At 42.5% G+C, this 288,358-nt stretch overlaps 5 protein-coding genes, 2 long non-coding RNA genes and 1 pseudogene across 12 annotated transcripts; 5 read left to right on the top strand and 3 right to left on the bottom strand.

The window, feature by feature from the left end:
• The first annotated feature begins 4,268 nt into the window (after positions 1 to 4,268).
• On the top strand, positions 4,269 to 4,973 carry LOC140609349 (mitochondrial pyruvate carrier 1 pseudogene; annotated as a pseudogene).
• A 46,185-nt stretch (positions 4,974 to 51,158) lies between these two features.
• Positions 51,159 to 78,228, bottom strand: LOC140609406 (transmembrane protein 229A-like). Its single transcript, XM_072784749.1, has 4 exons — positions 78,223 to 78,228; positions 75,150 to 75,230; positions 53,333 to 53,753; positions 51,159 to 52,812 (listed from the first exon to the last, which is right to left on the bottom strand). Exons 1-4 carry the CDS (start codon positions 78,226 to 78,228, stop codon positions 51,713 to 51,715), a joined length of 1,608 nt encoding a protein of 535 aa, XP_072640850.1. The 3' UTR covers positions 51,159 to 51,712.
• Positions 78,229 to 116,444: 38,216 nt separating this feature from the next.
• Positions 116,445 to 166,959, bottom strand: LOC140609346 (uncharacterized). Its single transcript, XR_012011228.1, has 3 exons — positions 166,668 to 166,959; positions 158,773 to 158,839; positions 116,445 to 116,645 (listed from the first exon to the last, which is right to left on the bottom strand). It is a non-coding gene; the product is annotated as an uncharacterized lncRNA (long non-coding RNA).
• Positions 144,018 to 171,261, top strand: LOC140609347 (uncharacterized). Its single transcript, XR_012011229.1, has 3 exons — positions 144,018 to 144,148; positions 167,855 to 167,983; positions 170,021 to 171,261. It is a non-coding gene; the product is annotated as an uncharacterized lncRNA (long non-coding RNA).
• Positions 156,977 to 186,607, top strand: LOC140609344 (A-type voltage-gated potassium channel KCND2-like). Its single transcript, XM_072784722.1, has 2 exons — positions 156,977 to 158,107; positions 186,468 to 186,607. The coding sequence occupies exon 1, from the start codon at positions 156,994 to 156,996 to the stop codon at positions 158,095 to 158,097; it is 1,104 nt and encodes a 367-aa protein (XP_072640823.1). The 5' UTR covers positions 156,977 to 156,993; the 3' UTR covers positions 158,098 to 158,107; positions 186,468 to 186,607.
• A 1,973-nt stretch (positions 186,608 to 188,580) lies between these two features.
• On the top strand, positions 188,581 to 204,633 carry LOC140609345 (synaptosomal-associated protein 47-like). Its single transcript, XM_072784723.1, has 4 exons — positions 188,581 to 188,690; positions 193,220 to 193,344; positions 203,691 to 203,854; positions 204,383 to 204,633. Exons 1-3 carry the CDS (start codon positions 188,648 to 188,650, stop codon positions 203,835 to 203,837), a joined length of 315 nt encoding a protein of 104 aa, XP_072640824.1. The 5' UTR covers positions 188,581 to 188,647; the 3' UTR covers positions 203,838 to 203,854; positions 204,383 to 204,633.
• Positions 204,634 to 218,749: 14,116 nt separating this feature from the next.
• On the bottom strand, positions 218,750 to 226,969 carry LOC140609343 (butyrophilin-like protein 10). Of its 4 annotated transcripts, none has more exons than XM_072784718.1 (7): positions 226,618 to 226,969; positions 226,273 to 226,387; positions 225,883 to 225,972; positions 225,327 to 225,680; positions 224,548 to 224,829; positions 220,719 to 222,526; positions 218,750 to 220,115 (listed from the first exon to the last, which is right to left on the bottom strand). In XM_072784718.1, the coding sequence occupies exons 2-6, from the start codon at positions 226,295 to 226,297 to the stop codon at positions 222,405 to 222,407; spliced, it is 873 nt and encodes a 290-aa protein (XP_072640819.1). In that variant the 5' UTR covers positions 226,298 to 226,387; positions 226,618 to 226,969; the 3' UTR covers positions 218,750 to 220,115; positions 220,719 to 222,404. The 4 variants fall into 4 exon arrangements, with proteins under 4 accessions (XP_072640819.1, XP_072640820.1, XP_072640821.1 ...); XM_072784719.1 differs by having other exon boundaries at positions 222,047 to 222,526; XM_072784720.1 differs by having other exon boundaries at positions 225,883 to 225,969.
• Positions 226,970 to 248,420: 21,451 nt separating this feature from the next.
• LOC140609342 (butyrophilin-like protein 10) lies at positions 248,421 to 263,071 on the top strand. 3 transcript variants are annotated; one of them, XM_072784715.1, is made up of 7 exons: positions 248,421 to 248,647; positions 254,578 to 254,673; positions 254,876 to 255,229; positions 255,727 to 256,008; positions 257,124 to 257,231; positions 258,012 to 258,038; positions 261,993 to 263,071. In XM_072784715.1, the coding sequence occupies exons 2-7, from the start codon at positions 254,580 to 254,582 to the stop codon at positions 262,586 to 262,588; spliced, it is 1,461 nt and encodes a 486-aa protein (XP_072640816.1). In that variant the 5' UTR covers positions 248,421 to 248,647; positions 254,578 to 254,579; the 3' UTR covers positions 262,589 to 263,071. The 3 variants fall into 3 exon arrangements, with proteins under 3 accessions (XP_072640816.1, XP_072640818.1, XP_072640817.1); XM_072784717.1 differs by lacking the exon at positions 254,578 to 254,673; XM_072784716.1 differs by lacking the exon at positions 257,124 to 257,231.
• The last annotated feature ends 25,287 nt before the right edge of the window (positions 263,072 to 288,358 follow it).

Here is a 288,358-nt window from a genome sequence, read left to right as displayed (position 1 = left end):
TGGATGCTGCGGGCATGGGGGGCACTGACCTGCACAGCTCGGGGGGGCCCCGCGGCAGGAGCGTCCTCGCGGTCCTGTGTCCTCCCGGCCCCCACATGTCCCAAGGGGATCACCGGATCCTTGCTGTGTCCCCCAGCACCCTGGGGTCCGGGGCCTGTGCCTCTGGAATTGCTCTCCCAGGGCCATGCATTCCCCTCCTAGCCGAGCCGCTGCCAGAGCCGCCACCTCCGCTGTTCCGGGGCCCACTGGGTACGCGCTCCAGCCATTGCTGGAGCTCCGTCCATGGTCTGTGGCGGCTCTCCCCATTTCCTATGTTAGTGACCCCGGGAACCTGGGGGCTCCACTGCCCCTCCTGGGATCCTGCCTGAGTTCCCTGTGAGTGCCTTTCCATCCAGGAATGTTGGTCAAGTTCCTGATTCTCCCGGTCTGGGCTTTCCCGTCCTGGAGTCTCTCCTGCCTGGCCTTAGCCTGGCTCCTTGTGGAGGCTCTCTCCCATTGGAGTGTACTCATTTATTTTTCCGTGTTTCTACCTTGATAGAAGCGCAAACGCTTCTCACTTTAGCCTTCCAGCTATTCTCTCTTTAAATCAGAGGACGAATTCATCGGGTTTCAGGATGATTTGAAAGTTATCTAGGTAAGTTGATGAGGACAGGTGATTTCGGGATCCTACACTTCCCCCATCTTGTCGACAGCCATGTCTCTCATTATTTTGACTTCCTATTTTCCCATTGAATTTACACACATATTTTATTTTATCTTACTTTCATTTTACTCTTTAAAAATTTGAACTCAATCACCCATTAGAAACGACAAATACCCATCGTTTGCTTTGATGTGGTTGTAACTGGAGGGTATTATGCCGAGTGAAATAAGTCAATCGGAGAAGGACAAATATTATATGGTCTCCTTCATTTGGGGACTATAAAACATAGTGAAAGGAAATAAAGCGGAAATGAGATAAAATCAGTCTGAAAAATCAGAAAGGGAAACAGAATGAGAGACTCCAAACTCTGGGAAATGAACTAGAGGTGGTAGAAAGGGAGGTGGGCATGGCTTGGGGGTCACTGGGTGACAGGCACTGAGAAGGGCACTTGATGGGATGAGCACTGGGTGTTATTCTATATGTTGGCAAATTGAACACCAATAAAAAATAAATTTAAGAAAAATTAAAAATAAAAGATTCAGCTGTAGTGCTATCTAGGTGGCAATTCCTTGCAGGGTAGGACAAGGTTCCCCAGAGGGCTATATATCTTCTAAATCAGCTTCTAATGTATGATGCTGTTTCTCACATAGCTCACATTTACAGGTGCAGGAATCAAGGACTGGAACTGGGAGTTGTACTACTCACTATAACCCGTCATGATCTACTTGCAAAATGTTTCTTTCTTTCCCACGATTTATTATTCTGCTGGCCTAGAGGTCTCAGGTTCAAAGAGAGACACAAAAACAATCCCACTGATCTGGAAATTGAAACTGGTGCCTGGCCACTTTGAGCTCTTCAGGCCCCTGAATCAATAGGCAAGGAAGGAAGTTACTATGCTGGCTGGGTGATTAATCCCAAATACCCGGTAGAAATTGGATGAACTCCATAATGGAGGTTAAGAAGAGCATGTGTGAAAATCAGAGGATCAGTAAAGACATCTTTTAATATTACCTTCATGTTTTCATTTTCATTTCCTTCCATGTATTTTTTAATTTACACTTTAATTTCTGATTAACCCATTCATTATAAGCAGTAGGATATTCTTTAACCCCCATGTATTAGTGGTATTTCCAGTTTTTTTCTTGTGGTTGACCTTAAGTTTCATGGCATTGTGGTTGGAAACTATGCATGGTATAGTCTTCATCTTTTTGTACTTGTTCAGGTCTGATTTGTGACCTGGTATGTGATCTATTCTGGAGAATGTTTCATATGCACTCAAAAAGACTGTCTTCTGCTGCTTTAGGATGAAATGTTCTGAATATATTTGTTAAGTACAAAAAAAAAAGAAAAAAGAAAAGAATAGAAACGACAAAGAGATACTACTTGCTTCGATGTGGATGGAACTGGAGGGTATAATGCTGAGGGAAAATAGTCAATCAGAGATAGGCAATCATTATATGGTCTCATTCTTTTGGCATAATAAAAAATAGTGAAAGGGAATAAAGGGAAACGGAGAGAAAATGAGTGAAAATATCAGTTGATGATGACAGAATATGAGAGACTCCTAACTCTGAGCAATGAAAAAGGGGTACTGGTAAGGGAGTTTCCTGGATGGTTGGGGTGACTGGATGACATGCGCTGAGGGGGGCACTTGACGTGATGACCATGGGAGATATGCTATATGTTGGCAATTCATTTAGGACCCTGAATATATCATGCCAGCCCTTTCTGGCCACCCAGGTCGCTGGGGAGAGGTCTGCTGTTAACCTACTACTTCTCCTCATAAAGTTTAGGGATCCTTTGTATCTTGTTGCTTTGAGGATCTTCTCTATCTTTGGAATTTGGAAGTTTCATGATGAAATATCAGGGTGTTGAATGGTTTTTATTGCTTTTAGGGGAGGATCACTCTAGCTCCAGGATCTTCATGCCTGATTCCTTCCTCAAGTTAGGGAAGTTCTCTGCTATGATTTGTTCTCATACACTTTCTGGTCCTCTGTTCCTTTCGACACCCTCTGGAACCCCCTTTAAATGTAGATTTTTCCTTCTTAAGCTGTCATTTACTTCCCTTAACCTTTCCTAATGGTCTTTTGTTTTTCTCTCTTTTCCTCTGCTTCCTTCCTTGCCATCAACCTGTCTTCTATGTTACTCACTCGTTCTTCCACCTCATCAACCCTGGTCTGTAGGACCTCTAGTTTGGATTTTTAAGTGATTTAAATGATTTTTAATTTCGGCCTGATTAGATCTAAATTTTGCAGTCATGAAGTCTCTTGAGTCCTTTATGCTTTTTTCTAGAGCCACCAGTAGCTTTATAATAGTGCTTCTGAATGGGCTTTCTGACATTGAATTGTAATCCAAATTTTGTAACTCTGTGGGAGCGAGGACTGTTTCTGGTTCTTTCTTTTGAGGTAAGGTTTTCCTTCTAGTCATTTTGCTCAGTGCAGAGTTGCCAAAAACAATTTCTATTGGGGAAAGGAGAAAAAGAGAGAAGAGAAGGAAGGAAAGAAAAAAAATTTAAAAAAGAAGAGAAAAAAAGAGAAAAAAGTAAAAAAAGAGAAGAAAAGAGAAAAACAAAAATATGGGGGGGGAGGAACAAACAGAAATCAAAAAACAAAAAACAAAAAAAAAAATAAGGGGAGTACACTCTGATTCTGTATACTGTAAATTCCTCGACTTCCACTGGAACTTTCCAGCACTGGTTGATCAATAATTTTTTTTTCCTGTCTGTCTAGCTGGTCTTCTGGGGTAGGGGCTTGCTGTTCTGATTTTCAGGTGTTAGCACTTTGGGGAGCTGCTCAGCCCCCTGCCTAGTTCAGGGCTCAGTGAAAGATGTTTAACCTGTTTATACAGTGAGGGCACTATGAGGCTTATTGGGGTTTTTTTATCCTGTGAGGCCCCAGTAGGAACAACAACAGTGGCGGCGGCCAGCTCTAGAGCCCTGGAATCAGCTCCTGCAGTAACTACGGAGCTCTCAGTCTGCAGGGGCCTGGATGCTCTGGGGGAGGGGCCGCTGATCTGCTCAACTTGGGGCAGGAGTGTCCTTGCTGTCCTGTCCCTCCTGGCCTCTGCCTGTCCCCGGGGGAGCGCCGGATCCTGGACTGTGTCCGCAGGCACCCTGTGCTCCCGGCCTGCGCTGTTGGATTCGCGCTCCCAGCTGCGCAGCCCCTTCTGCGTGGAGCCTCTGCTGTAGCCGCATCTGAGCTGCTCCTGGGGGCTGTGGAGACCCCCCGCTGCTCAAGCTGCCTCCGAGCTGCTCCCTTGGACGAGCAGCCCCCTGCCCCAGGTGCCTCCACCTGAGCTGCCTCTGAGTTGTTCACGGGTCCAGCCAGGCACGCTGCAGCCCTTTAGGGAGCTCAGCCGTGGGGTGTGGTGTGCTCTCCCTGGGGCGCAGGTGGTCTGTTAGTGTCCCTGGGAGTCTGAGGTCATCCCTGCCCTCCTGGGATCCTGCTCTAACTCCCTGAGAGCGCCTTCCTGTCCGGGAAGAATGGTGAAACTCCTGCTTCTCCAGGCTGGGCTCTCCTGTCCTGGGGACACTTTTCCAGAGTGGCTGCACCAGTTTGCACTCTCACCAACAATGCAAGAGGGTTCCCCTTTCTCCACATCCTCGCCAACATTTCTTCTTGGTGGCAGACTATGTCCGGAGCAAGGACTTTTGGGACTGCCTCATGAGTACGCATTTCTGGGGCCCTGTAGCCAACTGGGGTCTTCCCATTGCTGCCATCAATGACATGAAAAAGTCTCCAGAGATTATCAGTGGGCGGATGACATTTGCCCTCTGTTGTTACTCCTTGACATTCATGAGATTTGCCTACAAGGTCCAGCCTTGAACCTGGCTTCTGTTTGCATGCCATGCCACAAATGAAGTAGCCCAGCTCATTCAGGGAGGACGCCTAATCAAACATGAGATGAGTAAAAAGGCATCAGCATAACAGTGGAAAATGGGCAACCAGGTGTTTGAAGGGACAGCGTCTGCGCTGCTGCTGAGTCACAGATTCCATCCTCAGAATAGTCTTGCTAAGGAAAATAAGCTGAATGCTATTTTTACTAACCAATTTTTCTAGAAATAGCTGAGAGTCCCTAAGCCAACTCTCTGCTGCCTTACACATACCAAGTATTTTACTTCTCTTCATAAAGAGTAGCTCAAAATATGCAATCAATTTAATAATTCCCAATGATGGTTTTATCTGCAGTAATATGTATATTACTTGCTAGAATTTACTTAATAAAAAATTGGATAAAAATTGTAATTATTAGCACTTAAATACTCAGAATCTTTAACTCTTTAATGACCATGAGACCACCGACAGCTGGCCATACTTACACTGTCATCGCCAGTTTTTTTTATCCATTTAACTTTCTTTACTGAAAACCAATATTCAAGAAAGATGAACCCTCAATGCATCCTCTTATACTGACCAACGTAACTAAGTACAAATGAAGTCAATGGTGTACTCTGTTAGCATGCTGTGCTGTGTGTCAAGAAAACAAGCCCTCCCCCGCCCGAGCTCTGGCCCCCTGGCAAACACAGATAAATGATTGTGCACTGCGCTACCGTTAGGTGAGAGCTTTGGTTCATGCAGTCGGCTGCCAGAGGTCGCACTGAAACCCTGGAGCCCCAGCACCCACAGTCACCGGCGGCCAGCACGTGGCGTCAGCCGTGCTCCTTCCACAACACCAGATGAATACTGTGGTTGGGCATGCTGATGGCGAAGACCAGGCCCTTGTCATTGTGCCCATCCAGTCCATTGAGCCAGGACGCTTCGCCGCCAGGAAGCTCGAGCCTCTCTTTGATTCCCAGTACTCTGGCAGGGGCCAGCGGCCTTGTTCATTTTAGCCATTCTGACAGATGTGAGATGGTATCTCATTGTGGGTTTTGTTTAGTTTTGTATTTTCCTGATAATGAGTGATGTGGAGCATTTTTTATCATGTGTCTGTTCTCCACGTGTAGGATTTTTTGGAGAAATGTCTGTTCATGTCTTCCACCCATTCCTTCGCTGGATACTTGTTTTGAGTGTAGACTTCCATAGTTCTTTATAGATCTTAGATATTAGCCTTTTGTCTCATATGTCATTTGCAAATGCCTTCTCCCATTTTGTAGGTTGCTTCTTAGTTTTATGGACTTTTTCCTTTGCTTTTGAACTTGATGAAGTCCCAGTAGTTCAGTTTTTCTCTTGTTTCCCTTGCTTTTATAGACATGTCTTGCATAAGTCGCTATGGCCAAGATCAAAGAAGTTGTTGCCTGTGTTTTTCTCTAGGATTGTGATGGATTGCTATTTAACCTTTAGGTCTTTCATCCATTTTGAGTTTATCTTTGTGTGTGGTGTAAGAGAATGGTTCAGTTGAGTTCTTCTGCATGTGGCTGTCCAATTTGTTGAAGAGACTGTACTTTTTCCAGCGGATATTCTTTTCTGCTTTGTCGAAGATTAGTTGACCATAGAGTTGAGGGTCCATTTCTGAGTTCTCTAGTCCATTCCTTGATCAATGTGTCTGTTTTTGTGCCAGTATGATAACATTTTGATGATGACAGCTTTGTCTATGACATACAGAAAAAACCTTAGACAAAATACAGCCTGAAATCCAGACATTGTGATATAACCTGCTTTTGATTTCTTTTTCAACATTCCTATGGCTAATTGGGGTCTTTTCCAGTTCCATGCAAATCCTAGAGTTATTTATTTATGTTCTGTGAAAAATGTCAAGGGTATTTTGATAGGGACTACTTTGAAAGGGTACATTGCTTGGGTATCATGGACATTTTCACAATATTGATTCTTCAAATCTTTGAACATGCAGTGTTAATATATGTCTTTGCTCTTCCACAATTTCTTTCATAGGTATTCTGTAGTTTTTAGTTACAGATCCTTTACCTCTTTCATTATGTTTATTCCTAGGTATTTTATGTTTTATGGTGCAATTTTAAGTAGGATCAACCCTAAATTTCCCTTTTTTCAGTATTTGTAGACAATCAGTTATAACTGATTTCTCTGCATTGATTTTTCATCCTGCCACATTGCTGAATTACAGTATGAGTCCTAGCAAAGTTGCAAACTCTTGGGATTTCCACATAAAGTATCATGTCATCTGAGAAAAGTGCGATTGTGACTTCACTCAGGCTCACATTGTGGCCTGGTTCAGGTGGCCAATCACCATGCAGTTCAGGTGGCCAATGTCAGACGTCTTTCTTAGTGACCCTCTTGATATCGTTGCCTGGAATCCATGCTTAAACGGAAAACAGAGGAGGTGGAGGCAAGATGGTGGAAGAGTAGGGTCCCCAAATTACCTGTCCATTCCCAATTACCCAATAAATTTCAAATCACCCTGAATACCTAGGAATTCAGCCTGAGATTTAAGGAGAGAGCAGCTAGAATGCTACAGTGAGAGAAGAGTTCATGCTTCTATCAAGTATAACATTTTTGGCCACTCTGCACTGAGCAAAATGACTAGAAGAAAAACCTTACATCAAAGGAAAGAATCAGAAACAGTCCCTCTCCCACAGAGTTACAAAATTTGGGTTACAATTCAATGTCAGAAAACCAATTCAGAAGCACAAGTATAAAGCTACTGGTGGCTCTAGAAAAAAGCAAAAAGGATTCAAGAGACTTCGTGACTGCAGAATTTAGATCTAATCAGGCCGAAATTAAAAATCACTTAAATGAGTTGCAATCCATACTAGAGGTCCTAACGATGAGGGTTAATGAGGTAAAAGAACGAGTGAGTAACATAGAAGACAAGGCAAGGAGGGAAACTGAGGAAAAAAGACACAAACGACTAAAAGATCATGAGGATATCTTAAGGGAAATAAATGACAGCCTCAGAAGGAAAAAAATCTATGTTTACCTGGGGTTCCCGAGGGTGCCAAAAGGGACAGAGGTCCAGAATACTGATTTCAACAAATCAGAGCTGAAAGCATCCCTAATTTGGGGAGGGAAACAGGCATTCAGATCCAGAAATAGAGAAACCCCCCTTAAAATCAATAAAAACGACTCAACACCTCGACGTTTAATAGTGAAACTTGCAAATTCCAAAGATAAAGAGAAGATCTTTAAAGCAGCAAGAGACAAGAAACTTGTAACTTTTATGGGGAGAAGTATTAGCACAACAGCAGACCTCTCCACAGAGACCTGGCAGGCTACGAACGGCTGGCAGGATATATTCAGGGTACTAAATGAGAAGAACATGCAGCCAAGAATACTGTATCCAGCAAGGCTCTCATTCAGAACAGAAGGAGAGATAAAGAGCTTCCAAGATAGGCAGAAACCGAAAGAATATGTGATCATGAAGCCAGCTCTGCAAGAAACACTAAGGAGGAGTATGTAATAGAGGAAGTCCAGGGGAACAATCCACAACAGGGACTGAACAGGTATCATTGATGACACTAAATACATATCTTTAAGTTGTAGCTCTGCACGTGAATGGGCCTAACGACCTCAGCAAAAGGTGCAGCTGCAGTTACAGACTGGATAAAAGAGGAAAACCCACCTATGTGCTGTATACAAGAGACTCATTTTACACATAAGGACACCTACAGCCTGAAAATAAAAGGTTGGAGAACTGCGTACCATTCCAATGGTCCTCAAAAGAAACAGGCGTAGCCATTCTTAGATCAGATAAACTAAAGTTTATCCCAAACCCTGTAATAAGAGATGAAGAGAGACACTATATCATACTTAAAGGATCTATCCAACAAGATGACCTAACAATCATCAATATGCATGCCCCGAATGCGGGAGCTGCCAAGTATAGCAATTAATAACCAAAGTTAAGACATGCTTAGATAATAATACACATATACGTGGTGACTTGAAAGTAGCACTTTCTACAATCGACAGGATTTCTAAGCACAACATCTCCAAAGAAACAAGAGCTTTAAATGATACACTGGACCAGATGGATTTCGCAGATATTGACAGAACTTTCTATGCAAACACAATTGTATACACATTCTTCTCAAGTGCACATGGAACTTTCTCCAGATTAGACAACATACTGGGACACTAATCAGGTCTTAACCGACACCCAAAGTTTGGGATCGTCCCCTGCATATTTTCAGACCATAATGCTTTGAAATTAGAACTAAATCACAAGAAGTAGTTTAGAAGGATTTTAATCACATGAAGGTTAAGAAACATCCTGCTAAAAGATGAAAAGGTCAAGCAAGAAATTAGAGAGGAATTATAAAGTTTCATGGAAAATAATGAGAATGAATATACAACCGTTCAAAATCTTTGGGATACACAACAAGCAGTCCTGAGGGAGAAATACATCACAATACAAGTATCCATCCAAAAACTGGAAAGAACTGAAATACAAAAGCGAACCTTGCACCTAAAGGAGCTGGAGAAAAAACAGCAAATAGATCCTATACCCAGCAGAAGAAGAGTATAATATAGATTCGAGCAGAACTCAATAAAGTAGAGTCCAGAATAACTGTGGAATGGATCAACAAAGTCAGGAGTTGGTTCTTTGAAAGAATTAATGATATAGATAAACCATTAGCTAACCTTATTAAAAAGAAGAGAGAGAGGACTCACTAAAATCATGAATGAGAAAGGAGAGATCATCACCAACACCACAAATGATGTTAAAAACTTATGAGCAAAAAAAAAAAAAAAAAAAAAGTCTGGAAAACCACACACTACCAAAACTGCAACAGGAAGATGTGGTTTATGTATGCAATGGATAGTACTCAGCCATTAGAAACAACAAATACCCACCATGTGCTTCAATGTGGATGGAACCAGAGGGTATTTTGCTGAGTGAAATAAGTCAATCAGAGAAGGACAAACATTATATGGTCTCATTCATTTGGGGAATATAAAAAATAGTGGAAGGGAATAAAGGGGAAATGAGAAAAAATAAGTGGGAAATATCAAAAAGGGAGAATAAGAAAGACTCCTAACTCCAGGAAACGAACTAGGGGTGGTGGAAGGGGACATGTGCAGGGGGTGGGGGTGACTGGGTGACGGGCACTGAGGTGGGCACTGATGGAATAGGCACTGGGTGCTATTCTATATGTTGGCAAATTGAAATAATGAATGAGAAAGGGGAGATCACTATCAACATCAAGGAAATACAAACAATTTAAAAACATATTATGAACAATTATACACCAATAAATTAGACAATCTATTAGAAATGGACACATTTCTGGAAAGCCACAAACTATCAAAACTGGAACAGGAAGAAATAAAAAACCTGAAGAGGCCAATAACCAGAAAAGAAATTGAAGGAGTCATAAAAAAACCCCAAGACACAAAAGTCCAGGGCCAGATGGCTTCCCAGGGGAATTCTATCAAACGTTTAAAGAAGAAAACATACCTATTCTACTAAAGCTGTTTGGAAAGATAGAAAGAGATGGAGTACTTCCAACTTCGTTCTATGAGTCCAGCATCACCTTAATTCCAAAACCAGACAAAGACCCCACCAAAAAGAATGACAGACCAATATCCCTAATGAACGAGGATGCAAAAATTCTCCACAAGATATTAGCCAATAGGATACTAAAATACATTAAGAAGACTATTCACCATGACAAAGTAGGATTTTTCCCCGGGACACAAGGCTGATTCAACACTTGTAAAACAATCAATGTGATTCATCATATCAGCAAGGGAAAAACCAAGAACCATATGATCCTCTCATTAGATGCAGAGAGAGCATTTGACAAAATACAGCATCCATTCCTGATCAAAACTCTTCAGAGTGTAGGGATAGAGGGAACATTCCTCAACATCTTAAAAGTCATCTTTGAAAAGCCCACAGCAAATATCATTCTCAATGGGGAAGCACTGGGAGCCTTTCCCCTAAGATCAGGAACAAGACAGGGATGTCCACTCTCACCACAGCTATTCAACAGAGTACTAGAAGTCCTAGCCTCAGCAATCAGACAACAAAAAGAAATAAAAGGCATTCAGATTGGCAAAGAAGAAGTCACACTCTCCCTCTTCACCAATGACATGATACTCTAGATGGAAAACCCAAAAGACTCCACCCCAAGATTGGTAGAACTCATACAGCAGTGTGGCAGGATACAAAATCAATGCCCAGAATTTGGTGGGGACAGGTAATTTTGGGATTCTACTCTTCTGCCATCTTGCAGACAGCCTTGTCTCTCAGTCTTTTGATTACCTTATTCCCTTTCTATTTACGCAAATATTTTATTTTATATTATTTTTGTTTTACTTTTTAAAAATTTGAATTCAATCTGCCAGCATATCATACACCAATAGTTTCAGATGTAGGATCATTTTGTCCCTACTGAGCTGGGGCAGGCAGCTCCTGGTCTGAGGGCCCCTGTTCCAATGCCCCCACCATGTCCAGTGATGTGGTGGCTCCTTCTCCCAGGACTTACTTGTTTCATGAAATCCCCTCTCTGCCGGGTGCCTGGAGGCACTGCAGACATTGTACACATGGGGGTGGACTGGAGGAAGACACTGCAGTCATTGTACACATGGGGGTGGACCAGAGGTGTAGGGCACTCATGTCTCCTGTGCTGAGCTGCGTTGGAGAACTCCAGAGAAGCAGGGAGTGCCCTGGGCTCCCGCAGGACATGGACTCGCAGCTTTCCTGTGTTGAGCCCTGGGTTGACCCCAGAGGTGTCGGAGAGATTTTTCCCCTCTGTCTGAGTATCCAGGGTACCGATTCACAGTGTCCCGCTCCCAGAGGCTACATGGGAATATGTCCGTGAGCAGCCAGGCCAACCTCACAGTGGGATATGGGACCAGGAGTCGCCTGCTGTGGGTTCGTGGACTCTCTGGACCGCAGAGGGGCATGAAGGGAGGTGCAAACATCCAGGTGGAGCCCAAAGAGTTGGAGAGAGGCCTGGGGCATGAGGGGTAAACAGGGGGCTTGCCATGGGCAGGGGCAGAAAACAGGGCAGAGAACCTTAGGGAGAGTAGCGAGATCTGTGCCTGAAGTGCCATCTCTGTTGTCATAGGGGAGTGCGTGGTTGCCATGCTTTTATAACAGCCAAGGTGCATCAGAGTGCCCTTCTGTGATGTCACCAACATGCCCGTCCAATCAGGCAGGCTCCTTGGGTGGCCTGGTTCAGGTGGCCAATCACCATGCAGCTCAGGTGGCCGATGTCAGATAGCTTTCTCAGTGACCCAGCTGATATCACTGCCTAGAAACCATGTTTAAATGGAAAACAGAGAAGGAGGGGACAAGATGGCCAAAGAGTAGTGTCCCCAGTCACCTGTCCACACCAAATTACCTAGATAACTTTCTTTTTTTATATAATTATTTTATATTGGTGTTCAATTTGCCAACATATAGAATAACCTCCAGTGCTCATCCCATCCAGTGCTCCCCTCAGTGCCTGCCACCCAGTCACCCCCACACCCACCCACCTCCCCTTCAACCACCCCTAGTTCGTTTCCCAATTAGGAAATCTCATGTTATGTCTCCCTTTCTGATAATTCCCACTCATTTTTCTCTATTCCCCTTTATTCCCTTTCACTACTTTCACTATTTTTTATATTCCCCAAATGAATGAGCCCATATAATGTTTGTCCTTCTCCAATTGTCTTATTTCATGCAGCATAATACCCTCCAGTTCCATCCAAGTTGAAGGAAATGGTGGGTATTTTTTATTTCATATGGCTAAGTAATATTCCATTGTATACATAAACCACATCTTCTTTATCCATTCATCTTTCATTGGATCAAGGCTCCTTCCACAGTTTGGCTATTGTGGACACTGCTGCTATAAACATCGGGTGCAGGTGTCCCGGCGTTTCACTGCATCTGTATCTTTGGGGTAAATACTCAGCAGTGCAATTGCTGGGTCGTAGGGCAGGTCTATTTTTTACTCTTTGGGAACCTCCACAGTTTTCCAGAGTGGCTGCACCAGTTCACATTCCCACCAACAGTGCATGAGGGTTCCCCTTTCTCCACATCCTCTCCAACATTTGTTGTTTCCTACTGTGTTAATTTTCCCCATTCTCACTGGTGTGAGGTGGTATCTCAATGTCAAATTGATTTGGATTTCCCTGACCCCAAGTGATGCAGAGCATTTTCTCATGCTTCTTGGCATGTCTATGTCTTCCTCTGTGAGATTTCTGTTCATGTCTTTTGCCCATTTAACGTTTAGATTGTTTGTTTCCTTGCTGTTGATTATGATAAGTTCCTTATAGATCTTGGAAACTAACCCTTTATCTGATATGTCATTTGCAAATATCTTCTCCCATTCTGAAGGTTGTCTTTTAGCTGTGTTGACTTGTATCTTATGCTGTGCAAAAGCCTTTATTTTGAGGCAGTCCCAATAGTTCATTTTTGCTTTTGTTTCTCTTGCCTTTGTGGATGTATCTTGCAAGAAGTTACTGTGGCTACAAAAAGGGTGTTGCCTGTGTTCTCCTCTAGGATTTGGATGGATTCTTGTCTCACATTTAGATCTTTCATCCATTTTGAGTTTCTCTTTGTGTATGGTGCAAGAGAGTGCTCTAGTTTCATCCTTCTGCATGTGGATGTCCAATTTTCTCAGCATCATTCATTGAAGGAACTGTCTTTTCCAGGGGACAGTCTTTCCTCCTTTGTCAAATATTAGTTGAACATAAAGTTGAGGGTCCAATTCTGGATTCTCTATTCTGTTCCATTGATCTATGTGTCTGTATTTGCCAGTACCACATGGTCTTGATGACCACAACTTGGGAGTACAACCTGAAATCTGGCATTGTGATGCCCCCAGATATGGTTTTCTTTTTTAAAATTCCCCTGGCTATTCGGGGTCTTTTCTGATTCCACACAAATCTTAAAATAATTTATTATAACTCTCTGAAGAAAGTCCATGGTATTTTGATAGAGATTGCATTAAACGTGTAAATTGCCCTGGGTAACATTGGCATTTTCACAATATTAATTCTGCCAATCCATGAGCATGGAATATTTTTCCATCTCTTTGTGTCTTCCTCAATTTCTTTCAGAAGTGTTCTATAGTTTTTAAGGTATAGATCCTTTACCTCTTTGGTTAGGTTTATTCCTAGGTATCTTATGCTTTTGGGTGCAATTGTAAATGGGATTGAATCCTTAATTTTTCTTTCTTCAGTCTCATTGTTAGTGTAGAGAAATGCCACTGATTTCTGGGCATTGATTTTGTATCCTGCCACGCTACCAAATTGTTGTATGACTTCTAGCAATCTTGGGGTGGAGGTTTTTGGGTTTTCTATGTAGAGTATCATGTCATTGGCGAAGAGGGAGAGTTTGACTTCTTCTTTGCCAATTTGAATGCCTTTAATGTCTTTTTGTTGTCTTATTGCTGAGGCTAGGACTTCCAGTACTATGTTGAATACCAGTGGTGAGAGTGGACATCCCTGTCTTGTTCCTTATCTTAGGGGAAAGGCTCCCAGTGCTTCCCCATTGAGAATGATATTTGCTGTGGGCTTTTCAAAGATGACTTTTAAGATGTTGAGGAATGTTCCCTCTATCCCTATGCTCTGAAGAGTTTTGATAAGGAATGGATGCTGTATTTTGTCAAATGCTCTCTCTGCATCTAATGAGAGGATCATATGGTTCTTGGTTTTTCTCTTGCTGATATGATGAATCACATTGATTGTTTTACGAGTGTTGAACCAGTCTTGCATCCCGGGGATAAATCCTACTTGGTCATGGTGAATAGTTTTCTTAATGCATTGTTGGATCCTATTGGTAGTATCTTCTTGAGAATTTTTGCATCCATGTTCATCAGAGATATTGGTCTATAATTCTCCTTTTTGGTGGGGTCTTTCTCTGGTTTTGGAATTAAGGTGATGCTGGCCTCATAGAACGAAGTTGGAAGTACTCCAACTCTTTATATCTTTCCAAACAGCTGTAGTAGAATAGGTATGGTTTCTTCTTTAAACGTTTGATAGAATTCCCCTGGGAAGCCATCTGGCCCTGGACTCTTATGTCTTGGGAGGTTTTTGATGACTGCTTCAATTTCCTCCCTGGTTATTGGCCTGTTCAGGTTTTCTATTTCTTCCTGTCCAGTTTTGGTAGTTTGTGGCTTTCCAGGAATGCTTCCATTTCTTCTAGATTGCCAAATTTATTGGTGTATAGCTGTTCATAATATGTTTTTAAATTCGTTTGTATTTCCTTGGTGTTGGTAGTGATCTCTCCTTTCTCATTCATGATTTTATTAATTTGAATATCCTCTCTCTTCTTTTTAATAAGGCTGGCTAATGGTTTATCTATCTTATTAATTCTTTCAAAGAACCAACTTCTGATTTGTTGATCTGTTCCACAGTTCTTCTGGTCTCGATTTCATTGAGTTCTGCTCGAATCTTTATTAACTCCCTTCTTCTCTTGGGTGTAGGATCTATTTGCTGTTTTTTCTCTAGCTCCTTTAGGTGTAAGGTTAGCTTTTGTATTTGAGTTCTTTCCAGTTTTTGAATGGATGCTTCTTTTGCGATATATTTCTCCCTAAGGAAGTCTTTTGCTGTATCCCAAAGATTTTGAATGGTTGTATCTTCATTCTCATTAGTTTCCATGAATTTTTTTTAATTCTTCCATAATTTCCTGGTTGACCTTTTCATCTTTTAGCAGGATGGTCCTTAACCCCCACGTGTTTGAAGTCCTTCCAAACTTCTTGTTGTGATTTCATTCTAATTTCAAGGCATTATGGTCTGAGAATATGCAGGGGACGATCCCAATCTTTTGCTATAGGTTCAAACCTGATTTGTGACCCAGTATGCAGTCTATTCAGGAGAAAGTTCCATGTGCACTTGAGAAGAATGTGTATTCAGTTGAGTTTGGATGTAAAGTTCTGTAGATATCTGTGAAATCCATCTGGTCCAGTGTATCATTTAAAGCTCTCGTTTCTTTGGAGACGTTGTGTTTAGAAGACCTATCGAGTGTAGAAAGCACTAGATTGAAGTCACCAAGTATAAGTGTATTATTATCTAAGTATGTCTTAACTTGGTTATTAATTGATTGATATATTTTACAGCTCCCATATTCAGAGCACATATATTGATGACTATTAAGTCCTCTTGTTGGATAGATCCTTTAAGTATAATATAGTGTCCCTCTTCATCTCTCACTACAGTCTTCGGGATAAATTTTATTTATCTGATATAAGCATGGCTGCACCTGGTTTCTTTTGAGGACCATTTGAATGGTAAATGGTTCTCCAACCTTTTATTTTCAGGCTCTAGGTGTCCTTCTGTCTAAAATGAGTCTTTTGTAGACAGCAAATAGATGGGTCCTGCTTTTTTATCCAGTCTGACACCCTGCTCCTTTTGAGGGGGTCATTAAGCCCATTCACTTTCAGAGTTACTATTGAAAGACATGAGTTTAGTGTCATCATGATATCTATTCAGTCCTTGTTTTTGTGGATTGTTCCACTGAACTTCTTCTTAAAGGGGAATTTTAAGAGTCCCCCTTAAAATTTCTTGCAGAGCTGGTTTGGAGGTCACATATTCTTTCAGTTGCTGCCTGTCTTGGAAGCTCTTTATCTCTCCTTCCATTTTGAATGAGAGCCTTGGTGGATAAAGTATTCTTGGTTGCATGTTCTCTCATTTAGGACCCTGAATATATTCTGCCAGCTCCTTCTGGTCTTCCAGGTCTCTGTGCAGAAGTCTGCTGTTACCATAATTCTCCTCCCCATAAAAGTCAGGGATTTCTTGTCTCTTGCTGCTTTAAGGATCTTCTCTTTATCTTTGGAATATGCAAGCTTAACTGTTAAATGTAGATATGTTGAACGGTTTTATTGATATTGGGGGGGGGGATCTCTCTATTTCCTGGATCTGAATGCCTGTGTCCCTTCCCAAATTAGGAAAGTTTTCACCTATGATTTGTTCAAATATATATTCTTGACCTCTGTCCCTTTTGGCGTCCTAGGGAATCCCAATTAAACATATGTTTTTCTTCCTCAGGCTGTCTTTTATTTTACTTAATCTATCCTCATGGTCTTTTAATTGTTTGTCTCTTTTTTCCTCAGTTTCCCTCTTTGCCATCAACTTGTCTTCTATGTCAATCACTTGTTCTTCCACCTCGTTAACCCTCATCTTTAGGACTTGTAGTTTGGATTACATCTCATTCAATTGATTTTTTATTTCTGCCTGATTAGACCTAAATTCTAGATCAGTCATGATGTCTCCTGAGTCCTTTATGTTTTTTTCTAGAGCAACCAGTAGCTTTATAAGAGTTCTTCTGAATTGGCTTTCTGACATTGAATTGTAATCCAAATTTTGTAACTGTATGGTAGAGAGGACTGTTTCTGGTTCTTTCTTTCTTTCTTTTTTTTTTATAAAGATTTTATTTATTTATTTATTTATTCATAGAGACACAGAGAGAGAATGAGAGGCAGAGACACAGGCAGAGGTAGAAGCAGGCTCCATGCAGAGAGCCCGACATGGGACTCGATCCAGGGGTCTGATGTGGGACTCTATCCAGGGTCTCCAGGATCATGCCCTGGGCTGCAGGCGGCACTAAACCACTGCACCACCGGGGCTGCCCCTGGTACTTTCTTATGGTGAGTTTTTCCTTCTAGTCATTTTTCTTAGTGCAGAGTGGCTAAAAACAAGTTGTATTGTGAAAAGGAGAAAAAGGAAGAAGAGAAAGAAGGAAAGAAAAGGAGAAAAAGAAAAATGAAAAAAAGAAGAAAAGAAAAAAACAGGGGGGTGAGCAAACAGAAATAAAAAAAACAAAAACAAAAAAAAGGGGAGGGAGTATCCTCTTATTCTGTATACTGTAATTCCTTCGACTTTCCCCTGGAACTTGCCGGTGCTGCTTGGTCAATAATTTGTTTTTCTCCTCTCCGTCTAGCTGGTCTTCTGGGGGAGGGGCCTGCTGTGCTGATTTTAAGGTGTTAGCACTTGGAGGAGCTGCTCAGCCCCCTGCCTGGTGCAGGGCTTAGTGAAAGATGTTTAAGCTGTTTATCCAGTGAGGCCACTGTGAGGCTCAGTGGGGTTGTTTATCCTGTGGGGACCCAGGAGGAACAACAGTGGCAGCAGCCAGCTCTGGAGCCCTGCATTCAGCTCCTGCAATAACTATGGAGCTCTCAGTCTACAGGGACCTGGATGCTCTGGGGATGGGGCCACTGATCTGCTCAGCTTGGGGCAGGAGTGTCCCTGCTGTTCTGTGCCCTCCTTGCTTCTGCCTGTCCCGAAGGGAGCGCCAGATCCTGGGCTGTGCCTTACTGTAGTCTTCCAGCTGTTCTCTCTTTAAATCTCAGGCCAAATTCGTAGGTTTTCAGGATGGTTTGAAAGTTATCTAGGTAGATTGGTAGGGACTGGAGATTTTGTGTTCCTATTCTTCTGGCATCTTGCTGACAGCCTTGTCTCTCATTATTTTGGTTTCCTATTTTCCCATTCTATTTACACAAATATGTTATTTTATCATATTTTTATTTTACTTTTTAAAAATTTGAATTCATTTTGCCAGCATATAATAAACCATTAGTTTCAAATGTAGTGATCAATAATTTACCATTTGTGGGTAAATCCCAGTGCTCATCACAAAACGTGCCCTTCTTAATGCCCCCCTCTCACCTCCCCTCTAGCGACCCTCAGTTTATTTCGCAGAGTTAAGTGTCTCTCATGGGTTTTCTGTCTCTCTCTCATAACTTCCCATTCAATTTTCCCTCCTTTCCCCTGTAATTGTGTGCAATGTTTCTTATATTTCACATATGAATCAAACCATAGGATAATTGTCTTTCACTGACTGAGTTATTTCACTCACGGACTAATAGCCTCTAGTTCCATCCGTGTCGATAGAAGTGATAAAAATTCATCCTTTCTAAAGGCCGAGTAATATCCCATTGGATCTATGGACCATATCTTCTTTATCCATTCATCTGGCGATGGATATCTGAGCTCCTTCCACATTTTGACCATTGTGGGCATTGCTGCTGTGAACACTGGTGTTTGGGTGCCCCTTCTTTTCACTACCTCTGTATCTTGGTGGTAAATACCCAGTAGTGCAACTGCTGGGTCATAGGGTATCTCTGCTTTTAAGTTCTTGAGGAACCTGCACACTTTTCAAGAGTGCCTGCATGACTTTGCATTCCCACCAACAGTGCAAGAGGGTTCCCCTTTCTCCAAATCCTGGTCAACGTTTGTTGTTTCCTGTCTTGTTCATTTTAGCCACTCTGACACATGTGAGGTGGTATCTCATTGTGGGTTTGTTTTGATTTGTATTTTCCTGATAATGAATGATTTGGAGCATTATTTCTTTTGTTTGTTGGCCACGTGTAGGTCTTCTTTGGAGAAATGTCTGGTCATGTCTCTGCCCATTTCTTCACTTGATTACTTGTTTTCGGTGTTGAGTTCTTGATATAGATCTTTGATACTAACCTTTTATCTATTCTGTCATTTTCAAATGCCTTCTCCCATTTTGTAGGTTGTTTCTTAGTTTTATGGACTGCTACCTTTGCTTTTTATCTTAATGATGTCCCAATACTTCAGTTTTGCTTTTGTTTCCCTTGCTTTTACAGACATGTCTTGCATAAGTTGCTATGGCCAAGGTCAAAGAGGTTGTTGCCTGTGGTTTCCTGTAGGATTGTGATGGATTGCTATTTCACCTTTAGGTCTTTCATCCATTTTGAGTTTATCTTTGTGTGTGGTGTAAGAGAATGGTCCAGGTGCGTTCTTCTGCATGTGGCTCTCCAATTTGTTGAAGAGACTGTCGTTTTTCCAGCGGATATTCTTTTCTGCTTTGTCAAAGATTACTTGACCATAGAGTTGAGGGTCCATTTCTGGGTTCTCTATTCTGTTCCTTGAACAACGTGTCTGTTTCAGTACCAGTACGATAACATTTTGATGATGACAGCTTTGTCTATAACATGCAGAAAAAGCCTTAGACAAAATACAGCCTGAAGTCCAGAGATTGTGATATAACCAACTTTTGATTTCTTTTTCAACATTCCATGGCTAATTGGGGTCTTTTCCCGTTCCATCCAAATCTTAGAAATATTCGTTTCTGCTCTGTGGAAAAAGTCTATGGTATTTTGATAGGAACTACTTCAAAAGTGAACATGGCCCTGGGTAGCATGGACATTTTCACAATATTGATTGTTCAAATACATGAACATGGAATGTTAATGCATCTGTTTGCTCTTCCACAATTTCTTTCATAGGTGTTTTGTAGTTTTTAGTTACAGATCCTTTACTTCTTTCATTATGTTTATTCCTAGGTATTTTATGATTTCTGGTGCAATTTTAAGTAGGATCAACCCTTAAATTCTCTTTCTTCTCTATCATATTTAGTGTCTATAAATACAACTGATTTCTGTTCATTGATTTTTTTATCCTGCCACATTGCTGATTTACTGTACATGTCCTAGCAAATTTGGAAACTATTGTGTTTTCCACATAATATGTCATGTCATCTGAGACAAGTGGGATTTTGACTTCTTCTTTGCCAGTTTGAATGGCTTTTATTTCTTTTTATTTTCTGATTGATGAGGCTAGTGATTCTATTACTCTGTTGAAGAATGGTGGTGAGAGTGGGCATTCTTGTTGTGTTCCTCACCTTAGCGGAAAGGCTGTCAGTTTTTCCCATTGTGAATGATATTACCATGGGTTTCGTAGATGGCTTTTATGCTGTTAGGTCTATTCCCCCAATCACTACCCTGTGGAGACTTTTAATCAAGAAAAGGATGCTGCATTTTGTCTAAGGTTTTTTTCTCCATCAATTGAGAAGATCATAAGAGTCAGGCCTTTTCCTTTATTAATGTGATCTATCACCCTGATTGACTTACAAATGTAGAACCACCCTTGCAGTCCAGGGTTCAATCCCACATGGTCATGGTGAATAATCCTTTTGATGTACTGTTGGATTCCCTTAGTTAGTATATTGGTGATAATTTTGGCATCCATGTTCATCAGGTATATTGGTCTGTAGTTCTCCTGTTTGGTGGGATCTTTGTCTTTGGGATCAAGGTAATGCTGACTTCATAGAATGAGTTTGGAAGTTTTCCTTGCATTTCCTGGCTCTATTTGAAAGAGCTTCAATAGCTTAAGTATTATTTCTTATTCAAACATTTGGTTGAATTCTCTGGGAGGCATTCAGCCCTGGACTATTGGTTTCTGGGAAGATATTGATGACTGCTTCAATTACTTTACTAGTTATGGATCTGTTCAGGTTTTCAATTTCTTCCTGTTTCCATTCTCATAGTTTATAAACTTCCAGAAAAGCATCCATTTTTTTCCAGATTGCCTAATTTGGGGGCAATTAATTGCTCACAAGATTCTTTATAATTGTTTGCATTTATTTGGAGTTGGTTGTGATCCACCTCTTTCATTTATAATTTTATTTGTTTGAATTCTTTATCTTTTCCTTGATAAGTCCTACAAGAGTTTTCTCAATCTCATGAATTATTCCTATGCAGAGGCCAGCTTGCCCTAGTGCTGAGATATGCTGTTAGTCCAGGGGTCCAATGGCACATAGTGATCCAGGGGCCTGATTCACCTAGCCATTTCTGGGATGTGTAACCCCAAGTCCAAATCACAAGGGGAGCCCACTTACCAGGGACCTAAGTGAGTACAGCTGAGCTGTGATGTTGGTCTCCAGGTCCAAGGCATATGCTGATCCCACTGTGCAGGTGCCTCCTTTCCCAGTGATGATCTGGGATGCAGGGATCATGATTTGGAGACACTCAGCAAACCCAGTGTTCCCATGGCCCCCTTGCCTTATACTTCACTCAGCTAGAGAGCTGGTGCTATGAGATTTTGTTGTCCATCCGTGTCTGGGTGACTCAGATATCCGGGAGCTTGTGGGTTCAGAGGGTTCCCAGTCTGAGTGCTCCTGGTAGGTGCCCTGTTCTGTGGACTGAATTTCTCAGTGTCCTGCTGTGTTCGTGGGTTTGTGGTCTGTGGCTCCTGGTCAGCCAGGGATCTGGAGGATCCATTTGACCACTACTGAGCTGGGGCATGGAGCTCGTGGTCTGAGGGCCTGTGTTCCAATGTCCCCCACCATTTCCCATGATGTGGTGACACCTTCTCCCAGGACTTACTTGTTTCTTAAAATCCCCTCTCTGCCAGGTGCTTGAGGCACTACAGACATTGTACACATGGGGGTGGAGTGGAGGTTTAGGGCATTAATGTGCCCTGTGCTGAGCTGGGTTGGAGAGATCCAGAGAAGCAGTGAGTGCCATGGGTTCCCTCAGGATGGGGGCTCACAGATTTCCTCTGTTGAGCCCAGTGTTGACCCCAGAGGTGTGGGAGAGGCTTGTCCCCTCTGCCTGAGTATTGATTCCCAGTGTCCCACTCCCACAGGCCACATGGGAATATGTCCATGAACAGCCAAGCCAACCTCACAGTTGCACATGGAACCAGGAGTCGCCTGCTGTGGGTTTGTGGACTCTCAAGAACACAGAGGGGGATGAAGAGATATTCAGGGGGAGCCCAAAGAGTTGACGAGAGGCCTGGGTCAGAAGGGGTGCAAAAAGGGCTTGCCATGAGCAGGAGCAGAAAACAGGGCAGAGAACCTGAGGGAGAGAAGGGAGATCTGTGGCTGAAGTGCCTTCTCTGTCATCACAGGGGCCTGTGGGGTTGCATGCTTTTATCAACCCAGGTGCATCAGAATGCCTTTCTGTGATGTCACCGCCATGCTGTGACCCATCATGCAGGCTCTCGGGTTGGCCTGTTTCAAGTGGCCAATCACCATGCAGCTCAGGTGGCCAATGTCAGATGACTTTCTCATTGACCCTCCTGATATCGTTGCCTAGAAACCATGCTTAAACAGAAAAGAGAGTAGGAGGGGGTAAGATGATGGAAGACCAGGGTACCCAAGTCAAATGTCCCCACCCAATTACCTGGATAACTTTCAAATCATCCTGAAAACCTAGGAATTTGGCCTGAGACTTATAGAGAGAACAGCAGGAATGCTACACTCAGAGAAGAGTTCACGCTTCTATCAAGTACAACTTGTTTTTGGCCACTCTGCACTGAGCAAAATGACTAGAAGGAAAACCTCTCCTCAAAAGAAAGAATCAGAAACAGTCCTCTCTCCCATAGTGTTACAAAATTTGGGTTACATTTCAATGTCAGAAAGCCAATTCAGAAGCACTATTCTAAAGCTACTGGTGGCTCTCGAAAAAAGCATGAAGGATTCAAGAGACTTCATGACTGGAGAATTTAGATCTAATCAAGCCAAAATTAAAAATCAATTAAATGAGATGCAATCCAAACCAGATGAGGGTTAACAGGGTAGAAGAACGAATGAGTGACATATAAGACCTGTTGATGGCAAGGAGGGAAACTGATAAATAAAGAGAAAAATGACTAAAAGATCATGAGGATACATTAGTGGAAATAAATGACAGCCTCAGAAGGGAAAATCTACATTTACCTGGGGCTCCCGAGTGTGCCAAAAGGGACAGTGGTCCAGAAGATGTATTTGAACAAATCATAGCTGAAAACTTCCCTAATTTGGAGAGGGAAACAGGCACTTAGATCCAGGAAATAGAGAGACCCCCCCCTAAAATAAATAAAAACCGCCCAACACCTTGACATTTAATAGTGAAACTTGCAAATTCCCCACATAATCAGAAGATCCTTAAAGCAGCAAGAGACAAGAAATCTCTAAATTTTGTGGGGAGAAGTATTAGCATGACAGCAGACTTCTCCACAGAGACCTGGCCGGCCAGAAAGGGCTGGCAGGATATAGTCATGGTCTTAAATAAGAAGAACATGCAGCCAAGAATAATGTATCTAGCAAGGCTCTCATTCAGAATAGAAGGAGAGATAAAGAGCTTCCAAGATAGGCAGAAACTGAAAGAATATGTGACCACGAAGCCAGCTCTGGTAGAAATACTGAGAGGAATTCTGTAATAGAGGAAGTTGAAGGGAACAATCCACAAAAACAGAGATTGAATAGGTTTTTCTAAGCAAAACATCTCCAAAGAAACAAGAGCTTTAAATGTTACACTGGACCACATGGATTTCACAGATATTTACAGAACTTTCCATCCAAACACCATTGAATCCACATTCTTCTCAAGTGCACATGGAACTTTCTCCAGATTAGACAACATACTGGATCACAAATCTGGTATAAACCAACACCCAAAGATTGGTATTGTCCCCTGCATATTTTCAGATCATAATGCTTTGAAATTAGAACTAAATCACAAGAAGTTTGGAAGGATTTCAAACACGTGGAGGTTAAGGACCATCCTGCTAAAAGATGAAAGGGTCAACCAGGAAATTAAGTAAGAATTGAAAGGATTCATGGAAACTAATGAGAATGAAGATACAAACATTCAAAATCCTTGGGATACAACAAAAGCAGTCTTCAGGGGGAAATACATCGCAATACGCCGGGACACCTGCACCCTGATGTTTATAGCAGCAATGTCCACAATAGCTAAACTGTGGAAGGAGCCTCGGTGTCCATCGAAAGATGAATGAATAAAGAAGACGTGGTTTATGTATGCAATGGAATATCACTCAGCCATTAGAAATGACAAATACCCACCATTTCCTTTGATGTGGATGGAACTGGAGGGTATTATGCTGAGTGAAGTAAGTCAATCAGAGAAGGACAAACATTATATATTCTCATTCATTTGGGGAATACAAATAATAATGAAAGGGAATAGAAGGGAAAGGAGAAGAAATGGGTAGGAAACATCAGAAAGGGAGACAGAACATAAAGACTCCTAAATCTGGGAAACGAACTAGGAGTGGTGGAAGGGGAGGAGGGCAGGGTGACGGGCACTGAGGGGGGGCACTTGACAGGATGAGCACTGGGTGTTATTCTGTATGTTGGCAAATTGAACACCAATAAAAAATAAATTTATTATTCAAAAAAAACCCCACAAAATCTTTGGGATACAGCAAAAGCAGTCCTGAGGGGGAAATACATTGCAATACAGGCATGCATCCATGCAAGTCTTGGAAAGAACTCAAATACAAAAGTGAAGCTTGCACCTGAAGGCCCTGGAGAAAAAAAAATAAACAGCAAATAGACCCTACATCTAGCAGAAGAAGAGAGTTAATAAAATTTCCGTCAGAACTCAATGAAATAGAGCCCGGAAGAAATGTGGAAGAGATGAACAATGCCAGGAATTGGTTCTTTGAAAGATTTTATAAGGACACCGAGGCTCCTTCCACAGTTTGGCTTTTGTGGACATTGCATCTATAAACATCAGTGTGCAGGTGTCTGAGCATTACATTGCATCTGTATCTTTGGGGTAAATCACCAGCAGTGCAGCTGCTGGGTCATAGCAGAGATCTATTTTTCACTCTTTGGGGAACCTCCACACAGTTTTCCAGAGTGGCTGCACCAGTTCACATTCCCACCAACAGTGCAGGAGAGTTCCCCTTTCTCCTAATCCTCTCTAACATTTGTGGTTTCCTGCTTTGTTAATTTTCCCCATTCTAACTGGTGTGAATGGTTTCTCATTGTGGTTTTGATGTGTATTTCCCTGATGGCAAGTGATGCGGAGCATTTCCTCATGTGCTTGTTGGCCATGTCTATGTCTTCCTCTGTGAGATTTCTCTTCATGTCTTTTGCCCATTTCAGGATTGGATTGTTTATTTCTTAAGTGTTGAGTTTAATAAGTTCTTTATAAAACTTGGAAACTAGCCCTTTATCTTCGACAAATACCCACCATTTACTTCGACATGGATGGAACTGGAGGGTAGTATGCAGAGTGAAATAAGTCAATCAGAGAAGGACAAACATTGTATGGTCTGATTCATTTGGGGAATGTAAAAAAATAGTGAAAGGGAATAAAGGGGAAAGGAGAACAAATGAGTGGGAAATATCAGAAAGGGAGACAGAACATAAGAGAATCCTAACTCTGGGAAATGAACTAGGGGTGGGTGGAAGGGGAAGTGGGTGGGATGTGAGGGTGACTGGGTGACAGGCACTGAGGGGGGCACTTGCTGGGATGAGCACTGGGTGTTATTCTATATGTTGGCAAATTGAACACCAATAAAAAATAAATTAATTATTTAATAAATAAATAAATAAAACTTCAAAGGTAAAAAAAAAGAAAGAATTAATAAGATTGATAAATCATTCACCAGCCTTATTAAAAGGTAGAGGGAAAGCAGTCAATTTATTAAAAACATGAAGGAGAAAGGAGAGATCACCAGCAACATCAAAAATTACAAACGGCTTAAAAACTTATTATGAGCATATATATGCCAATAAATTAGGCAATTTACAAGAAATGGACACATTTCTGGAAAACTGCAAACTACCAAAACTGGAACAGGAAGAAATAGAAAAGCTGAACAAGTTGCTTACCAGGAAGGAAATTGAAGCAGTCCTCAAAACCTTGGAAGGCACAAAAAACCAGGGCCAGAGGGCTTCCCAGGGACATTCTATCAAACGTTTCAAGAAGAAACCATACTGATTCTCCTAAAGATGTTCCGAAAGATAATAAGAGATGGAGCACTTCCAAACTCGTTCTATGAGGTCAACATCACTTTAATTTCAAAACCAGACGAGACCCCACCAAAATGGAGAATTACAGACCAATATTCCTGATGAACACGGATGCAAAAATTCTCAACAAGATACTAACCAGGAGGATCGAACGATACATTAAGAAGATTACTCACCATGACCAAGTGGGATTTATCCCCGGGATTCAAGGCTGGTTCAACACTCATAAAACAAACAATTTAATTGATCGTATCAGCAAGAGAAAAAAATGAGAACCATCGGACCGTCTCAATAGATGCAGAGAACGCATTTGACAAGATACTTCATCCATTGCTGACCAAAACTCTTGAGAGTGTAGGGATAGAGGGAACATTCCTCAGCATCTTAAAAGCCATCTACGAAAAGCCCACAGGCAATATTCTCAATGGGGAAACACTGAGAGCCTTTCCCCTAGGATCAGGAACAAGACATGGATGACCAGTCTCACCACTGTTATGCAACAGAGTACTAGAAGTCCTAGCCTGAGCAATCAGGCAACAAAAAGAAATGAAGGGCATTCAAATTGACAAAAAACAAGTCAAACTCTCCCTCTTGGTAGATGACATCATACTGTACCTAGAAAACCCAGGAGACTCCACCCCAAGATTGTAAGAACTCATACAGCCATTTGGCAGTGTGGCAGGATAAAAAAAATCAATTCCCAGAAGTCAGTGGCATTTCTATACACTAACAGTGAGACTGAAGAAAGATAAATTAAGGAGTCAATCCCATTTACAGTTGCACCCAGAAGCATGAGATAGATAGGAATAAACCTAACCAAAGAGGTAAAGGATCTATACCTTAAAAACTACAGGACACTTCTGAAAGAAATTGAGGAAGACCCCAAGAGATGGAAAAATATTCCATGCTCATGGATTGGAAGAATTAATATTGTGAAAATGTCAATGCTACCCAGGCAATTTACACATTTAATGCAATCCCGATCAAAATACCTTGGACTTTCTTCAGAGAGTTGGCACAAATCACTTACGATTTGTGTGGAATCACAAAACATCCCAAATATCAAGGGAATATTAAAAATGAAAAACAGAGCCGGGGGCATCACAATACCAGATATCACCTTTTACTACAAAGCGGTCGTCATCAAGACAGTGTGGTACCGGCACAAAAGTAGACACATAGATCAATGGAGCAGAATAAAGAATCCAGAAATGGACCTTCAACTCTATGGTCAACTGATATTTGACAAAGCAGTAAAGACTATCCACTGGAAAAAAGTGTGTTCAAAAGTGGTGATGGGAAAATTGCACATCCACATGCAGAAGAAGGAAACTAGACCATTGTCTTACACCATGCCCAAAGATAAACTCAAAATGGATGAAAGATCTAAATGTGAGACTAGAAGCCATCATGGATTCCAAAAATGGAAACACCATTTTTGACCTTGGCCACAGCAGCTTCTTGTAAGATACATCTGGAAAGGCAAGGGTAACAAAAGAAAAAAGGAACTAATTCCCAATAGTTCAAGATAAAAAGCTCCTGCACATCAAAAGAAACTGTCAACAAAACTAAAATACAAACTACAGAATGGGAGAATATATTTGCAAATAACGTATCAAATAAAGGGCTAGTATCCAAGATCTCTAAAGAACTTATTAAACTCTAGAGCAAAGAAACAAACAGTCCAATCATGAAATGGTCAAAAGACATGAACAGAAATTTCACAGAGGGAGACATAGACATGCCCAACAAGCACATGATAAAATGCTCTGCTTCACTTGCCATCAGGGATATACACATCAAAACCACCATGAAATACCACCTCACCCCAGGGAAAATGGTGAAAAATAATAAGACAGGAAAAAACAAATGTTGGAGAGGATGTGGAGAAAGGTGAACCCTCTTGCACTGTTGGAGGAAATGTGAACTGGTGCAGCCACTCTGGAAAACTTTGTGGAGGATTGTCAAAGAAAGTTAAAAATAGAACTGCCCTATGAACAAGCAATTGAACTTCTGGGGATTTACAACAAAGATACAGATGCAGAGAAACACCTGAACACCTGCCCTCCAATGTTTATAGCAGCAATGTCCACAATAGCCAAACTGTGGAAGGAGCCTCTGTGTCCATCGAAAGATGAATGGATAAAGAAGCTGTGGTCTAGGTATACAATGGAATATTACTCTGCCTTTAGAAACGACAAATACCCAACTTTGGTTTCCTTTTTTTTTAAGATTTTATTTTATTTACTCATGAGAGATACAGAGCAAGAGAAAGAGGCAGAGACACAGGCAGAAGGAGAAGCAGGTTCCATGCAGGGAGCCCGAAATTGGACTCGATCCCGGGTCTTCAAGATCACGCCATGGGCTGCAGGCGGCGCTAAACCCATGCGCCACCGGGCCTGCCCCCACCTTTGGTTTTGACATGGATGGAACTGGAGGGTGTTATGTTGAGTGAAATAAGTCAATCAGAGAAGGACAAACATTATATGGTCTCCTTCATTTTAGGAATATAAAACATAATGAAAGGGCATAAAGGGGAACATAGAAATTATGAGTGGGAAATACCAGAAAGGGAGTCAGAACATGAGAGACTCCTAACTCTGGGAAATGAACTAGGGGTGGTAAAAAGGGAGGTGGGCGGGGTGGGGGGAGGAACAGGGAGACAGGCACTTAGGGGACACATGATGGGATGACCACTGGATGTTATTCTATATGTTGGCAAATTGAACACCAATAAAAGTAAATTTAAAAAAAATTTTAAAAAAGAAGATTCAGCTGTAGTGCCAGCTATGTGGCAATTCCTTGCAGGCTATGAGAAGGTTCTCCATAGGGCTATATATGTTCCAAATCTGCTCCTAATATATGATGCTGTTTCTCCCATAGTGCGCATTCACAGCTGCAGAAGTCAAGGCCTGGAACTGGGAGTGGTACTACTCACTACAACGCTTCATGATCTATTTGCAAAATGTTGACTCTCTGTTCCCACGATTTTATATTCTGCTGGCCTAGAGGTCTCAGTTACAAAGAGAGACACAAAAACAATTCCACTGATCTGGAAATTGAAACTGCTGCCTGGCCACTTTGAGCTCTTCATGCCTCTGAATCAACAGGCAAGGAAGGAAGTTACTATGCTGGCTGGGGGATTAATCCCAAATACCTGGGAGAAATTGGATGAGCTCCACAATGGAGGTTAAGAAGAGCATGTGTGAAAATCAGAGGATCACTTAAGACATCTTTTTTTTTAATTTTTATTTATTTATGATAGTTACAGAGAGAGAGAGAGGCAGACACACAGGCAGAGGGAGAAGCAGGCTCCATGCACCGGGAGCCCGATGTGGGATTCGATCCTGGGTCTCCAGGATCACGCCCTGGGCCAAAGGCAGGCGCCAAACCGCTGTGCCACCCAGGGATCCCAAGACATCTTTTAATATTACCTTCATGTTTTCATTTTCATTTCCTTCCATGTATTTTTAAGTTAATACTTTAATTTCCTGGTTAACCCATGCATTATTAGCAGGAGGATATTCTTTAACCCTCATGTATTTGTAGTATTTCCATTTTTTTTTTTTTTGTGGATGACCTTAAATTTCATACCATTGTCGTTGGAAAATATGCATGGTATAATCTTAATCTTTTTGTACTTGTTAAGGGCTGATTTGTGACGGGGTATGTGGTCTATTCTGGAGAATGTTCAATATGCACTCAAAAAGACTGTGTCTTCTGCTGTTTTAAGAAGAAATGTTCTGAATATATTTGTTAAGTTAAAAAAGAAAAAAGAAAGAAGAGAAATGACAAATACCGTCCATTTCCTTCTATGTGGATTGAACTGGAGGGTATTATGCTGAGGGAAATAAGTCAATCGGAGAATGGCAATCATTACATGGTCTCATTCATTTAGAGAATATAAAAAATAGTGAACAGGAATAAAGGAAAAAGGAGAGAAAATGAGTGGAAATATCAGTTGACGATGACAGACTATGAAAGACGCCTAACTCTGGGAAAGTATCAAGGTGTAGTGGAATGGGAGGTACTTTGGGGGTTGCAGTGACTGGATGACCGGCGCTGAGGGGGGCACTTGACCGGATGAGCTCTGGGTGATACGCTATATGTTTGCTATGTGTAGGGATTTACACATCAAAACCACAATGACATACATCTTCACCCCAGTGAGAAAGGTGAAAATTAACAAGACAGGAAACAAATGTTGCAGAGGATGTGGAGAAAGGGGAACCCTCTTGCACTGTTGGATGGAATGTGAACTAGTGCAGCCACTCTGGAAAACTGTGTGGAGGTTTATCAAAGAATGTTAAAAATGGAACTGCCCCGTGACCCAGCAATTGCACTGCTGGGAATTTTAAAATTTATTTTCTACTGGTATTCAATTTGCCAACATATAGAATAACACCCAGTGCTCATCCCATCAAATGCCCCCCCAGTGCCCGTCACCCAGTTACCACCCCCCACTCACCTCCCATTGCCCACCCCTAGTTCGTTTCCCAGAGTTAGGAGTCTCTTATGTTCTGTCTCAGTTTCTGATATTTCCCACTCATTTTTTCTCCTTTCCCCTTTATTCACTTTCACTATTTTTTCTATACCTCAAATGGAGGAGACCATATAACATAGGTCGTTCTCTGACTGCCTTATTCACTCGGAATAACACCTTCCAGTTCCATCCACATCGAAGGAAATGGTGGGCATTTGTCATTTCTAATGACTGAGTAGTATTCCATTGTATACATAAACCGTATCTTCTTTATCCATTCATCTCTCGTTGGACACCAAGGCTCCTTCCACACCTTAGCTACTGTGGACATTGCTGCTATAAACATTGGGGTGCATGTGTCCTGGCATTTCATTGCATCTGTATTTTGGGGGTAAATCCCAGGCAGTGCAATTGCTGGGTCGTAGGGCAGATCTATTTTTAATTCTTTGAGGAACCTCCACACAGATTTCCAGAGTGGCTGCACCAGTTCACATTCCCACCAACAGTGCAAGAGGGTTACCCTTTCTCCGCATCCTCTGCAACATTTGTGGCTTCCTGCCTTGTTAATTTTCCCCATTCTCACACGTGTGAGGTGGTATCTCATTGTGATTTTGATTTGTATTTCCCTCATGGCCAGGGATGCGGAGCATTTTCTCATGTGCTTGTTGGCCATGTCTATGTCTTCCTCTGTGAGATTTCTGTTCATGCCTTTTGGCCATTTCCTGTTTGCATTGTTTGTTTCTTTGCTGCTGAGTTTAATAAGTTTTTTATAGATCTTGGATGCTAGCCCTAGAAACAATTTTAAACAAAAAACAGAGTAGGAGGGGGCAAAATGGTGGAAGACTAGGGTCCCCAAGTCCCCTGTCCCCACCAAATTACCTAAATAACTTTCAAATCATCCTGAAAACCTACAAATTCAGCCTGAGATTTAAAGAGAGAACAGCTGGAATGCTACAGTGAGAAGAGTTCACGCTTCTATCTCGGTAGGAAGAGGGGGCAGGGAAGAAAGAAAGAAACAAAAGGCATCCAAGTGGGAGGGGCCCCATGAAGACCTGGGCTAAGGCCAGGGCGAGTGTCCCCAGGACAGGAAAGCCCCGTCCTGGGGAAGCAGGGGTTTCACCAATCTTCCCAGGAGTTGGAGCAGGATCCCAGGAGGGGCGGGGATGCCCTCAGCATCCCTTTATCCCGTCCCACCTGGGACTACAACTCAGCTGAAGGTAAGGAGAGACTCCGGGTCTACCACCAGACTCTAATGGCAGGTCTCAAGGCTGCTGCAGGCAAGCCTACCAATCTGGCCAAGGTCTATGATGTAAGACAGGGTAAGGATGAGAGTCCAGCAGCCTTCTTAGAGAGAGTCATAGAGGCTTTTAGGCAGTACACCCCTATGAACCCAGAAGCCCTGGAAACAAAGGCCGCAATTATCATGGCTTTTGTTAACCAGGCCGCTCCGGACATTAAAAAGAAATTGCAAAGTGTAGAGAGACTGGGAGAGAAGAGCTTGCAGGACTTAGTGATAGTAGCAGAATGAGTCTATAATAATAGAGAAAGTCCAGAAGAACAACAAACTAAACTAAGTGACTGGCAGACCCAAAACCTGACCAAGATCCTGCTGGCCACAACCCATGGATGACCCAGAGGAAAGATGAAGGCACCTCAAGAAGCTGGCTTCAGGGACAGGTAAGGAGGATGGCCCTGGTCCCCATCGGGAGCGCCCTAAGCTGAACAAAAACCAATGTGCTTATTGCAAAGAAGAGGGCCACTGGGTGAAAAGCTGCCCTAACAAAAGATCTAAGGCCCCTGCCAAGGTCTTGAAAATGGAGGACCTGGCCGATTAGGGGAGTTGGGGTTTGACACCCCTCCCCGAGCCCAGGATAACTCTTAAAGTGGAGGGGCAACTAGTGGACATTTGAATTCCTAGTGGACACTGGGGCACAACATTCGGCTTTATTACAACCCCAAGGGAAATTGGCAAACAAAACTTCATGGGTGAAGTGGGATTTTGGACCAAAATCCCCGTTCAAAGAAAACAAACAAAAAAGTGGAACCTTTTCTGTCATAACTACCCAAGGACTACTAAAAGGAAAAATTGTGTTACCTTTTTAAAATTTCCTGTTAAGTTCCCCTTCCATAATTTTTATGTTCTTGTGAGGGAAAAAAGTAAAACCTGTTTAATCTTATTTGACTTTATGACATTGCTTTCAATAAGCAAATGTTAAATGTGTTAAGACTTAACTTGTGTACTAGTGTTGTAATTTTTCAAGTTAAAAGTGTCCCTAAAGGCCACTTCCTATATCTTATTTTTCCCAGTAAATGAGGCAAAGCAATTCTAAGACCTTCCACAAACATCTAGCCTTCTAAAATGGAGAGGTGAATCCTTCTGCCTATACAAACAAGCTAGCTATTAGAGGGTGGTCGGGGTATGCCACTCTTAGGATTTCAGAGTGTCTTCAAACTGAAATCTCAATGTTCTCAGTAATGAAAAACCTGAGATCAGATGCTTATGTAAGGAAAGTGCTATTCACCCAGTAAATCCAAAAAAGCAAATGGATAATGCTGGCCATATTTTGCCTTTCTGACATTTCCTTGGGAATCTACAAGAACCTCCCCTATCCCCTCACCCAATAAGACCATTTAAGTGTGTGTTAAGCAACTACAGAATACTGAATAAAAAGTTTGGCCAAAACCAACCATGAAGCTGCAAAAAAAAAAAAAAAAAACAAAAAACAAAAAACCAAAAAACCAAAAAAACACCAATGTTTTTGGGGACCTGCCCGGTCCCCAAAACAACACCGGGTGTTGTTGGCACCAAACAATACTCATGGACTACCCGAAGAACTGTGGATTTTGGCACAGGCCGGGTATCCCACTCCTTCATGGTCATCCCTGAGTGTCCCTACCCGTTGTTAGGTTGGGATTTGCTCACCAAGATGGGGGCACAAATTTGCTTCCACCCCGAAGGGGCAAAAGTCCTAAACAAGAAGGGGCACCCTATTCAGGTGCTTGTCCTGAGTTTAGAAGACGAATATCGTCTCTATCGTCCCCACTAAATGCCCTCAACCCCAATGACTGACATTGACCATTGGCTTCAGGAATTCCCCAAGCATGGGCAGAAACCGGGCCGGCACTGACCGGCCATATACATAGAACTAAAGCCGGGGGCAGACCCTGTCAGGGTCCACCAATACCCCATGCCTCTCGACTCCCTAACCCAGACTGGGACCCCCCTCTGCATGACTGTCAAGAAATTTTGGCACAGGTGTACGGAATCAGCGCTGATCTCCAGGACCAGCCACTGCCGAACGCCGATGCCACCTGGTACACGGACGGCAGCAGTTTTGTCCGAGAAGGAGTCCGATATGCGGGGGCAGCCATACCATAACCACGGAGACGGAGACCGTCTGGGCGGAGCCATTGACAGCCTGAATGTTGGCTCAATGGGCAGAACTGATCCCACTGGCCAAGGCGCTGACCATGGGGGAAGGTAAACGAATAAACATCTACACCGACAGCAGGTACGCCTTTGCCACCGCTCCCATTCACAGAGCCCTTTACAGAGAGAGAGAGAGCTTCTGACAGCAGAGGCAAAGACTGTTAAAAACAAAACGGAGATTCTTGAACTCCTGAGGACCCTCTGGCTGCCCAAGGCCCTAGCCATCATCCACTGTCCGGGGCACCAAAAGGCAGACACACCAGTAGCCAGGGGAAACCGGCTAGCCGATTTAAAAGCAAAGGAGGCGTCCCTTTTGGTGACCCAGGTCTTAGCAACCACGCTACCTGATCCGGGGGAACGGAACCTGCCGGACACCCCCAACTATAGTGATGCTGACTTACACTGGATCAAACACTTGCCTATGACCCAGTGATTGTGTGGCTGGTGGAGGGCCACAGACTCCAGCATCATCTTGCCAGAGGAACTGGGACGGCGAGTCCTATCCAAAACGCATCGGAGTACTCACACGGGAACAAGGAAGATGGAAGACCTCATACGACATGCAAAGATCACTATTAAAGACTCTCGAGCAAAGATCGAGCAGATTGTGGTGAGCTGCTGCGCATGCCAGTTAACTAATGGCACCGCCCATGGATCTAACCCAGGCACCTGGCTCTGGGGGGACCGCCCAGGAGCCTACTGGGAAGTGGACTTCACTGAGGTAAAACCTGGAAAATACGGATACAGGTATTTATTAGTGTTTGTAGATACTTTTTCAGGATGGAGAGTGGCATTTCACACCAAACATGAAACGGCACAGACCGTGACCAAGAAACTGCTGGAAGACATCTTACCGAGGTATGGTTTTCCTGTTAAGATTGGGTCAGACAACAGCCCAGGATTCATCTCTAAGGTAACACGGGGAGTGGCCCTAGTACTTGGGGCAGATTGGAAATGACATTGTGCATATAGGCCCCAGAGCTCAGGACAGGTAGAGAGGTTGAACAGAACATTAAAGGAGACCTTAACTAAATTAGCCCTGGAGACTGGTGGGGACTGGTTGACTCTCCTCCCCTTCACCCTATATAGGGTGAGGAACTAACTCCCCATATAAGATGGGACTGACTCCCTATGAGATCATGTTCGGTCTTCCTCCACCCGTTATCCCCAATTTAAAACCTGAGGGGCTTGCTGAATTTGATGATCACCAACTTCTTTTCTACTTCCAAATGTTACAATGAACCCATGAGCAGGTGTGGCCTAAGCTGAGGGCCCTCTATGAGACTGGGCCACCCCCAGACCCCCATTGATATCGGCCAGGTGACTGGGTGTACGTGCAGAGATACCAACACCGGACACTTCAACCTCGCTGGAAGGGACCTTACATCATGATCCTGACCACTCTCACCGCTCTCAAGGTCGACGGGATTACTCCCTGGGTCCACTAGGCCCACGTCCGGCCAGCTGACCCACACGCCGTTCTCAAGGACTTTGTTCCAGAATGGAAAAGCCAACCGGACAAGGACAATCCCCTAAAGCTAAGACTGTGCCATTCTCACTTATTTCCCACCTCCAAGACTCCCTAGTCTGAGGTTGTCTTTCAAAATAGAAGGGGATTAGACTTAGTCTTCTTACAACAAAGAGTGTGTGTGTGTGGGGGGGGTGGTTATGTGCTGCCTTAAACGTAAGATGTTGCTTCTTCCCTGGAATGTAAATGGGAGCGAGAATAGCAACAAGGTTGGTTAGAATCCTGGTTTAATCATTCCCCCTGGCTCACTCTGAGAGCAACCTGGACCCATGATTGGGTCCTTCCTTAGGCTCCTCTGAGAGGGGGAAATGTGGAGGCTGAGAAAATTAAGGCCATTCCACTTTGAGTTCAGCGTTATCACAAGTGCAGCCATCCCAGACCCCTGTGAATAAGAGCTGAACTTTACCTTACTTCAGTTACAGGAAGAAAACAGTTTACAGTTTAACGTCCTAGAAAGCCCCTATTAGAAAGAGAACAGAGCCCAAGACAAGGGCAGGAAGCCCCTATTAGAATAAGAACAGAGCTCAATGCCCTTGAAAGTCCCATATCAAAATGTAAACAGAACTTGAGAAATTCCTCTAGCCCTTCTGAAGATCCCCTAGACCAGCCTATAAAAACTAATCTGAAACCCACCTCGGGGTCCAAGTCCCTGCTCTGCTGTGTCGGGTATTCCTGGACCCAAGCTCGAGCTTGTAAATAAACCCTCCTGTGTTTGCATCAGTGTTGGCTCCTCCGTGGTTTCTCGGATTCGCGATCTTGGGCACAACAAATTTAGATCTAATCAGGCCAAAATTAAAAATCAATTAAATGAGACGCAATCCAAACTAGAGGTCCTAACGATGAGGGTTAACGAGGTGCAAGAACAGTGAGTGACATAGAGCACAAGTTGACGGCAAGGAGGGTAACTGGGAAAAAAGAGAAAACGACTAAAAGGTCATGAGGATAGGGTAAGGGAAAAAATAACAGCCTCAGAAAGAAAAATCTACGTTTATCTAGTGTTACCGAGGGTACCAAAAGGGACAGAGGTCCAGAATATGTATTTGAACAAATCATAGCTGAAAACTTCCCTAATTTGGGGAGGGAAACATGCATTCAGATCCAGGAAATAGATAGATCCAACCCCAATATCAATAAAAACCGCTCTACACCTGGACATTTAATAGTGAAACTTGTAAATTTAATAGATAAAGAGAATTTCCTTAAAGCAGCAAGAGAAAAGTAATCTCTAAATTTTATGGGGAGAAGTATTAGCATAACAGTAGACCCCTCCAAGGGTCCTGGCAGGCCAGAAAGGGCTTGCAGGATATATTCAGGGTCCTAAATGAGAAGAACATGCAGCCAAGAATACTGTATCCAGCAAGGCTCTCATTCAGAATAGAAGGAGAGATAAAGAGCTTCCAAGATAGGCAGAAACTGAAAGAATATGTGACCACGAAGCCAGCTGTGCAAGAAGTACTAAGGGGAATTCTGTAATAGAGGAAGTTCAAGGGAACAATCCACAAAAACAGGGACTGAATAGGTATGCTGACACTAAATACATATCTTTCAATAGTAACTCTGCGTATTAAAGTATCTTGCTCTTAGACTACATTAATATTTGAATGATAAAAATACATAAATCATTTTTATTCCAAATTAATATTCCTTAAGTTAAACCATATCCATACTCAACAAATTTATAACAACATGCTACTATAATGTGCTAATGTAACCATTTCTTATGGGCCACTGAATGATAAATACATTCAAAAAAGAAAGCAAGGGCACTTTAAAAGATGAAAGACTTGCAAATTTCTGTTTGAAAACGTTAAGCATATTACTTTAAGATATGCTCGTCTTCTAAAACATGTAAAAGAGTTCAACTGTATGAATCACTTAATATACTATGCAAGGTAATCAAAAGAAGCCCCAGACTAATACAAGAAAGTTATTAATATATATTTATAAGTATTATGTTTACATTTGTCATTTATTAGGTAATGTAATAAGTTATTTTTCTATGATGCTGTATTTGTTTTAAAGTGGATAGCTTTCAACTCTCAGATAACAAGAAAAACAGGTAGAAAAACATACTGTTTTATACAATCATAAATCAAGTCAGAGATATTCTACTTGTAAATCTTTCTTTCTTATTTGTATTTCTATAGCCTATGGCTAAATGGATTTTTCACTTTTGGTTTAGACAATGTGGAAATAGGTCAGGTAACAGGACTTTCCCTTGTTAGATCTCCCATGTACGTCTGTACATAGGCTCAGAATCAGATCATACACACACTTTCTGGAATAAAAAAATATGGATCCACTGAAGGATTCATAACTATTAGACCTGAGCTTCACCCAGAACATCTGTGCCCTCCTGGGAAAGTGTCCTTGACATAGTTCTGGTCCTAGTGCTTTCTTGCAAGCTGCAATTAAGAGGGCTGTCTTACTTCTACTAAAAATGTACACTCCAAAACTTGGCCTGTGGCAGCCTGAGGGGTGATAACAGAGGATGAGAAGCAGACAGTGTACCTTGCTTGGAAGTGTGGCTTCTGCTTATTTGCTTACCCCAAGTCCTGGAACTTGCCAGCACCAGTCTTTAAATTCTGTTATTTTGGGGCACCTGGGTGGCTCAGTGTTTGAGCATATATCTGCCTTTGGCTCAGGTTGTGATCCCAGGGTCCAGGGATGGAGTCCCACATCAAGCTCCCTGCAGGGAGCCTATTTCTCCCTTTGCCTATGTCTCTGTCTCTCTCTCTGTATGTTTCTTATGAATAAATAAATAAAAACCTTAAAAAATGCCACAATTTGAAGTACCAAGCTCTTCTACAAAACAGTATATGAAAACTGGAAATTGCAGAAAGTATGTTTCTGGCACTTACATGAAAGAAACTTACAGAAATGTCCTTGAGGGAGAAAAAATTATCAGGGATATTAAATAATGAATAAACAGAAATGGGGATGAAACCTTATATTCATGGCTCTACATGAAGATAAAACTGAAATGCATCTATATATTAATATAAAGCAATAACATAAAAAATAAACTGTTTAATATGATGGATGAAGTTGCTTTGCTAAAAGTCAACTACAGGTATTAGGTATACAGTAGAAGATGTAGCTCCTGATACTGTCCTCTAAGATTAGTTTAAACATTGAACTGTACAGAAATTTGGGTGAGGGAGGTAATGTATGAGATTGTAGTTGATTTCTGTTTGCTCTGGAGGCTGAGGGAATGGAAAGAAATTAACGTAAATGATATATCAGAGGAGATTCTGGGTTCCTGGCTGCATGTAAGGTATGTAAAAAGGAGGAATCTCAACTACTCTTAAATTTTGAGAAACTTTTTTAATACGTTTAAATCCTGGGCAAAAGGAGTGCTTTTGTTGTAGAGTTACCAACAGTAAGAAGATCAGAGTGAGTCATGGCATAGGCTGAATGTTAGTTGATCCATTTAGGGCAACCCTTTCCCAACTGTGTTTTATAAAAGGCCAAAGCACAAAACAAAACAAGTGTTCTATTGGTTCATCCTGGTGTAAAGTTGACTATCAAATTATTTATTAACATTTATCTGATTTAGTGAATGAGCCTATTCAAGAAAGTCTAGTATTGGAAAAGTATTTTTGTAGAAAGGCCATTCACTGACCTTTACCATTTTTGAGAAGTTTCCATTGACATACTTCAACTATTTAGGGACAGCAAGTTGACCCTCGACAGAATTTCTTACCATGAAATTAAACATATTATCCCCCAAAATGTGATTTGTGTGGTGAAGTTAAAATCTGGAATTTATTTATGCTCCAGGATTTCACCCAGTTGCTCCAACAACAAGTTTTCACTCAGACTACCTCTAGTGTTTTGGGAAGGCTGATGACTTCTAATACATGGGGTGACTCAAGGGATATGTCCCTTTACTGTACTCTGCTTTAATTGAGGAAGGAACCTACCAAACATTTAAACTGCCAAGAGTTTCCTAGGAGACCACCTTTCCTTCTGATATTGCGTCTAAATTGTCTGATTTGCATACAGCTTCCAAAGTAATATACAGTTTTATGGATTTAAAAAAGATATTCTTTCCTTTGGGTAAGAAAACAAAATACTTTGTTATTTATGTTTTCCATTTTATACCATCAAAGGCAAAGCAACACACTGGCAAGCATATCTACAGTTATTTATAGATCATCTAGAAATAATATTAGGAATTCATGCTTCTGAAATGGAAATAAATACCCTATAAACTTAATGGAAATGTGATTACCCAGTAAAAGTTATAATACATCGGAAATATAACACTGGGCAACTATATTAAACACTAATCTCAAGATATATTGTATGAAATTGAAGCGAATTGACTCTGAGTGTAGTTGCTCTTTAAACCTCTGTGTTAGCTTGCAGAAAGTCCTGGAGACATAGTGTCTGTGATCCGATGTTTCCAGAGAGCTAATTTTCTGGGTAACAAATAGACTCTGGAGAAAAAATAAAATAAAAATGGGGAGGGGCTCACTTAGAAATCTGTGAATAATTACTAAGAAAGGTTAAAATTAGGCATGGACAAAATAGAATTTATCTCTAGAGAGAATAAAAACCAATGATGATTGGTTTATATAACTATAGAGGGTTAAGACTAACAGGATGCTCCTTCTTTTTTATAGTCTTTTCCTCTTGACTAATAATACCACCCTGGACTTTCTAAGAGACTGATGTGTTGCCTAAAAAGAATGCTGAAATGGAGTCTCATTCCTGTCCCTTACTAGCTGTGTGGCAGATAGGTTTCAATCACTTCATCTGTGAACTGTAAATTAATAACGATAATAAAAAAATAACAACAACCACCACCATACAGGGTCATTGGGGGAATTAAGAAAGAATATATACTATGAACTGAATTTTATCTCCCCTCCTCCCCTCCCTAATGAATATGTTGAAGCCCTAACCCCCAATGTCACTATATCTGGAGACAGGGCCTTTATGGAGGTAATGTTTAAATGTGATCATAAGGGTAAAACTCTGATCTTGATAGGATTAGTCCTTATAGGAAGAGACACCAGAGACCTTGCTCTCTCTCTGTCATATGAGGACAAGTGAGAAGACAGCCATCAGCAAGCCGGGAAGATACCATCCTGCTGGACCTTGATCCTGGACTTCCAGCCTCCAGAACAGAGAAAATAAGTTTCTGCTGCTCACAGCACCGGTCTGCGGCCTGAGCTGAGTAATACAATAAGTTAGGGTATCAAGGGTAGGGTCCATGTTAGACTTGCTCATATTTTTTAAAAGATTTTTTCTATCCATTCATTTGAGAGAGAGCAAGGAAGAGCACAAGAAAGGGGGGAGGTTCAGAGGGAGAGGGAGACACAGACTCCATGGACTCAGGGCTCGATCCCAGGACCCAGAGATCGTGTCTGAACCAGAGGGAGATGTTTAACTGACCGAGTCACCCAGGCATTCCTAGATTTGCTCATTTTGTAATCCCAGGGCATTTTCAGTGCCTATTACAGAGTAGGTGCTCAAAAAGTCTTTACTGAATAAAAATCTATAATTGAATCCAAAATACAAAAGTTAGTCAACAGATAAGCATCTGAATTCTCTTTGAGTAGAACTGGCTTCAGATGCATTCTCTGGCTTGTTTATTAGATTGTATATGGGCAGCATGGACATTCAGTGTAGAGCCAATCCCAGGTTCTTCTTCCCTTTCTATCTGCCCCTTTACATTTTTCCTCCATTTGACTATGTAGGTGTTCAGAGAATGCAGCTTGGGATCCAGACTGCCTGGGCCCAAGTCCTGGCTCTACCTCTCGTGGCCTTAGGCAAGGTGGTTAACTACCCCATGTGCCAATAACAGCATGTGTAAAAATGGAGATAATTATAGTACCTATGAGGAGGTTGCTGTGGGAATTAAACTGATACATGTCATGCTTAGAAAACAAATAGTGAGCTCTCATCACTCATAGTTATCAATTATTCTTAAACCTACTTTAACCAGAGATCTAATATCTCCTTCCTTTTGTACCTTCAACCTCTATACTGGCTCCTTCCCAGCAACATTTATATATGAACAAATCTCCCGATTTAGAAGATAAAAAATTCTCCCTTGACCCTTTACCTCTCTTTGCCTACAGGCCAGTCCTTTCCCTCTACTTTTATATTTTTTTAAAGATTTATTTATTTGAGAGAGAGAGAAAGACATGTGGATGGGGGGGGGGAAGAAGGGGCAGAGGACAGGGGAGTGGGACAGACTTCCACTCAGCAGGGAGTCCTCTGTGATGTTCCACATGGGGCTCAATCTCCCCACCCTCCCCTCCCAGGAGATCATGACTTGAGCCGAAACCAGGAGCCAGAGGCTTAGTGGACAGAGCCACCCAGGTGCCCCCACAGCCACTTTTCAGACCAGTCACATATGCCACCATCATCATTTTCCCAAGTTGCAACCCTCAGTATATTTCAGTTTCACATCTCAGATCCTTGCCTACGCTTCCTCTTCCTGAATATCTTGGAATACAATGGTCATTGATTCTGTTCTTAATTTGCTTTCATTTCAAGTTGAATTTAATGATACTGAACACACCCTCCTTCTCTCTCTTCTGTTGTCTGCCAAACCACATTCTCTGGACCACCTGCTTATCTGACCATTTATCCCTGCATCTCTTGCAGACTTCCTCTTATCACTTGCTCTGGGAGGTCCTCAAGGCTCTGAGTCTACAGTCACTTCTCAGCCAACTGCATCTGCTTCTCTCCTTCTCCTTGCATCTAATCACCACACACTGTCTGCTGGGTCTCTTACGTGTCTCTCAGATGTAATATGCTAGTCCATTTCCACCATCAATCCTGGCCCAGCCCAGCATCCATCTCTCACTTTTTTTAAAGATTCATTCATTCATTCATTCATTCATTCATTCATTCATGAGAAACATACAGAGAGAGGCAGAGACACAGGCAGAGGGGGAAATAGGCTCCCTGCAGCGAACCCGATGTGGGACTTGATCCAGGGACCCCGGGATCACAACCTGAGCCAAAGGCAGATGCTCAACCACTGAGCCACCCAGGTGCCCCTCTCACTTTTTTTGTATAATAGCCCCGTAGCTGGCTTTTTCTATTTCTCATCTTGTCCTCTCTCGGTTTCCTTTCAAAAATGCAAAGAGGATCAGTCCTTTGTCTGTTTGAACTCTCTAAGTAACTTGTCAACACCATTAGGAAATGGTTCTCCTACTCTAATGTGCCAGGAAGGCTGCAGGACCTGCTCACTCACCCTTCTATACTACTCTCTCTTAATCTACACTCCATGGGCTTTGAGTTACTCAGTGTCTGATACTCACTCTTGCCAGGACCTTTAGCATCCTGGACCCTCTTTGTAGAATTTTGCCACCATGTTCTTCAGTCTAGGTGGCGGTCTGTTATTTCTCCTCCAATAGCACCTTTCTCTGACATAAAATTTTGTTTTAAAATCTGTATCTTTGCTCCATGAGAAGAAGAATTATCTATGTCTCCTTTGGCTTTTAACACATAATACACATTTAAATATTTGTTGAACAGGTGAGTGAATAAACCCTCCTCAATTTTCCTTATGCTCATTTTTAATCCTTTGGTTCAAATGTTTTGCTCTGTATGACGGTAAATTTTATGTCTTAACTGGATGGAGCCAAGGATGCCTGAATATTTCATCAAATGTTCTGAATATTTCAGTGAAGATATTTCTGGCTGACATATAGTATATAAACATATATATTTAAAGATTTTATTTTATTCCTGAGAGACTCACAGAGAGACAAAGACATAGGCAGAGGGAGAAGCTCCCCCCTGCAGGGAGCCTGATGCAGAACTCGATTCCAGGATCCCGGGATCATGATCTGAGCAGATGCTCAGTGACTGAGCCACCCAAGTGCCCCGAGTTTAATATTTAAATCAATAGATGAGGTAAAACAGATTGTCCTTCCTAATGTGGGTGGGCCTCATGCAATCGCTGAAGTCCTGAATAGAACAAAAAGACTGACCATCTCTGAATAAAAAGAAATTCTTCCTGCCTTATTGCCTTCTAGCTGGGACATTGGTATTTTCTTGCCTTCAGACTCCAATTGAAGCATCAGCTCTTCCTGTCTTGAGACTGCCAGTCTTGAATTGAAGGTGCACTATTGTTTCTCATGGTTCTTAGGTCTTTGGGCTCAGACTAGAACTTGCACCATTGGCCCTGCTGGGTCTCCAGCTTGTAGACTCACCCCACAGGTCTCAGGACTTGTCAGCTTCCATAATTGTATGAGCCAATTCCTTATAATAAGCCTCTCTCTTTGTATATCTCTATCTATCTCTGTATCTATCTATCACAATATCTGTCTACCTATACATATATATCTCCTATTGGTTCTGTTTCTCTGAAGAATCCTGACTAATACAATCTGTCAATAATATTTGGAGTTGGAAATATACCAAGAAGTGATCAGATACATAGATAATAAACATAAATGTTTACCACCTGTCACTAGCAGCAATTTTCTAAATATAACTAATTTTGAATTTTGTTTTTCTTTTTTATTCAAAAATTGCCAAAATCCAGAAAGTCATCAGCAAAAAAACCAACAAAAATCAAGACAGGTATCAGTAAGCTGCAAACTGAGCAAGACAGTCTTTAGGGAAGTGACATGTAGTAATACTTATACCACCAACTAGTTCATTTGCACGTCGGTTTTTTAAAATTCATATTTCCAAAATAACATTTCAAAGGGTATTTAGGTTCTATAAATAGCTTATAAATTTTAATCTATAATGTAGCTAAAATCTCTTATAGAGTTCTGCACCTGACAAAAGAAGTTGCTGAACAGATGAGGGAAGGAGAGGAGAGACTAAGCAAATTCCACCTAATTCTAGGCATGTGGTGAGTCTTGTGTATGTTCCATAAATTAATGTCCTGTGTGGCCATGTAGCCATGTGGCACATTCCTAATTCCTGCTTCCACTATTGAATTGTCTGACATGAAAGCTCAGATAAGTTCATCATCAGCAACAAAATTTGAGTACGGCTCTGTGCTAGGTTCTTTCCTAACTGTGGAGAAAACATAAAGAATGACAAATGCTCATTCTCAAAATGAGAGTAGGAAAATCACAGGAATGAAGGAAATGAAGAGTGAATTCAATGGTCGATTCTCTGTTCTTCACTCAACTTGCCTTCATTTCTCTATCATTCACTTCAAGCCAATTCATGGAGTATGGGAATAGAACAGATCCATGCCAATTATTTTTATACGAATGTGCATATACACAAAGTGATCACGGGCTTAACAGCAGTTTACAAGAGACTTGGAGTGTTTGGAGAAATAAAAGTTCAATTGAAACAATTGAAGTGGGGGGGGAACCTGGGTGCACAGTCAGTTGAACATCAGTCAGACTCTTGGTTTCAGTTCAGGTGGTGATCTCAGAATCTTGAGATCACAAGCCTGGCTCCATGCTCAGTGCAGAGTTTGCTTAGGACTCTCTCTTCCTCTCCCTCTGCCCCTCCCCTACCCCCAAGCTTGCTCCCACTCTCAAATAAATAAATCTCCTTAAAAAAAAAAGAAAAGAAACAATCAAGTGGTCAGAGCTGCTAAAGAAGGTAATAGTGCTTAATGTTGTTCCCATTTGCAGAAATAAAGTGCCCTGATTGAAGTAGATAATAATCTTCTAATTGTACACTTTATTATCTATTGCTGAAAGATCTTGGATATTTCACCAGGAGTAAAACAATTAAGACACACTTGGAAACTTTCTTCAAACCTTTGGTCCTCTTTCGATGGGTGAAAACTTGGAAAATGTGTGAAAATTATAGATATCCCTTACTGTTAAGAACTTTCTAGCAACTAAAACAATAGAACAAAGAAATGATACTGACTCAGCTCTCTTGGCCTGCGAGAGCTGAGTAAGTATCATAATCTCATTGGATGTGATCAAGAAGAGAGTGGATGACACCTGTAAAAGAGGATCTAGAAAGAATTATTCTACTGTCTGGAAGTTAAATTAGATGACCTTTAGTTCTCTCCTCAAATTCTGAAACTCCATGGTTTTATTTATTTTTATTTCCCTAAGATTTAATTTTTTAAAAAATTAATCTCTACCCAATGTGGGGCTCGAACTTACAACCCCAGATCAAGAGTCACATGCTCTACCAACTAAGCCAGCCGGGTGCCCCTGAAATACCATAATTTTAGGTTTTAGTAAGTTGTGGACTGTTTACTTGTACATTTGTAGAGACTTTAAAAGCACATTATTAAAACTTTTATAGTATGTCCAATCACATCATTACACATGCAAAAAAAAAAAAAAACCTCAGAAAATTTGCTGAATAAATGTTAACATAATAAAGTACACATTTTGATACCTCACCAAACTAAGGGTGTACAGCATTTCATGAACTCAACATTTTCTTTTAATTCAAATCTTACATGATATAAAGACTTAGAAAAGCATTCATAATCTGAATTATTTTACATAGAAAGATAATCCATGGGCTCTCTAAAGCTACTGAATACTATCCTTTTCATTATATCTCCTATTAATGCCTTTATTATTCTTTTGTTTCTGTTTTGTTTGTTGAAAATATCCTCATTACAAGTAAGAACAATGATAAATTTTGTTAAATATTTGCTTTTGAGTACTTAGGATCTGAGTACTTGCTCTGATGTACTCCAGGGAATTTTCTTATTTATTTTATCTTCCTGTCCATTCATTGTTTCTAATAAAAGGTTAAGACTAAAATAGTTCTCCCTCAGAAATGTACAACAGCATATTTAATTTTGCTTTAGTATCCAAAAGTTAGTGGGTAATCAAAATGAGATGATGTAAACTTTCTACATATTCTTCTCAATACCATTTTTCTCCAACAACAACTACCTTTCAAATATTTAAAGTTCTGAATCTGAGATCCTGTGAAACAAGTCTTATTTTCATCATGGATCTTAATAATATGTTAATAAAGTATCTCAGATATAACCTAAATGTCTGTTGGAATCCCATCAAAAGTGGAGCTAGCTTTCCCTTTAATATATAATTCTCTTTTTCCGATTGGCATCTTTCATCCTTCCTGGCTAGCTACTTGCTTCTGTGACACCTGTGGCCTCTCAATTCCTTTCTTAATGCAGCTGTTTAGGCCTGCCAGAAGAAACTATCAGGAAAGTCCCCCAGTTGACATTCTGTAGGTAGCCCTGAGAAGCAACCAAAAGCTTCTCCTGGGTCCAGCCACATTGAGACTCCAGCAACCCAAGCAGGGTCCCTACCATTTAACCTTCAACTCCTCTATCTACAGCCAATGTTTCTTTTTTCCTCTTTCTCTGAAGTAATGTCAATTACTCTCAAAGTTCTCAAAGCCTTGTTGCTTAGACTCAGTGAATGTAGGCATCATTTGGAAAGATGTAAGACCATACGTATCATGATAAAAGAATGAAACACTGATTTTTTAATGACAAGAAAAGAGTGTCTTATAAAACGTTTCATTGCAATACACAAGCAATGTATTAAGCAATACATTAGCAATGTGCAACACACAGGATATGTTAGCTCCTGAAAACCTTGAAAAGCCTTTTCCTTCACTGACAGAGAGTGGGTTTTATCAGCTCAGCTGTTGATAGCTTTCCCTTCATTCAGTCTTTGCATGAAAAACATAATTAATACTGCCTTGAATAGTCCAAGCTGAGTTGAGAAACCATCTGTCAGAGATGTCATGTAAGTAATTCCTGCCTGGGATGGAACTGGATGTTAACCAGTTTAACCAGCTTTCTTTCAAACCTTGACTCTCCTTAATAATGGTAAAAATTCATTTTTTCCAAATGGGAAAGTTGGTCCATGTGATGTTTGGATTCTAATGGAATCATTAAAAGATGAAAATCAAGTCTTTCTGTATGTCAAAGACCAGTCCCTCACTCCCACCCTTTCTTTCTTTCTCTTTCCCTCTAAGGGGAAAAGAGAAAGAAAGACCATTTCTGCAAAGAGAATTTAAGAATTAAGGGGAAAAGTCTCTAAATTTATGTTCTCTTTATATTAAGAGAAAAAGTCTCTAGGGAAAAATTCGCTACACTCATCCCAGTTTAATTTACAATTGGGTTGCTAGTGTCTAGAAGCCACTGCCTCTGTGATGGTTTCATACCTCAATGTTAAAAATCAGAATGAGGCAAATTCTAGTGAATAGAAGTCCACACAAACAATTGCTGCTTTTGTTGGTTCCTCTGGTACCAAGTCTAAGAATAGAAAGAAAAAAAAAAAACCTGGCAACACAACAACATCATCTTTTACAGCCATCTTTCTCTTCAGCATAAACTGAAGCATGTGTTTGATGGAGGGAGGGAAAGAGTGTTTCTTTTATTTCCCCTCAGTAAAGGAGCTTAGTTCCATTAAACAATGTTGGAAAACATATTGGAGATAGTATATTTAAAATTAATTTAAAATCTAAAGTGTTTTTAATGCCTTTTAATATAAACAAAAAATGATTTTATTAAAATGCTTTCAGATATTACAATACAATGATTTATTTATCACTCCAAGTCTGTAGCATGACAATAACTTCCTTTCCAAGTATATTGATTTTTAACTGTATTGTGGAAGTGGAAAAAGAACCAAAACAGTCTACCAAAATTCTTCTCCAGCCCTCTTAAATAGAACCAGGTCCATTATGTCAATGGAGTCTATTTCAAAAGAGTATGGGAAAATTAGTCTTTCAAAAGGATAGGATTAACCAATTAGAAACATTTTTTAAATAACAAAGGACAGGTCATACTTTTCTAAGTTGTGTTTTGCTGAGTCGAAACATGAAATGTCAAATATTGATAAAATATTCAAAGTTAGGTACACCGAAATATCTGAAATATTGATATAGATTATCAACCTTTTGGAGTCTTTGCAGAACCTAAAAATGTCCTTGTTAACATGAGAAATTTGAAAGATCATATTTCTCTGTAGATACAGTGCCCAGATAGAATTGATTTAAAATTTAAAGCACCTTTAGAAGAAAATTTCAGTGTTGTTGAAGTTAAACATGGAGCAAAAATCATACTTGTTACTTTTCTTCCATGTTTTCTGTTCAGGACTCCTTAGACTTTAAGGTATTTAATCCAACTCCACAATCCAATAAATGTTGGTGCAAAAAATTTAATTTTAACTTTTGGAGCATTTAGCTCTCACAATGATGATCCTTCCAAATGCTATGTTAAATATGTAGCAATAATTATGTATTTTTCCTAGCTTGTGATATAAGGTATCATGCTTCTTGGTGTATTATTCTTCGATCAAGATTGCCTGACTTCAAATGAAGAACTCCACTTCAGAGCTCTGCTTAAATATAAGACTATTACCTGAGGAATTAGTACTAGGCTGATTTTCAGTTATGTATCCTGGTATTAATAAATCGTTGTTATTTCCCATGGAATAGAGTGTTTTTGTTACTAGTGCCTGGTTATTAGACATCTACACTTGCATTTGTGATAGTGAAAGGGAAGAGCAATACAAACTGCAAGGCGAAATCCGTAGAAGATCCAAAATCATTGCGGTCAGTAGACAGAGGCATGACAGTGTTGCTGTTAAAAACAGACCCTGGAGTACAGAGTACTTGGATTCAAGTCTAAATATTCAATAGCTGTATGACTTGAGCAGTTACTTAACCTCTTCCGGCTTCAGTTTCATTGTCTTGGTTGTAAAAGGAGGGTTGCTAGAGGTTTAAGTAAAATCTGTGGGTTTGTGTCTGTATGTATCTGTATACATATGTATATATATCTACAATTAAGAGATATAGATCATATTTTATATGCATTACTTTGTATATGGATATATATTAAGATTATATACATCTACTTAAGATGTATAAATGTTACTCATTTAAAACATATACGTGGATATATACATATATTCACTTCAGATTTTATGTATGTAATAGAGGCTCATTTTTGTCAGGTGGTGTTCCTTAAATATTAACTATTATATTGGCTTGTCACTTCTATGTCTGAACTGCTAATGAGTTAACAAAATTGATTGATCTGATGATTCTTGCCATGTTTTTTCTTTCAAGTTTCAGTTATAGCAAAATGTCAATTAAGAAATTGAGTAAACACATAACAAGAAGTCTTAGAGCAAGGTGCTGAGTTCATAGACAGGATAATCACTTCCGGAATACATACGGATGAAGTCTTTGTAGAACTAGAAGAGGGGCTGTTAATGGACTTTTGTTTTAGAGATGATGGATTGATGTTTATTCTGATGAATATCCAGCCTGATGAGGACCCTCCTAGCAACTGCCTCTCGTTGCCTAGTGCTAAAACAGTAGCTTTCCGAGTTAAGTATAACTTCCAAAACACTAATACCTGAGCTTCATAAGGACAGATTTTGTTTGTGTTGGGTCATTGCTGTATCTGCAGAATTTAGGCAAATGCCTTGCAAATAATGGGTGCACAGTAATTATTTCTTGAATGAACTGAATGGATGGAAAACTTGTTTTTTTCTTTAAAATAGGATTAACATTAAAAGCAAAAACAAACAAACAAAAAGTAGCAGGCTTTCCTACTTCCTGACAGATTTCTGAACCTAGGAACGTTGGTAAGCAGGTAAGCAGGGATGAGGAGCCGTATATGAAGGATGTAAGTGCAAACATGTACATTTAGCAAGTATCCTAGAAGTCAAGGATTTGGTTAAGCATTCACAGGAATGTGTGGTGTGGTGCCACACCTAACTCAGATTCCTGTGCAATGGGTCACATTCATATTACAAATATTTGCTTAGCATCTGACTAACTTTAGTGTCTATACTTCTACTTTTCTCTGGCCAGTGTTTTCAGAAATCCTTTACCTATGACCAAGTTTCATAAAGTGACACTTTAACTTTCTGCAAACATTTGGTTTGCTACTCAGCTTTGACTAGCTAAAATAATCAGTTTGACACGATCCATTCCACAGGTGGGGTTGATTATATTGCATTATTTATAATTTAGCTCACAACCTCAGATAGTGAATTAAAATAACATTCTCAAAATTATTCCCAACAATCATCTAAATACATATTTGTTTTCACTGCCATAGCAAATATTTTTTGAAACCAGAAAGAAGTCCCCTTTCATAGCATAGACAAGCTAATAATTTGAAGCGGAAACAATTCATTTGTACAAACTGTAAGTTTTCCTCATAATTTTCATAACGAAAACTGAGAAAGTGTTAGTCATCCTTGGCTGAGCTATACTCAATTCTACATCTTTTCTAAATATAATAAAACAACAAACAACCTTAAAGTACATTATTATTGATTAGACATGATTTCTTAAAGCGGTTTTTATCATCTCATTTAACTTTGGAGCTTCCAGACAATAATGAGTCACCAAAAAGCTATCATTGATTTATACTGCACATTAGCACATCAGGTTTGGCCCAAGAACTCTGTGGGTCCAGAAGGAAAAAGAAAGACGATTACAAGTGAGCCGTGGCAGAAATACTCTGAAAACGCCTATCTGTATTCACGGTAAGCCATTAGGTCTAATGCGAGGATAATGAACATTCAGGTTCATTTTATTCCAAGGAACTGTTTCTGTTCTTGAAGCTCCGTGTAGAAAGAGTCCTTAGGGTTAGAATGCTATTGTGGGTGATAAAATTTTGCTTGGCCTTTGGGCATATAAGGTGAACATTTTACAACGAAAGTTTACAACTATAGATAACACAGCATCTGATCAATGTCAACACACTTGGCGTTTAAGGCTAATCCACATTGGAAAAACAATCATCTCCAGGATGAAGATCAAAAATCTTAACACACACACAAAAAAAAAAAAAAAAAAAAATCTTAACACAGTGTCACCTGTCTGAGTTGCTAGAAAAGATTTATTTAAAAATCGATCCATAGGATGTGTTTTCACATTTGTCAGTTTCTTTCCACTTGCGCGCTAGAGGGAGGCACTTTAAGAGTTATTAACTGTCATTCTAGGAATAAAAGACACTGAGTTTCAGCAGTGATTGGTAAATAGGGCAGGGAATTAAAATGAAATTGGATTAAAAAGAAAGTAAAAAAAATCACTGAATTAGAAAATTTCACCAAATCTTGTAGATCATTAATTTCTGATTTGAATAACTTCATTCTTAAACAACAACAACAACAACAACAACAACAACAAAAACCTAGTAGTTATCACCCACCCATGCCCAAATAAGTGAATATACTACAGCTTCTGATGTTAAGGTATCATGGTTTTGCTGTTTGGGCTTGTAAGGGATTTTAAATATTGACAAGTACTTTGAGTTATGTTTCGAGTAAAATTTCAAAATGTTGTATTATGCATAGGTTCCAAAGTGTCAGAAAAACCGAAAAGTCGAATAAAACATATTAGAAGAGCTTAGGAAACCGTATAAAAATTAAAAGGCTAAAATAACCACTCCGTTTTAAACGTGTAAAAATAAATCGAATTGGTTCGCGGGACTCGAGTGACTTTTTTTTTTTTTTTTTCTTTTAGATAGTTGGTATGTACTGAACCCGGCACAACACCAAGTAGGTCCTGGTACACACTAAGGAATATCCAACCAGGTAAATACATCAGGGTGATGAGGCCCATGAAATTGAGTGGGTAGTGAGAATAGTCCCAGGAGCAAGCGCCGCACGAGCGGAGGCCCAGGCCCCGGCACAGCTCCCACGCGTAGAGGAAGGTCACGTAGACCGGCACCGCTTCCAGGTGCTCCAGCCGCGGCTCCAGTGCAGGTGGAAGTAGAGTTTCTCCACCACGAAGCTGCAGCTGCCCTACAGAAAGGAGGACCAGAGCGACGTGTGGCCGCTGGTCGGCCCGTCTGCCTGCCCAAGAAAGTGAAGAGGATCTCATCCCAAAAGCCGTGCGTTCCGAAGAAGAGAAAGCGGAGCGGGTCCGGCAGCCCCCGAGCGGGGCTCCCCGACGCCCCCGGTGCCTCGGCGGTCGTCGCCGGCCACCTGCGCCCGGAGCGGCGGGGGCGCGCGCGGCCAAGGCTGGGGCCGCTGCTCGGGCGGCCCCGGTGCCGCAGGCGCAGGAAGCGCTTCGGGAGCACTGGGCCGCGGGAGAGCGCCAGCACGTCCTGCAGTCCCGCAGCCCCAGCGCAGCGGCCCCGCACCGCCGCGCCCGGTCCGCCGCGCAGGCCGAGCCGCAGCGCCTGGCCGCCGGGGTCTGCAGCGCCACGCGGGCCGACGGGGAGGCCGGAGAACTGAAGACGGAGGCGCTGGGGCAGCGCGGCCGGCAGGCAGACCTTCTCCGGGGCGAAGCGGGTGAGCGAGTGCAGCAGGCGGCGGCGGGCGAGGAGAACCCCAGCCTGCGGAGGTCCGGGCTGCGAGCGAGGCGTCCCGGGCATCCCGTGCGTCCCGTACTAGCAGAGTCGCTCCAGGCGGGCAGCGCGGCGCCGGCGGCCGGCGCTTCAGCAGTGGACAGCGGCTCCGGGCGGCTGGCGGCAGCCTCGCGCCCCCGCCCGCCCGCCCCTCCGCGCCCGCATCGCCGCGTGCGTGGAGCTGCGGGGCCGCGCCAGACGCCCCCGGGGGAGCGCAGGGAGCTCCGTCCCGGCCGCGGCCCGATGGCAGCCGGAGCCCTAGTGTCCGGGAGACGCGCGGCCGCCCAGCCCGCGGAGCCCCCCGCGCAGCGCCCCCTCCCCCCGCGCCCTGCCCTCCGGCCCGGGTGGGTGCAGCCGGAGCCCTAGTGTCCGGGAGACGCGCGGCCGCCCAGCCCGCGGAGCCCCCCGCGCAGCACCCCCCCCCCCTCCCGCGCCCTGCCCTCCGGCCCGGGTGGGTGCAGCCGGAGCCCTAGTGTCCGGGAGACGCGCGGCCGCCCAGCTCGCGGAGCCCCCCCGCGCAGCACCCCCCCCCCCTCCCGCGCCCTGCCCTCCGGCCCGGGTGGGTGCAGCCGGAGCCCTAGTGTCCGGGAGACGCGCGGCCGCCCAGCCCGCGGAGCCCCCCGCGCAGCGCCCCCCCCCCGCGCCCTGCCCTCCGGCCCGGGTGGGTGCAGCCGGCCGCGCCCGCGCTCCCTCCGCGCGGCCCACGGAGGAGTGGAGGCGAGGACCGCTGCGAACCCCGTCGCCGCCGCCGCCCCGCCCCGCCGCCTCTGCCGCCCGCTCCTGAAGCGGAGAGCGAGCAGTGACGCCCTTCCCCGGCCTCCCGGTGCTCCCCTCCGGCTCGCCCTCTCCCGCCTTCGCCGGGCCCCCCTCCCGCTCCGCCCTCCGCGCAGAGGCCCGCGGGGTCCCGGCGAGGAAGCCCGGCCGCGCCTCTCCGCCCTCCTCCTGGGACGGCGTCGGCGGGGGAGGCAGGAGCGGAGAAACCCCCACCAGGGGTGACCCGAGCTGCGCCGGCTGCGCGGGGGCCCGGCACTCCCGGGAGCGCGGAACCAGGGCCGGGCCCGCTGGCGAGGCGGAGGGCCTCGCGCCACACGCCAGAGGCCGGGCCGGGCCCAGGCTGCGGTGCTGTGTATTTAATGTTCTGATTCAAAGCCGGCCGTGTCCCAGGCACGAAGAATAAACACGAGACTCCGTGCCGCACCCCAGCATCCGAAATGTCCCCTGGTTCACTTTTTCACTCTCTCTCCCCGACAAGCCTGTTTTCCTAGGTTAGTCTGCTAGGGGCCAAGACAGAGATTCAAAGCTCCCCACCCCCCACCTCCCACCCCCGAATTATGAAATGATCTGAGGCCAGTTGGGTTGGACGTTGCTCTGGCTGCCGCGGAGGCTCTTGTCAGGAATAGCACCCTTGAGGGATCCCTGGGTGGCTCAGCGGTTTGGCGCCTGCCTTCAGCCCAGGGCATGATCCTGGGGTCCCGGGATCGAGCCCTGCGTCGGGCTCCCTGTATGGAGCCTGCTTCTCCTCTGTCTGTGTCTCTGCCTCTTACACCCCAGTGCTGCTTTTTCTCCTTGCAGAACTAGATCATCCCAGAGATGAAGACTGAGAGTGAGATTTTTTAATTAATTAATTAATTAATTAATTAATCTATTTAAGGTAGGATGAGAGAATCTAGAACTTTGGTGTGTTGGGGGCTGCGCTTTTTTTTTTTTTTTTAAGATTTTATTTATTCATGAGAGACAGACAGAGGGGCAGAGACACAGGCAGAGGGAGAAGCAGGCTCCATGCAGGGAGCCCGACGTGGGACTCGATCCCAGGTCTCCAGGATCAGGCCCTGGACTGAAGGCGGCACTAAACTGCTGAGCCACCGGAGCTGCCCTATTATAAACTTTCTTAAAGATGCAAGGAAAACCTTGAAAGGTCTAATTTGATAGTTCAGACTAGTTCATCTCAGGGAATGTAGGAAAATCTTTTGGATTAAACACAAAAATTGGTATCTTCTATTTCTGTATTTTTAGCCTCCACACTTAACAAAATTTCAATTTTGTGTACCATACATGTCTTATGAATTATATTGGTATAATAAGACATGTATAAAATTTATGCATGTATAGTACATGCATGTTCTAAACAGCTAATTTTTTAAAATTAGGGAATGTATAATAAAAAGCTTGTGTCTCACCACTGTTGTCAATGTATTGCTCTGCTAAGTGGGGAGTGGGTTAGATTACTAAAAATCTCAATGTTCTAGGTCCTTTTTTTGAATCTGTTTCTCATTTATTCCGGGAGAAGTAATGCAAAATAGAAATTAACAGTTATAAGTCCATAGCAGAAAAAGCAGCTATTACCTGTTATTCTATATTTCTTTTTATATTTTTGTTGTGGCCTCGCCTTAGTTATGCCACTTCAAAATGTATGAAACACTAACTTTTAAAAAAAGTAGACCAAAAAGATAAAAGGAAAGTTTTTAAAAAGGCATGAAACAAGGGGCAAGGAAACTATTCATTATATAACTTGCTATTATTAATTATTTACACTCATTGCCTCATTTTAAAAAAAGTGACTATCTTCTACCATTCTGAGAAGCTAGCCCACCAATGATACCAATCTTTGTTTCTGCTTTATCTTCACATTGTTCTTTTGTTTTAAACACTTCATTGCTGATTTCCAAATGGAAAACTGCAGCATGGCTTTGCTGATCCATGATGATTTTATAATTTACAATGGTTGCATCAGAATCTCCATGATCATAAAAATGCTTAAAAGCATTTCTGTGTTGGTCTTGACTACTACAAACATTAGGTTGCAAAGATCCACCTGTTAAAGCAGCAACTTGCTGGGAGTTGGTGGGCATAAGGGTGAGGGGAATTTAAAAATAGGAAACAGGTATCTGCAATAAAATAACATGAGTTGAGACTCCCTAGGTTAGAAAGTAGCCATTCAAAGGATGTTTTGAAGCATTGTTCTTCCATGGAAAAGACAGTCTTCTTTGTCCTCAGAAGCCGTGAAGCTGTCTCAGTAACCACTTGTAGAGATGTAACAATTCTGGACTGGCCAGGTTGAGCTGTGTAGCTAGTGTGACCAGGGAGAGATCTGCTAATTAGGAGAAGGGTCCTCTGGAGGATTATGATAATCTTCAGTGAGTTGTTGTCTAGTGAATATGGGTCATGGTTGTAGTCTTTTAGATGTGCGGAATGCCTGAGACCTTTCATTGCACACCAGAAGAACAAAGGAAAGAGAGGGGAGAGTACAGCATTTAGAAGAAAGCGTAAGGGAATTTCACTAGGGTAAAGCATGAATGTAATAAGAAGAAAACAGAAGAAAACAGTAAAAGGCAGCAGCCACATTAACACTAGATATAAAAACCTTTCTTATTATAGATCAAATTATACCCGTACACCCCCCTCCTATATACTATAATCATCAAACTAAGAACACCCGCTCCAAGGCTTGCAATTGCTGAATGCTAGCTCCCTAAAAATACTACCAAAACAGCCTGTTGCTAAGGCAAAACTGAGTTTGTTGCTTACCATGGTAAGTAAGCTTTCTTCCTTGACAAAGTTTTAATAGCATCTTGGAGCAGGAAGGACAATGTTGGACTATTTATTTATTTTTTTTTTAATTTTTATTTATGATATTCACAGAGAGAGAGAGAGAGAGAGGCAGAGACACAGGCAGAGGGAGAAGCAGGCTCCATGCACTGGGAGCCTGACGTGGGATTCGATCGCGGGTCTCCAGGATCGCGCCCTGGGCCAAAGGCAGGCGCCAAACCGCTGCGCCACCCAGGGATCCCATGTTGGACTATTTAAGTGGTTTTTGGGTTTGAGTTTAAAATGGGTCTTTCAATACAAGGGCTTGATTAGAATTAGCTAATGATTACGATAAACTAGTTTTGGATTGGTGGACATAAGATGTGTCTTGAGGTGAGTGTTTCAAAAAGCATTGAGAATCGATAAACATTTATCTCTCTGCTCCAGAGCTTCCTAGAATAAAAAAGTTGTGTTGATGAAGACAATAGAAGTCATGTTAATGAAGACAGCCAAACAATAATGTCATGGCCACGTAGACAATAAGCTTTAGAGATGTCTGATCTTGGATTCACACAATCGGATAGTGAGGACCAGTTTGGAATCTGAGGAGAATAATTTGAGTAAGGACAGGTAAAGGTAACAAAGAAGCAAGGCTGACATTGAGTTTAGCTAAAATGATGCTCATCCTTAGTGTGTGTGGAGGGCAGGGGAAGGGAGAGAGAGATTGATTGACAGTTCCATAAAAACAGCCGTGTAAAATATTTGTCTGCATATGTCTACAGTTTCATTTACTTAACCTATACTCTTTCTTTTTTCTTTTTTAAAAAAAATTTATTTATTTATTTATTTGACAGAGATAAAAATAAAAGAGAGAGAGAGAGAGACTGAGAGCACAAGCAGGGGTGGGGGTGGTGGGTAGCAAGAGAGAGAGAAGCAGGATCTGCATGGAGCAGGGAGCCTGATGTGGAGCTCCATCCCAGGGTCCCTGAGCCAGAGGCAGACACTTAACTGACTGAGCCGAGGCACTCTAAGGAACAGACTTTGAATAAATTCTTTAAATTCACAACACTTAAAGAAAAGCCAAAAGAGCACCAAGCTGTTTTGGAAAATCTTGCTTAAAATTTTCACTTTGAGCAATATTCAAATCATAAACACTCCCTTTGTGTAATTTTGGCCTGCCTGCCAGTGACTCACCTTCAGTGCGTAAGGAGAGGATTTCCCCTCCCTAGTTAATTCCATTATGTTTTCAGAGGAAGGAGTTTATTTTGAATAAAACTACTTGGGTACATTGGTTGAGGTTTATGGGTGAGAGGTCATCACTGTCAATGGATACTACTTAATGCGCACCTACGTGTCAGCTGTGCACTTCACATAGATTATCAGTAATTCCTACAACTGTTCTCTTATTTTTTTGAACAGATATTGAAACTGGGGCTCAGAAAAGTTACTTGCTCAAGGTCTTAGCTAATAAGTCCAATGCCAACAATGAAGTCATTTCCACTTGACATCACAGCTCATTTGCCACACACTGTGTTGTCTCTTATGTTCTTGTATTAAAGCCACCTTGAATGAGTTGAAGTTGCAGATTTAATAAAAAAGATCATTCTGTTTATAGTTCTAATGGGCTTTCCTTTAAGAATCCCTAACCCCTCCCCAGCTACTCCATCCCTTTGGCTATCATTTTAATCATTAACCTATGCAATCTTTCACATCCTTTTGTTGTTACTGTTCAGTACACTTATTTATTGTGCCACACTTTCCGCCTTCTGCATTTCATGACAAATTAGTAATGGCTCTTTATTTGTACAAATGGGGCTGTCTGGAAGGGCTTGCTGTTTGGTGTGGAATAGCAGATAGAGCTCAGATAATAGGAAAATAAGTATGGAATGCAAATGTATTCCTGTGCGTTGTCGGGACCTGTCTCTAGGTATCGAAGTTCAGCAAAATCACACCCTGCTATTCCAGTTAACACATCTATTTGTGGCTGTCATAACCTAAAAACCTAGGAATGCTTCTGTGCAGAGACTTAACCAATAGATTTGCATGTGTTCATCTAGTTACCCAAGTCCACTCATTTTTTTGAAGATTTTATTTATTCATGAGAGACACAGAGAGACAGAGACAGAGACACAGGGAGAGGGAGAAGCATGCTCCACGCAGGGAGCCTGGTGTGGGACCCGATCCCGGGTCCCCAGGATCACACCCTAGGTGGAAGGAGGCACTAAACCGCTGAGCCACCCGGGCTGCCACCCAAGTCCACTTGTATCTGGTCTCCAAAACCTAAGTACATATTATATTTCAGCATCTTTGTATGAATCATACATGGCATTCTCATTCTAGAATGTACATGGGGCATTTCTTTCTAGGGTAGTAAAGATAATATATTTTATAGTTTAACACCTAGTTATGGTACTTCTTAATTTTTTTCAGTCATTATCCATTTTGTCCTCAATCTTGTGACAAACAGCTATTTTTCTAATTCATACTAAACAAGTAAAACGAAAATGCAACTTGGCAAAACTCACACGCTGGTAATGGCAGAGTTGTTTCTCATTTAAAATCCAAAAATTCCTTCTTCCAGACGACACTCCCTATCTTACAAAATGTCTCCAGCCCACTGGAGGGTTCTAAGCACCCACCCTAGCTGTGTGAAACAAGCTTACTGATCAGGGCTCGGAAGACAGGAGTTATTTTCACTTGAATTCCAGAAGGAAGTGAAGGAGGCCTGAGTCAGTCCTGTTGGCCAAGAGCCTGGATTTCTTAGGCCCTCTGTGGAGGATGCAGTTTCTAGAACTCAGTATACTCATTGGCTTCCTTAGCTAAGTTGCTGGTTCTACTTACTTAGTGATTACTTAGTGGTTTTCTTCCTTTAACTGTAGTTATTTGGCCTGACCTGTGTGACTGTTTCTTCTGTGAATGGTCGTGTTGGTGACATATTGCTTTCCTCTGAGATTACGACTGCCACAACTCTTGCTTTAGAGAATATATATTTCTTATATTTATATCCTATATTAATTTTATTTATAATAACTAAATATAAATATATGTTTAAATATATTTTTCTTTGACACACAGTTATGGAACACTTATGTGCAATATTTTGTGCTATATCTTGGACATAAACAATGAATATAACAAAGTCTACTCCTCTTGAAGTTTCAAGTATAGCTTACTACAAAGGATATGCTTGTCTATCGAATGCATTGGAAATAAATATATGTAGAAAGTAAAAGAAGTACACATCCCCCGTGATACCACCACCCATAGATAATCACTGTTAATATTTTGGTATGTAGGCTTTCAACAATATTATAGTATCACCTAAAAGAAGATTATATTATGCATTCCTTTTATAATTTATAATTGCTCTTGTCACTTATTGGTGATTAGGGAGCATCTTTTGATTTGATAATCTGCTACATCATGGGTATGACAATAGATTCCTTTGTAGAGATATCCCACAATTTGTTTAGCCAATCCCCAATTTTTAGCTGGTTAGGTTGTTTCAAAAGTTTTGCTGCTATAAACTTTTATGCGACAAGCATTTCCTTAATTATCTTCTTCATGTAGCCATGTTTATTTACTTAGACCACATACCCTTAAAGTTTAAATAGAGAATCAAAGTATATACATTTTAAGGCTTTGGCGCTCTCTCTCTTTCTCTCTCATAAAAATAAAAATCTCAAAACAAAAAAAAGGAGACATACACAAAAAGGAGATCATTCAACTTCTGTGGATTCTAATGTTGATTTAAATGAGCTACTGTTTGGACTTTCTTGACCTTCATTGATTACATTGTATATAAATGAAATCTAGTAGTATTGATATGAACTAGTCGTGATAATAACCAGAGTGAAAAACTAACTGAGCTCTAAACAAGTTTTTCTTCCATCTCTTCATCCTTTCTTCTTGCTAAGGAAGTCTAGGGAGGAGAACACTTCTTTCTTTCTTACTACCAGTCTGCCTAAATCCTATCCTGAACCTCTTTCCTAGCAATCTTTTTGTAGGAAATTATGGTGCTAAAGGGCAGAAAGGGGAAACATATGCGAATGTAGAGAGCAGTTGTGACTGTGTCTGGCCTTCCAACTATTCCTTACTCTCACATACATGGCAGACATAATTATTGCTGCATATTTTCCCATTAAGTCCAGAGTTTGCCTTGGAATCTCATTCAACAGAATGATACAAGAAGATATCATCAATCAACAGAAGTTGGCAAGAAAATGAATCATACATGGCATTCTCATTCTAGAATGTACATGGGGCATTTATCTCTTTCTAGGGTAAATTCGATATATGATAATTTGCATTTATATACATACGTTCTCATGTTTTGGGTAATTGTTTATTCTTTAAAAGTTCTCTTCCTGGTAAGCAAATCCTCACAGTAGGATTTTTTGAGATCACAAGCCTTCCTAGAACATTTAAAAAACTATTTAATTTATTTATTTCAGAGAGAGAGATAGTATGAACAGGAAGGGGGTGCAGAGGGAGAAGGTAGAGGGAGAAGCAGGCTCCCTGCTCAGCAGAGATCCCAATGTAGGGCTCCATCTCAGGACCCTGGGATCATGACCTAAGCTGAAGGCAGACTCTTACTGGACTGAGCCACCTAGGTGTTCCCTTTCCTAGTACATTAAATGTGTTATTGTTTGAGTTACACATGACTATCTTTTAATATTACATGACATGAGGTGAGTTCTTTTTTGTGTTTAAGGCTAAAAAAAGTCATTGTTTGGAGCCAGAATAAACAATTTGCAAATAAATGGGTTAGAATTTGTATGATATTCTTAAACTGAGTTTCAACAAAACTATTAGAATATTAGGTATTTATTTTACAGTAAAGATAAATAGGTATTTATTTTACAGTACAGTAGGCTCAGTCAATACTGTTATATATACACAATTTTTTTTTTTTGCCTTTGCATAGTACTTTATAGTCTACAAAGTGCTCTCATGCTTGTTTTCTCATTGGTTCCCTGAAATAATGTGTGATAGGCAAGAAGTACCATTTATTGCTAGGGAAATTCCAAAATAGTAAATTGTATTTCAAAATAGGTTAAAATAACTCTTAGAGAGGCGGAGCCCAAGCCTAGATGATTTTTTAATCTAGCTTTTATTTAATTTAAAAACAATTCACATTGTATGTGAACTATTCTTAGATAAAAAAGAACTACTACTTTCCTATGGTCAATATTTATAAGATACAGAAAGTTATGCAGAGAAAATTTCCCTCTGACATTTGTCCTCCACCCACCCATTTTCCTTTTGGGGCAATATCATTAGGTTAGTATTAGTTAGTTGGCTATCTATGCAGAGATATTCTATGCATATACTAGTGAATAGAAGTCTCCTCTACCATTTTTTATGCTGATGCTAAAATACTATACATTTTATTCTGTACCTTACTTCTTTCACCTATTAACTCTGCACATAAATCATTCCAGATCTATGCATAAAGAATTCATCTTCAATTTTTATTTGAAACAACTAAGTAGGGCATTGATTGAGTGATTCACTATTGATCAAACCAGGCCCTTACCAGTGAGGATTTAAATAGTTTAAAATCTTTCATCATGGTAAAAATGTTACAATATATACAAACATACATGGCTAACAGACTACATGAAAAGTTGTTCAACATCATTCACCTGGGAAATGAAAATCAAAACCATAATGAGATATCACCATACATGTATCAGAATGGCTAAAATTAAAAGGACAAGAAAACAAGTGTTGATAAGGATGTGGATAAAAAGGAACACTTGTATACTGTTGGTGGGAATATAAACTGGGACGGCCACTGTGGAAAATAGTACAGAGCTTCCTCAAAAAATTAAGATGGAAATATCATATGATCCAATAATTCCACTATTAGATATTTACCCCAAAGGAAATGTAAACACTAATTTGAAAAGATATATATGCATCGCTATGTTTCCTGCAGCATTATTTACAATAGTCAAGATATGGAAGCAACCTAAGTGTCCAACAATAGGACACTTATCAAAAGATAAGAAAGAAGGAAGATATCACACACACACACACACACACAGAGGAATATTATGCAGCCATAAAAAGGATGAGATCATGCCTTCAGAGACAAGAGGGATGGACCTAGCAGGTATTATGCTGAGTGAAATAAGGTAGATTGATAAAGACAAATACCATGGTTTCACTCACATGTGGAATCCAAAAGAAAACTACAAAAAAGAATAAACAAACAAAAAAAATGCAGAATTGGGACTATAAATACAAAAAACAAACTGATGGTTGACAGAGAGGAGACGGGGTCGAGGTACAGGGAGTGGGAGATACAGGTTTGCAGTTAGGGAATGAATAAGTCAGAAAAATAAAAGGCACAGCATAATGAATATAGTCCATGATACTGCAATAGCCTTGTGTGGTGACAGATGGTAGCTGTACTTGTGGTGAACATAGCATAATGTATAAACATTTTTAATCACTATGTTGTACACTTGAAACTAATGTGACAATGTGTGTCAGCTATACTCGGGTTTTTAAAATGCTACAATATAAAGGCCTTGAACACAAGTCATTTCAAGATGTGGGAGTAGATGACTTAAGGATGTAGGTGCAAAGCTTTTGGGTGAGGGGATGTATACCTTTGTAATTCTGATAGATATTGCCAAATTGTTCTCCGAAGAAATTGGATCAATTTTCACTCCTGCCAGCAATTATGAAAGGGTCTATTTCACACAGTCTTGCAAATAATGTTTTATTACACTTTTTGATGCTTGCCAGTTTGAGAGATGAAAAGTATTTCATTGGTAGTTTTAATTTTTAATTGTCATATTTTGAGTACAGTGGAGCATTATGTCAAATATAGAAGAACTATTTGTCTTTCTTCTGTAAACTATCTTTTCATGTCCCTTTTCATTGGGGTGATAGGTCTTTTTTAAATTTATTAACAGCAGTTTTCATATATTAGAGAGATCCATTCTTTGTGTGATGCACATGACTTTTGGATCTAAATTTCATGTTCCTATCATTATACTAAAATAATAAAAATCACTTTTAATGATAGTATCTCCAGAACTTGCAAATCTTTCACATTATTTATCTATTTGCATGTAAATTTTGTTTCTTTTCTGTAAGATTATTTCATCTCTGTAATTAATTTACAGTGTTGATGAATTTCAACTTTCAATTTTCCATATTTCTGAGCATCTTTAGAGAACCTTCTGAGATTCTAATCTTACCTCTGAGTACTCCTTCTTAGCAAAAGGCATGTTTCTTTTCTGAAAATTTTTACCCAAATATCTGGAAACAAATTAACTTCTAGACTTCTAAATTTTAGAATTTCACAGTGGCATAGATCTTTCTTTTGAATCTAAGCTATTTGGGCACCTGGATTTTTCTGGGGGTGTGTGACAGCAAGCTGTATTTCTTGAGATTATTCCTCCTCATGACAATGTCCTAACCCATGGAAATTGTACCTCTCGAGCATGGTGTACCTCTCCCTATTTGCTGACCCCCTGGGTCTGTCCCAGAAAGAAACTATTGCACCACTTTTTCCCATGCCTTCCTGTCTACAGATGACTTTTAGTGGATTATGGCTAACCAAATTCAAATCCTGAAAATATAAAGAACAGATTGTAATTGACAAACTCTTTGTTTTCAAGTTATTTATGTGGCTTTTCAGCAATGACACAAAGCTCTCTTTGTCTCCGAAAAACAGAAAGAACTTCTTAACTCACCAAGTATTTAAATCTACTCAATATGATGGGTGGCCTAATGCATGAATCCTGGCCTGGCACAAAGGAAGTGCTGTGAAAAACCCATTCTCAAGCCATTTATGCTGCTCAGTTTGCCACCATGAAGGGTACTTAGGTAAAAGATTGAGAGGGATTAAAGAATGCTTAAAGATTTACAGTGGGAATAATTCAAGTAGTTGGAAAATTAAATCTATAAATAAAAGCATAAGGACCTGTGGTTTTCTAGCCTACAAAAGAGAAGTCTCCAGAGTACTTTAATAATGTGTTTCTGGGTCATAAAATAAACATGGAAAGAATGGTGCTTACATAGTCATCTGGGGACAAGGGAAAATGAGCACATGAATGAGGAAGAAGAGTATAGGTTAGAAACCAGATAACACTTTGAATATGCTCCTCATTTAAAAAATAGGGACGTGTTCTTTTCTCTACGTATATTATAGTTTAAGAAAAAGTTAAAAAATGAAACGACTGATTTTTATCTAGGTGGGATGCCTTTGGATAGATCAAAGAGTAGATAGTTTCCTAAAGCTTAGGGATAATGAGTATGGCCTCTGCCATTGGATTTCTTGGATTAAATTCTAGCTCTACTTTCTCCTGTTTGGATGACCTTGGGCAAATCTCTCTCTTCATTTCTCTTAGGCTCATCCCTCCCTTCTTTTTTTTTAAGATTTTATTCATCTATTTATGAGACATACACACACACACACACACACACACACACACAGAGAGAGACAGAGACATAGGCAAAGGGAGAACCAGGTTCCCTGCTGGAAGCCACATCTAGGACTCAATCCCAGGACCCCAGGATCATGACCTGAGCCAAAGGCAGATGCCCAACCACTGAGCCACCCAGTCACCCCTCATTCCTCACTTTTAAATTAGGTATGATAGTGTTGTTATGAGGATTATATGAGATGATGTACATGACCTAGTTAAGATTTGGTTTTGTTTTAAAAAGCAGAACATCCAAATATTAGTAGTCTAAACAAGAGACAAATTACTTTTGTCTTACGAATAAATCTCACTAGGTGCCTAGGGCTCTGATGTGGTGCTCCTGGTATGCAGGTACTGGTTTGTGTGGTTGCTGTACTATGGATGACTTCCATATCTAAGTATCTGTCTATCCTAGCCATGTCATTGTCTGCATTCTTGCATTAAGAAAGATAAGGAAAGGCTTTTTTGGAACACTTCCACTTCCAGGCCATTGGTCAGAATTTAGTTGCATAATGACACTTAGCCAAGCAAGATTAGGACACACAGTCTCTTTCCAAGTAGCTATGTACTTAGCCACAAATCATGGGTTCTTTTAATATCAATAAAGGTGAATATAGTTATTGAGGGAGCACATATATTTAGAAATAGCAGCTTCTGCTACAGAGTACGAAATGCTTAGCGTAGAGTCTAGCAATAAATAAAAATTCTTATGGTTGTAATCATTGCAAACTCAGATTCATATACCCAGTATCGCATCAGCTATTTACACCTGTGTATTAAGCACCATCTCAACATTTCTAAAACTGAAGTCGTTCTATCGCTTATTATTCCCTTTCTTCCACTGTTTCTCCTCTCAGGGGATAGGGGATGCCTTGCCTAGTCTTGGCTAATGGCTTCACCACTTATCTACCTTGGAGTCTTACTCTGCTCCCCCTTTTGCTTCGCTCATTAAATCTAATCAGTTTTGGGGACCTATCCACTCTCCTTGGGAGATGTCCCTCAGATACAGTTTCTTTTTTTCTACCCTCATTATTCACTACTTTACCTTCACAACTCTTTAGAATGGCTTTGAGGGCCCTTCCTAGTCTGACTCTAATTTATTATTCAACCCAACACGCTTTTCACAATTTGTGTTTAAAAAAAAAAGCAAATATTTGTATTTTTCTTGTTTTAGGCAAATTTTGAACAAAATGTTTCTTTAATATAGAATTTATTTTTTAACAAAGATTGTGATAAAAAATTTGCATAAGCATTTAGTTTTAAATACTGCAGTGAATGTAATATCAGAATGACTTTTCCTAATGGGGCATCTCTAATATGTGTCTCAACAAGTAAAACAGTTACCCAGAAAAAAAACCAAAAAGCAAAAAACCCAAAACCATGTATATTCTTTTCATTTATTTTCTCTTCATGTACATCTTCTCTCTAAAACCTATAGACTCTCAGGAAGGTGAGAACATTTCAGAGATATCTGCTTCTGCTCCAACTTCTCCCCATACTTTGTAAAAGATTTGCACATGATCCATAAATGAATTAACCTCTTGTAATAAAAATAAACTTGCTTTGTAAGCAATTAATCCCTAGCTATTTGGTCACTGTAAGTCTTTAATCACTCTCCTTTCTGGTCTGTTAAATGTTCAGGCTCTTATCCTTCACTGTGATCCAAATTTACACAAGACTTTGAATCCAGAGTTTGGAATCTGAATTATCACATCTGTCTTCTTTATTAACCCAAAATTCTTTAAAACAAAGTGAAAAGGCATTTCCATCAACCTAAGTAAGGAACCTTATGCAGACTCCAGCTATATATATCTAACTAGGCGAGGATAAGAGGAAATGTTACTTGTTATAAGTTTAGACTTTGGAGTTGGAAGGTTGTGATTCTAGCTCCATCACCCCCTGGTCATGTGACCTTTGGCAAGTGCCTTAGCACTTTGGTGCCTTTTTAAAAAAAGGGTTAGATTAGTGCTGTCCTGCTCTTGGATTTCTTGTCTTTGTTTTAAAGATAAATGAGTTAATATATGCCAAGCTCTTCGACCAATGCCTGGTTCATAGGAGGTACCAATAAATGGTAGGGTCTCAGGTGCTTAATCCTTGATTTCTATTGTAGGTTGCCAGATGAAATACAGAATATTCACAAAACACTATCAAGTAATAATATTATTGCTCCTTATATTACAGATAGGGAAATAGGCTCAGAATGTTTAGACATTTTCCTGCCTGTTTCTCAATGCTGAACTCTTTCTACATTATCAGACAGTTGGAAATAAGGCTTGAATTTAATTTGAAATTCCAATGGCTGAAACTGTGGAAGGAGCCTCGGTGTCCATCGAAAGATGAATGTATCAAGAAGATGTGGTTTATGTATACAATGGAATATTCCTCAGCCATTAGAAATGACAAATACCCACCATTTGCTTCGACGTGGATGGAACTGGAGGGTATTATGCTGAGTGAAATAAGTCAATCGGAGAAGGACAAACATTATATGGTCTCATTCATTTGGGGAATATAAATAATAGTGAAAGGGAATAGAAGGGAAAGGAGAAGAAATGGGTAGGAAATATCAGAAAGGGAGACAGAACATGAAGACTCCTAACTCTGGGAAACGAACTAGGGGTGTTGGAAGGGGAGGAGGGCGGGGGGTGGGGGTGAATGGGCGACGGGCACTGAGGGGGGCACTTGACGGGATGAGCACTGGGTGTTATTCTGTATGTTGGCAAATAGAACACCAATAAAAAATAAATTTATTATTAAAAAAAATCAGTAGTGCAGAGGTGAGGTAGGCAGTATAAAGCATTACAACCTCTGTATTTATGGTTGGAGAAAGCTCAGAGAGGTTAAATAACTTGCCCAAGGTTATGTAGACTATAAATGAGAGAGCCAGGTATGGAATAGAGGTATATTTAGCTCAAAGTCCATGTTTTCCCCACAAAGAGGCAAAGAGAATTTCAGTTTAGAGAAAGTGAAGATTAGTACATATATAATGACAACCATAAAATTACTTTAAGGTATAATTAAATGAAAATACATGATTGTTAAGTGGAGTGTTTAGCAAAAGCTTCTGACCTTGCTGTGACACCTGAAGTTACGTCTAGAAGACTCGATACAGAGAAATAAAACTAATTGTGTCAGAAAAAACAGAATCACTTTTTCTTTCACTTAATCACTTTCTTTTTTGTTTCTGAAAATGTGGTTTCTGGATGTTGAAGCTCTTGAAAAAAGACATGGGCAATCAGATGAAATTATTCAGGTTTCTAGGAAAGAAGATCATCAAAAAATGTTCCATCATGCCTTCACTGAAAATAGACACATTATAATGGATCCAAAATTGATACCAAGGAAGATTTGATACTATGGTGGTAAACTGCCTGAAATACTAAACAAAAAAGCCAGTACCTATAAAATAGGAAAAGCAAAGGGTCTGTTTTGCTGCCCTTTAAAATGGAAAACCTGATCATAATAGCTGAAAGGAAAATAATACTCTAAGATGGGAAAACATCAAAAGTAGTTAATTCCGGTCAGATGTAAGTCCATGTATTAGTCTTCTATTGTTGCTGTAACAAATGACCACAAACATGGTAAAATAAAACAAAAATCTTTCTTATGCTTTGGCAGGTTAGAAGCATGCCATGGATCTTCCTGAAATAAAATTGAGGGGTCAACGGGGCTGTATTCCTATCTGGAGTCTCCGGGGTTGAATCAATGTCTTTGCCTTTCTAGTTTCCAGAGACTGCCTACAAACGTAGGCATCTTCTTCCATCTCTAAAGCCAGCAAAGTTACACCTCTCCACCTACTCTTCCTAGTCACATCTCCTCTGACTCCCTTCTGCTTTCCTCGTCTACTTTTTTTTTTTTTAAGATTTTATTTATTTATTCATGATAGAGAGAGAGAGACAAGCAGAGGGAGAAGCAGGCTCTGTGCAGGGAGCCCGACTTGGGACTCGATCCCGGGTCTCCAGGATCACACCCCAGGCTGAAGGCAGTACTAAACAGCTGAGCCACCGGGGCTGCCCTCTTCTTCTACTTTTAAGGACCTTGTGATTATGTCAGGCCCACCTAGTTAAGTTATGCTAATCTCCCCATCTCAGGATCCTGAACCTTAATCATATCTGCAAAGTCCCTTCCTGCCACATAAGATAACATATTCACAAGATGTGGTCCTGTTGTGGGCATCATTCTGCTCACCACAGTCCATGTAGTTAATATTATAAAACATTAGACAAAGAATTTTAATTGGAGCTCTGGTAGTACATTTAAAAATTACTTCAGGGATCCCTGGGTGGTACAGCGGTTTAGCACCTGCCTTTGGCCCAGGGCGCGATCCTGGAGACCCGGAATCAGGTCCCACATTGGGCTCCCGGTGCATGGAGCCTGCTTCTCCCTCTGCCTATGTCTCTGCCTCTCTCTCTCTCTCTCTCTGTGTGTGTGTGTGACTCTCATAAATAAATAAAAATTTAAAAAAAATAAAAATAAAATAAAAATTAATTCAGGTTAATATATGTACATGGTTAAAGTTGTACTGAAGGGTTTACCCTACCACCTAAGTCCTTCTTTAGAAGTCGCTACTTTTACAACTTCAATTTTTTTGTTATTCTGGTGGTTAACTCCATGTCTCCAATAAATCATGTATAATGCGATTTCTTGACTTATCAACTTTGACACTTCCTAGTGTCATCCTGCTATGAGTCATGAGGGTTTACCTCACACAACTCTCACACCTGTCACCACTCCTCATGGAACTTCCCAAGGAAGTGGGTATGGAGATAAATCTATCAGTGCTTTCAGACCAAAAAGTTCTTTTTCATTCTCTCCCACTTGATTAATGGTTTGGCTGGGTAGAGAATGCTAAGTTGGAAAAAAGCTTCCCACAGAACCTTAAAAATATTGCTGTACTATGTGGTGTCGCTAATAAAACAAAAAGGAATCAATGCTTTTTTAAAAAAGATTTTATTTATTTATTCATGAGAGCCCACAGAGAGAGGCAGAGACACAGGCAGAGGGAGAAACAGCCTCCCTGCTGGGAACCTGATGCAGGACTCTATCCCAGGACCTCAGAATGAGCCAAAGGCAGACACTCCACCACCAAGCCACCCAGACATCCCAGGAATCAATGCTTCTGATTCTAATTTCTGTGTACACAATTGTCTTTCCCAGCCCTCTGTGGAAGCTTTTTAATATCTTTTAACTTTTGGAGTTTTGAAGTTTTATAATAATGTGCCCAAGTGTGGTTCTTTTTAAATTCATACCATTGGTTGCAAGTAGACCCTACCAGATTGGAGACAGGTCCTCCTTTCATCTCTGGAGAATTATCTTATTTTAATTCTTTGATAAATTGTTCTCATGTCTTTAGAATTCTTAATAATTAGGCTTTATATTGATTCTCAATTTTGTTGATCTTTTCTTTAGTATCTCCTGTGTAAGGACACTAAAGTTTTACTTAAGGCTCTCTTCTGCTGTTTCCTGGATATTCTTTTTGTTTAGGGGAAAATTTTGCTATTTATCTTGGTCTTTCTGTTACACTGCAACCTTCCCTCAGTTTTCTGGTAGTCATTTGTTGCCCATTTCTATTTAAAACTGAGGGAATTAAAAGGTTATGGTGTGTTCTGTATGTGAAGAGGTTTGGTGGCTAGAAGCTTTACATTATAGTTAGAGGGAAGTGAGCCAACTGCCTTTTCTTTTAGCTAATACTAGAAGGAGAGGGGCTTTGCTTTCTGGCACCAGTGAAATGCCTAACTACAAGTCATTCTGTGTGAAAAGACAGGTGTCTATGTCTTATACAGGTCTTCATTTAATCTCATTTTCATGTCCACTTTCTCCTGACCTTTCTTCTACCTATAGTCTCTATTCTGAAGCATCTTGATTTCTGCTGGACAAGGTGTTTCCCATATCTGCTGAAACCTCCTTCTCTCTTGTTTTGGGTTAGAGCTTTAGCACAAGAGGTATTCTTTCTCAATTTCCATATTCCAGAAATATGTTAAAGTACTTGTTTTTGGATGCCCCCACTATTTTCTTTTAGTTATTGTGTTTTTATAATTTTCGATAATCCTTATTGTAATCTTATGGGGTATACAGAAGAAGAAAAGTTGAAAATAGGCTGAATCTACCATTTTGTACTGAGATATAACATAAAATGTTTGGTTGAGGTTGGTGGGGAAAAGCATAGGACCAGTTAGTAAAAAATTGTTAATGATTCTTGATTTTATGTGGAATGGAAAAAGGGATGAGTATACATAGAAATAGCATCCTAAGTGATTTGAGACATAAAATTTATGAGTGTTTTTTAGTCCTGCTATTCTTCTCATTTCCAATCATACAGAACTTTTCAAACACATCTAAGAATATAAATTCTCCTTTGATGTGAATTCTTTTGCTTCTTAAAGGACTTTTATTTTTCTATAGATACTTCTCAGAGTTTTGTGCAATAACCTCCAGTCAGGTGTCTCAGTTACAGCTTGACTAGGTACTATCACTCATAGTACCCCTATGAGTGATATGAAATAGATTTATTGTAGGGATTAGATCATACAAAGTGTACAAGAACCTGGAGGCACAGAAATCTTAACAGTGATGTTAGAAGATCAGAGAAAAGTTGCTAATCATCATGAAAGGAAACTGGAGAAATAATATCTTTAAGTCCCCTCTGCATATCATGGTGGGCTTGCAGTTAGTGTAGGTCATCAGGACACATAGGAAAGGAAAATGCAAGCTGAGATCCATAGAGACAGAGTGGAACCTGAGGAAACAAACTAGAACTCATGTGGCCAGAGGGAACTTGTTTGATGCTCACAACATCTGGATGACCTGAGATGGAAGCTGGTGCCTTTTACATGTTATTGCATGTACACCTAGACTAGGACTCAGAAAATCCAAAGGAGGAGATCTGGCCAGAGCTAGAATTGCTGTTGATGGGCAGCTGCTCTTTGTCAGGTGGGCAAGCAGGTCAGAGACAAGGTGTGTGAACTGTAGCAGTGCCTGGGGCACAATCTTAATACAGTCTACCATGATTTATCAATTAGACATATATCAGGCTTGATGTTTCTGTTGGATGTCTGTGTGGACATGTTGGGAGAAAGTCAGAATTCGTGGTCAGAGAGATTAACACTAGAATCTTAAGGTTTTTAAAAAAGAAGATTTCCATGGTTGATAAGATTTAGAAAAAAGAAAATTAAGATGACTAGATTTTAGGGGACCAAGGAACTATGAACTTAAGACTTTAGACTATTGGGGAAGTCATCCAAATGGACATGGAAGTAGTACACTATGATGATAAATATTTCAAAAAACTTGTGCCAAACCGATTTAAGTTAAGTATTGACCAATGGCAGTAGATGGCTGAGAATAGGAGCTGGCTAACATGTCTCAAAGGAGGAGAGGTTTGTTAGCTTTTATTAGAGGAAGATAAAGAAGACATGATTTCAAACTAACATGAGGTGCTAAAGAATGCCACTTCTTCTCTAGTAGATAGCCTGTTATGTTTTTCTTTGAAGATATAAACTTCATGTGATTTTGGAGGAGCTATCTATTTTGGTGTTCAGCCTCACAAATTAGTCGACTTATGTCCCAGGCTGGACCAATAGAAAGTTATGGAAAGTGTTTGCATAGAAAGTAACTGGATCAAAGAATAGCTTTATTACCTAAGCTATTCAACTACAGTACTTCTGAATTGTAGATGTACTCTTCAAGATGAGGGTAAAGATGATGTGACCTTGTTATCAGCAGCCGTCTTGCCCACTGCCTAGAAGATGGCCATAGAACCCTGAGAAAATTATTTTGAGCAGAGACAAGTAGAAATAATGACTGAAAGTTGGAATAATATTTCTTTTTTTTTTTTAATTTTTATTTATTTATGATAGTCACAGAGAGAGAGAGAGAGAGAGAGAGAGAGGCAGAGACACAGGCAGAGGGAAAAGCAGGCTCCATGCACCGGGAGCCTGATGTGGGATTCGATCCCGGGTCTCCAGGATCGCGCCCTGGGCCAAAGGCAGGCGCTAAACCGCTGCGCCACCCAGGGATCCCTGGAATAATATTTCTGATATTTGTTTGCATCTTTGAGAATACCTCTCTTCAGTTATATAGGTCCATAATTTTTTAAGCTTATGCTAGACATTAGTCTGAGTCTCTATAACTACTAACCAAAAGACTATTAACTATTAACTTATATACTCCTTCCTATACCTCATCTCCATGGCCTTGGACTGTGTGAATTATAAGAGAACAAAGAGCCTTCATTATAGGTTTAGAGAGAGAAAAGATTCTCCAGGGAAGTGAGGTTTCTGTTAATACTAAGAGTACAGAATGCTTGTTTACAGTGGGATTGAGTTTTGAAGGCCATGATGAAAAGGGTTCGAAGAGTGGGAAGTCTGAGAAAGAGGGTGACTGGAGAGAAAGTACTGAATAAAGGGAGACTTAATATCAATGCAAGCTCTTTGAAACAATTAACGTGCTAATATACTAACATATAAAATCATATTGCCATGGCTTTTGTGACTGTATATGTAATAAAAATATATGTCAGATTTTGTTTAAAATGCCGCTTATACGAGCTATCTAAAGTAGTCAAATTCATAGGAATAGAAAGTAGGAAGGTGGCTTCCAGGACCTTAGGGAGAAAGAGATGGGGAGCTGCTATTTAATGATATTTAAAGATAGATCCCACCCCAATATCAATAAAAACCGCTCTACACCTGGATATTTAAAAATGAACCTTGCAAATTCAAAAGATAAAGAGAATTTCCTGAAAGCAGCAAGAGACAAGTAATCTCTAAATTTTATGGGGAGAAGTATTAGTATAACAGCAGACCCCTCCACAGATACCTGGCAGGCCAGAAAGGGCTGGCAGGATATATTCAGGGTCCTACATGAGAAGAACATGGAGCCAAGAATACTTTATCCAGCAAGGCTCTCATTCATAATAGAAGGAGAGATAAAGAGTTTCCAAGATAGGCAGAAACTGAGAGAATACGTGACCACGAAGCCAGCTCTGCAACAAATACTAAGGGGGATTCTGTAATAGAGGAAGTCCAAGGGAACAATCCACAAAAACAGGGACTGAATAGGTTTCATGATGACACTGAATACATAGCTTTCAATAGTAACTCTGGATGTGAATAGGTTTAATGACCCCACCAAAAGGCGCAACTGCCGATTCACACTGGATATAAAAGCAAAACCCATCTCTTTGCTGTGTACAAGAGACTCATTTTAGACATAAGGACACCTACAGCCTGAAAATAAAAGGTTGGAGAAAAACGAACCATTCCAATGGTCCTCCAAAGAAAGCAAGGGTAGCCATCCTTAGATCAGATAAACTACATTTCTTCACAAAGACTGTAGTAAGTGATGAAGGGGGACACTATATCATACTTAAAGGATCTATCCAACAAGAAGACCTAACAGTCATCAATATTTATGCCCAGAATTTATGCCCGCAATGTGGGAGCTGCCAAGTGTATCAATCAATTAATAACCAAAGTTAAGGCCTACTTAGATAATGATACACTCATACTTGGTGCCTGGAATGAAGCGCTTTCTACAATCAACAGGTTTTCTAAACACAACATCTCTAAAAACAAGAGTTTTAAATGGTACACTAGACCAGATGGATTTCACAGATATTTACAGATCTTCCCATCCAAACACAATTGAATACACATTCTTCTCAAGTGCACATGGATCTTTCTCCAGAGTGGACCACATACTGGGTCACAAAACAGGACTTAACTGATACCAAAAGATCGGGATCATCCCCTGCATCTTTTCACACCATAATGCTTTGAAATTAGAACTAAATCACAAGAAAAAGTTTGGAAGGATTTCAAACATATGGAGCTTAAGGACCATCCTGCTAAAAGATGAAATGGTAAAGCAGGAAATTAGAGAAGAATGAAAAAGATTCATGGAAACTAATGAGAATAAAGATACAACTGTTCAAAATCTTTGGGATACAACAAAAGCACTCCTGAGGGGGAAATTCATCGCAATATGAGCATCCATCCAAAAACTGGAAAGAACTCAAATACAAAAGCGAACGTGGTATCTAAAGGAGCTGGAGAAAAAAACAGCAAATAGATCCTACACACAGCAGAAGAAGAGAGTCAATAAAGATTCGGGCAGAACTCAATGAAAGAGAGACCAGAAGAAATGTGGAACGGATGAACGAATCCAGGAGTTGGTTTTTGAAAGAATTAATAACATAGATAAATCATTAGGCAGCCTTATTAAAAAGAAGAGGGAAAGGACTCAAATTAATAAAATAATGAATGATCAATGAGAGAACACCACAGACACCAAAAAATACAAACGAATTCTAAAGCTTATTATGAGCAACTACATGCCAATAAATTAGGCAATCTTGGAGAAATGGACACATTTCAGGAAAACCACAAACTACCAAAACTGGAACAGGAAGAAATAGAAAACTGAACAGGCCGATAACCAGGGAAGAAATTGAAGCAGTCCTCAAATCCTACCAAGACACAAAATCCAGGGCAAGATGCTTTCCCAGAGGAATTCTATCAAACGTTTAAAGAAGAAACCATACCTCTTCTACTAAAGCTCTTCTGAAAGATAACGAGATGTAGCATTTGCAAACTCCTTGAATGAGGCCAACATCACTTAAATTCTACAACCAGACAAAAACACCACCAAAAAGGAGAATTACAGACCAATATCCCTCATGAACATGGATGGAAAAATTCTCACAAGATTCTAGCCAGTATTATGCTGAGTGAAGTACGTCAATCGGAGAAGGACAAACATTATATGTTCTCATTCATTTGGGGAATATAAGTAATAGTGAAAGGGAATATAAGGGAAGGGAGAAGAAATGTGTGGGAAATATCAGAAAGGGAGACAGAACATAAAGACTCCTAACTCTGGGAAACGAACTAGGGCTGGTGGAAGGGGAGGAGGGCAGGGGGTGGGGGTGAGTGGGTGACAGGCACTGAGGGGGGTACTTGACGGGATGAGCACTGGGTGTTATTCTGTGTGTTGGTAAATTGAACACCAATAAAAATAAATTTATTATAAAAAAACAAAAAAAAAACAAAAAACAAAACAAACAAACAAAAAGATTCTAGCCAGTAGGAACCAACATAGCATTTCATTTCACTATTTTTTCTATTCCCCAAATGAAGGAGACCATATAATGTCTACCCACTCCGATTGCCTTATTCACTCGACATAACACCCTCCAGTTCCATCCACATCGAAGGAAATGGTGGGCATTTGTCGTTTCTAATGGCTGAGTAGTATTCCATTGTATACATAAACCACATCTTCCTTATCCATTCATCTTTTCATGGACACCGAGGCTCCTTCCACAGCTTAGCTATTGTGGACATTGCTGATAAACATCAGGGTGCAGGTGTCCTGGCATTTCATTGCATCTGTATCTTTGGGTTAAATCCCCAGTACTGCAATTGCTGGGTTGTAGTGCACATCTATTTTTTTATTTTTTTATTTTTACCTTTTTGGCAGATCTATTTTTAATTTTTTGATGAACTTCCACACAGTTTTCCAGAGTGGCTGTACCAGTTCACATTCCTACCAACAGTGCAGGAGGGTTCCCCTTTCTCCACATCCTCTCCACCATTTGTGGTTTCCTGCCTTGTTAATTTTCCACATTCTCACACATGTGAGGCGGTATCTCATTGTGATTTTGATTTGTATTCCCCTCATGGCCAGGGATGTGGAGCATTTTCTCATGTGCTTGTTGGTCATGTCTATGTCTTCCTCTGTGAGATTTCTGTTCATGTCTTTTGCCCATTTCCTGTTTGGATTGTTTGTTTCTTTGCTGTTGAGTTTAATAAGTTCTTTAGAGATCTGTGATACTAGCCCTTTATCTGTTACATCATTTGCAAATGTCTTCTCCCATTCTGTAGGTTGTCTTTTAGTTTTCTTGACTGTATCTTTTGCTGTGCAAAACCTTCCTATCTTGATGAAGTCCTAATAGACCATTTTTGTTTCTCTGTCTCTTGCCTTCATGGATGTATCTTGCGAGACGTTACTGTGGTCAAGATCCAAAAGGGTGTTGCCTGTGTTCTCCTCTAGGATATTGGTGGACTCTTGTCTCACATTGATATCTTTCATCCATTTTGAGTTGCTCTTTGTGTATGGTGCAAGAGAGTGTTCTATTTTCATTCTTCTGCATGTGGATGTCCAATTTTCCCAGCACCATTTATTGAAGAGACTGTATTTTCCAGTGGAGAGTTTTTTTTTTAAGTTTTTTATTTTTTTATTTTATTTTTTTTAAGATTTATTTATTTATGATAGAGAGAGAGAGAGAGAGAAAGAGAGGGGCAGAGACACAGGAGGAGGGAGAAGCAGGCTCCATGCCAGGAGCCTGATGTGGGACTCGATCCCGGGACTCCAGGATCATGCCCTGGGCCAAAAGCAGGCGCTAAACCACTGAGCCACCCAGGGATCCCCCCCAGTGGAGAGTTTTTCCTCCTTTATCGAATATTATTAGTTGACCGTAAAGTTGAGGGTCCACTTCTGGGTTCTCTATTCTGTTCCATGATCTATGTGTCTGTTTTTGGGCTGGTACCACACTGTCTCAATGACCACAGCTTTGTAGTACAACCTGAAATCTGGCATTGTGATGCCCCCAGCTATGGATTTCTTTTTAATATTCCCCTGGCTATTCAGGGTCTTTGCTGATTCCACACAAACCTGAAAATAATTAGTTCCAACTCTCTGAAGAAAGTCCATGCTATTTTGATAGGGATCCAGTGTCTGGGTGATTCACATGCTCGGAGGCATGAGGCTTAAGGGGGTTTCCAGTCTGAGGGATCCTGGTACATGCTCTGTTCTGGGGACTGAATTTCTCTGTGTCCTGCTGTGTTCGAGGGTTTGTGGTGTATGGGCGCCTTGTCAGCCAGGGATCTGGAGCATCCATTTGTCCACTACTGAGCTGGGGCAGGCAGCTCGTGGTCTGAGGGCCTGTGTTCCAATGACCCCCACCGTTTCCAGTGATGTGGTGACTCCTTGTCCCAGGACTTACTTGTTTCATACAATCCCTTCTCTGCCGGGTGCCTGGAGGCACTACAAACACCGTACACATGGGGGTGGAGTGGAGGTTTAGGGCATTCGTGTGCCCTGTACTGAGCTGGGTTGGAGAGCTCCAGAGAAGGAGTGAGTGCCCTGGGTTCCCTCAGAACGGGGACTCATAGCTTTCCTGTGTTGAACTCCAGGTTGACCCCAGGGGTGTCGGAGAGGCATTTCCCCTCTGCCTGAGTATCCATGGTACTGATTCCCGGTGTCCCGCTCCCACAGTCCACATGAGAATATGTCCGTGAGCAGCCAGGCCAACCTCTCAGTGGGAAATGGGAGCAGGAGTCGCCTGCTGTGGGTTTGTGGACTCTCAGGACCACAGAGGGGGATGAATGGATGTGCAAACATGCAGGTGGAGCCCAAAGTCTTGGGGAGAGGACTGGGATAGGAGGGTTTTCCAGGGGCTTGCCATGGCCATGGGCAGAAAACAGGGCAGACAACCTGAGGGAGAGCAGGGAGATCTGTGGCTGCAGTGCCATCCCTGTCATCACGGGCACCTGCGTGGTTGTCATGCTTTTATATCAACCCAGGTGCATCAGAGTGCCCCTCTGTGATGTCACCGCCATGCCGTGGCCAATCACGCACGCTCTCGGAGGGGCCTGGTTCAGGTGGCCAATCACCATGCAGCTCAGGTGGCCAAGGTCAGATGGCTTTCTCCTTGACCCTCCTGATATCCTTGCCTAGAGACAATTTTAAACGGAAAACAGAGTAGGAGAGGGCAAGATGGTGGAAGTGTAGGGTCCCCAAGTCACCTGTCCCCACTAAATTACCTGTTTTAAATCCTCCTGAAAACCTACGAATTCGGCCTGAGATTTAAAGAGAGAACAGCTGGAATGCTACAGTGAGAAGAGTTCACACTTCTATCACGGTAGGCAGACGGGGTGGGGGAAGAAATAAAGAAACAAAAGGCATCCAAGTGGGAGGGGCCCCGCGAGGACCCAGGTTAAGGCCACAGCGAGTGTCCCCGGGACAGGAAAGCCCCATCCTGGAGAAGCAGGGCTTTCACCCATCTTCCCGGGAGTTGGAGCAGGATCCCAGGAGGGGCGGGGATGCCCTCAGCCTCCCTGGGACACTAACAGAGCACCAGCGCCTCGGGAAGAGTGCATCCCACACCGGCCGAGCTCCCTAGAGGGCTGCAGCGTACATCTAGCGGGCCCCAGAGCAGCTTGGAGTCAGCTGAGGCAGCGGCTCTGCTAGGAGGGAGCTGTGTGGCCCTGGGCGCAGCTCGGAAGTGGCTCAGGTAGAGGCTCCGTGAAGGGGGATGTGCGGCCTGGGAACTGCTCAGAATGCACTTGGGCAGAGGCTCCACATGGAGGGGCCTGGGTGGCCTGGAGCACGATTCCAACAGCTCAGGCCTGGGAGCCAGTGCGCCGGGGACTCAGCCCAGGATCCGGCACCTCCCCGGGGACAGGCAGAAACCAGGAAGGCTCAGGATAGCAAGGACACTCTTGCCACCACGTGGCCCCGAGCTGGGCAGATCAGAGGCCCCTGCCCCCGAGCATCCAGGCTTCTGCAGACTGAGAGCTCCATAGCTACTGTGGGAGCTGACTCCAGGGCTCGAGCTGGCTGCCTCTACTGTTGGTGTTCCTCCTGGGGCCTCACAGGATAAACACCCCCTACTGAACCTCACAGTGGCCTCAATGGATAAAGAGGTTAAACATCTTTCACTGAGCCCTGCACCAGGGAGGGGGCTGAGCAGCTCCTCCAAGTGCTAAAACCCTAAAGTCAGCACAGCAGGCCTCTCCCACAGAAGACCAGCTAGCGGACAGGGGAAAAACAAACTATTGTCCAAGAAGCACTGGAAAGTTCCAGGGGAAGCCAAGGGATTTACACTATAGAAAATGAGAGGAGACTCTCCCTTGTTTTTTGTTTTTTGCTTCCCCCCTTTTTTCTTGTATTCTATTCTCTTTTTTTTTCTTTTCTTTTTTCCTTTTTATTCTTTTTTCTTCTTTTTGTTCTTCTTTCTCTTTTTCCCAATACAACTTGTTTTTGGCCATTTTACACTTTCTTTTTGTTGTCTGATTGCTGAAGCTAGGACTTCTAGTCCTATGTTGAGTAGCAGTGGTGAGAGTGGACATCCTTGTCTTGTTCCTGATCTTAGGGGAAAGGCTCCCAGTGCTTCCCCATTGAGAATGATATTTGCTGTGGATTTTTCGTAGATGGCTTTTAAGATGTTGTGGAATGTTCCCCTGTATCTCTACACTCTTAAGAGTTTTGATCAGGAATGAATGCTGCATTTTGTGCAATGCTTTCTCTATATCTATTGAGAGGATCACATGGTTCTTGTTTTTCTGTTGCTGATATAATGAATGACATTGATATTTTACGAGTGTTTAACCGGCCTTGCATCCCAAGGATAGATCCTTCTTCGTCATGGTGAATACTCTTCTTAATGTATTGTTGTATCCTATTGGCTAATATCTTGTGGAGAATTTTTGCATCCATGTTCATCAGGGGTATTGGTCTATAATTCTCCTTTTTGGTGGGGTCTTTGTCTGGTTTTGGAATTAAGGTGATGCTGGCTTCATAGAACGGGTTTGAAATTACTCCGTCTCTTTCTATCTTTTGGAACAGCTTTAGTAGAATAGGAATGGGTTCTTCTTTAAATCTTTGATAGAATTCCCCAGGGAAGCCATTTGGTTCTGGACTTTTGTGTCTTTAGAGGTCTTTGAGGACTGCTTCAATTTATTCCCTGGTTATTGGCCTGTTTGGTTTTGTATTTCTTCCAGTTCCGGTTTTGATAGTTTATGGCTTTCTAGAAATGCGTCAATTTCTTCTAGATTGCCTGATTTATTGGCGTTTAGCTGTTCATAATATGTTTTTAAAATCCTTTGTATTTCCTTGGTGTTGGTAGTGATCTCTCCTTTCTCATTCATGATTTTATTAATTTGAGTTCTGTCTCTTCTTTTTAATAAGCTGGCTAATGATTTATCTATCTTATTAATTCTTTCAAAGAACCAACTCCTGGCTTTTTTTTTTATCTGTTCCACAGTTCTTCTGGTCTCTAATTCATTGAGTTCTGCTCAAATCTTTATTAACTCTCTTCTTCTGCTGAGTGTAGGATCTATTTGCTGTTTTTTTCTCCAGCTCTTTTAGGTGCCAGGTTCGTGCTTGTATGCTTGTATTTGAGTCCTTTCCAGTATTTGGATGGATAATTGTAATGCCATATATTTCTCCCTCAGGACTGCTTGTGCTGTATCCCAAAGATTTTGAACCATTGTATATTCATTCTCATTAGTTTTCATGAAACTTTTTAATTGTTCCTTAATTTCCTTGTTGAAGCTTTCATCTTTTAGCAAGATGGTCCTTAACCTCCATGTGTTTGAAGTCCTTCCAAACTTCTTGTTGTGGTTTAGTTCTAATTTCAATGCATTATGGTCTGAGAATATGTGGGGATGATCCCAATTTTTTGGTATCAGTTGAGACCTGATTTGTGACCCAGTATGTGGTCTATTCTGGAGAAACTTCCATATGCACTTGAGAAGAATGTGTATTCAGTTGGGTTTGGATGTAAAGTTCTGTAGATATCTGTGAAATCCATCTGGTCCAGTGTATCATTTAAAGCTCTTGTTTCTTTGGAGATGTTGTGTTTAGAAGACCTATCTAGTGTAGAAAGTGCTAGATTGAAGTCGCCAAGTATAAGTGTATTATTATCTAAGTATGTCTTAACTTGGTTATTAATTGATTGATATATTTGGCAGCTCCCACATTCAGTGCATATATATTGAGGATTGTTAAGTCCTCTTGTTGGATAGATCCTTTAAGTATGATATAGTGTCCCTCTTCATCTCTCACTACAGTCTTTGGGGTATATTTTAGTTTATGTGATATAAGGTTGGCTACCCCTGCTTTCTTTTGAGGACCATATGAATGGTAAATGGTTCTCCAACCAATGGTTCTCTAAGGTTTTCAGGCTTTAGTTGTCCTTGGGTCTAAAATGAAACTCTTGTAGACAGCAAATAGATGGGTCCTGCTTTTTTATCCAGTCTGAAACTGCAGCTGTGCCTTTTGCTGAGGTTGTTAAGCGCATCCACGTTCAGAGTTACAATTTAAAGATATGTATTCAGTGTCATCATGATACCTATTCAGTCCCTGTTGTTGTGGATTGTTCCCCTGGAATTCATCAATTACATACTCCACCTTAGTATTTCTTGCAGAGCTGGCTTCGTGGTCACATACTCTCGCTTTCTGCCTATCTTGGAAGCTCTTTATCTCTCCTTCTGTTTTGAATGAGAGCCTTGCTGGATACAGTATTCTTGGCTGCATGTTCTTCTCATTTAGGACCCTTAATATATCCTGCCAGCTGTTCCTAGCCTGCCAGGTCTCTGTGGAGAGGTCTGCTGTTGTGCTAATACTTCTCCCCATAAAAGTTAGAGATTTCTTGTATCTTGCTGCTTTAAGGATCTTCTCTTTATCTTTGGAATTTGCAAGTTTCACTATTAAACGTCGAGGTGTTGAGTGGTTTTTATTGATTTTAAGTAGTGTTTCTCTATTTCCGGATCTGAATGCCTGTATCCCTCCCCAAATTAGGGATGTTTTCAGCTATGATTTTTTCAAATATGTATTCTGGATCTCCGTCCTTTTCAGCACCCCCGGGAAACCCAGGTAACCGTAGATTTTTCCTTCTGAGGCTGTCATTTATTTCCCTTAAGATATCCTCACGATCTTTTATTCGTTTGTCTCTTTTTTCCTGTTTCCCTCCTTGCCATCACCTTGTCTTCTATGTCACTCCCTCGTTCTTTTACCTCATTAACCCTAATCGTTAGTATCTCTAGTATGGATTGCATTTCATTTAAGTGATTTTTAATATCGGCCTGATTAGATCTAAATTCTGCAGTCACGAAGTCTCTTGAATTCTTTATGCTTTTCTCTAGAGCCACCAGTACCTTTACACTTGTGCTTCTGAATTGGCTTTCTGACAGTGAATTGTAACCCAAATTTTGTAACTCTGTGGGAGAAGGACTGTTTCTGATTCTTTCCTTTGATGTGAGGTTTTTCTTCTAGTCATTTTTCTCGTGCAGAGTGGCCAAAAATGTTGTACTTGAAGAAGCATGAACTCTTCTCTCACTGTAGAATTCCAGCTGTTTTCTCTTTAAATCTCAGGCCGAATTCCTAGGTTTTCAGGATGATTTGAAAGTTATCTGGTAATTGGGAAGGGACAGGTAACTTGGGGACCCTACTCTTCCACCATCTTGCCCCCACCTCCTCTGTTTTCCGTTTCAGCATGGTTTCTAGGCAACAATATCAGGAGGGTCACTGAGAAAGCCATCTGACATTGGCCACCTGAGCTGCATGGTGATTGGCCACATGAACCAGTCCACAATGCGATCCTGAGTGATTGGCCAGGGTATGGCAGTGACATCATAGAAAGGCACTATGATGCACCAGGGTTTTGTAAGGCAACCACCCAGGCCCCTGTGACGACAGTGATGGCACTTCAGGCACAGATCTCCCTGCTCTCCCTCAGGTTCTCTGCCCTGTTTTCTTCCCCTGCTATGGCAAGCCCCTTATCCACCCCTCCTTCCCCAGGGCTCTTGCCAAAACTTTCGCCTCCACTTGCATGATTGCACCTCCCTTCATCCCCGTCTGTAGTTCTGAGAGTCCACGAACCCACAGCAAGCAACTCTTGGTCCCATTTTCCACTGTGAGGTTGGCCTGGCTGCTCACGGACATATTCCCATGTGGCCTCTGGGAGCGGGACACTGGAAATCCATACCATGGATACTCAGACAGAGGGGAATAGCCTCTCCCACACCTCTGGGGTCACAACTGGGCTCAACACAGGAAAGCTGTGAGACCACATCCTGTGGGAACCCAGGGCAGTCACTGCTTCTCTGGAGCTCTCGAACACAGCTCAGTACAGGGCACATGAGTTCCCTAAACCTCCAGTCCACTCCTATGTGTACATGTCTGCATTGGCCTCCAGGCACCCAGCAGAGAGGGGATTTTATGAAACAAGTAAGTCCCTGGGAGAACGAGTCACCTGATCACTGGACATGTTGCTGGACATTGGAACACAGGCCCTCAGACCAAGAGCTGCCTACCCCAGCTCAGTAGTGGAAAATCAATTCCCCCAGATCCCTGGCTGACCAGGAGCCAACAGACCACAAACCCTCAAACACAGCAGGACACTGAGAAATTCAGTCCACGGAACAGAGCACTTACCAGTAGCCCTCAGACTGGGAACCATCTGAACCCACGTGGCCCTGGGCATGTGAGTAACCCAGACACTGGATGGACCAAGAAGCCTCACACCACCAGTGCTCCAGCGGAGCCCAGAATAAGGCAATGGGGTTCAGGGGACACTGGGTTTTCTGATGCCTCCAAGTCATGAGCCTTGCATCCCACTTCATCATTGTGAAAAGGAGGCACCTAAACAGGGGAATCAGCATGTGCCTTGGACCTGAAGACCAACCTCACATCTCAGCTGTACTCACTTAGGCCCCTGGTAAGTGGGCTGCCCTTGTGATTTGGACTTGGGGTTACACATCCCAGACAGGGCTAGGCCAAGCAGGCCCCTGGATCGCAGGTTCACCATGTGCCACTGGATCCTTGACTACCAGCATTTCTCAGCACTAGGGCAAGCTGGCCTCTGCTTAGGAAGAATTCATGAGATTGAGAAAACTCTCGTAGGACTTATTAAAGAAATGATAAAGAATCCAAACAAATAAAATCATAAATGAAAGAGGCAGATCACAACCAACTCCAAATAAATGCAAACAATTATAAAGAATATTATGAGCAATTATATGCCCCCAAATTAGGCAATCTGGAAAAAATGGATGCTTTTCTGGAGCTTATAAGCTAGGAGAACTGAAATAGGAAGGAATTGAAAACCTGAACAGATCCATTACTAGTAATGTAATTGAAGTAGTCATCGATAACTTCCCAGAAAACCACAGCCCAGGGCTGAATGCCTCCAGAGAATTCAACCAAACATTTGAATAAGAAATAATACTTATGGTAGTGAAGATCTTGAAAATATAGCAAGGAAATGCAAGGAAAACTTGCATACTCATTCTGTGAGGTCACCATTACCTTGATTCCAAAGCCAAAGATCCCACCAAACAGGAGAACTACAGACCAATATCCCTGATGAACATGGATGCCAAAATTATCACCAATATATTAGCTAAGGGAATCCAACAGTACATCAAAAGGATTATTCACTAAGACCATGTGGAAAAGATCCTGGACTGCAAGCGTGGTTCAACATTTAAAAGTCAACCAGCATGATAGATCGCCTTAATAAAAGAAAGGGCCTGAATCTTATGATCTTCGGAATTAATGCAGAAAAAACCTTAGGCAAAATACAGCATCCTTTCTTGATTAAAACTCTCCACAGTGTACAGATTGGGAAATAGACCTAACATCATAAAAGCCATTTACAAAACCCATGGTGAATATCATTCTCAATGGGAAAGAAGTGGCAGCCTTTCCCCTAAGGACAGGAACACAACAAGAATGCCCACTCTCACCACCATTCTTCAATAGAGTAATAGAATTAGTAGCCTCAGCCATCAGAAAACAAAAGGAAATAAATGGCATTCAAACTGGCAAAGAAGAAGTCAAAATCCCACTTTTCTTAGATAACATGATTCTTTATGTGGAAAACACAAGAGTTTCTAACTTTGCTAGGACTCGTACTGTAATACAGCAATGTGGCAGGATGAGAAATCAATGCAGAGGAATCAGTCGTATTTGTAGACACCTAACAAGATACAGAAGACAGGGAAATTTAGGGTTGATCCTACTTATAATTGCACCTGAAACCATAAAATACCTAGGAATAAACATAATGAAAGAGGTAAAGGATCTGTAACTAAAAACTACAGAACACCTATGAAAGAAATTGTGGAAGAGCAAAGAGATGCGTTAACATTGCATGTTCATGGATTTGAAAAATCAATATTGTGAAAATGTCCCTGCTACCCAGGGCAATGTACCCTTTCAAAGTAGTCCCTATCAAAATACCATTGACATTTTTCACGGAGCAAAAATAAATAACTCTAAGATTTGCACGGAACCGGAAAAAAACCCAATTAGCCATAGGAATGTTGCAAAAGAAATCAAAAGCAGTTTATATCACAATGTCTGGACTTCAGGCTACATTTTGTCTAAGGCTTCTTCTGCATGTCATAGACAAAGCTGTCATCATCAAAATATTATCATACTGGCAGAAAAACAGACACATTGATCAAGGAACAGAATAGAGAACTCAGAAATGGACCCTCAACTCTATGGTCAACTAATCTTCGACAAAGCAGAAAAGAATATCCGCTGGAAAAAGGACAGTCTCTTCAACAAATTGGACAGCCACATGCAGAATAACTCAACTGGACCATTCTCTTACACCACACACAAACATAAACTCAAAATGGATGAAAGACCTAAAGGTGAAAGAGCAATCCATGACAATCCTACAGAAAAACACAGGCAGCAACCTCTTTGACCTTGGCAATAGCAACTTATGCAAGACATGTCTATAAAAGCAAGGGAAGCAGGAGCAAACCAGAACTATTGGGACTTCATCAAGTTCAAAAGCAAAGGAAAAAGTCCATAAAACTAAGAAGCAACCTTCAAAATGGGAGAAAACATTTGCAAATGACATAAGAGACAAAAGGCTAGTAACCAAGATCCATAAAGAACTTATGGAAGTCTACACTCAAAACAAGTATCCAGTGAAGAAATGGGTAGAAGACATGAACAGACATTTCTCCAAAAAAGGCCTACATGTGGAGAACAGACACATGAAAAAAATGCTCCACATCACTCAATATCAGGAAAATACAAAACAAAATAAAACCCACAATGAGATACCACCTCACATCTGTCAGAATGGGTAACATGAACAAGGCAGGAAACAAATGTTGGCGAGGATGTGGAGAAGGGGAACCCTCTTGCATTGTTGGTGAGAGTGCAAACTGGTGCAGCCACTCTGGAAAAGTGTGCAGGTTTCTCAAGAACATAAAATCAGAGCTACCCTATGACTAGCAATTGCACTACTGTTTATTTACGCCAAAGATACAGGGGTAGTGAAAAGAAGGGACACCTGCACCCCAATGTTCACAGCAGCAATGTCCACAGTGTGGAAGGAGCTATATATCCATCGACAGATGAATGGATAAAGAAGATGTGGTCTATAGATACAATGGGATATTAGTCATCCTAATGAAACTTTACCATTTATATCGACATGGATGTTACTGGAAGGTATTACTCAGAGAGTGAAATAAGTCAGTCAGTGAAAGACAATTATCATATGGTTTCATTAATATGTGAAATATAAGAAACATGCATAGAATCATAGGGAAGGAGGGAAAACTGAATGGGAAGTCATAAGAGAGAGAAAAAAAACCTTGAAAGAGCCTTAACTTTGTGAAATAAATGGCAGGTCGCTAGAGGGGACGTGGGTGGGGGTTGAGTACCTGGGAGAGGGGCATTAAGGATGGCACGTGGTGTGATGAGCAATGGGTGTTACACACAAATGATAAATTACTGATCACAACATCTGAAACTAATGGTTTATTATACGCTGGCAAATTGAATTCAAATTTTTAAAAAGTAAAATAAAAACAAGGTAAAATAAAATAGTTGTGTAAATAGAACGGGAAAATAGGAAATCAAAATAACGACAAACAAGTGATGTCTGATGGCGGAAGCGTAGAATCTCGAATTCACCTGTTCCACTAATTTACCTAGATAACTTTCAAATCATCCTGAAAACCTACAAATTCGGCCTGTGATTTGAAGAGAGAACAGCTGGAATGCTACAGTGAAAAGAGTTTGGCTTCTCTCAAGGTAGGAAGATGGAAAAATAAATAAATAGACTCCAGTGGGGGAGAGCCCCCACGAGGAGCCTGGCTAAGGCCGGGCAGGATAGCCTCAAGGAAAGGAAAGCCCAGACCGGGAGAATCAGGAAGTTTACCAATCTTCCCGGATGGAAATGTGCTCACAGGGAACTGGGGCAGGATCCCAGGAGGGGCAGTGGAGCCCCCAGGTTCCCGGGGACACTGGCAGAAAAGTGGGGAGAGGACGCCACACACCGTGGACCGAGCTCCGTAAAGGGCTGGAGCGCGCACCCAGTGGGCCCCGGGAGAGTCTCAGGTGGTGGCTTGGGCAGCGGCTTGGCGAGGAGGGGTTTGCGCGACTCCGGGAGAGCGATTCCAGGGGTGCAGGTCCCGGAGTCCAAGAAGCCAGGGGACACAGCCCAAATCCTTTCCCTTTGGAAAGGCAGAGGCCAGGAGAACATAGGACAGCCAGGATGCTCTTGCCGCCAGGCACCTCTGAACTGTGAAGGTCGGTGGCCCCACACCTGGAGCCCGGAGCATCCAGGCTCCCGCGGATTGGGAGTTGAAGGACGTACTGAGGAAGCTGACTCTAGGGCTGGAGAGGTGGCTGCCAAAAGTGTTGTTTTTCCTCACTATGTAACCTTGTGTCAGGGACGGAGCCGAGCCCCCAGGGAGCATGGGCCTCACAGGATAAACAGCTCCCACTGAACCCTGCACCTGGGATGGTGTGTGGCAGCTCTTTCAGGGGCACACACCTGACAATCAAAACAGAAGACCCCTCCCACCAAAGACCAGCTGCAAGGAAAGGGGAAGAGCAATTTCTTGACCAAGTAGCGCTGGAAAGCTCCAGGGGAATTCATCTGATTCTTACCGTATATAGAATCAGACGATACCCCTCCTTATTTTTTTTTAATTTTGAAATGTTTCTTGCTTTTTGTTGCTATATTTGTTTTTGTTTTTTGTTTCCCCCCTTTTTTTCTTTTATTCCTTCCTTTTTCCAGTACAACTTGTTTTTAGCCACTCTGCACTGAGCAAAATGACCAAAAGTAAGAACAAACAATCAGAAACAGTCCTCACTCCCACAGAGTTACAGAATTGGGCTTACAATTCGATATCCGAATTCCAATTCAGAAGCACAATTTTAAGGCAACTGGTGGTTCTGGAAAAAAGCATGAAGGATTCAAGAGACTTCATGACTGCAGAATTTAGATCTAGTCAGGCCGAAATTAAAAATCAATTAAATGAGATGCAATCCAAACTGAAGGTCCTAATGGTGAGGTTAATGAGGTTTTAAAATGAGTGAGTGACATAGAAGGCAGGTGGATGGCAAGGAAGGAGGCTGAGGGAAAAAGAGAAAAACAAAAGACCATGAGGAAAGGTTAAAGGAAATAAACGAGAGCCTCAGAAGGAAAAATCTACATTTAATGGGGGTTCCAGAGGGTGCTGAAAGGAACAGAGGACCAGAAAGTGTATTAGAACAAATCATAGCCGAGAACTTCTCTAATTTGGAGAAGGAAACAGGCATGCAGATCCTGGAGATAGAGATATTCACCCCCCCTAAAATCAATAAAAACCGATCAACATCCTGACATTGCATGGTGAAACCTGCAAATTCCAAAGATAAAGGAAGATCCTCAAAGCAACAAGAGACAAGAGCTCTCTATCCTTGAGGGGAAAAGTAATAGGTTAACAGCTCCTGGAAGGCCAGAAAGGGCTGACAGGATGTAGTCAGGTTCTTAATGAGAAGAGTTCAATTTGCCAACATAGAGCATATCAACCAGGGCTCATTAGGTCAATTCCCCCCCCCCAGCGCCCGCCATCCAGTCACCCCAACCCCCTCCCTTTCCACAACCCTTTGTTCGTTTCCCAGAGTTAGGAGTCTCTAATATTCTGTCATCCTCAACTTATATTTTCACTCATTTTCTCTCCTTTTCCCTTTATTCCCTTTCACTATTTTTTATTCCCCAAATGAATGGGACCAAATAATGAGTGCCGTTCTCCGATTGACTTATTTCTCTCAGCATAATACCCTCCAGTTCCATCCACATTGAAGCAAATGGTGGGTATTTGTCGTTTCCTGTCTTTCCTTCTTCTTTTGGAACTTAACAAATACATTCAGAACATTTCTTCCTAAAACAGCAGAAGACACAGTCTTTTTGAGTGCATATGAAACATTCTCCAGAATAGATCACGTACCAGGACACAAATCAGACTTAATAAGTATAAAAAGATGAAGACTATACCATGCATATTTTCCAACCACAATGATATGAATCTTAAGGTCAACCACAAGAAAAAATTTGGAAACCCAGAAATACCTGGGGGTTAAAGAATATCCTCCTGCTCATAATAAGTGGTTCAACAGGGAATTTAAAGTATAAATTAAAAAACACATGGAAGGAAATGAAAACTAAAACATGTAATTATAATAAAAGATGTCTTAAGTGATTCTATGATTTTCACACATGCTATTTTAACCTCCATTGTGGAGTTCAACCAATTTCTCCAAGGTATTTGGGATTAATCATACAGCCAGCATATTAACTTCCTTCCTTGCCTACTGATTCAGAGGCATGAAGAGAGCTCAAAGTGGCCAGGCAGCAGTTTCAATTTCCAGTTCACAAGGATTGTTTTTGTGTCTGTCTCTGAGCCTGAGACCTCTAGGCCAGTGGAATTTAAAGTCATGGGAACAGAAATTAAACACTTTTCAAGTAGATCATGAAGGGATATAGTGAGCAGTACCACTCTCAGTTCCAGTCCTTGATTCCTGCGCCTGTGTATGTGAGCTATGGGAGAAACAGCATTATATATTAGAAACTGATTTGGAACGTGTATCGCTGTCTGGAGAACGTTGTTCTAGCCTGCAAGGAATTGCCACCTAGCTGGCACTACAGCTGCAGCTTCTTTTTTTTTTAAAAAAAAATTCTTTATTGGTTTTAATTTATTTTTTAAATATATTTTTTATTGAAATGCCTGGAAACCTGCACCCCAATGTTTCTAGCAGCAATGTCCACAATAGCCAAACTGTGGAAGGAGCCTCGGTGTCCATCGAAAGATGAATGGATAAAGAAGATGTGGTCTATGTATACAATGGAATATTACTCAGCCATTAGAAATTACAAATACCCACCATTTGCTTCAACGTAGATGGAACTGCAGGGTATTTTGCTGAGTGAAATGAGTCAATCAGAGAAGGACAAACATATGTTCTCATTCATTTTGGGAATATAAATAATAGTGAAAGGGAATAGAAGGGAAGGGAGAAGAAATGGGTAGGAAATATCAGAAAGGGAGACAGAACATAAAGACTCCTAACTCTGGGAAACGAACTAGGGGTGGTGGAAGGGGAGGAGGGCGGGGGGTGGGGGTGAGTGGGTGACAGGCACTGAGGGGAGCACTTGACGGGATGAGCACTGGGTGTTATTCTGTATGTTGGCAAATTGAACACCAATAAAAAATAAATTTATTTTTTTAAAAAAGGGTGTTGCCTGTGTTCTACTCTAGGATGGTGATGGATCTAGTCTCACATTTAGATCTTTCATCCATTTTGAGTTTATATTTGGGCATGGTGTAAGACAATGGTCTAATTTCCTTCTTCTGCATATGGATGTCCAACTTTCCCAGCACCGTTTTTGAAGACACTGTATTTTTTCCAGTGGAAAAATATACTGCTTTGTCAAATATTAGTTGACCATGGAGTTGAGGGTCCATTTCTGGATTCTCTATTCTGCTCCATTGATCTTTGTGTCTGCTTTTGTGCCGGTACCACACTCTCTTGGTGACGACAGCTTTGTAGTACACGGTGACATCTGGTATTGTGATGCCCTCATCTCTAGTTTTCTTTTTTAGTATTCCCCTGCTATTCGGGATCTTTTCTGATTCCACATAAATCGTAAGATGATTTGTGCCAACCCTCTGAAGAAAGTCCATGGTATTTTGATAGGGATTGCATTAAATGTGTAAATTGCCCTGGGTATCATTGACATTTTCACAATTTTAATTCTTCCAATGCATGAGCATGGAATATTTTTCCATCTCTTTGTGTCTTCCTCAATTTCTTTCAAAAGTGTCCTGTAGTTTTTAAGGTATAGATCCTTTACCTCTTTGGTTAGGTTTATTCCTATCTATCTCATGCTTTGGGTGCAATTGTAAATGGGATTGACTCCTTAATTTCTCTTTCTTCAGTCTCATTGTTAGTGAATAGAAATGCCACTGACATCTGGGCATTGATTTTGTATCCTGCCACACTGCCAAATGGCTGTATGAGTTCTTACAATCTTGCAGTGGAGTCTTTGGGTTTTCTAGGTACAGTATTATGTCATCTGCCAAGAGGGAGAGTTTGACTTCTTTTTTGCCAGTTTGAATGCCCTTCATTTCTTTTTGTTGCCTGATTGCTGAGGCTACGACTTCTAGTACTCTGTTGCATAGTAGTGGTGAGAGTGGTCATCCATATCTTGTTCCTAATCTTAGGGGAAAGGCTCCCAGTGTTTCCCCATTGAGAATGATATTTGCTGTGGGTTTTTTGTAGATGGCTTTTAAGATGCTAAGGAATGTTCCCTCTATCCCTACGCTCTGAAGAGTTTTGATCAGGAATGGATGCTGTATTTTGTCAAATGCTTTCTCTGCATCTAATGAGAGGATCCTATGGTTCTTGGTTTTTCTCTTGCTGATATGATGAATCACATTGATTGTTTTACGAGTGTTGAACCAGCCTTGTGTCCCAGGGATAAATCCTACTTGGTCATGGTGAATAATTTTCTTAATGTATTGTTGGATCCTATTGGCTAGTATCTTGTTGAGAATTTTTGCATCCATGTTCATCAGGGATATTGGTCTGTAATTCTCCTTTTTGGTGGGGTCTCTGTCTGGTCTTGGAATTAAAGTGATGTTGGCCTCATGGAATGAGATTGGAAGTGCTCCATCTCTTTTTATCTTTTGGAACAGCTTCAGTAGAATAGGTGTGGTTTCTTCTTTAAACTTTCAATAGAATTCCCCTTGGAAGCCATCTGGCCTTGTGTAGCTGGCACTACAGCTGCAGCTTCTTTTTTTAAAAAAAATTTTTATTGGTTTTAATTGGTTTTTATTGGTTTTAATTTATTTTTTAAATATATTTTTTAAATATATTTTTTGTGCCTTGCGGTTTTGATGACTGCTTCAGTTTCCTCCCTGGATATCAGCCTGTTCAGCTTTTCCATTTCTTCCTGTTCCAGTTTTGGTAGTTTGTGGCTTTCCAGAAATGTGTCCATTTCTTCTAGATTGCCTAATTGATTGGTATATAGCTGCTCATAATAAGTTTTTATAACCGTTTGTATTTTTTGGTGTTGCTGGTGTCCTTTCTCATTCATGATTTTATTGATCTGAGTCTTTCCCTCTCCTTTTTAATGAGCCTGGCAAATGATTTATCTATCTTCTTAATTCTTTCTTTTTTTTTACCTTTGAAGTTTTCTTTTTTAATAAAATTTTATGGGTGTTCAATTTGCCAACATATAGAATAAGACCCAGTGCTCATCCCGTCAAGTGCAGCCCTCAGTGCCCAATACTCAGTCCCCCCATGACCTGCCCACATCCCCTTCCACCACCAATAATTCCTTTCCCAGAGTTAGGAGTCTCTCATGTTCTGTCTCTGTTTCTGATATTTCCCAGTCATTTATTCTCCTTTCCTCTTTATTCCCTTTCACTATTTTTATATTCCCCAAATGAATTAGACCATATAATGTTTGTCCTTCTCCCATTGACATATTTCACTCCCCATACTAACCTCCAGTTCCATCCACGTCGAAGCAAATGGTGGGTATTTGTCGTCAGATAAAGGGCTAGTTTCCAAGATCTATAAAGAACTTATTAAACTCAACAGCAAAGAAATAAACAATCCAATAATGAAATGGGCATAAGGCATGAACAGAAATCTCACAGAAGAAGACATGGACATGGCCAACAAGCACATGAGAAAATACTCTGAATCAATTGCCATCAGGGAAATACAAATCAAAACCACAGTACCCACCATTTGCCTCAACGTGGATGGAACTGGAGGGTATTATGGTGAGTGAAGTAAGTCAATCGGAGAAGGACAGTGTATGTTCTCATTCATTTGGGGAATATAAATAATAGTGAAAAGGAATATAAGGGAAGGGAGAAGAAATGTGTGGGAAATATCAGAAAGGGAGACAGAACATAAAGACTCCTAACTCTGGGAAATGAACTAGGGGTGATGGAAGGGGAAGAGGGTGGGGGGTTGGGGTGAATGGGTGACGGGCACTGAGGGGGGCACTTGACGGGATGAGCACTGGGTGTTATTCTGCATGTTGGTAAACTGAACACCAATAAAAAATAAATTTATTATTAAAAAAAACCACAATGAGAAACCATCTCACACCAGTGAGAATGGGGAAAATTAACAAGGCAGGAAACCACAAATGTTGGAGAGGATGTGGAGAAAGGGGAACCCTCCTGCATTGTTGCTGGGAATGTGAACTGGTGTAGCCACTCTGGAAAACTGTGTGGAAGTTCCTCAAAGAGTCAAAAATAGATCTTCCCTATGACCAAGCAATTGCATTGCTGGGGATTTACCCCAAAGTTATTGATTCAATGAAACGCCGGGACACCTGCACCCAGATGTTGATAGCAGCAATGTCCACAATAGCCAGACTGTGGAAGGAGCCTCGGTGTCCATCAAAAGATGAATGGAAAGAAGATGTGGTTTATGTATACAATGGAATATTACTCAGCCATTAGAAATGACAAATACCCATCATTAGCTTCAACGTGGATGGAATTGGAGGGTATTATGCTGAGTGAAATAAGTCAATCAGAGGAGGACAAACATCATATGGTCTCATTCATTTGGGGAATATAAATAATAGTGGAAGGGAATAAAGGGGAAAGGGGGAAATAAGTGGGAAATATAAGAAAGGAAGAGAGAACATGGAAGGCTCCTAATGCAGGGAAACAAACAAGGGGTGGTGGAAGGGGAGGTAGGCAGGGGGTGGGGTTGACTAGGTAGCGGGCACTGATGTGGGCACTGATGTGGGCACTTGACGGGATGAGCGCTGCGTGTTATTCTGTATGTTGGCCAAAGGAACACCAATAAAAAATAAATTCATATTTAAAAAAAAGAAAGAAAACAGAATTTTAAAAAGTAAAATAAAAATAAGATAAAATAAAATATTTGTGTAATTAGAATGGGAAAATAGGAAACCAAAATAATGAAAGAAAAGGCTGTCGGCAAGATGGTGGAAGAGTAGGAACCCGAAATCACCTGTCCCCCCCAACCTATCGAGATAAATTTCAAACCATCCAAAAACCTACGAATTCGCCCTGAGATTTAAAGGGAGAACAGCTGCAAGGCTACAGTGAGAAGAGTTTGTGCTTCTATCAAGGTAGGAAGACGGAAAAATAAATAAATACACTCTGGCGGGGGAGAGCCCACACGCACCTGGGCTAAGGCCGGGCAGGAGAGACTCCAGGACAGGAGGCCCAGACTGGGAGAATCAGGAAATTCATCAACGTTCCCGAATGGAAGGGGCTCACAGGGAACTCGGGCAGGATCCCAGCAGGGGCAGTGGAAACCCCAGGTTTCCGGGGACACTAACAGATGAAGTGGGGACAGCACGCCACACACCACTGGCCGACTCCGAAAGGGCTGGATCGCACACTCCGCAGGCCCCGGGGCAGCTCAGGTGGCAGCTCCGGCAGCCGCATGGCGAGGCGGGGGATGCTCGGCCCTGGGAGAGCGATTCCAGTGGCGCAGGCCCCAGAGCCCAGGCAGCCGGGGGCATAGCCCAGGATCTGGCGATCCCCTTGGGACATGCGGGGGCCAGGAGGACACAGGACAGTGAGGACGCTCCTGCCCCCGGGCACCCCCGAGCTGTGCAGGTAAGTGCCCTCCACATCCGGACATTTAGTCTCCCGTGGACTGGGATCTGCGTGAGCTGTGTCCAGGGGTTAAGAGCTGCCCCGCTGCCAGTGTTGTTGTTCCCCCCTAAGTCACACTGTACGTGGGACGGAGCCGGGCTGCCAGGGAGAATGGGTCTCACAGGATAAACAGTTCCCGCTGAGCAGTGCCTCTGGCAGGGGGCAGGGTTGTTCCCCTGGGAGCCATACCTGAAAATCACCGGAGCAGGCCTCTACACCAGAGGACCAGCTGAAAGGAAAGGGGAAGAGCAAGTTCTTGACCAAGCAGCGCTGGAAAGCTCCAGGGGAAGTCGAGGGACTTACAGTATATAGCATCAGAGGAGATCCCTCCTTGTTATTTTTTTTTTAATTTTGAAATGGTCCTCTTTTATTTTTTTCCTTCCTTTTTCCAGTACAACTTGTTTTTAGCCACTCTGGAATGAGCAAATTGACTTGAAGGAAGAATTCACCACAAAAGAAACCAGTCTCTCTCCCACAGAATTACAGAAATTGGGTTACAATTCGATGTCAGAATGTCAATTCAGAAGCAAAATTATAAAGCTACTTGATGCTCTGAAAAAAGCATGAAGGATTCGAGAGACTTCATGACTGCATAATATAGATCTAATCAGGCCGAAATTAAAAACAATGGAATGAGATGCAATCCAAACTGGAGGACCTAACGATGAGGTTAATGAGGTAGAAGAACGAGTGAGTGACATAGAAGACAGGTTGATGGCAAGGAAGGAAGCAGAGGAAAAGAGAGAAATACAAAAGACCATGAGAAAAGGTTAAGGGAAATAAATGATAACCTCAGAAGGAAAAATCTACGTTTAAAAGGGGGTCCAGAGGGTACCAAAAGGAACAGAGGACCAGAAAGTGTATTTGAAGTAATCATAGCCGAGAACTTCCCTAACTTGGGGAAGGAATCAGGCATGCACATCCTGCAGATAGAGTGATCCCCCCCATAATCAATGGTAACCTTTCAACACCCTGATGTTTCATGGTGAAACTTCCAAATTCCAAAGATAAAGAGAAGATCCTCAAAGCAGCAAGATACAAGGGATCCCTAAACTTTATGGGGGAGAAGTAGTAGGTTAACAGCAGACCTCTCCATAGTGACCTGGATGGCCAGAAAGGGCTGGCACGATATATTCAGGGTCCTAACTGAGAAGAGTTCAAATTGCCAACATAGAGCATATCACCCATGGCTCATCAGGCTCATCACATCAAGTGCCCCACTCAGCGCACGTCATCCAGTCACCCCAGCCAGCCAGGCAACTCCTTTTCCAGTACCCCTTGTTCGTTTCCGAGAGTTAGGAGTCTCTCATATTCTGTCATCGACAACTGATATTTTCACTCATTTTCTCTCCATTTCTCTTTATTCCCTTTCACTATTTTTTATTATCCCAAATGAATGAGACCATATAATGATTACCCTTCTCCGATTGTGTATTTTCCCTCAGCATTATACCCTCCGGTTCCATCCACATCGAAGCAAGTAGTAGGTCTTTGTCGTTTCTATTATTTTCTTTTCTTTTTGGACTTAACAAATATATTCAGAACATTTCATCCTAAAACAGCAAAAGACACAGTCTTTTTGAGTGCATATGAAACATTCTCCAGAATAGATCACATACCAGGTCACAAATCAGACCTTAACAAGTACAAAAAGATGAAGACTATACCATGCATATTTTCCAACCACAATGATATGAAACTTAAGGTCAACCACAAGAAAAAATTGGAAATACCACTAACACATGGGAGTTAAAGAATATCCTACCGCTCATAATGAATGTGTTAATCAGGAAATTAAAGTGTAAGTTAAAAAATACATGGAAGGAAATTAAAATGAAAACATGAAGGTAATATTAAAAGATGTCTGAAGTGGAGGGGAGGAGGCAAGTTGATGGAAGGGTAGGGTCCCCAAGTCACCTGTCCCCACAAAATTACCTAGATAACATTCAAATCATCCTGAAAATCTACGAATTCGGCCTCAGATTTAAAGAGACAATAGCTGGAATGCTACAGTGAGAAGAGTTCACACTTCTGTTAAGGTAGGAAGACGGCGGGGGCGGGGGAGGGGGGCGGGAAGAAATAAAGAAACAAAAGGCATCCAGGGGGGAGGGGCCCCACGAGGAGCCGGGCTAAGGCCGGGGCGAGTGTCCCCAGGACAGGAGAGCCCCGTCCCGGAGAAGCAGAAGCTGCACCAACCTTCCCGGGTGGAAAGGCCCTCGCAGGGAGTTAGAGCAGGACCCAGGAGGGCGGGGATGCCCTCAGACTCCCAGGGACAATAACAGTGCACCTGAGCCCCAGGGAGAGCGCACCACACCCAGCCGCCAGGCTCCCTAAAGGGCTGCAGCGCGCCTGGCTGGACCCGGGAGCAGCTCAGAGGCGGCTCGGGCAGACGCTCCGGGGGGAGGGTACTTCTCGGCCACCGCAGCAGCTACGAGGCAGCTCAGGTGGCGGCGCCGCAGGGAGGGTCTGCTCCGCCCAGGGAGCAGCTCAGAAGCGGCTCTGGCAGGGGCTCCGCGCAGAAGGGGCTGCGCAGCCAGGAGCGCGAATACGACAGTGCAGGCCGGGAGCACAGGGCGCCAGGACACAGCCCAGGATCCGGCGCTCCCCTGGGGACAGGCAGAAGCCAGGAGGGCCCAGGACAGCAAGGACACTCCTGCCCCAAGCTGAGCAGATTAGCGGCCCCGCCCCCAGGGAATCTAGGGCTCTGCAGGCTGAGAGCTCTGTAGTTACTGCAGGAGCTGATTCCAAGGCTCCAGAGCTGGCCGCCCCCACTGTTGTTGTTCCTTCTGGGGCCTCACAGGATTAACAGCCCCCAATGTGCCTCACAGTGGCCTCACCGTATAAACAGCTTAAACATCTTTCACTGAGCCTTGCACCAGGCAGGGGGCTGAGCAGCTCCCCCATGTGCTAAACCTGAAAATCCGCACAGCAGGCCCCTCCCCCAGAAGACCAGCTAGAGGGAGAGGGGAAAAACAAATTATTGACCAACCAGCACTTGAAAGTTCCAGGGGAAATCGAGGGATTTACAGTATACAGAATCAGAGGATACTTCCTCTTGTTCTCTTTGTTTTTTGTTTTTGATTTCTGTTTGCTCCCCCCTTTTTTTCTCTCTCTCTTTTTTCTTTTCTCCTCTCTTTTTTTCTTTCTTTTTCTTCTTTTTTTTTGTTTTTTTCTTTTTCTTTCCTTCTTTCTCTTCTCTCTTTTACTCCTTTTCCCAATACAAATTGTTTTTAGCCACTCTGCACTGAGCAAATTGCCTAGAAGGAAAACCTCACCTCCAAAGAAAGAGCCAGAAAGAGTCCTCGCTCCCACAGTGTTACAAATTTTGGATTACAATTCAATGTCAGAAAGCCAATTCAGAAGCACTATAATAAAGCTACTGGTGGCTCTAGAAAGAAGCATAAAAGACTCAAGAGACTTCATGACTGCAGAATTTAGATCTAATCAGGCAGAAATTAAAAATCAATTAAATGAGATGCAATCCAAACTAGAGGTCAGAACGATGAGAGATAATGTAGAAGAACGAGTGAGTGACATAGAAGACAAGTTGATGTCAAGGAGGGAAACTGAGGAAACAGAGAAAAATGACTAAAAGATCATGAGGATAAGCTAATGGAAATAAATGACAGCCTCAGAAGGAAAATCTACGTTTACCTGGGGTCCCAAGGGTGCCGAAAAGGACAGATGCACAGAATACATATTTGTACAAATCATAGCTGAAAACCTCCCTAATTTGTGGTGGGAAACAGGCATTCAGACCAGGAAATGGATAGATCTCCCCCTAAAATCAATAAAGACCGCTTTACACCTGGACCTTTAATAGTGAAACTTGCAAATTCCAAAGATAAAGAGAAAATCCTTAAAGAAGCAAGAGAAAAGTAAATTTTATGGGGAGAAGGATTAGCATAACAGCAGACCCTTCCACAGAGACCTGGCAGGCCAGAGAGGGCTGGCAGGATATAGTCAGGGTCTTAAATGAGAAGAACATGCAGCCAAGAATACTTTATCCAGCAAGGCTCTCATTCATAATAGAAGGAGAGATAAAGAGTTTCCAAGATAGGCAGAAACTGAGAGAATACGTGACCACGAAGCCAGCTCTGCAACAAATACTAAGAGGGATTCTGTAATAGAGGAAGTCCAAGGGAACAATCCACAAAAACAGGGACTGAATAGGTTTCATGATGACACTGAATACATAGCTTTCAATAGTAACTCTGGATGTGAATGGGTTTAATGACCCCACCAAAAGGCGCAACTGCCGATTCACACTGGATATAAAAGCAAAACCCATCTCTTTGCTGTGTACAAGAGACTCATTTTAGACATAAGGACACCTACAGCCTGAAAATAAAAGGTTGGAGAAAAACGAACCATTCCAATGGTCCTCCAAAGAAAGCAAGGGTAGCCATCCTTAGATCAGATAAACTACATTTCTTCACAAAGACTGTAGTAAGTGATGAAGGGGGACACTATATCATACTTAAAGGATCTATCCAACAAGAAGACCTAACAGTCATCAATATTTATGCCCAGAATTTATGCCCGCAATGTGGGAGCTGCCAAGTGTATCAATCAATTAATAACCAAAGTTAAGGCCTACTTAGATAATGATACACTCATACTTGGTGCCTGGAATGAAGCGCTTTCTACAATCAACAGGTTTTCTAAACACAACATCTCTAAAAACAAGAGTTTTAAATGGTACACTAGACCAGATGGATTTCACAGATATTTACAGATCTTCCCATCCAAACACAATTGAATACACATTCTTCTCAAGTGCACATGGATCTTTCTCCAGAGTGGACCACATACTGGGTCACAAAACAGGACTTAACTGATACCAAAAGATCGGGATCATCCCCTGCATCTTTTCACACCATAATGCTTTGAAATTAGAACTAAATCACAAGAAAAAGTTTGGAAGGATTTCAAACATATGGAGCTTAAGGACCATCCTGCTAAAAGATGAAATGGTAAAGCAGGAAATTAGAGAAGAATGAAAAAGATTCATGGAAACTAATGAGAATAAAGATACAACTGTTCAAAATCTTTGGGATACAACAAAAGCACTCCTGAGGGGGAAATTCATCGCAATATGAGCATCCATCCAAAAACTGGAAAGAACTCAAATACAAAAGCGAACGTGGTATCTAAAGGAGCTGGAGAAAAAAACAGCAAATAGATCCTACACACAGCAGAAGAAGAGAGTCAATAAAGATTCGGGCAGAACTCAATGAAAGAGAGACCAGAAGAAATGTGGAACGGATGAACGAATCCAGGAGTTGGTTTTTTGAAAGAATTAATAACATAGATAAATCATTAGGCAGCCTTATTAAAAAGAAGAGGGAAAGGACTCAAATTAATAAAATAATGAATGATCAATGAGAGAACACCACAGACACCAAAAAATACAAACGAATTCTAAAGCTTATTATGAGCAACTACATGCCAATAAATTAGGCAATCTTGGAGAAATGGACACATTTCAGGAAAACCACAAACTACCAAAACTGGAACAGGAAGAAATAGAAAACTGAACAGGCCAATAACCAGGGAAGAAATTGAAGCAGTCCTCAAATCCTACCAAGACACAAAATCCAGGGCAAGATGCTTTCCCAGAGGAATTCTATCAAACATTTAAAGAAGAAACCATACCTCTTCTACTAAAGCTCTTCTGAAAGATAACGAGATGTAGCATTTGCAAACTCCTTGTATGAGGCCAACATCACTTAAATTCCACAACCAGACAAAGACCCCACCATAAAGGAGAATTACAGACCAATATCCCTGATGAACACGGATGTAAAAATTCTCAACAAGATACTAGCCAGTAGGATCCAACTGTGTGTTAAGAAGATTATTCACCATGACCAAGTGGGATTTATCCACGGGATGCAAAGCTGGTTCAACACTTATAAAGCAATCAATGTAATTGATCATATCATCAGGAGAAAAATCAAGAACCATAGGATCCTCTCAAGAGATGCAGAGAAAGCATTTGACAAAATACAACATCCATTCCTGATCAAAACTCTTGAGAGTGTAGGTATAGAGAGAACATTCCTCAGCATCTTAAGAGCCATCTACAGAAAGCCCACAGCAAATATCATTCTCAATGGGGAAACACTGGGAGCCTTGTGCCAAAGATCAGGAACAAGACAGGGATGACCACTCTCACCACTGAAATTCAACAGAGTACTATAGATCCTAGCATCATCAATCAGGCAACAAAGAGAAATAAAGGACATTCAAATTGGCAAACAAGAAGTCAAACTCTCCCTCTTGGCAGATGACATGATACTGTACCTAGACACCAAGAGACTCCACCGCAAGATTGCAAGAACTCATAAAGCCATTCTGGAGTGTGGCAGGATACAAAAGCAATTTAGTGTATTCTCTCTCTCTCTTTTTTAAGATTTTATTCATTCATGAGAGACACAGACAGAGAGTGAAAGAGAGAGAGAGGCAGACACACAGGCAGAGTGAGAAGCAGGCTCTCCTGCAAGGAGCCCGATGTGGGACTGGATCCCAGACCCCAGGATCATGCCCTGAGCCGAAGGCAGATGCTTAACCACTGAGCTACCCTGGTGTCCCTAGCGTGTTCTCAAACACCGATTAATGATCCTACTACTCTTAAACTGCTCTCTCTTCATTTGTATTTTGAGGACTCGATTTCTATTCTTTTGAGTCCTCCAGTCAAAACTTTGAAATCAAACCTTTGATTTTCTTTTTTTACCTTAAATTTCAGTATTTCTATTTATTACCACTGCCCTGTCCTAGTTCATGACTTAATTTCTTTTTTCCCCCAAGCATTTATTTAAATTCCAGTTAGTTAACATACAGTGAAATATTAGTTTTAGGTGTAGAATTTAGTGACTCATCACTTACATACAACACCCAGTGCTCATTACTAGAGTCCTCCTTAATCACCATCCCCCATTTAACCCATTTCCCCACTCACCTCCCCTCTGGCAATCATCTGTTTGTCCTCTATAGTTAAGAATCTGTTTCTTGGTTTTCTTCTTTGCCCCCTCCCCAAGTTAATTTGTTTTGTTTCCTAAATTTCACATATGATTGAAATCATAATGTCTTTGTCTTTCTGTATTTCCCTTAGCATGATACCCTCTAGCTTCATCCACATCATTGCAAATAGCAAGATTCCGTTCCTTCTGATGGCTGGATAGTGTTCCATTGTGTATATATGTATATACATACCACGTCTTCTTTATCCATTCATCGGTTGATGGACATCTTTTCACAATTTGGCTCTTGCTGATAATGCTGCTATAAACATGGCAGTTCATGTATCCATTCGAATTAGTATTTCTGTATCCTTTGGGTAAATAGTTGTGTAATTGCTAGATGGTAGGGTAATTCTGTTGTTAACTTTTTAACAGGATGGCTGCACTGGTTTGCATTCCCACCAACAATGTAAGAGGGTTCTCCTTTCTCGTCATGCCTTAATTTCTAGTTGTTTAGAGAATTACTGTGGTCTTCAAACAAGTTCAACCATTTCTCTATACCATTTATTCTTTCAATCATTGGAAAACATTTTTTGCCTCTCTTTTGGGTGTCAAACGCTATACAAAACTCTTTAAATAGGTGTATTTGAGGTGCCAAAGCGTGTGTATAGGAACTCAAATTTAAGAGTCCATTTTCTTGCATGGGAAGATTATTCTTTAATCTGCATAAAACCTTTTGAAAAATAAGTGAATTAGAAAAGTGGCTCAGACAATTCAACAACAATTAATTGTGTTCACTTTCTCCTTCATATCTTTATCCAAAAAGTTTTAATTTCCCCATTCCCTATCAAGTAAAATCCAGTACAATCAGCGATATGACCCAACTATACTTCTCAGCTTTCATATTCCAATACCTTTTTATATGCTTAAAGCATTTTCTGATGGACCTGGATTGCTCAGTTTCTTCATGCACTAGCCCCATTTATTTTGCACACTTTTTATGTCTTCATTTGGCATAACCATCTCAAACTTTCTCTCTGACATTTCTGCTTGTTAAGCTCTGTTCACTTCCTTCATGAAGCATTTTCTGATATTTTCACCCGTATTACCTCTTTTTCCTCTAACTTTGCCTACCGTATATTTTAATGTCTTTTGTAGTATTATTGGTATTCAGCCCTTTTATTATATCTGTACTAGATTATAAACTCCTTGGGAACATTCCCCTTTTTTATCATGTGTGTATTTCGTAATAAATACATAAGTGTTCTACTTTCTAGGCATTCAAATATGTATTGATTTACATTTGATTTTTAATACTAAGTTGATTTTTTTCCAAAGACAAAACTTTGCTTGAAGTTTTCATTTTCATAAATATTGTGTCTTCAGCAATTATGCTGAGTTTAATACCTATTTTTTTCCAAAATAAGGGCATTTAAAAATAACAATGCAGCCTCCCATGCAAATATCATTACTGAGTTTCTTCAAAAGTAGGAATGTTTTTTAGAGATTTTATTTATTTATTCATGAGAGACAGAGAGAGAGGTAGGCAGAGGGAGAGGCAGGAGCCCCACGGGGAGCCCGATGCGGGACTTGATCCCAGGACCCTGGGATCATGACCTGAGCTGAAGGCAGATGTTCAACCACTGAGCCACCCAGGGACCCTCAGAGGTAGGAATTATGATAAGATGTCTGCTACATAATTTTCAACCTAAACTGAATTGCCAGGAGGAAGAAAAAGAATACGATTATCTTCAAGCCTAAGAAGGACTGCAAATTTTCAATGCTTCTTAGAATTCATATCTCTAAAAAAATTTTGCTCTATGAATCTTCTAGTGTCGTCCTGTTAGGCATATTAATTAAGTAACATAATGCATGGTTTGATGTGTGTGCATGTGTGTACAATTCATGCACACACTATGACTTTAAAAATCTCACATAATACAATATAAAGTTGGTATTGTACTAACAGAGTTTAATAAGAAATATTGTATTTTAAAAATTTGTTTATTTAGTTTTAGAGAGAGGGGAGTACCAGAGGAAGACAGAGAATCTTAAGCAGGCTCCACACCCAGCCTGTCTGACTTGAGGCTAGATCTCACCACCCTAGATCTCATGACCTGAGCTGAAATCAAAGGTCAGACACAACCAACTAAGCCACACAGGCACCCCTGGAAATACTGTATTTTTTTTTTTACAATCCTTTGTAAATAACAGAGTGACAGAGCGAATAGTGACAAGAAATGTTTAAAAATACATAATGTTTTCAATTTGAAGCTATTCATAGAATATTTACACTTATGTGTAGTTCTTTACAGGGTTCTGTACTTCCTCAGTTTAACAAGATGCAAAATGTGAATCTTTTTTCATTTTTTTAACTGTTATGGACTTTAAAAATATTTATTTATTTATTTGAGAGAGCGTATGAGAGAGAGAGAGCAGAGGGAGAGGGAGTAGCGGGCTCCCCACTGAGCAGGGAGCTCAATCCCAGGACCCTGGAATCATGACCTGAGCCGAAGGCAGACATTTAACCTACTGAGCCACTCAGGCGCCCCAAAAAATGTAATTCTTAATTGATTTCCTAATTATTATGTTTATTTTCATCATATTTATTAAATTTACTATTGTTTAGTATTTTGTTATGCCCTGGCCGATTTCTAGCAGATATTATTCTGTAAGTCCTGAGTACACATGTGTCAGTGTTAGCGTTTCTTGTAAGAAAGGTATCCAAGTTCTTGTAAGATGGCTTGAATGAGACCTCAAGATCTTGCAAAAGAAAGGAATGAATCTGTAGTATTTTCTTCCAGTCAGCACCTCTCCTGTGATTAGATTTATGCCATTTCATTTCCAATTTAATAGCTATTGTGATCATAAGAATGGAGGTATATTGTGTTTTCTTCAGTACCCATTACAATTTCTGTGATGAGAATATAGTATGGAAATGTTAATGTTTTATACATTTCTGACAGTAGTAATGTACAATTCTATTTTGACCTTTCCAATATGATACAGATCGATTGGCTGGGCACATTATTTCTTCTTTTGTCTACTACTGTAATAGTCTATTAAGAAAAAGGGCAAAATGATCAATCAATCAAACTCTCTAATGTGTTGGATAACAGTGCTCTGATTTTGCCTAGTTAAGATAGACATATGTTTATTGTTTATATATGTCCATAAATGTATTCTTGTCAGCCTAGTGTTCTGTTATTTTGAATATACCATTAGTTTTTCATATGAGTTATAGTTTTATTTAATATCTAATCTCATGCTCTCCATTGCCAGTTATGGATGGGGAAAAAATGAAATAAAGTAGTGACTTTTAGCTCCTAGCTTTTAGAAATTTGGGTGCTTTGTTTGACAAAATGGAATGATTTCTCTAAGTATGTTGAACAAAGTAGCAAGGCCCCTCAATGTTATTTCAAAATAATAAAAGTTCTTGAGGTCTGTATGCACATATGCAATGTAACAGAACTGAATGCATATTCTCAAATTGGTTACTTATAAGAATGCTGAGGAGAAAAGAACAGTTGAAGTCTCATTGGAAGACTCAACCTATTACTGTAGGGTTTATTTGGGTTCTTATTTGTTTCATACAAAGGCATCTCTGTTCTGAAAACCAAACATTTTCCTCTAAAAACTCTGTAAGGAACATCAAAATCACTGTATTATGAGTGGGAGAGAGGTCTAATAAGTAGCATCCTGGGTCTGGCTTACTCCTAAAGAAATCAATTAATAGCAATACAGTGATTAACAGCACTGTAGGCCTGGTTCCCAGAGTCAATAATTTCCATTTTCACCACTGCAGGGATATCATAAAAGAAATGCGCTATGTTATCTTGAAGTTAAAATGAGTGTTTTTGCCACCTATTTGGCAGTCTTCAAAGCATTGCAAATTATTGAGGGTCATTGCTTATGTAGTCCAGGTGACTGCTACACTTTTGATTTCCAGGAGGAACATATTATTTGAATACTTGGGACAAAAAGTGTAGTGTACACTTCTTTCCAAAGTGAAATTAAAAAATGTAATGCAATATTATAATTTTTGGAGAACTTAGCGTGGTTTGGGATACTCTAAACAAAAAGATGAAACTGCTTGTCTTGTTATCTTAATCTTTGATGTCATGCAATTTTTCCTGTACAAGGTGGATCACAATATTTCATTAGAGAAAGGAGAAAGGAGAAAAGGAATTACAAGCTAACACTTGTGTTTATATGGAGATTAAAGGTATAATTAAACACTTAAGATGCATATCTGTAACCCTGGAGTTCTTTCTTTCTGAATTTTCTCAAGGAGAAATCTAGGGGTCATTTGATTACTTTGTCTACCACGCCATTTATATCCAATGGATGGATATTCAAGGAAGGCTATACTTCTCCCTCTCACCATTTCTACAACCACTGCCTCCTTTCATTCAGCAAATATTTGCCCAGTTCCCAATTTGTGATAGGCATTCTGTTTTGAATTTCACCTGGATTTTGGCAACTATTTGTGTTCCCCATGCCTCCGTCTTAGCCCCTCCATGATATTCACTATATGGCGTTAGGTCATTTTAATGTCTCTAGATAGAAGTCTTAAAGGGCTTCACATATCTTTTATGGTTTGGATCCATAAGCATCAATGTAATCATATTCTGTAAATAACTGGCCATTTCACTAACTCTTTCACTCTTTTACTAACAGAATCTCTTCGTTCTTGCCTAGAGGTCATTCAAAAATTACTTAATAATACTCAGCAACAGTGTGTTCTAGATGAAACAATATTGTTTACATAACCTGGCCTGGATTGCTTTAATTTTGCATGCTAATTGGCTAATTCCTCTCTACTCAAACCCTTTCACCTCCCAATGTAGATCATATACCCCTACCGGGTGCCCCATGACAACTCGTGCTTCCCTTTATCTTTGCACGCGTGTCCCTGCATTTCAGTTATATGTAAACCTTTTAGTTTGATGTCATTGTAGATCCACACGCAGTGAAAAGAGATAACACAGAGACCCTGCATGCCCTTTATCCAGTATCCTCATATGGTAAATATCTTGCAAAAGCACAACGTCGCAACTGAGCACAATCAATTGACATTGATATAATCTGCCGATCTTACTCAGATCTACTCAGACATTTGTGTATTTCGTGTGTGTATGTATTATTTGGTTTTATGCAGTTTTACACAAGTAGGTTTGTGTAACACCACTAAAGAAAAGAAATGGAACAATTCTATCACTGCAAGGATTTCTCACTTCGACCTTTATTGTGCTTAACTTTCTCTGTATAATAAACTCAATGAGTTTATTGGGCCTATTGATAAGTTTAATAAATATTGGGTAGTAAATTTTCCAATCATAAACATATATATGTTTTTGTGTGTATGTGTGTCTATGTGTGTGGTTGGGTAGATGGATAGATAGACAGAGGTATGTATACATACATGTACATACATAGTCCTTTGAATTGGTATTTTGCTAATTTTGATGAATGTTCTCATCAGTATCCCTAATTTATACATCCTATTGTTTGCTTTCTGTTGAATAACTGCTGTATAATACTGTAACAAATCATGTTGTTGGAAAGGGGGTGTGGATGTATGTGTGATGTGACTCCAGAAGTTTGACCCTTAAAAGCTTGGTAGAACTTGTTGTACATGGAATACCGTGTTTTTGATAGCTTGAATAAGCCATGAAATGTGTGATTTAGCACTTCACATGATTACTGTGATTCACACATATTTGAATTCATGCTGATGCTCTGTGCTAAATTCAGTTAGGTGCCAAGATTTGGAATTTGGGTGCATCCACAATATTTTCCCCTTTTGCTTGTTGTGATTGGTGATTACCAGCAGCTGCTGTGCACATTTGCTGATAATAAGAAATGTTTAAAAAAAAAAAAAAAAAAGAAATGTTTAGAGTTCTGTAACCAGTTTCTCTTGCTTCAAACCCTCCATGATAATCAGCTTACCTGCATTTGGCTTTCACATGATAAGATTATCTTACCCCTGTGAGTTTAATCCTTCCATCATGGGTATAAATCATTGTGATTGGGCACACAGAGATGTTGGCTAGAGAACAAGCAAGAATATCTCATTCTGTAATTGGCATCAGCCCCCATCCCTTGGAGAAAAGATTAAGAGTTGGTCATCAAACATGCTTTTCTGCATATCTCCTCATTGTTAACTGGTCCCTGGGGATGGGGGACTGTTTCTTAACAGTGTTTCTGTGGGGGGAGTCCAACCATCAGCCAGAACTTAGTCATATTTGGATGTTACTGTGAGGTTACCAGAGGAAGGTTTCAGAGATGGTCAGGAGGTATTCTTCTGTTCCGTTTTCATACTCAGTCATGATATGGGATTCAGAAGGGTGTATCTGGAAGAAGGGTTTAAAAACCTATATACTTTGTATCAATTAGTGTCCTTATAAGTATCCTTGTGCCAGAGTAGATAATACAAAAGAGGCTAAGACAGAATGAGAACAATGAGAACAAATCTATTGATTGAGAAGTAGTGATCTTCATTCATCTTAAGAAATGCAGCTTTAAAAAAAAAAAGAAATGCAGCTTCTTTAGCAAATCTCATATCATTTAGTTGAGCAACATAAAAAGGATGGATCCCCATACCCATCTTTTGATGGTTTATGTATTAAATCATTTATTTATGTCAATAGCATCTATTCAGTAATCTGAATACATCAAATATATTTGAAATACATCAAATGCTTCTAAAGCCATCTTTGAGTTTCATTCCACTGGTTTCAGCTCAACCTGAGAATGATTAGATGTTGGTTCCTAAGATTTGCTGCATCGTAGTATCACCTGGGAGGCATTCACCACTCCTACTCCTGATGCCCATGTGATACCCTTGTCCAATGGAATCACGGCCTTTGGGAATGGGACTCAGGCATCAGTAGTTCCTGTAAAGCTTACCAGTGATTATAATGAGAGGCCAAGTTGAAGAACCAGCCATTAGGTGCTCATTATCAGGTACTCATATCAAAATAGTCTTTGGTTTACTGGGGTAGGAAAAGTCTGTAATTTATATTCTCTGTCATATATTTGTATATTTAAAATTTTTGTGTTACTCTTTGTTCTTCTTTGCTATCATAAGCACCTCCCTTTTTGTTAAAGCATAAATATCTGCAAAATATTTTGTCCTCAGATCTCCTGTCTTTATGTCCTAACACATCACAGCAAAACTTATGATGGCTTCTCTGTTAGTTTTAAGTGTTGAGGTATGTAATTATACCCAGTAAAATGTAGAAATAAGTTTGATGGACTTTTGGCAAATGTATATACCCATATAACTATCCCTCCAATCAAGATATGTAATATTTACATTGTTCTTATTTTCATCTCCATGCAACACAATTTTTAATGACAGGATGGTATTGTTTGTAAGGATGTACTGTACTTTGTTTATTGGTGCCTTAATGATAAACATTAGTGCTGCTTCCTCTTTTTTAAAAATGCTAAACTAATATTCATGTGCATATATATATAAGCATATGTACAAGTATTTCTTTAGGGTGGACACCAGAAGTGCAAATGTTTATTCAAGGCACCTGTACATATTTATTTTTTACAGGTTTATTTATTTATTTTAAAGAGAGAGGGAGTCCCAAGCAGACCCTGCACTAAATGCAGAGCCCCAAGCAGGGCTTCATCCCATGACAAAAAGATCATGACCTGAGCTGAAACCAAGAGTCGAGCACTTCACTGACTATGCCACCCAGGCACCCCCATATTTACTTTTTTTCCCAAGATTTTATTTATTCATGAGAGAGAGAGAGAGAGAGAGAGGCAGAGATACAGGCAGAGGGAGAAGCAGGCACCATGTAGAAAGCCTGATGTGGGACTTGATCCCGGAACCCCGGGATCATGCCCTGAACCAAAGGCAATCGCCCAACTGCTGAACCACCCAGGTGTCCCTCATATTTACTTTTAATAATACTGCCAAATTATCTTGAAATGTATGACCTTGTCCTACAGGCTAGTTTTCCTTCATGTTGCAGACATAGGGAGCCAGATGGAGACTCCTATAATGACTAAATTGGAAACAGGTGTACTTGGAGTATGCTATTTGTGTTTGAGCAGCAGAGCTGACTTTCCTCCTCACCCATTACCTCTCCATATTTATTGTGAAAATCTAGATTTATATTAATGTTTGCTGCTCTGTTTCTATCTCTGACCCCAATAACAATAAAAGAAGTTCCTACCTTTTTGAGTTTACGAGTTTATCGGTAGGTAAACATGACAATCCAGTTGCTCCTATAGCAATGAGTGAATCATCTGTTTCTTAAGTGGTCCTTCAGTTAGGTACTCATAAAATCTTGTCACAGCTCACTTTCAGCTGATGTAAAATGAACTTGCAGTTTCTCAGTAGCCTGAAGAGTAAGCCTCTTCTTACCTACACAACTGTCCCATTTTGTACCTGTTCTGGCTGATAGGGTTTTTTTTTTTTTTTCTTTTCTTCTCCAAACATGATCTCATCTGTTTTTATTTCTTCCAGTTTTTGTTACCTTTACTCTTTCCTGTTATGTCGCCATTGTATATTTATTTTTATTTTTTTAATTTTTATTTATTTATGATAGTCACAGAGAGAGAGAGAAAGAGAGAGAGAGAGGCAGAGACACAGGCAGAGGGAGAAGCAGGCTCCATGCACCGGGAGCCCGACATGGGATTCGATCCCGGGTCTCCAGGATCGCGCCCTGGGCCAAAGGCAGGCGCCAAACCGCTGCGCCACCCAGGGATCCCGCCATTGTATATTTAAAAAGAATTATCTTACCTGCTAATTCAAAGGAATTCAATTTAAAATTGGTGGAAAAGAAGTAATAAATGCATTTGTCCAGTCTGTCAGCTGTAAACGGAATCTCTATTCTGCTTCCTGGAATCACAACTCACTCATACAGTTTTTCAATGACTGTGGTTAACCCATAGTATATAGTAGTATCTCCTCACGTTGTATTTTCTTCCTGAAGTTAGTAATCAATATACTATATTTTTCTTTATTCTTTTTAATTAACACAAAAAGAGGCAAATGTTAGAAATCACCATTATTTGATTTAAACTATTTGTTAATATCAGTTTACCCTTGGTATCTGAGCATTTTTGATTATTTATGTGTGTTTACACATGAATGTTTGTATGGATATATATTATTGGAATTCGGGGAGGGGGGCAGTTTCGAAATGAGATAGTCCTTGCCAAAGAATTGACGATGAGTGCTTGACTTCATGAACATATTATGAGAATCTGTACTTACTGCCTTCTCTACTTTTCTGAGATTCCTATGGCTACATTTTTAAATAAATTTTAAAAAATTAGTTTCCTGTCTTTCAAAAAGAATGTATAGGCAACAAAATACTTTTGCTTCTAATTTCAGTTCAGGATACAAGAAAAAAGCAGTGACTTGTTTAGATGGCGTTAAAATTGACTTAGCTAAGTTGTAACAAGTTCCACTAAACAAAGAAGAAACCCCTGACTTAGGAGGAGAAAAAAGGAATTTACTTCATATGAAGCCCAATTTCCAATTTTTAAGTTTTATTTCAAGCTAAATGATGCACAATTCTATTCTTGCAGGAAACTGAGTCTGTTATAAAAGTCCTCTCTATTAAAGGATCCTTGTAGGCATCTTAGTATTTTGATCATGACTAACCAAAGAAAGAATTTTCCTGAGTTTGTGGTTTTTGTTTTTGTTTTGTTTTGTTTTTTTGCTAATCTGTACAAAAAGTAAGATAATACAGTGGGAAAAAATTTGCCTTGGCATATATAGTGGAAGTTCATAGGACTCCTTCATAGGCATAGGTCTAGACCAACAGCTGCCAGGAACCTTGACCTTGAATGTTCACGGCATAATATATACAGCCTGATAAATCAGAGCTTCTTGCAAAATTTTAGTAACTTTAGAATCATCACCAGTATTAATAATTTTCCAATTAGGTGAAAAGATATTTTAATAATATCCAGCACTATGGCTTGTTAATAGGTTTTACATTTTTAAAATGTTTAAAATTTTATGTAAAGAAAACTTTGACAGCTGTGTTTCAGAAGAACACACTAACGTCCAGCATACTTACACAAGATGTGCTGAAATATAAGAGAGAAAGTTTGAGGTCCAAATTAAAATTTTATCATTTTGAATCCTTATCCTAAGAGCTATAGAGAAATATTACAAGAACTTGATTTCATATATTTGAAATACATGATTAAGTGTAGTAGGGCACTTCAGCCAAATTGTGGTCCTATAAAAGAACTCTCCATTAAAGTGAAACATTTTTTCTTGGGTGAAAAATGTTATTTTTCCGGTTTTACTTGTGTGAGTTTAACATATAAGCCATAAAAGAAAAGTAAATATACAATGAATTATTTTTTTACCTCATCAAAGTAATTTAATTGATCAAGAGGTAAGTGAATCATATCACTAGGCCAGAAAGTTTTATTTATCTGTAGTATAAAATGTTTCACAAATGTAGAATGAGAACTTAGAGGTTCTGTGTCGGTTAGGGTAGGCTGAGCTATAGAAGCTAACATACAAAATGTTAAAGACTCAAGGGAAGAACAATATATTTCTCTCTCTCTCTTTTTAAAAGATATTATTTATTTATTCATGAGAGACACAGAGAGAGAGGCAGAGACACAGGTAGAGGAAGAGCCAGGCTCCCTGCAGGGAACCTCATGCAGGACTGGATCCCAGGACCCCGGGGTCACACCCAGAGCCGAAGGCAGATGCTCAACCACTGAGCCACCCAGGTGCCCGTACATATTTCTCTCTTATCTAATAGTCTAGGGCTGGGATTCCAGGACAGAAAAAAAAAAAAAAAAAGCGTGTGCGTATGTGTGTGGCAGTTGGGCTGGGGTAGCAGGGAGGGAGGGAGTGGGGGAGTCTTGCTCCAAGGGTTCATTTGGAATCCCAGACCAATAAGAACCCTTCCATCTTCAATATGTGGCTTCTCTAATTGTAGACAACAAGAGGGGGAGGAGCGTGGAGAAATGCACATACAAAAATTTCAGGGTCTGTCCTTGAGGGAGCACATATCACTCCCTTCACATTACTTTAATTACAACCGAGTTTATAGCCATGTACAAGTGCAATAAAGGTTGGGATGATGGCTTTTGCTGTGTGCCCAGGTGAAAAACAAGAAGCAAGATTTTAGTAGATCGCTTGTCGCTTTTACCACGCAAGCCAATGCGCATTACTAATTTCTGAAATCAGGTTTGTTTCCTGTATGTTCAAGGGCCCTAAATATTTTAAGAGGTGGGTTTCCTCATAAACATGATGGATTCCTTCTTTTTACAATGCTCTACCAACGTGACTTAAGCAAAGGCAGCCTTTTAGGTCTCTCACACACGAAGTCACAGACACACACACACAGAGAGAGAGAGAGAGAGAGAGAGAAAAGAGGTCTGTACTGGAAGAAAAAAGATATTGGCAGCTCATCGTTCTGACCCCAGGTGACTGGTTTGATTTTCTCTTGAAGAGTCAGCTGTGTTCCATCCTCCAGGGGAAGACACCGGGCAGAAGGCGCCAGGGAGTGGGAGTTGTGGCAGCGGGAGGAGGAGAACACTACTCAGTGACTGGTGCTGTAGGAGTGGGCACAGCTCCCACAGCTTTCTCCTCTTAGGAAAGAGGGTGCTGCTCTCACAGGCCAAATAGCAGGGACAATGGAATCCTCTTGGGGAGCTGGGAGCCCACCGCACAGTGGAGCAGACAAGAAGAATCCTGTCCTCTTACACTGGGGCCTCCTTCAAGGCCTGCTGCAGAGGCTAGAGCTGTTCTCACCCTGCTGGGGAGAGCAAAGGAAGCACAGACATTTCTGGCAACGATTAGAGTCCCTCAAGGACTTAACCATCTGGGGTTGGAGGGTTGTCATTGGAGAATCCTCGGAAACTTTGAAGAATCTTCCTTCCCCATTGTTCTGTTCTGTGATCCTGTAGAGTATGGTACTGCAGGTTTGTTGCATTCTCCTCCTTTCTCTACCCCTTCCATCCCCTCCCACCTTTCCAGCTGATGATCGTGCTCTCCAGGTCTGGATGCTCTTGATTCCCTGAGCATCCTACACTGAATTAGCTCTCCCAAGTAGAGACTGCCCCCTCCACAACCTGTACTTGACCTCTTAGATACTGCGCTGACATTGATCTGCTAAGTGCTTAACTTCCCCTAGTAAATTGTAAATTCCCCGAGAACAAGGAATGGGCTCTGGGGACAGAGCACAATACAGGTGTGTGTATTGATATACTTACAGGTAACTCATATATACACAGTCACGGCTGTGCGATAATCAGGGATTACCTTACTAGTATAAGCTTCCATTATGAAAGACTACAAGTATGTGAATGGACTATGCAATTAAAGATGATCTAAATTATAATTTAAAAGAATAATTTAAAACAAATATTCTGTTTCTAGAGCAGTAGGTTCTCATGTTCAAAAACAGTTCACAGACCTACAGAGGTGAAAGATTAGGAAAGCAGCATTTCCAAAGTTATAGTAAGAGTGGTATGATGTAGAAGTTAAGAACATAAAAAAAAAAAAAAGAAGTTAAGAACATAGGTTCTAGAGCCAGATCATGGGGATTCAGATCCTAGTTCCACCACTCATGTGATTTGGGGGGAGTTATGTAGCTTCTCTGTACCTTGGTAATAAAGTGTGTTGAAGGTAATACCTCCTACAGGATATACATCATGTAATGTTCCTTCTTCACTTCCTCCTCCTCTTTTTTATCTTTTTGGTTTTTTTTTTAAGATTTTATTTATTATTATTTATTTGATAGAGAATGAGCACACAAGCAGGGAGAGCGGCAGACAGAGGGATCCCGATGTGGGGCTCTATCCCAGGTTCCCAGGATCACAACCTGAGCTGAAGGCAGATGCTTCACTGCCAGAGCCACCTAGGTACCCCTTTTTTTTCATTTTTTAAAAGAATATTTATCTATTTATTCATGAGTGACACAGAGAGAGGCAGAGACCCAGGCAGAGGAAGAAGCAGGCTCCCTGCGGGGAGCCCAATGCGGGACTCAATCCTGGACCCCGGGGTCATGACCTGAGCCAAAGGCAGATGCTCAACCACTGAGCCACCCAGGCGTCCCTCTTTTTTTTTTTCATTTTCTTCTTAATTTTAGGAAATTTGTTATATAAATGCCAGTTTATTTTGGGAAGCATCAACAAAACATGATTTTTGAAATAAAATAGGAAAAGAAATAAGAACTTCACCGGTGTGTTAGTTGATCCAATATTATTTCCTTAGATTATAGTCTTGAATAGTGTTTGTACATGGCAAAGCTTAAACATCATGATTGTATTTCTTTAAAGAGCTACCCCCAGCAGGATACATGAACAGTAGAAAAATTGAGGAGCAAGAGGGGTGCTTGGGTGGCTCAGTCAGTTAAGTGTCCAACTCTTGATTCCAACTCAGGTCATGATCTCAGGGTTATGGGATTGAGCCCCGTCATCCATGCTGAGCGTGGAGCCTGGTTAAGATTCTCTCTCTGCTCCACTCCTCTGCTCACACTCTTTCTCTCTCTCCCTCTCCCTCTCTCCAAAAACATAAATAAATAAAAATAAAATAAAATTTAGGACCAAGATATTTGATCATAATTGTATTCTTAACTCTCACATGGAGCAATGTTGAAATATGCTAATGATATTTCATAATAGTATGTTGGTTAAATTAAGAAAAGTATCTGGCCAAGCAACATTTCGCTTTGTGCAATTTAGTTTTTTCCTAATAAATACTGTTCTGCTCTACTTGAATGGAAAACCTGTACTACTATTTGCAAAACATTTTGTTTTTCTTTCAAATGAAAGACAGGGAAAAAACAAGGGAAAAAAATTAGGCAGCAAACAAAAAAAGCAACCTTTGGTGCTAACCAGAAAATGGTGTGCGTGACAGGATACGTACAGCTGTCAATAGGCTTTTTTGCCACCAGGATGAGCCTTGGGTGCCAGTCCCTGAAGATTAGATCTGTTCAATATGTGGACACACAGGCAGGTTGCATGAGTGACCCTGATTGCCATAGTATTGCCTTAGTTTACAATATTAATAATAACTATATTATTATAACTATAACTATAACTATAACTATAACTATAATCAAAGTCAGTTGCAATAGACTTTTAAACTTAGCATCACAGCCTAGAACTCTTTAATTCACAGTGTACAGAATGTCGTTCTATGATTTGTAGTCAACATTACCAGTTACAGTGATTCTAGTGCACAGCCATCCCAGAGATCAATTCATTCAGGTCTGCTTATCGAAACAATATGTGATCATCTATGAGAGACAGGAGAGATTTCATACTCTCAATCTGGAAAACGTTCTTCCCCAGAACCTAGGAACAGAGACAGATACTTGGCTTGATGGTGCATAAATAACATTGGAAAACATAATCACCAAGAAAAAAATATCAACATGTTATATATATTTTTTTTTCAACATCTATCAGGCATTTTTCGGATACAGACACTATCACTTGTATCTGAAAATCTAGACCTGAGATTCTTGTATCTAATATTGAAAACCAAAGTCCTATTTCATGGCTTTGAATCTGTACGTTTTTCAGAAAACAAGAACTGCCCATGTTCCCTCATCTATCCTACAGGTGACTGGAATCCCTCATGGATCCCACTTAGCTAGACACAGTCCAGTATTGTGCTAAAAATATGGGTCTGTCACTGGTGTAATTCCAGGTAAATTACATTTTTACTTTGTGCCTATTCTTCAAATATGTACATGTAATGATGTTAACTCTAGTATAATGCCTGTTTCACAGGATTCTATAAGGATGAAATGAGCAAATACTTAAAAAGCATTGGCCACATGTCTCATAAAAGCTTGTTCCATAGGCATTAAGTATTATGATTAATATGTTTGAACAAGAAAATATTAGTTCCTCTTTATTAGTTGTATTCTTTCCACAAAACTTCTGATTCCTAAGTAACAGTCTCTTAAAGAAATAGGCCTATCTGTGAAATGTTTTACCTAAATTAAAGAGTTTGAAATAAGAATAAATGGAGCCAAGATAACATTTCAGGTAAAAGATGTCAAAAAGCAGTGTTGTGATATGTTTTAAGTAATTTAACTTTTAAGAAAAAATCAATTTACCTTTCTGTTTTTAAGTGCAATACTTAAAGCATTAACACTTCTCTTTTCAGGAGATTAACTCATAGTAAGCAGTTTAGAATGCCCAATAAACTACTCATTTAGTGTATATTTATTAGCGTGACCTTAACTTTACATTATAACTAAGCAAACGTGCCTGTTCCTGAAAACCCCTAATATAGGAAGAGCATGCACTGTCAAGTCTTTTTTGAAAAGGCAATCAGAATAACTGAGGAACTCTTTCTGGATGATACAGTCCAAATGCAGAAATGCATTAGAATGTCCTCTGCATATTCCATAGCTTAATGACCAATCTCATCTCCATTCAATGTTTTCCAACTCCTTGTGCATAAAAGGACAGAAGTAACTCTAAGTTCATCTTTCCTACAAACTTGAAACACCTGTGCAGATTACAAGGGCTACGGGGAATGCAAATGTAGTGTGTTACCCAAGTGACACATTAGCCCATTAACACAGATGTTCACAGCTCTACCTTTGGGAGGCCTGCCAATTACAAATCAGCAAAACATGTGAAATTTTTTTAGAGCAGAAGCACCCCAAATCCAGCAATTACTAACAGTAGATAAAGTTGACCATACAAAGCTGCATGGTAAAGAGAATGAGGCATCTTCCTTATAAACAAATGTGTTGGGTGCGGATAACATATTAGTGAAGTTCTCATTTGACTCTTTCTTTTGGGATAACGACTGTCTTGGGCCTTGGGAAACAGAAGAATCAAATGTGACCACGCCTGATGGAAAATGCCATAGTGACTTCTTTACCCAGCAATTAAAAGCCTCATGTTACACAGAAAATTGTTTATTAAAAGAACCCCCTCCATTTCATGTTCTTCATTTACAGATAAGTCACTTCCCTTGATGACAATGTTAACTTTGCACTTTATATTAGATTTAAAGATATGTTGTTACATTTAATAAACAAATATCTCATAATTAATTTCAGAATGGGAGTTTTGAGTCATTTTCAGCAGCCACAATAGTGGTGGTGGTGGTGTTTTACTAATCGATTTGTATGTGCCTGGTGTTTAACTAGTTACCTCAGTTCCAAACATCTTTCTTTTAAGGACTAGGTTTGAATTAGGGACTTTTTGGTGATCTTACACATAATGCTTTTAGGTTTCTTACACTGTCAACCCAATATCTTTTTAAATGAATTATGACAGGGAATTCATATATTAAACTAAGTGACAAACTGAGATGTTTTACCCCAGTGTCAGGTTGGGGGTTCCTTCTCTTCTGAGCTCAACCCCACTCATCCCTGTCCCTTCTTCTATTTCCTTGAGTATGGCAATGAACTGAAAGGATTCAAGTTGGCAACCTGCTCCCTTCTGATTAGCTCAAAATGGGTTCCCCGTCATTATTTTCCTTGTTTGACAGACAATCTATTCAATTCCAGGATTGTGATAATGATGTTTTCTCTTACAGAGCTATTGTGCTACTTAATTAATGTTTATTACATACTTGGAGATCCTTGGATGGCAAATGATATTCTAGAGCCAAGTACATTATTATTTCAATAAAATTAATGCCAAGATGAATCATAATGTGGAAGGTGATGGCCTGGAAATTGTTTCCTATCACCAACTGGAAAGGATATATTTGTTTGGCAGCTTTCTAAGTACAGTATAAACAGGTGGCCATCCACAAGCTGATGTATAGAAGGGAAATAGTTCATCCAGATAATTTAGATTTTAATTGAATTCTTTACAAAGTATATGAAGTTTGAGTTTCTTTTGCAGGGAGGAGATTTTGATCAATTACTTTATTAAAGAGCCAATAGAGACCTATAAAGAAAAAAATAATAAAACACAAATTAGATTTAACCAAAAAATGTTTACTTTAGCATAGTGAAAAAGTATGAGCTTGGAGTTAAGTAAGATGGACTTAAATCCAGTGTCTGTCAATGTTGGAATTCCATGACACACAGATTAGATCTGTCTTGTTCACTGCCATTTTCCTGATCCTTGTTTCTACCTTATTCATATTTCTTCTTAATTAAATGTTCTGGTTTTTGATAGAGTCAAAAAGATAGATTCACCAGTCTTTCCCTCTAGGCTTTGTAGTTTTTATATCTTTCATTAAAAAGTCTTCCCTTCAGGTACCTGGGTGGCTTAGTAGGTAGAGCATGTGACTCTTGACTATTGATCTCAGGGTTGTGGGTTCAAGGCCCACCCTGGGCATAGAGCTTACGAAAGAAAGAAAGAAAGAAAGAAAGAAAGAAAGAAAGAAAGAAAGAAAGAAAGAAAGAAAAGAAAAGAAAAGAAAGAAAGAAAAGAAGAAAGGAAGGAAGTCTTCCCTTATTTGAAGTATTTAAAATAAGTTCCTATATTTTATTCTATAGGTTTTACTTTTTATATATAATCCATTACTCTGTGGATTGCATTGCATTATTTTGGAGTAAAAATTATAAAAAGTAGGAAAAGCATTAACAATCTAATTTGAATTTTAAAAATAAAAGATTTGGGGCACCTGTGTAACTTTTGATTTCAGTTCAGGTCATGATCTCAGGGTCATGAGATTGAGCCCCATGTTAGGCTCCAAGCTCAGCATGGAGTCCTGCTTGAGATTCTCTCTTTTCTTCTCCCTCAGCTCTTATCTACCACACGCCTCTCTAAAATAAATCTTTAAATCAATAAATAGAAATAACAGATGTATTTGGGAATAATTAACATACTAAGACACTGTCTTCTAATAATGAATTTTAGTATACATTTTTATTTATTTTGTTTTTTTCCCCAATAAAGTCCTATACTTATTTTGTTAAGAGTTGTTATAGTTTCCTGTACTAATGCCATAAGTGGTATATGTTTTAAAAAGCAATTTAAATATCTGGTTAAATGTCCTGAAGTTGGAAGTGCACATCAAGAAATATCTATATTTTTATCTAACAAGTGCCTTTAAATAAATCGTTTAATCTTCCTCCCCTGCTGTGAAGGACCACTAAGATAGAAGCCATCGCTCTCAGAATATTTGAGTTACAGAAACAAATTTTATCTCAGTAATTATAACCCACTTTGAGGTATTAAAATGATGGCTCCAGTGTAGAATCCAATTTAAAATTTAAATCTCCCTTCAAGTTCATAGATTTTCCTTCTCCCTAGTTCAGGGCTGACTTAGGCCTAGGAGACCTGACAGAGAAGATTCTTTCCCTGTCTCTTCTCATTCATTTCCCAACCTCTCTACAATTTCTGGGTTCCCCTCCCTTGTCCAATGTAAGTGTGGTGTCAAAGCAAAGACTGCCCTGCACAAAGCTGAACAGACAAGGAGGATTTATTGCAGAATCTCGCAGTAGGCCAGAGAGGCCAGAGCTCAGTCTGAGCTCAGAGAGTTTTTAAAAGCTGGAGTGGGGAGGAGTCTTAGGCCACCTGTGTTTGCTAATTGGCTTTACCCACTGGAAAAAATAACTTTTTCTTATCGTTACAGCAGGAAGTAGTTTTACAACATGGAGCAAGGCTCCCACCAGAGTTTGGTTCCTTTTTGTTGTTGTTGTTATGTCACTTTCATTTTATTTATTTATTTATTTATTTATTTATTTATTTATTTATTTATAAATTTATTTTTTTATTGGTGTTCAATTTGCCAACTTATAGAATAACACCCAGTGCTCATCCCATCAAGTGCCCACCTCAGTGCCTGTCACCCAGTCACCCCCACCCCCCTCCCACCTCCCCTTCCACCACCCCTAGTTTGTTTCTCAGAGTTAGAAGTCAGAGTTTGGTTCCTGATAGGTACTCTGTCTTCCTCGAGGAGCACATTTCGAAGGATGGCTCTCAATCCTCCAGACAGGCATTTTAGGTTGTGACGCTGGCAAGAGGCTTTTAAAAAGATTTACATGTTAACAGGACAGAGAAAGAATTTATAAATACACATTTTTCTAAAGTGAATGTTCTGAGGAAAGAAAGGTCAGGGCCTCCAGTGAGGGAGGCTGTCTGAAGTTTAGTTGAGCCAAGGGGAAGGTGAAGGCTGTCTTTGCACATTGTTGTCCTCTGTCTCATCTAAGCCAAAATTTAGAGGCAACAGGAAGCTCCTTTTTCATCTCTAATGTCTTCTAATTGTTTACGTAGGCATTTCCGAATACAATTAATTTTGTAAATTGATTTTTAAGAACTTTTACCTAGGGAATGAATTTTATAAAGGAATTGTTTCCCCTTTATTATAGGTTTGGAAATAAAGTACCGATTTATAAATATAGTCAAAGGTAATGTTTTCATTCTGTATGTTTTTTTCTTTTAGTTATTCATTTTCATCTCATAATGACAGAAATTCACTGACACTTTTTTTCTAGTACTTTTGAAATGTTATCTTTTATATTTAAATATTTAGTGCCTCGGAATTAATGTTAGTGAATTCTGTGTCACAGGGTTCTAGTAATTGTCCTCATTTGTGATGTATTAGAATTACCAATAACATAGTGTTATGCTAGGATTTGCTCTTTGGCATAATTCTCTATCTATAATGATGGTTACCATAGACTCTGGAGATGGAGTACTCAGGTTCAAGATCCAGCTTTTTTGCCTTTGATCCTATATCCTTAGTGGATATTTAACCTCTTAGCACCTAGTTTACTCATCTGTAAAGTTGAGATAAAAATAGTGCAATGGTAGGAAAAATTGTGATGATGTTCCCCCCAAGAGTCTCACCTTCTGGTTATTCCATCAAATGCTAACCTAGGTATCACTGTCTTGGGACTTTGCAGATAGAATTAAGGTTACTTATCAGCTGACATTAAGATAGAGAGGTTATCTTGAATTACACAGGTGAGCTCAAAAGTAGTTGCATGAGCCCTTAGATGCAGAAGAGGAAGAAAGAAGGAAGGAGGCAGCCAGAGATGCTTGTGTAAAGTAGAAGCAGGAGAGAGATTCCGTGTGTGAGAAGGACTTATCCCACAGTTGCTGACTGAACACATGTCAAGGAATGTGTGCAGCCACTAAAAGCTGAAAATGGTACTTGGCAGAGAGCCAGCAGGGAAATGGGGACCTCAGTCCTACAACCACAGGAAGTTAATTCAGCCAACATCTAAATGAGTTTAGAGGGTGATTCTTCCCTGAAGCCACCATTAAGGAATACAGCCCTGAGACACCTTGATTTTAGACTGGCAAAAATCTCATTGAACAACTAACCTACAGAAACTATGAATAGTAGGTTTGTTGTTTTAAGGCCCTAAATTTGAGGTGATTTGTCATGGCAGTGAGGGGGTTCAGGAAACACCCCACTCCACCTCCCCCTGGAATGTGCCTCTTTGTCATGTGGATTGTTTTGAGCTGAAGGCACGTGAGAGCCTTTGGGTTTAAGAGAAAGTTTTGTCCCTCCCTTAACCACACAGAAGAATCTAAATTGAGGGTCTTTCCCAAAATAAGGGCTATTAACAGAGATAATTTTTATCTGAGACCCATTTGTATAGTAGGGCAAACATCTCATTACCAAACATCTGTTCTCCGTATCACCCTGTGAAATGCATTCCTTTCCTCTGAACTCTCAGGCCCCTACCCCTTCTCCTTAATTCAGAGTGATGTATATCCCTCATTTTATCTGTCTTTGGAATTTCCATATCTATACTAAATGTAATTGTCTCCTGTTAATCTCTCATTTCAATTGGATTCTTAATCCAATTCTAGGATCTTTGAGGGGACAGGAATTCTTGCTCCTCCACAGCAATAATGGACAATGAACACAAGCACATAAGTGAAAGAATTATCATGCAAAAAAAAAAAAAAAAAGAATTATCATGCATATTAAACAAGTTCACTTGTGTTAAACACTAGGATAGTACCTAGCAGGAATTAAGTGATAAATTCTGACTTTCATTAAACTACTCCATATATTATTTCATTCTTGCACATCAGGTCTTATGTACTATATTGTTAGAATGCATATCAATAATTTGGTATAAAATATACTCATATTGGGTTTTCATATATAGTTTTTAAAAAATTTTTTTTAATTTTTATTTATTTATGATAGTCACAGAGAGAGAAAGAGAGGCAGAGACACAGGCAGAGAGAAGCAGGCTCCATGCACCGGGAGCCCGACGTGGGAATCGATCCTGGGTCTCCAGGATCACGCCCTAGGCCAAAGGCAGGCGCCAAACCGCTGCGCCACCCAGGGATCCCTCATATATAGTTTTTAAATATGTTCTCAGATAGCCTTACTCATTTATCATTCCTCATTTTTTCAAATTTAAATCACCATTGGCATTTTTATTATAAATACTTTAACATGTATACAACTGATTCTACTTTCTGTTTGATTCTATTTATAAAAATAAAAGTTTTTAGCCAGACTGTTGTAATTGAACACTTATTACTATGTGCTCTCTCAAGAATTATTTTTGTAATTTCTCTTACTCTTACATTCATTTATATTATTTAGATCAGTTTTTCTTTTATTTTCAAGGATACATGTTACCCTTTAGTCGCATTTCATTCCCTGTTCTTTATACCTGTTATTTATTGTTGCATTATCAATAGCCTATATTTAATGTTCTTCTATTTTAAATATTTGTCTTTATTCTTTGGATTATAAGGGACATTCCTACAGTTCTCATTAGTATGACTAATTAAATTTTATATTGTTTTCATTAAAAAATAGGTCAAGTTTTACAAATGTTAAATTGTCTTATAATATTTTCATATCCCAGTGAGAGTGTCCCTCCCCTCCTCCCCACCTCTGCATGCTTTGTTACTGTCACTTACATTTTTCACTTGAGTTAATTGTTATCTCATCTTTTATCTATTTTATATGGTCAATATTTTCTTAAATTTTTAGGAGAACTCAATTATATTTTTCATATTTTTCTTCACTGCTATTTTACTTGTTATGTTGACTTTTTCTCATTGGCTTTATTAAGAAGTTCAGATGTTCTTTGTTTCCCAGTCATTAAATGGGGAGAGCTCCGACTTGGCTCACGTTTTGACATAAACAGAATAGGTAAATTATTTCTGCTCTTCTAATTCTTCAAGTCAGAAATGAATCTGGATTGTAAAATGTGTCCCCAACTAGTATTCTACTGAAATGAAAGGGGGGGGAAAAAGAAATGAAAGGGCTTTCCTTTTTTTTAATGACAGGAATTTATTACTGGAATATTTGAAACAGTTCCTTCCTTTTCAGAAACAGTGCATGAGCATCTGTAACCCATTACACACCAACACTCCAGCTTTTTCTATCTCTGTCCTCCCTGTGATGAACCTCACATCTTAAGGTCTAACAGGTCACTGGATGTCCAGTGCAGCCCTGAAATGGAAATGGAAATGAATGAGAACTAGAGCATCCAATGTGGTTCACATTCTTGGAAAAACAAAACAAAACAAAATTTAAAAAAACAGAGGCTACTCCTGTAAGGTGTATGGATGTAAGTTTTGGCAAGAAAATGGAACATATATTTCTCCTTTCTGGTCTGGGAAGACTTGTTTTCTCTGGGATTGGATGGAAATCTGCCATCATATTCTCAACACCTTTCATTTTTTTGTGTTAAGGTCCTGTCTCTGCTATGGTTGGTGACAATTTCTTTGGGACCTGGGAAACTCTTGACCAGAGGTTCAGGTTTTAGTAGTTTGTATTTGTTTTTGTTTCAATTGTTTTTAAGAAGGGAAGAGAGAGAGTGAGCATGTGCATGCACATGCAGGGGAGAGGGACAGGGAGAGAATCGTAAGCAGGCTCCCTGCCGGTGTGGAGACCTACACAGCTAGATCCTACCACCCTGAGATCATGACCTGAGTGAAATCAAGAGTCAATCTTTAATGGACTGAGCCACCCAGGCACCCCCAGTTTTTAGTAGTTTTATAACATTGCATCTTTTTTCTGTGTTTTCATGAGTATTTCATGAGAAATAGGGAACTCAGCAGCCCTTGTTGGAAGTCATTATTTCAAACTGTAGAATTTCTTTATTTTTGCTGTATATTTCATTAAAGCAACTGGTACTAGAAAATCATCTAAGATTTTGGCAATAGATTGACTTTGGCTTTTCCTTGTAAAGATAAAATTTGGGTACTATTCTGTATTTTCTCAGATACTTGAAATATTTTGTGAAAACTAGGCAATGAAATGTCTGGTGACTTCTTAAATTCTGACTTTTACTTTGGATTTTTTATGAACACAAAATAAGCCAACTCAGCTTTCCATATTTTTTCAAATTATTTGGTCATAGCAGAGAAGATATTTTTACAATACTGTTTAGTCACACTTCTCAGGGGAGAAGTTCTCTATAGTTCTGTGTCAGTAGTAAACCAGCATAAGCCAACAGATAATGATGTGACTACCCCAGGGCAATGCAACCACAGAAAAGAATTCTCTATGTATGTGGACTGGAAGACTACATTTAGACAGTTATTAAACTCATTTATTAAACTCATTTTGAACAGTTGACATCATGAAATCTCAAATGTTTTGAGCTGTTTTAAGTAGGTCACAAAACTGTGTCTCACCCAACTTCTCCATTCCTATTATTGTTTTTCCATCTTACTCTTTTGAAAATAACTGACTTTCATGCAACCCTTTATCTTTTTTAAAAGCTGAAAGAGGGCCTTTATAAGCAGTGGAGTAGGAAAAAAAAAGGAAAGAAAAAGCTTCAAAGGAAAACTGAAGCACAACTTGAAACTGTGTCACAGGGCTGGGAGCTGCTGAAACACGCAAAAAATGTTTTCAGACTTAAGGCAAGCTGCCTGAACAGAGCATGACTTCTCCAGTAACTTTTTTGGAGGGTTATAGGCAGCAATGCCCTCACTGAATCACAGCTTTGAACCCCCGTTGAGGAGGTGTCTCTCCTTTCGATCAGTGTTAATGGGGGTTGACAACAAGCTGGCTAGCTTTTGAATCATTCCACTAAGGTTGTCCTGTTTGTGTATCTGTACTCCTGTCCTGGCCCTGTTCCTTTTTCTAGAATCATGAAACAAAGGAAGGAGAAAAGAGAATATATCAAGGTTTTTGATGGAAGAAACCATTCAGTGCTATCCTCTTCTCTTTCCTCAACTTGGACCCAGTCCAAGTCACAACCACAATATTTAGATGTGACATGTCATTGATAATGTGAAAAAAATATGCTGTAGTCATATAAACAGCACACTCAGTAGAGTTCTCTCATGTTTGCAGGGCATGATCTTTATCTATTCATAAACAACAGATTACTGATTGCTTTAGACAACAACCACCTGAATATGCCTCACTGTTTTGTAAGGTATGAATATGGGCACACCTCCTGGGTGGTTTTCCTGTTTCATGCCCTAGCAATGCCCCAGTGGTAGTATCTGGCTGGTGGTTAGATGGATCTGGATGGTTCAGGATGGCTTCACTCCTCTGTCTGGCACGTAGGGGAGGAAAGACTGAAGGCTGAGCTCAGAACCCCTCTTCCATATAATTTTAGGGCCTCCCTGGATGGTCTTCCCAGCTAAGTAGTTGGACATTTGGACATCTTTTATGGTAACTCAGGCTCCAAAAGGCTAAGATGGAAGTTGCTACATGTTTTAGAGTGTGAGCACAGACCTCTATTGATCAAAGCAGTTTTGAGCCAACCCAGATTCAAAGGAAGTAAGAATAGACTCCAACTTTCCCTGAAAAAGAAAATTAAAAAATGTGTGGCATTCTTTTATACACCTCAGGACATGATACATATTCGGTGCTTAATACCAACATATGGAATATTTCATGTCCTTCACTTCACTTCCATCTGTGCATTCGACTCAATTCAGCACTGGGCAGACAAGAATTCACATTCAAATTTAGTGACCCCGTATTCCCTGTTCTGTGTACACATGTGCATGCGAGCAGGTCGCTGGCCCTGGCCCTTCTCTTTGTTCCTCTCTCTCCATGTCATCTGTGTTAGAGTGAATTTGAGCAGCTAGCCTGACTTCCAAAACATTTTAAAGTGTTGTGTGGTAAGAGGTGAGGAAGATAATTTCTCTCCAGGAAACAATATGGCACAAGTGCCATATATTCAGCAGTGGGTCAACCAAGTGTTACTTCAGGATTATAAATGAGAAACAAATTGCCAGTGGATGATGAACTGAGGCCTGACCTCTCCAAGCCCATCGTGGGCTTTCTCCTCGACAGGACATATTGACGGGAAGGACAACAAAACCAGAGCTAGTGAAATTGGAAGTGATAGGACGTCACATGGGGGTGGGGATAGCCAGGTTTTCTTATTTGTTTTCCTGACTATAATCGAATACAATTATGCGACAGAAAGACCAAGGGAGGGAGGGAGGTGGGCAAGGAAGGAGACAAGAAGGGGAAAGCCGAAAGCAGGGTTGGGGTGGGGGAGATGAAAGATACAGAAGATGAAAAATTGCTGGAGGAAAAAAACGGTTCTCCTAGTTAATTTCTTCAGCTCAGACCCAAATTAACTGTGTCCTACCAAGTATCCCTCAATACAAAATAAGCTTTATTTCTGTGCTGGCTATCCCTAAGTAAAATATTTTGAGCTGTTATAACTATTAGAAGGCAAGAATTGTTTCTTTTGTTTGCTTATTCCATGGCCTTTTCAGTATCTGACACAGTATGGTAGGAACTGTGTATATAATAAAACCAGGTTACATGAAAGAAAATATGACCGAATCTAAACATGCAACCAGATTAAGATATAATGAATGAATCACATGTACTGGCTTTATTGTTACATTAAACGCACCAATATACATCACCTTTGTAGATATGATCTAAGTAAAATTATTGAAATAATTAGATATTTGTGAATGGCCATAAGGTCCGTTTACACTTTTTTTTTTTAAGGCTTTATCTATTTATTCATGAGAGACAGAGAGAGACAGAGACACTGGCAGAGGGAGAAGCAGGCTCCATGCAGGGAGCCTGACATGGGACTTGATCAGGGTCATACCCTGAGCTGAAGGCAGACGCTCAACTGCTGAACCACCCAGGAACTTCTTTTACATAAAAAAATAAATCTTAACCATTCTATCAATACCACCCAATTATATACTCATTTGCTTTTTTTTTTTTTTTATGGTCCCTCTTCCCCCATTAAAATACCATCCACAAGAATGAGGATTTTGTTTTGTTGATCATTATTTCCTAAGCAGTTAGAACTCTTTCCCAATGAAAGGTGCTCCATGAATATTGGATGAATAAACAGACACAATATAATAGTTACAAAGTCGAGAGGGCAGATGCTATCGATGAGCCAGCATGTCTGCCTTGGGCCATCTGAGGCCACTGGTAGCTAGAGACAGTTTGCAGCATTTCTTAATCAGAAGCCCTGGTCTGTCTCCCTTCTCTGCCTGAGAGCTTTCTCCACCACTAAGGGAGCTTGCTCTCCACCATCAGATGCAATTCTGTAGCTTATCGCCCTTGTGAGCAATGCTCCCCCTGGGGCAGGATGAGAGTTAACAGGAGAGTGCGAGAGTTGGCCTGCTTCCAGTAGGTAAGAGAGTCCTGGGGTGAGTTTCACAGTGCTGCTCAGAGGGCCCTACGGCCAGGTAGGATGGTGCCGTCCTTGCTCTTAGGAGCAACTTCCTCATGAATACATTCACTGTGGGCTCTTCTCTGTCCCACTCTCCTCTCTCTCTACTTGGGTTTCTCAGGACTACACTTTGGAGAACCCAAACTATGGACACTTAAAAGTCATTAACGAGCAAGTGTGTAATGATTAAACTTTTTTATTTTGTTATTTGTCTGAATCAAGGGGAAAAAAAAACAACAAATTCAGGAGTCATTAAAATTATGCATCAAAACAACTCAGTCAATACTTACAAAGTACTAATAGATTTCAGGCAGGTTTTGTCCAGGAGTGTGTATTCATCCTTATGCTTTATGCCAGTGCCTACATCCCTGCCACTCCTAAGTACCTTTCTAGGTTTAAGTTGTAGAAAAGAACTCATCTTAAGTAAAGCATAGATAATCTTATTTCATGTTTAACAGTTATTTTTCCTGGAACTTCTAAAATTACAGTTCTTTTTTTAATTTATTCATTTATTGGATAGAGAGAGAGAATGAGCACAAGCAGGGGGCAGGCAGGGGGAGAAGTAGAAGCAGGTGCCCTGAGAAAGAGGGAGCTTGATGTGGAACTCGATCTCAGAACCCTGGGATTATGACGCAACTGGAAGACGTTCAACAGACTGAGCCACCCAAGTGCCCTACATTTCAAGATAAGCAGTTAAAACACGGAAGAGTGACCTTTTTTTGTGTGTATTATCAATAAAAATCTTTAGGCTTTGTGTATAATCCTTCCAAGTGTCATTTTGAAGAGTATTTGTTTTCTAGTGAATTTTTCAAATACATTCCATCTGTGAAACATCTCTTTTTGAAAAGACGACCTTTAAACATGAAGTTGAAAAGAAATTTGTGATAACTAATTTTACCATTAAATGAGAAACATCAAAACTGATATATTTTTATTGCTATATTACTTAGCAATAGTACTTTTTGATGTTTGGCATATTGATCTTTTTTTTTTTTAAGATTTATTTATTTATTCAGAAAGAGAGAGAGAGGCAGAGGGAGAAGCAGGCTCCATGCAGGGAGCCCGACATGGTACTCGATCCGGGGCCTCCAGGATCACACCCTAGGCTGCAGGCGGTGCCAAACTGCTGCGCCACCAGGGCTGCCCCTGGCATATTGATCTTGTGTGATTTAGCAAAATCACATAAAATGAGATCCATCCTTTTTGTTACCAAAAACATACTACTCGCTAACCTATGTGAAAAGAAAGTGAAAAAGAAGAGAGATTATGAGAAGGTTGTATCTTAGCACCTCTCTTTGTATGTGCCATGTAAGAAGGTCACATTAAAATTGCTACACCTTATTGCTAAATCAGATGACCATAATGAGTTATTTGGTGTTTATATAAGCCTCATAATCACAGTGTTTGGAAAAAAAAAAATAGGCAAGTTTATTTCACTTTTATGTAATAGTTCTAAATTAATTGTCAACATTCACAAAACAATTTTGTTCTACATGGACACTTGGCAGCTTGGATATCTCCACGTCATGAAACCACATCCCATACAGCATTTCCATTGTCTCAAAGCTGAATCAGCTTGGTCCCTAGCAGCTCTGTCAGTGGAGAGGATAAGGCCACAATCCTGAGGACTCAACATGGAAGTGGAAAACATCACTTCTGCTCACACTCCATAGGTAATTTGCTTAGGTAGACACTCCTCCCTGGGAGGGAAGAGAGAGAAATATGTTGTTCCCATGTTCCCAGAAGGAAGGAAAGACAGGTTTTGGAGGACCGCTCACTACTCCCTAAGCAAACAGTTAAGGCTTTCGGTGTAATAGGTATACCTATTACAGGTATAAAAACATTTTGTGTGATTTTAGAATTCTTGAGATTGGTCTGTGTTTAAAAGGCGGTATCTGTAATATTCATTCCCATTGTGTGTGCCTAAGAAATGGTGTCTACCAGTCTTATGAACAAGGATTCTAGTTTTTAATGTATAAATTAAATCTAGTTTATGCCATGTTTTAATAAAATATCAATGCAAAACAATTAGTGACTTTTCACATTCAAAGAAGTTTAGTGGCAAAAGGTCTCCTGTAGGCATGTCTAACTACTTGTGCACAGATTTATTTCAAAGTCGTTACAGAATCGTTCTGATTCATAACATTCTAGATTTTTGTCAAAGCTTAAAAATAGCAATTGCCATCATTGCACACATCCTTCCTTGGTGATGAAATCCATGACACCTCGCAAGTAGGTAAGGACAGCTTTTTTTTTCGATGACCATATGCATAATATTAGTCACATAACAAACAAATAATCTTCAAATCCTCTGCTACTGCCATGCCTTTGAGAGCAGAAAATATCAATAATTTCATCTTCCAACACATCTTAACATATAGGTGGAGACATTGATTAGCCAGATGCACAACATGTTTAGAAACATTCACACTTTGAATACTTATCACTATAATTATAATTATTTAATAATTGTCTCAGCCTTCTGTTTCAGAAACATCAGTCTTCTTTGCATTGTTCTATTGTGTAGAGATTGAAAGCTATAGATTTAAAATTGATGATTTGTATACACTACTATAGCATTAATTTTACAAAATAGAGAGGCTTACATGAGCCAGCTTGATAATGGTGTCATCTAGCTTCGTGAAATAATTTCTCAAGAATACTTATTTATGAAATAAAGTAGATCTAACGCACATAAAAAATGCAGGGATATTTATCTATTTTGTATTATTTATTCATGATACTTCTCTTTTCCTCACTCTTGCCATGGTTTAATATGGAGAAAAAAAATTCTACTTTTCCAGTGAACTTTGCCTTGACCAGGTATTTTTTTTCCTTTTCCTTTTCTTTTTCTTTTTCTTTTTCTTTTTCTTTTTCTTTTTCTTTTTCTTCTTTTTCTTTTTCTTTTTCTTTTTCTCTCTTTTTTCTCTTTCTTTCTTCTTTCTTTCTTCCTTCCTTTCTTTCTTTCTTTCTTTCTTTCTTTCTTTCTTTCTTTCTTTCTTTCTGTCTTTCTTTCTTTCTTTCTTTCCTTCCTTCCTTCTTTCCTTTCCTTTCCTTTCCTTTCCTTTCCTTTCCTTTCCTTTCCTTTCCTTCTTTCTTTCTTTCCTTCTTTCTTCTTCTTTTTTTTGCCACTGGAATGCAAATAGAACAGATTTACCATTACCGAGCAGAGGTTTTTAGAGATGTGTGTTTCCACTCACCACTCTGGGAACACATCCCATGTAAGATAGGCCCCTTCATCCTGGATCCCAAAGTGAGGAAACACACAGAGGAGTGTCTCATCCAGCTTGCATCCTACATCCAGGTCCAGCAACGATAAACCCAGTAGAGTGCTCAAGAGTCATAATAGACTCTCAGACGCTGAAGCAAGACATAAATGCAAGGCATTATGAACATCGAAGTTGCCAGCGGAATATTGTGTATGATCACGACAGAACCAGACTGATGCCAAGAGTGGCACCAGATGTAGAATGTTGCCAGGACAAAACCTCAACAGCGTGGTATTTGCATTAGAGACTCATGGTTCAGGCATTCGGCTGTTATTGCAGATGCACAATATTCAGCCCATGTAAAATAGTGGGATGAAATTTGGTAAAACTGTCACCTGACATAACTTTGGGGTAGAACTGTTCCAAATGAGCCCTGGAACAAGGGCACAGGAGTTCCCTGAGCTGGAGTGGTTTCTGCTTGTTCTGAGCAGAAACAGGAAGAGGCACTGTATGTTTCTGTTTACTCCTCTGAATCCTTCCTCTTCCCTGAAACCCCATGTCCCAGAGGAGAGGAGCTCCTTCAGGTTGTGTCCTAGAATGAGGAGACTTTAATCCCACACTTAATCTGTGGCTAATCACAGCTAAATCTAGCAGAGGTCCTCTCCGCAAATTACAGCATATAGTTTAGTAGAGAAGCAGCCAAAAATGCATAGACCTGTGAGTCATTAACATTTGTCACTGTCACTCACTGGTTTCCAGGGTTATTATATGCATATGGCAGGGCAGATATAGACAACTAGATTTTCCTTTACACTGTCAGAAATATATTGTTTGTCATTAAAATATTTTGAAAAAAAAATGCTTTGATTTTTTTCTTTTCTACAATATTTTAAAGTATTCATGAAATGGTTGCATTTATAATCCATCTAAATGTTCATCCTTTTATAGTTTTGTATTATATTGCTTCCCCATGTCTTAGAATCATCATATAGTCTTTTTTTTTTTAAAGTTCTATTTTGCCTAATGTATATGTCTGGGATATCAGACTTCAGATTCTTTTTTTTTTTTTAATTTTTATTTATTTATGATAGTCACAGAGAGAGAGAGAGAGGCAGAGACACAGGCAGAGGGAGAAGCAGGCTCCATGCACCAGGAGCCCGACGTGGGACCCGATCCCGGGTCTCCAGGATCACGCCCTGAGCCAAAGGCAGGCGCCAAACGCTGCGCCACCCAGGGATCCCTAGACTTCAGATTCTTAAAGGGAAAAATTAATTGTTTTTTTTTTTTGGAAAAATTAATTGTTGATTACAATCAGCAGTTGAGCCAATTAAAAAAATAATTTCTGCTAAAATAGTTGGTGTTTAAATTGCATATAATATTTCACTAAAGGAATACATCAATAATTTACCTAGAGATAATGTTTTAGCAAGCAATGTTTAAAAGAATTTAGACTAATGAATTGCATAATCATTCACAAAATCAGTCATTATCGATCAAAGATTCCTTCAATAATTTGTCTAATGTTCAGATTTTAGATTTGTAATTACAAGGTTTTTTTTTTAATTTATTTATTTATGATAGTCACAAAGAGAGAGAGGCAGAGACACAGGCAGAGGGAGAAGCAGGCTCCAGGCACCGGGAGCCCGACGTGGGATTTGATCCCGGGTCTCCAGGATCGCGCCCTGGGCCAAAGGCAGGCGCCAAACCACTGTGCCACCCAGGGATCCCTAATTACAAGGTTTTAAGGGCTACTCCAATCAGCTGTATAAATCCATAACTTTCCCAAAAAGTAAAATATTGTATACTAAATCAGACTTTCTATGATGATTAGAAAGGTAAATTTATTTCAAAAATCAATGTGTTTGTAGCTGATATGCAGTATTTTGATCTAAATTCCATGCTAAAATAAAAGTTGGTAATATTATTATATAATAATAGTTTTGAAGCAAGCAGACCCAGTCAGAACCCAGGAGCAGGTCCCACAGGACTAGCCAAGCGGGTCTTTGGCTGCGTGTAGGGGAGGACTCAAACATGAGCCAGAGAAACTGAAAAGAGAGGTTATCGTGTAGTGTAAACGACAGGTATAGCAGACAGAGTGTCTGGACTTGGAAAGGAGAGTGAATCTTGATGTCATGTAGAGCTAAGGGGTTATATTAGGAAAGGTTCGAGGGTACACATTCCTCCAGGAATTCAGGGTAGGTTCCAATCAAGGGCAGATGTGAAGTGAACAATAGGTGCTACTCCATAAATAATCAAAGCATTGATGCCAGTATCAGCCCAGGTTGGTTTGAAGCTAAGTCCTGGAACGTGTTTGGGATCTGGCTCTTGTTAGGTGTTATCAGGTGTTTGGGGCCTAGGGCAAAATTCAGAGAATGATTAACTTTCTTGCTTTCCCTGGAAGTGGGGTCTTTGGCTTATTCAGAGGCAAAATGTGGAACATGAGTAAATGGGGCCTAGCAGAAAACCAGCAGAGAGGGAGCTGGAGTCCCGTCTGCCCCCCCACCCATACTAGTTTTGACTCTTTCTTGTAAAATGATCCCTGAATAACTTCTGTGTCCTTTTTGAGTAACCTGATTTTCCTGAAGGTCCTTTTGTTAAGTCATCCCTACATTGAGTCAATCCAGTACCTCTTTTACTTATAAAATATATCTCAGTCTATTACTTATCGGTTGTGCAAAGTGAAGAAAAAATTCATTTTTGTCATATTTCCTCATTTAAATGTGGACAATAATATTCTCATGTAGTTACTGTGAATAAAATTTTTTAACACAAAACAGAGTATCCAGTATATAATAAGTATATAAATGTTTGTGCATTTCCACGTCACTGAGAAATCCCCACCTCTTCCCTGTGTAATCACCTATCTTGTTTCCAGAAGTCTTCTTTATTCATAAAAATGAATTTTCTCTTTGTACTTAGCAATGCCTACGGGTAGTAGACAAAATATGTCCTTATACAAAGGAAAGCAATGTGCGTCCGTATACATACCAGTTATAATTCTCAACATTGATATAAGTAGCTATACTCTTAGAGAATTATACATGGATATGTATGTGCACGTGCCTGGGTGCATTTATCTACATGTTCAGATTAGTAGAGAAGAGGGAAAGGATATACTTTGTAATAGACAATATAGCATCTGTTGGAGTATAGATGATAAATAATAATAACGTGTGGCCTTTGAGTCATTTTGGAAGTCACCCTTCTTCTCAAATATAAGGGAATCAAGTCAAATTCTTTAATTTGGAAAAATTTTTAAAAATTTGACGACAATTAAGACTCATGTTTCTAACAAGGGCCCATTTGTTGGGCTGTCACAATAAAAATTAACACCAGCATTTATGAGGCCCTGGCTCTTTTCTCCTGGAGGAACTATCTTGCCCATTGTTTGTCATGACCCCTGGCTCTACATGTCAAGAAACTCTTCTTTCTCTGTTGTGCTCTTTGGTCACAGCTTCTGTGAACGGGTATTCTGGGGCCCTCCATCCTTGGTATCATACTCCCTCTAAAGACTACTGCTTATGGAAGACTAATGGTCTGTGATTCCAAAAGTCAGTGGTGCGTTTAGTTCAACCTCATGGTTTCTTTGCTAACAAGATCCCTTCACAAGTTCAAGTTCGCTAGACATTGCATTTGTCACTAATGGCAGGCAGTTTTCCCCAATCATATGTATCAAATCTGCTTTATTTTCTGCTGCTTTGCTCCCATGTGCCCCACCTCAATTCAGTTCTCAAATTTGAGCACTCTCTCCTGCTCCCTTCCTCCCTCCCTCTCTCTCTTCTCTCTCTCTCTCCCTTTCTCTCACACTGTCCAATAGAGATATTTTACTGAAACTCTGGATCTTCCATTGTTTGGAGTTAGAATCGGTGGCTTCAGCTTAGAAAGCCCTTCATCCCTTCATCTGTGCCCGCCAGCTGGCCAGTTCGTTTAGGTATAAACCCGTCTCTTCCCACATGGGTTTTAATCCAGCCCACAGAAGCTCGCACAACCTAGCAAGGGTTCATATTCTGAGTCCTGTTTCTAGTTTCTCCCCTGGAACTTTGACCCAGCAAATACATGTGGGTTTTTTTGTTTGTTTGTTTGTTTTCTTTTTTCTTCCTTGTTGCAGATGATTAAGTACATCTTTTCTGTTACAAACATGGATTACTGTTTTTAAAGTCTCCAGTATTAGTTTTCTCACTTTTTGCCATGCAGCTGTTAAGTCAATGCCACATATTTTTGGGGTTGGCTAAGACAGAGCCCTGCTTCAAAAAGTTGCATTCTCTGTGAGCTAGGATCCTAATTTTCCGTATTGTTAGGAACTATATTTAATAATGAGAAAGCAAAACTATCCATCCAGTGGCCTCCATCCTGGTAGTTCAAAGAAGTCAAAAGGAATGTTCAAGAAACCAATTATTTAGTGATAAGTATGTAAAAACTGCAAAATATGAGAGGCAACTTGGGAAGTAATGGGAATGAAAGACAGTAAAGGTGACATCCCACTGAAAGAAGAGAGAAACAAACGAACAAAAAATATTAGCCCTTTGAAAATACCTGCATTGCACTTTCTTAAATTATGAGTTGGATATGATGCTTAAATAACTAAGTCTTCCTCCAGATATCAAGGAGGCAGATGAAAAAAAAGAAAGCCTTCAAATAGAATAAGTAGATTGTTTGCTTATTACGCCAACAACTTTAGAAGGTCCTGACTTTTTAGAAAGAATAATAAGGGATCCCTGGGTGGCGCAGCGGTTTGGCACCTGCCTTTGGCCCAGGGCGCGATCCCGGAGACCCGGGATCGAATCCCACATCGGGCTCCCGCTGCATGGAGCCTGCTTCTGCCTCTCTCTCTCTGACTATCATAAATAAATAAAAAATTAAAAAAAAAAAAGATTAGAAAGAATAATAAGTAACAAATAAGTTGTTTAGAAATGGCTAGTAGTACCATTCTCTGTGAACCAAATAAGGACAAAAACATTAGCTACGGCGTACTTACGCATATAGTTGTATATATAACATGGGATTAATTAAAGGCACCTAGGGCATTATTCAAAGGTGGAGAGAGGCAAGTTTGAGGGAGGACCCCCTAAATATAAACAGAGTAGAGAAAAGGAAATTAGTCTGTTAAAGCAATGAGCTTCAAGAAATTGATTTTTACTAATGATAACAAATAGAAATGTTCTCAGGAAAGCAAGTTCAAAAGGTAAATGAGTCCCGGAAATCACAAAGCCGACTTTCGGAAATCATTTCAGCTGTACTTTCTAAAAGTTTATATTGAATAAGAAAAAGAATGAAAATAAACCATCCAAACTCATAGCTACATAATACTGTGAAATTTAAATCTGATAACATGGACATAAGGAAAGAACAATCAGGATAAAGGTAGTTCAAAGATATGCTTCTCCCAGAACACAAGGCAGAGGAACATCCTTTAAGATGTATTTTGTATTTAGGAAGAGATAACCAAAATAAAGCATCAGTACTGTCCTTTAAAGTAAACGATATGTGGGAAACGAACTAGGGGTGGTGGAAGGGGAGGTGGGCGGGGGGTGGGGGTGACTGGGTGGCAGGCACTGAGGTGGGCACTTGATGGGATGAGCACTGGGTGTTATTCTGTATGTTAACAAATTGAACACCAATAAAAAATAAATTTATTAAAAAATAGATTTGATGCTGGTGGAGCAATTAAAGTGTATAATCCTTTTTATATATTTTTTCCTTTTTATATTTTATTTACATTTATTTTATTTTTTTCCCATTGCTAACAGTAATACGTGCAGATCATGACCTGAGCCCAATGCAGACACTCAACCATCTGAGCCAACCTGGGTGCCCCAAGTATAATACTTTAATATATTATTGGATTTTATATACAAATAGTTTGTTGAGAGCTTCTGCATCTGTATTAAAGAAGGATATTGACTATGGTTTTCCTTTTTTGTAATGCATTTCCCTGCTCTGGTTATTAGTAGGTCATCAAATTATTTAATAGCTATAGGTCCATTTCAATGATTGATTTCTCCTTGTTTGAGTTTTGGTTTGTGCTTTTCAATTATTCTATTTCATCTATATCATTAAATTTGAGGGCATGGAACTATCTGTATTATTCCATTATAATCCTTTTAAGGTCCATGAGATCCGAAGTGATGACACTTTCTCATTTCTGATATTTGTGATTTATGTCTTCTCTCCTTCATTTTTGTTAGACTGCCTATGGCTTTTCAATTTTCTTAGTCTTCTCAAAGAACTACCTTTTGATTTTGTTGATTTTCCTCATTATTTTCTTGTTTTCAGTTTTATGTATTCTGTAATTTTTATTATGTCTTCTCTTCTGTTTGCTTTAGATTTAAAATTGTTCTTTTACTCTCATTTCCTGAGGAAGAAGTTTAGGGTATTGATTTTGGATCTTTTTTTCTGATATGATGTAAATTTCCCTCTAAACACTGCTTTTGCTGCATCACACTCATGTTTTTAATATGTTTACATTTTTCTTACATTCAAAATATTTTTTTTCAAAATATTTTCTAATGAGAATTTTTTCACTAAGTCATGTGTTGTTTGGGCAGCCTGGGTGGCTCGGCGGTTTGGCGCTGCCTTCAGCCCAGGGCATGATCCTGGAGACCTAGGATCAAGTCCCAGGTCAGGCTCCCTGCATGGAGCCTGCTTCTCCCTCTGCCTGTGTCTCTGCCTCTCTCTGTGTCTGTCTTGAATAAATAAATAAAATCTTAAAAAAAAAAAAAGAAATGTGTTGTTTAATCTCCAAATATTTTGGGATTTTCTAGCTGTCTTTATGTTTTGGGTTCTAGTTTAAATCCAATGTATTCTGAGGACATTGTATGATTTCTGTTCTTTTAAATTCATTGAACTATGTTTAATGGTATGGGACATGGTCTATCATGGTGAATGTTCCATATGAACTTGAGGATAACATGTCCTTTGCTTCTGTTGGATGAACCTTTCCATATGTTCAGATAGCAGGCATTTTCTCTGCTTCCCTTGAACCAACCAAGATCAACAATTATATGGCTGCTAACCCTGTCATCTCTCTCATCACCCCCTATTTCCTTGCCTCATTGAGAGATTGATTCCTTCAAAATTTCTCATCTATATAATTCCTCAGGGAACTATCTCTTTTGTTTATCCTTAGAATCTTTTGAAATCAAATGGAATCATTCTAGACCATGCACTGATATATCTTTTGTTTCAATTAAGGCATGTTAGGTTTTTCAGAAAAAGCAGACTCCTGTCTTTGGAGTATGGCCGATACTGTTGGTTCTACAGGACTGTCCGACATCCACAATGATAAGTAGGTCAACATACTGTGTCAGATCTTTCAAAGAGTTTTGTCAGGCTGGGCCACTCACATGAAAATTGTTTAGCGTGACTCTAATAGGAATAATTTTCTAAAAAACATTCTAAAATAAAAATATTTGAAAAAAGTCTATTAAAAGTAGCACAGCTGTGGGCTAAGTGTATAGCAGTTCAATAAAATGTGTTGATAAACTGGTGGGGCTGCATAATTGGTAATTGGAAAATGTATTATAAATTAAGCAAACACCTTATTATATATCTATCATAAAAACCAATATTTGAAACAACCATTTTATGTTTTGTATGAAACATTTGTTATAATGGATGTAATTTAAAAGAAGTAGAGACAGTGATGAGGTAACAAGGTTTATATGATCTTGGGATCCTTTCCCTCTAATTAATTAATTTTTTTTTTAGAGGGAGAGAGAGGCGTGCATATGCATTTATGAACAGATGGGTGGAAGGGGAGAGGGAGAGAGAGAATCTTAGGCAGGCTCCATGCTCAGCAGAGAGCCTGACATGGGGCTCTATATCAGTACTCTGAGCTCGTGTCCTGAGTGGGAATCAAGAGTCAGCCACTTACCTGACCAAGCCACCTAGGTGCCCCACAGTATGCTTTTCTCTTAAGCAAATGTGCTCAACAATCATTTATAACATGCATATCTACCTCTTACAAACTGTAACTGTGATAGAAAACTATAAATGTAATAGAAATTCAAGCAGTTGGTAGGGGAAAAAAAGAAAAAGAAAAAGATCTCCGTAACATTTACATAATCTCCTGGTACTGAAGTGTATATTGTTTCAAATGACTGTTACTTAATAATCTATAAAAAGTCATCTGACTTCTCCATAGATTTTTCTCATGCCAAAGCCCATTAGAGTCTTTCCAGTGAAATATTAAACCCTTAGGTTATAAAACTTACAAATGAGCCATTACTGTGTATTAGGTCAGTACAGGTGTAAGTACAGGCCATCTCTTGGTTAAAATGGCTTTTAATATCTCAAAGATAAAAAAAGTCAAGCCTGCACTGCAACGATTTACTATAAAAGATGCCATAAAAATAAAATGCATACATTTTCAAGAAAAAAATAACTTCTGAGATGTTTGAAAACAATTTAAACTCTAAACATTTTAAAGGGCATTATATTTCAAAAAATATTTTGCAGCTATAAATTTTTTAGAAAGATATATATTTAGAGATTACTCAGATGCTATTCTAATTTATTCTGTTATGCGGGAACAAAACTGGAGGAATTATCCTAATTTATATCTAAGGCTGGAAGAACAAGACCAGAGATGAAGCTGGAAAAATATCAATGTGGGAAAAAGGAAAAGACACCGAGGAGTTCAGAGATCTGTGTCTTAGTCTGGGCTCTGCTGCTAACTAGCTGTTATCCTAGCAAGGCGGTTCACCTCTTGTGCTTTTGATCTCACTGTCTCTAAAACAAAGAGCTTATCGTATAATGTCTAAGGACAATCTCTGGCTAAATTAAGTACTTAATTGTAAGTGCCTTACTTAAAGGAAATTGAATTATAAATTCAAATACGATTTTTAATTAAATAAACAGATATGTTTAGAGTATCTAACACTACCAGTAGAGTGTCAAACTAAGAAAGCTCTCTAAGTAACCAGTATAGAAACGATATTATATCAAGTATTGATTCCCAGGGAAATAAGCAAATATAAGTTTGTGAATCAAAACTGAGGTTGACATTGAACTTCAGAAGTTAGAACAATCACAAAATTCCTAATTGCTTTGGTTAAATAAATGTGGTATTGGACCCTGGAATGATAAAAGGACCCAGGTAAAAACTAAGAAGCTATTAATGTTAAGTATGAACTTTAGTTAATATTAATGGATCTATAATATTTAATTAATTATGATAAATATATATTACTAATGTAAGACGTTAGTAATAAAGGAAACTGAGCTTGAGCGTATGGAAACTGTAACACCTTCACAACTGTCCTGTAAATCTAAATGTATTCTAAATTCATTTTTTCCAAGTGAAAATTTGTCTAGTTAGCCTAGCCAGTTCGTCAATTTTATTGAAATTTTCAGACAACTAGCCTTTGGCTTTATTTTTTTTTTCTGTTGTTTTAAATTTAGTTTATTTCTACATTTTTTTTCTTTTATTGTTTCTTTTCTTCCTTTAGGCTTTAGGATTACCTTATTCTCATTTATCTGTTTTCCTAAAGGAAAGCCTAGATTACTAATTTTAGATCAACTTTTTTTCTGACATGTTTATTCCATGCTATAAATTTTCTTTTAACCACTGCCCTTGCATGCCACAGACTTGTGTGCATTGTATTTTTATATTCACTTCAAAAATTTTAATTTATATTTTGACTTTTTCTTTGATCTGTAAATTATTGGTAGTGCTGATTAATAGTTATCTAGAGGTTTTCTAGTTATCTATTTTTGTATCTATTTTTGAGTCTTGTTTAATTCCATTTTGTTCTGAGAATGAACAGATTGGAGTAATTTCCAGTTTGTATAATTTGTATGCAATTTGTATAGTTTCTATTTTTAAATTTGTGAAAGTATGTTTCATGGCCCCAAAGGTGGCAAATCTTGGTTAGTATTTTATATGACTTGAGAATAATGTGAATATTGTATATTGTATATATTGTATATATTGTATATTCTGCTTTTGTTAGATTGAGTCCCTTAAAACAAGTATATTTATCTTGCTTTTCAAGTCATATATATCCTACTGATTTCTTTCTGTTTGGCCTTTAACTTACTGAATGAAAAGCACCAAAGCGTCCAACTAACATAGTGGATTTATCTACTCTATTTTTAGTTCTATCACTTTTTTCCTCATGTGTTTTGGAACTCTACTGTTGGGTTCATATACATTTTGTTTTATTTTCTTGGAGGATCAGTCCTTTATCATTATTTAATGTACCTCTTTATCATTGATAACGACCCTTGTTCAGAAGTCTGCCTTGTCTGCAACTGGTATAACTGATTCAGATTTATTTTGATTAATGTTGGCATAAAATATTTTTCTCCATCTCTTTGCTATCCTTGTATCTGTTTCCTTGTATTTAAGATGAATAAGTTACTTTTAGATGACATATAGGATCTTGGTTTTGTTTATCAATTCTGACAATTTGTCTTTTAATTGATGTATTTAGACCATTTATATTTAACTATTGATATAATTGAATAAACATATACCATATTTTAACTTCTGTATGTTGCATTTGTTCTTTGTTTCATTTCTCCCCCTTTTTCTGCTTTTTTTTAAATTGAGCATTTTATAGGATTATCTCTCTTAGCACATCAAGTATACTGCTTTTAAAAAAGTTAGTGGTTGCTCTAGAATTTTCAATACACATATTTAACTACTCTAAATATACCTTCAAATAACATTATACTGCTTCACATATATAGTAAAAATACCTCAAATAGAGAATTCCTAATTCTTTCGGTTCATTTCTAGTAATATCACCATCATTCATTTTACTTATCCATGTGATATAATCCCCAAAACATTGCTACTAAAGTAAGCAATGGATTAAGATTATTAATTACATAAAATATTTCGCCTTCATTTACTCCTTCTTTGTGCTCTTTTTCCTTATACTGATCCAAGTTTTTGATCTATATGCTATTCTTTCTGCATTTAGAATTTCTTCTAAGATTTGCAGGGAAAGTCTGGTTAGCAATTAATTGCCTTAGTTTTTGTTTCATGAGAAAAATCTTTATTTCTCCTTCATAGGCATTCTTTTTCAAAATTTAGATATATCTATACATATTCTTAAATATTTCACTCCACTCTCTTCTTTCTTCCAAGATTTCTTATGAGAAATCCACTGTAATCCTATATTCGTTCTTCATGGGGGGAAGTGATTTTTTTTTCCACCTGGCTTATTTTATTTTACTTTTCAAAGTAATGTCTACCCCTAGTATGGAGCTCAAACTCATGACCTTGAGATAAGTCATATAGTACCCTTAATCTGGCTCACTTTAAAATTTCTCTTTATCTTGTCTGCAGTTGGATTATGATATGTTTGGCCATAGTAAGTTCTCTGTTTTAGTTTTAGTTTTGTTATTATCTATTTGTTTATGTTGTTTTTAGTATTCATTCTGTTTGGTGTTTGTTGGAGCTTCCTGGTTCTGTAGTTTGGTGTCTGTCATCAATTTTAGAAATTTAGCCATTATTAGGTTTTTGTTTTTGTTTTTTCCAATTCTTTTTTCTCTTTCTTTTCTATTCAAAAAATAAATAAATAAATAAATATATTTATTACACATATTTTAGACTTTTGAAATTGTCCCAAAGTTTTACCTTTCCTCATTCTTTTTTCTCTTTATATTTCACTTTCATAGGCTAGCAAGGTATGAAGAGGGTGAGCATTCTCTAGTCTTCCAATTAAGTCTCATTATTTTAGTGGCCTGTTTTGTTAGAGCTATGAATTCCACATCTGTTTCTCTCCCTTCACCCCCCACCTGGCCCCCACCCCCCACCTATTTTCTTCTCTAGCTACAATGTTCCAGAACCCTGTGGCTCTGTTTTTCTCTCTTTAGTCGAAACATGAAGACTCTATGGGACTTAGATGAGGCTCAGAATTGTGCTCAAATTCTTTCCACAAGAGAGTATGCCTTTGTTATGGTGAAGGCTCTGGACATATTGCATACTGACTATTCTTTCCTTCTCTCTACCAGAGCCATGAAGGTACCTTTCTTGGATCTTCACTCTGAGAAATTGGTGACATTTCTAGAAGTAAAGCTGTGGTCCTGAGGATTTTCTCCATCTCACATTACTGCACATTCAGCGGTGCATCAAAATGACAAGGTAAGTGTTCCTACCAGTTTATGGCTCCTATGCCACTTACTGCAGGTAAGCAGATCTCTTTGCTAGACAAGGCCATGCCTGTTTCTACAGATTTAGGGCTCTGCAACCTCAGTTCTCTGATTTGTCCTACATGTCACTGATTTTTATATTTTTCCAGGTTGCTCTTATAAGGATGATGTGATGACTTCCAAATTTGTTACATGTAAAAAATGAAACTCGAAGTGTAATTAAGTGCTTTTACACTTCAAATTAAGTGCTTAAAATGCTTGGGGTACCTGGGTAGCTTAGTGGTTGAGCATCTGCCTTTGGGTCAGGTCATGATCCCGGGATCCTGGGATCGAGTCCCACGTCAGGCTCCCCACAGGAAACCTACTTCTCCCTCTGCCTGTGTCTCTGCCTCTCACTCTCTCTCTTTGTCTCTCGTGAATAAATAAAAATTAAAAAAAAAAATCTTAACTAGTGGTTTCTAACTGCCTGTTTTTTTTTTTTTTTCCAGTCAGAATGGTTGTGGAAGTATCATGTAGGCAGCTTCTCAGAAAAGCAGATACCTAGAGATTTTCTTTCAGACATTGTGACTGGACACTATTGTTAAAAACTGCCCCTGATGATTCTCATGGCAACCATGTTATAGAACCTAATATTCTAGAAAATATTTTTAGCTGATGCTATCATCATTATTTTCCATTTTCTACCTTTTCTAATATCAAACATACAGATTAACTTATTTTAAAGCAGTTACTCTGATCTTAAATAGTCTATTTTTCATATTTCTTCAAGATTTTGGTCCTACAGAATAGTATAATCCAACTTATGGTTATCATCAATTTGTCTCAGGCCTAACATAGTGTATTGGATCACATTTGAATGGAACCAAGGTATCTATTAAAATTCTAGAAAGACCTTTAAAAGATGATACATGGAAGTATTAATCAGTTTCTTTAAAATGATAGAAGTAGTCCATTAAATTCATTGGCAGGGAGGGAATACCCAAAAGTACATTTAAAATTCTATAGTAGAAAATGGTTAATTAGGAAGATATAATTAGGGTGCCGGAAAATTTGATATGTAAAGTGAAGTTGAGGACCATGCTTAATACTCGATTGATATAAAAGTTAATACAAATCCCAGAACACACTTGACCTCTCTCTATATAGCGCAACACTAAATGTATGAAGAGAATCCTGTAGTATTTGATAAAATAAATTTTTATTTTTTTAAATAAAAATTTTTCTCTCAAAACTGAGCCTCATAATTTTAATTGTGTTTATTGTTATAAGTAAGATGTATCCGTATATGTGCATCTGTATGTGTATTTATATGCTGACATGTATAATTTTCCATCAGATGAAAGGGATAGAAAATTTGCAGAGACAGGCAGGAACTGAAAGAATATGTGACCTCCAAACAAACTTTGCAAGAAATTTTAAGGGGGAACTCTCAAAATTCCCCTTTAAGAAGAAGTCCAAGGGAACAATCCACAAAAACAGGGACTGAATAGATATCATGATGACACTAAACTCATATCTTTCAATAGTAATTCTGAAAATGAACGGGCTTAGTGACCCCATTAAAAGTCGCAGGGCGTCAGACTGGATAAAAAAACAGGACCCATCTATCTGTCTGTCTACAAGAGACTCATTTTAGACAGAAGGACACCTACAGCCTGAAAATAAAAGGTTGGAGAACCATTTACCATTCAAATGGTCCTCAAAAGAAAGCAGGGGTAGCCATCTTTATATCAGAGAAACTAAAATTTACCACGAAGCCTGTAGTGAGAGATGAAGAAGGACACTATATCATACTTAAAGGATCTATCCAACAAGAGGACTTAACAATCTTCAATACAATCCTCAATATATGTGCCCTGAATGTGGGAGCTGCCAAATAAATCGATCAATTAATAACCAAAGTTAAGACATACTTAGATAATAATACACTTATACTTGGTGACTTCAACCTAGCTCTTTCTACACTCGATAAGTCTTCTAAACACAACATCTCCAAAGAAACGAGAGCTTTAAATGACACACTGGACCAGATGGATTTCACAGATATCTACAGAACTTTACATCCAAACCCAACTGAATACACATTCTTCTCAAGTGCACATGGAACTTTCTCCAGAATAGACCACATACTGGGTCACAATTCAGGTCTGAACACATACTAAAAGCTTGGGATCGTCCCCTGAGTATACTCAGACCATAATGCCTTGAAATTAGACCTAAATCACAACAACAAGTTTGGAAGGACTTCAAACACGTGGAGGTTAAGGACCATCCTGCTAAAAGATGAAAGGGTCAACCAGGAAATTAAGGAAGAATTAAAAAGATTCATGGAAACTAATGAGAATGAAGATACAACCATTAAAAATCTTTGGGATGCAGCAAAAGCAGTCCTAAGGGGGAAATACATTGCAATACAAGCATCCATCCTAAAACTGGAAAGACTCAAATACAAAAGCGAACCTTACACCTAAAGGAGCTAGAGAAAAAACAGCAAATAGATCCTACACCCAGCAGAAGAAGAGAGTTAATAAAAATTCGAGCAGAACTCAATGAAATCGAGACCAGAAGAACTGTGGAACAGATCAACAGAACCAGGAGTTGGTCCTTTGAAAGAATTAATAAGATAGATAAACCATTAGCCAGTCTTATTAACAAGAAGAGAGAGAAGACTCAAATTAATAAAATCATGAATGAGAAAGGAGAGATCACTACCAACACCAAAAAATACAAACGATTTTAAAAACATATTATGAACAGCTATAACCAATAAATTAGGCAATCTAGAAGAAATGGACGCATTCTTGGAAAGCCACAAACTACCAAAACTGGAACAGGAAGAAATAGAAAACCTGAACAGGCCAATAACCAGGGAGGAAATTGAAGCAGTCATCAACAACCTCCCAAGACACAAAAGTCCAGGGCCAGATGGCTTCCCAGGGGAATTCTATCAAACGTTTAAAGAAGAAACCATACCTATTCTCCTAAAGCTGTTTGGAAAGATAGAAAGAGATGGAGTACTTCCAAATCCATTCTATGAGGCCAGCATCAGCTTAATTCCAAAACCAGACAGAGACCCCACCAAAAAGGAGAATTATAGACCAATATCCCTAATGAACATGGATGCAAAAATTCTCAACAAGATACTAGCCAATCGGATCCAACAGTATATTAAGAAAATTATTCACCATGACCAAGTAGGATTTATCCCCGGGACACAAGGCTGGTTCAACACTCATAAAACAATCAATGTGATTCATCATATCAGCAAGAGAAAAATCAAGAACCATAGGATCCTCTCATTAGATGCAGAGAAAGCATTTAACAAAATACAGCATCCATTCCTGATCAAAACTCTTCAGGGTGTAGGGATAGAGGGAACATTCCTCAACATCTTAAAAGTCATCTATGAAAAGCCCACAGCAAATATCATTCTCAATGGGGAAGCACTGGGAGCCTTTCCCCTAAGATCAGGAACAAGACAGGGATGTCCATTCTCACCACTGCTATTCAACATCGTACTGGAAGTCCTAGCCTCAGCAATAAGACAACAAAAAGACATTAAAGGCATTTAAATTAGCAAAGAAGAAGTCAAACCCTCCCTCTTTGCCAACGACATGATACTCTACATAGAACCCAAAAGACTCCACCCCAAGATTGCTAGAACTCATACAGCAATTTGGTAGCGTGGCAGGATACAAAATCAATGCCCAGAAGTCAGTGGCATTTCTAGACACTAATGATGAGACTGAAGAAAGAGAAACTAAGGAGTCAATCCCATTTACAATTGCACCTAAAATCATAAGATACCTAGGAATAAACCTAACCAAAGAGCAGGATCTCTACCCTAAAAACTATACAATACTTCCGAAAGAAATTGAGGAAGACACAAAGAGATGGAAAAATATTCCATGCTCATGGATTGGCAGAATTAATATTGTGAAAATGTCAATGTTACCCAGGGCAATTTACACGTTTAATGCAATCCTTAACAAAATACCATGGACTTTCTTCAGAGAGGTAGAACAAATTATTTTAAGATTTGTGTGGAATCAGAAAAGACCCCGAATAGCCAGGGGAATTTTAAAAAAGAAAACCATATCTGGGGGCATCACAATGCCAGATTTCAGGTTGTACTACAAAGCCGTGGTCATCAAGACAGTGTGGTACTGGCACAAAAACAGACACATAGATCAATGGAACAGAATAGAGAACCCAGAAGTGGACCCTGAACTTTATGGCCAACAAATATTCGATAAAGGAGGAAAGACTATCCATTGGAAGAAAGACAGTCTCTTCAATCAATGGTGCTGGGAAAATTGGACATCCACATGCAGAAGAATGAAACTAGACCACTCCCTTGCACCATCCACAAAGATAAACTCAAAATGGATGAAAGATCTAAGTGTGAGACAAGATTCCATCAAAATCCTAGAGGAGAACACAGGCAACACCCTTTTGGAACTTGGCCACAGTAACTTCTTGCAAGATACATCCACGGAGGCAAAAGAAACAAAAGCAAAAATGAACTATTGGGACTTCATCAAGATAAGAAGCTTTTGCACAGCAAAGGATACAGTCAACAAAACTCAAAGACAACCTACAGAATGGGAGAAGATATTTGCAAATGACATATCAGGTAAAGGGCTAGTTTCCAAGATCTATCAAGAACTTCTTAAACTCAACACCAAAGAAACAAACAATCCAATCATGAATGGGCAAAAGACATGAACAGAAATCTCACAGAGGAAGACATAGACATGGCCAACACGCAGATGAGAAAATGCTCTGCATCACTTGCCATCAGGGAAATACAAATCCCAAGGGTTTTGATCGGTTGTATCTTCATTCTCATTAGTCTCCATGAGTCTTTTTAATTCTTCCTTAATTTCCTGGTTGACCCTTTCATCTTTTAGCAGGATGGTCCTTAACCTCCGCGTGTTTGAAGTTCTCCCAAACTTCTTGTTGTGACTTAGTTCTAATTTCGAGGCATTATGGTCTGAGAATATGCAGGGGACAATCCCAATCTTTTGGTATCTGATCAGACCTGATTTGTGACCCAGTATGCGGTCTATTCTGGAGAAAGTTCCATGCGCACTTGAGAAGAATGTGTATTCAGTTGGGTTTGGATGTAAAGTTCTGTAGATATCTGTGAAATCCATCTGGTCCAGTGTATCATTTAAAGCTCTCGTTTCTTTGGAGATGTTGTGTTTAGAAGACTTATCGAGTGTAGAAAGTGCTAGATTGAAGTCACCAAGTATAATTGTATTATTATTCAAGTGTGTCTTAATCTTGGTTTTTAATTGATTGATATATTTGGCAGCTCCCACATTCAGGGCACATATATTGAGGATTGTTAAGTCCTCTTGTTGGATAGATCCTTTAAGTATGATATAGTGTCCTTCTTCATCTCTCACTACAGTCTTCGGGGTAAATTTTAGTTTATCTGATATGGGGATGCCTACCCCTGCTTTCTTTTGAGGACCATTTGAATGATAAATGGTTCTCCAACCTTTTATTTTCAGGCTGTAGGTGTCCTTCTGTCTAAAATGAGTCTCTAGTAGATAACAAATAGATGGGTCCTGCTTTTTTATCCAGTCTGACACCCTGCGCCTTTTAATGGGGTCATTAAGCCCGTTCACGTTCAGAGTTACTATTGAAAGATATGAGTTTAGTTTCATCATGATACCTATTCAGTCCCTGTTTTTGTGGATTGTTCCCTTGGACTTCTTCTTAAAGGGGAATTTTAAGAGTCCCCCTTAAAATTTCCTGCAGAGCTGGTTTGGAGGTCACATATTCTTTCAGTTCCTGCCTGTCTTGGCATCTCTTTATCTCTCCTTCCATTTTGAATGAGAGCCTTGCTGGATAAAGTATTCTTGGCTGCATGTTTTTCTCATTTAAGACCCTGAATATATCCGGCCAGCCCTTTCTGGCCTGCCAGGTCTCTGTGGAGAGGTCTGCTGTTCATCTGATATGTCTCCCCATATAAGTTAGGGATCTCTTGTCTATTGCTGCTTTTAGGATCTTCTCTTTGGAATTTTCAAGCTTCACTATTAAATGTCGAGGTGTTGAATGGTTTTTATTGATTTTAGGGGGCACTCTCTCTATTTCCTGGATCTGAATGCATGCTTTGCTTCCCAGATTAGGAAAGTTTTCAGCTATGATTTGTTCAAATACATATTCTGGACCTCTGTCCCTTTCGGCGCCCTCGGGAATCCCAATTAAACATAGATTTTTCTTCCTCAGCCTGTCACTTATTTCCCTTAATCTATCCTCATGATCTTTTAATTGTCTCTTTTTTTGCAGTTTCCCTCTTTGCCATCAACTTGTCTTCTATGTCACTCACTTGTTCTTCCACCTCGTTAACCCTCGTCGTTAGGACTTCTAGTTTGGATTGCATCTCATTCAATTGATTTTTAATTTCTGCCTGATTAGCTCTAAATTCTGCAGTCATGAAGTCTCTTGAGTCCTTTATGCTTTTTTCTAGAGCCACCAGTAGCTTTATAATAGTGCTTCTGAATTGGCTTTCCGACATTGAATTGTAATCCAAATTTTGTAACTCTGTGGCAGAGAGGACTGTTTCTGATTCTTTCTTTTGAAGTGAGTTTTTCCTTCTAGTCATTTTGCTCAGTGCAGAGTGGCCAAAAACAAGTTTTATTGGGAAAAGGAGAAAAAGAGAGAAGAGAAAGAAGAAAAAAAGAGAGAGAGAGAGAAGAGAGAAAAAAAGAGAACCAAACAGAAATAAAACAAAACAAAACAAAACAAAACAAAAAACAAGGGGGAGTATCCTCTGATTCTGTATAGTGTAAATCCCTGGACTTCCCCTGGAACTTTCCAGTGCTGCTTGGTCAATAATTTGTTTTTCCCTTGTCAGTCTAGCTGGTCTTCTGGGAGAGGGGCCTGCTGTGCTGATTTTCAGTTGTTAGTACTTGGGGGAGCTGCGCAGCCCCCTGCCTGGTGCAGGGCTCAGTGAAAGTTGTTTAACCTGTTTATCTGGTGGTGAGGCCACTGTGAGGCTCAGTGGGGGTTGTTTATCCTGTGAGGCCCCAGGAAGAACAACAATAGCAGCTCTCCAGGCCTAGAATCAACTCCTGCAGTAACTTAAGGAGCTCTCAGTCCACAGGGGCCTGGATGCTCAGGGGGCGGGGGCCACTAGTCTGCTTCGCTAGAGGCTGCCGGGAGGCTGGAGTGTCCTTGGTGTCCTGTGCCCTCCTGACTTCTGCCTGTCCCGGGGGGAGCGCTGGATCTTGGGCTGTGTCCCTGGCGCCCTGTGCTCCAGGGCCTGTGCTGCTGGAATCGTGCTCCCTGCCCCACAGTTTCCTCTGCGTGGAACCTCTGCCTCTGCCGCCTCCGAGCTGCTCCTGGGGTTGTGCAGGTCCCTCTGTGCAGAGCCATTGCCTGAGCCGCCCCAGAGCTGCTCCTGGGCTCCACCGGTGTGAGCTGCAGCCCTTTAGGGAGCCTGGCTGCGGGGAGTGGCGTGCTCTCCCCAGGGTGCACATGCTCTGTTAGTGTCCCTGGGAGCCTGAGGGCATCCCCTCCCCTCCTAGGATCCTGCTCCAACTCCCTGCAGCACCTTTCGCCTTTCTGTCTGAGATGAGTGGTGAAGCCCCTGCTTCTCCTGGACTGGGCTTTCCTGTCCTGGGGACACTCATCCCGGCCTTAGCCTGGCTCCTGGTGGGGCCCCTCCCCCTTGGAGGCCTTTTGTTTCTTTATTTCTTTTTTCCCCTGTCTTCCTACCTTGAGAGAAGCTGAACTCTCCTCACTGTAGCATTCCAGCTATTCTCTCTTTAAATCTCAAGCCGAATTCGTAGGTTTTCAGGATGATTTGAAGGTTTGTTGTGCGCACTGCGGCAACACGATCAGGGTCCTGAGGGTAAGGGGATGAGGAAAAGAAAAGTAAAGAGATGGTGACAGGAGGGACACAGTGGATGATGTCCAAGCAGTGCCAGCTTTATTCAAGGTTTTACAACATTTTATAGCATGAGCAAAACAAAGCCAAGAAGGTGTTTATTTTTAGCAGGTTTGTGAAACCCTCCAAAGTTCCCCTTTCTCAGCATGTAAGACAGACTTATGGGTGCCAGAAGACCTTGGTAAATAGATAAGCTTGTTGCTCCAGATGTGCATACTTCAAAGGAATATTAGGTATGGTAAACAGACCAGCAAGGACAGACAGACCCTTATTTACATTTATGACCAAGTCAGAATAAGTTTTATCTATTGTGTTATGTGGGTGATCACGTACAAGCGAGCCCTGAGAACCATTGCTCAAGCCCTTTCTGAAGCGTCTACCAACTATTCACCCTTTAGGCTCTCGAGCCTTTTGAGTGAATGAGGGACGCAAGTCCGGACCTGGTTTGGTTCAGTTACTCCAGCTAGTTCGTGGTCGCCCACAAAGGTTATTTAGGTAATTCGGTGGGGACAGGTGACTTGGGAACCCTACTCTTCCGCCATCTTCCCCCACTTCGACAGTTAGGACTTTAAAAGAGGATCTTCGTGGTGAGAATCTATATATGTCTACCGGGGTGGTGGTCACACAAACCTACATGTGTGAGAAAATCAGAACGAAATATAAACATGCAAAAATCAGTGTATGTAACATCTGTGAAATCTGAATAAGGTCAATGGATTGCATCCGTGTCACTTTCCTGGTGGTGATACTGTACTGTAATATGCAAAATATCACCTTTGTGGGGAAACTAGGTGATGGGTCTCTTATATCTCACAATTGCATTGACTCTATCATTATTTCAAAATAGTTTTTAAACATCACCGTGGATGCAGCCTAAGGATAGATGGTAATGAGCTTCTTGGATCATTGGATGAGCATGTGGGTGTTTGGGGAGAGGAGGACACGGTGGGCCTGGTCTGTGAATGACCACTGGGTTTTCTACCTTGGGCTTTATCTATCAGGAGTGACACCTGAGTAGGTGAAGAAGAAAGGTGATGAATTCATTTTGCTCTTGTTGAGGTTATTTTCCACCAACCAAGCAGAGTTTATAAAATGAGGAACATAAGAAGGAAGAACGGAAACCCCTGGGCACAAGAAGCATTGGGAGTGAGACCGCTCAGCTGGATTTTGTATCCATACACTTCCTATGGCATTTCCACGAACGAGAGAATAGTTGAAATCTCAGAGTCCCCAGTGTATCACAACAGGGGAACGCAGCAACACCTGTGGGAATTTCATATACAGGGTGGAGAAAATCATTTGCATTTCCATTTGGCCATGAAGTAAAAAGGAATTGATACCGAGTCCCATGCCTGTGTAGCAAGTTCTCCGTTGGTATTTAGGCGTATTATCCTGTTTAGGCCTCACAATAGGCCTAAAAAGTTTTAGTTATCTGCAACTTAGAAACAAAAGTTAGTTTGCCAGATGAAGCAAAAAGCCTATGAGTAATTTCTTGGAGTAGAATTTGAATCTAGAGGGGTTTATCTTCTAAGCCCACAGTCTTTCTATCTGAGCGGGGAGCTTATGGAGAGTGGGGGAGAACAGATCCCAAAGTCTTAAAAATTGCAGATTTCCTATTCTTGCTTGTTTAAGGGTTGTTGTGGAGTCAAACATCTATGTTTATGTTTCTAAGTGTTCAGTTTCCTGCTCCATTTAAAGGCTCCATTTAGGTTGCCGGCTGGTCTTGAGAGGAGGTCACGCCAGTTTGGCATCGACTGAATGTTCATGGCTCACCATTCTCTGGAGACACCTGTCACGCTGGCACCTTATTGTCTGCATTAGGAAGGGGTTAATTTTCTTATAATAACTGTTAAATAGTCCCCTCTCTATTTTCCAGTTAACGTTTTCCCTGTGTTCACAGGCTATATAGATCCGTTAACAAGCATCTTTCCCTGCAGCTCATCCAAACGGATAAACAGCAGGTGTTTTCAGTTCTGCGTTTTCCAAACTTTTCATGGTGCATTAGCTCTGACTTCATTTACTAACATGGGATTCCCTAAACCTCCACACCAGTAAACAAGTAAACAAAAAAATACCTTTCCCTTTCTACAAAAAAAAAAAAAAAAAAAAAAATCCTACCTCCTCCCCCTCCCACCAAAAAAAAATCCTGCCCCTTAGAAGGTCTGTTTTTCTTCTTTTATTAATAATAAATTTATTTTTTATTGGTATTCAATTTGCCAACATACAGAATAACACCTAGCGTCTGTTTTTCTCCTTCTCTGATGGGTTTCTGTGTACTCTTTTGTTACTCTCCTTCTTGTTGAGGTGTTTCTTTTCAGGTCTTTAAGGTTAACACATCCTGCCTAGGATCTCCAGGGCCTTAAAGTCAATTCAAAACCATAAACTAGGGCAGCCCCTGGTGGCTCAGCGGTTTAGTGCAGCCTTCAGCTCAGGGACTGATCGTGGAGACCCCGTACCACCTCGGGCTCCCTGCATGGAGCCTGCTTCTCCCTCTGCCCCTCTCTCTCTCCCTGTGTCTCTCATGAATAAATAAATAAAATCTTAAAAAAAAAAAACCCTATAAACTATATATCACAGTCTACTTACTTTTCAAACTTCGAACACAGTAAGCTTAGGAAAGGGAACTTTTAGGTAAAAATGGGGCTTCTAGTCTTAGTCAATATAGATGACGACTTACTATTTCTAAAGACCTTTGTTATTCCTATTGTGCATAAGCGAAATTCAATTTTCAAACGCGTTTCGACAGGCAACTCGGCGCATCCCTGCCCTTGCCATGGGAATGCGGACTCCAGGCTGAGCTGCGTGTCCATAGAACTACTGAAAAGGTTTTTGGATAGTGGGGGGCGGGGGGATCCAGGGTGCTTCTGCTGGGTGGGCTCACCGGGATCCCCCACCTTCCCAAAACGTCCAGACCTTCGGTGTGAATTCAATTTCTCTCCATTCCCGCCATCTAGTGGTTCTACGGGGTATGGGTTCGGCTTTAGGGAAGATGCCTAATGACGGGGCGGGGTGCCCGGAAAACCCAGCGGTGGGCTGCTGCGGATCCCCAGTCGCTCGCCCCCCGCCCCCCTCGAGGGCTTTACCCAAGGCGGGGATGCGCGGGATGCGCGGGATGCGCGGAGGGAGGGGGGGCGCGCTCGCGGAGCCTCACACCCTTTGACGTTGATATTTAGGAATGGGTTCTAAATCCTTCCTGTCGCCCCAAGGGCGAGGAGAGGAGTTGTGGCGAGCCCCAGCCCCGGGGGGGCGGCGGCTTCCTGACTTTTTGGCAAGTTGGACAGATGACCTATTAGCTCCCGCAACGTTCACATCTGGTTTGAACAAATAAAAAGCGAAGGAGAAAGACGGGGGCGGGGGGGGAAGCCCTTAAGAATTCGGGCGCGGGGTTCCGCGGGGCTCGCCGGCCAGAAGCGACCCGACAGAGCAGCGGCTCCTGCGCGTCCCGCTCCAGCCTCCCCCGCGGCCGCCCCCGTCTTCCCCTCGCTCGCCTCCCACCGGGTCCCAGGAGGCGGCGGCGGCGAGGCGCGGGGCCCCTTCCTGCGCTCCTCCGGCGGAGCCCGCGGCCAGGCGCGGAGCCTCCCTTTGTTCCTTGCGGGCTGCCGAGCTCCCTGGCCGGTCCGCCTCCATCCACGGCCCGGGCGGCCGCGGGGGACGCAGGGGGCGCGGGGTCACGGCTGGGGCCGGCGTGGGGCGCCTTCCCGGACCTGCGCGGGAGGCGCGCGCGCCGCTCTTGATTTATCTTCTCTCCATTTGTTGATCTGCCCAGCGGCGCGGCGCTGGGGGTGGGGGGGAGATGCGGGACCACCCACCGGCTGGGGAGCAGCCGGCCGCCCTCCCGCGTCCCCGCGACGCCGCGCGCCCCCTGCCTCTGCGCTCCCGCGACTGCCCGCGCCCGGCCCCGGCCCCGGCCCCGCCGCGCCTCCTCCTCCTCCTTCTCTTCCGCCGCCGCCGCCGCCCTCCCGGCCGCCCTGCAGCTCCGCGCGGGCCCCGGCAGCTGCGGCGCAGTAAGTTGGCAGGAGCCGGTCTCCCCGTTGTCGCCTCCCCCGCACCTTTTGAACTTGTTTCTGCTGCTCGGCTCGCCTGCGCCTGGCTTTTGGAAGGCGAAAAGGAGGAGGGAGGCGCGGAGGGATGGGGGCAGGGGCCCGGCGCTCGCCTGAGCCGGCTCTCCGCGCCCTGGGCGCCGGGGACTCGGCGGCCCCGCAGCTGCCGGCCCCGCTCCTCCCGTTCTGGGTGCGCGGCGGCCGCAAAGTCTCTGCAACTCAGCCCCGCCGCGCGCTCGGCCAGGTGGGTGCCGCGAGCGGGGCGCCCTCCGCGCGGAGGCAGATGCGGCCGCGGCGGCGGCGACGGCGACCCGCGGCTCCCGGGCTGTGTCCCCGCCTCGCCGCAGCCGAGCCCAACTTGAAGCGAGAGTGAAGGGGCGACCGGGCGGACGCCGTGGGCCGCACGACGGGCGCCCGTGGACGTGGCGGCGGGGGAAGCCGGCTCGGCGCGCCCCGCGCGGCGCCTCCATCTCCGCGGACGCGGCCCCCGGAGCCGAGGCGGCGAGCGGACTCCGGGGCGCGCGGTGGGGGATGGAGGGGGGCGGGGACCGCACCGCGGAGGTGGCGACAACAGGTCTGGGGCTCCTTTGGCGGGAAGGGCCCCTCCGCCGGGGAGGCGTGCGGGAACCGGAGCTCTGCGCCCCGCGCCGGCCCTGCATTCCCGCTGAGCCGCGCAGCGCCTGCACATGCAGCTGCACCCACACCTGCACCCGCACCCGCACCTGCACCTGCCAGCCGTGTCGGCGCGCAAGTCGAACGCCTGTTTGAAGCGATCGCTGTCAAGTGAGCCGCGCGTGTGCCCGTCGCTGCGCGGCTCTGGGACCTCCGCCCGGGCCCTGCCCCGCGTGACCCTCGCGCTCGCCCGGCACCGGGGCCGCCTCCGTCGGGGCCATGGCGGCGGGCGTGGCGGCCTGGCTGCCGTTCGCGCGCGCCGCGGCCATCGGCTGGATGCCCGTGGCCTCGGGGCCCATGCCCGCGCCCCCGCGGCAGGAGCGCAAGCGGACTCAGGACGCCCTGATCGTGCTCAACGTGAGCGGCACCCGCTTCCAGACGTGGCAGGACACCCTGGAGCGCTACCCGGACACGCTGCTGGGCAGCTCGGAGCGGGACTTCTTCTACCACCCCGAGAGCCAGCAGTACTTCTTCGACCGCGACCCCGACATCTTCCGGCACATCCTCAACTTCTACCGCACGGGGAAGCTGCACTACCCGCGCCACGAGTGCATCTCGGCCTACGACGAGGAGCTGGCCTTCTTCGGCCTCATCCCCGAGATCATCGGCGACTGCTGCTACGAGGAGTACAAGGACCGGCGGCGGGAGAACGCCGAGCGGCTGCAGGACGACGCGGACACGGACACGGGCGGGGAGAGCGCGCTGCCCAGCATGACCGCGCGCCAGAGGGTGTGGCGCGCCTTCGAGAACCCGCACACCAGCACCATGGCGCTCGTCTTCTACTACGTGACCGGCTTCTTCATCGCCGTGTCGGTCATCGCCAACGTGGTGGAGACCGTGCCGTGCGGGGCCAGCCCGGGCCACGCCAAGGAGCTGCCGTGCGGGGAGCGCTACGCCGTGGCCTTCTTCTGCCTGGACACCGCGTGCGTCATGATCTTCACCGTGGAGTACCTGCTGCGCCTGGCCGCCGCCCCCAGCCGCTACCGCTTCGTGCGCAGCGTCATGAGCATCATCGACGTGGTGGCCATCCTGCCCTACTACATCGGGCTGGTGATGACGGACAACGAGGACGTCAGCGGGGCCTTCGTCACGCTGCGGGTCTTCCGCGTCTTCCGCATCTTCAAGTTCTCCCGCCACTCGCAGGGCCTGCGCATCCTGGGGTACACGCTCAAGAGCTGCGCCTCCGAACTGGGCTTCCTGCTCTTCTCGCTCACCATGGCCATCATCATCTTTGCCACCGTCATGTTCTACGCCGAGAAGGGGTCTTCGGCAGCAAGTTCACCAGCATCCCCGCGGCCTTCTGGTATACCATCGTCACCATGACAACGCTAGGGTAGGTGCCCTGCGAGGTGGGAAGGGGGGGGGACGGGACGGGATGGGATGGGATGCGATGGGACGGGATGGGATGGGATGGGATGGAGGTGCGGAGAGCTGCCGTGTGGCTGCCAGGATGGTTGGTCCAGCACGCAGCCAGGTGATACAAGGTGGGCGACATCTCTTTAACTTTTTTTTCTAATCGGTTTGGGAAAACATCGAAATGCTTTTGAAGGACTCTTCCCAGGTCCTCTTCCCCCCCCCCCCGCCCCCCCCCCCGCCCCGTGACACACGGGTATGGTACAGTGGTTGAAGTCTAGTCTGAACCCACTGGCACACGTTGCCCATTCGTGCCCCAAAGTGTAGAATTCCTGACTGTGGGGAAAGATGGTATGATTCATGTCAATACAGAGAGATACAATAAGGAAAAAAAAAACCCACAAAATTGGCATCCAAAGAAAGGTATGTATGTGCAAGAGGTCTGTTGCGATGCCCAGAAGGTGTCCCAGGTTGTCCAAATGACAAGTTCTCAGGTATATTTGAAGTATTATTTTCATAAAAGTAGACACTTTGGGCATTCATTTTTCCTCTAAGAACCATGATTCTTATTTTACGACATTATAGAACGCAGATTACAGATACCATGATCCAAGGATCTCGTAATGTGTATGGACCTATTCTTACCCTTTGCATTTTCATTTTGGTTGAGAGGTTGTACAGTCTTAGAATAGCAGGGCTGGAACTGATCAATCTAGAAAAATGCAATAGAATGAGATTTGCAACCTATTTCAGACTGTAAGTTTGTAGCTTCAAAACAAGAAGTCAGTAACTCTCACTCACACATTTTTTATTTTAGAAACTACGGATCCCATTAGGCAATGGGCCCGTGACCATTAAATACACTTAGAAAGTAGAGCAGTATCTGGTGACGTTGATGGTCCCCAGGGGCTGATTGTATTAAAGAATTTTGAGCCTTCTAATTTCCTTGTAGAATTCTTCTGTGTATGCTTTTATCTGGGAGTAATGGTGTTTTACAACCAAGGGGGCATATCCCAGATCATGTTTTTAAAAAATAAATATGAAGGTAGAATTAAAGTGTTTTCTTTTAGATGGTAGGAAAAAGGAAAAGTATGAAATGATGAAATGATTAGTGTTAATCAAACTGCAGAAAAGTGGCAGAATTTTTATATTGTAGGATCTAATAAAATAAAATGGTTAGAGCCCTTTACTTTTATGAGTTCTTAGGTAAGCCAGGTAGTGATGTTGGTGCCCTTTCTTCAGCTGTAAGCTGTTTTTCTTGCATAGTTAATCAGTTCAATAAGGGTTTGGTAATGGCTATAGGAAAAAGTTCTTTCCAAGGCTGCTTTTTATTTTTATTTTTTATTTTTTTATTTTTTTTAATTTATTTTTTATTGGTGTACAATTTACTAACATACAGAATAACCCCCAGTGCCCGTCACCCATTCACTCCCACCCCCCGCCCTCCTCCCCTTCTACCACCCCTAGTTCGTTTCCCAGAGTTAGCAGTCTTTACGTTCTGTCTCCCTTTCTGATATTTCCCACACATTTCTTCTCCCTTCCCTTATATTCCCTTTCACTATTATTTATATTCCCCAAATGAATGAGAACATATAATGTTTGTCCTTCTCCGACTGACTTACTTCCCTCAGCATAATACCCTCCAGTTCCATCCACGTTGAAGCAAATGGTGGGTATTTGTCATTTCTAATGGCTGAAGAATATTCCATTGTATACATAAACCACATCTTCTTTATCCACTCATCTTTCGTTGGACACCGAGGCTCCTTCCACAGTTTGGCTATCGTGGCCATTGCTGCTATAAACATCGGGGTACAGGTGTCCCGGCGTTTCATTGCATTTGTATCTTTGGGGTAAATCCCCAACGGTGCAATTGCTGGGTCGTAGGGCAGGTCTATTTTTAACCCTTTGAGGAACCTCCACACAGTTTTCCAGAGTGGCTGCACCAGTTCACATTCCCACCAACAGTGTAAGAGGGTTCCCTTTTCTCCGCATCCTCTCCAACATTTGTGGTTTCCTGCCTTGTTAATTTTCCCCATTCTCACGGGTGTGAGGTGGGATCTCATTGTGGTTTTGATTTGTATTTCCCTGATGGCAAGTGATGCAGAGCATTTTCTCATATGCATGTTGGCCATGTCTATGTCTTCCTCTGTGAGATTTCTTTTTTTTTTTTTTAAGATTTATTTATTTATTTATTTATTTATTTATTTATTTATTTATTTATTTATTTATGATAGAGAGAGAGAGAGAGAAGCAGAGACACAGGCAGAGGGAGAAGCAGGCTCCATTCCGGGAGCCTGACGTGGGATTCGATCCCGGGTCTCCAGGATCGCGCCCTGGGCCAAAGGCAGGCGCTAAACCGCTGCGCCACCCAGGGATCCCCCCTCTGTGAGATTTCTGTTCATGTCTTTTGCCCATTTCATGATTGGATTGTTTGTTTCTTTGGTGTTGAGTTTAATAAGTTCTTTATAGATCTTGGAAACTAGCCCTTTATCTGATACGTCATTTGCAAATATCTTCTCCCATCCTGTAGGTTGTCTTTGAGTTTTGTTGACTGTATCCTTTGCTGTGCAAAAGCTTCTTATCTTGATGAAGTCCCAATAGTTCATTTTTGCTTTTGTTTCTTTTGCCTTCGTGGATGTATCTTGCAAGAAGTTACTATGGCCGAGTTCACAAAGGGTGTTGCCTGTGTTCTTCTCTAGGATTTTGATGGAATCTTGTCTCACATTTAGATCTTTCATCCATTTTGAGTTTATCTTTGTGTATGGTGCAAGAGAGTGGTCTAGTTTCATTCTTCTGCATGTGGATGTCCCAAGGCTGCTTTTTAAAGTTTTGTTTCTGGCTAATTTAATTTTCTTCTTTAAATGACATTGTGGTTAAAGTCAACTTAATTTTATTAGCCATGTGGCATGGAACAAATTCTCGTATTGTCATATGGCCAACTAATGGAATATTTTATGTGTGAAGAATTTTTGACTAATTTAATTAGTAAATGATGCTAAACTAAAATATGACGCTCATGAATTTGATTCAGCTTCACGAATTTTTTTAAGACCTGCTGGTGCTTTAAAAAAAAATGAAGTAGTGAAAATTTGAATCCTTCTGCTTATATGTCCTTTTTATCCTACTGGTAGTTCTGTGACTGATTTTGAAGGCATAATGTAGGTGCTCATTTCTTATCAAAGAGAATTTTATATATGTATGTGGTTTTGGCTCTTGTTGTCTTTGTGTCATTTGTAATCTTTGGTAGGACAATTGGAGAGTGCAAATCACTTTCAGGACTTCAAATCAGAAATACATATGAATAAAAAGAGAACTCCGTTTTAAGAGGAAATAAAGAAATACTAAAAGGAAATATATTTTTCAAAAATTTGGTGTCTATGGTAGTGTTTTTCAGGAAGTGTCAGTGAATCATTTTAATGCCTTATACTGTGTATGTGATTGAGTATTGGTATTATTATAATGAAGGTTGGTGGGATGCTAACTGCATCTGGCTAGAAATTCTATTCTAAACATGAGAAGTTACTGTTATTTTAAAATTTGTTTCCTGGAATAAAATGAATTTAATTTTTTGAGTTTTATTTTGAAATTGATTTCTGTTTTCAGGAAGAAAAAGAGGAAGTGTTAGCCATTAATGTTTTTTTTTAAATATAAATAAGACACTTATCAGCATCTGCTTTTTGGGGGCGTGGGTGGCTCAGTCAGTCAAGTGGCTGCCCTCAGCTCAGGTCATGATCTCGGGATCCTGGGATCCCGGGATTCAGGCCTGTCTCCGTCTCCCTGTTCAGGCGGGGTGGGGGGGGGGTGGGGGGGTGGGGGGGTGGGGATGGGGGGTGGGAGGGTCTGCTTCTCCCTCTCCCTCTACCCTTTGCCCCCTGCTCCTGCTCCCTCCCTCACTCTGTCTCTCGCAAATGGATGAATACAATCTTAAAACAAAAAAAGCAGCTACTTTTTCAAATGACTTAAGAAACTGAATCAAAAGGCCCAAGTCAAATCTATGAGATGAATTTAGTTCACACGTTATGTACGTAAGTAGATTAGAAGAATTAAGTATATACACTTGCTCAAAACTTGGAAGCAAAATGGAGTTACTTTTAAGACTCAAGTTTCACTGAAGTAGAAAATTTTAATTTTCTGGAAATTAAGCTAATTAATGATCTCAATGGAATATAGCAGTCATACTTATAAGACATAGAAATGTTGATGCAATCGAAATACATTTATTGGAAAACATATCTGAACATTTAAGAAAGTATATGCTTGTAATCTAAAAAAAAGTTTCTTAGAAAGATGTCTTCAGTTCCTCATCAAAATATATTTATAATGTATTTTGTTTTCCTAGAGAAATAGATATTTTTTAAAGATCCTGCATTTTGGGTGTCTTTGGTTGTATTGTGTCTCAACTACTATCTTTAAGAACAGAAAATACTCGGGATCCCTGGGTGGCGCAGCGGTTTGGCGCCTGCCTTTGGCCCAGGGCACGATCCTGGAGACCCGGGATCGAATCCCACGTCGGGCTCCCTGCATGGAGCCTGCTTCTCCCTCTGCCTGTGTCTCTGCCTCTCTGTCTCTCTCTCTCTGTGTGACTATCATGAATAAATAAATAAAATCTTTAAAAAAAAAAAAAAAAAGAACAGAAAATACTCAACAAAAGCCATTGCCTGAATTTATCTTTTCACTGTAGTTTTTTACTTATAAGCCCAGGTGTCAGGCATAAACTTTCTGGAAAATATGCAGTAGTGTGAGTTAGTATCAAGCTGTGTCTGATAGATGACTGAGAATTTCCCGATATACTTTCTGAGCCCTTTTTATAGTTGGCTGATATTTTTACTAGAGCTAATATTCATCAATGAATGATAATAGAAGTGAAAATGGAACTCTAAACAGTGGCTATCAAAAATCTGGCTTGTATAAACATTTTCTACATGAGCAGGAAAGAAAAGAGCTTTGGAATTAAGGATTGGCAGATTTATCTACCTCCCAGGTCCTTTTAAACAATGTTCTGTTGGGTTTGGGTCTGAAGAAATGGGTGGGTCCATCTTAGAACCCTTGTGTATTCATCTAATAATCATTTTTGTGCCCCAAATCTCAAATATATCACTATACTATAACTTAACCATGATTGTTATATAACTAATTATTTAATTTGCCAGTAAAACTATTGCTTTGAAGAATCATTTTAAACCTACCCCATCCCAGTTAAAGTCAGAAACACTAAGAGCACAGTTTTAAAAAAATCAGGAAAGAAGAATATCAGCAAGATTTTTTGGAACAGTGTTTAGATAGAGTAGCCATATCCATCTGTTCATCTTTTCTTTCTCTGCATATTTATTGACCTTCACTCCCCCACTTCCCTCCTTTCCATAACATAAGCTCTAACTGCTGCCTTATTAAACAGCCTTGGGGGGAAAAGAAAATGGAATTCCTCTTTTGTCCTAAGGACCTTTGGCAGATAGCAGCATCCAGTTGTTATTTGTCATTCAGGGGGTGGTACCCAAACGGTGCCAAATTTAGGAAATTTCCAAATGTTTATCAATATCAAAAATGATTTGGTAAAAAATATTTAATAGGGTCCAACTTCAGTTGACATTGTGCCTTGGGTTCATGACTTGTGAGTTAGAAGCGGTTCCAGGGGGCTTATTAAAGAATTTGAAGAGCTTATATACTTAACATCTGTCTTTTGGGTCACGATTACTAACCATTTAAACCTTTCTTTTTAAAACAGGGATTGTCATATTCCTCATAACGTAAAACTTAAAAACTTGAGAAATATAAGTTCTGTCTTCCACCACTTTAATTTTAAAACAGTTGCTTTCGTCAAAGTTTTCCCTATGGGAAAGAAAGTTTCTATGTGGCAGTTCCATAAAGTTTATGTTTAGGGATCCCTGGGTGGCGCAGCGGTTTGGCGCCTGCCTTTGGCCCAGGGCGCGATCCTGGAGACCCGGGATCGAATCCCACGTCGGGCTCCCTGTGCATGGAGCCTGCTTCTCCCTCTGCCTGTGTTTCTGCCTCTCTCTCTCTCTGTATGACTATCATAAATAAATAAAAAAAAATTAAAAAAAAAAAAAAGTTTATGTTTAAAATGCAATTTTATGATTTTTTTTTGATATTTTTTTTTAATTTTTATTTATTTATGATAGTCACACAGAGAGAGAGAGAGAGGCAGAGACATAGGCAGAGGGAGAAGCAGGCTCCATGCACTGGGAGCCTGACGTGGGATTCGATCCCGGGTCTCCAGGATCACGCCCTGGGCCAAAGGCAGGCGCTTAACCGCTGTGCCACCCAGGGATCCCCAATTTTATGATTTTTAACTACATAAATTATATTCTGATTCCTGAACAAATCTAGGAAAAAAGTTCATTTATAGTGTGCTGTCATCAGAAACAAATATAGCCGAATTACATCTACGCTCTCAGAAAACTTAGTGTGGTAGTATTAAGACTCTAAAAAATTAAATATTTTCCTGCTAACCATCATATTCTGACTCCATAGCTTTGGAGAATGTTGGGAGTATATCTTGTGGAATTGTTAACATAGAAACTTCTGGTTTACCCAGTTATTACTCAAAATGAGTAGAATTACTTTCCCCTGCATCAGCATCTGCTCATGAATATTGCTAGCCCGTTCATCAAAAACATCTTTACAAGTTGGGAAGTACCAACTGTATCTTTCCTTCTGATGAGGAGCCGTGCTATGATGGGTACCATCCATTTTTATTTTTCATACTATGACCCATATATGTGTGTGAGTATATATATATATATCGTTGTTAAGGGAGTGCACGATGGGGTGCGGGAGGAGCAGAGAGGAGGGAAACGAAAATCTCAAGCAGACTCTGGACTAAGAGCTGGACCTTACAATCCTGAGATCATGACCTGAGTGGAAATCAAGAGTCAGATGCACCCATTGAGCCACCCAGGCACTCTCTATAGATAGATAGATAGATAGATAGATAGATAGATAGATAGATAGATGATAGACAATATATATATTTATATATAAATAATAAATATATATAAATATAAAACCACATATATATATAGATTTTAGGGTGGGGGTCTCTCTATTTCCTGGATCTGAATGCCTGTTTCCCTTCCCAGATTAGAAAAGTTTTCAGCTATGATTTGTTCAAGTACATATTCTGGCCCTCTGGCCCTTTCTGCGCCCTCGGGAACCCCAATTAAACGTAGATTTTTCTTCCTCAGGCTGTCATTTATTTCCCTTAATCTATCCTGATCTTTTAATTGTTTGTCTCTTTTTCCTCAGTTTCCCTCTTTGCCATCAACTTGTCTTCTATGTCATTCATTCTTCCACCTCATTAACCCTCATCCTTAAGACCTCTAGTTTGGATTGCATCTCATTCAATTGATTTTTAATTTCTGCCTGATTTGATCTAAATTCTGCAGTCATGAAGTCTCTTGAGTACTTTATGCTTTTTTCTAGAGCCACCAGTAGCTTTATAATAGTGCTTCTGAATTGGCTTTCCGACATTGAATTGTAATCCAAATTTTGTAACTCTGTGGGAGAGAGGACTGTTTCTGATTCTTTCTTTTGAGGTGAGTTTTTCCTTGTAGTCATTTTGCTGAGTGCAGAGTGGCCAAAAACAAGTTTTATTGGGAAAAGGAGAAAAAGAGAGAAGAGAAAGAAGAAAAAGAAAAAAGAAGAAACAAAAGGAGAAGAAAAAAAAAGGGGGAGAAGGCAAACAGAAATCAAAAAACAAAAAACAAGGGGGAGTATCCTCTGATTCCGTACACTGTAAATTCCTCAACTTCCCCTGGAACTTTCCAGTGCTGCTTGGTCAATAATTTGTTTTTCCCCTGTCCGTGTAGCTGGTCTTCTGGGGGAGGGGCCTGCTGTGCTGATTTTCAGGTGTTAGCACTTGGGGGAGCTGCTCTGCCCCCTGCCTGGTGCAGGGCTCAGTGGGGGCTGTTTACCCCGTGAGGCCCCAGGAGTAACAACCACAGTGGCGGCGGCCAGCTCTGGAGCCCTGGAGTCAGCTCCCGCAGTAACTAAGGAGCTCTCCGTCTGCAGGGCCTGGAGGCTCCGGGCTGGGCCGCTGATCTGCTCACCTCGGGGCAGGAGCGTCCTCGCTGTCCTGGGCCCTCCCGGCCTCTGCCTGTCCCGGGGGAGGCCGGATCCTGGGCTGTGTCCGGGCGCCCTGGGCTCGGGGCCTGCGCTGTTGGATTCGCGCTCCCGCCCTGCAGCCCCCTCCACGGAGCCACCCCCGACCCCCCCCCCCCGAGCTGCTCCGGGTCCCGCCGCCCATGCTGCAGCCCTTAGGGAGCTCGGCGCACTCTCCCGGGGCGCAGGTGTCTGTTAGTGTCCCCGGGAGCCCGAGGGCATCCCCGCCCTCCTGGGTCCTGCTCCACCTCCCTGCGAGCCCCTTTCCGCCCGGGAAGGTCGGTGCAGCTCCTGCTCCTCCGGGACGGGGCTCTCCTGTCCTGGGGACACTCGCCCCGGCCTCAGCCCGACTCCTCGCGGGGCCCCTCCCCCTTGGAGGCCTTCTGTGTCTTTCTTTCTTCCCCGCCCCGTCTTCCTACCTTGATAGAAGCGCGAGCTCTTCTCTCTGTAGCATTCCAGCTGGTCTCTCTTTAAATCTCAGGCCGAATTCGTAGATTTTCAGGATGATTTGAAGGTTATCTAGGGAATTTGGTGGGGACAGGTGATTGGGGACCCTACTCTTCAGCCATCTTGCCCCACCCTAACTATTTATATATATATGGTTTTATTGCTTTATTCATGAGAGACCCAGAGAGAGGCAGAGACACAGGCAGAGGGAGAAGCAGGCTCCCTGCAGTGTCCTCGACGTGGGACTCGATCCCAGGACCCGGAGTCACGCCCTGAGCCAAAGGCGGACGCTCAACCACTGAGTCACCCAGGGGCCCCTTATGACGTATATTTTTATAAAAATCTTTATAGAGCATGTTAATTGTTGGGAGTTGAAAATGAACTTTTTAAGGAAATGTAAAGAAATGTGACAAGTATTACAGGTAACCAAATTTTAGCTGTCTTTATTTTGTTTTAGTCATCATTTGACTGGAGGTAGTATTTGACACGACATACATACGTATTTTTTGAATGTGTGTATTTACCTAGCATTTTCCTTTTTTTTTACAAATATTTACTTGGCTGCCAAGAAGCAGTATGTCAGGAAGAGATCATGTTTTCTGTCAGCATAGCACACTAGGGTAGGGCTATTTTCTAATTTTCACTGGGTCTTGTTAAGATATATATATATATATATATATATATTTCTTTTCAGGATCTCCCTTTAGACTACAGGTTAACTTAGTCTTATTTGTATAGTTACTTCATTTAATTCTGATGTCATGTATGTTGTATTTGTGTAAACCTTCCTCCCAATTATACTTATCTTTGACGATGACTTAATGAACCTCAGATTTTGTACTACCTACTTTCTGAATTCCTGGTGGAAAGAAACCTAGTTGTTATTTATTTTAAATCCATCGTTTTATAGATGTGACACCTTTGGGGGCTTACTGATAGTCACACACTTAAACAGCGGCAGCATTTTTGTTTGTTTCATTTTTACTCAGTTTTCCCCCTAAAGACCTTAAAACATTATCTGGGAATATGTAATAATAACTCACTGGGGATTCTGTTGATACTACAGGGATAAGGAAAGGAATACATTTTCTCTTTATTTCATTAACATAATGCATTTTCTCCTGGTTCTGCTCTCTGTGACTCACACGCCATTTCTCAGCATCACCGCTACCTCTGCATGTACTTACCCGGTGCTGGGGTTTAGCCTGGCAGTGCCCAGCTGACATAATAAAAGCATGTGTTCTTGTTCAGTGAGCTGTTAGACCATCGGGAAGCAAACCATAAGGTGGTAAGTATTTTGCCTGCCCTGATGAAGAAGAAGATAAATCAATTATTTTGCTTGAATTTTTGGAAAAAAAAAAAGAGATGGCTTCTGAGTTGTAAAAACTATGCAGTTTACCTTTTATTTCATGGAAGGAACAGGAATGGTGAAAGGCGTATTCGCTGAAAAGGAAATATTATTTATCTTTCAGAGCTATAATAATGATTTTACTCTTCCCCCCCCAACTCTCCATATGTCCTATACCGTTTTCTGAGCACAACTGTATATGTACTATATGTGCTATACAGTATATAGATTTTACATAATATATATGTTTATATATAGTCCAATTTATATATATAGCTTATATATAGTATATATTTGTTCATATATAGTACATAGATTTATATATAATTTATATATTTATATATACCATATAGTTCTATATATTTAAATATATATTATTTATATATATTTATATGCTATTTATATATTTAAGCCTAAATAAATATATATATTATATATATATATATATATATATATATATATATATATATATGCATGTGTGTGTGTGCGCGTGTGTGTGTATAGCCATTTCTCTCCTTCTGGCTACAGCAGCTAGATTTGATTGTGGGATATAGTCTGGTATTGCAAAGAAACCCAGGGGTGCAACACCATCTCTACATTTCTGTGCGCCTTGACACTGTTTCTTACTTTAGTATATCCCAGTGGAATTTAGCCTTTAGTGCCTCCTTTGAGAAACAGACTTTGCAGCAGCCTTCTCCATGAAGCCTTCTCAACCTCCCATATCTACATCATCTGTAGTTGGGATTTTACTTGCCGGTAATAAGTGCTATTTTATATATGTTACGTTATAGTTTTATTTCTTGCCTTCTTAACTAGGCAGAAAGGCTTTTGAGGTTTGGGTCTATACCTTTGGAGGACTTGTTACCTACTAGTTCAGTCCCTAAATGTAGAGAAATCTGTATTAAAGTTTTGCAATCACGGTGTGAGGTGATAACCTGCACACCGTGGAGAACTCCTTAGCCATGGAATAGTGCCATCCCCAATATCAGCAGTCATCTACTAAACTAGTCTTTCACTGTGTTCGGTGTCGAGAAAAATTGGAGTTTTATTGTTTGAATGTTTTGTCTTTGCACTACAGTCTACCCTTTGCATTTTTCTCTTTGGACATGGGGCAGCCATGAGACTCCTTCACTCTTTGCTCTGTGGCTAATTTTCTTCAAAAGTTAGAACTATTGGCTGTCAGTGGCCGTTGCTGTAATCGGTTTGCTTTCTGGTGAAGGCTGGTAATTGCAGATGCCTCTGGGAAGCATATGGGGATATCTTCTAATGTAAGTGAATCCGCACAGAAATGTACTGTCCTGTCTTTCAACCTCCACTCCCAGTAAACATGAGCTGGCACTTTCTTTCTTCACCCAGGCCCACTCATTGATGCGTAACATGGAACTGCTTAAAAATAATGAACTGCTGTCTATACATGACACACAAAAATCAATGTAGTCTATCGGAAAAAGAAGTTACTATCTGAAATGATTAGAAGACGGGTGTACACCGTGTAAACAGACGTGTGGGTGTCCGCATGGCACAGCGCAGGGCGCGTGGCCTTGGGAATTTCGACATGTCTGTTAGGTAAAGAAGATCTGAGTTATAAAACAGTGTGGAGAGAATAGGGAGTGTGTTAGCAGATGTTAATAATGAGAAAGAATCGGGATCCCTGGGTGGCGCAGCGGTTTGGCTCCTGCCTTTGGCCCAGGGCGTGATCCTGGAGACCCGGGATCGAATCCCATATCAGGCTCCCGGTGCATGGAGCCTGCTTCTCCCTCTGCCTGTGTCTCTGCCTCTCTCTCTCTGTGACTATCATAAGTAAATAAATAAAAATTAAAAAAAAATGAGAAAGAATAACATTGAAAGAGTAGGATGACAGTTGAAATAACGTCAAATAGAATGAGAAGGTTTTGTTCTAAAAGTGAAAGGTCTTGTCCTGTTTTGCTCTCATGTGGGCCTGATCCTTCCATTGTCCTCATTCTCTTCACTTTTAAGAATAACAGTAACAGTGCTTTTTGGAAACCCAGAGTTTTACCAGCAGCACGTACCTCAGCCTCCCCGCAAACTGTGACCCATCGAGTTCATTTCAATTTAACAGACTTCTGTAGATCACTTCCTACCAGTCACTGGCCACAGCGATGACCGGTCACGACCAGCCTCCCGAGCTTGAGAACCGTGTGTTCTGGTGGTGCAGGCAGAGAGCAAGCCGTGGACACGTGTCACTCCGACTGGTGGTGGGTGCTGCAGACAGCACATGAGGGTCAGAGGTGCCCAGGATTGGAGAGGAGACCGGCAGGACCTTGCCAATGGAAACACTTAAGCTGTTGGCCAACCGAGGGAATAAAGTGACTTCTCTCAATATCCGTATTAAAGCCTTTGATGAAGAGAGAAGAAAAGTACAAAGACCTCAGGATGCAGGGAGGCTTGGCAACTTCCACCCGAGGCCACTGTGATTAAAGCAAATAGAGGGAGGAGCTCAGTAGCAGATGCTGTCTGAAAGGTAGTGGGGACAGGATGACGCAGGACATTGTAGACCACAGGAAGGACTTCTGGTTTTATTCAAGACATAATGGGGACACGTTAGAGAATTATGAGCATGGTAAGGATATAGGATATGATTTTTGTATTGAAATGAGCACAAGCTCTGGAACATTTCACATTTTTTTAAGTGGTCATTTTAACATTAATTTATTCACAATGTCTAAATCCTCATCCTGTGTTAGATTCATTATACTTACCTTAACTTAAAATTCATATCTAATTATTCATGAGATTTTCCAGAAAAAATGGAGTATTTTATAAGAATGCGTGATTCAAGTATTCCTGACTGACAAAAGTAAGACTAGTTCAAATGAGAAAATGAATTCCACATTTTAGCTGAAAAGACAGAAGTGTTTCTCAGTAGATATGGAGCTATCTGGGAAATAAGTGGGGATTATTATTTATTTTTAATATAGATTTGCAGACCTTACAGTTGTCAATTCTACTGTGTGTGCTCAGGAATATCATATATGCTTTGGATTCTCCTTAAAGAATTTTCATTCCCAAATGACAAATACCCACCATTTGCTTCGACATGGATGGAACTGGAGGGTATTATGCTGAGTGAAATAAGTCAATCGGAGAAGGACATACATTATATGGTCTCATTCATTTGGGGAATATAAATAATAGTGAAAGGGAATAGAGGGGAAGGGAGAAGAAATGGGTAGGAAATATCAGAAAGGGAGACAGAACATGAGAGACTCCTAACTCTGGGAAATGAACTAGGGGAGGAGGACGGGGGTGGGGGGTGACTGGGTGGCGGGTACTTAGGGGGGCACTTGACGGAATGAGCACTGGGTGTTATTCTGTATGTTGGCAAATTGAACACCAATAAAAAATAAATTTATTATTAAAAAAATAAATTAAAAAAAATAAAAAAATAAAAAAAGAATTTTCATTCCTTTTTTTCTTTTTTTTCTCCTTTCTCACTTTGCAGTAGGTACATGTATCCCTGTTCAGGTGTTTGGCTGTTTCTGTGAGTTTGAAAGTAAAAAGGGTTAACATGTTCTGAAGAATGCCAGAGGATATGTATCTTTAAACCCAGATTAAATTGGAGCCATGCATGTAGCAGATGTGTCTATGCAGTGAAAACTTAGAGAGGCCTTGCCTTGGTAAGAATCACCCGCTGGAGAGTAAAACATAAACGTGAACAGATAATTGGTAAGAAGTTGTGTTTCGAAGAAGAGGAATTGGATTAAGAGCATAAAAAAATAAAAACATAAACAAATAAAAACAAAACAAAACAAGTTTGTGTGTGTCTCCCAGACTTGTGAAAATAGTTCCTGGCTCTAGGGGAAGTTCGCATGGCGCCTTGCTTTGGCATTCTGTTTCCGTTAGAACACCTGTCCTTCAGGTAATTCTGCATCCTACCCAGTACTTCTCTGGGGAGATGTGATTTCCGATGGCATAAAGTGGGGTTCGTGAGGATCATCACGAAGGAAAAAGTATTCCCTGGAATTCCCTGCCTTTTGGAAGTGAGATTGACCGGTGGCAATTACATTGTAATAATTACCAGCCTTTCTTTATTTTGAATGGGGATCTGCAAACCTTAAAAAAAAAAGGCAAGGTCATCCATGAAGAACTGGAAATAATATTCATTTAATTTCCAGAATTAAGAATTTCCTGAAATGGAGGTAATTTCCTCTTGACATTTATTCCTAAATCCTGTTTCACAGTAATGTATCTCCTTTTAAATGTCTGAGGTGCTTAATTTTTTTCTAACTGCAGTAATGTTGTGGTAAATTAGATAATACGAATGGAGGAGATGTGAACAGTTTCTTGGTTGTACACATTTGTTTGTATAAAGTTATATGTAACATTTTATAAAATACTACAACATGTCAGAAAAGCAACTGAACATCATTTTCAATGCTCATTCTTAATTTCACATGAATGAGTAAACCAAAGCCTTGCAAAATATTTTCAGGTTTGACGTTTTCATATTATTGGCCTTGAGTTCAATATTAGATAAGGTTTGCAATAAAAGACAAGTGTTTTGAAAAGCGTAATTAACTCACAGTGTAGATATGTTGCTCTGTTGTCTTTTTTTTAATGTAACATTTGTGCTTTGGCCTTTAAAATCACATGAATTTGATACAAAATGTCAGAAGATAAAATATTACTATAAAATAAATATTCCTATAAAAAAGAAAAGAATGCAATTTGCAAAATGGCTATAAACTTTTCTCTATGTAAATAAGGCACTTTTTATTCATGATTGGCATAGTTTTAGAGTAGTAAAAAGTAAAGTGCCTATTGATTTCACAGAGAACTTTATTATTTTCATAGGCAGAGTCCAAATACCTTCATAATCACCTAAATGAAAAGTAAGATTATTTTATTTCAGAATTAAAGGGTGTCGTTTTTTCAGTCAAGTAGCAAATTTTAGGAATGTGTTCTGAAATATACTATTTGGAGGCAAATTTTGAATAAATGAAGTCACTTTAGACTATTCACGTTACTTTTACTTCCATCTCCTTATTATTCTCCACATCACACAGTGCCCACTTTCTGGATCTGTTATTTATTTTAACTATTACTAAAATATGTGTTAACATATAACGTATATTCATATATACCTTAAAAAACACAAACACATAGGCATCAATACAAAATGTATAAATATGTAAATAAATATTATATACATGTGCCTAAGTTGATACACATTCTGTCTCCTATTACTTTTCTGGAAGGATGCGAAATGAACCATTGATGATAATTCTTTAAAGAAGCCAGAGAAGAACAATTTTATATTTCATTTTGTACCTTTTTGAATTACTATTATTTTTTCCATTAGCTTACAGAACTTCTGTTAAAAAAGGACTCTCTGGCAATATTTGAGGCCTTTCTCTTCATATTTTTTCTATATAAAAAAGTCTTACCAGATGTTATTTAAAATTAAATCTCTTCTTCTACAATAACCCTTTTGATGACTTACTCAGAAAGGTCTTAAATATAGAGTAATATATTAGAAATGGCCTGGATTTAAATACCAGCTCAATGATGTTGGTCACATTAACCTAAATTCTTTCGTAAGATCCCCCATTTGTAAAAATGGGTTAGTGGTACCAACCTTATAGGACTTGCATGGAAATTAAATGCAAATATGTGAAGTTCTGACCTCCTACCAAGGTGCTATATGAGGGATTATTATTACATTATGATATGATAATAATATTAAATATAGTACTTTTTCACATAAAAATGTAGTAAGGGAGCATGGAGGAGCTTTGGGAGGTGATGAATATGTCTGTGGCCTTGATGGTAGTGATGATTTCATGGGTATATATTTATCTCCAAACCCATCAAATTGTAGACATAAGTATGTACAGCTTGGAAAGAAGAAAGGAAGGAAGAGAGAGGGAAAGAAGAAGAAGGGGAAAAGGTCTCTATGGGTCACCCAATAGACAATGAGGCAGGAAATGATTTTTGAAAATGAAGAGATACTGATTGAAGACACTAAGTCAAGAGGCATTTCCTATTTAGAAACTGGAATTTCATCCAGTTTTATAGTCATCCTATAAAACTTTTTATTGTTACTGAAAATTCAACACTTAATGAACTTGGGTTACCAAATTATAAAAATTTTATGTCTCTGGCAAACTTGTTTTGGAATTACATGCTTAATCATTCCTTTATTATTTTTTTAACTCTACCAATTTTGAGAGAGGATTTGAAACAATTTACTATCAAACGAAACAAAAGATTAAATAAACAAGTGCCAAGTATTAAAGATGAAGGGAGAAAAAACAATGATGTTAAATAAAGGCATAATGAACGTAAGGTCAGCTCTGAATTTCCTGGCAGCCAAAGAAAAGAAGGAAAATGTAGCATATTTCACAGCTCTGTTTATCCAAGAAAGGAAACGGTCTTAATTCCTGAGGAGTTTCTTTTTAGAAGAAGTAGAATCTAAAATAATCTGGTCAGGTTGGTTCCATAAGCTGGTTATTTACCAACATAATAAACAGCATCTGCACCAAGAGTTTCACAAAATATTTAGAACTATTTTTGATTTGGACTTTTTATGCAAAGTAAAAAAATAATATTGCAGGAACATGAAGGCATTTTCATAGGAAATACAAATGATGTGATCAAAATATATAACTTCCAGATAATGAGATTCATGTGTAGAGTTTAGCAAATTCCGAGTGACATTTCTCTCTTTGTGGACTGAAGGCCACCAGAATTAGGACAACCTGGGACACTCATTAAAAATGCATATTCTTGGCTTTCACCTAAAACCATTTAAATAATCTCTGGAGGTGGGAGCCATGACAATTGCGTTTTTACTTCTTACATCAAATTTTAAGAACCACTGATCTGTAAGAATGTGTCTTGAGCTTATCTCTATTATCATCCTGGAATATTACCAACCTTGGGCGGAATTTTGAAATGAGGTAAGAAGAAACCATGTTAAATTATGATCCAGACAAAGTTGTGGAAGTGATAGTTTTCAATATGCATTAATGAATGTGTACAGAGAGAAACATGGATAGAAATTCAATAATCTTGAATATAGGTGATAACCTGATTCTTTATTGCAAAAGCCCTATGCTATCTTGTGCTACAAAATGGGTTTTCATGGACAGTAACCATTAGTATTCGTATTCGGGAGAAAACTGGAATAAAGAAGATGCAGCTGATTCCTTTGGGGGAATTGAGGGTTATAAGTTTTTAACGGCATTGATTTCTTAACTGTCAGGGATGGGTGGGTTGAGCTTTCCTTAGTGGAAGCCTAGGTTAATTGACCAGTTGGTCATAATGAAAGTTAAAGAACATGGAATCTTGGATCAGAGCCCCAGAAGGAGGGAGAAGCTCATGAGCAAAACAGCACCATGCATGAAGATTGTCTAAATCTCGTGAGATGGAAATTTTCTTTGGGTAAATATATTTTCTCTCCTCTTCCCCTCTTTTTTCCTACTATGTAAACGGAAAGTTGATTTGAAAGGATTTACTTTCCAAAGAGGATAATTTTTAATCACATGTTAGAGATTTGAACTGTAGAAGATCTGAAGATAGAAAACAAACTACTGGTGGATTCTTAGATCATAATGGAGCATAAAAGGAGGTTTTATGTTAAAAATCTACTGAATGGCTGATTTGATGTTGAGCTATTTAGTTGGCTTTTCATGTTAGCCTGTCCAAAATGACTTCGTGTTCTTTCCTGGTAGATAAAGGGAAGTAGGCAGTACTTCGCAATACGCGGTCAGGGTGCAGAGAGAGCCACCTCGTGAAAGGACTATTCAAGATTAACATGGCCAGGGATTGACATTCACTTCCTGCCTTGGAGGAGGAGCTAATCCTGATTAGCTGTGGCTACAGGATTTCTGATCAACTTTCACAAAAAGAAGAAACCAATACTGCAAAGTTGTGATTCAATTATAAAGGTTCTGATACACATGATCTTCTGCAAACTCAAATGTTAACTTAATGTTAAGATCGGGAGGTTTGACATGACACTTTGAAATCTTGGTTTGAACTGGGTTCATTTAGATGATAAAGAGAAAGAAGTCTTGACGATCCCTCTGCAAAGCCTCTTTTCCTGAACAGAATATATATGGAGAGGGAGGGGGAACTAGAGAGAGATGTGTAAGGAGATAATATCTTACGGCAGGGCAAGGAAGAGTCTACCCTGATTGGTCCCCATCACCACCTGAGCCATCTAGGTGCTCCTCACCTTTATTTTAGTTGATTTAAGAGGAATTGGTTTTCCTGAAGAGCTAGGCATACATTAAAATTTTTTTTCTATACTTCCATTATATTTGTTTATTTTCGGTACCTCTAGAAACCAAATAAGGAAAACAAAATCCATAGATCTATAATGCCCAACCTGTAGACTTGTGTTGTAAGGTGCCTCAACATGCCTGCTGACAAAAACTCTCTCTTCAAAGAACCTCCTACTTGAGTTGAAATCTCCCCCACAGGTTTTATAGAACATTGCTTTGTGGATCACAGATACTGAGTAAAGATTTTTTTTAAATCTTTTTACTTTAAATTGTTTTTTTTCTTTGCTGTTGAGTTTAATAAGTTCTTTATAGATCTTGGAAACTAGCCCTTTATCTGATACGTCATTTGCAAATATCTTCTCCCATTCTGTAGGTTGTCTTTGAGTTTTGTTGACGGTATCTTTTGCTTTGCAAAAGCTTCTTACCTTGATGAAGTCCCAGTAGTTCATTTTTGCTTTTGTTTCTCTTGCCTTCATGAGTAGGAAATATCAGAAAGGGAGACAGAACATGAAGGACTCCTAACTCTGGGAAACGAACTAGGGGTGGTGGAAGGGGAGGTGGAAGGGGGGTGGAGGTGACTGGGTGACGGGCACTGAGGTGGGCACTTGATGGGATGAGCACTGGGTGTTATTCTGTATGTTGGCAAATTGAACACCAATAAAAAAATAAATTTATAAAAAAAATCTTTTTACTTTAAAGTTAAAGGTCCAATCCATACATCACTCATAAACACAGTTGACCCTTATATCATCTGGGGTTTGGGGTGCCAATGCCCCCCCATGCATTGTTGAAAATCTGTGGATGACTTTTGACTCCCCAAAACCTTAACTCCCCACAGCCTCTTGTTGAAAGCCTCTACTTATTATATATACTGTAGTCTTACAATAAAGTAAGCTAGAGGAAAAAATGTTTTTAAGAAAATCATAAAAAAATCATTAAGAAGGAGGAAATACATGTCAGGTCCTGTACTGTATTTATCAAAGAAAATCCGTGTGACAGTGGGCCTGGGTAGTTCTAACCCATGTTGTTCAAGAGTCACCTGTACTTTCTAGCTGCTTCTCTCTCAACTACATGTCCTTGGACACACACGTATCTACATACAGAGATACAATTTCCACAGGTGCAGCCTTCAGCTCAGCATACATTAAAAACATTGTACATGAAATGAATTTCTAGAGTTTTGACACTTTTTTAGTACAGTGATTGATTCCTCTATAAAACTGTTTTCCAAATCCTTATCCATTTCCCTTAACCTTTGAAAGAATTCCCCTACATTCTGTACTGTTCTCTCATCTCCATGCTGTTGGCTCATAACTATACGTATCTACCCTGGGCCATTCTTCTGAACTTCAGACGATAATTTCCAAATTTATGACATCAGGAAATATTATGCCCTTAGCTTTTATAGACAATAAGCATAAGTAATGGCCATATAGAGAATATTTCTAAATCTAATGCAAAACCATTAGACATAGAGTATTGTCTAGTGGGCACATTACTCACCATCCCATATTACTAAGAGCTATGAAAATATAAATATATATATTTTTTCTTGTATGCTAAGTCTGTTAAAATTTGGATGTTTCCTGTGTGACTGATGAGAAAATTCTCAGGCATGTCCGGGGTCACCAGTAATGGGTCCCATGACCAATTAGTGGTGACAGCCATAGTGGGTGATAATAGAGGGGAGTTTCCTTACCTGGCACAAGCAAAGTCTCAGTGGCAGAAAAATGCAAAGCATATTCTGGGCACAGTGTATAGATTCCTTTGGCACTGAAATGTCTGTTGAATGTTGACTGAACAAAAATCTGGGATCACTTGTCAGTTTTTGGATCTTAATAAATTCCGCTATGAATGGATTTGAAAGTAATCATTACGGCGTAAATCATAATGCCTTCACTTCTCAGTTATATTGCTTCTCGTATGTACTTTTACCTTTCTTGCGTGTTTCGACTCTCATAAGTTATCAATCAGTATCTATGGAATGCATGAAATAGTAAATTACAAATGTCTCTCTGAGCACATAAAAATTTGAGTTATATTTATGAAATGAGAGAACCCATTTTAGCAGGAGGATAGAGCAGAGATTGAATAAGGTGACTCTCGAATCTCCTTTTATGGTCTTAACCCTTGAGACTCCCAAATAATCTGCGACGTGACACATTACTTTAGCTCGCTATAATACAGTTCTCTGTAACTCTATCTCTCTCTCACCATCACGTTAAGATGGGTATTTATCAATAATATGTGAAATTGATGTACGTTAGGTGTTGCCCATGGTCTAACACACCAGAGTACTGTTGTTTAGCAGAAACAAATACGATACCCAGAAACACAGAAAAACAGATGCACAGGAGTACACAAAACTTAGCAAGTCAACCCAGAATCCTGATTGGATTTAACTCAATTTATTGACTTCCTACATGCCAGAAAATGCACTTGGCACTGCGAAGAAAAATACAAGTATGAGAGAATAAGTTCTGCATGAAGCTGGGATTTTAAATCCTGGCTCTCTGCACTGTGACTGACTCTGCAGAGCCTGCATGCAGTGTAAAAATATATTTGTGTTTGTGTGATAGAAAATGTGTGAGGAACTTTCTAATGCTTTGATATGAGCGATCGTTTGCCTGCATGGGAAAGAACAAAAGTCTACCCTCAACTCTTGTTGTCAGGTTAGAGAGTCTGGAGGAGATGAAATTGCCAGGGTATTTGAACATAGGTTTTGTCTGGTCAGTACCTCTCTTCTTCTTTTTAGGCCTGTCCTAGTTAATAGGAAACAATGGCTGGGATGCATGTAAGCTCACTTTTTGTTTTTATTTTACCTTTTAAGTATGAATTTTTATTTATTTTGTCTTTAAGCTTTTATTTAAATTCAGGCATGTAAACTAACTTTTGAACGGATCTCTAAACGTATTGTTTTTCTCTTAATTTTTTTGTTGGCAAAATGTAATTGGTATTTGCTTTTTTCCAAATAGTTTAAGATCGCCTATACACATTATGGTTTTAACTGAAGAACAACATAAGTGGATAGATAATGCAGTATTACAATCAAGAATATTACATTTGCTCTCTAATATAAATATATGTTGTTTCAGAGATAATTACATTGCAACAGATTAAGTGGGTCTTTTTTGTAAATGTTCCAGATATATTTTGGGTTTTTTGTTTAAGATTTTATTTTTAAGTACTCTACACCAGACATGGGGCTCAAACTTGCAACCCTGAGATAAGGAGTTGTGGCTCCGACTGAGCCAGGCAGGTGCCGCTGTGGTAGTCAGTCATATTTTGAAAGATGCATGTCTATTTGTTTCTGTGTATTTTTTAAATTTCTTCTTTAATTTCCTGCTGTACTCATTCCTTCTTTAGTAGGAGGTTGTTTAACCTCCATGTGCTGGTGATCTTTCCAAATTTTTTTCTTGTGGTTGACTTCAAGTTTCATAGTATGATAGGAAAATATGCATGGTGTGATCTCAAACTTTTCGTATTTATTTGTTGAGGCCTGATCTGTGACCCAGTATGTGATCTATTCTGGAGGATGTCCTATGTGTGTTCTGCTGCTGTAGGATGAAATGTTCTGAATATATCTGTTCAATTGACCTGGCCCAATGTGTCATTCAAAGCCATTGTTTCCTTATTAATCTTGTGTTTAGATGATCCATCTATTGACATATGTGGGTCTTAAAAGTCCCCTACTATTACTGTATTATTATCAATGAATTCCTTTATTTTTGTCATTGTTTCATATATTTGGGTGCTCCTACATTGGGGACATAAATATTTACAACTGTTAGGTCTCCTTGTTGGATAGACCAACTTTATTATAGTGCCCTCCTTCATCTCTTGTGACAATTTTTGGGTTAAAATCTAGTTTGTCTGATATAACTATGGCTACTCTGGCTTTATTTGACATTAAGCATGATAAATGGTTCTCCATCCCCTCACTTTCAGATTGCGGGTGTTTTTTTGTCTGAAATGAGTCTCTTAGAGGCAGCATATAGATGGGTTTTGTCTTTTTATCCGTTCCGATGCCCTTTGTCTTTTGACTGAAGTATTTAGTCCATTTAAATTCAGAGTGATTTTTTAAAGATTTTTTATTTATTTGTGAGAGACAGAGAGACACAGAGAGAGAGAGAGAGAGAGGCAGAGACACAGGCAGAGGGAGAAGCAGGCTCCATGCAGGGAGCTCAATGTGGGACTTGATCCCGGGCCTCCAGGATCACGACCCGAGCTGCAGGTGGCGCTAAACCGCTGAGCCACCCGGGCTGCACCAGAGAGATTATTGATAGATACGGATTTAGTGCCCTTACGTTACCTGTTAAGTCATTGTTTCTGGAGACTTCCTGTGTTACTTTCTAGTTTTGTTGCTTTTGGCCTGCCTTGCCCACTCAGAGTCCCCTTAATATTTCTTGCAAGGCTGGTTTAGTGGTCACAAACTCCTTTGTTTTTGTTTGGGAAAACCTTTATCTCTCCTTCTATTCTGAATGACAGCCTTACTGGATAAAGCGTTACCGGCTGCATCTTTCTCCCATCCAGTACATCAAATATATGCTACCCTTACTTCTGACCTGCCAAGTTTCTGTGGAGAGATCTGCTGCTAATCCTGTTTGTTTTTCCTTGTAAATTAGGGATTTCTCTTCCTTTGCTGCTTTTAGAATTTTTCCTTCTATATTTTCCAAATTTTACCATGATTTGTCTTGGTGTTGGCTTGTTTTTGTTGATTGTTGGGTGCTCTCTGTATCACCTGAATTTGAATGTCTGTTTCCTTCCCTAGAATAGGGAAATATTCAGCTATAATGTACTCAGATGAACCTTCTGCCTCCCTTTCCCTCTTTTCTTCTTCTGAGACTGATACAAATTTTATTACACTTTATGGAGTTGTTGAGTTCCCTAAGTCCACATTTGTGATCTGATATTTTTCTTTCTGTCTTCTTTTCAGCTTCACAATTTTTCCTATAATTTTATCTTCTATTTCACTTACTCATTCCTCTGCATCTTCCATTCTTGTGGTCATTAGATTTAGTTTGTTTTATGTTACCCCGGGCAATTTACACGTTTAATGCAATCCCTATCAAAATACCATGGACTTTCTTCAGAAAGTTGGAACAAATTATCTTAAGATTAGTGTGGAATCAGAAAAGACCCCGAATAGCCAGGGGAATATTAAAAAAGAAAACCATAGCTGGAGGCATCACAATGCCAGATTTCAGGTTGTACTACAAAGCTGTGGTCATCAAGAGAGTGTGGTATGGGCACAAAAACAGACACATAGATCAATGGAACAGAATAGAGAATCCAGAAGTGGACCCTGAACTTTATGGTCAACTAATATTCGATAAAGGAGGAAAGACTATCCATTGGAAGAAAGACAGTCTCTTCAATAAATGGTGCTGGGAAAATTGAACATCCACATGCAGAAGAATGAAACTAGACCACTCTCTTTCACCATACACAAAGATAAACACAAAATGGATGAAAGATCTAAATGTGACACAAGATTCCATCAAAATCCTAGAGGAAAACACAGGCAACACCCTTTTTGAACTCGGCCACAGTAACTTCTTGCAAGATACATCCACGAAGGCAAAAGAAACAAAAGCAAAAATGAACTATTGGGACTTCATCAAGATAAGAAGCTTTTGCACAGCAAAGGATACAGTCAACAAAACTAAAAGACAACCTACAGAATGGGAGAAGATTTTTGCAAATGATGTATCAGATAAAGGGCTAGTTTCCAAGATCTATAAAGAACTTATTAAACTCAACACCAAAGAAACAAACAATCCAGTCATGAAATGGGCAAAAGACATGAACAGAAATCTCACAGAGGAAGACATAGACATGGCCAACAAGCACATGAGAAAATGCTCTGCATCACTTGCCATCAGGGAAATACAAATCAAAACCACAATGAGATACCACCTCACACCCGTGAGAATGGGGAAAATTAACAAGGCAGGAAACCACAAATGTTGGAGAGGATGCAGAGAGAAGGGAACCCTCTTACACTGTTGGTGGGAATGTGAACTGGTGCAGCCACTCTGGAAAACTGTGTGGAGGTTCCTCAAACAGTTAAAAATAGACCTGCCCTACGATCCAGCAATTGCACTGCTGGGGATTTACCCCAAAGATTCAGATGCAATGAAACGCCGGGACACCTGCACCCCGATGTTTCTAGCAGCAATGTCCACAATAGCCAAACTGGAAGGAGCCTCGGTGTCCATCAAAAGATGAATGGATCAAGAAGATGTGGTCTATGTATACAATGGAATATTCCTCAGCCATTAGAAACGACAAATACCCACCATTTGCTTCAACGTGGATGGAACTGGAGGGTATTATGCTGAGTGAAGTAAGTCAATCGGAGAAGGACAAACATTATATGTTCTCATTCATTTGGGGAATATAAATAATAGTGAAAGGGAATATAAGGGAAGGGAGAAGAAATGTGTGGGAAATATCAGAAAGGGAGACAGAACATAAAGACTCCTAACTCTGGGAAACAAACTAGGGATGGTGGAAGGGGAGGAGGGCGGGGGGTGGGGGTGAATGGGTAACAGGCACTGAGGGGGACACTTGACAGGATGAGCACTGGGTGTTATTCTGTATGTTGATAAATTGAACACCAATAAAAAATAAATTTATTATTAAAAAAAAGATCTAGTCTGTTTTGTATCTCAGTTATAACATTTTTTTAAATTTTGAGCCTGACTAGTTTTTATGTCTTTTATCTCTATGGTAAGGGGCTCCCTGGTGTCTTCTGCTTTTTTCAGACCCCGCTAGTATCCTCATGATTGTTGTTTTAAATTCTGGATCAGGTATGTTATTTATATCTGTTTTGATTACATACCTGGCCATGATCTTTTCTTGTTCTTTCTTTTGGGATGAATTCCCCCATCTCAGCATTTTGTCTAGGTCTCTGTCCTCTCTGTTAGGAAAGCCTGTTAAATTATCTGCTCCTGAGAGTAAGGGCTTTATTAAGAAGAGGTCATATACTGTCCAGGGCCTGGTACTTCAGAAAGTGTTCTGGAGTATGCTGTGTCCACTCTGCTGCTGTGCCTTGTCAGTCCTCTGCAGAACTTCTTCTTGTCTGTAGTGGGGAGTGTTTGGATCTTGTCCAGAGTGTGGCAAGTTTTAACTAGGAGTGCTCTGGTCTGCTTGTTAAAAGAGGCTTGATCTTATTTCCACTAGAGCTGGAGCTTTGCGGCACCCTGGTCAGCACCCACGTCTTTCAGAGAAGGGGGCACCTCTCTGACTCTCAAGCACATTTGCCCTAGTAGAGAAGCACCTGTAGAGGGGCAGGGCTTGCTGTAAGCAGCTCTGGCCTCCACTGTTGGAGCTGTGTTGATCACTGAAGTCCATCTGTGCTGATGTGTGGAGGGAAAAATAATGCAAGCCCACCCCCACCTCCCTTGAGAGGGGAGTTCATGCCTGCTGCCATGTGGAAAGCCCTCACAGAAGAGCAAACGAACTCCCCTTGTGTGTCCCAGGCACCCTTCAGATTCCTGCCTTCATCCTGTCTGTGTCTGAGCTGTCTGCCCTCTGGGAAGCACAGTGCACCTGCGTTTTATCTCGGGCATGTCAGCTGAGTTTCAAAACTACAAACTTTAGGAACCTGGCATGGTGTGTACCATTGCTGGGACTCTAGGGGAGGGTGTTATCACACTAGGGCTGGTGCTTGTTTGTCCCAGAAGGGCAGTCACACCAACATGCAGGGGCTTGGAATTTAGAGTAAAGCACAGCAAAAAGCCTGAGCCCAGGTTAACCACCCTCAGCAGGTGTCTCTGCCCCTATGTTTAACAAGTAGGGGAGAGCAGTAGCATCCATGGGCTCTTTTGTCCCTGGATAGGCAATGCCATCTTAACCAGATGCATTCCAAGAAGGGGTAAATGTCTCTCCCAGTGTGTCCCAGGGGATCCTCGGATAGTGCCCTCTGCTCCCAGGCCTCTGTCCTCTTTCTCCATGGGTACACCACAGCAGCTGTTGGGCTACACACTGGCCACAGCATGGACTTCTAAACACAGCATGGACTTCTAAAGCCCAGTCTTTGAGCTCCACTGGTGGTAAAAACTTGTTACAACGAGTAGTGTTAATCAGCACTACTCATTTTCCCAGTCAATGGTTTCGAGCAAGTGTTTTTCTTGCGTGACCCCCTGTGTGCTGTGTGCGCTCGCTTTCTCCCTCTTGCCCTGTCTCCATGATCAGGGCTCCTTCCTCTCCACAGCACCCACAGTCCTTTTCTCCTTCAAATCATGTCTTTGCACCTTCTACCTTCCACAATGTTGCATCTTCTCTCCCTCTAGTTGTGTAGTTTGTTCTCTCATTCCTCAGATTGGTTTCTTGGGTGTTCAAAGTAATTTGATATTTATCTAGCTGTTTTTGTACTTTGAAGATAGGGCCTTTCTACTAATCCACTATCTTAACTCCCTGATTCTTCCCCATATACTTTTTAAAGATTTATTTATTTATTTATGATAGACATAGAGAGAGGCAGAGACACAGGAGGAGGGAGAAGCAGGCTCCATGGAGGGAGCACGACGTGGGACTCGATCCCTGGTCTCCAGGACCAGGCCCTGGGCCAAAGGTGGCACTAAACCGCTGAGCCACCCGGGCTGCCCTCATGAATAAATAAAATCTTAAAAAAATAATAAATTACTTCAAAGAACCAACTTTTGCGCTTTGTTCATTTTTTCTTTTTTCAATTTCATTGATTTCTGCTTTTGCTTCTACTTTGAGTTTAATTTATAACTTTTTGCAGAAGCTTAAGTCACTTATTTTAAACCTAAGAAGTTTTCAAATGCATGCTTTGAGAGCCATAAATTTTACTCAAGACTGCTCCATTTGCATCCAGCCATTTCCTGCGTATTATTTGGTTTCATTCATTTCAGATATTTTCTGATTCCCTTTATTTAGAATTGTGCTTAATCTCCAAATATTTGAGGATTTTCTACTAATTTTCTGTTATTAATTTCATTTCTTTGGGGACAGAGGGTACGCTCTGTAGGATTTCAATACTTGAAATTTATTGAGATGTGTTATAGTCTTTTTCTTAATCTTCTGAGTACACTTTAAAAGGGTGTACATTCAGCAGTTGGGTGATGTTTCAATAAATATCAGTCAGGCTGAGTGGATTAAATAGTGTAAATATCCTTAATAATCACTTTTGTCTTCTTGCTGTGTTAATTATGGAGAGAAATATATTAAAATCTACAACTGTGACTGTCTATTTCTCCTTTTAGTTTTGTTAATTTTTGCTTAATGAATTTTGAAATTTTGTTAGATATATGTTTAGAATTGTCTTTTTTTTTTTTCAAAATGACTCTCTTACTATTATGCATTGCCTGTCTTTATTCCTGATAACACCCCTTATCTTAGAGTTTACTTTTGGCACAATCTATCTTTTTTCCAATCCATTTGCTTTTGATGTGTCTTTGTCCTTATATTTCAGCGTCTCTTGTGAACAAGATATAGCTGTAGTTTGTTGGTTTATGTCTTTAATCCAGGATGACAATACACCTTTAAATTAGAGGATTTAGTCTATTTATGTTTAGTATAATTGCTAATATGGCTGAGTCTAACTCTACCATCTTGATATTTATTTTTTGTTTATACCATTTGATACTTGTTCCTTTGCTTTTCCCTGCTTCCATTTTTTTCAGCACAAGGTAGATCTCTTGGTGTTATTTGCAGTTATTTTATAGTGTTGCCATCCACTGTGGTAGCCACTAGCCACATGTAGTTAAGTTTAAAATCAGTCCCTCATTATATCAGCCACACTCCAGGGACCCAGTAGCCACATGTGCTTGTTACCACATTGGACAGGACAGATTCCCGCAAAAAGATCCATCAGACAGATCCCTGCAGATTGAGGTCAGGATTTATTTTGAGTCAGAATTAGCTAGGGTCCAGGGTGAAAAGGGCAACATTTCTAGTCAGAAGATGTGTGTTTCTGTTGTGTGTTTACTATTGACGGCTTTGTAGTCTGTAAGCCTAAGAGATCTGCTCTTAGCCTCAGTTTTCTTTTCTAAAACACGCAGGTAGTAATTCCTGCTCTTTGCTTCATGGTGTGCTTGTGGAAAAGAACACTATAAAATGGTTAGCTGCTTTATGAACCCTAAGGCAGTTTTGAAGAAAACATTCAAACTCAGTTAACTGTGTTTCGTTTGGTCTTTTAGGTTGCTGACGGAGCTGGAGTCCCCTTCTTGGTGGCCATTTAGTTCCAAGCTTTGGAAGATGCCAGCAGAAACAAACCCCAAGGAAAGCACCTCAATGGCTAGTCCCAAAGTTCTTGGAAAAGAAGGGGTAGTGGTCCGAATTCCTGCTGTTATCTCCCAGGGGAATGCATCTCATGTTAAAGCAGGAAGTCTCACCATCCTTGTGTCTGGGTTGGAAATCCATGACTCCTGTTCTTTGCTCATGCACAGATTCGAAAGAGAAGATATAGATGACATTAAGGTTCACACGCCTTATGAGATTAGCATCCGACAGCGGTTCATTGGGAGGCCAGACATAGCTTATCGCCTGATATCTGCCAAGATGTCAGAGGCTATCCCCATTTTGGAGGTGCAGTTCAGCAAGAAGATGGAGCTGTTAGAAGATGCCTTGATGCCCAGAAGTGCCAGATCGTCTTCCCCAATAGAGAAGGGCTGCTCAGTCTGGCAGGCGGGTAAGTGAGCGTTGGCATTTGGAGTGTGCCTCCTTCTCCAAACTTGCAGTCAGAACGTAGCATGCCTGGGGTACACTGTTCACTTGTGTCACTTGGAGCAGCTGCTGATTTCTCTGCAGCAGTGACTGTCCATGTGTTTGTGAATGAAAACAACTTAGTACTTGCCATCTCAGAGTGTGTAAATCCCAGAGCTCAGGTTTATCACCCACTGAGTGCTATGTGGGTTTCCCCGGAGGGCAGGAGGGCTTGATGGCCCTTTCAGATCAGAGGCAGGCTCCAAGTTAGGCATTTCCCCCTTTCCTCTGTGTGACCGGCCTGCCCTGGCAGGCATCCAGTCCCTCCACCCCTGACCTCAGCCTCAATCAGGGTCATCTCAGCCTGCCTTCTGGGTACCTGTTTAAGAAATCAGAATCTCTGAGAACTGCAGCATAGTTTTTGTAGGTTTGCAGGCCTCCCCTAGTGGGGAGTGTGTGGCATTGGGCGTGGCCCTGGAGGTTGAGAGAGTCCCAGGTCCAAGCCCCAGCCTTGCCTGGGGCAGCCTGGGGTCATCTGACTTGTCAGTTTGCCATCCAGATGGTGTCAGGTAGCATCTCGCTGGTGCCTTTATTTTCATGTCTATCATTGATTGTGATGTGGAACATCTGACGCTCCTTATTTGCTTTCTGGCTTCACACATTTTTCTCTGTGGATTGTGTGGCTTTGTTGTTGTTGTTGTTGTTGTTGTTGTTTTCTACTGTGCTGTTTATTTTTTGTGATTTGTAGGAGCTCCTCACATGTAGGTTTGCATCCTTTCTTGGCTCTAGAGGCTACCAGTACCTCTGCCAGACCGTCATTCTCCGTTACAGAAATCCTTAATTTTGCTATGGTCTAATCTAGCATTTTTCCTATTAAGTTTGTTTTAGAGCCCAGCTAAAGAAATCCCAAAGTCATAAAATACCATATTTCTTAATGCTAGCATTATAGGTGACCTGTGTCTGCATTATAATGATTTTTCTAACAGCCTAGTAGTCTCTTCTTATTAACTTTGATTGCCGGACATCTGTTACAGTTAGAGAAGTGTTTGTTACGGTTCTGGTTTCTTTTTGCTCTGAAGTGATTGATTTCAGCACTAATATGTAACCTGTTTCCCTAACACATGAACATTTCTAGATGGCTTCAAGTTTCAAAAGAAATATACCTGAAGATAGATCTGGTCCCATAAGCACCAAAATGTAAAAACTTCATTTAAAAACTTATTTCCTTAGCATTTCCAGATTTTTCTTTGGCCCCTCTCTCAAGGCAGGACTGAGAAGGGTGGGCAATGCCACGAGCCTAAGACTCTGAGCAGGTCAGGCCGTTGGCCACCCCTTGCCCCCACACTGCTGTTTTCCTGTGGGAGGGGCCAGGCAGTGGGAGGAAGAGACTCAGGGCTTCTGGGTCCCAATGCAGAGTGCCTCCAGCCATTGCTTCTGCTGCTGCTGAACCAGAACTCCCTGCGCCAGGCGTAGTGCCAGGCACCCACAGTCCCTGTTCTCATGGAGCTCCGCCTGGTGGTTTCAGAGAAGGGGCATGGCACAGAATGTCCCATGTAGGGGGCAGCTGTGAGCACACGTGGCACAGAGTGTGGCACAGTGCAGGGGAGAAGAGGCTTGCTGGGCCCTGACCCCACGTGTCCAGGTGCAGACAGGGCTGGAGGGGAAAAGGAGGTGCATGCCAGGGCCTCTGTGGCCGTCGTCTGGCTGCAGGAAGCTAGGTGAGTACAGACTCCGCAGGGCCCGCCCTCAGGAAGGGTACAGGCCAAGGCTGCTGACCACAGGCCGAATGTCTTCTTCCTCAGGGAAGCCACAGACAGTTTCCCTCACCTAAAGTCAGCTGGGGCTGGGCCTCCACCACCTCTGCAGACACCTTCCCAGCAACACCTAGATTCGGGGTGGCTCGCATGACGGGGTGTGTGGCCTCGCCTGTCACAGTCAGGGACTGTGTGTGTGGAATGAGTGGAACCACAACCAGGATGACATATGGGTTTTCATCCTGCGCTCAGCCCACTTCAGCCTCTGGCTGGGTTCCCGCAGGAGGTCTGCGTCTGCACGGAGCAAGAGGGGCCGTCCTCCCGTGGTGAGGCCACCCCATCCCAAGGAGTTTATGCAGAGGGGAGCTGGGGAAGAGGCCAGCATGTGGGCTTGTGAGCAGCACCATGTCTGGCTTGCTGGGACCTCTGCAGGAGGCCTGGGCAGCCCTCTCTGTCGCCCCTGATGGTGTTTGCCAGCACCTGTGTTTTCACTGTCCCAGGGTGGAAAGTACAGAAGCAGTGGAGGTGGAAACCATGACTTGACATCTCAGAAATGTACTCCTCTTCTCCAGGAGCAGTGTTGGTAGAACGGGTGACCAGCAGGTGGCAGCGTCACCACAGCACCCATGTTTGCCTGGAGTCCCTGTCTGGAAGAACTTTCCAGAGACCTCCAGTCATGTGAAGTGCCGGTGGCCCAGCCAGCAGCCAGCCACAGCGGTCTCCTGGGCTTCGGGGGTGGGGAATGACACAGGGAATGCCCCCTGGGGCGAAGCCATGCAGAGTCCATGTGTGTTCACACAGCATCTTTAAAGGACTCTTTACGTCCTGGAGTATTTCAGACATGAGGAGGAGCTAGGAGGCTGGTACAGACCCCGATATTCCCCTGCCTTGCCATTCTCATCGTCACAGCGCACACGCATGTGTGCATACAGCATCACTCTGTGAAGTCTCAGTTCTGTCCAGGTTCTCTCGCACTCACTGTCCAGAACCGCATCTGGAACCCTCGTGCTGGGGGGCGACTCCCTGGGCCCCCCTGGCCCTGACGGTCTTGACGGCCTGTAGGAGTGCTGCCGAGGTTTCCTATGTCTCCCAGTTGTGCTTCACCCGTGTTTTCTCAGGGTCCTGGGGTAATGGGTTTCAGGAAGATGACTTCAGAGCATAGCCCACGCGTGGCCTTTTATCTTTTTGGTACTTATTTTTGTCTCTGTTGTTTGCTGACTGCCATATTCTGAGAGAAGCCTTCTCTGGCCCCCTGATTAAGAGACCTCCAGTTACCTGCCCTACACTTGCTCTCGGCACTGCTACCCTCTGGTTGGCTGTTGTGCTTTCACACTGGGGCATGCGCTCTGTCCTCACCAGACACAAGTTGTCTCTTCATGACCACGTCTCCAGCACCCAGAAGAGGCCCGGGCATCCAGGGCCACACGTCTGTGAGACAGTAATACATGTCTGGGGCACTGATACCCAGTGCAGGACTACTCATTGAAGACTTGGGCTTCAGACAGTGGAGTTCAGTGCCAGGACGTGGCACCACACTGACCACAGGCACACCCCCCACCCGCATGGTCACTAGGACGCAGGCACCACGCTGACCACTCGCAGACCTCCATTGGGTACTTAGAAATGGGCACCCCTTGACCCCAGCCGACCCCCTGGGAGCTGTGTGGCTCTCACACACTTGATCTCTTTCCAGGAGCCCCAGGTCCACGCTGTGCACTGTGTAGGTTTGAACATTTGCCAGTAAGTGGCTTTGGCTGTAGGCAGTTGGGATTGCTTACTTGCTCTCCGTTTCAGCTCTCAGCTCTGTGAAGGGCGTGGGCATTTTGTGATGTTTGTAGGGCTTCCCACCCCAGTTGTGTATGCTTCTGGGGCTGTCCCTGTGTAGAGTAGGTGTTTCCTTCCCTGTGTCACTGATGAGGCTTTTGGGTCCCAGGGACAAGGAGGAAAATCTGCCCGTGGCCAGATGGGCTTGGAGGGGTTCTTCTGTTCTTGGGGCAGGGCCGGTGGTTCTTGCTCTGAATCCCCAGTGAGGCCGGGATCTGAGGCCAGGGTCTGCGTCTGTACGTCAGGGGGCTGGAGTCCGCAGCTGCCCATACCAGCCCAGCTGTCGTTCCTGGAAAGTGAAATCATCCCTAAGTTCCCTTGAAGCTGGAACAATTTGTGCTGATTTTGTTTAACTGTGGTAAGTGATGACTTTAGAGGCAGAACCATTGTATACTGAAGTTGATTCTTTTTCGAAGATATTTCAAGGCATTGAAGAAACTGAGTCAGTGGGTCAGGGCTCAACACAGAGCACCCAGGGTGCCGAGCTCTGTGCTAGGCGTGATCCTGCTGACCCTGCAACATGTCATAACCGACACCCCTGACTTAGTGTGTTCCGTACTGAGAAATTCGCTATTTTGGCTTTCTAGTTAAGTAAAACCCCGTTTGTTTAACATTTAAAAAATGTCAGTATGTCCCTCCCGAACATAGGGGTATTGGAATGGAAACCAGAGCGGTGCTGAAGGAGCACAAGGGTGGGCGCTGGCGTCAGAGAAGCTGTGGGGTGCAACACGTTGATACCAAAGCTGTGCAAGCTAAATGATGCCAGGACATGTGAGCGAAAGTTGCTGCTGATGGAATGGCAGAGTGGAGGACATCCGTGTATGTGATGTATTCCGGGGGGCGGGGTGCAGAGTGGGCAGAGCCAGTTGGCTGGGGACAGCGTGCCAGGGTGGTAGAACAGGAGTCCACGAGACAGTGGAGTGGAGTGGACACCAAGGAAGGAGGAGGTTCTGGGCTGAGTGAGGAGACCACTGTTTGTCATCACATCAGCACCAATGACTTGCTAACGTGTGCATGGATTGGCCTGTAAGACTAATAATAGCTGGTGGCACATGTTTGCTATTTCTGCCGTCATAGCTTCCAGCTAGCTCTGACGGCTTCTACTGCAGGCGGAACTTCTGCGGTACCTTTCCTTATGTAACATTTTAGTTGTGACACTTTAGATCACGTAAGGCCAAACAGTTGCATGCTGTGGAAAGTTCCTTACTAATTAAATCCCTTAGAAGCTGGAATAGGATGAGACTTTGGAGATTTTAGAACACAGGTTGTGAGATCAGTTTGATTGGTTGCAACCAGCTTTTATTGTTTTTGAAGAATGAACGAGAAAAGCAGACATCTGTGTGCATGGTATACAGTAAGGGCTTTGGTAAGACAGGTAGGGCTCCTGGATGCAGCTGCGGGTGTGGCGGGTCTCCGTGGGGTGCAGTCCTCACAGGCGCTCTGCGTGGGTGCCCGCCCACTGCTTCCCGAATGCTCTCCTCTGCAGGACCTTGAGAAGCCTCTCTCGTCCCCACAGCAGCCTGCGTTTATCCTGGGTGAGGCCACGCTCCCTTTGCTTAGCCAGGCACCCCTTGGGGAGTATCACTTCGTAAGGATTACTTCGAGGACTGAGAAGAGAGGGTATTTCTGTATGTGTTGGAGGTGGCTGGTCTGTGCCCCAGAAGGAGGGGCTTGTGCAGTTGGTATATGCTGGGGATGGCTAGCTGGGCCCCTTCCCTTCCTGACAGTGCATTCATCAGGCTGCTCTGCTCGAAGGAGCCTCTGCTCACCGCCTCCAGGGTCCCCACGTCCAGGATCCTGTTGGCCCTTCTGTGCCTCCTGTTCCACAGAAGCGGAGACGCGTTCTGAGGAGTTGGTGCTGGCATCCAAACAGTGGATTCTCATCCAAATGCTGTCTGCTTTCCAGCATCCTGATACATGAACGTGACCATGCTGTGTATCCGAGGGGCCTTGTAATATGGGGAAGAACAGGCAGTAGACCTAACTGATGCCCTTCCCTGGACCCTGTGGTGCCAGGGTTTGGTGAATGTCAGCTCTCTAAATAAAGGACGGTGGCATGCAGTGGGGGGCATGCAGGGCCTCTTGAATATCACTGCATCTCCAGGCTGCCCTTCTGCTCTTCCAGGAGCCTGCCCAGGTGCGGGTGCTGGGAACACCCCTGAGCAGGGCCCAGCCACGTTTAGCACTCTGACTCACCCCCCCACCCCCACCCCAAAGTGGCCACACCACCAGCTTTGCTTGGCCGAGCCAGCCGGCCATTTCCTGTGCTCTGGGGAACCGCAGCGCTCTGTGGGCTGACGAGATGGTGCCGCAGTTTCCAGGACCATGTTTTATGTGCGTTTCACCAGGTTCCGCAAGTGGCCTGTTGGATACTCCCCATGTGTAGCCCTTTCCTGAGAGACCAAATACACAGCCAGACCTGGGACATTGTCAGTGGTGCACTCTCTAACCAGAGCAGGGTAAGGAGGCAGCTTGGGCCAGGGTCCCAGTGAGCCCAGGCAGCCCCCAGCCCAGCTCCACACAGCAGAGCTCAGGAAGATGGACCCACCACAGCTGCCAGCCCAGAGAGAGCTGATGGTCTTAAACATCACTCCCTGTGAGGTTCTGCATGTTCGTGCGTTGTTCGCACCTCCTGGAAGATGTCACTGCTGTTTGACTTTCCATTCCAGCGTCTGGACTGATGGACCGTGCCATGCCCCACGAGCCCTGCTCAGGGAGCCAGGAGGGCCCGTCACTTCAGCTGCAGAGGAGCGAGCCGCTCGTCTCTGAGGGGGACGCCCAGGAACTGAGACAGGTAATGTGCACTCCCGGCACCACGTGGTCCCTGCATGTGACATGCTTCCTCTGCCTGCCCATAGCTCCTCGCTGGGTGATGCTGGCCTCTCTTCTGCAGGGGCCTGTCACTGTGCCCCCGAGCTCTGTCTGCTCCAGTAGCTGGAGAAAGGAAAGAGCGGTGCCCATTCTGAGTCCCTGTGTTCCGTGGCACACAGACACTCCGTGCGCACAGCCCGCCTGCTGGCTGCTCTGCCTGTTGTACATGTACACGTGCAAGTATACATGTGGGCTGTGTGTGTGTGCAGGATATGCAAGCTCATATGGGCTTTCTGTGCATATACATGCGTGCATATGTGTGGTACATGTACTCGTGTGTACATGTGTGTGCTGTGCGTGTGGTGCCCTGTATGTGTTATGAGATGTACTGTGCCTGAGATGTGTACATGAGATGTACATGTACTGTGTATGTGCTATGAGACCCATCTGTGTACATTTGTGTGTTGTGACTTATAAGTGCATTTTATGTACATGTGCTCTGTGTACCTGTACTGTGTGTTCATGTGTGCTATGATACCATCCATGTATACACGTGTGTGCTATTGGTGTGCTTATCTATGTCTTCATGTGTGCGTGTATTCTGCATGTATCTATGTGTCTGCTGGTGTGTGAATGTACTGGGTGTCCCAGTGTGTGCATGTACTGTGTGTATGTATGTTGTGTGTGCCACGTGTGCATGTTTTTCTGTGTGTGTGTGTGTTGTGTCTATGTGCCATGTGTGCATGTACTATGTTTGTGTGTGCCGTGTGTGTACTGTGCTTGTCTGAGCATGTCTGTGTGCATATCCTGTGCATGTTTGTGTGCTGTTTGCATGTGTCTGTGCATGCCTGCATCTGTGTCTTGTGCATGTGTGTGCTGTGTGTACATGTCTATGCATCTGTGTGCACGTCCTATGTGTGTGTCTGTGTGCAGTGTTTGCGTGTCTGCATTTCTGTGTGTGCCTGTCCTGTGCGTGTGTCTATGTGCTGTGTGTGCATGTCTGCGTGTGTGCATGTCTGCATGTGCACATCCTGTGCATGTGTCTGTGTGCTGTGTGTGCGTGTGTCTGTGTGTGTCTGTACATGTCAGCGTGTGCATGACTCCACAGGTGCACATACAACTGAGAGTACTCACTCATCCCAATGCTCTCAAGGGCTTGCCACCAGATTCTTGCCACTTTTTGTCCGGGAAGTAGAAATTTAAACAACATTTGCTAGAAATACTTTTAAATTGTCTTCCTGTGTTATTGCTGGACAGTACAGTGTTTTTTCCTTTTATTTTTGAGTAGTTTTGAAGCAGATACCGAGTGTCACCTTGTTCATCAGCATCTCAGTGCACTTCTTTAGAACATAAAAGCTGTTAAAAGCCCTCATGCTATGCTGCGCTAGCCTTGGTTTGTCAGAATCCATTGTCTCATTCAGGGAGATGTGCTTGTTGGTTTGTGAGAGAGAGAATGTGTGTGTGTGTGTGTGTGTGTGTGTGTTCAGCTCACAACCGTATGAGGCCTGTTCCAGCTGCTCAGCAAAGTGCTTCTCACTACATAGCTTCCCTCTGTCCTTTCCGTTACCTTCACAGTCTTTTTGTAGCAAAAACTCAGTTGTTTCTCTGTGGAGATTTTGGTTTGCTTCTTCCTGACTCAGTTTCCCTGGTTCATAGCTCGAAGTTTAGTCATATCCAGGCTCTGGTCTAAAGAGGTTGTGTCATCCCTGGCACCACACACTTCCACCAGGGCACATAGGAAGACCATTTGTCTTTCAAACCTGTTTTTAAAGAAAAAGGCTGGGATCCCTGGGTGGCGCAGCGGTTTGGCGCCTGCCTTTGGCCCAGGGCGCGATCCTGGAGACCCGGGATCGAATCCCACGTCGGGCTCCCGGTGCATGGAGCCTGCTTCTCCCTCTGCCTATGTCTTTGCCTCTCTCTCTCTCTCTCTCTCTCTCTCTGTGTGTGTGACTATCATAAATAATAAATAAAATTTAAAAAAAAATTTAAAAAAATAAAATAAAAAGAATTAAAAAAAATAAAAAAATAAAAAAAATAAAGAAAAAGGCTTACTGACATGTCAGCCTAGGCATAGCCTCCTTTAAACTTGGCCATTTCCTTTCTGGAAAAAAAGTGCTCATCTTTGCTATGGGATATTTTAAATATGCATGATTTGTCACTCTTTCCCTGGGTCTAACTTAGTCACTTTGAGTAATGACCACGGAAATGCTGCTTTCTAGCTGCGACCAGCAAATGCTGCAGGTTACCGACTGAGGTTTTTGATGCACATATTGACTCCAGAATATGGCTTCAGGACTTGAGAAACCCCCATCCTATAAGGAAACACTCCCATTCTCTTGAGAATGGATGCGAGCCCACACACCTCAGGCTGCTGGGATCTGAGACCCTTCTCCCACCCTCGTGTGAAGCTGTCCTGCCGCTGTGTCAAGACCAAGACAGGGACACAGCTTTTTGATGGGAAATGTAGGGATTTTATGTTAATTCTGGTGATGGCCATGTAGTGTGAGAAGGCCCTTCCAGTTTCACACCAGCAGCCTCTGCCCTAGAAGCCAAGATGGTAGAGGTCATGATGAAGATGCCAGCAGCTGGGAATGGAATGAGCTTCCTCACCCACCTTCCACGTGAGAGCATGTCTGTGGGGTTGGTCCTGAGCATCATCAGCAGCTTAGTGAGCCCTGTGGTGTCCGTGCTGGGAACAGCAGCTGCTGTGCTGAGTCAGGACGTTGGCCACAGGGTGGGGACGTGGTGACCCTTGAGTGGTGAGCCTGGGGAGAGCCGCTGCGGAAGAGCAGGGCTTCACACCAGCCACCGGTCCTCCTCCCTGCAGGCACCCTGGGTCCACCAGAGAACGTTTTCTGGAGGTAAAACACATGTTTCCTATTTAGAGAATTCTTAGCTGTGTAGCTGAAGCCCCAGCGTAAGTAGGAATGAGGTAAATTTCTGGGGAAAACAGAAATGCGAGAACCACTCCTCCCGTTCAGCTGTGGTTTCTGTGGCAGATGCGATTACCGTCCTTACGTGGAAATGGGTCTCGGTGACTTAGCCCACAGTGGATGCTGAGAGACGCGGCTGGTGTGGTTGCCCCAGGACAGAAGGGTTCTGCACCCTGTGCCAACTACCACTGCACGTGGGCCCCGGAGCAGCCCTCACTGCGGCGTCCACTGTCCATGGGGAGGGCCTGTGGTGGCAGCAGCCAGGCCAGGAAGCAGATTCACTGGGATAGGTTTGGCAGAGCGCCCTGAACCGTGGCTCCCATCTGAGGTGCTGACCTCTCCTCGCTCGAGCTGCTGCTTGTTTGTCACCAGATCTGTGTCCACTGCCAGGTCCATGCAGTTTGAGGTTCCGTCAGTCACCCTGCTCCCCAGACTGTCCATCCTGACCTTTCCCCCCTCTCCCCACCCAAGACCAGGATGAATAGTGAGCACTGCCAAGGGGCTCCCCTTAGGGGCTGCTGACCTTTTCCATAGTGGGGGTGCGGCGTGTGGACTGGGGCGCAGGTCACGGTTCCCACAGCAGGGGGTGCAGTGTGTGAACTGGGTGGGACTTAGGTCACGGTTCCCACAGCAGGGGGGTGCAGCATGTGGACCGCGGTTCCCACAGTGGGAGTACCCTGTGTGGACTGGGGTGCAGGTCACGGTTCCCACAGTGGGGGTGCCCCGTGTGGACTGGGGCACAGGTCACGGTTCCCACAGTGGGGGTGCCCCGTGTGGACTGGGGCACAGGTTACAGTTCCCACAGCAGGGCGTGCAGAGTGTGGACTGGGGTGCAGGTCAGGGTTCCCACAGCGGGGGGGTTATATGCTATTGTTTTCCTGGCCTGATACCAGTGCAAACACTGGCCATCACTTAGGCCCAGTTGGGCATCTGTTACTTTGTAAATTATTAACAAAGCTTCCTGAATACATCAAGCCTATGTCATCTGTTAAACCAGCAGAAGGGACTTGGTACCAGGAAAGAGGTGCTGAGTAACTTCTCACATCCATGGCAGGTGACATTTCGGGGAGCAAACGTCTATCAGGGGACCTGCCCTAGCTGGGCCGTCTGGTCCTGGCACTGGTGCGGCCCTGCTCTTGGCCCCACAGTCCCGGGTGGGCTGCACGCCTGCCCTGGCCCTGGCCCCCGCCTCTGGACAGCAAGGGCTCTGGGCAGGAGGGACCCTAGAACCCTCCACCTGCTGCACAAATGAGCACAGTGACAGGAAAGCTGACTCACAGGAGAATGTCATGCCCCACCTTATGTATTATCCATGGGTTTTCTGTACACTCTGCTGGTGAACTGCATCACTGGCAAACATGAGCTGCCACTGTGGACCCCCTCCCCAGCCTCTCTGTGGCTTCACGTGCCCTTCGTGCTCTCCTCTGGGATCCTAGACAGCCCATTGCGCTCTCACACGTTGGCTGTGGCCCCAGTCAAGAGCTGGCCCATGCTGTCTGTGGCAGTGGTGGCTCAGGTGGGGCTGGCAGGGCCCCTCACCCGCACTCAGAAAAGACAGACCTGGGCGGTGCAGATGCTTTCTGCCCCCTCCGCTGTCTCGGAAACATGAACAGGGCGGGAATGCCGGATAAGGAACCCGGGGTCTTGTCCATTGACAGGATTCCAGACGTGCCAGCGTCTGAGTGAGCATCTCCCAGGGCAGCTGCTGTGCTGTGCAGACAGAGGAGCACCAGGGCCAGGGGCAGACGCTTTCCCGTCTTCTCAGTCAGCCTAGACGTGCCCCTGCCGTGTTAGGGGGTTTGGTCGTTTATTACTGAGTTGCCTGGCTGTTTTTTATTGTAGGGAATGTATATGGTGTAAACGTTGCCATCTCGCCCACTCTCAGTGTGTAGTTCAGTGGCACTGATCATGCGCAGAGTGCCCTGCAGTGCCACTGCCCCCAGACAGTCCCCTGCAGCGCCAGCCCCGTGCTGGCCCCTCCAGTCCTTGCTCTGTCATGTGTGTGTCCTTCCATGCTGGCCCCCCTCGCTTTGCACTGTGTTTTCAGAGCTCATCTGTGTTTCCTTTTCACAGCTGAGTGGATGGCCGACAGTTTGTGTGTCCATTCATCTGTGCCTGCAGTACGTGGTGCTGCTCTGAACATTCACACAAGAATCTGTGTGGGTCTGTGTCTGCTCCTTGGGGGCATATGCTAGCTAGGCGTGCAATTGCTCGGTCACGGGATAATTCTAGGTGTAGATTTTTGATGAGCTGCCAAACTCTTTTCCATAACGGCCATACCATTTTATGCTCCTGACGGCACGGATGTGGGGAAGTGAGTCCTCTAGCTTCATTCTTCTTTTTCAGGATTGCTCTGGCTCTTCAGGGCTCCATGCAATTCCATATGGATTTGAGCATCCGTTTTTCTGTTTCTGGGGGAATAAAAGGCTGCTGGAAATTTGATACTGCATTGAATGTGTAGGTAACTTAGGGGCGTCTTGTTGTCCTGCCATCCAGGAGCACAGCACATCCCTCATTATTTAGGTTGTCTTTAATTTCTTTCAATGCGATGTGTGGGTTTTAGGCCTTTACCTCTATTTGCTTGTGTTCTGGGCTGAGCCCTATTTGGATCCCATCGTGACCTGATAGTGGGCTGGTTTCCAGGGTCCCCCTACAGCACTGTGGGTCCTCACGTGCATGTGCCCTGACTGGACCTTGAGTTAGAGAGGCCCCTGGAGGCTGATCAGCCAACTGTGAGTGAGGGCTCTCAGGGTCTCGCAGTTAGGCTGCAGATCTTGAGGTAGGGACCGTGGTGGGGGCCTCCCTAGAAAAGAATCCTGTGCTGCTATCCACAGATAGCCCTTGGGGCCTCAAGGAATGCAGCAGAAGGGACAGGGTGGGACGTGGGGGTGGTCTGTATGTGCTGAATGTGACAGATTGTAGCCTAGAATGTTCTTTACAGCCTCCAGAGCTTTGGCTGTGCTGGAAGCCAATTTTTCCCTCTTTACCTTCTCTATAGCATATTAATGGCCCCAACTGGAAGAACTATTTGGAGTTGCAGACAGCTTGATTTATCCCAGCTCTGTTCTTAAATGGTTGCTAATTTCTCACTGCAAGAAAATTCACAGTTTTTCAGTGAGTCAGCTTAATAACAAGATCAGGGCAGACAGTCTAGCTAATACTAACCTCACTTTAGGTGCTTCGTATTAATACAGTAATACTCAGAATCCTGGAGCTTTATCATGAAGAACAACCAAACATTCTTTTCTTTCAGACCCTACATGAGGCCACCAGTACATAAAAGATGTTTTGGACACATCAAGGCCCATGCTTCCGTGCACCGCCACTCCCCTGCTGCCATTATGCAGTGATTCCACAAGGCTGGGCGCCCTGGGGTCCTGGTGGCACAGCTCGCAGCAGAGCTGGGCCTCCGACCCCCTGCTTCCCACATCTTGATGGCTGCTGTGAGGTGCATACATGGAGATGCATCTGCTTTGGTCAGCGGACCTCCTCTGCTGGATGAGCTGTTTTTCCGTTTTTATAAACAAGGTGGAAACATGTCCGTCTCTGCTCGTATCTGTGCTGCTGTCCCAAGATCTGTGGTGCCAGGAGGTAGAAGCTGTCAGGGCATGTGGCCAGAGCAGAGGAGAACGTAGTGATGTCTGCTGTGTCCTGGGGAGCACGTGGTGCCTCCTACTGCCAGCCCGGGTCACGGACACACCTGCACCCTGCCCGTGGAGAACGGAGCTTGCTGTGCAGACACAGTTGAGCACCTCTGCCCCTCCGGGCTGCAGATCGCTGAGTATTCCGGACCATGCCGGCACACATTTGTGTCTCACCTGTGCCTGTGTATTTCTTTGGAGTTTATAAAAGTCACTTTCTCCTCAGCTCAGTTGGACAGTTTCTGTGTCGGGTGGACGTGCTTGCAGAGATGGCTGGTCACCGGGCTGACTTACTGGTGTGGCAGGGGCTTGAGGCAGAGCCCAGGGACAGCCAGCTGATAGTTCAGAGGCTGGCGGCAAGACACACCGATGACTAGACAGCTTGTCATCCTGGGCCGCAGAAGTAACAACTGTGTGAAGGTCTGGCCAGACTTCCTGTTCCCCATTCTTTCCACCCCGTGTTATATGGCATGCACATGATGGCATTTAATTTCTCTCATTCATTCCTTAAAGAGAAAAACACTGGACCAGGACTTGAGGTTCCTACTTTGAAGACTTGCTCGGTGATTTTCTTTGCAGACTTGGTAGCTACGCAGATCACACGTGTTTTTGTAGTATTCATTTCAAGCGCAGTTTTGGCGGGTCAGCCGGGCTCTCCACAGGCCACAGAGGAGGGGTCTCGGTGAGACATTTTCAGAATCAGACAGTTCAACAGGAACGAGCCCGTGTTTACACAATAGACTCCATAAAATGCTCAACTTGCATAGGCACATCAGTTGGTCTTGCTCACGAAGTAAGTTGTGTGTCTGTTATCTCTGCATAGGAGGCACAGACTCCTCCCGCTGCTGCTGCCATGATAGGGAGGGGAGATGCCCACACAGGGGCTGGCATGGGGGACGGTGCTCAGGGGGAGGGTGTGGAGATGTGCTGTGAGGATACCACTCAGCAGCTTGCTACAACTTCACATAATAGAAGACCATATCTTGTTAATAATTCGTTATATTGATTCTATTTTGAAATGATAATATTTTTATTGAATTGAGTTAAACAGGATGCGTTCAAATTAATAGCACCATTTTTTATAGGGCACCTGAATGGCTCAGTTGGAGGAGCCTGTGACTCTTGATCTTGGGGTCGTGAATTCAAGCCACATATCAGGATGTAGAGATTACTTAAATAAAAAAATGCTTACTGTTTCTACTGTTGAAAATGTGAGCATTAAAAAATTTAAAGTCACAGGTGTGGCCCTCCTTATGTGGGACCTTTGCCATAGCGTCTCAGGGCTCCAAGAGCAGGCCTGGGGCTGGTGCCCTCCTCTCACGGCTCTTTGAATGGCTTGCTGATCCCTGGCAAGGGCCCTTTTGCCTTTCTAAGGAATGTGTGGAGTTCCTGTCAGTGTCACTGGTACTGTGACACCTGTCGTCCACGAGCTCATCACACCAGGGCCACACAGTGCACACTCGCTGCAGAGCCCGGGGTCTTGCACATGTCTCTCAGCCCCGTGTGTGCAACAGTTAGTGCAAGGGTTCACAGAGACATTACATGCCCTCATTAGGGATGACTGTGGATGAGAAACCAGGAAACAGCTGCGTGGATATGCACTTCTACCCCCAGTGTCATGTCCCCAGGCCAGCGTATGGGTATGGGTATTCACACAGGTGCCACAGCATCACCAGTGGTGCTTGTCATCTAGGCTCAGGACAGGTTTTACTTTCTTCTCTGGCCCCATGTCCTGATTTTCTATCTGTGGTGTGAGTCTCAGAACAGGACAGGACAGTGGATGCCCCGCTCTGAAGGAAGCATCTGTTGCCTTGTGGCGAGGCTGCACCCGGCCATCCACACAGCTATGGTGGTGACTGCTCACAGTTCAGAGCCAGGTGGTTCTGAAGGACACTACATGGTTGACAAGGACATGGAGGTGGTGGACAGTGCATGTGGCCTCATTGCCCAGCACAAGGCAGGGGGGTGGAGGTACCACTCATGAGTGTGAAGTCAGGTATAACCAAACATGTGGCCAAGGCCAGTCTCCTCAGGGCCATAATGTGAATGTACCTGCTGGAGCAACCTCATTAGAACACTGAAAGTACAGGCCAACTGGGAGGGGTCATTGAGCAGAGAAGACGGAGCGCGAGGACCTGCCTCACACGGTGGTGATGGTGAGCAGCGACTGTTTATTATGCTGTTTGGGCCTCAGCCATATGAGGTCATAGGAACGCGATGGAAAAGACCTCCTGTATTAGGTCATCTAGCCCGTCCCTCAGAGCTGACTGACCCCACAGTATACTTTCCAGAGCTCCGTCCAATTTTTCCAGTGACTCAGCGGCTCCCAGAGGGTGCAAAAGGCTGGTGTCTGAGCCTGCGACCTTTGGTCAGGATTTGTTCCTCCACGCCTAGATGGAGCTCCCAGGGATGATGCTTGTGTGCAGAGATATGGGGGGTAAGTCCTGCCTATGTCAGGAGCGCCTGTGACTGCAGATGGCCCTAGCGCTCCTCACCACCGGGTCCCTCCTGCAGCGGAGCCCTTCCAGGACTTGGCGGGGGCGCCTCACATCCCACTTTATAGTTTTCACAGCTTGTTCACATTTGTGAGCTCATTGCAGCCTCACCATTCCTGAGGAAGGAGTTGATCTTACTACACTCCAAGCCACCTCCCTGCCTCCTCCCTTCCATTCCTCCTGTATCCGATGAAGCAGCTCTCTCACAGGGTGGGCAGCACAGGGTCACTTTGTGTGAATGCATAGGGAGTGTCACGCCTTCCCCTGGGGTGCTGTGTGGTCTCCATGATGACAGTAGGTCTCAGGCTGCAGTGTCCCTGGCTGTGCCTGCGACAGTGATCTCTGTGTGCGGCGTGGTGTGGTGCCAGTAAAGTTAGATCTGGGGCCCTTCTCATGCTCACCCAGGCTGCCCACACTGACATCCGTCCCTAAGGGACAGAGGCCTTTGACATGGGGAACAGGCCCCGGGCTCCTCTGATGATTCATGTTCTGCAGTTCCTTTGTCCTGACCTAACCAGTGATCTGAAACTTTCCCTAAAAGAGGTATTAACATTTATTGCAAGTAGTTGGTCATTAAGATCTCTCTTAAAATCTTTCCTTTTTGTTGTTACCTTGAGGATACTAAATTTTTAAATGCAGGCTCACCATGCATGTAGTTAAAGCACATTTCTCAATGCAAGTGGCCTCAGTAGGATTGCAGTAAAGTGGCTGCTCTTACCAGCGTATGAGACGTTTTGACATGTGACATGAGTCCCAAAGATGTTGGCCTCCCAGAGCCCTGGGGCCTATGCTTCCAGGCCAGCCCACCTCTTTTTACAGGGGCCCCACGGACTGTGCTTTGAGGCTGCTCCAGGCCTCGGGCTATTTGTATGTATCTGTGAAATGTTTCAAACAGGAAGAAAGGGATTTGGCTTAGTGGGTGCATACAGGTAATAGAGACAGTGGTTGGTCAGAGCCGGAGCCTGGTTGTGCCCTGAGCCAGCCCTCCCCTGCTATGTGGCTGGAACAGCAGTGCCCCGGGGCATCGTCAGGAGGGAGGGGGCTGGAGCTGGCCAGAGGGCAGGCTCCGCAGCCCTGGGGGTCAGTGCTGGTCAGCAGCAGAGCTGAGACCCAAACCCGGGATTGGAGGGCAGAGGGTTTGTCATCCCCACTGACTCACAGAATTTCCTAAGTACTGCAAAAGTGATGGAAAGAAATAGTGTCTATTTTTGAGAGCTTAAGAGAAGGCAGCCCCTCCTGCCATGTATGCTGCTCTTGCAGATCCTGAGGAAGCTGAAGAGTCTCGCACTGGACACTGAGACGGAGCTGGAGAGGCAGGATGACGTCCTGGACGGCATCACCGCAGCCATTGACCGGACCACCTTAACCATTGACAAGCATAACCAACGTACGAAGAAACTGACCTAGGACTGGAAAGCAGAGAGGTGACTGGTTCTGATGACAGTGGCTTCCCTGAGGACTTTGTCCTCAACACTTGCATGCTTCCTACATAAAAATCTGGGAAGTCGTCCCAGGGGCCAGTTAGTAGTTGGAGGCCCTGTGCCAGGAGCTGTGGGCTTGCCTCAGGGTGCAGGGCTGCTGTGATGTGATTCCTGCCATAATACAGGCAGGGAAGGGGGAGCTCCAGGAGAGGGAGGTCTGCCTGCAGATCCAGCAAGTCCCCCCAAGCCCCTGCCATGGTGGCCCTGCTCCCCCACTCCCCCCAGGCCCCAGGTCCCTGCTCCCCTGTTCCCCTACTCCCCACAGGCCCCAGCTCCCCTGCTCCCCCGTTCCCCTCAGGTCCCAGTTCCCTGCTCCCCCCAGGCCTCGGCTCCCCCTTCCTACTGGAGCCCTTCAGAGGGTCCACAGTAACAGGAAGGCTCTTACCCGCACAGCTGGCTGCACCCAGTGGCTGCTTTGCATGGCCAGCATCCCCACTAGCTGAATTTTCATTCTTTCTCTGTTCTTGCTAGGTGTAAAAGGGCAATTTAAAACTCTGTGAAAGAAATGTGCTGATTTTTGAATCTGCCTCACCTCTGTGGGCTGCTCTGCATGGGCCCCTCTCATGTCACTTCGTTCCATTCTTCTCTGGAAGACGGGCCTATGTCTTTTGCTTTACTGTGACCTCCAGTACGTCTGTAGGTCTTTCTGTGAACACCTAGAATATTCTTGTCCAGTTTGTAGCCAAGTGTGAAAATAATACATACTGCACCTCTTTTAAAAAGTGTTGATTTTTTTTTCTTTAACTGCTCTATTTCTATCCAGAAACAAAAGAGAAATCATGGTTTAGAATATATTTTGAAGATGTGCAGTCATGCTGCTTTTTGCTTAGTTTTGGGTGTCTTAGTGAAAGGGCCCCTCAGGGAAGGACGAGGCCAAAGTGGAGAAGTGGGAGACCCCTTCCCCTATCACAGCCAAATAGGCCACCTGCAGACTGCTTTGCAGTAGCATCCAGGAGGGCTGTGCACAGAGACGCCTTTAGGCCTTGCCAAGGTGTCCCTATCAGACTGCACGGCAGGCCCCGTGCTGACGTTCTGGGTCCTGGACGGTTTGAAGAGTGAATGGGCAGGCACAGTGCTAGTTTTCTAGGGATGCTAATGAAATACCATAAATGAGGGTCTCAGGACACCAAGCTCTGTCCCCTCCCAGGTCTGGAGCCCAGGAGTCTGCAGTCAAGGTGTCGTGGCCGTGCTCTCCACCTGGAGGGGCCCCAGGCATTCTGGGCTCATGACCATGTCTCCCCAGTCTCTACCTCTGTCACCACATGGTCATCTCAAATCTCCTTTTCTCATAAGGACATCTGGCTCGCCCTGAGCCAGGATCAGCCTTTGCATCGTGTGACAATTTCCACTAAGGTCTCATTTCTGAGGTGTGGTGTGGATGTGAATTTTGGAGTGCTGTGACTTCTGGAAGCTGACCTGTTCGAGAAGACACAGGAAGGGGCATATGGATGGCCCAGTGGTTGAGCACCTGCCTTTGGCTCAGGTCATGATCCCGGGGTTCCAGGATCAAGTCCCGTATTCCCTCCAGCCTGCTTGTTCCTCTGCCTGTGTCTCTGCTTGTCTTCGTGTCTCTCATGAATAAATAAATAAAATCTTCAAAATATTTAAAAAATATTTAAAATCTTTAGAATCTTTAAAAAAAAAAAAGACACAAGAAGTAGCACTTCCAAAAAGTATCCTTCACAGGGGTCTTCTAATTCTTCACTTCTTGGTGAATTCTGTTCCTAGTCTCTAGCTGCATTATTTGGTCTGGACTTCCCAACCTCCGCTGCACCTGTCCCGTCAAGGTTTCTGACTGATGCTGGTGTGTGAGTGGTTGCTCCTGACTTTTCCTGGCAGGATGAGGATGGAGCTTTCAGAGCTCACAGCCACTCCAGAGATCTGAGCCCCATGCAGTTCTTCTGCTCATGCTCAGTGCTGAAGAGGGCAGGGAGGGCACAGCAGATGTGTAGATGTGTCAACAAGCACAGTCACTGAGAGGTTATGTACTGCCCAGAGGTGTTGGCTGGATGGTATCCTATGGAGTGAGGAAGAATGCTGGAGGAAAGGCAGCCCGTGCCCTGGGCCCAGGGCAAGTGCAGGTGGGCAGGCTGTGTGCCCAGAAGCTGCCACTTGTCACAGCACCCCAGGAGTGACATTCCCAGACATGGAGCATATGGTTCTGAGTGACAGCTGTGCTCTGGCCTTACACTAGGGACTCAGAAAATGCACACACGTGTGCCTACCCACATGTACGTGCATGCGTGCGTGTACACACACTGACCCCAGGCTCCTCAAAGTCTATGGGAAACATGCTTCTCAAGTATTTCTAAGGAGCAGGCAAAGCGAGGGCCGCAGACCCGTTGTCTTTCTCTCCACATCCCTGTGTGGAGAGCCCTGAGCAGCCAAGGGGAAATCAAACGTGCCCCACCCTTGAAGCTGTTGTGAATCCCCAAGGGTGCTGATGCCTTTCTGATCCCCTGAGGGCCCTGAGGTCACCCCCTCCAGCTCCCCACCCCAGGTGCTCTAACTCTACCCCCCACTGCTCCCCACCCCAGGTGCTCTAACTGTATCTCTTACTACTCTTCCCTTTTGTGTATTCACTCCTCCTCGTACTACTCCCTAGTGTGGGTGGATGGGCTCTGCCTCTGCATTTTGGACTCTTGTAGAGAATGTAACTGGGAGTGCACACTGAGTTCTCCTGAATGCTGGACCAGGGGAAGTAGGTGAGTAGTCAGGCTAGTGACCTCTCCTGTGCTCCTCAGGTGGCCCCAGCAGTGGTGGGATGGCTGGAGCCTGGTTCTTCTGCATCAGGTGAGTAGATTATCTGGACAGTGTCAGGGGCCCTATTCTGCAACCGTTGTCAGTAGCAGCTGGCTGTTTGAAGGCAGCCTGTGGCATCTCCTCCTTCCTGTTTCAGTTTCCTAACATGGGCCTTGACCTCTGACACTGCCGTTCAGTCCATGTGGGGGCTGAGGTCACCATGTGCTTTATTCCTGCCCCTAAATCTGTTTGCTCTTCACTGATGGGGTTGGATTATGTTAGTCTGTTGTCACCATGTGAGGTATTTGCGCTTCCTAAAACACAAAATGTCTCGAATTCAGTTTTACTCAACATAACTGGACAAAATGCAAGAATCTTAGAGCAGCACAAATCAGCATTGTGGTGACATGATACTGCTGCTTTTCAATCAGGACAAAACAATCCTGAGGTTAATCAGTTTGTTTCGGGTAGGGACGGGCGGACTTCTATAAAAGGCCCAGAATTCACTGCTTCCTGTTTTGAACCATATGATGTCTGTTGCAACATCTGAGGTGTGCTGTTTACAAGACCACAGCCTGGACTTGATGTCTTCAGATAAAGTTGCCTGTGACATTTGAGTGTCATTTATTTCATGTGTTAGGAAATGTTTTTCTTGTTTTCTTTTTGTTAATTTTATTTATTCATGAGAGACACACAGGTAGAGACACAGGCAGAGGGAGAAGCAGGCTTCATGCAGGGAACCTGACATGGGACTCGATCCCGGGACCCCTGGATAACACCCTGAGCCAAAGGCACATGCTCAACTGCTGAGCCACCCAGGCGTCCCTGTTTTTCTTGTTTTGATTTTATTCTTTGAACTAATTGAATTTTAGACATGTTCTATGCATGCAAGCTGTAGGACAGGCGGTGTGTGTTCCTTAGGAGGCTATACCTGGCCTTCTGTCCAGGAGGCCAACAGCACGGCAGTACTGCAGGTGACTGCAGCTGAGTCCAGGGTCATCACCAGGAGGCCCACACCCCATCCCCAGGTTCACAGATGCAGTAATGGCACATAGTCTCCTCCTAGAGCTAGGAGAGGGGAGGAGGGTGACTGATGATGGTTTCTACAAATGATTTTCTCTACAGGCTCCAAATTATCATGCATGGAAATTTTAGGAGAGGAAAATACAAACATGCTTGAGACATTTTCAGACACCACAGAAACACTTGGCTGTGCAGTCAGTGAGGGTTGGGGCTTTGGGTTGGGTTGGGTTTGGAGTTTGATAAAATGCTCTCTTGGAGGCAGCTCTGCAGGTTAGGGCATCAACCCTGGCGCAAGACTACCAGCCTCACCTGTGAGGACCCCCTCCATTCTCACTGCTGCCAGTGTAATTATTAGCTATAGGTTGGAGTAAAACTTGAAAGACACACAAATTGTAGTCAGTTTTCACATTTGCAACTGATTTCCACATCCACATAATATTTCAGACTTTTGGCACCCATCTGGAAACTTGGAACAGCAGTCAGCCTGTTGAGGAGGTAATTTCCTTGATTCATTTTGAAAATGAAAAGCCACAGGGTTGGAGGCAAGGGTGGTCCTGCTTCCCAGAAGGGCCCTCAGGCTCCTCCCTGGGTTTCCTCAGCAGGGAAGGTACTGACTTGCAGATCCAGGGGCTCCTCCCAGCCCTGGAGAGCTACACAGGGGCCAGGCTCTCAGTTATCAGGAGTGGAGGGCTGTGGTACAGGGAAGGGAGCCCCTGTACCCTCCTGCTGCAGGAGCCGGGGGTGACGAGTGTGGAGACAGCTCTGTCAGCCTGGCCTGTGTGTCTGGGGCTCCTGCAGGTGTGGACAGGCATGTCCTCAAAGCATGGTTGGCGTCCCATCACGTACAACTGCAGGCAACGGGACCTCAAAGACGCTCTGGCACCTTCCCCCACTGGGTTCCTCAGGGCCCTTCAGATTTTGCTCAGCATCTCCTGTCCCCACCTCTGCCTTTCCCTTGCACCCTAGGGAGAGAAGTGTGAGCCGAAGGACAGGTGACTTGCTTTCCTCAGCTGACCCTTCTGCTTGGAAGGTGGGAAGGTTACAGAAGGGGCATCTTGACTAAAGGGAGCAAAGCCGTTGTGTCCATTGTGGAGGCCGAGAAAAATCAAGGCCATTCCACCTCAAGTTTAGCATTAGCACAAGTACAGCCAACTTAGGCCCCGGTGAATAAGAGCTGAACTTTATAGGAAAAACTGCAGAATGTCCTCAATGTCCTCGGCAGAGAATCCCATATCAGAAAGACAACAGAGCCCACGCCCATAATAGAAAGTCCCATATTAGAAAGAACAGAGCTCAATGCCCTTGAAAGCCCGACATCAGAATGTAAACAGAACTTGAGAAATTCCTCCACCCCTTCTGAAAATCCCCTAGACCACCCTATAAAAAAACCAGCTGTAACCCCCTTCTGCATCCAAGTCCCTGCTCCGCTGTGTTGCGTATACTTGGACCCAAGATCGAGCTTGTAAATAAACCTTTGTGTGTTTGCATCCGTGTCGGCTCCTTGGTGGTTTCTCGGATTTACGATCTTGCGCACAATATCCATCTAGTTGTAGGGTACAGAAACCCAGCTGGATGTGGGGGACAGTCAGGGCCTCACAGGTTTTCCTGAAAGTGCTCCAAAAGCCCAACACCACTGCCCCAGGCTGCCCCACCCTTGCCTGACCATGCAGCAGGTGCAGGAGGTCAGTGAGGCTGACCCTTGTTCGGAAGCTCTGGGGCACTTGCCCTGGGAGGGGTGGGGGCAGGCAGAAGGGCACGCCTACCTCTGGGTGTCCCTCACACGAAGAGCTGTCATTACAAACCCCAAGAGAAGTGCATCAGTTACAGCAGTTACAGGCCCCAAAAGGACAAGGTGTGCATTGCAGCTCCTATCAGAAATTCCCCACCTCTGCAGTCCAGCCAATGAAAAACCATTACTGTCCTGAATTGCCCTTCTCTTATCCCTGAATACACCCGTTTTTCCTCACAAAGTAACAATTTTACTTTTACTGGTGTTCATTTGCCAACATACAGAATAACACCCAGTTCTCATCCCGTCAAGTGCCCACCTCAGTGCCCACCACTCAGTCCCCCCACCCCCACCCACCTCCCCTTCCACCACCACTATTTTGTTTCCCAGAGTTGGAGTCTCTCATGTTCTGTCTCCCTTTCTGATATTTCTTACCCATTTCTTCTCCCTTCCCCTCAATTCCCTTTCACTATTATTTATATTCCCCAAATGAATCAGACAATATAATGTTTGACCTTCTCCAAATGACTTATTTCACTCAGCATAATACCCTCCAGTTCCATCCACATTGAAGCAAATGGTGGGTATCTGTCATTTCTAAAGGCTGAGGAATATTCCAGTGTATACATAAGCCACATCTTCTTTATTCATTCATCTTTCGATGGACACCGAGGCTCCTTCCACAGTTTGGCTATTGTGGACATTGCTGCTAGAAACATCGGGGTACAGGTGCCCAGGCATTTCATTGCATCTGTATCTTTGGGGTAAATCCCCAAGAGTGCAATTGCTGGGTCATAGGGCAGGTCTATTTTTAACTCTTTGAGGAACCTCCACACAGTTTTCCAGAGTGGCTGCACCAGTTCACATTCCCACCAACACTGCAAGAGGGTTCCCTTTTCTCCGCATCCTCTCCAACATTTGTGGTTTCCTGCCTTGTTAATTTTCCCCATTCTCACTGGTCTGAGGTGGTATCTCATTGTGGTTTTGATTTGTATTTCCCTGATGGCAAGTGATGCAGAGCATTTTCTCATGTGCATGTTGGCCATGTCTATGTCTTCCTCTGTGAGATTTCTGTTCATGTCTTTTGCCCATTTCATGATTGGATTGTTTGTTTCTTTGGTGTTGAGTTTAAGAAGTTCTTGATAGATCTTGGAAACTAGCCCTTCATCTGATACGTCATTTGCAAATATCTTCTCCCATTCTGTAGGTTGTCTTTTAGTTTTGTTGACTGTATCTTTTGCTGTGCAAAAGCTTCTTATCTTGATGAAGTCCCAATAGTTCATTTTTGCTTTTGTTTCTTTTGCCTTCGTGGATGTATCATGCAAGAAGTTGCTGTGGCCGAGTTCAAAAAGGGTGTTGCCTGTGTTCTCCTCTAGGATTTTGATGGAATCTTGTCTCACATTTAGATCTTTCATCCATTTTGAGTTTATCTTTGTGTATGGTGCAAGAGAGTGGTCTAGTTTCATTCTTCTGCATGTGGATGTCCAATTTTCCCAGCACCATTTATTGAAGAGACAGTCTTTCTTCCAATGGATAGTCTTTTCCTCCTTTATCGAATATTAGTTGACCATAAAGTTCAGGGTCCACTTCTGGGTTCTCTATTCTGTTCCATTGATCTATGTGTCTGTTTTTGTGCCAGTACCACACTGTCTTGATGATCACAGCTTTGTAGTACAACCTGAAATCTGGCATTGTGATGCCCCCAGATATGGTTTTCTTTTTTAAAATTCCCCTGGCTATTCGGGGTCTTTTCTGATTCCACACAAATCTTAAAATAATTTGTTCTGTCTGAAGAAAGTCCATGGTATTTTGATAGGAATTGCATTAAACGTGTAAATTGCCCTGGGTAACATTGACATTTTCACAATATTAATTCTGCCAGTCCATGAGCATGGAATATTTTTCCATCTCTTTGTGTCTTCCTCAATTTCTTTCAGAAGTGTTCTGTAGTTTTTAGGGTATAGATCCTTTACCTCTTTGGTGAGGTTTATTCCTAGGTATCTTATGCTTTTGGGTGCAATTGTAAATGGGATTGACTCCTTAATTTCTCTTTCTTCAGTCTCATCATTAGTGTCTAGAAATGCCACTGACTTCTGGGCATTGATTTTGTTTCCTGCCACGCTACCAAATTGCTGTATGAGTTCTAGCAATCTCGGGGTGGAGACTTTTTACTCTACTTTCTATGTAGAGTATCATGTCATCGGCGAAGAGGGAGAGTTTGACGACTTCTTTGCCAATTTGAATGCCTTTAATGTCTTTTTGTTGTCTGATTGCTGAGGATAGGACTTCTACTACTATGTTGAATAGCAGTGGTGAGAGTGGACAACCCTGTCTTGTTCCTGATCTTAAGGGAAAGGCTCCCAGTGCTTCCCCATTGAGAATGATATTTGCTGTGGGCTTTTCGTAGATGGCTTTTAAGATGTCGAGGAATGTTCCCTCTATCCCTACACTCTGAAGAGTTTTGATCAGGAATGGATGCTGTATTTTGTCAAATGCTTTCTCTGCATCTATTGAAAAGATCATATGGTTCTTGTATTTTCTCTTGCTGATATGATGAATCACATGGATTGTTTTACATGTATTGAACCAACCTTGCATCCCCCGGGGATAAATCCTACTTGGTCATGGTGAATAATTTTCTTAATGTGTTGTTGGATCCTATTGGCTAGTATCTTGTTGAGAATTTTTACATCCATGTTCATCAGGGATATTGGTCTGTAATTCTCCTTTTTGGTGGGGTCTCTGTCTGGTCTTGTGGGGGAGGGGCCTGTTGTGCTGATTTTCAGGTGTTAGCACTTGGGGGAGCTGCTCAGCCCCCTGCCTGGTGCAGGGCTCAGTGGGGGTTTTTACCCCGTGAGGCCCCAGGAGGAACAACCACAGTGGCGGCGGCCAGCTCTGCAGCCCTGGAGTCAGCTTCCGCAGTAACTACAGAGCTCTCCATCTGCAGGGGCCTGGAGGCTCCGGGGCGGGGCCGCTGATCTGCTCACCTCAGGGCAGGAGCATCCTTGCTGTCCTGGGCCCTCCTGGCCTCTGCCTGTCCCGGGGGAGGCCGGATCCTGGGCTGTGTCCCGGCGCCCTGTGCTCCGGAGCCTGTGCTGTTGGATTCGTGCTCCTGCCCCGCAGCCCCCAGAGCTGCTCCCGCCCCACAGCCCCCTCCGCGGAGCCGCCGCCCGAGCCCCCCCGAGCTGCTCCGGGTCCACCGTGGGCGCTGCAGCCCTTAGGGAGCTCGGCGCACTCTCCGGGGGCGCAGGTGTCTGTTAGTGTCCCAGGGAGCCCGAGGGCATCCCAGCCCTCCTGGGGTCCTGCTCTAACTCCCTGCGGGCGCCTTTCCGCCGGGAAGGTTGGTGCAGCTCTTGTTTCTTTATTTCTTTTTCCCCGTCTTCCTACCTTGATAGAAGCGCAAACTCTTCTCACTCTAGCATTCCAGCTGTTCTCTTTTTAAATCTCAGGCCGAATTCGTAGATTTTCAGGATGATTTGAAGGTTATCTAGGTAATTTGGTGGGGACAGGTGACTTGGGGACCCTACTCTCCCGCCGTCTTGCCCTCCTCGACCTCGGCCTGAGATTTGAAGAGAGAACATCTGGAACTCTACAGTGAGAAGAGTTTGCGCTTCTATCAAGGTAGGAAGATGGAAAAATAAATAAATAGACTCCAGTGGGGGATAGCCCCCACGAGGAGCTGGACTAAGGCCGGGCAGGAGAGTCTCCAGGACAGGAAAGCCCAGACCAGGAGAATCAGGAACTTCACCAACCTTCCTGGACGGAAAGGCGCTCACAGGGAACTCGGGCAGGATCCCAGGAGGGGCAGTAGAGCCCCCAGGTTCCCAGGGTCACTAACAGAGGAAGTGAGGAGAGCGCCACACACCATGGGCCGAGCTCCAAAAAGTGCTGGAGCTCGCACCCAGCGGGCTCGGAGCAGCTCAAATGGTGGCTCTGGCAGCGGCTTCCTGAGGAGGGGTATGTGCGGCCCTGGGAGAGCAATTCCAGTGGCGCAGGCCCTGGAGCCCTGAGCCCAGGGGACACAGCCCAGGATCCGGCAATCCCCTTGGGACAGGCAGGGCCCGGGAGGACACAGGACAGCGAGGATGCTCCTGCTGCCGGGCACCCCAAGCTGTGCAGGTCAGTGCCCCCCACACCTGGAGCCTCCAGGCTCTCGCAGACTGGGAGCTGCAGGAGTTACTGCGGGAGCTGACTCTAGGGCTGGAGAGCTGGCTGCTGCCAGTGTTGTTCCTCCCTATGTCACCATGTGCCTGGGATGGAGCGGGGCCACCAGGAGTAGGGGCCTCACAGGATAAATAGCTCCTACTGAGCCATGCACCTGGCAGGGGATGGGCAGCTCCCCCAGGTGCACACACCTGATAATCAGCAGAGCAGCCCCCGCCCCCCAGAAGACCAGCTGGAAGGAAAGGGGAAGGGCAGGTTCTTAAACAAGCAGCACTGGAAAGCTCCAGGGGAAGTGGAAGGATTTACCGTATTTAGAATCAGACGAGACACCTCCTTGTTATTTTTTTTAAATGTTTCTTGTTTTTTGTTTTGTTTGTTTTTGTTTTTTTCTGTTTCCCCCCTTTTTTTCTTTTTTTCCTTTCTTTTTCCAGTACAAATTGTTTTCAGTCACTCTGCACTGAGCAAAATGACTAGAAGGAAGAACTCACTACAAAAGAAACAACCAGAAAAAGTCCTCTCTCTCAGAGAGTTACAGAATTTGGGTTACAATTCGATGTCAGGATGCCAATTCAGAAACACAATTATAAAGCTACTGGTGGCTCTGGAAAATAGCATGAAGGATTCAAGAAACTTCATGACTGCTGAATTTAGATCTAATCAGGCATAAATTAAAAATCAATTGAATGAGATGCAGTCCAAACTAGAGGTCCCAACGACGAGGGTTAAACGAGGTAGAAAAACAAGTGAGTAACATAGAAGACAAGTTGATGGCAAAGAGGGAAACCTTGGAAAAAAGAGACAAACAATTAAAAGATCATTAGGATAGATTTTTTTTAATAAATTAATTTTTTATTGGTGTTCAATTTACCAACATACAGAATAACACCCAGTGCTCATCCCGTCAAGTGCCCCCCTCAGTGCCCGTAACCCATTAATCCCCACCCCCTGCCCTCCTCCCCTTCCACCACCCCTAGTTCCTTTCCCAGAGTTAGGAGTCTTTATGTTCTGTCTGCCTTTCTGATATTTCCCACACATTTCTTCTCCCTTCCTTTCTATTCCCTTTCACTATTATTTATATTCCCCAAATGAATGAGAACATACACTGTTTGTCCTGGATAGATTAAGGGAATTAAATGACAGCTTTAGTAAGAGAAATCTACGTTTAACTGGGTTTCCCGAGGGCGCCAAAAGACACAGAGGGCCAGAATATGTAATTGAACAAATCATAGCTGAAAACTTTCCTAATCTGGGAAGGGAAACAGGCATTCAGATCCAGGAAATAGAGAGATCCTTCCCTAAAATCAATAAAAACCGCTCAACACCTCAACATTTAGTAGCGAAGCTTGTAAATTCCAAAGATAAAGAGAAGATCCTTAAAGCAGCAAGAGATAAGAAATCTCTAACATTCATGGGGAGAAATATTAGCATAATAGCAGACCTCTCCACAGAGACCTGGCAGGCCAGAAAGGGCTGGCAGGATATATTCAGGGTCCTAAATGAGAAGAACATGCAGCCAAGAATACTTTATCCAGCAAGGCTCTCATTCAGAATAGAAGGAGAGATAAAGAGCTTCCAAGATAGGCAGGAAGTGAAAGAATATGTGACCACCAAACCAGCTCTTCAAGAAATTTTAAGGGGGAACTCTTAAAATTCCTCTTTATGAAGAAGTCCAAGGGAACAATCCACAAAAACAGGGACTGAATTAGGTAACTTATCAGAAAGGGAGACAGAACATGAGAGACTCCTAACTCTGGGAAATGAACTAGAAGTGGTGGAAGGGGAGGTGGGCAGGGGGTGGGGGTGGGGGTTTCTGGTTGACAGGAACTGAGGGGGGCGCTTGATGGGATGACCACTGGGTGTTATTCTATATGTTGGCAAATTGAACACCAATAAAAAATAAATTTATATAAAAAATAAAAAATTTACATAAAAAATAAAGCTCTTGTCTCTTTGGAGATGGTGTGCTTAGAAGATCTATCAATTGCAGAAAGCTCTGTGTCCATGTCTCCCAGTATAAGTGAATTATTACCTAAGTATGTCTTTACTTTGGTTATTAATTGATTGATATACTTGCACCTCCCACATTCAAGGCATAAGTATTGATGATTGTTAGGTCTTTGTTCTATATCCTTTAAATATGATATAGTGCCCTCTTCATCTCTTACTACAGTCTTTAATTTATCTGATATGAGGATGGCTACCCCTGCTCTCTTTTGAGGACTATTTGAGTGGTACATGGTTCTCCAACTTTTTATTTTCAGGCTGGAGGTGTCCTTAGGTCTAAAGTGAGTTTCTTGTAGACGGCAAATAGATGGTTCTTGCTTTTTTATCCAGTCTGAATCTCTGCACCTTTAATGTGATCATTAAGCCCATTCACGTGCAGAGTTACAATTTAAAGATATGGATTTAGTGTCATCATGATACCTATTCAGTCCCTGTTTTTGTGGATTGTTTCCTTGGACTTCCTCTTTCTTTTACAGTGTTCCCCTTAATATTTCTTGCAAAACCGGTTTGGTGGTCACATATTCTTTCAGTTTCTGCCTATCTTGGAAGCTCTTTATCTCTCCTTCTATTCTGAATGAATGAATAATCTAGCCTTCTTGGATAGAGTATTTTTGCCTGCGGGTTCTTCTCATTTAGGACCATGAATATATCCTTCTAGCCCTTTTTGGCCTGCCAACTCTCTGTAGAGAGGTCTGCTGTTAACCTAATACCTCTCCCCATAAAGGTTAGGGGTCTCTCGTGTCTTGCTGCTTTAAGGATTTTCTCTTTATCTTTCAAATTTGCAAGGGTCACTATGAAATGTCGGATGTTGAACGTTTTTATTGACTTTAGGGGTAGATCTCTCTATCTCCTAGATCTGAATGCCTGTCTCCTTCCCCAAGTTAGGTAAGTTCTCAGCTATGATTTGTTCAAATACAGTTTCTGATCCTCTGTCCCTTTCGGCATCCTTAGGAACCCCCATTAAACCTAGATTTTTCCTTCTGAGGCTGTCATTTATTTCCCTTAATCTTTCCTCATGATCTTTCAATTGTTTTTCTCTTTTTCCCTCAGCTTCCTTCCTTGCCATCAACCTGTCTTCTATGTCAATCACTCATTCTTCTTCCTCATTAACCCTTGTCGTTAGGACCTCCAGTTTGGATTGCATCTCATTTATTTGATTTTTAATTTCAGCCTTATTAGGTCTAAATACTGCAGTCATGGCATCTCTTGAATCCTTTATGTTTTTTTCTAGAGCCACAAGTAGCTTTATAATTGTGCTTCTGAATTGGCTTTCTGACATCGAATTGTAACCCAAATTATGTCATTCTGTGGCAGAGAGTACGGTTTCTGATTCTTTCTTTTGTGGTGAGTTCTTCCTTCTCGTCGTTTTGCTCAGTGCAGAGTGGCTAAAAACAAGTTGTACTGGAAAAAGGAAGGAAAAAGAGACCAAAAAAAAAAAGGTGGGGGAAACAAACAAAAAACAAGGAGTGGTATCCTCTGATTCTATATACTGTAAGTCCCTATACTTCCCCTGGAACTTTCCAGTGCTGCTTGGTCAAGAACTTGCTCTTCCCCTATCCTTCCAATTGGTGTTCTGGGGGAGGGAGGGGCGTGCTGTACTGATTCTCAGGTGTGTGCACCTGGGGGAGCTGCCCCACCCTTGCCAGGTGCATGGTACAATGTGAACTGTTTACCCCGTGAGGCCCCTGCTCCCTGGCGGCCCTGCTCAGTCACAGGTACAAGGTGACACCAGGAGGAACAACAACTGTGGTTGCAGCCAGCTCTCCAGCCCTGGAGTCAGCTGCAGCAGGAACTACCGCAGCTCCCAGTCCGCAGGGGCCTGGATGCTCTGGGGGTGGGGGTCGCTGATGTGCACAGCTTGGGGCCACTGGGCAGCAGGAGCATCCTTGCTGTTCCGTGTCCTCCCAGCCTCCGCCTGTCCCGTGGGAGCATCGGATCCTCGGCTGTGTCCTCCAGAGCCCTGGGCTCCGGGGCCTGGGCTGCTGGAATCACACTCCCGGGTCAAGCAGCCCCCTCTATGGAGCTACCGCCTGAGCTGCTCCCGAGGCCCCGCTGGGCACGTGGTCCAGCCCTTTAGGGAGCTCCACCGGAGGTGTGTGGCCCGCTGTCCCCCGGGGGCACACTTCCTCTGTTAGTGACCCTGGGAACCTGGGGGCTCCACTTCCTTTCCTCTCCTGGGATCCTGCCTGTGCTCCCTGTGAGCACCTTTCCATTGGGAAAGGTTGGTAAAGTTCCTGCTTCCCCAGGACGGGGCTTTCCTGTCCTGGGGGCACTCACCGCGGGGCCTTAGCCGAGGTCCTTGGAGGGGCCCCTCCCCATTGGATGCTTCTTTCGTTCTTTATTTTTTTCCATCTTTCTACCCTGAAAGAACCGTGAAGTCTTCTCACTGTAGCATTCCAGCTGTTCTCTCTTTAAATCTCAGCCTGAATTCGTAGGTTTTCAGGATGATTTGAAAGTTATCTAGGTAAGTTGGTGGGGACAGGTGGCTTGCGGGCCCTACACTTTCACCAACTTGCCCCATACTAGGCTTCATTTTCTGTTCGTTTTCCAGATGCTTTCGGTGTAGGCTTAGGTTTTGTATTTGACACTTCCTGATACCTGAGGTAGGCCTATATTGCTATATATACTTCCCTATTAGGATTGCCTTTGCTGCATCCCAAAGGTTTTGGATTATAGTGTTTTCATTTTTATTTTCTTCCATGACTGACCTTGAGCCCTGGAATCTTTTGCCTGGCCTCCATGTAGCTCTGCGTTGACCTGCCATGGTTAGGGGAGAAGAGAGAGGTGCCATGGTAGACCAGATGTCTAGTGTGTTGTGAGGTGGAATTGGAAGAGGAAAACAAAGGCGTGGGTAGGTAGGAGAGGGAAGGCAGAAGACGGGAGAGGGGAAGAGGAGTAGGAAGGGAAGGAGGGTTGGAGGAGAGAAAGGGAAAGAAAAAGAAGCAAAGGAAGAGGGAAAAAGAGAGTGAGAAGAAGAACAGAGGAAGGAGATTAAGAGAGAGGGGATTGGGAGAGAGGGAGTATGGTATGGAGGGGTCAGAGAAGGGGAAGGTGGAATGAGGAGGGGGAAGGGCTGAAAGAGGGGAAGGAGAGAAGGAAGGGATGAGGAAGGCTGGCATTTACTGAGCAACTTCTTTTTTTTTTTTAAAGATTTATTTATTTATTTATTTGTTTATTTATTTATGATAGACATAGAGAGAGAGAGAGGCAGAGACACAGGAGGAGGGAGAAGCAGGCTCCACGCAAGGAGCCGGACGTGGGACTCAATCCCGGGACCCCAGGATCATGCCCTGGGCTGAAGGCAGGCACCAAACCGCTGAGCCACCCAGGCTGCCCCTACTGAGCAACTTCTTCACGTCTGACACTGGGTTCAATGCTTTCCAAATGCCCCCAAGTACATTTCAGAAAAGCACCACACTGTATAATAATCTGGTATCCCAGTCAGCCTGGGCTGTGTAACAAATACCACTGGACAAGCAGTTTAAACAACAAATATTGATTGTGTCTCAATCCTTGGATCTGAAAGTCCCAGATCCTAGCCTGGGTGGGGCTGGTTCCCCCCAAGGCCCCTCTCCCTGGCATGTACATGCTGTGTCCTCCCCATGTCCTCAGGCAGTCATCAGCCTGTGTGTCTCTGTGCTCAGTCCTCTCTTCTGATAAGAACTCCCATCATATGGGATCAAGGCACATCCTACAGACCTCCTTATGCCTCAAAAACCTCTGTAAAAACCCCATTTCCAAATACAGCTCCATTCTGAGGTCCTGGGGATTGGGGCTTTGGCATGTGAATTTGAGGGGACATGGTTCAGCCCATAATATATTCTTAGTATAGAACAGGGAAGGAAAAGGAATATAAGACAGGATAATTCAGAAAGGTGCACCCTTGTATGGGTATAGCTGGGATGTAGAATGGATATGGTTTCCCCAAATCTATGACAGGCCAGAGCAGAGAGATCATGGATCTTGATGGAGGAGGCCCCCCACCTACTCCTGTCCCTGGCTCTGAGGAGAGCCCAATGCCTCTAAGTCCTGGCATTCTGTACAAATGGTCAGGGGGTTGGCATCATGAGTCCAAAGGCAGAAAAATTGCCTCAGAGGCACTGAGAAGGAGAGTCCAGAGAATGTGTGGATTAGGGATCCACTGCCCACATTGTAGAAAGAGACTCTGCCAGCATCACAGTCCAGAAGAGTGCCCACCTGATGCAGGGGTTCAGAAGGGTACAGGCGAAGCCTCAGGAAGGTGAGTGCCCAGAATGTCTGCTTTTACAGCTCCAGGGCCCAGAATCGATGCTTGGAGGCCTTGGGAATCCTTCTCTTTGGATCCAAGATGTCCAGACACATGCCCAAGTTCCAGGACTTCCTGTGCCCCACCCAGTAATACTTCCAGCAGAGAACTGCTCCCAGGCCGGCTCACAGGGGTCCTGGTTGAATCTGAGAGGATGTCAGGCAGCTCCTGGTCAAAGAATAGCCATTTCACATTCTTCCCGTCCTCAGACAGAGCTAGTTTTGGGCTTGCGGTGTCAGGGTCCAGGGATGGGCTGACTGTGGGAAGAGAAGAGGGTCAGGTCTGGGGGTTTGTGTCCCTAGCCTACATTCCTGCTTGGAGGGGACCCCAGGACCTCTGGGAGAGGTGACCACAGTTTCTGGGTGTCCCTGTGCTTCCAGCTTTTTCTGTCCAGGACCCCATGCAAATAGGCCACCCAGAATGGCTGAGGCAGCTCTAGGTGGGAACCAGGGGAGGATTTCTACTAAAGAGGGTACATAGCTAGCACACAGTGAGGTCTACTGACCTCCTGGGGCTCTGTGTCTCAGTGTGTGTGTGTGTGTGTGTGTGTGTGTGAGAGAGAGAGAGAGAGAGAGAGAGAAAGAGAGAGACAAAGACAGAGAGACAGAGACAGAGACAGGGAGAGGCAAGGTGAGATAGGGAGAGATACAGAGACAGAGACCAAGACATAAAGAATCCGGCATAGATGAAGAGAGAGATAGTGAGAGACAGAGACAGAGAGACAAGGAGAAACAGAAAACACAGATAAGTACACACAGAGAGATAGAGAGATAGAGAACCAATATATTCTGCTACCAAGGACCTTAAAGTAAAACCAAAACAACCCCCCCCCAAAAAAACTTCACTTGATCCACACTCACCAATTTTGGCTCAGCTGCACAGACAATAATTTTGATGTTTTCCTCCCAGCTGTCTCCAGGAGGCATGTCTCTTCATGTGTCATACTAGCCAGTTTTTCAGGGTCATGTTCCCATTCTAATTTTTACTCTACTTTTCACTTGCATGGAACATAACCAGCTCTTCCCTCAGCACACTGTATCTGCAGACTTCAGCAGTGAAGCTTCCCCTGGCCCTCCAACAACTCTGCCCAACTGTGCTCAGATATTATTTAATTTTCAAGAAAAATTTTTGAAGAGTAATTTTAGGTGTGCAGATAAGTGGAGCACTCCATGGTTCACTTTCCTCAATTTCAATGCCAGATATATGCCACGGACTCCAAATTCCTAGCTCCAGTCCACATTTCTCCTGGAGCGCAAGACTTGTAATATCCAAGGATTTATCTGATGTCCCCAGTTGTATATTGAAAACATTTCAGTCTTAAGAGGTCTAAGATGATTTTCATTCTTTTGCCTAAATATATCTTGTTTTGCCCCAAACCTTCTGTTAGATGGAGCCACCATGGGCCGAGGAACTCATGCTGCCTAGGGTCACCTTGGGTTCCTCACTCTGCTTTGCCCTTGCTGGACCCTGTTACTTGTGGCCCCAGGACCCATTTTGGGGCTGTTTCCTCTCCTCCATCAGCACATCTCCTCTGCTTAAACCCCCTCACTCATTTTGAACCATGCTTCACATAACATCCAGACCCCTGCCTGAGCCTTCCATGCTCTGCAGGTGTGGACACCCACAAACCCTGGTGCCTCCTCTACATACTCAGCTCTCACATACCACAGACCCCATTCTCCCTGCCATGGTTGGGGGTCCACCTCTCTTTCTCCCAAGGTGGTGACCCCACTGTCGCCCAGCCCTTCAATTGGGTGTTACCATCCCACCATCCTCAGGGGCCTGGACATCCCACGTGAACTCTTCTGGCCACTTCATTATTGTATTCCAGTTTGTTCCTACAATATTTACCCTGATTAATTCTAGTTTCAGTTAAAGAAAAACTACTGGCTGATGGCTTGCATCCTCACATACATTCTATGCTCCATGAGGTCAGGAGGAAGCCATTTTATTCACTAATAGATGGCTGACTGCTGGCATAGGAGGTGACTGGTCACTATTTTACGTGAATGAATGAGTGAATGAATGGATGATTGGCTTCTCTCTGTTTCCTCCTAGACCCTCAACAAGTGTCTGTGCTCAGGACATGTGTTTCCAGATGCCCTGACACTTCTCATCTGCCTGGTTCATGGTCTGCAGCTATACCCTTCCCTGTTCTGGGGGTTCCTTATCCATGGCCAGACTGTACCTTCTCTACCCCAATCTCCCACCAAGAGAGTGTCCTGGGGTAGAAAGTCACTGGTTCTGCACTCTCTGTGGTAATAGGTTGCCTTCCAGTGGCTGGCTGTCTTGCTGCCTCCACTCTGCAGGTCTGTACCTCAGCTAATAAACAGGAGCTAAGGTCTCCCACGACAGCCAAAACTTGATGTTTAGAGCCACGTGGCTGCCACTCAAGAGCATTTAGGACAGCACTCCAGCACTCTGGAATAAAAAGGAACACACACACACACACACACACACACGCCCACACCATACACACAGGCACACAGACATACACCAGTGCATATGCATGAGTATGTACACACACGGATGCAAACATATGCACATTAAGGTACAACACGCACACACAGCACACACATACATGTGCACATAAACACACAGGCCAGGGACACAGGCTTCCAGGCCCCAGTATGGGCCTCACCACTGATGATCACGTCTTCTGTCCTGCCTGCAAGAAAACAGAAAGATGTGAAACTGCGGGATTGTGCTGATCCAATGGGGCCAAAGTTCAAGTTCGTGGAAGCTAAGTGAAACAAGACTTAATGAATTCTAGCTGTGATCCTGTGAAACAGGAACAAATATAGGTTCTTCAGTGGCCAATAAAGCAATAACCAGGGTCATTTTCTTTTTAAGGAAGGCTTTTGTGAAGCACATCCAGATGGTCTAGGCTTCCCACCTCTGTCATGGGGACATCTGTTCCCAGGCTGGGGTCTGAACACTATGGGCAAGGACATAGGAGGCAGGGAGGGCAGTGGATGGGTAAGTGCAACAATGCAAACTGATAATCCTGCACCCACAGCAGGATGCTGTCACATGACAGGCACGTTGATGCTTTTGTCACTTGAGCAATTCTCAGGATGCTCTCATCACCCCGGATTGATAGACCCTCTGGGGCTCAAAGTCAGATATCTCTGTCTCTAAGACAGAGACCCTCCATCGTTCCTGAAGTCACCTGCTGAAGAGCAGCTGCACACCTCTCACAGTCAGAGGATTTTACTGGGCACATGGTAAGTGGGCAGTCCTCGAGCTGTGTCCTGGGCAGGCCTCTCCCATTCCTCCCATGCTTGAGGGTGTGCACAGGAGAGACTTTATGCAGGGCTCCACACCTGTGCCCTGGCTGGAAGGGGTGCTTCTGCCCTACCAGGGCCTGCTAACCTTGGGAGCACTGCTCCTCTGCTCTGTACCATCTCTCTTTTTCCAACTCCACCTTATTCCTCTCCCCCTTACATTTCTGGAAGAGACAGTAGATCCAGCTACGGCAAGCCCTGCTACAGTGAGGATCAGAGGCAGCACAGTTCTCCACGTCATTGATGGCAAACCTCAAGACAACAGAGCTAAAGGAAGTCTGGTAAGGCAAGATATCAGGGTAAGAGAGCACCTGTGTTCTTAGGACACACCCACTGCAGGGTTCATGAGTCAGGGAGCATGATGTCTCAAACTAACCTGAAATGACTCAGAGAACACTACTCGTGTTTGTACAGACAAATTATGACAGGTGCAAAATCAGGAGAAATGGTAGATGAATGGCAGAATGTTAAACCCTGGGTGTGTCTGCACAGCATTGTGCATGATATTCTTGCAAATTTTCTGTGCGTTTGAGTTTTTTTTTTTTTAGAAATGAAAAGTTTAGATGAAGTTATGAAGTGAAACTGGGAAGCCCTCAAGGTCTCCTTCTGAATGTGAAGGCAAGGTCCATTTGGACAATGGAATATTGTTTAGCTTTAATGAGAAAGGGACTATTGGTACAGCCACTGTAGAGAGCAGGATGAAGGTTTCCCAGAAAATTAAAATTGAACTACCACATGATCCATCAATCCAATTCCTGGTTGTTTATTCAAAGAAAATAAAAATATTAACTCAGAAAGATATATGCACCCCTATGTTTATTGTAGGCAGAGTCTGCAGTGTTAAAATACGCAAGATATGGAAACAGTCCAAGTGTCCATTCATGGATGAATAGATTAAAAAATATATTTATACAATACATATATTTCCTATAAGGAATAAGGAAATTGGGCCATTTGAAAAACATGGATGAATCTTGTGGGCATGCTGCTAAATGAAGTAAGTCAGAGAGGGAAAAATATTGGGTGGTATTATGTATACATGGAATCTAAGATAAAATAAAACAAGAAAAACCCAAACCCCTAGAAAGCCAGAGAGCCAAGTACTTAATGGAGAGAAAAGACTGGTGTTTTCCAGAGGTGAGAGATGGGGGTGGGTGTAATGGATGAAGACAGACAAAAGGTACAAATTTATAGCTATAAAATAAGTTCTGGGGAGGTGATGTACAGCATAGCAACTAAAGTTAATATGCAGTGCTGCATTCTTGGAAAGTGTAAGAGAGTAGATCTTAAAAGTTCTCATTGCAAGAAAAATATCCTGTGACTATGTGTGGTATTGGATATGAGCTACTTATTGTCTGGGGTGCCCCAAGCTTTTGAGGCCTGAACAGAACAGAACACTCACCAGGCAAGTAGCTCTTGGCCACCTTCCTCCTCTGGAGGAGGGAGCTGATGATGGAGCAGGAGAAGCCCTCCACATCCCTGTCCAGGAGAGTCACATTGGACACCACGCTGAAGAGGCCCGTTGTTGGAGAGGCAGACAGGTTGGTCACAGAAGGTAGGGATTGTCCCCCGAGGTCTCTCCACTCCACTTGGGGCTCTGGGTACCAGCCCTCCGAAGTGCACTGTGCCCAGACACCTTCACTCTGTCCAGGTCCCACTTGGATTTTGGGCTCTGAGCCCAGCCCTGTGGGAAGAGACACCCATGCCAGTCTCCACAACCACCGCCACTTCCAATCAGAAGAATACAGATGCTGAGAATTCCACCGGTATTAGGGGTTTCTCACAGACTACTTACTCTGTGTAATATTTCTTTGCCATATGTTACCCTCATTCCAAGAAAGCGCAAGACCAAACAGAAAAAGCCCAGAAATGAAAAAAATCCCTATTACAAAATTAGTGTCTTTTCCTGTGTCTCTGTCTCTCTTTCTGCCTCTGCCCTTCCCTCTCTATCTCTGCTTCCCTCTTTATGAGTTGGCTGGGTAAGGGAGAGGAGCAAACGTAGAAAACAAAGCCAGGTGCCTGAAACTGTGCTTTCTAGAAACACTGTCCCTGCTGCAAGCATGTTAGTGCTTCTTATGGGACATGCTCAGGCTCTGGCCATAAAGGGGTGATCATCAGCTGGGCATGAGCTTTGGGGGCAAGCACTCGGGGAGACCAAGAGTGCCAGGAGCTGGCCCTCACCTGCCACCCTCAGCCACAGTGTGGTCTCTGCAGACATGATGCCATCTTTGAAGTTGCAGTGGAAGGTCCCATTATCAAGAGCAGTGACATTGTGAATCCTCACTGCGGCTTGGCCCTGGGCCAGCCTGGTGCTCAGGAAGGTGGTCCTTCCCTGGTACTCTGCCATCTGTTCATCCTGCACATCAATCCCATTCTTATGCAGATGCATGGCTGGGGATGGCTGGTCCCTGTACCACCGCAGCTCCATGTCCTCGGCACTGATATTGAGGGACAGATGGCATGGTAGATCCACCTCTTCCCCAACCATGGCCAGAAGAGGTTTGTCAGGTGCAAAGACAGAGAAGTCGGCTTTCCCTAATGAGAGCAGATGGGCAGGCATTAGCCAGGCTTGGTGTGAGGAGACCAGGGGCCCTTCCACCCATCCCCAAGGTCCCCTGGGAAGGACTGCTTGGACCCTTGGCTGACAGCTGAGGTGGAAGGTGCCAGCCCAGCCCTTCTGGCATCATCTCCATGCACAGGGCATCCTCCTAGCATGGGGAAGGGGGAGCTCTCCTACCGTTTCCAGAGATGCTGCAGGACAGGAGCTGCAGAAATATGAAGAGGATGGAGCAGCTGGGTGGGCAGATGCCTGGACCACGCATGCCTGCTGGGGATGGAGAGACCTGAGCCTCACGCATAGGAGACTGAGTTCATTTCTGTCGCTGTATCTCTCTGTCTCTGTCTCTCTTTCTTATTCTGTGTTTGTGTCTCTGTCTCGGTGGGAGGCCATGCACCACCAGTAGGGTAATGGGAGTGAAGGAAACATGGCCAGGGGAGAGAAAGGTCCCTTGTAACTCTCTTGACCCTCATACTCCCATAGAAGTTATTCATCCTAGAGTCAGAGAGATGGCAGCCCCACCTGCTCTTGTGTCTGTCCACTTGAGGATATCCTTTCTCTTATCCTCACCTGTCCTCAGATGCCACGGACACATTCTCCAGGGTGAATGGGCTCCGTCTCCTTAACTACTTCTGTAAGAGTATTGCCTGATGTCAGGCTCTGTTCTGTCATGAACACAGGCATCCTGGGGAGAAAATCCACCCTCTGCTTTAGTGAAATGAGGTCAGAACTATATCTGCCCATCCCCTTAAACCCTCTCGTCTCCTGTTTCTCCCAAGGAAGCTCCTGCAGCTGGAGGAGGGGGGACACAAGCCCCCTTTGTGACAGCCCCTGAGCTCTCCCTGTCACTCAGGAATAGGGACAGGGTGTAGAGAGGAAAGATGTAATGAGTGCCCTGAAAATGGAATCACTCACCTGGCCCAAATCCAGCCGTTGGCTTCCCAGGAAGCCTCTGATGGTCTCAAGGGAATTAATTTAGTTCTCGGCAAGTTCCATGTGGGACACAAAATAAGCCTCCTTGGAGTGATGGGAGAGAGGAGCAGCTGACTTCTGTGGTTTCTGTAGCGTTCTCCTGTTAATTTATGTAAAAACAAAACAAAACAAAAAAAACAACTGTGCCCCTTTGGCAGTTGCAAGGGGAAAAAACCAAGGGCTTCCTACTAGGTGTGGTCAACAGAATGGACACACTGAGTGTTGAGGAGCAAGAGACTGGTAGCAGGAGATAAAGTGTGAGAGGGAGACCAAGCAAGGCAGCCCTTGGAGGGATGCTTGCCAGGGATGCCAGGAGCCCGGGGAGGAGACATGGCTCTCCAGGTCTAGGATTCAGGCCAAGGGCAGAAGCTGGGGATTCAGATAAAGTTGCTCCATTATCAAAGCCCTCCAGTCCTAGACAGGCTGGCTGCTTTCTTTGGGAAAGTTTCTCATGACCAGGTTGAAGTTGGTCAGATTCTGGCATTTCTTTTGGAGACTCCTGTGCAGGAACTCAGACAACCTCTTCCTTCATCTCTGAGGCCATGGTAGTCTGCCCTCAACGGGGGTCTGACTTGGGTTCAGAACCTCCACTTCCTTTACCACCTGAGTAAGTCCCTTGACTAAACCCTCCCTGTTCCTCCCTCTAGTCGACTCAAAAGGTAGACATTCTCTGGAGAGTTTTGGTTGGAACAGAGGTATAGGGAAAGCTGACCAGCCTTCTTGGAGGTGGGTGTTCAACTTAATTTCCCAGATATTATGGAATAAGGGTTTGTGCCCCTCTCCAGAGTCAGTGCTCACACAAGGGCAGATGCTGCCAACCTAAACCCTGGCCTTAATTCCCCTGGGGAGCAGAAACTATTTGGTAAGTGAGTTGTTCCTCTTTACATAAACATGCAGAATTATGCCTGCCACTCATTTTCATTTCCCTGTGCATTGCCTTAAGCAGATAATGACATCAGCTAAAACCCAACTCCAGTGTATTTATGAGTCAGCATGGAGAACTGGGGACTATGGATTTGCCAATGGTGATGGAAGCAGGAAGTAATGGCAGCCTAGGAGCAAGGATCCTGAAGGTGGATTCAGATGGACAGGAGTCTTTACTAGGTATGAGCTCATTCATGGCCTGTAGAGTTTTATCTGAGTAGCAAGACCTAGAGAGGACATTAACCAAGCCCCTCAGGGACATTGTTGAGCCTTCATTGGGGTCAGGCTCCCCGAGGTGCAAAGAGAAGACAATGTGGAAGGGCACATACAGAACGCATATAGTGTAGGTTTCCATTTCCATGAAATGTGCAGAAGAGGTAAATCCAGAGACAGCATATTTGTGGGTGTTAGGCAGTGGGGATGGAAGAAATGGATCATAACCACCTACATGTTTGTGGTTTTATTCTGGCGGGAGACAGAGGTAGTGACTGCACAAGGTTGTGAATTTTCTAAGTGTCACTGAGTCGTTCCTTTTAATGTGATTGATTTAAATTATGTGAATTTCACCCCAATTCATAAGAAAGAAAGAAAGAAAGAAAGAAAGAAAGAAAGAAAAAAGGAAAAAAGAAGAAAAAAAAGTAAGGGGTGAAAAAAATCAATATAGGAAATGAAGAATGGAAAGCAGTGGAGAGAGGGCAAGATGGCCGAGGAGTAGGTGCTTCAACTCACCCAGCCCCACCAATTTCCCTAGATTACTTTCAAATCATCCTGAAAACCTATGAATTTGACCTGAGATTTAAAGAGAGAACAGGTGGAACACTACAGAGAGAAGGGTTTTTGCTTCTAACAAGGTAGGAAGGCTGAAAAAAAAAAAAAAGAAAAACAGAAAAGAATCAAGTGGGGGAGGGCCCTGCAAGGAGCTGGGCTAAGACTTGGTGTGGAAAGCCTCCTGGACAGGAAAGCCCAGTCCTGGAGACACAGGAACTTTAAAAAATCTACACCAGAATCTTCCCAGATGGAAAGGGGCTCAGCAGGGAACTCAGGCACAACCAAAAGAGGGGCAGTGGAGCCTCCAGGCTTCCAGGGTCTCGAATAGAGGAGGTTCCCCACGGGGGGAAGCGCGCTGTAGACTGTGGGCCTAGTTCAGTAAAGGGCTGGAGCCCGCACCCGGCGGGGACTTGGGAGAAGCTGGTCAGGTAGAGAGGTCTGCGCCCTGCTGCCTTCGGGAGCCACAGAGCTCAATTCCAGCAGCACAGGCCCTGGATCCCAGGGCACTGGGATGACAAAGCCGGTGATCCTGCACTCCCCCTGGGACAGGCAGAGGCGGGGAGGGCACAGGGCAGCGAGGACTCTCTTGCTGCTTGGCGCCTCCAAGCTGTGCAGATCAGCACCCCTTGCCCCAGAGTACGTAGGCCAGTGCAGACTGGGAGACTGCAGTAGTTACGGGGGAAACTGACTCCAGAGCTGGAAAGCTGGCCACCACCAGTGTACTTGTTCATCCTTGTTTCACCGTGTGCCTGGGAGGGGCGGGGCTGCCAGGGAACAGAAGCCTCACGGGATAAACAGCTCCTACTGAGCCTGGCACCTGGCAGGAGGTAGGGCAGCTCGCCCAGGTGCACATGCCTGAGAATCAACACAGCAGGCCCCTCCCCCAAAAGACCAACTGGAAGGACAGGGGAAGAGCAAGTTCTTGACCAAGCAGTGCTGGAAAGCTCCAGGGGAAGTCAAGGGATTTACAGTATATAGAACTAGAGAGTACCTCTCCTTTTTTTCCTTCCTTTTTCCAGTACAACTCGTTTTTTTTTTAATTTTTATTTATCTATGATAGTCACAGAGAGACAGAGAGAGGCAGAGACACAGGCAGAGGGAGAAGCAGGCTCCATGCACCGGGAGCCCGACGTGGGATTCGATCCCGGGTCTCCAGGATCGCGCCCTGGGCCAAAGGCAGGCGCCAAACCGCTGCGCCACCCAGGGATCCCCACAACTCGTTTTTATATCAGACTGTAAATTTCCAATTTTTTTCTCTTTTCCCACCTTAACTACAATCTTTTACCACCTCTCCATTTTTAAGATTCCTCCTTTTGACTTTCATATTTCTACAATTATAGGTCCTAAATATATTTTCCACTTCTAGATTTCCTTCCACATACTCAACTTAATTTTGGGAGATACACAGGATGGTTTTGTTTTGTTTTGTGTTGTGTTGTTTGATTTCTCTGCCTCATTTTGTTCTGCAATGGTGGAATACCTTCTAAAACATGATAAGTATGCACCCAGAACCAAGTGGTAGACTATGCTGGTTCTTTCTGTGAGATTCCTCATTCCCATTCTTTTATATCATTTATATTGGTGGTCAGTGTTGAGGCCCTCTACAAGTATTTCCTATGACCCAGCAATTGCACTGTTGGGGATCTACCCCAAAGATACAGATGCAATGAAATGCCGGGACACCTGCACCCCGATGTTTCTAGCAGCAATGTCCACAATAGCCAAACTGTGGAAGGAGCCTCGGTGTCCATCGAAAGATGAATGGATAAAGAAGATGTGGTCTATGTATACAATGGAATATTACTCAGCCATTAGAAACGACAAATACCCACCATTTGCTTCAACGTGGATGGAACAGGAGGGTATTATGCGGAGCAAAATAAGTCAATCAGAGAAGGACAAACATTATAAAGTCTCATTCATTTGGGGAATATAAATAATAGTGAAAGGGAATAGAAGGGAAGAGAGAAGAAATGTGTGGGACATATCAGAAAGGGAGACAGAACATAAAGACTCCTGACTGGGAAACGAACTAGGGGTGGTGTAAGGGGAGGAGGGCGGGGGGTGGGGTGAATGGGTGGCAGGCACTGAGGGGGGCACTTGACGGGATGAGCACTGGGTGTTATTCTGTATGTTGGCAAATTGAACACCAATAAAAATAATTATTAAAAAATAAAAAAAAAATAAACTGACATCAAAAAATGAAAAAAAAATTGAGACAGCATCTTCTAACATACAGAACTTAATACACTCAGAAACAAGAGGATCACCCTCTAGAACCCCACAGGTAGACTACATTCTCCCTCCACTACAACCTTGTCACCACCACCATCTCGCAGTGCCCCACTTTTTTCTTTCTTCTCCTGTTTTTTTCTTTTTTCTTTTTCATTTATTTCTTTCCCCTCTCTTCTTCTTTATGATTCCTGGCCTTTATTTTATACTACTTTGTTTTAAAATTTGTTTTTTAACTTCAGGGTTCCTTTGTTTTATTTTGTCCTGATCTTTGTTTTCAATTTCTGGTCTCTGACCTAAGCAGAATCATCTAGGGTGAAATTTACTTAGGTTGTAGTTGATATTCTTGACACAGCCCACTCATACAGCCACTCTGCACTGGGAGATTGACTAGAAAGAAGAACTTACCACAAAAGAAAGAATCAGAAACAGTGCTCTCTGCCACAGAGTTACAGAATTTGGATCACAATTCAATGTCAGAAAGCCAATTCAGAAGCAAAATTATAAAGCTACAGGTGGCTCTGGAAAAAAAAGCAAAAAGGATTCAAGAGACTTCCTGACTGCAGAATTTAGATCTAATCAGGCCAAAATTAAAAATGAATTACATGGGAGGCAGGGCAAGATGGCGGAAGAGTAGGGTCCCCAAGTCAACTGTCCCCACCAACTTCCCTAGATAACTTTCAAATCATCCTGAAAACCTATGAATTCGGCTGGAGATTCAAAGAGAGAACAGCTCGAATGCTACAGTGAAAAGAGTTAGTGCTTCTATCAAGGTAAGAAGATGGAAAAAATAAAGAAATAAAAAAGCATCCAAGAGGGAGGGGCCCCTGAGAGGAACCGGGCTAAGGCCGGGGATGAGAGCCTCCAGGACAGGAAAGCCCAGTCCCAGAGAAGCAGGACTTCCTGGTCGAAAAGGCTGTCGCAGGGAACTCGGTCAGGATTCCAGGAGGGGCAATGAAACCCTCACGGTTCCAGGGTCAAAAACAGAGCAAGAGCGTCCCGGGGGAGAGCGCGCCAAAACCACTGGCTGAGTTCCCTAAAGGGATGGAGTGCATGCCCCATCAGGGCCCCGGAGCAGCTCAGGCGGTGGCTCAGGTGGTGGCTCCGCACAGAGGGGGCTTCGCGGCGTGGGACCGGGATTCCAGCAGCGCAGGCCCCGAAGTCCAGGGCGACAGGGGACACAGCCCAAGATCGGGCGATCCCACAGGACAGGCAGAGGAGGGGAGGACACAGAACAGCAAAACTCTCCTATCGCTGGGAGGCCCCGAGCTGTGCAGATCAGCAACCGCCACCCCCGGAGCATGAAGGCCCCTGTGGACTAGGAGACTGTGGTAGTTACTGCCGGAGCTGACTCTAGGGCTGGAGAGCTTGCTGCCACCACAGTTGTTATTCCTCCTGGTGTCACCTTGTACCTGGGACTGAGTGGGGCCACCAAGGAGCAAGGGGTAAACAACTCCCACTGTACCATGCACCTGAAACGGGGTGGGGAAGCTCCCCCAGGTGCACACACCTGAGAATCCGCACAGCAGGACCCTCCCCCAGAACATCAGTTGGAAGGACAGGGGAAGAGCAAGTTCTTGACCAAGCAGCACTGGAAAGTTCCAGGGGAAGTATAGGGACTTACAGTATATAGAATCAGAGGATACCACTCCTTGTTTTTTGTTTGTTTCCTCCACCTTTTTTTGGTCTCTTTTTCCTTCCTTTTTCCAGTACAACTTGTTTTTAGCCACTCTGCACTGAGTAAAATGATGAGAAGGAAGAACTCACCACAAAAGAAAGAATCAGAAACCGTGCTCTCTGCCACAGAATGACATAATTTGGGTTACAATTCGATGTAAGAAAGCCAATTCAGAAGCACAATTATAAAGCTACTGGTGGCTCTAGAAAAAAACAAAGGATTCAAGAGACTCCATGACTGCAGAATTTAGACCTAATCAGGCCGAAATTAAAAATCAAATAAAGGAGATGCAATCTAAACCTAACTCCTAAAGAAGAGGGTTAATGAGGAAGAAGAATGAGTGATTGACATAGAAGACAGGTTGATGGCAAGGAAGGAAGCTGAGGAAAAAAGAGAAAAACAATTGAAAGATCATGAGGAAAGGTTAAGGAAAATAAATGACAGCCTCAGAAGGAAAAATCTAGGTTTAATAGGGGTACACGAGGGCATAGAATGGGACAGAGGATCAGAAAAGTGTGATTGGGGGAGGCAAGGTCAAGATGGCAGAAGAGTAGGGTCCCAAGTCAACTGTCCCCACCAAATTACCTAGATAACCTTCAAATCATTCTGAAAACCTACAAATTCGGCTTGAGATTTATTATTTATTTATTTATTTATTTATTTATTTATTTAATAAAATAATTTTTATTGGTGTTCAACTTACCAACATACAGAATAACACCCAGTGCTCATCTCATCAAGTGTCCCCCTCAGTGCCCATCACCCACTGACCCCCACCCCCGCCCTCCTCCCCTTTCACCACCCCCAGTTCGTTTCCCAGAGTTAGGAGTCTTTATGTTCTGTCTCCCTTTCTGATATTTCCCACACATTTCTTCTCCCTTCCCCTATATTCCCTTTCACTATTATTTATATTCCCCAAATGAATCAGACAATATAATGTTTGTCCTTCTCTGATTGACTTATTTCACTCAGCATAATACCCTCCAGTTCCATCCACATCGAAGCAAATGGTGGGTATTTGTCATTTCTAATGGCTGAGTAATATTCCATTGTATACATAAACCACATCTTCTTTATCCATTCATCTTTCCATGGACACCGAGGCTCCTTCCACAGTTTGGCTATTGTGGACATTGCTGCTAGAAACATCGGGGTGCAGGTGTCCCGGCGTTTCATTGCATCTGAATCTTTGGGGTAAATCCCCAGCAGTGCAATTGCTGGGTCATAGGGCAGGTCTATTTTTAACTCTTTGTGGAACCTCCACAGTTTTCCAGAGTGGCTGCACCAGTTCACATTCCCACCAACAGTGTAAGAGGGTTCCCTTTTCTCCGCATCCTCTCCAACATTTGTTGTTTCCTGCCTTGTTAATTTTCCCCATTCTCACGGGTGTGAGGTGGTATCTCATTGTGGTTTTGATTTGTATTTCCCTGATGGCCAGTGATGCAGAGCATTTTCTCATGTGCATGTTGGCCATGTCTATGTCCTCCTCTGTGAGATTTCTCTTCATGTCTTTTGCCCATTTCATGATTGGATTGTTTGTTTCTTTGGTATTGAGTTTAAGAAGATCTTTATAGATCTTGGAAACTAGCCCTTTATCTGATACGTCATTTGCAAATATCTTCTCCCATTCTGTAGGTTGTCTTTTAGTTTTGTTGATTGTATCCTTAAAGACCCCGAATAGCCAGGGGAATTTTAAAAAAGAAAACCATATCTGGGGGCATCACAATGCCAGATTTCAGGTTGTACTACAAAGCTGTGGTTATCAAGACAGTGTGGTACTGGCACAAAAACATACACATAGATCATTGGAAGAGAATAGTACCCAGAAGTGGACCCTGAACTTTATGGCCAACTAATATTCGATAAAGGAGGAAAGACTATCCATTGGAAGAAAGAGAGTCTCTTCAATAGATGGTGCTGGGAAAATTGGACATCCACATGCAGAAGAATGAAACCAGACCACTCTCTTTCACCATACACAAAGATAATTTCAAAATCGATGAAAGATCTAAATGTGATCTTTCACATTTCTTGTGACACAAGATTCCATCAAAATCCTAGAGGAGAACACAGGCAACACCCTTTTTGAACTCGGCCACAGTAACTTCTTGCAAGATACATCCATGAAGGCAAAAGAAACAAAAGCAAAAATGAATTATTGGGACTTCATCAAGATAAGAAGATTTTGCACAGCAAAGGATACAATGGGCTTGAGATTTAAAGAGAGAACAGCTGGAATGCTACAATGAGAAGAGTTCATGCTTCTATCAAGGTAGGAAGATGTGGGGTGGGGAGAAATAAAGAAACAAAAGGCATCCAAGGGGGAGGGCCCCACCAGGAGCTGGGCTAAGGCCATGGCGAGTGTCCCTAGGACAGGAAAGCCTCATCCTGGAGCAGCAGGGGTTTCGCCAATCTTCCCGGGAGATGGAGCAGGATCGTCCTCCTGTGCCTCAAACAAAAGTTACACTTTTCTGAAAAGAATCCCCAAATTTTGCTGATATTGAAAAGGAGTTAAAGGCAGATAGTCTTAACTCTAATATTCAGTTATTTCCACCGTGGGAAATGTGTGTCAATGTTGAACCTGGTTAGGGAAGCTGAGTGCCCTGGTACTGTTTCCATTCTAGTTGTCCTCTCCCCAGTCAACCTCACGTAAGTTTTTTTGTTTTTGTTTTTGTTTTTGTTTTTTTGTAGAAAAACCCTATTTTTCCTTGAGAAGCTACTGTGCCTACAGCCAGTGAACAACGAAGCCTTTGCGGCATTACCCCAGCCAGGAGGTCAGATTAGAGAGTAGCGTCCTATCTCTGGATACCTGCGTTGCTCTTTGCTGGCAAATAAAAGAATTTGTTGTCAAAAAGAAAAAAAGGAGGGGCGGGGATGCCCTCAGGCTAACTGGGAAACTAGCAGAGCACCAGAGCCCCAGGGAGAGCACGCCACACCCCGCGGCCGAGCTCCCTAAAGGGCTGCAGCCCACACCCTGCTAGACCCGGGAGCAGCTCTGAGGCGGATCCGGTGGAGGCTCCGTGGGGAGGGGGCTGCGCGGCCAGGAGCGGGAATCCAACACGCAGACACGGGAGCACAGGGCGCCGGGGACACAGCCCAAGATCCTGCCTCCCCCCGGGACAGGCAGAGGCCAGGAGGGCCCAGGACCCCAAGGACGCTCCTGCCCCGAGCTGAGCAGATCAGCGGCCCCGCCCCTGGAGCATCCAGGCCCCTGCAGACTGAGAGCTCCGTAGTTACTGCAGGAACTGACTCCAGCTGCTACTGTTGTTCCTCCTGGGGCCTCACAGGATGAACTACCCCCACTGAGCCTCACAGTCGTCTCACTGGATAAACAGCTTAAACATTTTCACTGAGCCCTGCACCAGGCAGGGGGCTGAGCAGCTCCCCCAAGTGCTAAAACCTGAAAATCAGCACAGCAGGCCCCTCCCCTAGAAGACCAGTTAGATGGACAAGGGAAAAACAAATTATTGACCAACCAGCACATCTCCAAAGCAACAAGAGCTTTACATGATACACAGGAAAAGATAGATTTCGCGGATATTTAAGAAACTTTACATCCAAACGCAACGGAATACGTATTCTTCTTAAGTGCACATGGAACTTTCTCCAGAATAGACCACATACTGGGTCACAAATCAGGTCTTAATTGATACCAAAGGTTGTATCATCCCCTGCATATTTTCAGACCATAATGCTTTAAAATTAGAACTAAACCAAAAGAAGTTTGGAAGGACTTCAAACACGTGGAGGTTAAAGACCATCCTGCTAAAAGATGAAAGGGTCAACCAGGAAATGAGGGAAGAATTAAAAAGATTCATGGAAACTAATGAGAGTAGAGATAGAACCGTTCAAAATCTTTGGAATACAGCAAAAACAGTCCTAAGGGGGAAATACATCGCAATACAAGCATCCATCAAAAAACTGGAAGGAACTCAAATACAAGAGCTAACCTTACACATAAAGGAGCTAGAGAAAAAACGGCAAATAGATCCTACACCCAGCAGAAGAAGTGAGTTAATAAAAATTTGAGCAGAACTCAATGAAATCGAGACCAGAAGAACTGTGGAACAGATCAACAAAACCAGGAGTTGGTTCTTTGAAAGAATTAATAAGATAGATAAACCATTAGCCAGCTTTATTAAAAAAAAGAGAGAGAAGACTCAAATTAATAAAATCATGAATGAGAAAGGAGAGATCACTACCAACACCAAGGAAATACAAACGATTTTAAAAACATATTATGAACAGCTATACGCCAATACATTAGGCATCTAGAAGAAATGGACGCATTCCTGGAAAGCCACAAACTACCAAAACTGGAACAGGAAGAAATAGAAAACCTGAACAGGCCAATAACCAGGGAGGAAATTGAAGCAGTCATCAACAACCTCCCAAGACACAAAAGTCCAGGGCCAGATGGCTTCCCAGGGGAATTCTATCAAACGTTTAAAGAAGAAACCATACCTATTCTACTAAAGCTGTTTGGAAAGATAGAAAATTTGTTCTATGGGGCCAGCATCACCTTAATTCCAAAACCAGACAGAGACCCCACCAAAAGGAGAATTATAGACCAATATCCCTGATGAACATGGATGCAAAAATTCTCAACAAGATACTAGCCAATAGGATCCAAGAGTACATTAAGAAAAGTATTCACCATGACCAAGTAGGATTTATTCCCGGGACACAAGGATGGTTCAACATTCGTAAAACAATCAATGTGATTCATCATATCCGCAAAAGAAAAACCAAGAACCATAGGATCCTCTCAATAGATGCAGAGAAAGCATTTGACAAAATACAGCATCCATTCCTGATCAAACCTCTTCAGAGTGTAGGGATAGAGGGAACATTCCTCAACATCTTAAAAGCCATCTACGAAAAGCCCACAGCAAATATCATTCTCAATGGGGAAGCACTGGGAGCCTTTCCCCTAAGATCAGGAACAAGACAGGGATGTCCACTCTCACCACTGCTATCCAACATAGTCCTGGAAGTCCTAGCCTCTGCAATCAGACAACAAAAAGACATTAAAGGCATTCGAATTGGCAAAGAAGAAGTCAAACTCTCCCTCTTTGCCAATGACATAATACTCTACATAGAAAACCCAAAAGCCTCCACCCCAAGATTGCTAGAACTCATACAGCAATTTAGCAGCGTGGCAGGATACAAAATCAATGCCCAGAAGTCAGTGGCATTTCTAGACACTAATGATGAGACTGAAGAAAGAGAAATTAAGGAGTCAATCCCATTTACAATTGCACCCAAAAGCATAAGATACCTAGGAATAAACCTCACCAAAGAGGTAAAGGATCTATACCCTAAAAACTATAGAACACTTAGGAAAGAAATTGAGGAAGACACAAAGAGATGCAAAAATATTCCATGCTCATGGATTGGAAGAATTAATATTGTGAAAATGTCAATGTTACCCAGGGCAATTTACACGTTTAATGCAATCCCTATCAAAATACCATGGACTTTCTTCAGACAGTTAGAACAAATTATTTTAAGATTTGTGTGGAATCAGAAAAGATCCCGAATAGCCAGGGGAATTTTAAAAAAGAAAACCATATCTGGGGGCATCACAATGCCAGATTTCAGGTTGTACTACAAAGCTGTGGTCATCAAGACAGTGTGGTACTGGCACAAAAACAGACACATAGATCAATGGAACAGAATAGAGAACCCAGAAGTGGACCCTGAACTTTATGGTCAACTAATATTCGATAAAGGAGGAAAGACTTTCTTCCCCTGGAAGAAAGACAGTCTCTTCAATAAATGGTCCTGGACATTTATTGGACATCCACATGCAGAAGAATGAATCTAGACCACTCCCTTGCACCATACACAAAGATAAACTCAAAATGGATGAAAGATCTAAATGTGAGACAAGGTTCCATGAAAATCCTAGAGGAGAGCACAGGCAACACTCTTTTTGAACTCGGCCACAGTAACTTCTTGCATGATACATCCACGGAGGCAAAAGAAACAAAAGCAAAAATGAATTATTGGGACTTCCTCAAGATAAGAAGCTTTTGCAGAGCAAAAGATACAGTCAACAAAACTAAAAGACAACCTACAGAATGGCAGAAGATATTTGCAAATGACGTATCAGATAAAGGTCTAGTTTCCAAGATCTATCAAGAACTTCTTAAACTCAACACCAAAGAAACAAACAATCCAATCATGAAATGGGCAAAAGATATGAAGAGAAATCTCACAGAGGAGGACATAGACATGGCCAACATGCACATGAGAAAATGCTCTGCATCACTGGCCATCAGGGAAATACAAATCAAAACCACAATGAGATACCACCTCAGACCAGTGAGAATGGGGAAAATTAACAAGGCAGGAAACAACAGATGTTGGAGAGGATGCGGAGAAAAGGGACCCCTCTTGCACTGTTCGGGGAAACATGACCTGGTGCAGCCACTCTGGTAAACTGTGTGGAGGTTCCTCAAAGAGTTAAAAATAGACCTGCCCTACGACCCAGCAATTGCAGTGCTGGGGATTTACCCCAAAGATGCAGATGCAATGAAACGCCGGGACACCTGCACCCCAATGTTTCTAGCAGCAATGTCCACAATAGCCAAACTGTGGAAGGAGCCTTGGTGTCCATGGAAAGATGAATGGATAAAGAAGATGTGGCTTATGTATACAATGGAATATTACTCAGCCGGTAGAAATGACAAATACCCACCATTTGCTTCAAGGTGGATGGAACTGGAGGGTATTATGCTGAGTGAAATGAGTCAATCGGAGAAGGACAAATATTATATGTTCTCATTCATTTGGGGAATATAAATAATAGTGAAAGGGAATAGAAGGGAAGGGAGAAGAAATGTGTGGGAAATATCAGAAAGGGAGACAGAACATAAAGACTCCTAAGTCTGGGAAATGAAGTAGGGGTGGTGGAAGGGGAGGAGGGTGGAGGTTGGTGGTGAATGGGTGACAGGCACTGAGGGGGGCACTTGACGGGATGAGCACTGGGTGTTATTCTGTATGTTGGCAAATTGAACACCAATAAAAAATAAATTTATTATTAAAATAAATAAATAAATAAATAAAAATAAAAAAGTAATATTATTCACCATGACCAAGTGGCATTTATTCCCGGGATGCAAGGATGGTTCAATACTCATAAAGCAATCAATGTGATAGATCATATCAACAAGAGAAGAAACAAGAACCATGTGATCCTCTCAATAGATTCAGAGAAAGCATTTGACAAACTACAGTATCTATTCCTGATCAAAACTCCAGAGTGTAGGCGTAGTCAGAACATTCCTCATATCTTAAGAGCCATCTATGAAAAGGCCACAGTGATTATCACTCTCAAAGGGGAAACACTGGGAGCTTTTTGCCTAATTTCAGGAACATGACAGGGATATCCACTCTCACCACTGCTATTCAACATAGTCCTAGATGTCCTAACCTCAATAATCAGGCAACAAAAAGAAATAAAAGGCATTCACGTTCAGAAAAGTGGAGTCAAAAAAAAAAAAAAAAAAAAAAAAGAAAAGTGGAGTCAAACCCTCTCTCTTTGCAGATGACATGATACTGTACATAGAAAACCCAAAGACTCCACCCCCAGCTCCCTAGAACTTATACAGCCATTCGGCAGTGTGGCAAGATACAAAATCAATGCCCAGAAATCAGTGGCATTTCGTGACACTAACAATGAGACTGAAGAAAGAGAAATTAAGGAATCAATCCCATTTACATTTGCACCCAAAAGCATAACATACCTAGGAATAAACCTAACCAGAGAGGTAAAGGATCTATACCCTAAAAACTACAGAACACTTCTGAAAAAAATTGAGGAAGACACAAAGAGATGGAAAATTATTTCATGGTCATGGATTGGCAGAATTAATATTGTGAAAATGTCAATGTTACCCAGGGCAATTTACACGTTTAATGCAATCCCTATGAAAATTCCATATACTTTTTTCATAGAGTTGGAACAAATCATCCTAAGTTTTGTGTGGAGTAAAAAAAGACCCCGAATATCCAGGGGAATATTAAAAAGAAATCCATAGCTGGGGGCATCACAATGCCAGATTTCAGGTTGTACTACAAAGCTGTGATCATCAAGACAGTGTGGTGTTGGCACAAAAACAGACACAAAGATCAATGGAACAGGATAGAGAATCCAGAAATGGACCCTCAACTCTATGGTCAACTGATATTCGACAAAGCAGGAAACAATATCCACTGGAAAAAGCACAGTCTCTTCAATAAATCGTGTTGGGTTAATTGGACAGCCACATGCAGAAGAATGAAATTAGACCACTCTCCTGCACCATACACAAAGATAAACTCAAAATGGATGAAAGAACTAAATGTGAGTCAAGATTCCATCAAAATCCTAGAGGAGAACACAGGCAACACCCTTTTTGAACTTGGCCACAGCAACTTCTCGGAAGAAACACCTATGAAGGCAAGGGAGACAAAATAAAAATGAACAAGTGGGACTTAATCAAGATATATGTATTTATAAAATAGAATATTACTCAACCATTACAAAGAATGAAATCTAACCATTGCAATGACATGTATGGAGCTACAGCATACTATGCTAAGTGAATAAATAAGTCAGAGAAATACAAATACTATATGATTTCACTCATATGAGATATTTAGGAAACAAAGCTGGAGGGTGCAAAATACAATGGTTTGTCTGAGATCAAATGATGTGTTAATGGAAAAGCCACATCTGGATCCCATTTACTCTTCTGCAAAATGACAAGATTTAGTTAGACGAGTTTCAGCATTTAGATCCTGTACTATAGCACATATTTCATTGTCCATACATTCCTGTTTTTTATAAAATGATCTCTATCCATTTAAGAAACAAAACAAAGGAGCAAGGGAGAAAAAAGAGAAAAACCAAGAAACAGACACCTAACTACAGAGAACAAAAATGATAGTTACCAGAGGGGAGGGGATCTGGGTATGGGGAAACGTGATGGGGATTAAGGAGGGCACTTATGAGGAGCATCAAATGATGCAAATAAAAACTATTATCGAATTTTAGTTAGCCATAATGTTGAGGGCCTATTTCTGGGTTCTCTAATCTGTTCTATTGATCTATATGTCCGTTTTTGTGCCAATACCACACTGTCTTGATGATCACAGCTTTGTAGTACAACTTGAAATACGGCATTGTGATGCCCCCGGCTCTGGAGTGCTTTTTCAATATTCCCCTGGCTATTCAAGGCCTTTTCCAATTCCACACAAAACTTAATATGATTTCTTCCAACTTTCTGAAGGAAGCCCATGGTATTTTTTGATAGGGATTGGAATGCAACTGATTTCTGTGTATTGATTTCGTATCCTGCCACATTACTGAATTGCTGTGTGAGTTCCAGCAATCTTGGGGTGGAGTCTTTTGTTTTTATTTTTGTATTTTTTATAAATTTATTTTTTATTGGTGTTCAATTTACCAACACACAGAATAACACCCAGTGCTCATCCCATCAAGTGTCCCCCTCAGTGCCCATCACCCACTGACCCCCACTCCCCATCCTCCTCCCCTTCCAACACCTCTAGTTCGTTTCCCAGAGTTAGGAGTCTTCCATGTTCTGTCTCCCTTTCTGATATTTCCCACTTATTTTTTCTCCTTTCCCCTTTATTCCCTTTCCCTATTATTTATATTCCCCAAATGAATGAGACCATATAATGTTTGTCCTTCTCCGATTGACTTATTTCACTCAGCATAATACCCTCCAGTTCCATCCACGTCAAAGCAAATAGTGGGTATTTGTCGTTTCTAATGGCTGAGTAATATCCCATGTATGCATAAACCACATCTTCTTTATCCATTCATCTTTTGATGGACACTGAGGCACGGTGGAGAGTTTTAATCAAGGAAAGATGCTGTACTTTGTCAGATGCTTTTTCTGAATCTATTGAGATGACCATATGATTCTTGTCTTTTATTTATGTGGTATATATCACATTGATTGATCTGTTGATGTTGAACCATGCATGCAGCCCAGGAAAAAATCCCACTTGGTCGTGGTGAATAACATTTTTAGTGTATTGTTGGATCCTACTTGCTAGTATCTTGGTGAGATAAAATATCTCAAAGCATCCATGTTCATCAGGGATATTGGTCTGTAATTCTCCTTTTTGATGAGGCCTTTGTCAGGTTTTGGATCAAGGTTATTCATTCATAGAATGAATTTAGAAGTTTTCCTTCCATTTCTATTCTTTCAAAAAGCTTCATAGGAGTAGATGTTATTTCTTCTTAAATGTTTGGTAGAATCCCCCTGTGAAGTCATCTGGCCCTGTATTCTTTTTGTGGGGAGGGGTGTGTGTGTCGGGGGGTGGTATTACAGGTTAAATTTCCTTGCTGGTTATGGGTCTGTTCAGTTTTTCTATTCCTTCATGTTTCAGTTCTGATAGCATATAAATTTCCAGGAATGCATCCATTTCTTCCAGATTACTTTGTTGACATATGTTCTTAAAGTCATTTATATTTTCTTGGTGTCTGTCATGATCTCTTTCATTGCTGATTTTATGAATTTGAGTCCTTTCTATTTTCTTTTTGATAAATATGGCTTGGGAACCTCTGATCTATAGCCAATGGGTCAGAAGCACAAGTGACACCTGGACTTGTGATTGGCATCTAAAAAGGAAGGGGAGTGGTCTTGTGGGGATGAACCAGTGGATTCTAATAATGCCTCCAGATAAGCAGTGTCAGGAATGAGTGCATTTCTAGGTCATTTCTCAGTTTCCCCCAAGGGATTCTCTTTTTACCTAGAGGTAGACCTTGTCCCTGTGTCCTCATATTGTTGACCTTTTTGCATGTCTGTATCCTGATATCCTCTATAAAGTCATCAGTCAAGTTGGACAACAGCCAGCCCCAAGGACTTCATTTTACCTTTGTCACCTCTGTAAAACCTCAATTCCAAATACAGTCACAATATGAGATTGTGAGTGCTGGGGCTCTAGCATATGGATTTGACAGTGTGCATGCCCATCCATGACAACAGCCAGGTTGCAGATAACAAACTCAAGTCCAGACCTGCTGAGTAGCTTACACTCCTTGCAGCAGGTGACTGGAAGGCTGGGATTTGATATTTGTTTTGGCACCAGCAGGTGCTAGAAATGGCCATGCCTGGAGCAATCGTTGCTCAAATGTGGATAACTCTGCACTCTCCCTTCCCCACAGTTCAGGCATCTGCGTCTAAAAGGAGAGACACATAGACCTTTCCTGGGCTGGAAAGACTACACATCAGCAGATGTGCCACGAAGTGAATGCTCCCCAGCAGGTCAGAACCCTTGATGGTGAAGAGATCCTGCTCAAGCATCCAAACTCTATTCAAAGTTTTCACCTTCCCCCTGTGACCCATGGAATTGGGGTTTCCTGTAGTGGCACAGGGTTCCCTAGTGTGTCTCGATAAAAATGGGAACAATTGCTACCCACGAGGGACAACAGGCATGAGAGTTGCAAGGATTGAGTAAGGACTGAGGTCTTCAGGATACACCATGGCTCTGTGCAGGACACAACCTAGAAGAGTTCAGGGACAGACATTTATGTACACCCCACATTTTCTTGATCCACTCATCCACTGATGAACACAGGTTGTCTCCTTATTATTATTTACAGTTGGTGACTGTAAATAATGCTGCAATGAACATGGGCTGCAGGTGTCTCTTCAAGAGACTAATTTAATTTCATGGGACATATACCCAGAAATAGCTTTGCTGAATCATATTCCTAACTTTCTAAGGATCCTTCACACTGTTTTCCAGAGTGGCTTCACCAGTTTGCATTCCTATCAACAGTGTGAGGGTATTCCTCTTTCTCCAGAGCCTCACCAACACTTGTTTCCTGTGTTGTTAATTTAGCCATTCTGGCAGGTGTGAGGTGGTATCTTATTGAGGGTTTGGTTTGCATTTCTCTAATGATGAGAGATGTAGAGCATCTTTCTATGTGTCTGTTGGCTCTCTAGATGTATTATTTGGAGAAATGTCAGGTCATGTCTTATGTCCATTTTTTTAAACTGGATTATTAGTTTTTTGCTATTGATTATGCAGCCTTTGAAGAGAAGGAAAATTATTTTTTTTTCAGTGTAGTTTTTATTGCATTCTTAAGGTATCACAATTAAGTCTGAAAAATCGTCTGGCATCTTGCTGTTTCTGTTGCTGGACAACTCAGAGCTTATTCATCAGCCTGCGGAACTGTTCCTTTTTCAGAAACATAGACACTATCCAAAAATTTTCTGATATCCTTGTTTTTAACAGTTGTCGCCTGCTGGATCAAAGCAGCAAATTATTAACATTTGTGGTAACATGGATGGACCTGGAGGACATTAGGACAAGTGAAATAAACCAGACACAGCAGGGCAAATAGTGCATGATTCTTCTTAATGAGGCCCTAAAGCAGTTGAACATACAGATGTGCACAATAGGATGATGGTTACTAGTGAGGGGAAATGAGAAGATGGAGAGTTGTTTAAAGGGCATAAAGTTTTAGTTACTCAAGATGAGCGGGTTCCAGAGGACTGCTTTCCAATGTTCACAGCTAACAATGTAATGAACACAGTTAACTGTGTATTTAAAAACCTGTTAAGACAGTAGATTGTGTCTTGGGTGCTATTTCTGGAATTTGTCAAAACCACAACAAAGGAATACAAGGGACCTGCTGGAAGTGAGGGATATGTCTATGGCCTTGATTGCAGGAGTGGCGCATGTACACAAACCCACCAGATCATGTACATCGACCACGTGCAGTCTTCATACCATAAGAGCACATCAATAAAGCTGGAAAACAAAAACAAAATATATTGGAACACAGGATGCTTTCTTCTTGTGACTCCTAGTAAACATTTTTTGCATCTGGGGTTCTCATGTGACTCGTGGCCTTAGCCCACAAAGAGGTATTTTAATTTGTGAAACGGGGGAATGAAGGATGCTGCTTTTTAGTGGACAGAACCACCAAACAGCTCATCCAAGGATAGAGAGTCTGATCTGGTGATGATGTTGACAGCAAAGAAATAGAAGGATGAGGAATTCCATCTGGGGCATTCTGGTCTGGATGGCCAAGACAACAGGTTCTACAGTCAACAGTTTGCAATGTAACATGAGACTACTTACAGAACCTCTCTGAGACTAATCAGCTCTAGCCATAAAAAGGGAAATATGAGAAATTACTCACTGGACAGGTGTGAGGATCAAAGGAGCTATTTGGAGTGCTGTACAGGAAACAACTGTGCATGAAACTTAGTAAAAATGTGTGATAACTACAAATTATAGTAGATTTGTTAATGCCAATAATTATAGCTTCCACCTGGGGACAGCCCTAACCATTGAGTGTACAAATCTGACACTCAGGGAGGGATTGTGAGTTGAAATTTCAGGTTCTAAAGATGTGCCCTGTTTGTGTTGGTGGTCTTTGTGTTCACCCACGACCACCAGGTGGCCAAGTGTCCTCCCCATGATCCATATTCCAGTGTGGCTCCCATTCTCATGACAGAAACCCAGCACACCCTGTGGATACAGGGAAATCTGGGCTTTTGAATATCGTAACATTCTGTTTCCACTTTCCATTTCCACTCCTCATCACTGTAAACTGCCAGCCTCCTCATCCTGCACATGGGTTGGGTCCTCTGTCACCTAGCCTATTGCTTTTCTTAATCTACTCATTCCTCTAAGCAAATTTACTGTATCCACTGCTTACTTTGTTCAATCATTTCTTCATCAACCGATATATATATATATATATTCACCTTCAGACGATGTAACAGCTTGCCCTCACCTCAAGGCCAACATATTTCAGATCAATAACATCAGTTTCCATCTTCTGTTTTGGGTCATCACCATGAAATCATTCACCCAAACAACAGAGTTTGGGGCAATTCTTGCATCCTTTCTCTTCCTCATAACCAGCTCCGTTCGTTTTCTCTCCAAAGCATATGGGTATATATGAGATTAAATGCAGCAGTTATGAACCCACACATGCTGCTTACATATACATAGTATATCCAAATTCTCCTTGCCCTGTCACTACCCTAGATCAACTGCACTTCCTAAATATTCCTGCTCATCTCCTAGTCCCCCTCTGTATCCCCTCCTAATCCTCTTTCCACCCAAAAATGACCTATCACCTTTCTTACTTGACACAGTTCAGGGACATGTCCCTCTGAACACAGAGGTGTGGCCCTGGGAAACACCTTCCTATGACCTTTGTAGTATTAAATTGTCTAGAACCAGTCAGAGGAATGTCCACACTCAAGAAACCAGACAATAGAAGATACCACCTGAGGCACTGCTATACATTACTAGACAGCAGCAAAATTCCCAGGAAGACAAAATTACCCCAGTAGAAAACAGCTGCCATACTCCGTGTCCAGAGCCATGTGACTACTACATCATGGTCATGTTTAAGATAAGGAATGCAGATATCTGTATTATTACACTTCATGGTTGGGCTACAGCTCATTCATTCATTTATGAATGCCTTCAAATTTACCCCCATTGTCTCTTTACATCAAGAGGCCTCTGGAGGCACACCATAGCCCTGTAATCTGGGCTGTGCTGTCTGCCTTTCTCCAGGTCCACTGTGTCCCTAGCTCTACCCTGGGTGCCTTAGGCACTTGTGATGATTCCACACACAGAACAGGAAGAAATGTGGGAAACCAAACACCCCCCAAAGCATGATATCAAGGTCCACACACCCTCCTGAGGGTCACTTTCTCTCCTGTCCAAAAGATTAGTGTGACCAACTTTCTTACTTCTACTAATCCATTGTTCTCTTAATATACTCTGAGAGAGACAGGGGCTTCATCCACTGGCAGCTCCAGATTCAGTCTTAAATATCCACAAACCAATCAAGAAACAGCTCTCCTTCTCAATCTCAAATTGTAAAACATAACACCAAGAGTCCTGCTTGATCACCTCTGATGACATCTGCTGTTTTGCCCAAGCCTGGTATCAGCAATTGGAGAATTTTCTTTATAGCCTGAGCCTGTAGACAGTGTGGGGTGCACAGTGCTGGTGGGCATGCCTCCAGCATTGGCATGACTGTTTTGTTCAAACTTCAGGACATGAAACACTTGTGGTTAGGAGAAGTGTATTTAAGGAAGGGAGACATAGATATGGGGGTTTGAGAGGGGCCCCGAGGATTTCCAATGGACTCGGGAAAAAAGAAAAAGGTGATTAAATGAAACAGTTTGAGTTAGTAATCATAGATTGCAAAACTTTTCATAAAAGAGAAGGAGGGGAAGAGAATGGAGAGGAGTGGAGAGGAGAGGAGAAGGAGGAGAGAGGAGGAGAAAGAGAGAAGAAGAAGGGAAGGAATGATAGAGGAGGGGAAGAAGAGAGACAAGTGGAGGAGAGGAGGAAGAGAAGAAGGAGGAGGGAGAAGAATAGAAGGAAAAAGAAAAAGGAGAGGGAAGTGGAGTTGGAGGAGGGAGAGTGGAGGAGCAGGAAAAATAGAGGAGGGATGTGGAAGGAGGAGGAGGAGCAAGACCTCAAGCTCCCCTAGGCAAGAGAGAGTGGTCCTCCCTGGATTCCCTAGTGCCTTCCCAGGACCAAAGAGGCCCAATACGAACGTCTGTGAATGACAACTACTCCAGATATTAGATGACCAACCCCTTTTTTGCATTGATGCAGTGGTTTTTCTGTCCTGACAGCTCACTTTCCTTCCTGCACCAGGACACAGCACCTGCCCCATACACCTGTCCTGCTGATCCAAACGCTAAGGGACACAGTCCTCCAAGCTCCTCTTTCCCCCTATGATCGGGGGACACCACAATAAATGCTGGGAGGACCTGAAGACACTGTGCACAGCCCAGGTCAGGAAGTAGGAGTCTCCAGGGGAAATGCCAGAACTCAACAACTTCAACCAGTTGTGAGAAACTTTCCCGAAGAAAGCCACCCTGTCCAGGACTGGAGGGCTTTGATAATGGAGCAACTTTATCTGAATCCCCAGCTTCTGCCCTTGGCCTGAATCCTAGACCTGGAAAGCCATGTCTCCTCCTCGGGGCTCCTGGCATCATCCCTGGCAAGCATCCCTCCAAGGGCTGCCTTGCTTGGTCGCCCTCTCGTCCCTTATCTCATACTACCAGGCTTTTGCTCCTCAACACTTAGCGTGTTCATTCTGTTGACCACACCTAATAGGAAGCCCTTGGTTTTTTTCCATTGCAACTGCCAAATAGGCACAGTTCGTTTTTTGTTTTTACATAAATTAACAGGAGAACGCTACAGAAACTACAAAAGTCAGCTGCTCCTCTCTCCCATCACTCCAAGGAGGCTTGTTTTGTGCCCCACCTGGAACTTGCCGAGAACTAAATTAATTCCCTTGAGGCCACCAGAAGGTTCCTGGGAAGCCGACAGCTGGATTTGGGCCAGGTGAGTGGTTCCATTTTCATGGCACTCATGTACATCTTTCCTCTCTACACCCTGTCCCTATTCCTGAGTGACAGGGAGAGCTCAGGGACTGTCACCAAGAAGGCAAGCATCAAAGAGGATGAGGGCATCTGCCCACATACCTCCTCTTGTTTTACATAAAGGTCAATCGTGCAAGACTGTGCTGGATGAAACTGCCCAGACCAGCCAATGTGTCTCAGAACATGTGTCCTTAAAACTGAGTTCAACATAAATAGCAAAGCTGAGATGTGTCTTGGACTCAGGCTATCACTGCCAAGGAACCTGGGGGCTCATGTCCCCCCTCCTCCAGCTGCAGAAGCTTTCTTGGGAGAAACAGGGCCCAAAAGGGTTTAAGGGGATGGACGGATGTAGTTCTGAACTTTATTTCACTAAAGCGAAGGGTGGATTTTCTCCTCAGTGCACTTGTGTTCATGACAGAATAGAGCCTGACATCAGGCAATACTCTTACATAAGTAGTTGAGGAGTTGGAGCCCATTCACCCTGGAGAATGTGCCCGTGGCATTCTTTTATTTGTTTGTATCTTCATTTAAATTCAATTTTTTATTTTTTTATTTTTATTGGTGTTCAATTTGCCAACATATAGAATAACACCCAGTGCTCATCCCATCAAGTGCCCCCCTCAGTGACTGTCACCCAGTCACTCCCATCCACTGCCCACCTCCCTTTCCACCACCTCTTGTTCATTTCCCAGAGTTAGGATTCTCTAATGTTCTGTCTCCCTTTCTGATATTTCCCACTCATTTTTTATCCTTTCCCCTTTATTCCCTTTCACTCTTTTTTATATTCCCCAAATGAATGAAACCATATAATGTTTGTCCTTCTCTGACTGACTTATTTAACTAAGCATAATACCCTCCAGTTCCATCCACGTCGAAGCAAATGGTGGGTATTTGTCGTTTCTAATGGCTGAGTAATGTTCCATTGTATGCATAAACCACATCTTCTTGATCCATTCATCTTTCTATGGACACTGAGGCTCCTTCCAGTTTGGCTATTGTGGACATTGCTCCTATAAACATCGGGGTGCAGGTGTCCCAGCAGGCTCCCAGTGCTTCCCTATTGAGAATGATATTTGCTGTGGGCTTTTCATAGATGGCTTTTAAGATGCAGAGGAATGTTCCCTCTATCCCTATACTCTGAAGAGTTTTGGTCAGGAATGGATGCTGTATTTTGTCAAATGCTTTTCCTGCATCTATTGAGAGGATACTATGGTTCTTGTTTCTTCTCTTCTTGATATGATCTATCACATTGTTTGCTTTATAAGTGTTGAACCATCCTTGCATCCCAGGGATAAATCTCACTTAGTCATGGTGAATGATCTTCTTATGTACCCTGGATCCTATTGGCTAGTATCTTGCTGTGAATTTTTGCATCCATATTCATCAGGGATGTTGGTCTATAATTCTCCTTTTTGGTGGGGTCTTTGTCTGGTTTTGGGATCAAGGTGATGCTGGCCTCATAGAACAAGTTTGGAAGTAGTACATCTCTTTCTATTTTCTGAACAGCTTTAGTAGAATAGGTATTTTTCTTCTATAGATGTTTGATAGAATTCCCCTGGGAAGCCATCTGGTGTTAGACTTTTTTGACTTGTGAGGTTTCTGATGAGTCCTTCAACTTCCGCCCTGGTTATTGGCCTGTTCAGATTTTCTATTTCTTCCTGTTCCAGTTTTGGTAGTTTGTGGTTTTCCAGAAATGTGTCCATTTCTTCTAGATTGCCTAATTTATTGGCATGTAGCTGCTCATAGTAAGTTTTTAAAATCGTGTGTATTTCCTTGGCATTGGTGGTGATCTCTCCTTTTTCATTCATGATTTTATTAATTTGAGTCTTTTCTCTTTCATTTTTAACAACGCTGGCTACTGGTTTATCTAATGTTATTAATTCTATCAAAGAACCAACTCCTGGTTTTGTTGATCTGTTCCACAGTTCTGGTCTCTATTTCATTGAGATTTCTTCGAAACTTTATTAATTCTCTTCTTCTACTGGTGTAAGTTTTATTTGCTGTTATTTCTCCAGGTTTTTTAGGTGCAATGTTAGGCTTTGTATTTGAGTTCTTTTCAGTTATTTGAGGGATGCTTGTATGGTGATGTATTTCCCCCTCAGGACTGCTTTTGCTGTATGCCAAAGATTTTGAATGGTTGTATCTTCATTCTCATTAGTTTCCATGAATCTTTTAAATTCATCTCTAATTTCCTGGTTGACACTTTCATCTTTTAGCTGGATGGTTTTTAACCTCCTGTGTTTGAATTCCTTGCAAATTTCTTCTTGTGATTTAGTTCTAATTTCAAAGCCTATGGTCCGAAAATATGCAAGGGATGATCCCAATCTTTGGTATTGGTTATGACCTGATTTGTGACCCAGTATGCATCTATTCTGGAGAAAGTTCCATGTGCATTTGAGTAAAATGTGTATTCAGTTGCATTTGGTGAAAGTTCTATAAATATCTGTGATATCCATCAGGTCCAGTATATCATTTAAAGCTCTTGTTTCTTTGGAGATGTTGTGCTGACAAGGTCTGTCATTTACAGCAAGTGTTGTGTTAAAGTCTCCCAGTATTAGTGTATTATTATCTAAGTATGTCTTTGCTTTGGTTATTAATTGAATGATATACTTGGCACCTCCCACATTAGAGGCATAAATATTCATGATCATTAGGCCCTCTTCTTGGGTAGATCCTTTAAGTATGACTCTAATTCCTCTTCATATCTTATTATAGTCTTTGGGATATAGTTTAATTTATTTGATATAAGGATGGCTACCCCTGCTTTCTTTTGAGAACCATTTGAATGGTAAATGGTTCTCCAACCTTTTATTTTCAGGCTGGAGGTGTCCTTAGGTCTAAAATGAGTCTCATGTAGACAGCAAATAGATGGGTCTTGATTTTTATCCAGTCTGACACCCTGCACCTTTTAATAGGGTCACGTTCAAAGCTACTATTGAACGATATGAATTTCATGTCATCATGATACCTGTTGTGTGCCTGTTTTTGTGGATTATTTCTATGGACTTCATCTTTCTTTCACAGAGTCCCCCTTAATATTTCTTGCAGAACTGGTTTGGTGATCACAGATTCCTTCCGTTTCTGCCTATCTTGGAAGCTCTTTATCTCTCCTTCTATTCTGAATGAGAGCCTTGCTGGATACAGTATTCTTGGCTGCATGTTCTTCTCATTTAGGACCCTGAATATATCCTGCCAGCCCTTTCTGGCCTGCCAGGTCTCTGTGGAGAGATCTGCTGTTAGCCTAATACTTCCCCCCATAAAGTTTAGGGATCTCTTGTCTCTTCCTGCTTTAAAGATCTTCTCCCATCTTTGGAATTTGCAAGTTGCACTATTAAATGTCGAGGTGTTGAGTGGTTTTTATTGATTTTATTAGGGGATCTCTCTACCTCCTGACTTTGAATGCCTGTTTCCCTTCAAATGTTAGGGATGTTCTCAGCTATGATTGTCAAATACACTTTCTGGTCCTCTCTCCCTTTCATCAGCCTCTGGAACGCCCATTAAACGTAGATTTTTCCTTCTGAGGCTGTCGTTTATTTCCTTTAACCTTTCCTCGTGATCTTTTAATTGTTTTTCTCATTTTTCTTCAGTTTCCTTCCTTGCCATCAACTTGTCTTCTTTGTCATTCACTCGTTCTTCTACCTCATTAACCTTCGTTGTTAGGACCTCCAGTTTGGATTGCATCTCATTTAATTGATTTTTAATTTTGGCCTTATTAGATCTAAGTTCTGCAGTCATGAAGTCTTTTGAATCCTTTATGCTTTTTCAGAGCCACCAGTAGCTTTATAATTGTGCTTCTGAATTGGTTTTCTGACATTGAATTATAATCCAAATTCTGTAACCTTGTGGGAGAGAGTACTGCTTCTGGTTCTTTCTTTTGTCCAGAGTTCTTCCTTCTAGTCATTTTTTTCTCAGTGCAGAGTGGCTAAAAACATGTTATACTGGAAAGAGGAAGGAATAAAAAGAAAAAAGGGAGAAAACAAAGAAAGAACAAAAAAGGGAAATAAAGCAAAACAAAACTAAACTAAACAAAAACAAAACTAAACCAAAGAAAAACAAAAGAAAAACAAAAAACAAACCAAAAAAAAGGAGGGGTATCCTTTGATTCTATATAGTGTAAGTTCCTCGTCTTCCCCTAAAGCTTTCCAGCAGTGCATGGTTAAGAACCTGCTCTTCCCCTTTCCTTCAAGCTGGTCTTGTGGAGGAGTGGTTTGCTGTGCTGATTGTCAGGTGTGTGCCCCTGGGGGAGCTGCTCTTCTCCCTGCCAGGTGCACTGCTCAGTGGGAGCTGTTTATCCTGTGAGGCCCCTGTTCCCTGGGGCCCCGCTCCATCCCAGGCACAGGGTGACACGGGAAGGAACAAGACTGGCGGCTGCCAGCTCTCCAGCCCTGGAGTCTGCTCTAGCAGTAACTACCACAGCTGCCAGTCTGCACTGGCCTGGATGCTCCTGGCCTGGATGCTCCGGGATCCTGGGGTTCTGATCGCATGCTCAGGGCAGGAGCATCCTTGCTGTCCTGTGTCTTCCCAGCCTCCGCCTGTCCCAAGGGGAGTGCCGGACCCTGGGCTGTGTCCCCCGGCACCCTGGGCTCCAGGGCCTGCACCTCTGGAATCGTAGTCTCAGGCCGGGTAGCCCACTCAGTGCAGAGCCACCGCCTGAGCCGCCGCCTGAGCTGCTCCCAAGGCCCCGCGAGACACGTGTCACAGCCCTTTTTGGAGCTTGGTCTGTGGTGTGTGGCACGCTCTCCCCCAGGGCGCACTTCATCTGCTAGTGACCCCGGGAACCTGGGGGCTCCACTGCCCCTCCTGGGATCCTGCCCGAGTTCCCTGCGAGCGCCTTTCCATCTGGGAATATTGCTAACATTCCTGCTTCTCCGGGACTGGGCTTTCCTGTCCTAGAGGCTCTCACCACCTGGCCTTAGCCCAGCTCCTCGCGGGGCCCCTCCCCCACTGGATGCTTTTTTATTTTTATTTTTATTTTTATTTTTTCCATCTTCCTACCTTGATAGAAGCGAGAACTCTTCTCACTGCAGCATTCCAGCTGTTCTCTCTTTAAGTATCAGGCTGAATTCTTAGGTTTTCAAGATGATTTGAAAGTTATCCAGGTAAGTTGGTGGGGACAGGTGAGTTGGAAACCCTAGTCTTCCGCCATCTTGCCCCGCCCCCCAGTTTTTCCCCATTGAGAATGATATTTGCTGTGGGCTTTTTGGAAGTGGCTACTAAGATATTGAGGAATGTTCCCTCTACTACATTTTGACGAGTTTTAATCAGGAATGTATGCTGTATTTTGTCAAATGCTTTCTCTGCATCTATTGAGAGGATCATATGGCTCTTGTTTCTTCTCTTGGTGATATGATCTTTCACATTGATTGTTTTTAGGACTATTGAACCATTCTTGCATTCTGGGGATAAAATCCACTTGGTCATGGTGAATAATCCTCTTAGTGTACTGTGGGATCCTATTGGCTAGTATACTGGTGAGAATTTTTGCATCCATGTTCATCAGAGATACTGGTCTATAATTCTCATATTTGATGGGGTATTTGGTTTTGAAATCAAGGTAATGCTAGTCTGTTGGTGGCATTCTGAGGACAGATGAGGATAAGAGAAAGGATATCCTTGAGAAGATGGACACAAAAGCAGGTGGGGATGTCATCTCTCTGACTCTAAGATGAATAACTTCTATGGGAGTGTGAGGGTCAAGAGAGTTACAAGGGACCTTTCTCTCCCCTGGCCATGTTTCCATCACTCCCATTATCCTACTGGTTGTACCTGGTTTCCCACCAAGACAGAGACACAAACAAAGAATAAGAAAGAGAGACAGAGACAGAGGGATACAGCGACAGAAATGAACTCAGTCTCCTATGCGTGAGGCTCAGGTCTCTCCATCCCCAGCAGGCATGGCAAACAAACGTGGTCCAGGCATCTGCCCACCCAGCTGCTCCATTCTCTTCATGTTTCTGCAGCTCCTGTCCTGCAGCATCCCTGGAAATGGTAGGAGACCTCCACCCGCCCCATGCTAGGAGGATGCCAAGTGCATGGAGACGATGCCAGAGGGGCTGGGCTGGCACCTTCCACCTCAGCTGTTAGCCAAGGGTCCAAGCAGTCCTTCCCAGGGGACCTTGGGGATGGGTGGGAGGGCCCCTGGTCTCCTCACACCAAGCCTGGCTAATGCCTGCCCATCTGCTCTCATTAGGGAAAGCCGACTTCTCTGTCTTTGCACCTGACAAACCTCTTCTGGCCGTGGTTGGGGAAGAGGTGGATCTACCATGCCATCTGTCCCTCAATATCAGTGCCGAGGACATGGAACTGCGGTGGTACAGGGACCAGCCATCCCCAGCCATGCATCTGCATAAGAATGGGATTGATGTGCAGGATGAACAGATGGCAGAGTACCAGGGAAGGACCACCTTCCTGAGCACCAGGCTGGCCCAGGGCCAAGCCGCAGTGAGGATTCACAATGTCACTGCTCTTGATAATGGGACCTTCCACTGCAACTTCAAAGATGGCATCATGTCTGCAGAGACCACACTGTGGCTGAGGGTTGCAGGTGAGGGCCAGCTCCTGGCACTCTTGGTCTCCCTGAGTGCTTGCCCCCAAAGCTCATGCCCAGCTGATGATCACCCCTTTATGGCCAGAGCCTGAGCATGTCCCATAAGAAGCACTAACATGCTTGCAGCAGGGACAGTGTTTCTAGAAAGCACAGTTTCAGGCACCTGGCTTTGTTTTCTACGTTTGCTCCTCTCCCTTACCCAGCCAACTCATAAAGAGGGAAGCAGAGATAGAGAGGGAAGGGCAGAGGCAGAAAGAGAGACAGAGACACAGGAAAAGACACTAATTTTGTAATAGGGATTTTTTTCATTTCTGGGCCTTTTCTGGTTGGTCTTGTGCTTTCTTGGAACGAGGGTAACATATGGCAAAGAAATATTACACAGAGTAAGTAGTCTGTGAGAAACCCCTAATACCGGTGGAATTCTCAGCATCTGTATTCTTCTGATTGGAAGTGGCGGTGGTTGTGGAGATTGGCATGGGCGTCTCTTCCCACAGGGCTGGGCTCAGAGCCCAAAATCCAAGTGGGACCTGGACAGAGTGAAGGTGTCTGGGCACAGTGCACTTCGGAGGGCTGGTACCCAGAGCCCCAAGTGGAGTGGAGAGACCTCGGGGGACAATCCCTACCTTCTGTGACCAACCTGTCTGCCTCTCCAACAACGGGCCTCTTCAGCGTGGTGTCCAATGTGACTCTCCTGGACAGGGATGTGGAGGGCCTCTCCTGCTCCATCATCAGCTCCCTCCTCCAGAGGAGGAAGGTGGCCAAGAGCTACTTGCCTGGTGAGTGTTCTGTTCTGTTCAGGCCTCAAAAGCTTGGGGCACCCCAGACAATAAGTAGCTCATATCCAATAGCATGCAAAATCACAGAATATTTTTTATGATCGGTTCTTTAGAACTCGTTCTTTAGCTAGTTCTTTAGGTGTAATATCTACTCTTTTACAGCTTCCAAATATATAACAGAGCACTATTAACTGTAGTTGTCATGCTGTATGTCACCTTTCTGGGACTTGTTTATTTTATAAGTAGAAATTTATAATCTTTGCCCCATTTCACTGATTACCCCCACTCCCACTTTACATTTTGAGACTCTAGAAATGAATCTATTCTCTGCATCCAAGGTGGGCTTTCTGGTTTTCTTGGATTTTGGTGTTTTTTTTTTCTTGTTTTGTTTCATTTTAGATCCCATTTACATAAGATCACCCATTATTTTACCCTGTCTGACTTACTTCACCTAGCCACACGTCCACACAATCCAACCATGTTATTGCAAATGACCCAATTTCCTTATTGCTTATAGCTAAGCAATTTTATCCATTCATCCATCAATGGACACTCAGCTGTTTCCATATCTTTACTATTGTAAATAACAGTGCAAGAAATGTAAGAGACATGTATCTTTTTGGATTGATATTTTATTTTTTAAATAAATACCCAGAAGTGGAATTGATGGATCCTGTGTTAGTTCACTGTTTAATTTTTGAGGAGCAACCATCCTGTTCTCCATGGAGGCTGCAACATTATTTCCTCTCTCATTAGTGCTAAACAATATTCCATTGTTTAGACTACCATTGTGGGCTTGATGGACCACAGCCTGGGCTTCCAAGTTTCACTCTGTATAAAATTTTCACTTCTAAATAACCTCAAGCTTATGGAAAATTTGCAAGAATATCACGCAGTGATATTCCCATCCAGTGTTTAACACTCTGCCATTTATCTACCATTTCTCCTGATTTTGCACCTGTCATAATTTCTCTGTACAAACACAAGTAGTGTTCTCTGAGTTATTTCAGGTGAGTTTGAAACATTATGCCCCCTGACTCATGAACCCTATAGTGTGTGTGTCCTAAGAACACAGGTGCTCTCTTACTCTGATATCTTACCTGGCTCTGTTTTAGCTCAGTTGTCCAGAAGTTTGCCATCAATGACGTGGAGAACTGTGCTGCCTCTGATCCTCACTGTAGCAGGGCTTGCCATAGCTGGAGCTACCTGTCTCTTCCAGAAATGTAAGGGGGAGAGGAATAGGGTGGAGCTGGAAAAAGAGAGACGGTATAGAGCAGAGGAGCAGTGCTCCCAAGGTTAGCAGGCCCTGGTAGGGCAGAAGCACCCCTTCCAGCCAGGGCACAGGTGTGGAGCCCTGCATAAAGTCTCTCCTGTGCACACCCTCAAGCATGGGAGGAATGGGAGAGGCCTGCCCAGGACACAGCTCGAGGACTGCCCACTTACCATGTGCCCAGTAAAATCCTCTGACTGTGAGAGGTGTGCAGCTGCTCTTCAGCAGGTGACTTCAGGAACGATGGAGGGCCTCTGTGTCAGAGACAGAGAGATCTGAGCTTGAGCCCCAGAAGGTCTATCAGTCAGGGGTGATGAGAGCATCCTGAGAATTGCTCAAGTGACAAAAGCATCAACGTGCCTGTCATGTGACAGCATCCTGCTGTGGGTGCAGGATTATCAGTTTGCATTGTTGCACTTACCCATCCACTGCCCTCCCTGCCTCCTATGTCCTTGCCCATAGTGTTCAGACCCCAGCCTGGGAACAGATGTCCCCATGACAGAGGTGGGAAGCCTAGACCATCTGGATGTGCTTCACAAAAGCCTTCCTTAAAAAGAAAATGACCCTGGTTATTGCTTTATTGGCCACTGAAGAACCTATATTTGTTCCTGTTTCACAGGATCACAGCTAGAATTCATTAAATCTTGTTTTGACTTAGCTTCCACGAAATTGAACCTTGGCCCCATTGGATCAGCACAATCCCACAGTTTCACATCTTTCTGTTTTCTTGCAGGCTGGACAGAAGATGTGATCATCTATGGTGAGGTCATGCTGGGGGCTAGAAGCCTGTGTCCTTGGCCTGTGTGTTTATGTGCACATGTATGTATGTGCTGTATGTGAGTATTGTACCTTAATGTGCATGTGTTTGCATCTGTGTGTGTACATATGCATGCACATGTACTGGTGTATATGTCTGTGTGCCTCTGTGTGTATGGTGTGGGCGTGTATGTGTTTGTATTCCTTTTTGGTCCAGAGTGCTGAAGTGCTGTCCTAAATGCTCTTGAGTGGCAGCCACGTGGCTCTAAACATCAAGTTTTGGCTGTCGTGGGAGACCTTAGCTCCTGTTTATTAGCTGAGGTACAGACCTGCAGAGTGGAGGCAGCAAGACAGCCAGCCACTGGAAGGCAACCTGTTACCACAGAGAGTGCAGAACCAGTGACTTTCTACCCCAGGACACTCTCTTTGGGAGATTGGGGTAGAGAAGGTACAGTCTGGCCATGGACAAGGAACCCCCAGAACAGGGAAGGGTATAGCTGCAGACCATGAACCAGGCAGATGAGAGGTGTCAGGGCACCTGGAAACACATGTCCTGAGCACAGACACTTGTTGAGGGTCTAGGAGGAAACAGAGAGAAGCCAATCATCCATTCATTCACTCATTCATTCACGTAAAATAGTGACCAGTCACCTCCTATGCCAGCAGTCAGCCATCTATTAGTGAATAAAATGGCTTCCTCCTGACCTCATGGAGCATAGAATGTATGTGAGGATGCAAGCCATCAGCCAGTAGTTTTTCTTTAACTGAAACTAGAATTAATCAGGGTAAATATTGTAGGAACAAACTGGAATACAATAATGAAGTGGCCAGAAGAGTTCACGTGGGATGTCCAGGCCCCTGAGGATGGTGGGATGGTAACACCCAATTGAAGGGCTGGGCGACAGTGGGGTCACCACCTTGGGAGAAAGAGAGGTGGACCCCCAACCATGGCAGGGAGAATGGGGTCTGTGGTATGTGAGAGCTGAGTATGTAGAGGAGGCACAGGGTTTGTGGGTGTCTACACCTGCAGAGCCTGGAAGGCTCAGGCAGGAGTCTGGATGTTATGTGAAGCATGGTTCAAAATGAGTGAGGGGGTTTAAGCAGAGGAGATGTGCTGATGGAGGAGAGGAAACAGCCCCAAAATGGGTCCTGGGGCCACAAGTAACAGGGTCCAGCAAGGGCAAAGCAGAGTGAGGAACCCAAGGTGACCCTAGGCAGCATGAGTTCCTCGGCCCATGGTGGCTCCATCTAACAGAAGGTTTGGGGCAAAACAAGATATATTTAGGCAAAAGAATGAAAATCATCTTAGACCTCTTAAGACTGAAATGTTTTCAATATACAATTGGGGACATCAGATAAATCCTTGAATATGCAAGTCTTGCGCTCCAGGAGAAATGTGGACTGGAGCTAGGAATTTGGAGTCCATGGCATATATCTGGCATTGAAATTGAGGAAAGTGTACCATGGAGTGCTCCACTTATCTGCACACCTAAAATTACTTTTCAAAAATTCTTCTTTAAGAAAAAAAAACGGTTTCAAAAGGAAGAAAAAGAAAGAAAGAAAAGAAAGAAAGAAAGAAAGAAGAGAAGAAGAAGAAGAAGAAGAAGAAGAAAGAAAGAAAGAAAGAAAGAAAGAAAGAAAGAAAGAAAGAAAGAAAGAAAGAAAGAAAGAAATTAAGGAAGGAAGAAAGATATATCAAAGCTCTAGCCTTGGAGAACCTGGAATTTGAAGGTCTCTTTGAGCAGGAGTCTGGTCCGAGTAGGAGGGTCAGGGGAGGCTTCCCCACAGAAATCCGCAGATACAGTGTGTTGAAGGAGCAGCTGGCCATGTCCCTGGCAGTTGAAGAGTGGAGTAAAATTAGAACAAGAACGTGACTCAGAAAAACTGGCAAGTGTGATATGCAAGAGCAGTGTCCCCTGTGGAGACAGCTGGAGGGAAACTTCAAAGATTACCTGTGCAGTGGCTAACAATTGTTGAGGGAGGAATCAGGTGGAGTGTTTTGTTTGGGTTTGTTTTGGTTTTACTTTAAGGTCCGTGGTAGTATGTGTGTCACCTAAAAGGAATTTTCCGGAGTGAAGATGCATGAGGGAAAGGAAACAAGCTAGGGAACAAGTTTACAGGGAAGATAATCCACAGCTTTGGATAGGATGAAGCACAGACCTACACTGGCAGTCAGGTGTTGGGTGGTCCAGCACAGGATGGATGGCACAGGTGTGCTCCACTGCCAGGTGTGGAGTGGTGGGCCAGAACTCATTACTGAATAGTTTTGCATCAATCTTAGTTTTCTGATTTTGATCATTTTACTGTGGGTTATGCAAGATGTTGTCATAGACATAATGTTTGTGCTATTTTTCAGCTTCTTTGTAAGTCTAAAACTACTTTTTTAACGTGGATAATTTTTATTTAATGAGAGCATGTAGAGTAGAAGGAACCAGACTCATTGTTCAGCCAGGGAGTCCGTATTTGGCAATCATGGAACATGGGAGGGCTCCATCCCCATGGCTGACTCTACAGGGAAGGAGTCAGAGTGGAGAATTCAGGAAGCAGCAATGAGAATTCTGTGGGGAAATATATGGTCTTTACTGGAAAGAAAAAAGGGAACATGGTTCTAGCCAGAAGGAAGTAGAGATCAGGGAGAAATCTGGGGTTCATGTAGGAGGAGAGCTGGATCATGTCCAAGTGACAGGGATGTAAGGTCAGGAAACATGAGTGTCTGGGGTACCTGGGTGCAGACTCAAGCAAACAACAGCATAGCTGGCTTTAGAATGGGCAAGGGTGGACACTGGCTGGGAGGTTTCTGCTGTTCAGAAGGTGCCTGCTTGGCAGCTAGACACCCAGCTGGTCCCCACACACCCTCCCTGCCACTAGAATGGAGCCCAATGTAGACAGATCCTCCTCCTGGTCACATGTTGGGGTCTTGAGAGCTCTGAGAGGGATGGCAGGGCAGGAGAGAAGGGCTCTGTTTTGGAAGGTGTATTCATTGCAGCTTCTGGGTTCCTTAAGATGCCTCTTAGGCTTTTCCACATGGGACTCCTCAGTCGTTGACCCCAGAGCTGTCCAACGGCACCTGCATCAACACCTGTGGCACCATCTCATGTCCCCTGCATCCTTCCATGTCCTCTTATGTCTCTCTTTATCTCTGTCTCTCTGACCCTATCCTTCTCTCTTATGTCTATCTCTCTGTGTCTCTTTGTGTCTCCCTACCTTTCTCTTTGTGTTTCTGTGTCTTTATGTTTCTTTATCTCCCCTATTTCTCTATCTCTATCTGTCCCCCTCTCTCTGTTTTTCTGTCTCTGTATCTGTCTCTTTCTCTATATCTCTGTCTCTATCTCTCTGTGTGTCCATGTCTATCTGTCTCTGTCTATCTCTCTCCTTGTGTAATTGGGCCTATCTGTCTCTCCTTGCTATCTTGTCTCTCTGTGTCTCTAACTATTCTTGTCTTTCTCTCTGTTCCTGTCTCTATCTCTCTCCCTAGTCTCCCTGTCTTTCTCTATTTCTCCCTATCTCTCTGTCTCTGTTACTATCTCTCCCCTATATCTCTCCCCCTATGCCTTTGTCTCCCTCTTTATCTGTTCCCTACTTCTCTTTGTCTCTATCTCTGTCTCTGTCTCTCTGTCTCTCTGTCTCTCTCTCTCTCCCACACACACACACACACACACACACACACACACACACACACACACGTGTTGAGACATGGAGTCCAGGGACGTGAGTAGACCTCACTGTGTGCTAGCTATGTACCCTCTTTAGTAGAAATCCTCCCCTGGTTCTGACCTGGAGTTGCCTCAGCCATTCTGGGTGGCCTATTTGCATGGGGTCCTGAACAGAAAAAGCTGGAAGCATAGGGACACCCAGGGAAGCTGTGGTCACCTCTCCCAGAGGTCTTGGGGTCCCCTCCATGTAGGATTGTAGGTTAGAGACACAAACCCCCAGACCTGACCCTCTTCTCTTCCCACAGTCAGCCCATCCCTGGACCCTGACACCGCAAGCCCCAAACTCGCTCTGTCTGAGGACGGGAAGAGTGTGAGGCGGCTATTCTTTGACCAAGAGCTGCCCGACATCCCCAGCAGATTCGACCAGGACCCCTGTGTGCTGGCCCGGGAGCAGTTCTCTGCTGGGAAGTATTACTGGGTGGTCCAGGTGGGGCATAGGAAGGCCTGGAACTTGGGCGTGTGTCTGGACAGCTTGGATCCGAAGGGAAGGATCCCCAAGGCCCCCACGAATGGACTCTGGGCCCTAGAGCTGTACAAGGAGACATTCTGGGCACTCACCTTCCCGAGGGTTCGCCTATACCCTTCTGAACCCCTGCATCAGGTCGGCATTCTCCTGGACTGTGAGGCTGGCAGAGTCTCCTTCTACAATGTGGGCAGTGGATCCCTCATTTACACATTCTCTGGACTCTCTTTCTCCGTACCCCTGAGGCCATTCTTCTGCCTTTGGACTCATGACCCTAACCCCCTGACCATTTGCACAGAATGCCAGGACTTAGAGGCATTGGGATCTCCTCAGAGCCAGGGACAGAAGGTGGGGAGCCTCCTCCATCAAGACCCATGATCTCTCCCCTCAGGCCCATCATAGATTTGGGGAAACCATATCCATTCTACATCCCAGCTATACCCATACAAGGGTACACCTTTCTGAATTATTCTGTCTCATCTTCCTTTTCATTCCCTGTACTATACTAAGAATATATTATGGGCTGAACCATGTCCCCTCAAATTCACATGTTGAAGCCCCAACCCCCAGGACCTCAGAATGGGGCTGTATTTGGAAATGGGGTTTTTACAGAGGTTTTTGAGTCATAAGGAGGTCTCTAGAATGTGCCTTGATCCCATATGATGGGAGTCCTTATCAGAAGAGTGGTTTAGGGTACAGACACACACTGGTGGATGACCATGCATGCAAAGACACAGTAAGGAGATAGTGTTTACATGCCACGGAGAGAGACCTCAGAAGGAGCCAGCCCCACCCACAGCTGGATTTGAGACTTCCAGTCCCAAGGATTAGGACACAATAAATATGTGTTGTTTAAACAAACCTCCCTGCCTGTGGTATTTTTTTACACAGCCAAAGCTGACTGGGATATATTAATATGCACAGTGTGGTGCTTTTCTGAAATATACTTGGGGTATTTGGAAAGCACTGAACCCAGTGCCAGATGTGAAGTAGTTACTCAGTAAATGCTAGCCTTTCTCATTCCCTTCTCCTCTCTCCTTCCCCTCCTTTAGCCATTCTTCTCTTCTCTTTTCCCTCCTCAATCCACCTTACCCTCCTCCAATATCTCCTTAACCACCTACCTCTCTCCCCCATTCTCCCTTTATCTCTCTCTTCCCTCCCTACCTCCCCCCTTCCTCTCCATCATCCCCCATCCACCTTTCCTTCCTATGAGTCTTCGTTACCCTTCTCATTCTCTAACCCATCCTCTCCTTCTTCTTTCCCCTCCTGCTCCTCTACACCCAACTTCTCTTCCTACCCCCTTTCCCCTCTCTCACCTACTTCCTTCACACTCCTCCCTACCCACTCCTCTTTCTTCCTCTCCATGTCCCCCTCACAATACCCAGGACATTTGGTCTACCTTAGCACCACCCTCTTCTTCACTATGGTGGGTCAGTGCAGATCTAGCTGAGGGTAAGTCAAAGATTCCAGAGCTCCCCAGATCAGCCATGGAAGCAAATGAAGATGAACACATGACAGTCCAAAACCTTTGGGGTTCAGCAAAGGCAGTCCTAAGAGGAAAGTAGATAGCAATACAGGCCTAATTCAAGAAGCAATTCTCTAATACGAAACCTAACCTTACACCTAAAAGAGCTAGAAAAAAGACAGCATATGAAGCCTGAATCCAGCAGGAGAAGGGAAATAATAAACATTAGAGCAGAAATAAGTGATATAGAAATGAAAAATAGAGTAGATCAACAAAACAAGGAGCTAGTTCTTTGAAAGAATTAACAAAATTGGTAAGTCCCTAGCCAGACTTATCAAAAAAATAAATAAAGAAGAAAGAAAGAAAGAAAGAAAGAAAGAAAGAAAGAAAGAAAGAGAAAAGAAATGGAACCAAACTATAAGAGAAAATTATAAGCAATTATAAGCCAACAAATTAGGTAAACTGGATGAAATGAATGCATTGCTAGAAACATATAAACTCTTAGATAGAAAATCTGAACAAGGGAAGGGCAAGATGGTGGAAGAGTAGGGTCCCCAAGTCACCTGTCTCCACCAAATTACCAAGATAACCTTCAAATCATCCTGAAAATCTACTAATTCAGCCTGAGATTTAAAGAGAGAACAGCTGGAATGCTACAGTGAGAAGAGTTCGCGCTTTTATCAAGGTAGGAAGACGGCATGGGGCGGGGGTTAAAAATAAAGAAACAAAAGGCCTCCAAGGGGGAGGGGTCCCACGAGGAGCCCAGCTAAGGCCGGGACGAGTGTCCCCAGGACAGGAAAGCTCCATCCCAGAGAAGCAGGAGCTGCACCAACCTTCTCGGGCGGAAAGGGGCTCGCAGGGAGGTGGAGCAGGACCCAGGAGGGCGGGGATGCCCTCGGGCTCCCTGGGACACTAACAGACACCTGCGCCCCGGGAGAGTGCGCCGAGCTCCCTAAGGGCTGCAGCGCACAGCGGGACCCGGAGCAGCTCGAGGGCTCGGGGGCGGCTCCCCGGAGGGGGCTGCCGGGCGGGAGCGCGAATCCAACAGCGCAGGCTCTGGAGCACAGGGCGCTGGGACACAGCCCAGGATCCGGCCTCCCCCCAGGTCGGGCAGAGGCCGGGAGGGCCCAGGACCGCAAGGACGCTCCTGACCCGAGCTGAGTGGATCAGCGGTCCCGCCCCGGAGCCTCCAGGCCCTGCAGACAGAGAGCTCTGTAGTTACTGCGGGAGCTGACTCCAGGGCTCCAGAGCTGGCCCCGCCACTGCGGTTGTTCCTCCTGGGACCTCACGTGGTAAAAAACCCCCACTGAGCCTTACAGTGGCCTCACCAGATAAACAGGATAAACATTACTCACTGAGCCCTGCACTAGGCAGGGGGCAGAGCAGCTCCCACAAGCGCTAACATCTGAAAATCAGCACAACAAGCCCCTCCCCCAGAAAACCAGCTAGACATACAGGGGAAAAACAAATTAATGACCAAGCAGCACTGGAAAGTTCCAGGGGAAGACAAGGTACTTACAGTATACAGAATCAGAGGATACTTCCCCGTGTTTTTTTTTTCTTTTTGCTTTCTGTTTGCTTCCCCCACCCTTTTTTCCCTTTCTTTCTGTTTCTTTCTCTTTTTCTTCTCTTTTTTTCGTTTTTCCTCCTTTTTTCTTTTTCTCTTTTCTTTCCTTCTTTCTCTCCTCTCTTTTTCTCCTTTTCCCAATACAACTTGCTTTTGGCCACTCTGCACTGAGCAAAATAACTAGAAGGAAAAACTCACCTCAAAAGAAAGAATCAGAAACAGTCCTGTCTCCCACAGAGTTACAAAATCTAGATTACAATTCAATGTCAGAAAGCCAATTCAGAAGCAGTATTATACAGCTACTGGTCACTCTAGAAAAAAGCATAAAGGACTCAAGAGACTTCGTGACTGCAGAATTTAGATCCAATCAGGCAGAAATTAAAAATCAATTGAATGAGATGCAATACAAACTAGAAGTCCTAACGACGAGGGTTAACGAGGTGGAAGAACGAGTGAGTGACATAGAAGACAAGTTTATGGCAAAGAGGGAAACTGAAGAAAAAAGAGACAATTAAAAGACCATGAGGGTAGATTAAGGGAAATAAATGACAGCCTGAGGAAGAAAAACCTACGTTTAATTGGGGTTCCCAAGGGCGCCGAAAGGAACAGAGGGCCAGAATATGTATTTGAACAAATCATAGCTGAAAACTTTCCTAATCTGGGAAGGGAAACACGCATTCAGATCCAGGAGATAGAGAGATTCCCCCCGCTAAAATCAATAAAACCCGTTCAACACCTTGACATTTAATAGTTAAGCTTGCAAATTCCAAAGATAAAGAGAAGATCCTTAAAGCAGCAAGAGACAAGAAATCCATGACTTTTATGGGGAGAAGTATTAGGGTAACAGCAGACCTCTCCACAGAGATCTGGCAGGCCAGAAAGGGCTGGCAGGATATATTCAGGACCCGAAATGATAAAAACATGCAACCAAGAATACTTTATCCAGCAGGCTCTCATTCAGAATGGAAGGAGAGATAAAGAGATTCCAAATTGGCAGAAACCAAAAGAATATGTGACCTCCAAACCAGCTCTGCAAGAAATTTTAAGGGGGACTCTTAAAATTTCCCTTTAAGAAGAAGTTCAGTGGAACAATCCACAAAAACAGGACTGAATAGATACCATGATGACATTAAACTCATATCTTTCCAAAGTAACTCTGAACGTGAATGAGCTTAATGACCCCATCAAAAGGCGCAGGGTTTCAGACTGGATAAAAAAGCAGGACCCATCTATTTGCTGTCTACAAGAGACTCATTTTAGACAGAAGGACACCTACAGCCTGAAAATAAAAGGTTGGAGAACCATTTACCATTCAAATGGTCCTCAAAAGAAAGCAGGAGTAGCCATCCTTATATCAGATACACTAAAATTTACCCCGAACTCTGCAGTGAGAGATGAAGAGGGACACTATCTCATACTTAAAGGATCTATCCAACAAGAGGACTTAACAATCCTCAATATATATGCTCTGAATGTGGGAGCTGCCAAATATATCAATCAATTAATAACCAAAGTTAAGACATACTTTGATAATAATACACTTATACTTGGTGACTTCAATCTAGCACTTTCTATACTCAATAGGTCTTCTAAACACATCTCCAAAGAAAGGAGAGCTTTATATGATACACTGGACCAGATGGATTTCACAGATATCGACAGAACTTTACATCCAAACTCAACTGAATACACATTCTTCTCAAGTGCACATGGAACTTTCTCCAGAATAGACCACACACTGGGTCACAAATTGGATCTGAACCGATACCAAAAGATTGGGATCGTCCCCTGCATATTCTCAGACCTTAATGCCTTGAAATTACAATTAAATCACAAGAAGAAGTTTGGAAGGACTTCAAACACGTGGAGGTTAAAGACCATCCTGCTAAAAGATGAAAGGGTCACCAGGATATTAAGGAAGAATTAAAAAGATTCATGGAAACTAATGAGAATGAAGATACAAGCATTCAAAATCTTTGGGATGTAGAAAAGCAGTCCTGAGGGGGAAATACATCGCAATACAAGCATCCATTCAAAAACTGGAAAGAACTCAAATACAAAAGCTAACCTTACACATAAAGGAGCTAGAGAAAAAACAGCAAATAGATCCTACACCCAGCAGAAGAAGAGAGTTAATAAAGCTTCGAGCAGAACTCAACGAAACCGAACCAGAAGAACTGTGGAACTGATCAACAAAACCAGGAGTTGGTTCTTTGAAAGAATTAATAAGATAGATAAACCATTAGCCAGCCTTATTAACAAGAAGAGAGAGAAGACTCAAATTAATAAAATCATGAATGAGAAAGGAGAGATCACTACCAACACCAAGGAAATACAAACGATTTTAAAAACATATTATGAACAGCTATACGCCAATACATTAGGCATCTAGAAGAAATGGACACATTCCTGGAAAGCCACAAACTACCAAAACTGGAACAGGAAGAAATAGAAAACCTGAACAGGCCAATAACCAGGGAGGAAATTGAAGCCGTCATAAAAAAACCCCCAAGACACAAAAGTTCAGGGCCAGAAGGCTTCCCAGGGGAATTCTATCAAACGTTTAAAGAAGAAACCATACCTATTCTACTAGAGCTGTTTGGAAAGATAGAAAGAGATGGAGTACTTCCAAATTTGTTCCACGAGGCCAGCATCACCTTAATTCCAAAACCAGACAAAGACCCCGCCAAAAAGGAGAATTATAGACCAATATCCCTGATGAACATGGATGCAAAAATTCTCAACAAGATACTAGCCAATATGATCGAACAGCACATTAAGAAAATTATTCACCATGACCAAGTAGGATTTATCCCCGGGACACAAGGCTGGTTCAACACTCATAAAACAATCAATGTGATTCATCATATCAGCAAGAGAAAAACCAAGAACCATAGGATCCTCTCATTAGATGCAGAGAAAGCATTTGACAAAATACAGCATCCATTCCTGATCAAAACTCTTCAGAGTGTAGGGATAGTGGAACATTCCTCAACATCTTAAAAGCCATCTACGAAAAGCCCACAGCAAATATCATTCTCAATGGGGAAGCACTGGGAGCCTTTCCCCTAAGATCAGGAACAAGACAGGGATGTCCACTCTCACCACTGCTATGGTGGTGAGCATATGCTATGCTATGGTCAACATAGTACTGGAAGTCCTAGCCTCTGCAATCAGACAACAAAAAGACATTAAAGGCATTCAAATTGGCAAAGAAGAAGTCAAACTCTACCTCTTCGCCAATGACATGATACTCTACATAGAAAACCCAGAAGCCTCCACCCCAAGATTGCTACAACTCATACAGCAAGTTGGCAATGTGGCAGGATACAAAATCAATGCCCAGCAGTCAGTGGCATTTCTAGACACTAACAATGAGACTGGAGAAAGAGAAATTAAGGAGTCAATCCCATTTACAATTGCACCCAAAAGCATAAGATACCTAGGAATAAACCTCACCAAAGAGGTAAAGGATCTATACCCTAAAAACTACAGAACACTTCTGAAAGAAATTGAGGAAGACACAAAGAGATGGAAAAATATTCCATGCTCATGGACTGGCAGAATTAATATTGTGAAAATGTCAATGTTACCCAAGGCAATTACATGTTTAATGTAATCCCTATCAAAATACCATGGACTTTCTTCAGAGAGGTAGAACAAATTATTTTAAGATTTGTGTGGAATCAGAAAAGACCCCGAATAGCCAGGGGAATTTTAAAAAAGAAAACCATAGCTGGGGGCATCACAATGCCAGATTTCAGGTTGTACTACAAAGCTGTGGTCATCAAGACAGTGTGGTACTGGCACAAATACAGACACATAGATCAATGGAACAGAATAGAGAATGCAGAAGTGGACCTTGAACTTATGGTCAACTAATATTCGGTAAAGGAGGAAGGACTATCCATTGGAAGAAAGACAGTCTCTTCAATAAATGGTGTTGGGAAAACTGGACATCCACATGCAGAAGAAGGAAACTAGACCACTCTCTTTCACCATCCACAAAGATAAACTCAAAATGGATGAAAGATCTAAATGTGAGACAAGATTCCATCAAAATCCTAGAGGAGAACACAGGCAACACCCTTTTTGAACTCAGCCACAGTAACTTCTTGCAAGATACATCCACGAAGGCAAAAGAAACAAAAGCAAAAATGAACTATTGGGACTTCATCAAGATAAGAAGCTTTTGCACAGCAAAGGATATAGTCAACAAAACTAAAAGACAACCTACAGAATGGGAGAAGATTTTTGCAAATGACGTATCAGATTAAGGGCTAGTTTCCAAGATCTCTAAAGAACTTCTTAAACTCAACAGCAAAGAAACAAACAATCCAATCATGAAATGGGCAAAAGACATGAACAGAAATCTCACAGAGGAGGACATAGACATGGTCAACAAGCACATGAGAAAATGCTCTGCATCACTTGCCATCAGGGAAATACGAATCAAAACCACAATGAGATACCACCTCACACCAGTGAGAATGGGGAAAATTAACAAGGCAGGAAACCACAAATGTTGGAGAGGATGCAGAGAGAAGGGAACCCTCTTACACTGTTGGTGGGAATGTGAACTGGTGCAGCCACTCTGGAAAACTGTGTGGAGGTTCCTCAAAGAGTTAAAAATAGACCTGCTCTACGACCCAGCAATTGCACTCTTGGGGATTTTCCCCAAAGATACAGATGCAATGAAACGCTGGAACACCTGCATCCCGATGTTTCTAGCAGCAATGTCCACAATAGCCAAACTGTGGAAGGAGCCTCGGTGTCCATCGAAAGATGAATGGATAAAGGACATGTGGTTTATGTATACAATGGAATATTACTCAGCCGTTAGAAACGACAAATACCCACCATTTGCTTCAACGTGGATGGAACTGGAGGGTATTATGCTGAGTGAAATGAGTCAATCGGAGAAGGACAAATATTATATGTTCTCATTCATTTGGGGAATATAAATAATAGTGAAAGGGAATAGAAGGGAAGGGAGAAGAAATGGTTAGGAAATCAGAAAGGGAGACAGAACAAAAAGACTCCTAACTCTGGGAAAGTAACTAGGGGTGGTGGAAGGGGAGGAGGGTAGGAGGTGGGGGTGAATGTGTGACGGGCACTGAGGGGGGCACTTGACGGGATGAGCACTGGGTGTTATTTTGTATGTTGGCAAATTGAACACCAATAGAAAATAAATTTATTATTAAAAAAAGGAAAAACTGGACAAGATGGACCTCACAGATATATTTAGAGCATTTCATCCTAAAGAAGCAGAAGACTCATTCTTCTCCAATGCTCATAGAACATTCTCCAGAATAGATCATATAATAGGTCATAAATCAGGTCTCACGTGGTATAAAAAGGTTGACATTACACTATGCGTATTTTCAGACCAAAATGCTTTAAAATTTGAAGTCTACCAGAAGAAAATCTTTGGAAGGACCACAAATATGTGAAAGTTAAAGTGCATCCAAATGAGAATGAAAGAGTCAACAAGGAAATTATATAAGAATTAAAAAATACATGGAAGCAGGGAAGCCTGGGTAGCTCAGCAGGTTAGCACCGCCTTCAGCTCAGGTTGTGATCCTGGAGACCCGGGATTGAGTCCCACATTGGGCTCCCTGCATGGAGCCTGCTTCTCCTTCTGCCTGTGTCTCTGCCTCGCTCACACATGCTCTGTGTCTCTCATGAATAGATAAATAAAATATTTTTAAAAATACATGGAAGCAAATGAAAACACAATTCTTAGGAACCTTTGAGATATAGCAAAGGCAGTTGTAATAGGGAAGCAGATAGCAATACAGACCTTTCTTAAGAAGCCAGAAAATTCTCAAATACACAACCTAACCATATACCTAAAGGAGATGGAAAAAGAACAGCAAATAAAGCCCAAATCCAGCAGGAGAAGAGAATTAATAAAGATTAGAGCAGAAATCAGTGATACAGAAGTCAAAAAACAGTAGAAGAGATCAAGAAAACTAGGAGCTTGTTCTTTGAAAGAATGAATAAGATCAATAAACTCTTAGCCAGATTTAATCAAAAGGAAGAAAACAGACCCAAAAAATAAAATCATAAAGGAAAGTGGAGGGATCACAACCAACACCACAGAAATACAAACACTTATAAGAACATATTATGAGCAAGGATATGCTAACAAATTGTGAAATCTGGAATAAATGGATAAATTCCTAGAAATATATAAACTACCATCACTGATACAGGAAGAAATAGAAAATCTGAGAAGATGAATATCTGGCAAAGAAATTGAATGACTAATCAACAATCTCCCAACAAACCAGAATCCAGAGCTGATGGTTTCCCAGTGGGTATCTACCAAACATTTAAAGAAAAATTAATACCTATTCTTCAAAATTTGTTCCAAAAAAAATAGAAATGGAAAGAGAGCTTCCAAACTCCTTCTATGAGACCAGCATTACCTTGATACCAAAACCAGACAAAGACCCACTAAAAAAAAGAGAATTACAGACCAATTCCTTGACAAACATGGATGCAAAAATTTTCACTGAGATGCTGGCTAATATGAACAAACACTATGTTAAAATGATTATTCTCCAAGTGGGATTTATTCCTGGGCAGCAAGGGTGGTTCAATATTCCTAAATGAATTAATGTGATATAGCACTTTAGTAAAAGAAAGGACAAGAACCATATGATCTTCTCAATAGGTGCAGAAAAGCAATTTGCCAACATATAGTATAACATCCAGTGCTCATCCCATCATGTGACCTCCTCAGTGTCTATCACCCAGTTACCCCATCTCCCCACCCACCTCCCCTCCAGCAACACTCAGTTTGTTTCCCAGAATTAGGAGTCTCTCATGGTTTGTCTGCCTCTCTGATGTTTTCCGGATTCAGTTTCCCCTCCTTACATTATAGTCCCTTTCACTATTTCTTACATTCGACATATCAGTGATTATCATGATCTTTCTCTGACTTATTTCACTCAGCATAATGCCCTCCAGTTCTATCCACATTAATCTAAATGGTAAGATTTCATCCTAATGGCTGAACAATATTCCATTGTATATATAGATCATATCTTCTTTATCCATTCATCTATTGAAGGACATTGAGTCTCCTCCCACAGTTTGGCTATTGTGGACATTGCTGCTATAAACATCGGGGTGCAGATGTCTTGGCTTTCACTGCATCTGTATCTTTGGGGTAAATCCCCAGCAGTGCAATTGCTGGGTCGTAGGGCAGATCTTTTTTTGTCCTTTTTTTTATGATAGTCACACACACAGAGAGAGAGAGAGGCAGAGACACAGGCAGAGGGAGAAGCAGGCTCTATGCACAGGGAGCCCGAGGTGGGATTCGATCCCGGGTCTCCAGGATCACGAGGGCAGATCTATTTTTAACTCTTTGAGGAACCTCCACACAGTTTTCCAGAGTGGCTGCACCAGTTCACATTCCCACCAACAGTGCAAGAGGGTTCCGCTTTCTCCACATCCTCTCCAACATTTGTGGTTTCCTGTCTTGTTAATTTTCCCCATTCTCACTGGTGTGAGGTGGTATCTCATCGTGGTTTTGATTTGTATTTTCCTGATGGCCAGTGATGCAGAGCATTTTCTCATGTGCTTGTTGGACACGTGTAGATCTTCTTTGAAGCAATGTCTGTTCACGTCTTCTGCACATTTCTTGCTGGATTGTTTTTTGAGTGTTGAGTTTGATAAGTTCTTTATAGATCTTGGATACTAGATCTTTATCTATACGTCATTTGCAAATATCTTCTCCCCTTCTACAGGTTGTCTTTTAGTTTTGTTGACTATCTCCTTTACTGTGCAGAAGGTTTTTATCCTGATGAAGTCCCAATAGTTCATTTTAGCTTTTGTTTCCCTTGACTTTGGAGATGTGTCTTGCAAGATGTTGGGGAGGCTGACGTTGAAGAGGTTGATGCCTGTGTTCTCCTCTAGGATTTTGATGGATTCTTCTCTCCATTTAGATATTTCATCCATTTTGAGTTTATCTTTGTGTATGGTGTAAGAGATTAGTCCAGTCTCATTCTTCTGCACATGGCTGCCCAGTTTTCCCAACACCATTTGTTGAAGAGACTGTCTTTTTTCTGTTGGATGTTTTTTCCTGCTTTGTCAAAGACGAGTGGACCCTAGAGTTGAGGGCCCATTTCTGGGTTCTCTATTGTGTTCCATTGATCTATGTGTCTGTTTTGGTGCCAGTACCACACTGTCTTGATGATCACAGCTTTGTAGTACAGCTTGAAATCAGACATTGTGATGCCCCCAGCTCTGGTTTTCATTTTCAATATTCCCCTTGCTATTCGGGGTCTTTTCTGATTCCACACAAATCTTAAGATGATTTGTTCCAACTCTGAAGAAAGCCCATGGTATTTTGATAGGGACTGCATTGAACGTGTAAATTGCCCTGAGTAGCATAGACATTTGCACAATATTAATTCTTCCAATCCATGAGCATGGAATGTTTTTCCATCTCTTTGTGTCTTCCTCAGTTTCTTTCAGAAGTGTTCTGTAGTTGTTAGGGTATAGATCCTTTCCCTCTTTGGTTAGGTTTATTTCTAGGTATCTTATGCTTTTGGGTGCAATTGATTTTTTTACTCTGTATAAATTTATTTTTTATTGGTGTTCAATTTGCCAACATATATAATAACACCCAGTGTTCATCCCATCAAGTGCCCGTCACCCAGTCACCCCCACCCCCCGCCCACCTCCCCTTCCACCACTCCTAGTTCGTTTCCCAGAGCTAGGAGTCTCTCATGTTCTGTCTCCCTTTCTTATATTTTCCACTCATTTTTTCTCCTTTCCCCTTTATTCCCTTTCACTGTTTTTTATATTCCCCCAAATGAATGAGACCATATAATGTTTTATTTTTAAAAAATATATTTTATTTATTTATGAGAGAGAGAGAGAGAGAGAGGCAGGGACACAGGCAGAGGGAGAAGCAGGTTCCATGAAGGGACCCCGATGTGGGACTCAATCCCGGGTCTCCAGGGATCATGCCCTGGGTCGAAGGTGGCACTAAACCACTGAGCCACCCAGACTGCCCATATTACTGTATTATTACCGACGTGTCTCTTTACTTTGATTACTAATTGGTTGATATTGTTGGTTGCTCCCAAATTAGGGTCATTAATATTTATAATTGTTAGATCCTCTTGTTGGAATTACCCTTCAAGTATGATAATAGTGTCCTTCTTCATCTCATACTACAGCCTTTGGTTTAAAATCTAATGTATCTCATATAAGGATTGCCACCCCCGCTTTCTTTCAATAAATGGTTCCCCACCCCCTCATTTTCATTCTGGGGTTACCTTTAGGTCTAACATCAGTGTCTTGTAGAACAGTATATGGCTAGGTCTTGTTTTGTATCCAATCTGATACCCTTGTCTTTTAATTGGAACTTTTAGCCCATTTACATTCAGAGTAACAATTGAAAGATATGAAATATCAGAAAGGGAGACAGAACATAAAGACTGCTAACTCTGGGAAACGAACTAGGGGTGGTAGAAGGGGAGGAGGGCGGGGGGTGGGAGTGAATGGGTGACGGGCACTGGGTGTTATTCTGTATGTTAGTAAATTGAACACCAATAAAAAAAAAAAAAAAAAAAAAAAAAAAAACAATTGAAAGATATGAATTTAGTGACATTGTATTACCTGTACAGTCCCAGTTTCTATAAATTGTCTCTGTTTCTTTCTGGTCTATGTACTCTTGGGCTCTCTCTTCACTTACAGGATCCCTGTGGATATTTCTTCCAGAGCTGGCTTGGTCGTCACATATTCTTTCAGCTTCTGTCTGTCCTGGAAGCTCTTTATCTCTCTTTCTATTCTGAATGACAGCCTTGCTGGATAAAGTACTCTTGACTGCATGCTTTTCTCATTTAGCACCCTAAATATATCATGCCAACACTTTCTGGCCTGCCATGTCTCTGTGGATAGGTCTACCGTCTTGAGCAGGTTTAGCCCCTGCCTTCGGCCCAGGGCGTGATCCTGGAGTCTCTGGATCCAGTCCCGCATCAGGCTCCTTGCATGGGGCCTGCTTCTCCCTCTGCCTGTGTCTCTGCCTCTCTGTGTGTGTGTCTCTTGTGAATAAATAAAATCTTTAAAAAAAAAAGAAAACAAAAAGACAAAGACAAAGAAGACAAAGAAAAACAAAGGTAAACAATACAAAAAGAAAAGAAAAGAAAAGAAATGGGGAGGAAAAAGAGAGCTAGAGAGAATATAATCTCAGAGTGGACAAAACAAGGTGATCCACTTGATCCTGAGTGTATTCTGTTTTTTTTTCCCTGATTGTATTTTGGTTTGTGTGTTAGAAGTTACTAAATTCCAAAATTATAAAGAAAGTAAAATATATATATCCAAAAATAAAACTGAATACAGTGAGAGGAAGCTAAAAATGTAGATAACATGTAATTGTAAACAATGAAAGTTTTTTAAAAGACTTAAAAACAAAGAATTGATAAAATAAGAAACTAGTTGAAACAGGAAAAAAGAAAAAATTGGAAAATTTTAATGTGAAAGAAAACAAATCATAAGAAAAAAATCAAGTTCTATATACTATTTTCTCTCAGTCCTGGGGTTATCCAGTGCTGCTTGGTCAGTAAACTTGTTCTTCCCTGTTCTTCCAGCAGTTCTTTTGGGGGAGGAGCCTGATGCGCTGATTCTCAGGAGTCTGTGCCTGGGCAGAGATGCTCCGCCCCTTGCCAGGGGGCCAGGCTCACTGTAAGTTGTATGCTGTGTGTGGCTTCGTTTCCTGAAGGCTTTCTGTGCCTCTTTAGAGGGTGAAAAATAAAAATGCTGGTGACTGATCTGCAGCTCGGGTGCTGAAAGATCGTGGGGTGTGCCAATCCGTAGACTCCCATGGTGCTCTGCAACTCTGATCTGCCTTGGAGGGAAGGCAGAGGGACGCTGATTTATGCACTTTGCAGGGCCCCTGAAGGGCAAGCTTTCCCCGTGATAGTGCGGGCACCCACTCAGCCTCAACTGGAGGAAGCAGAGGGTTGCCCCATTTCTGTCATTTACTGGGCCCTGGCCTGGAGAGTGTTCACTTGGTCAAGTGCCCACCGCTCTGCCTCTCAAGGAGGAAGGTGGAGGGTTGCTAAATTCCAATCCCTTGCTGATCTTAACACAGAGAGTGGTCCCCTGATCCAGCCTTGATTCCCAGTTTATGGCAAAACAGCTGAGAGCCTCCTCCCTGGCTCACTGACCTAAACCAGTTTCCCTGCTCCAATGCTTGGGAAGTTTGCCAGCTCAGGCCCCATGTTCTTTCTGTGACTCTGGGCATCTTGAGACCTCACTGTCCAACCTATAATTCTGCTCGCTTTCACCTCTGAGCACTTTTCACACAGGGAAGTCTCTCACTTGGAGCAGATTTCTGAAGGTCTCAATTTTGAGCTCCAGGACTATATCAGTTTCTTGTAGATGCTTATAAAAGCTCCTTCCCCCATGCACCATTTATTTTCCAATATATCCCCTCTGTCTCTTTCTCCACACTCCTACCTTGCAAAAAGTGGTCACTTTTCTATTTGGAGAGCTCCAGACATTCTTTTCTTCAATATCAGGTTGATTTATAGGTGTTCAGGATGATTTAATTGTTATCTAGCTAAATTAAGGGCACCAGAATAAAGGAGGACCCCTACTCTTCTGCCATCTTGCTTCCACCCTATTTAACTTTTTTGATGCTACTGTAAGTGGCATGGTTTTTAAAATGCCAAATTGTGATCATTTGTTAGTTTACAAAAATACAATTGATTTTAAGGTATTTCTGTTGTAGCCTGCCATATTTTCAATTCAAATTCAAGTAGAAATTTGGTGTGAATTTCTACATAGACCATCATGTCATCTACAAGTAAAGATGGTTTCTGTATGGATGCGATGCATTGTATCTTTTTCTTCCCTTATTTCTTTTTTTTTTAATTTTTATTTATTTATGATAGTCACAGAGAGAGAGAGAGAGAGAGAGGCAGAGACACAGGCAGAGGGAGAAGCAGGCTCCATGCACCGGGAGCCTGATGTGGGATTCGATCCCGAGTCTCCAGGATCGTGCCCTGGGCCAAAGGCAGGCGCCAAACCGCTGCGCCACCCAGGGATCCCTCTTCCCTTATTTCACTGGATAGTACCTCTGAAACAAGACTGACTAGAAGAACTGAGAACAGACATGTTTGTCTTGGACCTGATGTTCAAGAGAAAATATTCATGCTTTCATCTTTAAATGTGATGTGAGTTATACTTTCTCATACATATCCTTTATCTGGTTCAGTAACTTTTCTCCTGGCTTCCTGAGAGTTTTACTATAATGGCTTTTGTGTTGTTTTTTTGTTTTTTTGAGATGGCTGCATAATTTTTCTTTTCCTTTTCTTTTTCTAATCTTTTCATATAATGAATTATTGATTCTGCAAATTAATCCAGTCTTTTAAAAAATTATTTAATTTTTTAATTTAAATTCAATTAGCCAAGGGACCTGGGTGACTCAGTAGTTGAGCATCTGCCTTTGGCTTACGTTGTGATCCTGGATTCCTGAGATTGGGTCCTGCATCAGGCTCCCTTCTTCCTGTGTCTCTGCCTCTCTCCATGTGTCTCTCATGAATGAATAAATAAAATCTTTAAAAATAAATAAATAAATTCAATTAACCAACATATAGTGCATCATTAGTTTCAGATGTAGTGGTCAACAAGTCATCAATTGTGTGTGACACCAGTCCTCATCACATCATATGCCCTCCTTAATGTCCATTACCCAATTACCCCTCCTACCCATCTCCTCTCCAGCAACACTCAGTTTGTTTCCTATAGTCTCTTATGTTTTGTCTCCCTCTCTGATTTTTCCCCCATTCACTTTTCCCTCCTTCTCTTATGGTCCCTCTGCACTATTTCTTATATTCCACATATGAGTGACACCGTATGATAATTATCTTTCTCTGATTGGTTTATTTCACTGAGCATAATACCCTCTAGTTCCATCCACATCGAAGCAAATGGTGGGTATTCATCCTTTCTGATGGCTGAGTAATATTCCATTGTACATATAGATCACATCTTCTTTATCCATTCATCTGTCAATGGACATTGAGATTCCTCCCACAGTTTGGTTATTGTGGACATTGCTGCTATAAACATCGGAGTGCAGGTGTCCCAGCATTTCACTGCATCTGTATCTTTGGGGTAAATCCCCAGCAGTGCAATTGCTGGATTATAGGGTAGCTCTATTTTTAACTCTTTGAGGAACCTCCACACAGTTTTCCAGAGTGGCTGTACCAGTTCACATTCTCATCAACAGTGCAAGAGGATTCTTCATCCTCTCCAACATTTGTTATTTCTGTCTTGTTAATTTTCACCATTCTCACTAATATGAGGTGGGATCTCATTGTGGTTTTGATTTGTATTTCCCTGATGGCAAGTGATGTGGAGCATTTTTTCATGTGTCTTGTGGCCATTTGTATGTTTCTTTGGAGAAATGTCTGCTCGTGTCTTCTGACCATTTCTTGACTGGATTGTTTGTTTCTTGGGTGCTAATGTTGATAAGTTCTTTATAGCTCTTAGATATCAGCCCTTTATCTAATATGTCATTTGCAAATGTCTTCTCCCATTCTGTACATTGTCTTTCAGTTTTGTTGACTGTTTCCTTTGCTGTGCAGAAACTTTTTATCTTGATGAAGTCCCAATAGTTCATTTTTGCTTTTGTTCCCCTTGCCTTTGGAGACATGTCTAGCAAGAAGTTGCCGTGGCTGAAGTTGAAAATATTGCTGCCTGTGTTCTCCTCTAGGATTTCAATGGAAATATTCCTGAGAATATTTCCTATCTCACATTTAGGTCTTTCATTCATTTTTAGTTTGTCTTTTTGTATGGTGTAAGAGAATGGTCCAGTCTCATTCTTCTGCATGGGGCTGTCCATTTTTCTCAACACCTTTTGTTGAAGAGACTATCTTTTTACACTGGGTATTTGTGTCAACTTTGTTAAAGATTAATTGGCCATTGAGTGAGGGTCCATTTATGGGTTCTCTCTTCTGTTCCATTGATCTATGTGTCTGTTATTGTGCCAGTACCATACTGTCTTGATGATTAGAGCTTTGTAATACAGTTTGAAGTCCAGAACTGTGATGCCCCCAACTTAGGTTTTCTTTTTCAACATTACTTTGGCTACAGAGAATTCTCTGGTTCCATACAAATTTTAGGATTGTTTGTTCCAGCTCTGTGAAAAATGTTGATGGTATTTTGATAGATATTGCTTTGAATGTGTAGTTTGCTTTGAGTAGTATAGACATTTTAATAATATTTGCTCTTTCAATCCAGGAGTACAGAATTTTTCCCATTTCTTTGTGTCTTCCTCAATTTCTTTCATAAATGTTCTCTAATTTTCACAGTACAGGTTCTCTGACTCTTTGATTATGTTTATTCTTATGTATCTTATGATTTTTGGTTCAATTGTAAATGGATCAATTCCTTGATTTCTCTTTCTTCTGCTTCATTATTAGTGCATAGAAATGCAACTGACTTCTGTATATTGATTTTATATCCTATGAGTTTGTTGAATTACTTTATCAGATCTAGCAATTTTTTGGTGGAGTTTTTTGAGTTTTCTACGTAGACTGTCATGTCATCTGTGAAAATTTACTTCTTCTTTGCAACATGGGTGCCTTTTATTTCCTTTTGATGTCTGATTGCTGAGGCTAAGACTTCTAGTACTATGTTGAACAACAGTGTTGTGAACATTCCTGTCATATTCCTGACCTTAAGAGAAAAGCTCTGTTTTTTCCCATTGAGGATGATATTCTCAGTAGGTCTTTCATAGATGGCTTTTATGATATTGAGATATGTTCCCTCTATCCCTGCACTTTGAAAAGTTTTTATCAAGGAAGGATGATATATATTTAAGGAGAGGCAAGATGCTGTAAAAGTAGAGTCATCATTTCATCTGGATCCCTTAATTTAGCTGGATAAGTATCAAATCATCCTGAACACCTAGAAATGCAACCTGAGATGTAAGTAAAGAATGGCTGGAACTCTACATGTAGAAAAGTGACCATTTTTTGCAAGGTAGGAGTGCAAAGAAGAGAAACAGGGGCGGATATTATCAGAAAATAAAGGTGAAGGGGTGGGGAGCAGCATTTGTAAGCCAGCTGCAAGAAAGTGATATAGCCCTGGAGCTCACAATTGGGATCTTCAGAAATCTGCTCCTATGAGAGGCTTCTCTGCCTGAAAGGTGCTCAGTGGTGAAGCGGGGCAGAATTCCAGGTGAGACAGTAGGGTCTCAACATTCCCAGAAGCACAGACAGAACAGGGGTGCCTGAGCTGAGCCTTCAGGGTTCCCAAGCACTAGAGTGGAGAAATGGGTTTAGGTCTGCAAACTGGGGAGGAGGCTCAGCTTCTTTTGCCATACACTGCCAACTGGGGGCTGGATTGGGGGACCACTCTCTGTGTTGAGACATGCAAAGGACTGGACACAGCAACCATCTGCCTTCCACTGGGAAAGGTGTACAATCCACCTGGTGAATACTCCTCCAGGTGAATCCACTTCCACTTTCTCCAGGAAGGGCAGAGCCAGTGCACGCACAAACTGGCAAAGGATCCACCTACTGGAACCCTGGAAATTGCACAAATCAATGTCCCTGCATAGGACTTAGAATACCCAAAATAACTTAGACAAAGGACTAAATTGACCTGAGTTCATGTTATCTCATAAAGTATAGTGAATAAGACACTGAAGTACAAAAAAAAAAAAAGTATAATGTGGTAGTGGTATAAAGATAGACTAAAAAAAAAAAAAACAATGGAACAGAACACAGCATCCAGAAATAGACCCATATATCTATATTTATAGATATTATACAGATATAGAGTCAACTCATATTTGACAAAGGAGAAAGACCAGTGCCTCCAGCAAATGGTTCTAGAATGATGGTACAAAAATATATTCACCTCTCAAAAAGAGAATATGCTATAGAATATGCTATTCTATAGTTTACCTCATATACAAAATTTAAACTCAAAATGGGTCATAAAACTAATGTAAAGTCTACAAAATATAAAATTCCTCAAAGAAAACAGAATTCTCAAAATTCCATCATAAGGAACAACTACTTTAAAAAATTAGCAAGAGATTGGAACAGATAATCCCAAGGACGACACACAGAGGCCAATAAGCACATGAGAAGAGGAACAGTTGCAGCTGACGAGGGACAACAGGCATGAGAGGTGCAAGGATTGAGCAAGGACTGAGGTCTTCAGGATCCACCATGGCTCTGTGTGGGGCAGAACCTAGAAGAGTGCAGGAACAGACCTTTGTACATACACACCACATTTTCTTGATACACTCATCCACTGATGGACACAGGTTGTCTCCACTTTCTGGCTACCGAAAATAATGCTGCAATGAACATGGGCTGCAGGTGTCTCTTCAAGAGAGTGATTTAATTTCGTGGGACATATACCGAGAAATAGCTTTGCTGAATCATATTCCTAACTTTCTGAGGACCCTCCACACTGTTTTCGAGAGTGGCTGCACCAGTTTTCATTCGCACCAACAGTGCAAGGGTATTCCCTTTTCTCCACATCCTCCCCAATACTTGTTTCCTGTGTTGTTAATTTAGTCATTCTGGCAGGTTCGAGGTGATATCTCATTGAGGTTTAGTTTCTATTTCCCTGATGATAAGATATGTAGAGCATCTTCTCATGTGTCTGTAGACCATCTGGATGTCTTCCTTGGAGAAAGGTCACATCACATCTTCTACCCATTTTTTTCATTGGCTCATTAGTTTTTGTTTTTCATTTGTTATGCAGCCTTTAAAAAAAAGGAAAATTCTTAACATTTCTGATGACATGGATGGACCTGGAGGACTTTGCACTAAGTGAAATAAGCCAAACACAGCGGGGCAAATAGTGCATGATTCTTCTTAATGAGGCACCTAAAGTAGTTGAACATACAGATGTGCACAATAGGATGATGGTTACTGGAGAAAGACAAAGAGAAGACGGGGAGTTGCTGTTTAAAGGGCATAAAGTAAAAAATAAAATAAAATAATAAAATAGGAGGAGGGGCAAGATGGCGAAAGAGTAGTGTCCCCAAATCACCTGTCCCCACCAAATTACCTAGATAACCTTCAAATCATCCTGAAAATCTATGGATTTGGCCTGAGATTTAAAGAGAGAACAGCTGGAATGCTACAGTGAGAAGAGTTCGCGCTTCTATCAAGGTAGGAAGACAGAAAAAATAAAGAAATAAAAAGGCCTCCAAGGGGGAGGGGCCCCGCGAGGAGCCGGCTAAGGCCGGGGCGAGTACCCCCAGGACAGGAGAGCCCCGTCCCAGAGAAGCAGGAGCTGCACCGACCATCCCGGGTGGAAATGGGCTCGCAGGGAGTTAGAGCAGGACCCAGGAGGGCGGGGATGCCCTCGGGCTCCCGGGGACACTAACAGGCACCTGCGCCCCGGGAGAGTGCGCCGAGCTCCCTAAGGGCTGCAGCGCGCACGGCGGGACCCGGAGCGGCTCGGGGGGGCTCGGGGGCGGCTCCGCGGAGGGGGCTGCGGGGCGGGAGGAGCTCGGGGGGCTCGGGGGCGGCTCCGCGGAGGGGGCTGCGGGGCGGGAGCGCGAATCCAACAGCGCAGGCCCCGGAGCACAGGGCGCCGGGACACAGACCAGGATCCGGCCTCCCCCGGGACAGGCAGAGGCCGGGAGGGCCCAGGACAGCGAGGACGCTCCTGCCCCGAGCAGAGCAGATCAGCGGCCCCGCCGGGAGCCTCCAGGCCCTGCAGACAGAGAGCTCCGGAGTTACTGCGGGGCTGAATCCAGGGCTCCAGAGATGCCGCCGCCACCGTGGTTGTTCCTCCTGGGGCCTCACGGGTTAAACAACCCCCACTGAGCCCTGCACCAGGCAGGGGCCAGAGCAGCTCCCCCAAGTGCTAACACCTGAAAATCAGCACAACAGGCCCCTCCCCCAGAAGACCAGCTAGACGGACAAGTACCAGGAGAAGTCAAGGGACTTAATGTAGACAGAATCAGAGGATACTCCCCCGTGTTTTTTTTTTTTCTTTTTGATTTCTGTTTGCTTCCCCCACCCTTTTTTCCCTTTCTTTCTGTTTCTTTCTCTTTCTCTTTTTCTTCTCTTTTTTTCTTTTTTCTTCCTTTTTTCTTTTTTCTTCTTCTCTTTTCTTTCCTTCTTTCTCTTTTTCTCCTTTTCCTAATACAACTTGTTTTTGACCACTCTGCACTGAACAAAATGACTAGAGGGAAAACCACACCTCAAAAGAAAGAATCAGAAACAGTCCTCTCTCCCATACAATTACAAAATCTGGATTACAATTCAATGTCAGAAAGCCAATTCAGAAGCACTATCATATAGCTACTGGTGGCTCTAGAAAAAAGCAAAAAGGACTCAAGAGACTTCTTGACTGCAGAATTTAGATCCAATCAGGCAGAAATTAAAAATCAATTGAATGAGATGCAATCCAAACTAGAAGTCCTAACAACGAGGGTTAACGAAGTGGAAGAACGAGTGAGTGACATAGAACACAAGTTGATGGCAAAGAGGGAAACTGAGGAAAAAAGAGACAGACAATTAAAACCCCATAAGGTTATATTAAGGGAAATAAACGACAGCCTGAGGAAGAAAAACCTACATTTAATTGGGGTTCCAATTAAGGGCGCCGAAAGGAACAGAGGGCCAGAATATGTATTTGAACAAATCACAGATGAAAACTTTCCTAATCTGGGAAGAGAAACACGCATTCAGATCCAGGAGATAGAGAGATGCCCCCTAAAATCAATAAAAACCGTTCAACACCTCGACGTCTAATAGTTAAGATTGCAAATTCCAAAGATAAAAAGATCCTTAAAGCAGCAAGAGACAAGAAATCCCTGACTTTTATGGGGAGGAGTATTAGGGTAACAGCAGACCCATCACGGAGACCTGGCAGGACAGAAAGGGCTGGCAGGATATATTCAGTGTCCTAAATGAGAAGAACATGCAACCAAGAACACTTTAACCAGCAAGGCTCTCATTCAAAATGGAAGGAGAGATAAAAAGCTTCCAAGACAGGCAGGAACTGAAAGAATATGTGACCTCCAAACCAGCTCTGCAAGAAATTTTAAGGGGGACTCTTAAAATTCCCCTTTAAGAAGAAGTTCAGTGGAACAATCCACAAAAACAAGGACTGAATAGATATCATGATGACACTAAACTCATATCTCTCAATAGTAACTCTGAATGTGAACGGGCTTAATGACCCCATCAAAAGGCGCAGGGTTTCAGACTGGATAAAAAAGCAGGACCCATCTGTTGCTGTCTACAAGAGACTCATTTTAGACAGAAGGACACCTACAGCCTGAAAATAAAAGGTTGGAGAACCATTTACCATTCGAATGGTCCTCAAAAGAAAGCAGGGGTAGCCATCCTTATATCAGATAAACTAAAATTTACCCCAAAGACTGTAGTGAGAGATGAAGAGGGACACTATCTCATACTTAAAGGATCTATTCAACAAGAGGACTTAACAATCCTCAATATATATGCCCCGAATGTGGGAGCTGCCAATTATATCAATCTATTATTAACCAAAGTGAAGAAATACTTAGATAATAATACACTTATACTTGGTGACTTCAATCTAGCTCTTTCTACCCTCTATAGGTCTTCTAAACACAACATCACCAAAGAAATGAGAGCTTTAAATGATACTCTGGACCAGATGGATTTCACAGATATCGACAGAACTTTACATCCAAACTCAACTGAATACACATTCTTCTCAAGTGCACATGGAACTTTTTCCGCAATAGACCACACACTGGGTCACAAATCGGGTCTGAACCGATACCAAAAGATTGGGATCGTCCCCTGCATATTCTCAGACCATAATGCCTTGAAATTAGAACTAAATCACAACAAGAAGTTTGGAAGGACCTCAAACACGTGGAGGTTAAGGACCATCCTGCTAAAAGATGAAAGGGTCAACCAGGAAATTAAGGCAGAATTAAAAAGATTCATGGAAACTAATGAGAATGAAGATACAACCGTTCAAAATCTTTGGGATGCAGCAAAAGCAGTCCTAAGGGGGAAATACATCGCAATACAAGCATCCATTCAAAAACTGGAAAGAACTCAAACACAAAAGCTAACCTTACACATAAAGGAGCTAGAGAAAAAACAGCAGATTGACCCCATGCCCAGCAGAAGAAGAGAGTTATTAAAATTCGAGCAGAACTCAACGAAATCGAGACCAGAAGAACTGTGGAACAGATCCACAGAACCAGGAGTTGGTTCTTTGAAAGAATTAATAAGAGAGATAAACCATTAGCCAACCTTATTAACAAGAAGAGAGAGAAGACTCAAATTAATAAAATCATGAATGAGAAAGGAGAGATCACTACCAACACCAAGGAAATAAAAACGATTTTAAAAACATATTATGAACAGCTATACGCCAATAAATGAGGCAATCTAGAAGAAATGCACGCATTCCTGGAAAGCCACAAACTACCAAAACTGGAACAGGAACAAATAAAAAACCTGAACAGGCCAATAACCAGGGAGGAAATTGAAGCAGTCATCAACAACCTCCCAAGACACAAGAGTCCAGGGCCAGATGGCTTCCCAGGGGAATTCTATCAAACGTTTAAAGAAGAAATTATACCTATTCTATTAAAGCAGTTTGGAAAGATAGAAAGAGTTGGAGTACTTCCAAATTCGTTCTATGAGGCCAGCATCACCTTAATTCCAAAACCAGACAAAGACCCCACCAAAAAGGAGAATTACAGACCAATATCCCTGATGAACATGGATGCAAAAATTCTCAACAAGATACTAGCAAATAGGATCGAACAGCACATTAAGAAAAATATTCACCATGACCAAGTAGGATTTATCCCCGGGACACAAGGCTGGTTCAACACTTGTAAAACAATCCATGTGATTCATCATGTCACCAAGAGAAAAACCAAGAACCATAGGGTCCTCTCATTAGATGCAGAGAAAGCATTTGACAAAATACAGCATCCATTCCTGATCAAAACTCTTCAGAGGGTAGGGATAGAGGGAACTTTCCTCGACATCTTAAAAGCCATCTCCAAAAAGCCCACAGCAAATATCATTCTCAATGGGGAAGCACTGGGAGCCTTTCCCCTAAGATCAGGAACAAGACAGGGATGTCCATTCTCACCACTGCTATTCAACATAGTACTGGAAGTCCTAGCCTCAGCAATCAGACAACAAAAAGACATTAAAGGCATTCAAATTGGCAAAGAAGAAGTCAAACTCTCCTCTTCGCCGATGACATGATGCTCTACATAGAAAACCCAGAAGCCTCCACCCCAAGATTGCTACAACTCATACAGCAATTTGGTAGTGTGGCAGGATACAAAATCAATGCCCAGAAATCAATGGCATTTCTATACACTAACAATGAGACGGAAGAAAGAGAAATTAAGGAGTCAATCCCATTTACAATTGCACCCAAAAGCATAAGATACCTGGGAATAAACCTCACCAAAGAGGTAAAGGATCTATACCCTAAAAACTATAGAACACTTCTGAAAGAAATTGAGGAAGACACAAAGAGATGGAAAAATATTCCATGCTCATGGATTGGCAGAATTAATATTGTGAAAATGTCAATGTCACCCAGGGCAATTTACACGTTTAATGCAATCCCTATCAAAATACCATGGACTTTCTTCAGAGAGGTAGAACAAATTATTTTAAGATTTGTGTGGAATCATAAAAGACCCCGAATAGCCAGGGGAATTTTAAAAAAGAAAACCATATCTGGGGACATCACAATGCCAGATTTCAGGTTGTACTACAAAGCTGTGGTCATCAAGACAGTGTGGTACTGGCACAAATACAGACACATAGATCAATGGAACAGAATAGAGAACCCAGAAGTGGACCCTGAACTTTATGGCCAACTAATATTCGATAAAGGAGGAAAGACTATCCATTGGAAGAAAGACAGTGTCTTCAATAGATGGTGCTGGGAAAATTGGACATCCACATGCAGAAGAATGAAACTAGACCACTGTCTTACACCATACACAAAGATAAACTCAAAATGGATGAAAGATCTAAATGTGAGACAAGATTCCATCAAAATCCTAGAGGAGAACTCAGGCAACACCCTTTTTGAACTTGGCCACAGTAACTTCTTGCAAGATACATCCACGAAGGCAAAAGAAACAAAAGCAAAAATGAACTATTGGGACTTCATCAAGATAAGAAGCTTTTGCACAGCAAAGGATACAGTCAACAAAACTCAAAGACAACCTACAGAATGGGAGAAGAGATTTGCAAATGACATATCAGATAAAGGTCTAGTTTCCAAGATCTATAAAGAACTTCTTAAACTCAACACCAAAGAAACAAACAATCCAATCATGAAATGGGCAAAAGACATGAACAGAAATCTCACAGAGGAAGACATAGACATGGCCAACATGCACATGAGAAAATTCTCTGCATCACTTGCCATCAGGGAAATACAAATCAAATCCACAATGAGATAGATAATAGATTAGATTGATGATTTATAAGATACATAGATCAGTAGATTGATAAGTAGATGGATAGATATACATAGAAATGTCAACCTCAAAAGCTAAACACTAACATTTGTAAGGCAGCAAATGAGTTCATTTGGAAACAGCAGAGGAATTGCAATTCAGGACACACAAAGTGGGAGTAAAGTACCTGTTACGTGGGGGAAGAGGGGTTGAACAAATGCTCATTGGAGGATATGAGAGTTCAAAGTGGAGGTGGCTTCTCATTGGCTACCGGTCATTGAGGACGTGGTGGCTTCTCTTTGGCTGCAGGTGAGGGCAGGTTGCTGCTATCTGGCCAAGAAGCCTTCCCTCTTCCCTGGGGACTATGTAAGGTATGAGGACTGGTAATATGTGAGAGCTTCCCCTTCGTGGAGGATGTTATTTTCAATGAGACTTCTTTCTTTATTGTCACTGGCATGAGATGATAGGTAGGTAGGTAGGTAGATGGATACATAGATAGATGATGATAGATAGATAGATAGATAGATAGATAGATAGATAGATAGATAGATGATAGATAGATAATTTCCTATTGGTTCTGCTTCTCTGGAGTACCTGAACACAAATTGCCCAAAAGAAAGAGGCGGCATGTCCACTCACTCATTC

The sequence above is a fragment of the Canis lupus genome, chromosome 18 (genome assembly GCF_048164855.1).
Source record: "Canis lupus baileyi chromosome 18, mCanLup2.hap1, whole genome shotgun sequence".
In the NCBI taxonomy this organism is placed as follows: domain Eukaryota; kingdom Metazoa; phylum Chordata; class Mammalia; order Carnivora; family Canidae; genus Canis; species Canis lupus.
Note: the sequence above shows the minus strand (reverse complement) of the source record. Positions and strands in the feature narration are given on the sequence as shown.

Excerpts from the sequence above, each read along its gene's own strand:
- LOC140609406 (XM_072784749.1), bottom strand. Across the intron at positions 53,754-75,149 it reads GAAGAGCTTTAGTAGAAGAG|CACCGCAGCCTGGGCCCGGC; the intron begins GTATGGTTTCTT and ends TTAAATACACAG. Across the intron at positions 52,813-53,332 it reads TCGCCTCCACTCCTCCGTGG|CTCCACGCACGCGGCGATGC; the intron begins GCCGCGCGGAGG and ends GCGGCCCCGCAG.
- LOC140609344 (XM_072784722.1), top strand. The coding sequence starts at position 156,994 with ATGGCGGCGGGCGTGGCGGCCTGGCTGCCGTTCGCGCGCGCCGCGGCC.
- LOC140609345 (XM_072784723.1), top strand. The coding sequence starts at position 188,648 with ATGCCAGGGCCTCTGTGGCCGTCGTCTGGCTGCAGGAAGCTAG. Across the intron at positions 188,691-193,219 it reads GTCTGGCTGCAGGAAGCTAG|CGTCTGGACTGATGGACCGT; the intron begins GTGAGTACAGAC and ends TTTCCATTCCAG. Across the intron at positions 193,345-203,690 it reads ACGCCCAGGAACTGAGACAG|ATCCTGAGGAAGCTGAAGAG; the intron begins GTAATGTGCACT and ends CTGCTCTTGCAG.
- LOC140609343 (XM_072784718.1), bottom strand. The coding sequence starts at position 226,297 with ATGTGTCCGTGGCATCTGAGGACAG. Across the intron at positions 224,830-225,326 it reads ACTGTGGCTGAGGGTGGCAG|GGCTGGGCTCAGAGCCCAAA; the intron begins GTGAGGGCCAGC and ends CTCTTCCCACAG. Across the intron at positions 222,527-224,547 it reads GGCCAAGAGCTACTTGCCTG|GCAGGACAGAAGACGTGATC; the intron begins GTGAGTGTTCTG and ends GTTTTCTTGCAG.
- LOC140609342 (XM_072784715.1), top strand. The coding sequence starts at position 254,580 with ATGGCAAACAAACGTGGTCCAGGCATCTGCCCACCCAGCTGCTCCATT. Across the intron at positions 255,230-255,726 it reads ACTGTGGCTGAGGGTTGCAG|GGCTGGGCTCAGAGCCCAAA; the intron begins GTGAGGGCCAGC and ends CTCTTCCCACAG. Across the intron at positions 256,009-257,123 it reads GGCCAAGAGCTACTTGCCTG|CTCAGTTGTCCAGAAGTTTG; the intron begins GTGAGTGTTCTG and ends GCTCTGTTTTAG.